The following is a 288,358-nucleotide window of genomic DNA, read 5'->3' as shown; positions in this document are numbered from 1 at the left end:
CTAGATTTTGGAGATGGTTGCTCTGCCCTATAACTATAATTTTAAACCCTGAAAATTCTATAGTTTAATTGATTGCCCTGGTAGATAAGATTTTAAGTGACATTCTTATTTTCTAAAAGCAGTAAGTACCTGTGAAGCTTCTTTCTTATGCCTAGAACAGTAACCCTCCTTCCTTCTTTCTTTATAAGACAAATATACCCTTTGTAATTCTTATTTCAGCAGAGTTTGGGAGCTTTGGCTTAGTTAAATTAACAGAGGAGACTTACAAGGAGTTTTGCAAAGTCAGGTAAGAGATGTGGCTTCGGTTAGGATGGGGGTGGTGCAGAAAAGAGAACTGGGAATTGGATGGAATGGGGAAAGATTTTGGAGATAGAATTGATAGGACTTGGGAAAAGACTGAATCACACATGGGTGCTGAGTGGGCAGTTTGAGGATGACTCCCAGGCCCTTGGCATGAACAACATGGAGGGTTGTCCCTGAAAAGAAGGGGGAGGGCGGAATGTCCCCTGGAAATCTGTTTATGCCACAATAGTGATGTCAGGAGGCCCTTTATGCAAAAGTTCCCTCCTTAGAGTGAAACTTAAAGACCACTGAGTGCTCCTGTGTCAGAACAGTATTGGAGGAAATGGGGTGGGTGTGGGTGGAGGTGATACAAGTTCTTAGTGACTCAGAAGGTGCGTTTTCCTCTACAGATGTCTCTGATGATGGATTGGGACATTAATGGGAGCAGAGCTCCATTCCAGAGTCCCCAAAGAGGAGGCACTCTTATTCGAGCTTCACTCAGCTGTGTCCTCTGGATGCTGGGATATGAGGGTGGCATGGGGTTGGGGACATATTTCACACACCATTGTATATGTGATATCAGATTTTTCCGTAGGAAATAAGGATGGGGCTGAACAGCTAAGGAAAAACTTATTGGAAACTCCCTTTGAGAGAATGAATATATGAATAGATAATGGCCAGGCTGTATGTTAAAATAGAGCTCTGTCCCACAGTCTGTAACCTCCAGTTCAGGAAGCTAAACCACAACCCTTATAAGAGTTGGCCACAAAACAACTGGAATGTAATCAATAACTGCCAGCTTCTCTAATTTGTATCCCTTTCCAACTTAGGACCAGCCGTGGAAAGCCAAATGTGCTCCCCTAACCAATCACATAGGATGCCCCACTTCAAGTTCGCCCACCTACAGCACCCTTCATGCCAGCAGCCTTCTATTGGGGTATATCTGGAGCCTTCCCTTTACCGACTAACAAGCTTTCCCACTCCCCTGCCTGCCTGGGAGTCTCTGCCAAATGCAACTGATGCTGCTGACTTCTTTGCTATAGCAAGCTCTGAATAAAGAGCCTTTATTTGTTCTCATTTGGGTGGACTTCATTTATTTTCACACATGGCCCCCATCTGGGCGTCATCAAAGCTACCTTGCTCGGGACTTGAAGGGAAGGCAGACTAGGGCGTTGAGCTCTCTATTTGTCAGCGTTCAGGTGGGAGGCTGATTCTTTATCTGAAGTAATGCTGGCAATGCCTAGCAATCAACCCAGCACCTTCCCAGGGTAGCAGAGAAGTATGATGAATGGTAGGAGGGCTGTCTGCTGGCAGACTCTCCAAGAAACAGCTGTCTAAAGGTGTGTGTGCATGCACACACACGTTTTCCCAAAATCATTTGTCTTCTTTAGAGAAAGAAAGCCCATAATGGCTACCGGTATACCTTTAGAGTTCAGAGCTATACAAGAGACCCACATGGTATGTTCTCCTTTGCAGAGAACTCACACAGAGTATGTGCACAGCTGTCTGGAGCTGAGTCTAAACCCAGTTTTCTCACTCTCCGGGTATGATCTTGGACAAGTTACTTGACTTCCCGAGGTCTCAAAGTCCTCCTGTTTTACTCCATGGACATTTCCATGCTGCAGTGCTGGTCTAGGTGTAGTTCACACACCACTTGCATCTGTATCCCTTGAAGTACCTGTTAAGCATTTAGTTTTCTGGGCCCCACCCAGAATTAATGAATCAGAATTTCTGGCACTGGACTGGGAATGTGCATGACTAAATAGCTCCCCAAGTTATTTTTCTGTTCATTAAATTTTGAGAACCTCAGGTTTACTGTATCTTAGGTATGTGACAGGTTACAATGATGACCAAGACCTGATACCCCTCCTCACCCGAAGGCTTATGTACATATACATCTAAGGCAAAGCAAATTGCAAGAAACACAGAAATGGAAAAACCGAGTGCCACAGGAAGAAGATATGAATTCCAGCCTGGGAACTCTGAGAAGACTGGATGAAGGAAGTGGCTTTCAGTCTAGGTCTTGGGGGAGATGAAATTTCATCCTGCAGACATGAGGACATGGCCAGAGATAACCAGCAAGCAAAAAGACACTGCTAACTTTTACTGCATAAAGAACTATCCCTGGCTGGGTGTGGTGGCTCACGCCTGTAATCCCAGCACTTTGGGAGGCAGAAGTGGGTGAATCACCTGAGGTCAGGAGTTCAAGACCAACCTGGCCAACATGGCGAAACCCTGTCTCTACTAAAAATACAAAAATTAGCCAGGCATGTGACTCACTACTGGCTCACTAATGCCAGCTACTTGAAAGGCTGAGGCAGAAGAATCTTTTGAATGCAGGCAGTGGAGGTTGCAGCAATCTGAGATCACACCACTGCACTCCAGCCTGGGTGACAGAGTGGGACTCCATCTCAAAAAAAAAAGTATCCCCAAAATTAGTAGGTTAAAATACCCAATATTTACTGTTGTTCTTGAGTCCATGGGTCAGCTGAGAGGTTCTATAAATCTGGACCTTGTATGTCTGATCTCTGCTCAAGTGTCTGCAGTCAGCAGGCGGGTCTGCTGGGAGTGGCTGACCTACAACAGCCTCATTCACTCTCCTAGTGTTGACTGGTTGTAGCCTGGGTGGTGGGGAAGATGGCTCTGTGATACTCCAGCAGGCTAGCCTGGGCTTCTGCACTTGGTGGTGGCAGAGTTCCAAAGGTAAGAGCAGACCATACAAGGCGTCTTGAGGCCCAGGCTTGACACTCGCACATCATCACTTCTGCTATATTTTATTCACCAAAGCAAGTCATGGGCCAGAGCTGATTGAAGGTGTAAAGAAACAGCCTCTACATCTTGCTGCGACCATCTGCAAATATGGCAGCCATTTGCGAACTCTACCACAGACTTCAGTGCAGAAAAATGCTGCATTCCCAGAACCCAAGACAGCAGGGTGTTTGTGGGAACAGCGAGAGACCTGAGAACTGTGGTGGTGAATGTCCAAAGTCTCTCTGTAATTGACTCTCTCCTTTAACTGTTGAATGCCCAGAATGGGCAGCAGCCAACAGAACCCTGACAGGGGGATGGGGAAAAGGAACAGTTTCTCCCATTCTCTTCCCACCCTGGAAGGGAGGAATTTTTTATAACTAACGAATTTTGGAATCATTGATGCGTGTGAGTTTTAAAAAGCAGACCAACTCTTAGTCTTATTTCCCTTTCTAATTCTCTACAGACAATGCACCCGTTATTGCCTACTCCCAAGGCAGACTCCCCTCCCACTGCCCACCCTTGGTATGCCACTGCCAGAATCAGATCCAATGGCCAGATGGAGCCCTGCCTGAGGAGCTGGTATTGGGGAAGACGAAGGTTTTGTTTTCCCTGCATAGTAAGAGACACACAGACTCAACACTTTGTACACAGATCACTGATTACAATTGCATAGGCCCATTCTAAAAAGCTCAGTTAGATGCTGCCTGCCTATACGATAGATAGTATTGTCTCTGTTTCATGGACAAGGAAACAGAGGGCCAGAGACGCCCCGGGACTTACCCAAGGGCATCCAGCTAGGACAAAAAGAAGCCAGGGCTGGGCACAGTGGCTTACGCCTATAATCCCATTACTTTGGGAGGCCGAGGCAGGTGGATCACGAGGTCAGGAGATCGAGACCATCCTGGCTAACACAGTGAAACCTGTCTCTACTAAAAATACAAAAAAAAAAAAAAAAAAAAAAAAAATTAGCCAGGCATGGTGGCAGGCGCCTGTAGTCCCAGCTACTTGGGAGGCTGAGGCATGAGAATGGCATGAACCTGGGAGGCGGAGCTTGCAGTTAGCTGAGATTGCACTACTGCACTCCAGCTTAGGTGACAGAGTGAGACTCCATCTCAAAAAAAAAAAAAAAAAAAAAAAGGAAAAGAAAAAAGGAAGCCTGAGATTTGACTATGGAATAAGTGAATCCATGTAAAAGATAGGGTATCTGTGCCATGAAGCATTTGAGGAGAAGAGCCCTGTTGATCTGGTTTTTTGGAGAAGGGGTGTGGTGCTGACTAGTTACTATGGGAAACGTAGCCTCAAGCAGGGGAGGGCTGGTGTCTATTTAATAACCAGCTCTGGAGCAAGTTGTAGCCCTGGATCATAATTTGCTGATTACTGTGGTGTAAATACTCCCACCATGGCTCATTTCAAGCTGTCACATGATGCTGCTGAATAGAGCCAGGAAGAAATGCTCATGATGGGCCCTCCTGAGCTGGCACAAGCTGGCTCCAGCACACTGTGGCCAAGGGCTGTGCATTAAGAAACATGAGCCAGACACACCAGCTAGAAGGAAGTGATTCCTCCGGTAGACAGAGGCCTCTCGCTGGTTCAGAATGCCTAGCAGGGGAGGCCGAGGCGGGCAGACCACGAGGTCAGGAGCTTGAGGCAGATTGATCAACGTGGTGAAACCCTGTCTCTACTAAAATATTAGCCAAGTGTGGTGGCGCTCACCTTAATCCCAGCTACTCAGGAGGCTAAGGCAGGAGAACCGCTTGAACCCAGGAGGCGGAGATTGCAGTAAGCCAAAATTGTGCTACTACACTCCAGCCTGGGTGACAGAGCGAGATACCATCTCAAAAACAAAACAAAACAAAACAAAACAAAACAAAACAAAACAAAACAAAACAATGCCCAGCAGTCTCTTTGCTGGGTGCACCATCCTACTGTGTCTGGAATTGGTGGGTTCTTGGTCTCACTGACTTTAAGAATGAAGTCGCGGACCCTCGTAGTGAGTATTACAGTTCTTAAAGATGGTGTGTCCGGAGTTTGTTCCTTCAGACATTCAGATGTGTCTGGAGCTTCTTCCTTCTGGCGGGTTCGTGGTCTTGCTGTCAGGAGTGAAGCTGCAGACGTTCGTGGTGAGTGTCACACCTCAACAGCACATCTGGAGTCGTTCATTCTTCCCAGTGGATTTATGGTCTCGTTGGCTTCAGGAGTGAAGCTGCAGACCTTCACGGTAAGTGTTACAGTTCATAAATGAAGCATGGACCCAAAGAGCAACCAACAGCAAAATTTATTGCAAAGAGCAAAAGACCACAGCATCCAAGGCAACCCGAGCAGGTTGCTGCTGGCTGGCTCCGGCAGCCTGCTTTTATTCCCTTATCTGACCCCACCCACATCCTGCTGATTGGTCTATTTTACACAGAGATGGTCTACTTTACAGAGAGCTGATTGGTCCGTTTTGACAGAGTGCTGATTGGTGCATTTACAATCCTTGAGCTAGACACAGAGTGCTAGAGGGAAAAGTTCTCCAAGTCCCCACCAGGTTAGCTAGACACAGAGTTAGCTAGATACAGGGTACCAATTGGTGTATTTACAAACCTTGAGCTAGACACAGAGTACTGATTGGTGTATTTACGATTCTCTAGCTAGACATAAAAGTTCTCCAAGTCCCCACCAGATTAGCTAGATACAGAGTGCTGATTGGTGCACAAACAATCCTCCTGCTAGATATAAAAGTTCTCCAAGTCCCCATCGGGCTCAGGAGCCCAGCGGCTTCACCTAGTGGATCCTGCACCAGGGCTGCAGGCGGAGGAGCTGCCCGCCAGTCCCAAGCAGCGCCTGCAACTCCTCAGCCCTTGGGCTGTGGATGGGACCGGGCGCCATGGAGCAGGGGGCCGCGCGGGAGACCACCGCAGGTGGGGAGCTCAGACATGGCAGGCTGCAGGTCCGGAGCCCTGCCCCGCGGGGAGGCAGCTAAGGCCTGGCGAGAATTTAAGTGCAGCGCCGGCGGGCCAGCACTGCTGGGGGACCCGGTGCAACCTCTGCAGCTGCTGGCCGGGGTGCTAAGCCCCTCACTGCCCTGGGCCGGTGGCGCCAGCCGGCTGCTCCATGTGCAGGGACCGCCGAGCCTGCGCCCGCGCCCGCCGGAACTTGCACTGGCCCACGAGCGCAGCGCGCAGCCCTGGTTCCCGTCCGCGCCTCCCCCTCCACACCTCCCCGACAAGCAGAGGGAGTCAGCTCCGGCCTCAGTCAGCCCAGAGAGGGGCTCCCATGGTGCCATTGCCGGCTGAAGGGCTCCTCAAGCGCCACCAGAGTGGATGCCGAGGCCAAGGAGGCACTGAGAGTGAGGGCTGCTAGCACACTGTCACCTCTCACTATGGCTTCTTTGCCATGCCCTTTCTGAAGAGCTTGAGCCATTTGGAGCTAAGGAACCCTGGCAGGGTGTAGGGGGAAGGAGTTGAGAACTTCTCTCTTACACTCTATGTCAGAAGGGAAAGCATCTACAGTCTTGACAAGATTGGAGTTTGAAAAACAATGAGTTTCAACATGGCCGTAAGAGCTCTGTGGGGCTGACAGGAGAGCCAGAGGAGAATGAGTTTCCTGACCATCAGGGCGCAGGTGTTGTTAGCGCTAGGAATGTATTAGAGTCACGAAGCACAAACATATGTTACTGGTGGCGAATCTCTACTGGTCTGCAGCAACCTCCATTCTTGCCTCCTCAAAAGAAAGAATTAGACTGAGGGGCACAAGGTAGAAGGAGAGACTGAGGCAAGTTTTAGAGCAAAATTTATTAAAAAGATTTAGAGCAGGAATGAAAAGAAGTAAAGTATAATTGGAAGAGGGTCAAGTGTGAAGCTTGAGAGATCAAGTGTGAAGCTTGAGAGATCAAGTGCTCTGTTTGACCTCTGACTTGGGGTTTTATCCTTTGGCATGCTTCCAAGGCCTTGCGTGCCTTCTGCCCCTGATTCTTCCTTGGGGTGGGCTGTCTGCATGCACAATAGCCTGCTAGCCCTTGGGAGGGGCCAGCCCCAAATACAGTGTGTTTACTGGAGCTGTACGCATGCTCACTCGAGACATTCTTCCCTTAACAATCTAGCACACCTAGAGAAGGTCATATACCAGTTAAATTCTGCCATTTTGCCTTTTAGTGTACATGCATGAGTGCACTCACCTAACTCCTGAAATCTTATCAGGAAGCGGCTGATCACCAGTTTCAGGTGTTTCTGTTTATTGGGAGACTGCCTTTGCCTGGTGCTGGCTGCAATCAATTATTATTTTAGAAAGACAGTTAAGGCCGGTGGTGGTGGTTCATGCCTGTAATTCCAGCAATCTGGGAGGCCGAGGCAGGCGGATCACCTGAGGTCAGGAGTTTGTGACCAGCCTGGCTAACATGGTGAAACCCCAACTCTACTACAAATACAAAAAAAATTTGCAGGGTATGGTGGTGGATGCCTGTAATCCCAGCTACTTGGGAGGCTGAGATAGGAGAATCACTTGAACACGGGAAGTGGAGGTTGCAGTGAGTCGAGCCGAGATTGCACCATTATACTCCAGCCTAGGCAACGAGAGCGAAACTCCATCTCAAAAAAAATAAAAATAAAAAATAAAAAAAAAGTTAACAAACTGCCTATCACCTGATGGTCACCTGACACTCCTGATTGATGGTGGTGGGGCTCTTCTGCCCTGCTCATGTCTGATTAGCTACCTACTGTGACAGTGGGACAGGTGTCTCAAAGGCAGAGAGAGGGGAATGGGACATCTGTTTTAACTGTGTTTTCTTAGACTCTGAATTTGTCTGTTTGACATCCTTTCATCACTGGGCCAATTACTCTCTTTTCTTATTTTCTGCGTTCTTGATGCTCCAGCATTTCTGATCTTGCTGAGAGAGACTGCTCCTCCCAGGGCTAACCAATTATTAGAGATAGCAAAGGGCTCCCTTGAGCATGCCTTTCATAGGTAAACCAACCATGCCTGAGCCCTGGATTTATTCCCCACGCCCTACATCAAGCCAGGGCCCAGTGAGTGTCAGACAACTAGGAATAGCCCCTATGGCCCCAAGCCATCCAGAATCATTTACTCCTAAACTGCTTACCCTATCCTGCCTGTCTTTCCCACCGAAACCCCAATAAAGGCTCTGGCCCAGGCTTTCCCCTTTATGATTTGCTTTTGACTCTAGGATTCTCTAACTCAAGAGTTAATTAGGCAGTTCTGGTCCTAATGAGGGCATGTACAAGTTTCATCCACAAGGAAGGGTGGTCTGTGGAGCTACCATGCCTAGGAGTTCTGCCACAGTTCCAGGGTAGGCTTAGGTCAGGGCAGCAGGGGGCTTCCTTCCCCCAGCCCCACGAAAAACAAGTATTAATGTGTTGGGGTTAGGGTAGGGGTCCAGATAAATCTTCTTCAATGTAGGTTTAGCCACACAGCTTTACCTGAAGGCCTACAGCCCTGGTCTGTCTGGGAGAGTGTGACTCCTGGACTGAAGTCACTCCCAGGCTCAGTGGGGAGCTGATCCTCAGGGCCCTGGGAGCATAGTAGATGTTCCTTTAGACATTTAGAGGCATGATTCCAGGAGGGATTTGTGGAGGAGGAATCACAGGAGCTGGGGCTTTGCTGACTCCACCATTTGGCCTAAATCATCCTCCCTCCCTCCATTTTCTTGCAAGTCCTCCCACATCACCCCCTGTTCACCATGTTCCTGACACTTAGTTCCTCACTGGGTCCCCTCCCCGGCATTGAAATGGAGACCGATTTAATATGGTATGAGCATCATAGGGAAGGGGGCAATAGAGTCAACACGCCAACAAGCCATGGCAGGAAGCTGTCCTTCCACTATGGCTGAACCATAAGATCTGGAAGGGCCCTGCTACCCTGCCAACCCCATCTATCCTCATGGGGGCTGCTCTGGAAAAGGGAAAGAGGCTGAGTTGAAAATACTTGTTCTGTTTATTTCATTCTGGTCCCAAATAACAGTCCTGGAGGCAAGGATGAGCTCTAGGCTACAGACAGGCTGCCTCGTGGAAGGAGCCCAGCTGGTTGCTGAAGGACCGTGGCTGCCTCTCAGATGGGCTTGTTTGTCTTACAAAGCCCAGTCCGATTGTCCCCAGTGCAGATGGCAGCTGGCATGATGAGACCCTAATTGGAAGAGGATCCTGTGACCTCCAAACCAATTAAATGATTTCTCAGGAGCTGGGAACAGCTGCATGAGGAAAGCGCTTGTGATTGCTTTGAGAAATGGTTGATTTTTTTTCTCCCATGGAAGTCGCTTTAGTGATCTTAAAAGGTATTGGCTGTGGGTGCTATTCAGGTCCAGAAAATTGGTCTCGGGAGAAGCAGGAAAAGTGACATTAGCAACCTGGCTTTTTCAACACAGTCTCTAACGAGGCCGAGCTGGGTTGTTGGATAAATCATTGCTTCCAACTATCAGGAAAGTTGCCTGGCCCAGAAATAGGAGAAGGAACTGCAGACACACTTCTTTCACTGGGCAGAGAATTTAGGGGATTCGGGTTTGGAGCCTAATGCATGTCATTGGAACTCCATTCAGGAGTGGCCCTCAGGTGATGAAACTCTTCTATGTCTTGATTGTGGGGCTGTTGCAGGATTATATGCATCCGTCAAAACTCACAAAACTGTAAACTTCAAAGGGTCAATCTTACTCCATGTAAACGATTCCTAATTTTAAACACACGCATACACAGTATCCTCTAGGCCTGCTCTCCTCACCTGGACCCAGGCAGGCCTCTGGGTGGTCTGATGTTAACCCCCTGTCCTGCTCACACCTTCTGGGTATCCTTGTGAAATTTTTAAAAAACGAGGAGGAGGAGAAAGACACACCAACATAGTATTATGAACACGGAGAGATCTTTAAGTCCCTGGGGAGTTCTGGTAATCCCGATGCCTAGGCCACCCCTGAGTGGAATCTCTGGGGCTGGGACCTGGCCTCATGATATTAAAGTTTCCCGCCCGCCAGGTTGCCTGTAATAACAGACTGAGACCGCCCTCTAAATGATGAGTGCTTCATCTTTTCAGTCCTTTACTGTTCTGTCTTTGGAGACTGTGTCAGAAGACCACATTTGAGGCTCTACGTTCTCCCACCCTGCCCACCCCACCCCAACCCCAACCCCCAGGGACTGGGTGCCCCCAGATTTCTGTCTTGTTGCTATGGGGATGTTCCATAGGCTCTTCTCTCTCCCACCCAAGAATCAATTTGGAACTCTGGCCGTGGGTTTGGACTGCCTCCTGCCACCTGCCATTTCTCCTTAACTTCCTGGTAACGTGCATATGTATCGTGTCCGCAGAGGAAGGAACTCTGCTTCCAAGAGTTCCTGTGAACGCCAAGACAGGACAAATCTCTCAGCCTCTTTGAGCCTCAGGTTTCTCATCAGCACGATGGGGCAGGTCGATGAGAGGATGTGCAAGGATTCACTTTGGAAACATAAGCATTCAAAGTCGAATTAATATTTCTTATAGATGGTGCCCTGGGGGTGGGACCTCATGTCCTTCATCTCTTGATTTCCAACAAGAGTCACTGCAGCATCCTCATGTGAACCCCCGATTGTAGTTTACCAAATTAATTATTATTAAACCCTGTTTCTCATAGAGAAAAGGACCAAGCCACTTTTGGGCTGAGAAATCTTCCGGATCCAAGTAACAAATGGGTGGGTTAGCTCAGAGCTCAGTGCCAGCCTCTAAAACAGCAGAGCTCCTGTTGGGGAACCTGAAGTGTCCCAGGTTTCTGAGGACTCCTGTCCTCACAGAAGCCCTGTGACTGTGCCCACCTGCCAGGAGGCAGGACAGTGAGCTCTGCCCACCCACGAATGCTGTCCCCAGCACAGCACTGGATTGTTCTGTTTCCTTTGAGGCACTAATGAGGTGCGAGACTGTCCCCTCTGGAAGGGAAAATTAAGAGGCACAGTGGGGAGCTCTGTTGTGTTTTGAAGCTTTTCCAGAATTGATTTTGTTGGGGGACTTTTTTTTTAAAGAGTCCTTTCTTGAATGTTGGCAGAGTGGACAGACTGCCAGCAAAGGCTGTGATCTGGACACCCCATCCTGTCCGCGTGGGGTTGCCCCCGCCCCTCCACAGCCCTAGGGAGGCTGCCCATCCCACCCAGGGCGCTGTGGGCTCCCGCGCAGGGGTAGCAAGCCCAGGTGTGTGCTGCACTCAGCAGATCTGCTCAGGCAGCATCCGCATTTGTTTCCCATGGTTACTATAACAAAGTGCCACCAGCTGGGGGCTTAAAACCACAGACATGTATTCTCTCACGGTTCTGGAGGCCAGAAGTCTGAATCAAGGTGTCTCATGTCTCATGGTCCCTCTGAAGCCTCTAGGGGAGAATCCTTCCATGCCTCTTCCTGGCTTCTAGTGGTTGCCCCAAATCGTTGGTGTTCCTTGGTTTGTAGCCAATCTCTGCCGCTGTCATGACGTCACAGAGCCTTCTTTCCTGTGTCTTTATGTGACCTTCTTGGGAGGACATTAGTCATCCTAATCCAGTATGACCTCATCCTAACTAATTACATCTACAAAGACCCTATCTCCAAATAAGATCCAAGTAGACCTGAATTTTGCGGGGACACTCTTCAAACGGGTACATTATTCTTGGCGCTCGCTCACTCCAGGGCCATAGCACCCTCTCCCAAGACCCTGCCCTGTGCTTTTACCCCAGTACCCACTGAGGAGCCGCCATGGTCATGAGTTGGCATCTAGTGCAGAGTCTGCTTGAACTCTGTCAGAGGGGTCTTTAGCAGCCTGAGCAGGGTGAGCTCAGCACCACTGGCATTGTGGTGTGAGGGAAGGGGCAGGAGCCTGGATCCGGGAGACTGAGGTCAAGTTCCAGCGCACCCAACTTCTCATGGAGGGACTTTGTGCCCTACTTCTCTCTGAGAAGGAAGCCACCTGCAGCCCCACGTTTAATGGGATTAAGTACTAAGACTGTCTACATTAAAATTATCCCTCCATTCTCTGCAAGAAATTCCTGCCAGTAAGATAAAGTTATAAATGACTTTATTATTTGTTTTATTAACTTTCTGAAAATCCATTTATCTGAACTTTTACTTATCACTCAACTAGACTTCATCTGGGTAAGAAGACCCTTTCTTAAACAATACATTGTTCAGTTGGGCTTATCAAGCAACTGTTTACTCTTAAGGTTCATTCAAACTTTCCCCACTCTGTGTCGCCCAATCCTCAAAGCTTGTATCAATAACTTCAGGCCAGGCGTGGTGACTCATGCCCGTAACCCCAACACTTTGGGAGGTTGAGGCGAATAGGTTGCTTGAGCCCAGGAATTTGAGACGAGCCTGGGCAAAATGATGAGACCCCATCTTTAAAAATATACAAAAATTAGCCAAGCGTGGTGGCGCACACCTAAAGTCCCAGGCTGAGGTGGGAGAATCTCTTGAGTCTAGAAGGTCGACGCTGCAGTGAGCTGTGATCACACCACTGCACTCTAGCCTGGGAGGATGGGGGTGAAGAACTTCATCTAATCCCAGTCAGTCAGCTGCACCCCAGTGAAGACTCATCTTAAACTATATCCCCCAAATCACATAAATATGGCACCCTTGAGCTGCCTGTTCTGAGGCAGTGGACTCTCTTGGAGAAAGCAATCAGCCAAGCTCTGCTGGCTCCACAGGTTATTTAGGTGGCATTTTGTGGGGAGTTGGCAGTTGAAGCCTCTCTGAGTGTCCATCTCATATATATATGAATATATATGAATATATGTGAATATATGAATATATGTAATATATATGAATATATGTGAATATATGTGAATCTATATGTATGTATGAATATATGAATATATGTGAATATATGAATATATCAATATGAATATATGAATATATGTGAATATATATGAACATATGTATATATGAATATATGTATGTGTGACTATATATGAATATATGTATATATGAATATGTATGTGATATATGTATATGAATATATGCAAATATATGTATATGAATATGTATGAATACATATGTGGATATATGAATATATGTATATATGAATATATATGAATGTGTATGGCTATGTATGAATGTGTATGAATATATATGAATAGATATGAATGTGTATGAATATATATGAATAGATATGAATGTATATGAATATATGACTAGATATGGATGTATATGAATATATATGAATAGATATACGAATAGATATGAATAGATATATATTTTTTGAGACAGAGTCTCGCTGTGTTGCCCAGGCTGGAGTGCAGTGGTATGATCTCTGCTCACTGCAAGCTCCGCCTCCCAGGTTCATGCCATTCTCCTGACAGCCTCCTGAGTAGCTGGGACTACAGGCGCCTGTCACAACGCCCGGCTAATTTTTTGTATTTTTAGTAGAGACAAGGTTTCACTGTGTTAACCAGGATGGTCTCGATCTCCTGACCTTGTGATCCACCCACCTTGGCCTCCCAGAGTAATGGGATTACAGGCGTGAGCCACCGTGCCTGGCCTCCATCTCCTATATTTTATGTTATATAGAGTATATGTAAAATACATCAATGCATATATATTTTATATATTACATATAAACATCATTTTGCTTTATATAGTCTGTAAAATGGGGATAACAGTTCCTACTTCACCTACCACACAGGTTCATGGGCTCCCCATTCTTTGGCACCCTACACCAGAGAGGACAGTGCAGACCAGGGAAAATTCTCTCCAGCCAGGAAGCAGTCTGAGCTTGAAAGGAACAGTTGCCCACTTAGATTTGGAGTCTCTTCAATGTGATGTGTCTGTGTAATAACTCTGTAAATTACAGGCCACTGTCTAAACCTTAGGGACAATTATTAGCAGTTAGATATTTTTGTCCCTCCACCCTCAAACAGAGGTTTTTGAACCAAATAGCAAAATTTTGTGAGCTAAAATTGGCCACTTGAATAGAAATTCTGGGCCCTCAACCAAGAGTTTCTTTTGTTAATTAGACATAGAAACCCCCAACCTCCCTGGGGCTCAGGATTGACTTGCATGATGCCGGGTACTGTGGGAAGATGGAGGTGCAGTGCCAGGCGGTCTCCTTTGTCTTCCTCCACCCAGCCTCTGTGCCTCATGTTGCGCCACCTCATGGGAGTCACAGGAATAATTACTTGTCCAATAAGCCAAGAAATATTTAACAACTGGGTACCTACTGAAAATTTAGTAGAGCTAGACTGATTTTAGAGTTTTCTGATAGGTATTTTATGTAAAACAGGGAAGGACATTTTGCTATTTTGAAGTTGTACATAATTCCTCCTAGGTTTAGCAACATACTGTGATGGCTTCTCCGGGTATATCTAATATAGACCGTGATTCTGGGGGTGAAACTTCTGCAGATCAGGTAGTTGTGAACTGAGCAGCACATCTGTAGTGTGGCCAAGAGAAACCCAAGACCAAGAAATCCACCTTCAACTTTCCTCATCTGTCCGTACAATGTCTCTGGGTTCTGAGTCAGGATCCTATGGAGGTTTGGGCATTACATTCAGTCCCCGTGCACCTTTAGTCTGAGTTGGTCTAAAACAGTTCCCCAACCTTTTTGTCCCTTATGATGTTGACTTTTGGAGAAGATGATCAGTTCTTGATTGAATATTCCACCTTCTGGATTTTGTCAGATTGTTTCTTCATGGTGTTATTTAACTTGTTTCTCTGTCTCTTATGCAAAGTGGAAGTTAGGGTTCAAGTCTTGATTAGATTCATTTTTGGGCAAAAACATAGATTTTTAAAATAATCTTTTTCTGCAATAATAATACCAAGTTCACTGTAGAAAAATTTAAAAAAATAATGAAGGTAGCCTGTAATCCTGCCATCCTTCCATGCTTGTATTAATTTATATATCCATCAGTCATGTATGAGCCTTCTCATTTTGCCAAGACTTCACCAAGCCAGAATTTTCTTTTAAAAAATTTTGAAAGGTAAAAAAAAATGATATCTAATTTGAGCTTTTGTACCTATTTAAGGAAACTAAGCATATGTCCATATGTTCATTAGATGTGTTTCTTCTTCATCTAATCTATATTTTTTTCTGTGGATGCAGAGAGTCCTTTATCTATATTAAGAAGAGTAATCTTGTGTCACATATGTTGGAAAATGAAAAGTAATCTTGGATCTACCAGTTGAGAGAACTCTGGGGCAAGGCACAGAGGAAGCCCTTGGCGTGGTGCCTGGCACACGGGAGATGCCCAGCACAGGCTGGGTGCACACTGCCCTTGCAGAGGTCTACCCCCAGGTGATCCCAGGAAAGCCCTGGGTCATGCCTTCTCCTGTGGCCACAGGGACCCTGTGATCAACCACCAGGACAAAGCTCAAAGCTCCTCCTGACCCTGCCTCCCCGCCTCCCACTTACTTCATTCCCCTCTCCCCAGCTGCTCTTCGTGGATCCAGCCCCACTTGGATTTGCCCCTCGATTTTTCCTCGGCTGAAATATAGTACAGAGGAAGGTGCCTACCTTCAAAGAAAGCCTGGCCCAGGCTGGCCCTGGGCATGAGAACATCCCCTATAGGCTAATTATTTGGTGCCCCATGAGGCTGATTTTTAAAAAGACATCTGTAATAGGAAGTAGAAAGAAAGCAATTTTCTATTTAAAAAAAAAAAAAAAAAAATCAGCATGCAGAAAGAGCTTTTGTCCTTTATGTTCCCAGAGTGGCTTCTCTAAATCCTCCTTCTGTGTTTTCCATGTTGCAGTCACCACTGGCTGGTCTACCTCCTTCAACCAGATGGTGAGTACCTGGAAGGGGGAGACTTCCTTCAGTGGTCTTGGAGTGCCCAGCACCCGGAGCAGTGTCTGGTACAGAGAAGGCGCTGGGATGAATTACTCACCCTCTTTCTCTAAAAGGCTGCAGTAGACACATGAGCGCCAAGAGAGGAGCAAGAAATGCAAACATTACTGATCTCAGGCCACTGTGGACACAGATGCTCAGTCCTTGATGGCTTGGGTCCCCATGCACAGGCTGCGGAGGGAAGCCGAGGGACTCCCCCTGCTCCCTTCTGTTCCAGGATTTTCATTTTTCCACATCCGGAGTCACATTCAGCTCATCTTGTCATAGATTAACTTTAAAATGTAGCAATTCAGCTCAGACAGGGAGAGAGAGAGGAAAGAGAAGAGAGCTGGAGGGAATCTGAATGCGGTCTGGGACTGGAAGGGCCACCATGTTGCCCTGGACACCAGGAACAGGAAATTAGATTTGAGGCAGAGAAGCTGTAGGTGGAAGGGGCTTCAGAGAAGGCTGTAGGCTAGCTTAAACAGTTTACAACAACCTGATGTAGCTCTTCCCCACCACCTGTAAGGTTTAAATCATTTCAGCATTTAAAAAAGAAAACAGCCCTGGTAGAAATCTGCTGTGGGTAAAGAGGAAAACATAGAAAATGATACCAATCATCCATTCTCCTTTTTTTCTTTCTCCGGACCCCACAGTGGCAAGATGCTCTCCTCTCTCTGGGCCCTCCCCAGGATAAATGCAACTTCCAGGAACAGGATTCAGCAACCCACCCACCAATGCAATCCAGACAAGAACAATCCGCTCATCCTAACCACTTCCTTGTGTCCCTGTGCAGTTGCTTCTGTCCCCCACCAGCCTCAGGCAGCCACTGATCTGCCTTTTGTCCTTATAGCTTTGCCTTTTTCAGAATTGCACATAAGTGCACTCACATAACACGTGATCTTTTGACTTCTTTAACATAATGCTTTTGGATTCTTCTGTGTTGTTCCATGCATTGCTATTTTGTTCCTTTTTATTGACAAATGGTATTCCACTGCATGCGCATTCTACAGCCTGTTTTTCCATTCACATTAATGGACATCTGGGTTGATCCCAGTTGGATCTCAATAAAACCACTATGAACATTCATGTACACATCCTTGCATGCACATATGTCTTCATTCTTATTAGGCAGATATCTAGAAGTGGAATGACTGGGTCATATAGTAAGTTTAGGTTTAACTTTAAAAGATCCTGCCACATTGTTTCCCAGAATGGCTGCACTGCTCTACACTTTGCCTGACAATGTCTGAGAGATCTGGCTTCTCCACATGCTTGTCAGCCCTTGGCATTCTCAGTTTATTTTGTTTATTTGTTTTAGCTATTCTCATCGCTGGGTTATGCTGTATCATTGTGGTTTTACTTGGCGTTTCCTCAGTGATGCTGAGCATCTTTTCAAGTGTTTACTGGCAATTTGTATATCTTCATTGGCAAAATGCTCAATTTTTTTGCTATTTTTTTGCGTTGGATTGTTTTAGTATTGAATTGCATAACGCTTAATATTTGTCAGCTAAATTTCTATGAAAATTTCACTCCCGTCTGAGGAGTAAATATCTGATTTCTGTCTTAACTGCTTTATCACACTTAAAAGAGACAGATTTGGTAAGAGAAAAACTCAAAATGTGTTTCTATCCAGGTTGTGCTGACTACCACAAAGCTATGTCTGATCTACTGTGCATGTTATAATGGAAAAAGTATTTGTGATCCGAATCCTAAGTATGGCTAATATGACTTTTGTTTCCCTTTTTCATGACGATAAACATGGAACAATACTTGTGTGGGGAAACACCCATGTGTAGGTTGACAACCACTTTTTATTTTCTATCTCAACTAAAGTTAGGTCATCCCAAACAGAACTTGAATAAATCTATTCTAGACACAAATCCCTTAGCTTCTTGGTTCTCTGATGGGCCACTGCTTGGAATGAGAAAATTCTTACCTCAGAAAATTTACACCTTGGCTGGCATTTTTGGAGTTTCTGATGTTTACAAAAGGTTCTAAATATTCTGGGGACTCTTCTATACAGTGCATCTCTGCTTCTGGTTCATCCAATTCTCTACCAAGGTGGGACACAGAAAAAACCTAATAAGTTTGGTAATTTAACAGAAGTTATCATCTGTAGACTGCTTACTGTAGGCCTGGCGCCTGGGGCTTTGAGTCCATTGTCTCATTTAACCCTCACTTAAACCCTGAGAAATGGCTGTGATTATTATTCACATTTACAGGTGGGGAAACTGAGGATTACAGAGCAGAAGTAACTAGTCCAAGGCCTCACAGCCAGCAGGGGAAGGGCTAACACTCAGACATCAGAGCCCATGCTGCTAACCACTCCCCTGAACCATCTCTCATTCTGTGTAGCACAATGACATCGTCTGTTCAGCCAGAACATGATAGTGCTTGTACAGTGGCCTACTGGGCTGGATACACAGGCAGGCTCTCCTCTTTCTGTTCAACCTCACTCTATTTGGAGAGTCCGAAAGCTAGCACTGTGTTTCCCAGACTGCTTGGCTGGATGTGAATGAGGCTCTGCCAATGAGATGCTTCAATGCTAGGTTAGAGTTATGGGTTAAATTGTGTTCCTCATAAAGATCTGTTGAAGTTCTAAGGTTGAATACCTCTGAATGTGAATTCCCCTTATTTGGGAATGGGGTCTTTATAGATGTAATCAATTTAAGAAGGGGTCATTAGAGCGGACCCCAATCCATTATGACTGGTATTCTTTTTTTTTTTTTTTTTTTTTTTTGAGATAGAGTCTTGCTCTGTCACCCAGGCTGGAGTGCAGTGGCGTGATCTCAGCTCATTGGAGCCTCCGCCTCCCAGGTTCAAGCAATTCTCCTGCCTCAGCCCCTCAAGTAGCTGGGACTACAGGCGCATGCCACCACACTTGGCTATTTTTGTATTTTTAGTAGAGATAGAGTTTCCCCATGTTGCCCAGGCTGGTCTTAAACTCCTGACCTCAAGTGATCCATCTGCCTTGGCCTCCCAAAGTGCTGGGATTACAGGTGTGAGCCACCACGTCCGGCTGACTGGTATTCTTATAAGAGGAAAATGCCATGTGGAGACAGACACACAGGGAGAATTCCATGTGTTGCAGAGGCAGAGTGTGGAGAGATGCAGTCAGAAGGAGTGCCAAGGATTGCTGGCCACCGCCAGAGGCTGGGAAGATGCAAGGAAGGATTCTACCCAGAGTCTCAGACAGAGCATGGCCCTGTGGAAACCTTGATTTCAGACTTCTGGTCCTCAGAACTGTGAGAGAATAAACTTCTGTTGTTTAAGCCATCCAGTGTGTGATTCTCTGTTTTGGCAGCCACAGAAAACTAACACAGGAAGGGAGACATGGTGCAGAGAGGGATGGCAGTTAAGCCCCTGTGGGCATGGGTACTGCCATCGCAGCTTCGTGGCGGTGACCTCCTGCCTGTAGACCTCGGCCATGAGGCTGGATCTTGAAGTCCACAGGCCAGTGGTGCCCCCAGACTTCACTTTCCCACCCCTTCCAACACTTTTGTAAGCACAGTGTCAAATCCTTTTCTGCTCTGTTTCATGTACTGAATCCTGACGGACGCACACTCACGCTGCTAAATACCAGGTAGACTTAAAAGAGGAGAAGACTCTCATAGGAAAAGAGGGCAAGCTAGAATAGAAAGGCAGCTGTGGGGAGGAGGACTTCAAACCTGCCTGGCCCTGCATCCTCCTCTCTCATCTCCAGGTTAAGCATCCTTCTGGCCGGCTGACATCCTGCATCTCTTGCAGAGCAGACATCCTAAATGTGCCTCACCCCAATTTAGTTTGCAAGCTGTGCTGGATTGTTGTTGTCAGTGTTTACTCTGGGAACAACTTTGTCCCAAATCCTGTTCCTTGTGTGGTGTGGGGTTTGATGTGGCCAACATTGAAGTTCTGCGAGATACGTGAGGCAGAAGCGAAGGCTGGTGCTGGCTGGAGACACTGAGAGAGGGGCTCGCTCATCAGCCCGCACCCTCCTTGCTCCAGTTCTTCCTCGTGACTGCCAGACCCGCTGGCCAGCAATGGCCCAAGACACTGCCATATGCCTCACTGTGAACTCCGCCTGTGGTTCACACCTTAGGATAGCTAATTCCTCATCTTATTGTCCCAGAACTAAGGACACTGACTGCCTGCAGTCCCTGCATTGTCTCCTTTTTGTAGGGCTTTGTACACTTCTTCCTGAAATTAGGATACAATAGGGTAGATTTCATTCCAAGCCTTCATCTTTCCTCTGTTTGCTTCCTGTGATTAATGTAGCTGTGGTGCTTGTCATAGTCTGAGGTTGGGTGCGCAGGTAGGGGAGCACAAGCAGGGATTTAAGAGCTATTGTTGGCAGCAGGATCCACCCGGTGGTGGTCACAGAACTCACTGACGCATGTTATGTGTCTCAAGATGCCAAAACCACAAAAACATTGGAGGGTTAAGAAAACCCCCAATGAGAAACATCCAGACTCCTCATTCTGCCTGTCCTGATACTTCTTTATAAGAAGGGGGTTGTTATGGTGATGGAAGAGGGCTGAATCGGAAAGGATTTGTTCTTTTGTTATTATTTATAGACAGGGGTATACCTTGTGTGAACCTTTCTGACAATTTTCTTCTTTGAGCTGAGCTTGAGACATATTCCCTTAGCACTGGTGGACACCAGGAGGGAGGAGGAGGTTGTTTTCTAGGATTCCCAGAGCCAGGTCAGCTTCTGTCTTCTTGGCATTGCCCAAAGACCCCTAGGGAGCCACAGCTACTAGCAAAGTAGAGAACAGAGAGGACAGATGGCCTGGTGGCAGGGCACTGGCATGTTTTATTTGTCATGTTTCCCATCCACCTCTTGGGCTCTAAAATTTGTGTAGTTTTTAGTGAACCTCTGAAGTAGTCATAGCCTGTTGATGGGTACAAACTACTTTAACTTGCAAAAGAGATGCAGAGCCTGGCTGGAGAACTCACCAGCCAGACTTGGGTAATCTGTCCTTAAGGAAATTCCTGGACTATTAAAATCCTTTCCTAATATTCCAGCCAACACCATATGTATGTACATATTGCAGAATCCTTGGGAAGTCCTCTCAATAGTTATGGCCACACTTCTGTCTACACCTGAAATCTATGGACCACCCAGCCCGTCTTGCCCTTTGCTTCTGTGACTCAGGAAAGCAGTCACATCTCTACAAGCTCTGGGAAGACTCTGCTTACTTCATGCACACTGCACTTGACTGCCGACATTATCTTTGGAGATGGAGGCTGTAATTATAACAATCACTCTGCCGGATAGACCTGGAGTATCCCCATGATTAATGGAAGAGATTCACTCAAAACACAAGATGTCTCATTTTCTAGTTGGGTGTACAAGCAAAATACTGCAGAAACATAGCCTCCACTACTCAAGCTAAGACATCTCAGCGGGTTTCCTTTTGTTCCCAGGCAATTGGAAACAGCAGGAATATCTCCTTAGAATCCAAAACGATATTCAGGATGGGAAGGCAGTAGAGGTCTCAGGTGGTTTTTTGAAAGAAGCTTTAAAAATATCTCATTTCAAAAGTCATTTTTATATAAGTTCACTGCAGAAAAGTTGGGAATTACAGAAAAAATATATAAAAGAAACTGAAAGTCATCCTTAATCCCACCAACCACAGATAACCCTTATTGGAATTTTTGAGCACCTATTTGCATTTTCAGTGCACATATATAGCAATGGCTTCCACAAAATATTCTGTTTTCTGACCTTTTTATTTTAGCATACCCAAATTATGATAAATACTGCCAGTGAACATATATGGAGCATTAGTGATGTACCAGGACCAATTTTCCATGGTCTGCTGGAATTAGTTCATTCAATCCTTCCAAGCACTAAAGGGAAAGATACATTTATGTATGTATGTATGTATGTATGTATGTATGTATTTATTTATTTTTGAGACAAAGTGTCACTTTGTTGCCCAGGCTGGAGTGCAGTGGTGCGATCTCTGCCCACTGCAACCTCCAAATCCCAGGTTCAAGTAATTCTCCTGACTCAGTGTCCCAAGTAGCTGGGAGTACAGGCACGTGCCACTACATCTGGCTAATTTTTGTATTTTTAGTAGAGACGAGGTTTCACCATGTTGGCCAGGCTGGTCTCAAACCCCTGACGTCAGGTGATCCACCCACCTCAGCCTCCCAAGGTGCTGGGATCACAGGCGTGAGCTACCACTCCCGGCCAGGAAAGATACTTTTATCTCTTCCATTTTTACAGGTAAGGAAAGTGAGGTACAGAGGTGTTAAACAACTTGCCCAAGGTCCTTAGCTAATTACATAATGGAGTTAGGATTCAATCCCTGGCAGTCTGGCCGCACACTCATGCTCTTGGCGCCCATCATGCTGTGATCAGGTTTCCAGGGCTAGCTCTCCTCCACCCCCCCACACACCCCCTCCCCCCGCTTCCTGTGAGCTATTGGCCTGAAAAGTCCTTGGTTCTTCCTGTCACAGCCTATGTAGGTCTGGCACCAAGGTATGCTGTGGGGTCCTTTTCTGAGCACCTACTATGCGAAAGGTACTGTGGCTGCAACTTTAACAGGGACTTATCATCAAGAATCCTATCAAGAATTCTCAAACGTGGTCAGGAGACAGACACCAACTTCCTGGCATAGCCAGTGAATTCACAGAAAGACCTCCAAGGGGCAGACACCCTGGAGGCAACTGAGAGTGGCGACCTGATGTTGGGGTGACCTGGAAGGCTGCCACAGCCCAGATGTCAATGCCTAAAAAAGGTGCTGGCTCAGAATCGCTGTGAATCCTGGTGGGGTCGACCTGGGTAGTGGTGTTGCTTGGGATCAGGCAATGGAAGTACCTGAGAAGTACTGAGAAGCGTATCTGTTGCCATGGTACCCAGACAGCAGGAGGCAACCTGCTCCAGAGAACAGCTTCTGTGCCTTCTGCCCCTCCACAGGAAGCACTTTACAGAGGGGAGGGCAACCCCCAGGTGGGAGTCGAGGCCTAACTGCAGCCTCAGGAGGACAAGGAGAGATGACATTCCCAGCCGTGGTCGACTCTCATGTAGGAAGGGCTCTGGGAAGGCTGAGCTCTGGCCACACTGCCAGCCGTGACCAGGGCCACTCGTCATCAGCACCACAGCTGAGTGTTGACTGGGATGGGCTGTGGTGCCACTCCTGTGCCTCCCTCCTTCCTCCATCCTACAAGGGACTACCATGAATCCTACTTACCACACTGGAGAGCTGTGCAAATGGAAGGAAGTGGGAGATGTGGAAATACTTTCAACAACTAAAGCAGCAGACCAAGAAAAGGAGTCAGTAGCTGTGCTTTTGCCCACAAAAAAGTGAGTCGTCTTCATTAACGTGTGTCTTGAACATGGAGCCCATTCCCTCCAGGTTGTTGACTTGGCTGTGCCCCCTGTTGTCAGAGAAGTGTCAGTGTCTGGGAGTATCTACTGGTGATGTTTCCCCGCTCAGAAGAGTCATGACCACAGACCCCAGGCATTTCCTCCTGGCAAGCACTGGGCCCAGAGTTTTAGGAACAGGCTCACTGAGTCCATACATCAGAAGGTAGGTCCTAGAGCCACTCTCGTATAGAAAAGGAAATGAATCTTAGAGAAGCAGGGGCCAACTTGAGACTGTATGGCTACTGAGGGGCAGAGCCAGATCCCAACTTGGAGCTGTCTGATCACAAACCCCTCACTCCAACATGGTGTGTGGCTGTGTCCATCTGTGACACGTGCAGCTCCCTTCAGCCTGGAAATGAACCGAAACTTCAAATCCTTTGGGCTTCACTTGGAGCCATTTTGTTCAGGCAAAGATTCTGGGGCCCTGGGAAGTGGTGATATCAGAGGTACTAGGCGGGTTCTGTCTTCATTGGTCCCAGAGTCCAGGTGCTGTGTGTTACAGTCCCCTCTCAAAGCCCACCAATCTCTCCAAGAAGAGCTCCAGGTGGGAGCTTTGCCTGGCTCAGGGCCATACCTGCGGATCTGAGATCAGCACCTGCCACACATCCCGTGCTCCATCGACATGCACTGGATGAAGGCTGCAGGCAGGATTCCGGACCCCACAGTGAAGCTTGTTCTTATTGGTCTCGGCCAGCGTTTTTGGCCCCATTCCAGCCCTCTGTTCTAATGAAGTCATTTACATGCCACTCCAGTTCCACCTCCTCACCTTTGATTATGACATCCTTCCTATCAGGTAAGCACCCCCATCCCCCATCTCCAAGTCCTAGCCCAAATTCTTCCCTGTTAAAACGACAGGCTTTCGTCTCTGCTCAGCTCTTGGCACACCTGTTTGAGGTGTAGGAGCCTCTCCAGAAGAGCCCCTCCCCTCCTGCACCCCTCTCCCTCTCCCACTTGCCATTTCATCCTCACCACTTCTTCTTCGTAAGGAACCATCGCATCGAAGCTATTGTATTGTCACGGGAGATAGAAAATTATAAAAGCATTACATTTTTAGAACAATGTTTGTAGAATAAAATTAGCACTAGACATTTCAGTCCTAGCTTCTTTTTTAAAATGAGATTGTGCATTTCCAAGCCTAATTTTTATATGCCCATTTAAAAATTGCATTTTCCCATGTACTCTCGTCACCACCAGCCCCCTTTCATTATGAGCTCAGGCGAAAGCTGTGGACTCTTACCTGCATTACACAGGTTTATTTCACATGACACACAGCTTCACTGAGATAGAGAAGGCCCTGCCTTCGGACAAAGAGACCTAAGTCAAAGCAAAGGGAATAAAATATAATCCCATATGTTCATTCAACACATATTTGCCGATCATCTACAACATGTCAGGCACTGCTGTGGGGATCCAGCAATGAACCACTATTCGGTGCAGGGAGCCAGAACCAAGTAGGCAGGTGAGCAGCAGTTAGCACGTGTTAGGTAGGGGAGAGTCAAGGAGAAGACTAACTCCAGTCACGAGAATGGGGAGTACCTGGAGTGGGGATGCTAAGAGGTGAGGGAAGGCCTTGCTGCAAAGGTAATGTTTGAGCAGAGATCTGAAGGAGCTGACGAAGCTGATCATGGGGCTCCAGGCACAGGTAGCAGCAGTAGCAAAGGCCCTAAAGTAGGCACATGCTTGGCAAACCAGGCACACTAGAAGGCAGACGGCCCAGGGCATGGCCCAGGGAGGGTCTGGAGCCCAAGGCTGGACTCTCTGGCAGCTTGTTGGGGCCTTGTAAATGACTTTAAATGACTTTGGCTTTTGCCCATGTCAGCTGGGAAGCCTTTGCAGGATCTTGACTCATGTTTTTAACTTATGTCTTAAAGAATGACTCTGGCTGTGGGTAGAGCACAGATTCAGGAGCAGGGACAAAGTGGCAACAGGAAAGCCAGTTTGGAGGCTGTTGTTGGTCTAATGCTTTAAATGTTTTAGTTACAGCATTTCCTGATGATTTGGATGTGGGGTGTCAGAAAGAGAAGACCATGTGATGCCAAAACAATGTTCAAAGTACCCCTGCACGTATTATTAGAGTCACTTAAACCCCTGGTGGGGCAAATGGGCAGGGTGTCTCTTTACAGATGGGGAAACTGTGGCCCAGAGAGTAAAGGGGTTCGTCACACATTGCAGATAAGAAGAGGCTGTGTAGGGGTCAGCGCGGGGTTTTCTCAGTGGTGTTTCTCAGGGCTGTGTCACTAGCCACTCTGAGGCATTTTATGTCACTGTGCTAAGTTTTAAGAGAACCCCAGGAGGGTTGTGCAGGGCAGGAGGGGAGGACCCGGGCTGTGATCTGAAAAGGGATCTGCACAGGGAGCCGCAAGAAAGGATTGAGCATACCAAAAGCAGGTCTTGGCAGCTGTGGTCAGAGTCTGTCTCTGCCTGGAGCCCCATGATTGGGGCTCCTCCCCACACTGCAGAGGTCCTTCTCCACGCACAGAATGACCATGACATCAGCACTATCCACCCTGTGTCCACGTCCCTCTGGCACAGGACTGTGGAGTAGTGTCTACCTATTAGCACCCACAGCTCCCAGCTCCCACTCCAGAACCTTCTTCATGGTGGGCACAGTATGATTTGACCACAACACAAGAGTTTCCACTGGCCTTGGGACCAATGGGGAAACCCAGACCCTCTGAGGTAATTCAGGAGGGAAATGGGACAAACTGACCCCTGACGGAGCTCCCCTGCTCCACAAAAAGGGAATTGGCTTTAGACAACTTGTCACCTAGCTTATGAGGCGGAGTTCTGGCTGGAAGCAGAAGCCAGCCCTATGGTTCAAGAGACTTCAGTGATGGGACTGTTTACAGAAGGTGAGCAGGTGAAGGAAATCCAAAGGCTAGCCACAGTGCGGGGCTGTTGTTACCTCTGGACCTGAAGACTGGAGGAGAAGAAAGCGTTATTCTCAGAGCCTTGGGAGAGCTGGGCCTGTGAGGAGGGGCCACTCCATGGGTGCTGCAGTCATGAGGCCACCACCATGGCTAGAGAAGGGGCCAAACAGAGAAGGCCTCTCTGGCCTCTCTCTCCTCCCACACACAGGTCTCTGCCAGCGCTTCCCAATGGCTAACTCAACCCGAATCTAGAAGGTACGGGGACCCCTGGCGATGTAGTCCTTGGGACCAGCCTCCTGGTGCACAAGGCAGGTCACAGAATGGATGAAGGGAGAGGCCAAGGGAAAATAGCACACCCACAACTGCCTCAACCCTGGGGGGAAAGTGGACTTAAAAACCACATTGGGGCCGGGCATGGTGGTTCACACCTGTAATCCCAGCACTTTGGGAGGCTGAGGCATGCAGATCATGAGGTCAGGAGATGGAGACCATCCTGGCTAACATGGTGAAACCCCGTCTCTACTAAAAATACAAAAAATTAGCCAGGCATGGTGGCGTGCACCTGTAGTCCCAGCTACTTGGGAAGCTGAGGCAGCAGAATAGCTTTCACCTGGGAGGCAGAGGTTGCAGTGAGCCGAGATCGCGACACTGCACTCCAGCCTGGGAGACAGAGCGAGACTCCTTCTCAGAAAAAAACAAAACAAAACAAAAAACAAACAAACAAAAAAACCACACACACACATTGGTTATTCATTACCACTTTCGACAGATCCGTGCTTAAGTTGCAGCTGGAGAAAATCAGTTTTCTGGAAAGAACATCCTGGTAGGAATAATGACTGGGTACTAAAAACCAGAGACTGTGAAAGTCAGATTCAGGAGGGCTCTCTAAAACAGAATTCAACAGTCATGGCTTCAGATATTGAGATCTTCCAGAAGGCAGAGGGATAGATTGCAAGGCCCATGAAGTCATTTCCAGCTCTAGTATTAACATACAGGAGTCAGTATTTTCCAAAATGGCCTATATCATTTTGATATAATAGAAATCTACATTATTTTCCAGGAAAATTATATATTAGAACAGCAACAGAGACTACTATGTAACCGTTTTCACAGGAAAAATGCACCTTGATAATTGGGATGGTATAGACAGGTCTTCAAGTCCTTGTAAATTCTAAATAATTAGGATGTTTTAAAACCAAAAGGAATTCATTGTAAACTTTAATTAAATACATTCCCTCTTAATTTAAATATTATTTCTTAAAAACTAATGCATTCTAATTCCTCTTTTTCCCCATCTAAAATCTAGGTTTCCACAGGAGACCAGCTGGCCTTCTGATTTGAGCAGAATTTGTGACCGATTATAAAGTCAAAGATCAATGTTTAACAAAAATCAAGTCAGCCTGGAAATCTTTTATTCTCCTGAGCTGTGTAGGCGGCTTTTCTGATAGCGAACGCTCACTCTGCATCGGCATTTTGGAGGTGTTCTGCATTTGAAAAGCACCCTGCAATCTGCTTTCCCCCCCAACACCCAGGCAAAGTTGACAGCACTTTCCCCTCAGTCCTTTCTATTAGTGCTGCAGGACAAAGGCTGGGTCACAAAGCTCCAAATTCACTACATCCATCCAGCTGTGCCAAACACGGATCACAATTTAACAATCTAACTTCTCGAGAGAGGTCTGCACTCCAGGCCCTGTGCTAAATGGGGAGGAACAGCAATAAATAACATATGGTCCTGGCATGGAGGACTTAGAATTGTGGAGGCAGAAACTGACACACAAACAAAAACATATGACTTAGTATTATGGGAGCCACCAGGAGCAGCTGTTGGAATCCAGTTGGGTACAAGGAAGGGAATGGTCCCTTCTCCTCAGTGTTATTCAGCTGGCTGTAAGCCTTGGGGCTTTCCAAAGGATGGAAAAGAGGGATCTGGGGCCAGCATCTCAACACACACACTTGGTACCAAAGCTCCCAGCCCACCCACCTTTTCCCAGCCACCTCTGCTTCTTGAGGTTTCCCTGGCACCTCTATTACTCTGTTATCCCCAGGTTTCAGGGTCTGCTCACCCAAACCCTAGAAAGAAGAGCCCAGTACTTTCTGTGAAAGACAGGTAGTGATGTAAAAAGTATATACTCTCTCAACAGCAGGTACCCAAAACCCTCCTAGAGAAACCAGCCGGGGGAAATACCATCACAAACTTCTTAAAGGCAGAGAGGGGAGGTTACAGGGTAAGAACCCAAAGGTAATGGTTAATGAGAGAGTAAAGGAAGTTGCTGTGCTCCTGAGAGGAAGAAGGAAAGAGAAAGGAGGCAAAGGCGTAGAGAAAGAAGTGGAGAGAGAGAAGCCGGAAAGTTACTGAGAGGGTAGGTCCCTGGGGTGAAGGTCACAGAAATGACCCACGCTGGGGTCCAAAAGGAATTTCTAAGAATGAAGACATCTGGCGGCCAATAAACCCTTCTTCACATGCCCTTACCATCACTCTCCCAATATGCATGCTCATGTGCACACATACACATGCACACACATACTTTAGAGAAGACACTATACTCAATAATACTTGGAGGTCTTTTGGTCAAAAACAAAGTGCTAAGCCTCGTGCCTGGGTGAATGCCCTTTGGCACAGAGATGGGGGCTAGATGCATGGGCAGGTCCAAATTTCGTGGAATCTGAAGCTCGGTCTGGTGAGATCCTCTGAAGGGAAAAGAATATTAAAATATTGCAAATTGGACAAAACAACACGACCACGTGAACACTTTGCTGGGGGCCTCCCACAAGTAAGTGCCTCTGGAGTTGAAGCTTCATTAGCTTCCCTAGAAATCTTCCTCTGGGAAGACATGACCATGGGAAAGCCAGAACCCACTTGGAAATCCTCAGAAAACATGGAAGGGGCCTTTGGGCTTCCACAGGCTGTGCAGTGGGGGAGTTGAGTCAAGCTGATCTAGATTGTAAGGGCTGGCTGGATGTGACTGACAACAGGGCTATAATCGCTTTCCTAATCTCAAGAACAAAATGTAATCTCAGAGGAGGAGAGACCAGGGCTGAAGGAGATGCTAAAGGCAGTGCAGTCAGATGCGGAAGATGGGCTTGAGAACTGGTGTTCCTGAAGGGATGGGGGCGGAGAGTGACCACAGGCCTGCGGGGTGATATGAGCCTACTTTTTAAAAGCTCTTAAAGTCTTATTAGAAAATTGCGATGCAGAGCTCCCCTGCCCTCTCCTCCCTCCTAGCACATGCAGTAAAATCTTTACTCCACTCTGATTACCCTCATTTTGGAGCTCAGAAAGAAGCTAATCAGAGGGCTAACAGTGGATAAGCTACTTCAAACGCAATTTAGAATTCAGCATGATGAAGGGAGTCATCGGGTGTGTGATTGTACAGAAGTATTTCAAAGTAATTAAGGCGTGAAGGTGCAGAGCTCAGTATCTGGGGCCGGAGAAGCGGATAGGGTCAGGAGAAACAGGGGCTGGTTTACCACCACTATCAGCTCCCAAAAGTGGAGAAAGAGGGATGCCAGCCAGCAAGCAAACAACAGTTGTGCATCACACCCATAGTCACCTCTTACTACATTTGCAAATATATCTTTCATTCCTGGTACCCTCCTCCAGACACTCTTGCACTCCCAACTTCCTTCTATTTTCAATGCAAAGTATCATTTTGGTGGCTATTGCCATTAAAAAAAAAAAAAGAAGCAAGAAAAAGGGAAGCTTTATGCTTCTTAGTGCTTGTGAGAGGGAAACATTTTACCTGCATTTTATAATGGTGCCAAGCAAATTTGGTCAAGATGGAACCCTTAATGTAACGGCCTCTTGCTGTGTCAGCATCAGTCTGAAGAAAAGGGAACCTGCACGTGCCTGCACCTAACAGGAGGCCAGTCTGGCTCAACCCCATACTTTATGGCTGAGACACAGGTCCGAGAGGTTCAGCACCCTGCTGAAGGTCACACAGGTCCATTTAGAGGCAGGAGCAATACTACTTCCTTCCATTAAATAATCCAGGCCTTAGGAGCTTCAAGTGCCTGTTACAGAGTGGGACCCTTTTCTTATCTGTCAGGCTCAGCATCACCTCATCATGGATGATAATGTGAATGGCACCTCCTGGAACGTACCCCATGGCGGCTGAATCCCAGACCTCTGAGGTGGACTCTGGGCCTTGGCCCCTCGCAGATTGGGAGCATGGGTTACCTGCACTTGAGGTCTGCATGGGAGAGCCGGTGCCACGCTGGGGAGTCTGCAGTCAGATGTGGCTCTCTTGATAGTCAGTGCCTGCCCCTTAGGGTTTAAAAAATGAAGAAAAAAAAAAAAAAAAGAAAAGAAAAGAGAAATCCCTCCAATCTCTGATCTTACAGAATAAGGCAAATTCCTCGTTTTGATGGAATCAAAACCTAAATCCATCTTTTCAAGAGACCAAAGGAAGAGACAACGTTCAATAGATGTTTTTGCTTAAACAGTTGGATCCCATTTGAAAGGGAAAGGGTTTCTCTCTGAAGCTGAGAGACAGAAGTAAAATGAGCATCCCTGTAGCATCAAGACTTCAGAAGTGTGGTTTGTCCCCATCCACCCAGAGGCCGAGGGAAGGTAGAATGTGTCAGGGTGTGGCTGACAGCACATTTGAGCAGGGGATGCAGAACTGGAGGAGATGGTAAGTTTCCTGAAACACTGGGAGTCTCCTGATGCCCAGTGACCTGCAAATTGCATCCTTTGGTTTCAAGGAAGGCAAAGCACAATGAGCAGCTCTAATCAAAGCTGGTTCTGTGATGAGCCTCCCAGCCCCATCTGAAATCACTGGGCTTAATTGTCTTGCTCTAAAGTATATGGATTCCAAACCCAGAGACCTCATTTTACCTTTATTACATTTCTAGGCTCTCCTTGCATGCACCTAGGAACAGGCCATTTGAGTCAAAAGCATAACAAAACTCATCAACACAAGACCAAAAACCAAACCAAAGAGCAAGCAAAACCCATAATATATTTCACCTGGAATAAAACAACCTGTTGTTTATTCTTAAGCCCAGACACACATTGCTTTCCTACCACGTGTACCCCATTTTATCCTTCCAATACATTTAGCCAGCAATTGATGCGGATTTTCCAGAGCAATGTTCAAATATCATCTTATCTGAGAGGCTGGACATCCTATCCCCAACAGAATAGGGCCTCGCACCTAGAACAGCCCCTGGCATATAATAGGTGTCTACTAAACATTTGTTGAATGAATGAATGAAAAATTGTTTTACTAGGAGATACCCAGAACGAGTCTTGCTGATACCCAAGGAGTGAGTAGGTCATTGTATGTTCCCTGACCACCCCTAAAGTGGACACAGTGTGGGCAGGGAAAGGAAATAGTGCCCCAGGTCACTGCCCTGGAGGACCTGACTGTGTAATTTTTGAGGGAAAAATGCACTTAGAAGTTATACAAGTTAGTAAACTTGTAACAGAAACAGAGCAGTGAGGAGGCAAATGGGGCAGTCCATCTGAAAGAGATGTCATTCATCCATCAGAACTGCTCTGCATGCTTCCTAAAGCTGGCGGCACACTGGTGGCTGGGGGATGATGAATCCTGAGCTCACCCGCTGTCCTCCCACAGTCTTGAGCCTGGTGAAGTGGAGAGACGGAGAGAGGAATGCCTGGAGACAGAGAAAGTGTAGGTTTTAGAATTTAAAAGAAATTGATTTAATAGTGTTTACCTTAACATTAAGGTAGAAATTTGATCAAGAATTAAGGAGCAAAAATTCTATTTTAAGTCCATGAAATTTAGTTTATGAAATCTACTTTTAGAGCCAAGGCAGAGTGTGTAGATCGTGTAGCCCACCCCACTACTCCTTTATTACTGGATGTGGAAACAGAAGCTCAGATCAGCCTAGGAGATGTTTTCCATTTAAGAAAAAGGGTTCATATGCCTCAGGCAAGGAGTTCGCAATCTTTAGCAGTCATATATAATGGGAAGAGCATACAATACAAGAACTATTTTCACTGTGGTCATGGAATTTTATTGACTTTTAAAATTTCATACATCCTTAAAGCTGAATGTGAGATTTGTGTGCTTTTTCAAAGTGAGAGTATACACCTGACCTAAGCTTCTTCAAAAGAATCATGGTCAGAAAAGATAGGGAAAGGCCTAGACAATGCCCAGATCAGAGGACACTGGGAGATATAGTGACTGAATGTACCCTCATCAGTGTACCATGAGGATGTAAGATGTTATTAATACTAGAGGAACTTAGATGAAGGGCCTACAGGAATTTTCTGTATCATCCTTGCAACTCTCTTCTATAATTCTCAAATTATCTGAAAATAAAAAGTAATTATCTGAAAATAAAATTATCTGAAGGAGAGTATGATGTGTTAGACTGTATTTTCTACAAATGGTTACAACAATATTTCTGGTCCCACATGCTCTCCTAAAGTTTACCACTCCCTCATCAAGAGGTGGAGCCCATGTTCTCTCTCTTGAATGGGGACAGATTACTTAACTTCTCTGTGTCTCAGTTGTCTCTGTAAAATGAGGGGAAAATACTAGTATTGTTTTTATTATTAAATAAGGGGATATATCAAAGCACTTAGGCAGTGCTTGGAAATGTTGGATGTCATTATTATTGCAGGACACATGTTAGGAACCCAGTTATCAGTACTAGGACACACTAGTCAGAGCTGAACAACAAAAGCAGCTTAATACTGAATCCATGAAGTTTCTTAAATTCCTTCTGCTTCAGGGGATAATTCTTCCTGGGTTGGGGACACCAAGCTTGCCAGGGGGATCTGGCGCAAATGGGATGGAGAAGACAAACACAGAGACCAGAAATGGACACAGCATGTAGTGTATTTGTTTAGGGAAGGAGTAAATCCCCAAAGTCTGGGGTGATCAGGAAGAGTGTCAAGGAGATGGTGATCTGTAGTTGGACCTCGAAGGCTGGCTCAGGTGCAGGTGTGCAGAAAGTCAGGCAAAGGTAGCAGAGGTGGAACACTAGGCGTGTTCTCAGGGTCTGCCTGACCATGGGTAGGCGTTCCTACAGATGAACTCCAGGAGATAGAGTCAGAAGGGTAAATTGGGGCCAGGCCTTGATTGGCTTTGAATGACCTACTCAGGAGTTTGGGTCATGGAACAACTTAAGCAGAAGACACATTTCAGGAAGTGAAGTCTGGCCAAGGGTGAACTGGATTGGAGAAAGAGAACAGGGAGAGAGACACCAGGTGGAGGTGGGAATTGACAGGAAGTTAAGAGGGACTGGGGAATGTGGTGACCAATTCCCTGCCTGGTCCTCCCAAGCAAAGGGCAGGCAGTGGTAGGGGTGAGGGGTCCACTTGGGTACAGTTTTCATGCTATTTGCCTCAAGTTATCCTTCTTCCTTGATTTTTACCAGTAGACAATGATAAAAAATAATCTTTACATTTTATCATTTAAAGGTTGATAGACTTTAGTCATGAACCCAAAGATTCCTGTCAGTTTCATACACACTCTGTAGCCAAACCCTCTTCCTCCAAGGTCACACAGTCCATCAAATGGCACAAAGTGGAGCTTATACCTGAGACTGGCCACTCAGGGCACTGAATCAACATACTGATAGTGATTGGTTCAGAGGTTGTCCTCGGACCCCAGTGCGGCCAATCGGTGTCCTTTCCTGGGATTGTAAGGACTTTGTGAGAAAGAGGGACCCCTTGTGGTAGTTTTAACAAATGGCCACAAGTTTTTGATACTTCTCCCTTAGAACTAGAGCCCATGTAGCCCAAGATGCTTCTCTTGAATCTGGGCAGGTTTGCAACTGCTTTGACCATAGAATATAACAGAAGTGATGCCATTTGACATTTGAGGCCATGGCCTAAAAGATCATCTGGACTCTGTCTTCTTTGCTGAAACACTTGCTCTTAGAGCCCTGAGCCACCATGTGGAAGAGCAAAGACAGAAAGAATGAGAATAAACCCCCAGTCATTTAAGCCATTCCACCCAAGGTGCCAGACACAATAAAAAGGCACTTAGATGATACCACCCCTCAGCCATTTGAGGCTTCCCATCTGTCAGCTGTTATGAACTGAATGTTTGTAACCATCCCCAAATTCATACGTTGAAGCCTCAACCCCCAATGTAATGGTATTTGGAGATGGCCCTTTTGGGAGGTGATTCAGGTTAGATGAGGTCCTGAGAGTGGGGTATTCATGATGGGATTAGTACCCTTATCAGAAGAGCTGCCAGATGGCATTCTCTGCCTCTCCACATGCATGTACTGAGGAAAGCCCATGTGAAGACACAATGAGAAGGTGGCTGTCTGCAAGCCAGGGAGAGAGCCCTCACCAGAACCCAGTCAGGCTGAATGCCTGTTGTCAGACTTCCAGCCTCCAGAACTGTGAGAAAATTAATTTCTTTTATTTAAGTCACCCAGTCTATAGTATTTTGTTATGAAAACTGGAGTAGACCAAGACACCAATTGAGGCCCCAGACATCATGGAGCAGAGACCAGCTATCCCACCATGACTTGTCCAAATTTTGACCCATAGAATCCACAAACATAATAAAGAGCTGATGTTTTATGCCACTAAGTTTGAGGATGATTTGTTGTCTTAGTTCAGGCTCCTATAACAAAACAGCACAGATGAGGCGACTTGCAAAAATTTACTCACAGTTCTGGAGTCTGGAAGTACAAGACAGAGATGCAGCTGATTCAGTTCTTGGTAAGGGTTCTCTTCCTAGCTTGCAGACAGCCATCTTCTTGCCGTGTGCTTGCGTGGCCTTTCTCTTGTGCTCTGTGGAGAGCACAAGCTCTCTGGTATTGCTTCTTATAAGGGCACTAATCCCACCATGCAGGCACCACCCTCATGACTTCATCTAATCCTAATTACCTCCCAAAAGGCCCATCTACAAATATTATCACACTGGGGAACAGGGCTTCAACATATGGATTTGGGGAAAATACACATTTAGTCCATAGCATTTTTTATGCAGCAGTAGATAACTGGAACGTCCTCCTTCCAGAGCCTGGGCACTAAGGACCATGTAAGCCTTGAGTTACCGAAGGCCATATCTGCTGAGAAGTGGAGAGAGAAATAAGCTGTCAGGGAGCTGGCAATGAAGAGGAAGACAGACAGATCCAGCCTTCCTTGAGGATACTGTTCAAATCTCTGGATCAAGCCAGACCAGATCTTCTCCTCAACTTTTTAGTTACATGTGTCGACAAATTCCTTTTTTAAAAAAAACATTCTCAAGCCAATTTGATTTGTCTTATGTCCCTGAAATGTTAACTAGGACAAAGGGATAAAAAGGATTAAAAGAAGGAAGAGAGAAATGGGGGATGGGGGAAATAGGACCAGACCTGTGTCCTATTTTCCACTTAAATGTTCAGTGGTATGTATAACAGATGCTCTTGGTTGCCTGTTTTTTAACATCCACACCCTACCTTCTCTCCTGTTAACAGAACCTCAATATTTTGCAAGTGCCACCTTTACCCATAGAGTTAAATCCAGATTGGTTCTAAGCTGATCAAAGTAGTCCCATGCCCCTTATCAGTGATTGGCTTGAGAGTGAGCATGTGACCAAGTTCCTCCAATGAGAGAGGTGGTCTCTGGGAGGAGCCTCTGGGAAAGACATCCTCCTCTCAATAAGAAGACTGAAATGGGCCCTCTCCATCTCTGAACAGTGTCTACTGGGATGTGACACCTGGAATGGCCACAGCCACCTTGTGACCACAATGTGCCACTGAGCAGAATAACCAGCAGAGAAAGAATCTGAGCCTTTGATGATATAAATCTGTTGATTGTCCTTGCCTGAGGCATACCCTCTTCTGCCCCTTGTTGTGTGAAATGACAAACCAGTGGGAATGGCATGGCAGTCTTCAACTGCTTGCAGCCCTGACGTTGCAGAACCTGAGTGAAGCTGAGTCACTCACTTTATTTTACTGAGGAAGGAACTAAGACCCAAAGGGAGAGCTGGGTGTTCAGGCCACACAGCTAACTCATGGCAGTGTGAGACAAGAGCCTTACTTCCCTTCTCTTAACACAGACCTCATCCTATCATACCACTGGTTCTAGAATCTTCCAGGTCATTGTACTGCCCCCCCATCTCCATCCCTACCCCAACAATTAGTCCAGAGCCTTAATTTTTTTTTTTTTTTTTTTTTTTTGATACAGAGTTTCACTCTCTTGCCCAGGCTGGAGTGCGGTGGCACCATTTCAGTTCACTGCAAGCTCCACCTCCCAGGTTCATGCCATTCTTCTGCCTCAGCCTCCTGAGTAGCTGGGACTACAGGTGCCCACCACCATGCCCAGCTAATTTTTTGTATTTTAGTAGAGATGGGGTTTCACCATATTGGCCAGGATGGTCTGGATCTCCTCGCCTCATGATCTGCCCACCTCGGCCTCCCAAAGTGCTGGGATTACAGGCATGAGCCACCACACCCAGCCAAGCCTAGAGCCTTCTATAGTCAGATGTATCTACAGAAACTCATCTGGTTTGAATCCAGCAGGCAATATTCCATCTAATTAAGCAATTAGGAGCAGGAAGGCGACATCTCTGGAGCCTACCTGAGTTCTGTAATGAACCTTTATAAACTACACTGGTTGTTGTGACAGATGCTGGGGTCTGCCAAGACCTCTGGAAGCAGAGTTTTGCTGAGTCCCAGTGGGGGCTTGGCTGTGGCTGTTTATAGAATCTGAGGTCTGCTTTTGGATAATTACTCCATGTGATTATCAGATTAATGTCGCCTGGGTTGGAAGGTGTTTTTGCTTAAGGGAAGAAAAACAAAACCCTTTGAGGGTGCCTAATGATTGTGAACTTGAAAAGAGCCTGACCCCTAAAAGGTTGTAAACCAGTGTGGTGAAGCCAGACCACAGCCCCACGTTCAAGGCCAGCAAGTGTGCCGCAGACACACAGGCCAGCAAACATACATGCCAAAAAAGTGTGTTTGTCGATGAGGTAGGGAAGCGCCTGAATGAAAATGTGTTGATTTTCCTACTTCCCTCACACACGCATACACTTACACACACCCACACACATGCACTGCAAATTCACTGAGAAGCAGGGAGCAGCAGGGCTTCTGATCAGCACCCTCTAACACAGGAGACTTCTGTCAGGAAAGATTCAGGCTGGAAAATTCAGGAAGAAGACAGCTTGGGAAAAGGCTGGTCCCAATAGAAGCTACTTCTATCTTGGACACTGGAGCCACTGCTGTTGTTGTTACCTAAGGGTCAGACATTCAGCTCAAATTCACAGCAGTAATATTTCAGCACCAAGGCAAATATCTTTCTCTCAAAGGAATTCCTCAAAGACGTTTATGCTGCTGGGAAAGATGCCACTGGTCATGTGCCTGCCACTCAGCCTGACAGCAATGCTGATCTGCGGGTAGGAGGCATCCCCAGTAGATGCTACAGAACTGTGTTTTCCCTCAAGGCCAATGGAAGGGGATGAAGTCCTTGGGTGGCACCTTGTGGGCAGGTCTGGGGGTTTGTATACTTTTTTCTTTTTTTTTTTTTTTTGAGACAGAGTTTTGCTCTTGTCGCCTAGGCTGGAGTGCAATGACACAATTTTGACTCACTACAACCTCCACCTCCCAGGTTCAGATGATTCTCCTGCCTCTGCCTCCTGGTTAGCTGGGATTACAGGCACCTGTCACCATGCCCAGCTATTTTTTGTATTTTTAGTAGAGACGGGGTTTCACCATGTTGGCCAGGCTGGTCTCGAACTCCTGATCTCAGGTGATCCACCTGCCTTGGCCTCCCAAAGTGCTGGGATTACAGGTGTGAGCCACCGCGCCGGCCAGGTTTGTATGCTTTTATGGCTCAAGAGTCTGTTTCCCTAAGTGGCTCTGTGTGGTGAGGAGGGTGGGTATACAGAGAAACTGGGGCAGAGTCAGTGGCCCTGTGTACAAGAGGGAGTGTGTGTGTGTGTGTGTGTCTTTACACACAGAAACCTGTAGGAATTTGTGTATCTCTGAATATGAGAAATACCTGGTGTTTTAGAAAGAGGGCCTTGAGCCAGGAGTTCAGAGCCACACCAATAGAAATAGGATATAAGCTAGGTATGTAACTGTCTAGTAACTACATTAGAAATAAATGAAGCCCATGAAATTATTTAAAAATATATTGTATTTAACCCAATATGCCCACAACATCATTTCAACATATAACCAATAGAAAAAATATGTAAATGAGATATTTTAAATCCTTTTTTCTGACTAAATCTTTGAAATCTGGTATATATTTTACTGACAGCAACATCTGAGTTTGGACTGACCACACGTCACGTGTTCAATATGAACTGGGTATCTCATGCCTACTGTACTGGACAGTGTAGGTCTAGAGACTTGAATTTGAGTTCCTGTTCTGTTTATTTCCAGCTTTATGACCCTGAGAAACTGATGTGTTTGGAGCCTCAATGTCTCCATCTGTATAATACTAGTAACAGCCCACCTCATGGCGGTTGTTTCAGTTAGTACCTAATACATGCTGGGTGCCGAAGGGGACAAATCAGTGCTGCTGAACTGGCTTGTACAGTGGTGTGTTGCAGCTGATTCATGCCATTTCAAAAGAGCCAATTGTTAACTATTTGGGAATTTTGCAAACTGGTGTTAAACCATGGGTCTCTTGAACTTGGCCATGGAGGGAGTACATTTACTCCATGGAAATCAGCAAACAAGTCACCCCCTGCCACTCCAGAGAGCTGATTGTTAAATATTGACCTGCACACCACGAACTTGCATATGTTTTTATGTGATTGCAGGAGTGAGTGTGCACCGGAGGCTGCTTCCTTGGCTGGCTTTCCCTCACTGGGGCCTTGTTGTTTCCCGTTAGGTGTCCCCGTCTCATGGTGGCGCCTTCCAGTTATTTTCTCCCACTTTGAGAGGCCTTCAGAAATGAAGGGAAGCTCGGACGGTTCTCAACATGCTACCCTAAGCCCTGTCATCTGGCTTTCTGGAGTGCCAGAAATTCTGTGGGTGCATTTCCCAAATCAGTGCATGAAAAGCAAAACCAACATATTTGGGTGACTCTGGAAACATTGCTAGAAAATGCAGGCATCAAAATGGTTTGGGGCTTGAAACTTCCAGATCTCTGCCTCCCTTCTTTGACTGGAGTTGACAGCCTTAAGTGTGTCCTTTGCTCTTAAAACCAGCCCCAGCTACCAGGGCCAGCCTGGAGGTAGAGTTCTGTAAGACACCAGCCCAGCCCACAGGGAACATCCCTGCTTTCCCTGCCCCACCCCTACTCCTACCTCTGTTGACTTGTTCTCCTCCAGGCTCCAGGGCATTTTCCCTACCCAAAAGATATTGCCTTGATGGTTCTTACCCATCGGCACCTCCACAGGTGATGATCTTCCACAGGCACTTCCATCTCCTGCCTCATTCCCCCGCCTCCCACTCCCCGACCCAGGACTCCAACCCTAACCTTGGCCACTGACTAGATGGGACAGGGAGACCTCAAAGGAGCTGGAGAGCTTTTCCTTAAATGTTCCTGGGATGTTAAAATACCTCGATATTAATAGAGACTTTTTAAGTGGAAGAAAATGCCAAAAATAGAGCTGGTCAAAATGCTGCTAAACGCTCCATGCCAAACTCAGAAACCGACAGAGTAGAGAGGATAGATTCTCCTTAGCAACGCTCTGGCCAATTAATTCAACTCCCTGTATTCTTCCCCAGCAATATGCCTTCCCGACTCTCTCCCTTGCCCCACTCCTTAAGGAAGATCATTAACATCCGAGCAGAGGTCTCTGAATGACATTCTGTCGGTGCTTCTGTCTAGTTCAGTACCATTTCTGACAATGACTTACGAAATGGAAATAATGTTTTAAATGTACATTTCTTAATTATAGAAGTTAAGTTTCATTTAAGAAAAAATTTTAAGTAGAGAAAAGAAAATGAATAACACTCATAATACCCCCACCCTACCACAACCACTGCCATCATATTTGTGCTTTTCCTGTCATCTCTGTCCCTATAAATACGTTTCATTCTGACGTCGTGATGTTTGTCTCGGCCTGGTTTCCCCAGAATGCGAGACAGAGACAAAGGTTCCCATGCAAGTATTTTATTGAGGAATGTGATTCCAGGGAGCGAAAGCAAAAGGTGAGGGAGCAAAGCAGACAAGGCTGAATGATGGAACTAGCCACAGCTGAGTGCAGCTCAGAACCATCTGAGGAGCCATATCAAACAGCGAGGAAAGAAAGAAGCATTTTTCCATGGCTTCCCAGCCCCCATTGGTCAAAGGCTTTCCCCATGGGGCGTTAACTCTGCCACACTTCTGGACTGCCCTTGCATCAGTGCTGAGTGGATTGCCTCTAAGTCCAGCCAATGATGTCAACGGAAAAGCCCCAAGGTGAGAGGCTAGAGAAATGGGGCATTGATCAGGATGCACCTGTGAGAAGCTGACTGGAGTTGACCCAGAACTGGTTACTCCAACAGTGCCTAGACTAAGAGACAGGTGGGGCCAAGAGGACCTGAAGGGGTGTCCAATACAGTCTTTGTGATGCACATGTAATTTTCTTACTGGCTTTTTCACTGAACATTATATATTTTCCATATTGATCAATATTTCTCATATTTTTTAATGGTTGCTTGTTAATTTTCTAAGTAGACGGAAAGAGGCACATTTTGAATATAACTAATTTCCTCACATTGTGTCATTTACAAACAGTGACAAGTCAGCCCACTGAGATGACTTATGAAGGGTCATTTTATACCTTTGTGGCATGTAAGGAATTGCCATTCCTCAACCCAAGTGGGGAGTGGGAGGACATTCATCTCAGTGCTAAACATTTCTGCTTCTATTTCAGCTATCTTTGGAACACAGATATCTTTGGAACACGTTGATAATTGGAAGTCAGGGAATGAAGAAAACCTTACTGATTTCAGGGTTCTAAAGAAAATCTATCCCTTTTTTTTCTCCCCAGTGGCAATATTTAGTAGGATTGTTAGAGAACTCTGGATAAAGACAGGTTTAGGACTGCCTTCTCCACTTCTCATCCGTTCAACAAGTATTTATTGAGTACCCGCTATATGTCAAGTATGGCATCAGGCACTGGGGACCCAGAAATAAAGGACCATCCCTATCCTCAGGCCATCTGGTGGATGCAGGCATGTAAACAGTCAAATATTGTCATGACGATGCTATAATAGGAAGCACAGAACACAGGAAGGTAAGAGGTGGTTTGACAGTTATTCATCAAATGGGTGTATCATTAATGTATTGCTGCACAACAAATTACCCTAAAACTTAGCTACCAAAAACAATAATAAATATTATCTCCCATAGTTTCGGTGGGTCCAGAATTGAAGAACACTTTAGCTAGGTGGTTCTGACTCAGGGTTCTTCACAATGTTGAATCAAGGTGCCAGCCAGAGCTGTAGCCATCTGAAGGCTTGACTGGGACTCAAGGATCTGCCCCAAAAAAGGCTCCCTCACGTGGCAGTTAGCAGGAGGCTGCAACTTCTCATCATGTAAAACCGAACTGCTTGAGTGTCCTGTGACATGGCAGCTAGCTGCCCCAGAGCAGGTGACCCTTGAAAAGGAGATTGACATAACCTCAGTAATCATATACTATCACTTCCACCATCTTATATTAGTCCAGCAGGATGCTATTCAGTATAGAAAAGGACTACTTAATGGAAGTGGAGATCATCTTGGAAGCTAGTTACCACAACAGTTGATGGATTCCTTCAATTGCCATTTATTAAGCTCCTGCCTGGAGCATGGCATTCATTCAGGACTGGGGATACCAGCATTATCAGGAGTACTTGAGTTCGGTAACCAAGTCTTTGTTCAATTTTATATCTCCAGTGTCTGGAACGCAGAAAGCCTCAATAAATGCTTATTTATTTGTCAAAAGGAAGAAAAATGTAACAGTTAGGAGCTGGGTCTCTGGAGCCAGTCTGCCTTAGTTCAACTCTAGGCTCCTCCTTTGCACGCTGATGCTTTTCCAATAAATCTTGTTTAACCAGAGTTGGTTTATGTTGCTTACAATCAAGAACTCTAATTGATACAGTCTTAGTTTTTCCACTAATGTACCTTTACTAGTTCAGGATCCAATCCAGGACTCCACATTGCATTTAGTTGCCCTGTGTCCTTAGCCTCCTTTAGCCTGGGATAGTTCCTCAGTCGTGCCTTGTCTCTTCTAACCTTGCCACTTCTGAAGAGTGCTGGTCAGGTATTTTGTAGAATGTTCCTCGTGAGGAGACATATGAAGACCTTCAATGACTGGGGAGAGAAAGAAAGAAGTATTTTTCCATTGATCACTTTCGGGATTGCGTGAGGTTTTGTCGTGATTAGACTGAGGTAATGCATTTTGGATAAGAACACAACAGAAGTGATATTGTGAATCATGTTAGAGACACATGGTAGCAACATGTCTTAGTACTGGTGATGCTGACCTTGACAATTTGGCTGAGGTTATGTCTGCTCCGTTTCTGTTTTTCCCTTTGTAATTAATAATTATCTTGTGGGAAGATACTTTGAGACTATGCAAATACCCTGTTTCTCATCACTCTTTTGCTCACTAATTTTAGTATTTATTGATGGTTTCTGACAACAGTTATTACTGTGCTATTTGCCTAATGCTGATTTCCTATCTCCATCATTCTGTCTACATTTTAAATTGGAATGCTGCTGTAAAGAAGAGCTATATCCGTTCTCGTTGTGTATTTATTCAAGTATTTATTTCTATCAATATGGACTCATGAATATTTATTTAATTTTATAGATTATAATCCATTCCTATCATCATTTACTGCTCAAATTAGCTCAGATTTGGCCATTGGGAGTTCTCTCAAATTGGCTGCTGTATGTCTGGTAGTATTTTTAAAGTATCTTCATTTTTGTTGGGCATGATGTCTCATGCCTGTAATCCCAGCATTTGGGGAGGTCAAGGTAGAAGGGTTACTTGACACCAAGAGTTCAAGACCAAAAATTATTATTTTTTAAATAGCTGGATGTGGTGGCACACGCCTGTAGTCAGCTGCTTGGGAGGCTGAGGCAGGAGGGTCATTTGAGCCTAGGAGTTCGAGGTTTCAATGAATTATGATCATACCACTGCACTCCAGTCTGGATGACAGAGCAAGACCCTGTCTCTAAAAGAAAAAAATAAAATAAAATATCTTTATTTTTATCATAAAAGCAATATATGCCTGGATAAATGGTACATAAAAGTTCTCTGTACTATTTTTGGAACTTCCTGTAAATCTGTAACTATTTCTAAAACAAAGTAAAAAAGTAATATATGCTTATTGTTTAAAAATTTCAGGAAATTTACATGGCAGGGTGCAGTGGCTCATGCCTGTAATCCCAGCCCTTTGGGAGGCTGAAGTGAGAGGATCCCTTGATCCTAGGAGTCTAGGACTAGCCTGGGCAGCATAGGGAGACCCCATCTCTAAAAAAACAAATAAACAACAACAAAAGACAACAACAAAAGCAAAAAATTTAATTAGTCAGGCATGGTGGCAGGTGCTTGTGGTACCAGCTACTTGGGAGACTGAGGTGGGAGGATTGCTTGAGCTGCAGTGAGCTACGATTGCACCACTGGACTCCAGCCTGGGCAACAGAGTGAGACCCTATTTCAAAAAAAAATTTTTTTTTCAGGAAATACAGAAAAATGCAAAATCATCATCTCATCTCTTAGACATAATGTGTTTCTGTATTCTGATATTTTTCTCTTCACACCATTTTCGTATCATTTTAATTGCCATCGTAACGTAATTGTGGCAACTCAGCACCAACATTCGAGTTTTGTAATGGAGAGAATGTGGGCCAGAGAAACAGAGATTAATAAAATCATTAATACCACCAGCTCTGATTTGCATGTGTCCACCCCATACACTCGGGCTCTCCCGGTGCTTGGCCTCATGTATTCCCTCCCCCAGCCACGTTAGGGAGGGTGGTGTGGACAGTGCTGATCAGTGGGGGTATTGGGAGGGTCTTGATCTGTTGTATCGGGGAGAAGAAAGTATCAACGTCATTAGAAACAAAAGGAATTGAGCTTCTAAATTCAGGAGAATATGCACAGATCAGGCTGACTTTGCAGAGGGAGACAGAGAGATTATTAGAGGGAGAGAAGAGAGGAGAAAATCAGAAAATGTTTAAATGTTACATTCTTGCTACCAAACAAGAGGGCATCCAAGAACCCTGTGGGTGTTTAACCAAACAGGGTTAAGGTTCGGTCAAGGATGGACTTCTTGCCTCCACTCTGGGTTGCCCTGACAACCTCCTCCTTCTGGAATTGACATTATAGTGAAAAAGAAGGAAAAACAGGCTAATGAAGAAAACAGTAATTAGAGGCAGAACCAGCTGTGGTCTGACTTGCTCCATCTTGGGGGAAGGTTAGGGAAGGAACTGGGAGGGGTGGAGGGCCCTTGGGATGGTGCTGCAGACAGAGGCATGAGACCTGGAGAGACATTTCTACACAATGGTGAATTTGAGTCTGTGCAAGAAATACCAGGGCCTCGCTCAGAAATTTTGATCCAGCCAGTCAGTGTGAATTAAATCTCAGTGGTGACATATCCTTATTGCTTCACCTGCTCTCTTTGAATTAGTCAAGGATGCTTAGAAGGAAACCCCAGACTCAGGAAATAGCAGCCACTCACTCCTTTGGTTGGGTTGAGTCATCCCATCAGCTTCGGGCTTCCCTCTCTCCTTCTCCATCACAAAAAAAAGGATTGGTACCTTCACAGGAGGGAGTGGGAATAGAAGAGGGAAGAGACAGTAGTTATTACTCTCTTCTCTTTCCAGATAGGGAAACTGAGGCTGGGACATTAAGTAACTTGTCCAAGTTCACCAAATTAAGAAGCGGCCAGGATTCAAATCCAGGTCTGATCAATTCAAAGTATTTCCTTGGTAATTACCTCACTCTGTGATACAGAGTAGTGGTTCTCAAACTTTCACTTGCATTGGAATCCCTTGGATGGCTTGTTGGGCCCCACACCCAGAATTTTTGATTTGGTAGCTTTGGGGTTTGGCTCAAGAACATGCATTTTCAACAAGTTTCCAGATAGTATTGATTCTACTGGTCCTGGGACCACACTTTGAGAACAGCGTATGTAAGGACCTCAAGTATAGTCTCTGTAAAATGAAGAGCAGGACTAGATCTGTTATCTTAAATTCTATCCTGAGGATCCCTCCATTTATCCGATATTTCTCAGCCGTGGGACAGAGATAAGAAGTCTGAAGAAGTTCAGGTCCCCTATCCTGACTTAAGGCAAAGCAGGTCCCCTTGACCTCCTTAGGTCCCCTTGACCTACATATTAGAGTTCCACATGAGATTTTATTGGAAAAGAGATTTCTGCTATTAAACAAAAAATCGGGAATTATAAACTACCGAACAAAAAGATGTTCAAATACTGTTTGTTCCTGATATGTATTGCTGTGGCTTAAAACACTATGTTAGTTTATGTCATGGTTTTGTGAATCAGGAATCTGGGCAGAGCCCAGCAGGATAGGTCTTCTCTTCACGGTGCCCACTGAGGTTATTCAGTTGTACTAAGAATATTTATATTCATGAATATGTATTATTCTTGGAGGACCAGGCCCAGAGTAAGGGATCCAAGAGACAGAAAGAGGAAGGAACTGATCTTTTAACTCAAGCCTGGAAACTGACACAGCGTCATCCTGCTGTCTTCTGTCACATAATCAACAGAACTCCTCCTCCCCAGATTCAGGGAGAGGAAACATAGACCTTTCTTCTCAGTGGACATGATATTTTGTGGCCTTCTTTGCTAACTTTTTAAAAATTTGTTGACTTTCATTTTAGGTTTAGGGGTACATGTGCAGGTTTGTTACATGGGTAAATTGTGTGTGGCTGGGGTTTGGTGTATGAATGATCCCAGCACCCAGGGAGTGAGCATAGTACCTGATAGTTTTTCAGGCTTCACTCTATTCCCCCTTTCCTACTCTAGTAGTCCTCAGTGTTTATTGTTCTCATCTTTGTGTCAGTGTTTAGCTCCCACTTGTAAGTGAGAACATGCAGTGTTTGGTTTTCTGTTCATGCATTAATTTGCTTAGGATAATGGCCTCCAGCTGCATCCATATTGCTGCAAAGGACATGATTTTGTTCTTTTCATGGCTGCATAGTATTCCATGGTGTGTATGTACTGCATTTTCTTTATCTAGCCCAGCATTGATGGGCATTTAGGTTGATTCCATGTCTTTGCTATCATGAATAGTGCTGTCATGAACATACCGAGTGCATGTATCTTTTTGGTAGGATAATTATTTTTCTCTGGGTATATACCCAGTAATGAGATTGCTGGGTCAAATGGTAGTTCCATTTCAAGTTCTCTGAGAAATCTTCAAACTACTCTCCACAGTGGCTTGAAATAATTTGCATTCCCACCAACAGTGTATAAGCATTCCATTTTATCTGCAATCTCATCAACATCTGTTATTTTTGAACCTTTTTTTGGGGGGGGGTTGTTTTTTGTTTTTTTTTTTTTTAGACAGAGTCTTGCACTGATGCCCACACTGAAGTGCAGTGGCAAGATCTCAGCTCACTGCAACCTCTACCTCCAGGTTCAAGCGATTCTTGTGCCTCAGCCTCCCAAGTAACTGGGATTATAGGCACATGCCACCACACCTGGCTAATTTTCGTATTTTCAGTTGAGACAGGGTTTCTCCATGTTGGCCATGCTGGTCTCAAATTCCTGGCCTCAAGTGATTTGCCTGCCTCAGTCTCCCAAAGTGCTAGGATTACAGGTGTGAGCCACCACGTCCAGCCTATTTTTTGACTTTTTAATTACAGCCATTCTGACTCTGGTGTGAGATGGTATCTCATTGTGATTTTGATTTGCATTTCTCTATTGATTAGTAATGTTGAGCATTTTTTCATATATTTGTTGGCTGCATGTATGCCTTCTTTTGAGAAATGTCTGTTCATGTCCTTTGCCCATTTTTAATGCGGTTAAGTTTCAATAGATTCTTAGACCTTTGTTGGATGTGTAGTTTGCTAATATTGTCTCCCATTCTGTAGGTTGTCTGTTTATTCTGTTGATGGTTTCTTTTGCTGTGCAGAAGCTCTTTAGTTTAGTTAGGTCCCACTTGTCAATTTTTTTTTTTTTTTTTTTTTTTTTTTTTTGAGACGGGGTCTCACTGTCACCAGGCTGGAGTGCAGTGTTTTGATTTGGGCTCACTGCAACCTCCACCTCCCGGGCTCAAGTGATCCTCCCTCCTCAGCCTCCCAAGTAGCTGGGACTACAGATGTGTGCCACCACACCTGGCTAATTTTTGTATTTTTTGTAAACATAGGGTTTCACTATGTTGCCCAGACTGGTCTCAAACTCCTGGGCTCAGCTAACTCAGCCTCTCAATGTGTTGGGATTACAGGCGTGAACCACCACGCCTGGCCAATTTTTGTTTTTGTTGCTGTTCTTGGGGACTTAGTCATAATTCTTTGCCAAGGCCAATTTCCTAGTTTTTCTTCCAGGAGTTTTACAGTTTTAGATCTTACATTTACATCTTTTTTTTTTTTTTTTTTTTTTTTCTTGAGACAGAATTTTACTCTGTTGCCCAGGCTGGAGTGCACTGGCATGATCTCAGTTCACCCCAACTTCCACCTCCCGGGTTCAAGCGATACCCCCTCCTCAACCTCCAAGTAGCTGGGAGTATGGGCATGCACCACCACGGCCAGCTAGTTTTTGTATTGTTAGTAGAGACGGGGTTTCACCATATTGGCCAGGCTGATCTCAAATTTCTGACCTCAGGTGGTCTGCCTGCCTCGGCCTCCCAAAATGCTAGGATTACAGGCTTAAGCCACTGTACCTGGCCTAATCCATCTTAAGTTAACTTTTGTATATGGTGAAAGGTGGGGATCCAGTTTCAATCTTCTGCATATGGTTAGCCAGTTGTCCCAACACCATTTATTGAATAGGGAGTCCTTTCCCCATTGCTTGTTTTGTCAACTTTGTTGAAGATCAGATGGCTGTAGGTGAATGGATTTATTACTAGGTTCTCTATCCTGCTCCATTGGTCTATTTATTTGTTTTTGTACCAGTACCATGCTGTTTTGGTTACTGTAGCCTTGTAGTATAGTTTGAAATGAGGTAGTGTGATGTTTCCAGCTTTGTTCTTTTTGCTTAAGATGCTTTGGGTATTCGGGGTCTTTTTTTGTTCCATACGAATTTTAGAATAGTTTTTTTCTAATTCTGTGAAAAATGATATTGGTGGTTTGATAGGAATAGTATTGAATCTGTAAATTGCTTTGGGCAGTATGGTCATTTTATCAATATTGATTCTTTCAATCCATGAGCACAGAATGTTTTTTCATTTCTGTCATCTCTGATTTCTTTCAACAGTGTTTTGTAATTCTCATTGCAGAGATCTCTCATCTCTTTGGTTAACTGTATTTTTAGGTATTTTATTCTTTTTTTCCATGCCTATTGTAAATGGAATTGCATTTTTGATTTGGCTCTCAGAATATTATCTTATAGAAATGCTATTGATTTTTGTTCATTGATTTGTACCCTGAAACTTTACTGAAGTCATTTATCAGTTCTAGGATCCTATTGGCAGAGTCTTTAGAGTATAGATATAGAATCATATTGTCTGCAAAGAGAGATAATTTGACTTCCTTTCTTCCTATTTAGATACCTTTTATTTCTTTCTCTTGCTTGATTGCTGTGGCTAGGATTTCCAGTACTATGTTGAATAAGAGTGGTGAGACTGGGGATCCTTATCTCATTCCAGTTCTCAAGGGGAATGCTTAACAGCCTTTGCCCATTCAATATAATGTGGCTGTGGGTTTGTCACAGATGCCTGTTATTATTTTGAGGTATGTTCCTTCAATGCCTAATTTCTTGATGGTTTTTAACATAAAGTGTTGTTGAATTTTATTGAAAGCCTTTTCTGCATCTATTGAGGTGATCATGTGGTTTTTGTTTTCAATTCTATTTATGTGGTGAAACATGTTTATTATTTATGTATGTTGAACCAACCTTGCATCCCAGGAATAAAGCCTACTTGATCATGATGAATTAAGTTTTTGATGTGCTGCTGGATTCAGCATGATAGTATATTGTTGGAGGGTTTTTGCATCTATGTCCCTCAGGAATATTGACTTGAAGTTTTCTTTTTTCATGTGTCTCTGCCAGGTTTTGGTATCAGAATGATACTGGCTTTGGAGAGTGAGGTAGGAAGGAGTCCTTTCTCCTCAATTTTATTATTTTTTTTCTTTTTGAGACAGATTTTTACTCTTGTCACCCACACTGGAGTGAAATGGCGTGATCTGGGCTCACTGCAACCTCTGCCTCCCAGGTTTAAGCAATTCTCCTGCCTCAGGCTCCCGAGTAGCCTGGATTACAGGCATGCACCACAATGCCCAGCTAACTTTTTTGTATTTTTAGTAGAGACTAGGTTTCACCATGTCAGTCAGGCTGGTCTCGAACTCCTGACCTCAGGTAATCCACCCACCTTGGCCTCCCAAAGTGCTGGGATTACAGGCGTAAGCCACTGTGCCCAGCCACGACTAGCTCTCTTTTGTACACCTGGTAGAATTCAGCTGTGAATCCTTTTGGTCCAGGGTTTTTCTTGGTCAGTAAGTTTTTAATTGATTCAATTTCAGAATTCGTTAATTGGTCTGTCCAGAATTTCAGTTTCTTCTTCCTTCAATTTTGGGAGGTTGTATGTTTCCAGGAATTTATCCATTTCTTCTAGGTTTTCTAGTTTGAGTGCATAGAGGTGTTTATAATAATCTGAGGATTTTTGCATTTCTGTGGAGTTGGTTGTAATGTCACCTTTCCCATTTCTGATTGTGCTTATTTGGATCTTCTCTCTTCTTTCCTTTGGTTTTTTTGTTTTGTTTTGGTTTGGTTTGGTTTGGTTTTTGTTGTTGTTTTCTTTCTTTTTAGCAGAGACAGGGTTTTGCCACGTTGGCCAGACTAGTCTTGAAATCTTGGCCTCAAGTGATCTGCCTGCCTCAGCTTCCCAAAGTGCTAGGATTACAGGCATGAGCCACCGTGGTTGGCCTTCTGTTTTAATCTTGCTAGCAGTCTATAAATATTGTTAATTCTTTCAAAGAGTCAATTTTGGTTTCATTGATCTTTTGTATGGATTTTTACATCTTAATTTCTTTCAGTTCTGCTCTGATTTTAGTCATTTCTTCTGCTAGTTTGGAATTGGTTTGCTCCGGTTTTTCTTGTTCCTCCTGGTGTGATGTTAGGTAGTTAATTTGAGACCTTTCTAACTTCTTGATGTAGGCATTTAAATGCTATAAAGTTTTCCCTTAACATTGCTTTAGCTGTGTCCCAAAGATGATGATGATGATGATGATGATGATTCCTATTATTGGGCAAGAGTCTCCCTGTCTTGCCCAGGCTGGAGTGCAATGGCATGATCTTTGCTCACTGCAACCTCCAGCTCCTAGGTTCAAGCGATTCTCATGCCTCAGCCTCCTGACTAGCTGGGATTACAGGCATATGCCACCATGCCTGGCTAATTTTTGGGGGTTTTTTTGTTTTTGTTTTTGTTTTTTTTTTGAGATGGAGTCTCGCTCTGTCACCCAGGCTGGAGTGCAGTGGCGCGATCTCGACTCACTGCAAGCTCTGCCTCCCGAGTTTACACCATTCTCCTGCCTCAGCCTCCCATGTAGCTGGGATTACAGGCATGAGCCACCACGCCCGGCCTAATTTTTTGTATTTTTAGTAGCGACAGGGTTTCACCATTTCGGCCAGGCTGGTCTCAAACTCCTGATTTCAAGTGATCCATCCACTTTGGCCTCCCAAAGTGCTGGGATTAGAGGCATGATCCACTGTCCCCGGTCCCAAAGATAATGTTTTGTTGTCTCTCTGATTTCATTAGTTTCAATTTTTAAAAAAAATTTCTGCCTTAATTTTGTTCTTTACCCAAAAGTCATTCAGGAGGCAAGTTGCCTAATTTCCATGCATTGTATGGTTTTGAGAGATCTTCTTGGTATTGATTTCTGTTTTTATTGCACTGTGGTCCAAGAGTATGGCTGGTATAATTTCAATTTTTAAAAATTTGTTGAGATTTGCTTTACGGTTGAGCATGTGGTTGACCTTAGAGTATGCACCATGTGCAGATGAGAAGACTGTATAGTTTGTTCATTTGAGGTGGAGTATTCTATAGATATCTATTAGGCCCAATTGGTCAAGTGTCAAGTTTAAGTCCAGAATATCTTTGTTAGTTTTCTGCCTTGATGATTTAACACTGTCAGTGGTATGTTGAGGTCTCTATTATTGTGTAGTTATTTAAGTCTCTTTGCAGGTGTCTAAGAACTTGTTTTATAAATTTGGGTGCTTCAATGTTGGGTGCATATATACTTATGACAGTTAAGTCTTCTTGTTGAATTGAACCCTTTATTATTATTTAATGCTCTTCTTTGTCCTTTTTGATCATTGTTGGTTTAAATTCTCTTTTATCTGATATAAGAATAGCAACCCCTACTCTTTTTCGTTTTCTCTTTGCATGATAGCTCTTTCTCCATCCCTTTACTTTGAACCAGTGGGTATTGCTCATGTGAGATACGTCTCTTGAAGATAGCAGACAATTGAGTCTTGCTTCTTTATCCAACTTGTGTGGCCTTTGAACTGCACATGGGAACTCCATACTTGAGCCTTGTTTAGACAACAAGACCCTGGTCCTCAAGCCTCATGTAGTAAAGGGAAGAGACTTTGGGGGTGAGTGTATTTTACATGTGAGAGAAACGTAGGTAATTAGGGGCCAGAGGGTGGGTTGCAATATGTCATAGAACACCTGCTTTTGGAGTCAAGTCACGGTGCTAGAGGAAGCCCAGGTGGCCCCATGGAGAAGCCCATAGAGAGAAACGATGGGCCCCTTTCCTCTACCCCAAAAGCTCCACTGAGTTCTCCACACATAGTCAGCACTAACTTGCCAACCAAGTGAATGAGCCAGTTAGGAAGGTTTGACTTCTCCTGTCCCAGATGAGCTTCTTAGCTAACACCACGTGGAGTGACAAGACAAAAAAGAGGGCACTGTGATGGTTAATTTTGTGTGTCAATTTGGAGGGGCCATGGTGCCCAGCTATTTAGTCAAACATTATTCTGGATGTTTCTGTGAAGGTGTTTTTTGGATGAGATTAACATTTAAATCAATAGACTTTGAGTAAAGCAGATTACCCTCCATAATGTGGGTATCCAATACATTGCAGGTTTTAATAAAGAAGGACTGAGCTCCCCATAAGAAGAGGGAATTCTGCCAGACCGCCTTTAGACTCAAGCTGCAACTGTTCCCTAGGTCTCCAGTTTTCAGGCCTAACCTGCAGATTTTGGACTTACCAAGCCTCCATAATCACATGAGCTAATCACATGAGTTAATTCCTTAAAATAAATATCTCTCTGTCTTTCTGTATAGATAGATAGATAGATAGATAGATAGATAGATAGATAGATAGATATTCATATGAATACATATATGTATATGTGTATGTGTGTGTGTGTGTGTGTGTGTGTGTAGGTGTATATGTATCCTGTGGGTTCTGTTTTTCTAGAGAACTGGGACTAATACTGGCAGAGCAAGGGCAGCATTTCCCAGAGCAAGCTCCATGGAATACTAGTTTTGGACAAATGCTATTAAGTCCTCTGCTATTTTTAAAAAATGGTTTCATGGTCAATCATGTTTGGGGAAACCCTTTGTCAAATAATGCTTAAAAGGTCTCTATGCTACAGAACTTCTCACCATTTGATCATGGATCTCGTTCTGTGTAGCACTTCTGGCGCCTTGGAGAAGGCTAGTCTGGGCTTATTGCAAGCTTCCTGACATCAAATCTCTATTTTCTTTTAAAAGTAGATCACCCTGACTAGTTCCCCCTTTTTTAGAGTGTCTCATTTATAGCAGAAAAGGGGGTCTCCCTCTAGGAAAAGTGGTGCATCACCTTGGGCTCTTCTCCCAGAGCAGTGCTGTGGGCCCACGAGGGCTGTGAGCTGAGAGTCGGAGCTCCACGGCAGCCTCCCCCAGCTCCTGAAGTTTGCCTGTCCTGGGAGAGAGTTCAAACCACTTGGTTAGATATTCTAGAAGAGGAGCCAATGAATTACTATTTATGTGCTATCAGCTGGTAAGGTATGTTAATTAGATGCAAATGTACACATTAGTGTAAGTTGAAAGCTTACACTGGAAACTTCTTTGCTCAGGGTCACTGCCTCTGCCCCCTATTGGTAGGGCAAAGGAGCAAGGAACTGAAGATGTCTCACAGCCCGCTGTGGAGGTCAGAGGACTCCAGAAACTTTGCTCTTTGATCTTCTGACCACAGTCTACTCATCTTCCTAGATCCCATTTTGGGGACTTGAGGAATGAACAGCCAGAAGGATATTTGGCCATTCCAGGGGCAGGACAGCACTCAAATCACCTCCTCCAGGAAGTATTTCCTGATCTATTCCTTCCCTGCCTGCCCTCCTCTTTATCTCCACGCTGAGAGATGTGTGGCTCCTCTGTATTCTGTAGCCACTGTGTGCTTGCCATCATCATAGAGGGAGAGGCTTCATTTTCTGTCTCCACTAGTAGACCCTGAGCTCCTGAGAATGTGCTTTGGTGTCTTTCTTCTCTTTATCCCCAACACCAAAGATGGTCTTAGTATAATACAGGATGTTCAGACACTGTCTGGTGGATTGAATTGAGTTTTTCATATGTGGTTAGTTCAATTCAGAAGAAAGTGTGGTTATTTTGATTGGGATTAGTCTTTGCCTTTGGATCTGCTAAGCAAATTTAATATGTAAATAGGACTCAGGTGAAGAGATGTTAAGTACTCTTTTAAAAAATCTTTTCCAAGAGATTTGGCAGCCTCTATTTGATGAATAGTTGGTTAATTTCAAATGAATTAAATGTATTTATTCAAGTAGATTCAATAGGACTAATCTCTGGTAGGCAAAATTCTGTTAATTCTTCTTTTCTTGTATAGCCTTAGAAGTAATTCATTTTGATTTCATTTCCCTTCTTTCCTTCTTTCCCTTCTACCTTCCTTTTTTCCTTCCTTTCTTTTTCTTTGTAAGTTTCATTATTCAAGCTTCCCACTCATCCAGATGGGCCTTTGCTCCCATAATTAAAAGACTGAGTAAGCATTGGGAAGTAACCAGTGGTCATGTGTCTTGGCTTTATTTCTGCATGGCTTTGATGTTGCGATCGGCTCTGTCACACTGGATCTATCAGTTAGCTCTCTGCTGCTCACAGGGTTGCCCATGCAACAGCAGCACCAGCATTGCCTGGGAACCTGTTAGAAATGTAGACTCTTAGGCCCAGAATCTCAGATCCAGGCTCAGGGATCACCCAGACTGTTTGATCCCTGGGTGAGTCATGAACATACATGTTTGAGAAGCAGAGTTTTAACTAACCTGAACAATGACTCTGCCCAGGCCCATACTTTGTAGAGGATGTGGTAACTGAACCAGGAATTGAATATGTACCTTTTTGCAGTTTATCAGTACTAATTCACCTACACCTTTGCTGGATCTACACACTGAATAGGTTTCCTTGCTTATCCAACCCACAACTCCTAGAAGGGGCAGCCCTACATATAATACCAGGGGCTGGCATTCTTGAGAGCTTACATTGTATCAGGCATGGAACCTTCTGCTTTATGTGTTCTTACTCCTTACAGAAGACCTGTGAGATAGGTACCACGTCTACCCCCTTGTCTGTAGACAAAAAGCTGAGGTTTAGAGAGGTGAAGTGGTTGATTTGCTGCAGAGTGCTGGCCTGTAATAAGGGCTCTATAATTGAGGGCTGTTAGCATCCTCATCCTATTTCTGGGGACAGAGTGATCCAGATTTAAATGGCTACAGAACAGTCCAGTTGACTGGCAGATTGCATTGTGGTGGTAATTTCCTGCTTTCAATCCTTTGTGAGCTCTAGAATGGCATTCCCCTACTCAGGGCTGAGGGCCAGGGGCACTATCTCATTGCCTGGCCAGTCCCAAGGCTGCTACCTCTTCCTCTTGCATGTTCTTCTCCTTTTCCTTCCTCTCTTTCTCATTTTTCTCCTTCTTCTACTCCTCCCATTTTTCCTCCTCTTCCATCTCCTTCTCTTACTCTTTCTTGTCTTCCCCCACCTTCTTCTATTCCTCCTCCTTCCCTTCCCTCCATTTTTTTATCTTCCTTCTTAGCTCAACTCCTCGTTCTTCCTTCCCTCTCCTTCCCACTTGTCTCCTAGGGCTCCAGGTAGAGAATGTAGATGATAATGACAGTAATGGTGATTTTGATGTTATAATTTAGCCAGCCTGGATTTCTAGTTTCTTATCATCTTCCCCTCTGGTGGGAAGGAGGCCATTCGGTGTAAGAATTTGAAGGTCTGCTGTGAAAGGCAATCATTATTAGACAGAAAAGACTGGTTTGTTTTAGGTATTTAGAAACTATGTTTGGGAGAAGGGAGAAACATAAAGGGTTAATAAAGACTGACGGAAATGAGGCAGGAGAGGAGAGAGAAAGACTAGAAAGAAGGGGCTTGAGGGAGCTCCTCAGATACTTATTGTGATTGATTCGAAAGGCAATTAGTTCAGATGTGTTTGGCACCATCCTCTCTACTTGGGGTGTGTTTGTCATCAGCCACCGGGAAGCCACTGTCAGGTGAAGCATGTACTGGCAAGCCCTTCCAGCCACTGAAGGATATGATGGGGCAGTTGCATTATTGTTGTTATTCATATCAGCTGACCAGTTTCCCGGCTCCCTCCTTGAGTCTTGTGCTTGTTAAATTTTTTACAGACACAATCTGTATACCCCATAAGTTGGGCAGCATAAGAAACTAAAGCCTACGTGTTCTCTATTCGTCTGCTGTATAATTGGGCCTGGAAAATACTTAACTAGGTCTTTGGGAGTAATTTATCATTTGCTGTCCTCTGTATATAAGCTGAACTGCTGATTGAGGATTAAAGAAGCATGATCATTGATTTAATTAATTTATAGACTACTTGGTGGGGGGCAATATACTTACACATGAAGTCAAGGGTTAATTAACCCTACAAGAATATAAGAGACACTAAAAGTTACTATGACTAAACGCCCAACTGATGGCAGAAATGTAAGAGATACACGATCCATTAAAAGTTATTTATTAGAATTGCAGATACCACCAAAAGATGGGCAAGATACATTTAATACATTTGCAAATAAACGTGTATTACCTATAACCCATTCTCAGACTAAGAATGACAAATTCTAAATATCTGCAGGTCAAATGTAACGCAATACTGTTTTATAAAATTCAATATTTCTTTAAATAGGATTATCTTTTTCTAGAAGCAATCACAAGGCCTAAGGAGATTTGCAGCAATGGAAAGGATTTTTTTTTTCTCCCCTGTAATGAACAGATTAAAAGCTTAATCCCAAGGTCTGTCTCTGTGTCCAAGTATAATTGTGGTATGAGTCATTCTGAATGGGTTTTTTCATATGCATTCCGAACTGTAAGGCATTTGGGGAAAGCATCAAAGTTTTGAAAGACAATAAAAGAGACGACTTTCAGCAAACCTTGTGACCCTGAGAGGGATGCCCAAGATGAATCATTTTCAGTATCAGCCTCCTAAGAAAACACTGATTTTACTTCAGGACACTTGAGGCCTGGATTGCCTTGTGACGAGTTTCAGAAGGGCATCCACTCCTATATTCCTAGTTACTGACCTGTCAGATGCTGACTTTGCAAAGATCCTCATGAGTCCTTTGGCTAACCAAAGCCAGGCCTATCCTGCAGGTCAGCATGAAGCAATGTGAAAAAATGGTCCATCCAATTCCTGAGTCTATTCCCAAGAAGCAAGGCTTACAGCTAATGGGAAATTGATTTATTATCAGTGCTTAAAAGAGAATAATTTAAAACTTTCTTGGGGTTCAGAAGAGTGAACACTTGAAATAAGACCTGTTTGGACATTGCATGGGTGAAGTGATGCTCTAAAGATGTTGAGGCTCGATTTGAGGAAAACCAGGACAGATGACCTTCAGAGCAAGAAACAAAGCACGCCCTTCATCTTTACCTTTGTGCATGGAGGGGAAAGGTTGACTATGTGGGATGATGGCTAGTTGACAGGCCTGTTGTTTTTTACTCAACAGACGTTTAACTCATATTTATCAAGCAAGGATGTGCAGCAAGGACTGAGGGAGGCAGCCCAGCTTTAGTGATTAAGAGCATGAGCTCTGGAGCCAGACTGCCTGGGCTCAAATCCCAGTCTAGCACTTGCTAGCTGTGTGGTGTTGAGTGGTTTTTCTTAATCTCCCTGGGTCTCAATTTCCTCATCTGCAAAACGATGATCATAGTACCTATTGAGAGGGTTTGTTATAAAGCTTAGATGGATTAATATTTATTAAGTGTGTAACACACTGCCTGATGACACGTATTAAGTGCTCAACAAATATTAGTTGCTAAGGTTGATAGGTGCTATGTCAGATGCAAAGATAAATCCAGAAGAGGAAGATAGCTAGGTACAGACATTATACACAAATGATACCCAGATAAGAATGTCGGGTTTTAATTGCTTTTTTCCCTATCTTGTGTCTATGTTTCATTCAGAAAGTAATAGAAGAGGAGTAGAGGACTCCCTCCTGAACTGGGGCCTAAGAGAAGGTATAGGGAACTCAGGGAGAGGCTCCTCCTCAGGGAATTCTTTTCTGCAGATTCATCCAGTTCAGCAAGCATGAATCCTGGGGCCCCACCAATTCAAGGAGGAGCTAGATTGGCAGATGTTTATTGAACCAGGACTATAATCAAGGAAGCTGGCTGGTTGCTGCAGGAATGGAGAAACAAACATTTACTGAAAGCCCCTTGTGCCAGGCATTATATGAGGCATTTTCCATGAATTATTGTACTTACAAGTGGTACCATCCCTAAAAGGTAGGCATTCTCATTTTTACCCTATTTACAGGTGAAAAAAATCGAAGGTAGGTGATTTGTCTAAGCTCACACACAAGTGACTGAGCCTCAATTCTACCCCAGAACAGTCTTCTTTCTGAGCTTATTCACTTGCTATGGTATTTCCCAGGTTGTGTACAAGACTCAGTTCATGTACTCAAAGAACTTACAGTCTGGCAAAAATATCACAGATGCAAACTCCATACCATTTCTTCCTCCACTGAATGGTCAGTAATATGTATAGAGAGATTTCTTCCTTTTCTATACAATCTTAGCATTTTTTTTTTTCTTTTTTTAGATGGGATCTCACTCTGTCACCTAGGCTGGAGTGCAGTGGCACGATCTTGCCTCACTGCAACCTCCGCCTCCCAGACTCAAGTGATTCTCCCACCTCAGCCTCCCAAGTAGTGGGACCATCGGTGCACACCACTACGCCTGGCTAATTTTTTTTTTTTTTTTTTTTTTGTATTTTTGGTAGAGATGAGGTTCACCTTGTTGCCCAGGCTGGTCTCAAACTCCTGAACTCAAGTGATGCACCCACAACAGCCTTCCAAAGCACTGGGATTACAAGTGTGAGCTACAGTGCCCGGCCTCTTAGCACTTTTGAACCACTTAACAGGATGTTTGGACTGACTCTTTAAATTCAATAAAAATAACAAAAACATTAACTGCCATTACTGAGTATCTGGAATGTGGCCAAGAACTTTATATGATGATCTCATTTAATCCTCGCAGCACAATGATCCTAAGTTTACCCACAGAGCAAGTGAGGCCCAGGAAGGTTTAGTAATTTGCCCAAGACTGTACGTCATAAAAGTGGTAGGCCCGAGCTTCAAAGCCAGGCTATATCCACCCAGAGTATGAGCTCTTAACGACTAAGCTATGATGTCAGAAGGGCCGTGCCACTCCTGTTTGCCTTGTACATGCAGTTGTTCCTCATTGTTCACAGTATGAATGCATGCCCTTGTCTTTTGTGTGTTTCTGTTTAAAGACATCTTAATGAATATTATGTATAATGTTCGTTAACATTGAGCCCTTGGCCAACAACACAAGCCTGACTTATGGTGTCGGTATGGTCTCTAACCAACATATGGTCCATAGAGATCAAATATGGTCTCTAACCATATTTTCTCTGTGAGGCACATCACAGCCTTCCTGCCCTTAGAAACACTAGACAGCCCTTTAGCACTGTGGCTGGGACCATTTCAAACAGAGAAATCACCAACAAAATGCACAAAAATGTAAAAAACATGACATTGAATATACTGCAAAAAGGACATTGCTTACAGGATTAGCTGAAACAAGAAGGGCATCACCTTGCTCAGTCTCAGCCAGGAATGTGCACCGAGGGGAGCTCAAATTTTCATCCTTCTCTGCACGTCTGTCGATGATCTTAAAAGTGCTGGATCGATTTTAGGGTTACACATCAATTTTAGCAAGTAAACAAATTCTCAAATATTAAAACTATAAAAAATGAGATTCTACTATACTCCTCACCTTTTAAAAGATTACATTTAGGAGAGGCAGAGCAAGATGGTAGAATAAAAGGCTCCATGGATCCTCTCCCCAACAAGGATACCAATTTAACAACTATATACACAGAAAAAAACACCTTCATAATAAGCAAAAATCAGGTGAGCCCTCACAGTACCTGGTTTTAACTTCATAATGCTGAAAAAGGCACCAAAGAGATGGAAAAAAAGGTCCTGAATCGCCGACGCCACCCCTTCCCCATCCCTGGCAGCTGACCTGGTGCAGAGAGCATCTCTGAGTGCTGGGGCAGGGAAAGTATAGCAATTTTGAGGCATTGAACCCAGGGCTGTCCTGTTAGAGTGGAAATGAAAACCAGACCAAACCCAGCTGATGCCTGCCAAGGGAGGGAGCATTTAAACCAGCCCTACCCAGCAGTCCAAACGTGAGTGCCCACAAACCTTGCCTCCAAGGGCCAAAGGACTCTCAGTCTCTAAATAACCTTGAAAAGCAGTCTAGGCCATAAGGACAGCAACTCTTAGAAGAGTCCTACTCCTGAACTGGCCCAGAGACAGTAGAGTAGGGGGACAGGTGACCTACCGAGGCACCTGCTGGGGTAGCCAAGGAAGTGCTGGCATCACCCTTTCCCTAACCCCAGGCTGCATATCTCATGGCTCCAAAAGAGACCCCTTCCTTTCACTTGAGGAGAGGAGAGGGAGGAGTGGGGAGGACTTTGTCTTGCATCCTGTTTACCATATCAGCCACAGCAGGATAGGGCACTGGTCAGAGTTGTGAAGCCCCATTTCCAGGCCCTGGCTACTGGATGACATTTCTAGACACATCCTGGGTCAGAAGGAAACCGGATGCCTTAAAGGAGAGGCCCCAGTTCCAGCAGCATTCTTCACCTGCTAACTGAAGAGCCCTCGGGCGTTGAGTAACCAGCAGTGCATCGAGTGCCTTGGGTGAACCTCTGAGACTTGCTGGCTTCAGGTGAGACTCAGCATATTACCAACTGTGGTGGCTACAGGGCAAAACTCCTTCTGCTTAAGAAAAGCAGAGGGAAAAGTAAAGGGGACTTTGTCTTACACCTTAGGTACCAGCATGGCCACAGAGGGATAGAGCACCGAGCAGACTCTTGGAGTCCCTGATTCCAGAACTTAACTCTTGGATAACATATCTGGATCTGCCCTGGGCCAAAGGGGAGCCCACTGCTCTAAAGGGTGAGTCCCAGCCCAGGCAGCGTGCACCACAGCTAACTTAAGAGCCCTTGGGCCTTAAGAGAACATTGGTGGTAATCTGGCAGTACTCTTTGTGGCTTGTAGTTATGGGGAGGCTCCTCTGATTCTGGAAAGGGGAGGGAAGAGCGGGAAGGACTACATCTCATGGTTTGAGTGCCAGTTCAGCTGCAGTACAATAGAACATCAGGTAAACTTATAAGATTTTGACTGTAGCCCCTGACCCCCAGACCAAACCCAGCTGATGCCTGCCAAGGGAGGGAGCATTTAAACCAGCCCTACCCAGTAGTCCAAACGTGAGTGCCTGCAAACCTTGCCTCCTACGGCCAAAGTGTTCGCAGTCTCTAAACTTGAAAAGCAGTCTAGGCCATAAGGACAGCAACTCTTAGAAGAGTCCTACTCCTGAACTGGCCCAGAGATCTCTGGACTCACTTGAGCCCTGAGGGAACTCTCCACCCTGAAGGGAAGGACACAGTCGTGGGTGGTTTTTGCCACCTGCTGATTGTAGAGCCCCAGGGCCTTGAGAGAAGATAGGCAGTAGCCAGGGAGTGGCTACAGCAGGCCTTGGGTGACACCCAGTGCTATGTTGGTTTCAGGTCTGACCCAGCACACCGATAGTGGTGGTGGCAATAGGTGTGCTTGTATTAGTCTACCCCCAGCTTTAGGTGGCTCAGAACAGTGGGAGAGAGACTCCATCTGTTTGGGAGAAAGTAAGGGAAGAGAACCAGAATCTCTGCCTGGTAGTCCAGAGAATTCTCCCAGATCTGGTCTAAGACCATCAAGGTAGTATCTCTATGATTCTGCAAGAACCACAGTGTTACTGGGCTTGGGGTGCTTCCTAAAGCTGATACAGCTTAGATCACAACATCCAAGTACTTTCAAATATCTGGAAAGTCTTCCCAGGAAGGATGGTTACTAGAAAGCCCAGACACTGATGACTACAATAAATACCTAACTCTTCAATGCCCAGACACCAAAGAACATCTACTAGCATCAACACCATCCAAGAAAGCATGACCTCACCAAATGAGCTAAATAAGACACCAAGGACCAATCCTAGAGAAACAAAAATATGTGACCTTTCAGACAGAAATCAAAATAGCTGTTTTGAAGAAACTCAGAGAATTTCAAGATAACACAGGGAAGGAATTCTGAATTCTGCCAGATAAATTTAACAAAGAGGCATGGTGGCTCATGCCTGTAATCCCAGAACTCTGTGAAGCCAAGGTAGGTAGGTCACTTAAGGCCAGAAGTTTGAGACCAGCCTGGCCAATATGGTAAAACCCTATTTCTACTAAAAATACAAAAAAAAAAAAAAAAAAAAAAAAAAAAAAAACCGGGCATGGTAGCACATGCCTATAATCCCAGCTACTAGGGAGGCTGAGACATGAGAATTACTTGAATCCAGGAGGCAGAGGTTGCAATGAACTGAGATTGCACCACTGCAGTCCAGCCTGGGTAACAGAGTAAGACTCTGTTTCAAAAATAATAATAATAATAGTAATTAACAAAGAGATTGAAATAATTAAAAAGCATCAAGCAGAAAATTCTGGAACTGGAAAATTCAATTGACATACTGAAGAATGCATTGGAGTCCTTTAATAGCAGAATTGATCAAGCAGAAGAAAGAATTAATGAGCTTGAAGATAGGCTGTTTGAAAATACACAGTCAGAGGAGACCAAAAAAAGAATAAAAAACAAGGAAGCACACTTACAGAATCAAGAAAATAGCCTCAAAATGGCACATTTAAGAGTTATTGGCCTTAAAGAGGAGGTAGAGAAAGATAGGGGTAGAAAGTTTATTCAAAGGGATATAACAAGTTTAAATACATACATGCCCAATACTGGAACACCCAGCAAGTATTATTAGAGCTAAAGAGACAGATAGGTCCCAATACAATAACAGCTGGAGACTTCAATACCCTACTTTCACTATTGGACAGATCTTCCAGATAGAAAATCAACAAAGAAATATTGGACTTAATCTGCTCTATAGACCAAATGAATTTAACAGATATTTACAGAACATTTCATCCAACAAATGCAGGATTCACATTCTTTTCCTCAGAACATGAATCATTCTCAAAGATAGACCATATGATAGGTCACAAAACAAGCCTTAAAACATTCAAAAAAATGGAAATAATATCAAGCATCTTATCTGACCACAATGGAAAAAAAGTAGAAATTAATAGAGAGGAATCTTGGAAACTATACAAATACATGGAAATTAAAAACAATATGTTCCTGAATGACCAGTGGGGGAATGAAGAAATTGAGAAGAAAATTGAAAACTTTCTTGAAACAAATTATAATGGAAACACAACATATCAAAACCTATGGGATACAGCAAAAGCAGTACTAAGAGGGAAATTTATAGCTATTATTGACTTTATCTAAAAAGCAGAAAAACTTCAAATCAACAATCTAACAATGCATTTTAAAGAACTAGAAAAGCAAGAGCAAGCCCAACCCAAAATTAGTAGAAGAAAATAAATAATAAAGATCAGAACAGAAATAAATGAAAGTGAAATGAAGAAAACGATACAAAAGATCAATGAAACAAAAGTTGTTTTTTTGGAAAGTTAAACAAAATTGACAAACCTTTAGCCAGACTAAGAAAAACAAAGAGAGGATACAAACAAATAAAATCAGAAATGAAAAGGAAGACATTACAACTGATACAACAGACATTCAAAGGATCATTAGTGGCTACTATGAACAACTATATGCCAATAAGTTAGAAAATCTAGAAGAAATGGACAAACTCCAAGACACGTACAACCTATTGAGACTGAACCAGGAAGAAATCCAAAACTCAAACAGACTAATAATGATTAATGAGATCAAACCCATAATAAAAATCCTCCTAGTGAAGAAAAACCTGGAACCATATGGCTTAACTGATGAACTCCACCAAACACAAACCAATACTACTCAAAGTATTCTAAAAACAATAGACCAGGAGGGAAAACTTCCAAACTCATTCTACAAGGCCAGCAAAGACACATAAAAAAACCTGATAACAAAACCAGATAAAGACACATCAGAAAAAAAGAAGACTGACCAGATGCGGTGGCTCAAGCCTATAATCCCAGCATTTTGGGAGGCCGAGCCAGGTGGATCACCTGAGGTCAGGAGTTTGAGACCAGCCTAGCCAAGATGATGAAACCCCGTCTCTACTAAAAATACAAAAATTTAGTTGGGTGTGGTGATGGTTGCCTGTAATCCCAGCTACTTGGGAGGCTGAAGCAGGGGAATCACTTGAACCCGGGAGGCAGAGGTTGCAGTGAGCCGAGATTGCACCATTGCATTCCAGCCTGGGCAACAAGAGTGAAACTCTGTCAAAAAAAAAAAAAAAAGGAAGGAAGGAAGGAAGGAAGGAAGGGAAGGAAAGGAAAAGAAGGAAACTACAGGCTAATATCTCTGATCAATATTGGTGCAAAAATTCTCCACCAAATATTAGCAAACCAAATTCAACAACACATCAGAAAGATCATTCATCATGACCAAGTGGGATTTATCCCTGGGATGCAAAGATGGTTCAACATATGCAAATCAATTAGTGTGATACATCATATCAACAGAATGAAGGATTAAAACCATATGATCATTTCAATTGGTGCTGAAAAAGCATTTGATAAAATTCAACATCCCAGCCAGGCATAGTGGCCCACTCCTGTGATATCAGCACTTTGGGAGGCCAAGGCAGGTGGATCACTTGAGGTCAGGAGTTCGAGACCAGCCTGGTCAACATGGTGAAACCTCATCTCTACTAAAAATACAAAAAAAGTTAGCCGGGCATGGTGACTCACACCTGTAATCCCAGCTATTTGGGAGGTTGAGGCATGAGAATCGCTTGAACCCAGGAAGTGGAGGTTACAGTGAGCCAAGATTATGCCACTGTACTCCAGCCTGGGTGATGGAGTGAGACTTTGTCTCAAAAAAAAAAAAAAAAAATTCAACATCTCTTCATTATAGAAACCCTCAAAAAACTGCGTATAGAAGGAATATACCTTGACATAATAAAAGCCATATATGATAGACCCACAGCTAGTATCATACTGAATGGGGAAAAACTGAAAGCCTTTCCTCTAAGATCTGAAACATAACAAGGATGCCCACTTCCAATACCGATATTCGACATAGTACTGGAAGTCCTAGCTAGAGCGATGAAACAAGAGAAAGAAATAAATGTCATCCAAATTGGAATGCAAGAATTCAAATTATCCTTCTTTGCAGATGATATGATCTTATATTTGGAAAAACCTAAAGACTCCACAAAAGTAACTATTAGAACTGATAAACAAATTCAGCAAAGTTGCAGGATACAAAAACCAACCTGCAAAATCCATAGTATTTCTATACGTCAGCAGTGAACCATCTGACAAAGAAATTTAAAAAGTAATCCCATTTATAAAAGCTACACATAAAATTAAATACCTAGAAATAACCAAAGAAGTAAAACGTCTCTATAATGAAAACTACAAAATACTGATGAGAGAAATTGAAGAGGACACCAAAAAATGGAAAAATAGTCCATGTTCATGTATTGGAAGAATCAATGTTGTTAACATGTCCATACCCAAAACAACCTACAGATTCAATGCAATTGCTATAAAAATACCACTGACATTCTTCACAGAAATAGAAAAAACAAACCTAAAATTTATATGGAACCACAAAAGACCCAGAATAGCAAAAGCTATTCTAAACAAAAAGAACAAAACTGGAGGAATCACATTACCTGATTTCAAATTATACTGCAGAGCTATAGTAACCAAAACAGCATGATACTGACATAAAAACAGACACATATACCACTGGAACAGGATAGAGAACCCAGAAAAAAATCTACACAACTACAGTGAACTAATTGTCAACAAAGGTGCCAAGAATATACACTGGCAAAAAGACATTCTCCTCAATAAATGATGCTGGAAAACTGGTTATTCATATGCAGAAGATTGAAACTAGACCGCCTATTTCTCACAATATACAAAAATCAAATCAAAATGGATAAAAGACTTAAATCTAAGACCTCAAAAGATGAAATTACTTGAAGCATTACTTGAAGCATTGGGCAAAATATCCAGGACATTGGTCTGGGCAAAAATTTCTTGAGCAATACCCCACAAGCACAGACGATCAAAGTAAACTGGACAAATGAGATCACATCAAGTTTAAAAAAAAAAAAAAAGCTTCTGCCCAGTAAAGGCTATAGTTAACAAAGTGAAGAGACAACCCACAGAATGGGTGAAAATATTTGCAAACTACCCGTCTCACAGAGATTGATCACCAGAATATATAAGGAGCTCGAATAACTCTGTAGGAAAAAAAAAAAACATAATCTGATTTTAAAATGGTCAAAAGATTTGAATAGACATTTCTCAAAACAAGACATACGAATGGCAAACAGGCAAATGAAAATGTGCTCAACATCTTTGATCATCAGAGAAATACAAATCAGAACTACACTGAGATATCATCAGGCAATAACAAATGCTGGCAAAGGTTGCAGAGAAATGGGAACCCTCACACTGTTGGTGGGAATGTAAATTAGTACAATCACTATGGAGAACAGTTTGAAGGTTCCTCAAAAACTAAAAATAGAGTTACCATATGATACAGCAATCCTACTGCAGGTTATCTACTCAAAAGAAAGGAAATCAGTATAAGAAAGAAGTATCTGCACTTCCATGTTTGTTGCAGCAGTGGTTCGGTTCTGGGACGGCTGCAGCAGCTCCTAAGGTTTTTATTACTCACAGCAGGAAAGAGAATCTGGGATCTAGTATTCCCAGCAGAAGTCCTGTGCTTCCCTCTGACTGTTCTGGCTTAGGTCGTCTGTCTGACTGAACTGTCTGTGTGTTCCTGGGATAGAATGAGCTGAGTGGTTTACACTGCACCTTAGACTTGGGGATGGAGGTCAAGTACACAGACTAAATGGCCAGAATTGGGTCAAGAGGTAGTTTCCTAAAGGAAATTCCAAAAGTGGTGATTAGGAAAGAGGGAGGAATAGATGCTAGAAAACAATAGATGATAAGCCCATCTATACCGTAAGTGATTTGGTTATCATAGCTGGGGCAATTTTATTGAAAAGTAATTCCTACAGTAGCATGAATCTTGAGGTTTGCCTTCATCTCCATACTGGGAGACTGAAAGTTGTTCCCAGAAGATCTAAATCAATGTCTAAAATGTGACAGCTGCCATGTGAGGTGGCTCATGCCTGTAATCCCAACACTTTGGGAGGCTGAGGCAGGTGGATCACCTGAGGTCGGGAGTTTGAGACCAGCCTGACCAACATGGAGAAATCCTGTCTCTACTAAAAATACAAAATTAGCCAGATGTGGTGGTGCATGCCTATAATCCCAGCTACTCGGGAGGCTGAGGCAGGAGAATCGCTCGAACCCAGGAGGTGCAGGTTTCAGTAAGCCAAGATGGCACCATTGTACTCCAGCCTGGGCAACAAGAGCAAAACTCCATCTCAAAACAAATAAATAAACAAAATAAAATAAATGTGACAGCTCAGGTAAGAATATACCTGGTTAAGGCACGGAAATAAATACCAAGTTGGAATTATGTATTACTCTTACGCTTCTAGGTCATTTCTAGTGAGTTTGTCTTACCTAGAGGGTAAGCAAGGAGGAGTAGTCTTGTTTTTACCTTAAGGGGACGAGATGGTCAAGGCAATAGAGATTCCCTTTCCTGGAGATGTTTGCCACAGGCTTTTACATTAGACAAATAGAGTGCAGAGCAAGAAGCAAGAAGTAGGGAAAATGAACAGAGGGCAGAGAAATAATGTCATACTGATTCAAGTGACACGATGTTAAGGGATTCCACAAATAACTCAAGCAAATTGATCGTTAAGAAATTTTAAATACTACTTAAATTAATCCGGAATGCCGAAACCCTGGCAGGTTCCAACAGAGTAGGTGAGGCAAGGTGAGGTAGGAAGCAGGTGAGGAGGTAGCATGGTGGGGACCACAAAGACCATCTGAGATGGTGATTGGGAAGCAACAGTAGAGAGGAGAGAAAGAGAGATGGAGTGAGAAAGAGGGAGAGAGAGAGAGACTTGGAGGGTCAGGTTCCATAATATGGAAGACACACAGATGGGAAGACAGGCAGAGGCACCCAGTTACAGAGTAGAATTAGAGACAAAGATTTGAGTTTGAGAGGCTCCTGGAGGGCAGAGAACCTGGCCTGTTCATTGCTGTAGGCCCATTTCCTGATGCGGGACATAGTTGTTGCGGTGTTTGCAGCGTTGACTGAATGAAAACCAAGGCAAAGGAGACAAGCAGAGAAGGATGACAGAGCTGGAGGGGGAGACACAAGGGTCGGAGATGTGCAGTGGTTCAGGTTGAAGATCAAATGCAATAAAAGAAAACAGGTAATTACATTGGGAGGAAAGTCAATTTTGTGGGTGTCCATGTGTAAAAAGTAAAGTAGAGGTTCCTTTTCAAAGACTTTCCTCCCCATCTAACTAGGAATAAATAGTAACTTCTCTTAGAAGCAAAATTCATTGAAAGACCTGTGCTAACATTCTTAAATATCTGCTGGCCATAAGAAGGAAATCAATGTACTTTATGTTCTTAGCTCCCACAATTTAGCTTAAATATTTGCCCTAACATGCTTGTACTGGTCTAAGTAAGCATTAGGTCATAGCCTGTTCCTCTTCCTTATTTGAAAGTGTTTTTACCTTTCTCAGCATTCCACAAGTTACTTCCTCCTTCCTTTGTTCCCTTCTACCTTTGCCTCTTTAAAAAAGTTCTAAGTTGCTAGCCAATCAGGACAAATACAGAATGTGAGGTCCCGTTCCAGCCAATGGAAACTGGACACAGCAGTAGCGTGAGCGCAGCAGGTTATAAATGACCCTGTTTCCCTTGTTCAGTATACTCTTGTGGCAAAACTGCTGGCAAGTGTACCCTTTCTGCAGGAAGTAAAAATGGCCTTACTAAATAAATTACATTTATGTTCAAGTGCTATTTCTTTACGGCACCGAGGAACAAACATTTCAAACACTTTCTACAGAAGCCTCTTAATTTGGAAAACCAAGGTAGTGTAATTTTTGAAAAAGGACTGAGCTTCAAGTTAAAAAGTAATAAATACTTATTTTTAAAGCATTTATTTATTTATTTTTATTCTCCCATAGGTTATCAGGGAATAGATGGTTTTTAGTTACATGAGTAAGTTCTTTAGTGGCGATTTGTGAGATTTTGGTGCACCTATCACCTGAGCAGTATACACTGCACCCTATTTGTAGTCTTTTATTCCCCACTCCCCTTTCATCCTTCCCCCCAAGTCCCCAAAGTCCATTGTATCATTCTTATGCCTTTGCGTCCTCATAACTTAGCTCCCACATATCAGTGAGAACATACAATTTTTGTTTTTCCATTCCTGAGTTACTTCACTTAGAATAATAGTCTCCAGTCTCATCCAGGTTGCTGCAAATCCCGTTAACTCGTTCCTTTTTATGGCTGAGCAGTATTCCATCACATGTATATATCACAGTTTCTTTATTCACTCATTGATTGAGGGGCATCTGGGTTGGTTCCACGATTTTGCAATTGTGAATTGTGCTGCTATAAACATGTGTGTGCAAGTATCTTTTTCGTATAATGACTTCTTTTCCTCTGGGTAGATACCCAGTAGAGGTATTGCAGGATCAAACGGTAGTTCTACTCTTAGTTCTTTAAGGAATCTCCACACTGTTTTCCATAGTGGCTGTGCTAGTTTACATTCCCATTAGCGGTGTGGAAGTATTCCCTGATCACTGTATCCACACCAACATCTACTGTTTTTTGACTTTTTGATTATGGCCATTCTTGCAGGAGTAAGATGGTATCACATTGTGGTTTTGGCTTGCATTTTCCTGATCATTAGTGATGTTGAGCATTTTTCATATGTTTGTGGCCATTTGCATAACTTCTTTTGAGTATTGTCTATTCATGTCCTTACCCACTTTTTGATGGGATTGTTTGTTTTTTTTCTTACTGATTTGTTTCAGTTCATTGTAGAATCTGGATATTAGTCCTTTGTCAAATGTATAGATTGTGAAGATTTTCTCCCACTCTGTGGGTTGTCTGTTTACTCTGCTGATTGTTCCTTTTGCCATGCAAAAAGGCTTTAGTTTAATTAAGTCCCAAATATTTATCTTTGTTTTCATTGCATTTGCTTTTGGGTTCGCTGTCATAAAATCCTTGCCTAAGCCAGTGTCTAGAAGGGTTTCTCCAATGTTATCTTCTAGAAAATTTATAGTTTCAGATCTTAGGTTTAAGACCTCAATTCATCCTGAGCTGATTTTTGTATAAGGTGAGAGATGAAGATCCAGTTTCATTCTCCTACATGTGGCTAGCCAATTATCCCAGTGCCATTTGTTGAAAAGGGTGTCCTTTCCCCACTTTATGTTTTTGTTTGCTTTGTCAAAGATCAATTGACTGTAAGTATTTGGGTTTATTTCTGGGTTCCATATTCTGTTCCATTGGTCTATGTACCTATTTTTATACCAGTACCATGCTGTTTTGGTGACCATGGCCTTATAGTATAGCTTGAAATCAGGTAGTGTGATGCCTCCAGATTTGTTCTTTTTGCTTAGTCTTGCTTTGGCTATGCAGGCTCTTTTTTGATTCTACATGAATTTTAGAATTGTTTTTTCTAATTCTGTGAAGAACGATGGTGGTATTTTGATGAGGATTTTGTTGAATTTGTAGACTGTTTTTGGTAGTATGGTCATTTTCACAATATTGATTCTACCCATCCATGAGCATGCGATGTATTTCCGTTTGTTTGTGTCATCTATGATTTCTTTCATCAGTGTTTCGTAGTTTTCTTTACAGAGATCTTTCGCCTCCTTGGTTAGGTATATTCCTTAAGTAATTTATTTTATTTTATTTTATTTTATTTTATTTATTTTTTGCAGTTATTGTAAAAGGGGTTGAGGTCTTGATTTGATTCTCCACTTGGTTGCTGTTGATGTATAGAAGAGTTTTGATTTGTGTACATTAACCTTGTATCTGGAAACTTTGCTAAGTTCTTTTATCAGTTCTAGGAGCTTTCTGGAGGAGTCCTGAGGGTTTTCTTTACTTTTTTTTTTTTTTTTTTTTTTTTTTTTTTTTTTGAGACAGAGTCTTGCTCTGTTGCCCAGGCTGGAGTGCAATGACACAATCTTGGCTCACTGCAACCTCCGCCTCCCTGGTTCAAGCAGTTCTCTCCTGCCTCAGTCTCCCGAGTAGCTGAGGCTACAGGTGCCCATCACCATGCCCGGCTAATTTTTGTATTTTTAGTAGAGACAGGATTTCACCATATTGGCCAGGCTGATCTCGAACTTCTGACCTTGTGATCCATCTGCCTCAGACTCCCAAAGTGCTGGGATTACAGGCGTGAACCACCGTGCCCAGCCGTCTTTCGGATTTTCGAGGTAAATGATCATGTGGTCAGCAAACGGTGATGATTTGACTTCCTCTTTACCAATTTGAATGCCCTTTATTTCTTTCTCTTGTCTGATTGCTCTGACTAGGACTTCCAGTATTATGTTGAAGAGGAGTGGTAAGAGTGAGCATTCTTGTCTTGTTCCAGTTCTCAGAGGGAATGCTTTCACCTTTTCCCCATTCAGTATTACATTGGCTGTGGGTTTGTCATAGATGGCTTTTAATACATTATATGTAATAGGCATGTCCCCATATACCGATTTTGCTGAGAATTTTAATCATAAAGGGATGCTGGATTTTGCTGAATACTTTTTCTCCATCTATTGAGATGATCATGTGATTTTTGTTTTTAACTCTGTTTATGTGGTGTATCACATTTATTGACTTGCATATGTGAAACCATTTCTGCATCCCTGGTATGAAATCCACTTAATCATGGTGGATTATCTTTTTCATATGTTGTTGGATTTGGTTTGCTAGTATTTTGGAAAGGATTTTTGTGTCTATGTTCATCAGCAATATCGAACTCTAGTTTTCTTTTTCGGTTATGTCCTTTCCTGGTTTTGGTATTAGGGTGATGCTGGCTTCATAGAATGAATTAGGGAGGGTTCCCTTTTTCTCTATCTTGTGGAATAGTGTCAAAAGGATTGGCACCAATTCTTCTTTAAATGTCTGGTCGAATTCTGCTGTGAATCCATCTGGTCCTGGACTTTTTTTTGGTAAAAATTGTAAATTACCATTTGAATCTCGCTGCTTGTTACTGGTCTGTTCAGGCTATCTAATTCTTCCTGATTTAAACTAGGAGGGCTGTATGTTTTCAGGAATTTATCCATCTCTTCTAGGTTTTCTAGTTTATGTGTGTAAAGGTGTTCATAGTAGCCTTAAATGATCTTTTGTATTTCAGTGGTGTCCGTTGTAATATCTCCTGTTTCATTTCTTAATGAGATTTTTTGGATATTCTCTCTTCTTTTCTTTGTTAATCTTAATCTTGCTTGTGGTCTATCAACTTTATTTACCTTTTCAAAGAACCAGATTTTAATTTCATTTATCTTTTGTGTTTTTTTGTTTGTTTGTTTCAATTTCACTTAGTTCTGCCCTGGTCTTGATTATTTCCTTTCTCCTGCTTGGTTTGAGTTTGGTTTGTTCTTGTTTCTCTAGTTCCTTGGGATGTGTCCTTAGAATGTCGGTTTGTGGTCTTTCAGTCTTTTTGATGTAGGCGTTTAGGGCTATTAACTTTCCTCTTGGCACGCCTTTGCTGTATCCCAGAGATTTTGATAGGTTGTGTCATTATTGTTGTTCAGTTTGAAGAATTTTTAAATTTCCATCTTGATTTCGTTTTTGACCCAATGCTCATTCAGGAGCAGGTTATTTCTTTTCCATGTATTTGCCTGATTTTAAAGGTTCCTTTTGGAGTTGATTTTCATTTATGTTCCACCGTGGTCTGAGAGTGCTCCATATAATTTCAATTTTTATAAGTTTATTGAAGCTTGTTTTATGGCCTATCATATGGTTTATCTTGGAGAAAGTTCCATGCGCTGTTGAATAGAATGTATATTCTGAAGTTGTTGGATGAAATGTTCTGTATATATATGTTAAGTCCATTTGTTCCAAGGTATACTTTAAATCCACTGTTTCTTTGTTGACTTTCTGTCTTGATGACCTGTTTAGTGCTGTTAGTGGAGTATTAAAGTCCCCCACTATTATTGTGTTGTTGTCTATCTCATTTCTTAGGTCTATTAGTAATTGTTTTATAAATTTGGGAGCTCCAGTGTTAGGTGCATATATGTTTAAGATTGTTATATTTTCCTGTTGGACATGGCCTTTTACCATTATATAATGTCCCTCTTTGTCTCTTTTAACTGCTGTTGCTTTAAAGTTTGTTTTGTCTGATATGAGAATAGCTACCCCTGCATACTTTTGGTGTCCATTTGCATAAAATGCCTTTTTCCATCCCTTTATTTTAAGTTTATGAGTCCTTATGTGTTAGATGAGTCTCCTGAAGGCAGTAGATAGTTTACTGGTGAGTTCTTATCCATTCTGCAGTTCCGTATCTTTTCTTTTTTCTTTCTTTCTTTTTTTTTTTTTTTTGAGACAGAGTCTCACTCTGTCACCCAGGTTGGAGTGTAGTGGCACAGTCTCGGGTCACTGCAGCCTCTGCCTTTCAGATTCAAGCAATTATCCTGCCTCAGTCTCCCAAGTAGCTGGGATTACAGGTGCATGCCAGCACGCCTGGCTAACTTTTGTATTTTTAGTAGGGATGCGGTTTCAACATGTTGGCCAGGCTGGTCTCAAACTCCTGGCTTCAAGTGACCCTCCCACCTTGGGCTCCCAAAGTGCTGGGATTACAGGCGTAAGCCACTGTACCTGGCCAGGTCTGTATCTTTTAAGTGGAGAATTTAGGCCATTTACATTCAATGTTAGTATTGAAATGTGAGTTACCATTCCAGTCATTGTGCTATCTGTGGCCTGTGTACCTTGGTTTTTTTGTCTTTTGTTTTTGCTTTTTAAATTCTATTTTTTTTTATAGGTCCCGTGTGATTTATGCTTTAAAGAGGTTCTGTTTTGATGTGTTTCCAGGATTTGTTTCAAGATTTAGAGCTCTTTTTAGCAGTTCCTGTAGTAGCAACTTGGTAGTGATGAATTCTCTCAGCATTTGTTTGTCTGAAAAAGGTTGTATCTTTCCTTTGTATATGATGCTCAGTTTCACTGGATACAAAATTCTTGGCTGATAATTGTTTTGTTTGAGCAGACTGAAAATAGGGCCCTATTCTTTCTAGCTTATAGAGTGTCTGCTAAGAAATCTTCTGTTTATCTGATAGGTTTTCCTTTATAGGTTACCTGGTGCTTTTATCTCACAGCTCTTAAGATTCTTTCCTTCGTCTTAACTTTAGATAGCCTGATGACAATGTGCCTAGGCGATGATTTTTTTTGTGATGAATTTCCCAAGTGTTCTTTGTGCTTCTTGTATTTGGATGTCTAGGTCTCTAGCAAAGCCAGGGAAGTTTTCCTTGATTATTTCCACAAATGTGTTTTCCAGGCTTTTAGATTTCTCTTCTTCCTCAGGAACACTGATTATTCTTAAGTTTGGTTGTTTAACACAATCCCAGTCTTCTTGGAGACTTTGTTCATATTTTCTTATTATTTTTTGTCTGTGTTGGATTGGGTTAATTTGAAGACCTTGTCTTAGAGCTCTGAATTTCTTTCTTCTACTTGTTAAATTCTATTGCTGAGACTTTCCAGAGCATTTTACATTTCTACAAGTGTGTCCAATGTTTCCTGAAGTTTTGATTGTTTTTTATTTCTGGTATCTATTTCCTCCTTGCATTGTTTTTTGGATTTCCTTCCATTGGGCTTTGTCTTTCTCTGGTTCCTCCCTGATTAGTTTAATAACTAACCTCCTGGATTCTTTTTCAGGTAAATTGGGGATTTCTCCTTGGTTTGGATCCATTGCTGGTGAGCTAGTGTGGTTTTTTTTGTGAGGGGAGGGGGTTGTTAAAGAGCCTTGTTTTGTCATATTACCAGATCCGGTTTTCTCACTCCTTCTCATTTGGGTAGGCTCTGTCAGAGGGAAGGTCTAGGGCTGAAGGCTGTCGTTTATGTTCTTTTGTCCCACAATTTGTTCCCTTGACGTAATACTCTCCCCCTACTCCTATGGATGTGGCTTCCTGCAGTGATTGTTATCTCTTTTCTAGGCCTAGCCACCCAGCAAGTCTACCTGGCTCCAGACTGACATTAGGGGTTGTCTGCACAGAGTCCTGTGATGTGAACCATCTATGGGTCTCTCAGCCATGGATACCAGCACCTGTTCTGGTGGAGGTGGCAGCGGGGTGAAATGACTCTGTGACGGTTCTTAGTTTTGGCCGTTTAATGTTCTATTTTTGTGCTGGTTGACCTCCTGCCAGGAGGTGGCACTTTCCAGAGAGCATCAGCCTTGGTAGTATGGAAAGGAGCCAGCTCTGGAACTCCCAAGATTATATGCCTTTTGTCTTCAGCTACCAGGGTGGATAGGGAAGGCCCATCGGCTAGGGGCAGGGCTAAGAGTGTCTGAGCTCAGAGTCTCCTTGGGCAGGTCTTGCTGCAGCTGCTGTGGGGGATGTGAGTGAGGTTCCCAGGTCAGTGGAGTTGTGTACCTAGGAGGATTATGGCTGCCTCTGTGGAGTCGTGCAGATTGTCAGGGAAGTGGGGGAAAGCCAGCAGTCACAGGCCTCACCCAGCTCCCATGCAATCTGAAGGGTCTGTGTCACTCTCACTGTGTCCCTGCTAACAGCCCTGAGTCTGTTTCCAGGCAGTGGGTGAGCAGGGCTTGAAAACTTGCCCCAGGCTATCCACCTCCAAAAACCAAAGTTGTGAAAGAAAAGGGCTTTGGGTTTTCCCCCACCTGTGGAGTCTGCACACCAAATTCACACCCTCCCCTGAGTTCTGGCCACGAGGCTTCTCGCCTGGTTCAAATCATTACAAAGTTATGCTGGAGATTTCCTTCTCCCTGCGGCATTTTCCCTGGTGCCTCTGTCCACTCTCCTGAAGGATCCCTGTGGTGCCAGGCAGGAATGGCCTCCTTGGGGACCCAGTGAGCTCCTAGGAACTTTCCTGCTTCTTCTACCTCTTTATTTTGCTTGGCTCTCTAAATTGACTCAGCTCCAGGTAAGGTCGAAAATTTTTCCCACAAACTAGACCTTTGATTTCTCCAGTGGGGGTGTGTGGTCGGGAGCAGAGGATCTCCGTTTCCCACTTCAGCAGTTTGGGCACTCACAGTATTTGGGGTGTCTCCCATGTCCCGAAGGAGCAGTCCACTTACTTCAGAGGGTCTGTGGATCCTCTCGGGATTCCAGGTTTGTTCTTGCAGTCGTTTTGAAGCTAAAATTCACTATGTAAGCCTCCACATGCTGCTCTGTCCATCCGAGTTGGAGCTGCAATCTAGTCCTGCCTCCCACCCACCATGATGAATATACTTATTGTTTTTAATCACAAAAGTAATACCTGTCTGTTGTAAAAACTTCAGTGCCTTAATACAAAGAATAAAATATTAAAGTCCACCTCAACGAGCTTAGCATTTTTTCAGAGATTCTTACCTTTTCAGAGACTTCTCTCCTCCAGTTACTTCTTCCCTTTCCTGTGTCATCAATTTCTCCTTTTATTTGATTATCTCCACCTTCTTACAAATGTATTCATGCATTTTCTTTTTCATTTTCCTTCTCTTTCTTTCTTTCTCTTTCTTTCTTTCTCTCTTTCTCTCTTTCTCTCTCTCTCTCTCTCTCTTTCTCTCTTTCTCTCTTTCTCTCTTTCTCTCTTTCTCTCTTTCTCTCTTTCTCTCTTTCTCTCTTTCTCTCTTTCTCTCTTTCTTTCTTTCTTTCTTTCTTTCTTTCTTTCTTTCTTTCTTTCTTTCTTTCTCTTTCTTTCTTTTATTTTTTTTTGAGCCTGGGCCTACTCTGTAGCCCAGGCTGGAGTGCAGCAGGGCAGTCATGGCTCACTGCAGTCTCAAACTCCTGGGCTTAAGCTATCCTCCCACCCCAGCCTCCCAAGTAGCTGGGACCACAGGCATGTAACACCCTGCCTGGCTAATTTTTTAAAAAGTTTTTTGTAGAGACAAGGTCTTGCTATGTTGACCAGGCTGGTCTCAAACTCCTGGGCTCAACCAATCCTTCCATCTTGGCCTCCCAAAGTGTTGGCATTACAGGCATCAGCCACTGAACCCAGATTAATGCATTTTCTATTCCTTTTAAAGGCACCCAAGAAGGGCACTGCCTTCACTTCCACAGTATTGCTGAAAAAACACAAAACCCGAATAAAGCAAGAGGAACATCCTACAAAATACCTGATTAGTACATCTCTTCAGAAGTGTCAAGGTCATGAAAGGCAAAAAAGAGAGAGAGGCTGTCCCAGCTTGCAGGAGACAAAGGAGACATAATAATTTAGTGCAAAATGTCCATAGGCTGGATCCTAGACTAGGTAATAGAAGGAAACTCCCTCAGTGTGATAAAGACTTTTTTTTAAATCTGTTTCTGAGAAACAAATTATCCTCTAAACATAGCAGCTTAAAACTACAAACATAATCTCACACAGCTTCTGGGAATGGCTTAGCTGGGTGGTTCTGCCTCAGGGTCTCCAAGATGTCTCACTCAAGCTGTTATCTGGGGCTGCTGTCTTTGAAGACTACATGGGATAGGAGGATCCATTATACACGGACCTGGCTGTTGGCAGATGGCTTATTTCCTCAGCATATAGCCCTTTCTATAGGCTAATGATGGGGCTTACCCCCAGGGTAAGTGATGCAAGACACACACCGTGAGAATGACCTAGATAGAAGATGCAATATCTCTTATAACCTAATCTAGAAAGTGACATACTATTACTTCTGCTGTATTTTATTGGTCATACTAACTGTGGTACAATGTGGGAAGAAATTACACAAGGGCAAGAATACCAGCAGGTGAAGCTCACTGGAGGCTATCTTAGAGGTGGGATACTACAAAGAGTATTTAAGAAGAACTTAAAGCAAGCGTCATATTTAAAAGTAGAACATTAGAGGCAACCCCATTTAAGTGAGGAACTCATGGAATAAGACAAGGATGCCCACTATCACAGCTATTACAACTTTTATCAAATGTGAAGAAGGCTCTCCTCTTTGGGGACTGTTTATGGTCTCTAGTATTGTTTGACTCTGACTTGCCCTTCCAGTTGAGTCCTGGCCATAGGGGACAAATAGTGTTATGGGTGTGACTCTGGAGAGCCAAGCTCCTTTAATGGGACAGTGGCAAGTAAAAATATTTCTGAAGATCCATAAGTTAGAGTGTTAATAACCAACAACACTCTGAAAGGCATAAAATTAAGCAAATGGCGATGGGTATCAGTTCCTTTATTTAACGAAGAAATTTTACACTCTTTTGGGATACAAAATTCCAAAACCAATACAAACTCATCCCAGAAAACTAATCCCCAACTAATACAGAATCTGTATTAGTTTCTTATGGCTGCTATAAGAAATTACCACAAACTTGGTGGCTTAAAAAAAAAAAACACATTTATTCTCTTACAAGTCTGGATGTAAGAGAATCCCAATCAGTTTCACTGGGCAGAAATCAAGGTGTTGGTAGGGACTCACTCCATGTGGAGGCTCTAGGAGATAATCTGTTTTCTTTCTTTTTTTTTTTTTGGAAATGGAGTTTTGCTCTTGTTGCCCACGCTGGAGTGCAATGATGCGATCCCAGCTCACTGCAACCTCTGCCTCTCTGGTTCAAGCAATTCTCCTGCCTCAGCCTCCCAAGTAGCTAAGATTACAGCTGTGCACCACTACGCCTGGAAACTTTTGTATTTTAGTAGAGATAGGGTTTCACCATGTTGGCCAGGCTGGTGTCAAACTCCTGACCTCAAGTGATCCACCCGCCTTGGCCTCCCAAAATGCTGGGATTACAGGAATGAGCCACCACACCCAGCCTATTTTCTTTGGTTTTTTAAAATTATGGTAAAAATATATATATAATGACATTTACCATTTTAACAATTTTTAAATGTACAGTTCAGTGGCATTAAGTATATTCACATTGTTGTGCCAACATCCCCACCTTCCATCCCAGAACTCTTTTTATCTTCCCAAACTGGAAATCTGTACCCCTTAAATAATAACTTTCCACTCCCTCCCCATTACCCTATCCTCTGGCAACTGCCATTCTGCTTTCCATCTTAGAATTTGACTGCTCTAAGTACCTTATATAAGAGGAATCATACAATATTTGTCCTTCAATAATTACCTTATTTCACTGAGCATTTGATTCATCTATGTACAGTGTGTGTCAGAATTTCCTTCCTTAAAGGCTGAATAACATTCCATTGAATGTATATAGCATTTTCTTTTATACATTTAGCTGTGGATGGACACTTTTGCTACTTATACCTTTTTGCTGTAGTGAACAATGCTGCTATAAAACATGGGTGTACAAATATCTCTTTGAGGCCCTACTTTCAAACCTTTTGGATATCTACCCAGAACTAGAGTTGCTGGATCACATGAGAAAAATTTGTATTCCTGCCTTTTTCAGCTTCAACTGCATGGGCTGCACTCTTTACATTCTTTGGCTCATGGTCCTTTCCTTCATCTTCTAAAACAGCATTGTAGTATCTTGTTTTAGTGGTCATCTTGCCTCTTCTCTCTCAAATTTCTCTCTGCCTCCCTCTTATAAGGACCCTTGTGATTGCATTTAGGGCCACCTGGCTAATCCAGGATAATCTCCCTATCTCAAGATCCTTAATGTACTCACATGTGCAAAGTCTCTTTTGCTATATAAGGTGACATTCGCAGGTTCCAGGGAGTAGAACCTGGATATCTTTGGGGGGCATTATTCAACCCCATACAGCTAATAGAAAAAGTAAAAAGAATACAGAAACATTGTTAATAGAAAGGTCCATAAAATCCTACTGTCCCTAGAGATCATCACAGGAAATAGTTTGGGATATAGTTTTTTATATTTCTTCCTATGCATATACTAACAAATGCCTTTCTTTTACTTCCTTTCCCTTTTTAAAAAACAAAAAAACGAAGCCGGGCGTGGTGGCTCACGCCTGTAATCCCAGCACATTGGGAGGCCGAGGCGGGCGGATCACAAGGTCAGGAGATCGAGACCATGGTGAAACCCCGTCTCTACTAAAAATACAAAAAATTAGTCAGGCGCGGTGGCGGGCGCCTGTAGTCCCAGCTACTCAGGAGGCTGAGGCAGGAGAATGGCGTGAACCCGGGAGGCAGAGCTTGCAGTGAGCCAAGATCGCCCCACTGCACTCCAGCCTGGGGGACAGAGCAAGACTCCGTCTCAAAAAAATAAAAAATTAAAAAAAAGAGGTAACATTCTACACAGCCCAGCAACTTGTCTGTTTCATTTAATAATGTATTCAAGCAAGCTCTTTAAGCGTGAAAAGGATTTATTTTCATGCTACTGTCTTCTTTGAACTAAAAATAGTAACTTTCCAGTAAAGTAAGTGACTTTTAGAAAAATTCTAGTTGAAATAATCTTCTAGAAATGTCAATGTTAACTGTAATTCAAAATAGGAAAGACAGATTTTTCAACCAAAATAAGGTTAGAAGCTGTATTTTGGGTAAATTAGAGAAAGGGACACTCTAGTTATATATGCATGCACGTGACATACCTGAAGGCTAAACTGCATCAAGTGTGGCAGGTTAATATGCCAGCCAATGTTTCCATGGTATCAGTTTAAATTAAGCGTCTGGTGTTCAGAGTGGGACCTGGGTTGGAACCCTGGCTCTGTCATCAACTACATATGTGACCTTAGGCGAGCTATGTCCAACCTCTGGACCTCAGTGTCCTTGTCTTTGAAGTAAGAGGATTGGACTAGAAGTTCTAACCTCTTTATGATCTTCCGTTCTGCAACTTGAGAAGTGCACTATTCTGCCAGGATGGAGATCCAGTTTTGAATAACAAATCTTATGACCCGAGCAAGACAGCTCTTTTGGGCCTCAGTTGATTTATCTGTAAAATGAGGAGATTGGACTAGAAAGGAGCTAGATCTTTTCTAGCTCTCACATTCTAGGACAGTGAGTCTTCAAACTGAATGTGTCTAGGATCAGTTAGGGGTCTTGTTAAAATTCAGAGTCTGATTCAGAAGGTCTGGGGCAGAGACTGAGTTCTCATTTCCAGCAAATTCCCAGGTGAGGCAATAACAAGGTATTTGGATGTTAAACTATTAGGAAACCTTGTTAGAGACATGGAAATGGGCAAAAGAGAATATTGTATGTCCCTTGAGTGGAGTATTGGGGGATTATCTGATGCTATAGGAGCGCACACCTTTGCTTGCCTTTCTGTTAACTAGCTATTGTTCATCTCTGTAAGAATAGAAGCTAAATTATGGAATATGAGACCGGGCACAGTGGCTCATGCCTGTAATCCCAGCACTTTGGGAGGCCATGGTGGATCACTTGAAGTCAGGAGTTGAAGAGCAGCCTGGCCAACATGGCGAAACTCCTTCTCTACTAAAAATGCAAAAATTAGCCAGGCATGGTGGTGTGCGCTTGTAGTCCCAGCTATTTAGGAGGCTGAGGCAGGAGAATTGCTTGAACCCGGGAGGTGGAGGTTGCAGTGACCTGAGATCATGCCACTGCACTCCAGCCTGGGCAACAGAGTGAGACCCTGTCCCAAATAAATAAATAAAAATGTAGAATATGGATACAGTAGTCCCCCTTATGTTCAGTTTCACTTTCTGAGGTTTCAGTTACCTGAGGTCAACCAAGGGCCGAAATTATTAAATGAAAATTTTCAGCAATAAATAATTCATAAGTTTTAAGTTGCATACCATTCTGAGTAGTGTGATGAAATCTTGCTACATCCTGCCTGGGATGTGAACCATTGTGAATGATTCCTTTGTCTAGCATATACATGCTATATAGCTACCCAACTTAGTAGCCATCTCGGTTATCAGACTGACAGATCACAGTAAGGGTGAGGACAGTACAATAAGCTATTTTGAGAGAGACCACAGTCATATAACTTTTATTACCGCATATTGTTACAATTGTTCTGTTTTATTATTGGATATTTTTGTTAATATTTTACTGTTGTCTAATTTACAATTTAAACCTTATCATAGGTGTGTACGCATAGGGAAGAAAAACAGTATACATAGAGTTCAGTACTGCCCCAGTTTCAGGCGTCCCCTGAAGGTCTTGAAACATGTCTCATGAGAATAGGAGGGACTACTGTAATCATGTGATGAATTTTGTTTGGTAGAGATACGATTTCAAGCCTGTAAGAAAGAAATGGCTCCCAAACATTACTTTTTCCCGTCCTATAGGATATTAACCAATTTTGCACAATTAGAAAATTCATTTCAGTATTCTTGACTCCCCACATATATGAGTTCTTCAAGTTCTCCTTTAAACCGGTTTTACCTTTTTGAAAATTATGCTCTAACACCACTGGTTCTTTGCAATTCACTGATTTGTTGATTTATTACAAGCGTGAAACACTTGCCGGGTGTGTTACAGTGCGGGCATGGGATATACAAACTCCTCCAGGAAAGGGAAGGCATCATGCTTTCCTGACTCCCAGCACACTTGCCAGGTGAGAAAAGTACCTTACCCCAAACCTATTCTTGACCAGGTAATTCCACCCCCCGCCCCAGGGCTAGAGGATTACGCAATATGGTGGAAGTAGGTGCCTCACTAATCAAGCGGTCAATTAGGAATCAAGAGGTCAAGACCTGCCCAAGCCCAGGAGGCAGTAGTTGCTACGCTGGGATTCGAACCCTGAGGTCTAGGCTACATCCTAGGGCTCTTTTCACCAGCTGCCGCCTAATTTACTCTGAGGCCACTAAATCAACGGCTTTCATCCGTCTGCTATAATTATAATAATTTGAGCCCCACACGTCTTGAGCTTTGCCGACGCCAGAGCGGCCGAAGGGCGTGCCAGAGGCCGGCGGGGCGGAGCCCAGGGCCGACGCGCAGACGCCCCGCCCGACCCGGCGGGCTGCTGGGAGTCGAGGACTGGGTTGCTCTCTCTCCTTCCCCGGTCCCGCCCCCTTTTGTCTGTGTCGACGGCGGACGCTATCTATAAAGTTGTTGTTTTGACAACATGGCGGCGCCCATGATGCGTGGCAGGGCAGTGCTCGCCTAAAGGTGGAAAACGAGGAGTAGAGGAGCCGCAGGCCAGAGCCTGTGAGCAGGTAAACCCCTGGATCGGGCGCAGCGAGATGAGAGACGAGACCCGGTCTCTTCTTCCTCCGGCTCGGGAGAGTCTGACTTGCTGAGGGCAGGAAGGGAAGGTGCGGGCTGAGTTAGGTGGTCCTGGAACGTTGCAGTTTCCACACTGAGAATATCTGAGATGCAGGTCTTTAGGATCTTTGAGCCACCGACCCCATTGATAGCTCTGGACTCTTTCCCAGAAAAATGCACATATACACGTAGTTTTGTACTCAAGCTCCTCTCTCCACTGCTCCCCTATCTCAGTTCATCCTTGGATCTTTGCTCCCCGGACTAGGGGTTTAGACCCAGTTGAAGGTCATCCCTTGCCTCTCTGGGGCCCACAGGTCGTTTTCACATGTTAGGGCTCCGAGGTCCTCAGAAAGATGAGGTTCCAGACAAGAAATCTGCCTGAGGTCACAGATAATTAGTAGCTGCAAAATCCAAGATACTTACTTGTTTTCACAAAACTTGGTTTCTTTAAGATGAATTTTCCCAGGTGCATTCTTGCACTTTCTTTTGAGTGTTGTGCACAGATGCCCTTGTGTGCTTCTCCCCTGTGTTCTGTTTCTTTTTCTGCCTCCTACTCTTCTAGGCTTCTCTGTCCATATATGATCTCATTTTTGGTCCAATTCTCAGGCGCTTCCTATTCTCAAAAACCTTAACCTTAAGCTCCAACTGAGATTGAGGTCAGGGTTGATTCTAAAGAGGGGTGGAGTAGTGGGAATTGATTATTTGGAAGGATGTGGAAGAAGAGACAAGATTCTAAGCATCTAGGGACGGAACTGGAGGAGCCAGAGCTAAGGAAGAAAAGGGCCAAGTTGATCATAATAAGACATGAGCCACACCTTTCACATCGTCATATCCTCACAGTCGTTTAATAAAATGGCTGCTCCTCACTGCCAATAAGAGGCAGTCCATCAGGGCTTTGGTGGAGGGGTACTTGGAGTGGCCAAGAACAAGGCCTGGGAAGTAAGGGAAAGGAATAGGGCTGAACCCTAGGAAGTTCAGTGATGAATCACAGCCGTGAATAGTGACTATATGTTGATTCTTGTGAGTCCTCTTATGGGATTAGAATTTGAGTGGGGTCTTGGGGACTCCTAACCACAAAAGATGTGAACTATTCTTAAAAAGTCTTAACACAGGTTATCAGATTACTCCCCCAAAAAGGTGGAATCAATTTATGTTCCTACCAGCAGTTATTTTAAAAATGCATATTTCTTTTTCATTTGCCAATCTGGTACCTGAACTTTCATTGTTTTAATTTGCATTTATTTGATTAGTTGTAAAATTTATCTTTTTCAGATTAACCATTTATATGTCCTCTTTATTAACCATTTATATGTCATCTTTGTTATTTTCCTTTGCCCATTTTTAAAATTTGATTTTTAATGTTTCTTTTCTCACACATGAACTAAGGAGTAGAATAACCTTTTGTTTTTGCAGTTTTGGTGAACATTTTCTCATAGCTAATTGTTTGCTTTCCAATTCTGTTCTTAATGGTTTTGATATACAGATATTTTACATTTTTAGCATCAGATTTATTAATATTTTCCTTTTTGGATTTATTCATTGTATCATTGTTTTTATACATTGTTTTATACATTTTGTTGTTTTTATACTCAGGACAGAACATCCTGCATCCTCTTAAGATTTATTAAATACTCATCTGTGGTCCAGGCGCAGTGGCTCACGCCTGTAATCCCAGCACTTTGGGAGGCTGAGGCAGAGTGATCACGAGGTCAGGAGTTCGAGACCAGCCTGGCCAACATAGTGAAACACCGTCTCTACTAAAAATACAAAAACTTAGCCGGGCATGGTGGCATGTACCTGTAATCCCAGCTACTTGAGAGGCTGAGGCAGGAGAATCGCTTAAACCCGGGAGGCGGAGGTTGCCGTGAGCCAAGATCACACCATTGCACGATCTCATTGCGACAGTGCGAGACTTTGACTAAAAACAAACAAACAAACTCATCTGTATTTTTATTTTGTTTTATGGTACTTAAAAAAAATTCTTATTTATTTTATTTTATTTTTTCTTATTTCTGCTTTTCAGATCGAGACCTACAGATAAAAAACATTTAATCTGTCTGGGATTTACTCCAGCTTATGATTTGAGGTGGAGCTCTAATTTTAAGTTTTTCTCCTCTTTGTCGAATAATCTATTACTATCTAATCTGCTCCTGCTTTTTAAAAAAAATGAACTTTAAATGCTTTTAAATACCCAGATCTGTTTCAGGATTCTCTAGTTCACTGGTTTATTTAAGCAAAGCAGAGGTCATTAGTGAGCCAGGTATTATGTAAACATTTTTAGAAAGCTTATTCTTGTTGTGTAGACAGAGCAGTTTAAGTCACTGTATTTTATAATTTTGTTGTGCCCCTTGGTTTCTGTTTGAGAGGATAGCCCAGAACACTCCTTATGTGTTCTTAGGGGATGCTGTCTAGGAGAGAAATGGCAAGCACCCATCTATGTGTCTTCTGCTGAACGGCGTTCTTTGGCTTGCAAAGGTATGAAAGTATTGACTTGGCAAGAGAACCATAAAATCTGTGACTTCTATATAATTAGAGAGTTCTAATTATAGAAACCTAAGCCCTAAAAATATATGCAGTGGCCTTAAGTGTAAAAATGTATGTATATTAGGTCGGTCATATGGAATTGCTAACATTTAACCAATTTCATATAGATCAAATACCTGTAATCAGATCTGTATACTTTAAAATAGCCAAGCCCAACTAATAGAGAGTTTTCTTTTCTTTTTTCCTTTTTTCTTTTTTTTTTTTGAGATGGAGTCTCACTTTGTCATCCAGGCTCTAGAGTGCAGTGGTGCGATCTCGGCTCACTGCAACCTTTGCCTCCCAGGTTCAAGTTATTCCTCTGCCTCAGCCACCTAAGTAGCTAGGATTACAGGTGCACATCACCATGCCCAGCTAATTTTTGTATTTTTAGTAGAGAAGGGATTTTGTCATGTTGGCCAGGTTGGTCTCAAACTCCTGGCCTCAGGTGATCCACCTGCCTCAGCCTCCCAGAATGCTGGGATTACAGATGTGAACCACTGCCCCCGGCCTAAGGGAGATTTTGTTTTAAAGTCTATACTTTATTCTACCCCTAAAGAAACAAGAGATATTTAATGCAGTGAGAATATCAGTGACTTTGGCAGACCAACTTGTAAGATGCCCACATTATGTTGCTATCTTATGTGAGCATGACACTCACTGTTATAAGCCCATATTGACCTTCCTGGCAACATTTGTGTTCCAGTACCTTTGTGAAACAGGCCAAATCCTAATAGAAGTTGAAATAATTTTGAGAGAATCAAAGAACATCAGCTTAGAGTGCCAGGTTTCTTTTATTTCTGTCTTCTTTTGAAAAGATCTGTTTTCATCTGTTTTTTCACTGTAGCACTTCTTGAATGCTATTATGCAAGAAGGAGAAAGTTTAGGCTATTTAATCTAATATTTATATCTTAAATATTTGTGAAATATTTGATGAAATCTCACCTCAACCCTTTAAATAGCAATAAAACATGCAACTTCTTCAATGAGGTCGTTTCTAGAATTTACTTGTGGAGGAAGCCAATGAAACATTAAAATTGAATTTTCAGTCACAACTGGATATCCTGGTAGGCCCCAACCTATGAGTTGAATTCCAAAAAATAGCACTCACCATGACTACACGTTATATATTTTTGTTTCTTATCTGCCTCCCTTACTATTTGTTTCTTATCTGCTTCCCTACTAGTATGTAAGTGCCATGAAAGAAGGGACTCTGGGTCGGGTGCGGGTGGCTCCTGTCTGTAATCCCAGCACTTTGGGAGGCCAAGGTGGGCAGATCATGAGGTCAGGAGTTTGAGACCAACCTGGCTAACATGGTGAAACCCCATCTCCCTAAAAATACAAAAATTAGCTGGGCATGGTTGTGCGTGCCTATAATCTCAGCTACTCAGGAGGCTGAGGCAGGAAAATTACTTGAACCCAGGAGGCGGAGGTTGCAGTGAGCCAAGATCATGCCATTGCACTCCAGCCTGGACAATAGAGCGAGACTCTGTCTCAAAAAAGAAAACAAAAAAAAAAGAAAGAAGGGACTCTTGTTTTTGTTTACTGCTGTATCCCCAGTGCTTAGACCAATGTGTGGGCCTAGTGGTACTCAATAAATATTTGGTGGTGGCTCATGCCTTTAATCCCAGCACTTTGGTAGGCTAAGGCAGGTAGATCACTTGAGCCCAGGAGTTAGAGGTTACACTGAGATTGTGTAACTGCACTCCAGCCTGAGTGAAAGAGCAGGACCCTGTCTCTAAAAAGTAAGTCAATAAATAAATAAATATTTGGTAAATGAAGGAGAAACTAAATGAATTATCAGTCTTCTAAGTAGTGGTTGTTTTCAGGTTCAGCCTACAGGGTATATTTAACTCATAATATGTATAAAAATTGCTAATAGTAGTTCAGAGTTTCTGGCCCTCCTGGGAGGCCTCTATTTAGACCCCTTCTGCTATTTGAGCCTAAGGCCAACCCAACATGTGCTTGAGCTCTTCTCAGGCTCGAAGACATAGGAAGTGAAGCCTGCTGGAGACTCCCTGGGCTGGCCCACGGGAAGGGGAGGGAGGGCACTCCATGCCTTCCATGCAACTGGTAAGGTTGTGCAGGAGCTGGCCAGCTGATGGTCTCCATTTTTTCCTACAGGATTTTTGCATTTTTGATGTTAGGGGTCACTGACCCTTTATATTTTCTATTAAAAAGTTTGTGTTTAGCTCAATTGAATTGCTAAAGTATTCTTTTCAGGGAAAGAAATCATTAAAAGAGTAAGGGGAAAGCACAGGGCCATAACACTGGACTGTGACAAATGGAAAGATAAACTCTGGGGAGGGTTTGAGGCAGCTTATAGTGTGCTTTCTGCCCTCTTTTTCAGGGCCTTCTCACCTTCTGAAGAATGGCTTCTGCTTGGCAGAGATTGGGTTTTTATGCCTCTCTTCTGAAAATACAGCTAACTGGTGGGCCAGATGTCATCAAGTGGGAAAGAAGAGTAATTCCCAGATGTACCAGAAGTATCTACAGTGCCACGGGAAAGTGGACAAAAGAGTATACATTGCAGACAAGAAAGGATGTTGAGAAATGGTGGCATCAGCGAATAAAAGAACAGGCCTCCAAAATTTCAGAAGCTGATGTGAGTATTCTGAGAGATTCTAAGAGGGTAGAGAAGAGGGGCTGAAGGTTTGGACCCTGGGGTTAGACTACCTGGTTCAAATAAGATACTAAATATGTGACCTTGAACCAAATTGTTGAATTTCTCTGTGCTTCAATTCTCTTATCTGAAATGGAGAGTGGTCATAATAGTGCCCACCTGCACTATTGGGAGGGGTAAATGGATTGGGAGGCATAAATGAGGTGATACAAGGATAGTGCTTACAAGAGTTTCCAGTGTGGTGGATACACACATAGTAATATTGTGCACAAGGTGTATGGCAGACAGCAGCAAACCAGATGTTCTAGAGCAACATTTACTGGGCGAAGCTAATCAAAATAGGAGCTCTACCAGATGATGGGTCCTTTGTGCTCCATTGCATGGTGGGGCAGCACACAGATTTCTGGCAAGGTCATATCTGAGACTCCAGGAGAGGCACCCGGGCTCCTTGCTGGCTGCATGTTCTGAGAAGTAACTGCCCCTTCCCTGGCATGACCTTAGCCTCCAACTCTGTTCTGCGGCCCCAGCATCATAGTTTGGGGGATATCAGCCCTTCCACTGTTGTGATCTGGGGTAGGGTCTAACCTTGAGGTAGCAACTACACGTGTTAGTGGACCCTTGGCTTCTGCACCAGGTGCACCAGCTCGGCACTCTACCTGAATTAATGGTGGAAGTATAATACTTGGCTGCAGCCAGTTTCCATGGAGTGCTCTCTGTTCCTTTTCTGGGAGGCCAGCCTGCTGGGAATCAGTCTTACCTCTTGATATTGGTCAAAATGACAGGTGGGAGATGTGATTTGTTACATGAAATGTTTGAATCTGATTGGAGTTTTACTCTTAAATTCTGATCATCTCTTTGTAGTAGTTATAATCAAATAACTTAAACTTCTATTTTTAATAAAGAGATTAGGCCCAAGGCAAGCAGCTGAATAAATACAGCTGCACAAGACCACACCTCTCTAAACTTGCCTTTTCCCCATCTCCTGATTGTGTCATCACATTCATTCTTTCTATAAGATTGGTGGTTATGAAAAATGAGTGAGGGGAGGGGAGCTATTTGTGTTAAACTGAAAGATGGTTAGAAAGAAAAATTGCTATTGAGAAAGATGTAGTGTATAACAAGTAAAATGAAATGAAAAAAAAAGGAAAGTTTGAATGTAATGCATAATTTTACAATGAAAATTTGACTTTTACCTCATTAAGAAGTGAAAAGCCCTTGTGTCAACATCATCAGACTAATGTAACTTAATAGATTCTGAAAACAAACTCTTAAGGAGCAGTTTAATTCTGAGTGAGGACAGTAAAATTAGCTTTTTTTCCCCCTTTTGGTTTAGATGATCATTTATTGACTTCCAAACGTTTCGACGTTGTAGCTTATTGATTTTGTGACACCTCATCCTTAAGCATACAGTTTTTAAAAATGTTAAATGACTCAAAAGAAATTGTTTTAGTAATTGGGGAGATAGCATAAGGGGCATTGTGTGTGATCCCCTGGCAGCCCCCTTTCAGGGTTTGAATCAAGGAATGGCAAAGCAGAGCGAGCACTCAGTGAGTGAGCCAGAGCCTGGGCTGCAATGCTGGCTCTGCCCCAGGAAACCTGCGTGATCCAGGCCACAGCATTTAACATTTTGGATTCTGGGGCTCCTTACATTGTTTATCTCACAGAATTGTTTTGAAAATCAAATGAGAAAATGTGTGACTGAACGCATTTTACAAACGGAAGTGGTACATAAATAAAAGATACATGAAGATCAGAACGCGGTGTGTCTATCAGGAACTGAGACTGTGATGGAATGCTCGTGGATTTTGAAGCATTTATAATCGATCTCACTCTGGTATTAGATTCACTTGAAATCCACTCAAATAAGTTTTTCAAAATGGAATGTCTTGTCATCAACATAATTATTATTTAAAAAATAATTTCCATTTAATAAGCATTTAACCATGTGCCAGGCACTGTCTTTCAGTTGATTATCTCATTTAATCCTGAAACAACCCAGCGGGTAGATATTATTATCCTCATTTTTGGAGTAAGAAAACTGAGGCTCAGAAAGAGGTTTAGGCAATTTGCCGAGACATGGCAGAGCCAGGATTCAAAATCAAATGTGTGTTTGATTCCTGAGCTCATGCTTTTTTACCCAGAAACCTTCTTTTGTCTCACCTTTGATTTATAGATAGCAAACTAATCCCAAAAGGCAAAGGAATTTGCCCAAGACATCACGGCTAGTGACAAAGCTAGGACCAGAGCTAGGGCTCCGGACTTCTATTGAGGTGCTCCTTTTACTCTGTCCTTCTCTAGGCTCAGCCACAGCTTCAGAGCGTGATCTATAAAGAAGCAGAAGTCATTTTTCTTCTAAAGTCAGAACCTGACAAAAATAATAGGACCCACTTATAAAAGCCATCCTTTCCCCATCACTTACAATCTTAATCTCTTTTAAAGGCTTAAATTCTTACACTTTTATATAATTATGAAAATTTCCCTTTCAATCAGATTCTTGCTCAATTATAACAGAAACTCCCATCATTCCTTTTCTCTTTTCCACCCCCAGATGATAGAACTCATTTCATTGTCACAGAGGAAAATGACTTAATTCATGCAGAAAAGCAAAAGGCAGAGACAGGCAATAAGCTGAATACCTTTTCTGCAATAAACAAAAATCTTCATGCATATTAAAGACTTTAGAAAACAATACTTTTCTATGTGTCTTTTATGAACTCAGATTTGGATTTTGGCTTAGGTAGTATATAATTATTCATTTGATTTTGCTATTAATTTAATCTTTATTGAACAAATGTAAAAAAATATGAAGAAATTACAGGTGGAAAATATTTGGGGCAGGATTGTTAAATTAAATAAATAACAAACAGTATAATAAAAATAATTTTATGTAAAAAATTTCAAATGAAAAACTAGAAACAGCTTAGATCAAGGATTTTACTATTTTTCTAAGCTCCCAAAGAACTCTTAACAGCTATTTTCCCATATTCCTAAAAATTTCTGAAGAATAAGCCATAGGCCTAATTCATTGTAAGGAGTAAGGCATGAATTGAGTGGATAGTTTTCTTCTGATTCTGCACTAAGTAAAAGAATGGGGTCTTGTACCTCCTTGGAGGGACTTGCTCATAAGCTGAGAGGGTTATTTGCCCCTCACTTTCTTAAGGACAGTTATTAAGTTCCTGAGTTCCCACCAACCCCTGAATCTCAGGTCCTCTCTCACATTTCTGTGATTTTCCTAAGAGTTATAAATCTGCAGTTTCTAATTAAAGTGTGTGACCAATGTGTTGCTTTCCATCCTGTTTGTATAAATCCATTGTAGTTGTCATTTCAGCAGTTCCAGATGATTTTCTAATTTGTATATGATCCAGATTTCTTAATTGTTCTTTTTTTCCCATCTCTTCCTTCAGGCAGCTTAACACTCCTTGGTAATTTCTAGAGGATGGGCAGCACAAAGAAAGGTTCTATTCTAGTTTTTGTGGGGTTTTTTTTTTGCCACTTGCTAATGGTTCCGTTAAAGGTTTGTTTAACTTCTTTGCTGAAGGAAGTTTAAGAACTCCTTGGCAAGAATCTGATTTCTGGTTTCTTCTGCTCTACTGATTATATTTGGTTTATGTGCATTATTAGTCATGTGAACACTCAGCAAACAATATTTAAAAACCCCCTCCCACATATGTACACAAAAGAAGGGTTATGAATATTCTGTTTTGTGTTTGTTTGTATTACTTTGGGGGAAGCAAATTGTTAAGGAACTTGGGTAAAGTTCTAGGAAGGGAATAAGGCCAAGAAGAAAAAAACAGAAGGCAGGAATAAATAAAACAAAAGCAGAAGTTCTGACCCTCAGTGACAAAACAGAATCAGTCACCCAGTTACCTGTTGCTCTTCCTTTCTCCTCAGCCCCTCCACCCCTGACCCCGTCATGAGATGATTTAAACTTGGGTGTGGGGAACCCTCCTATTACTTGGGTAGGATTTGTGAAGTTTGCTGGATAAAAAGTGCTCCATAGGGGCCAGTTATTAGGCTTTTGGAGCACGAAGGCCAACGAACATTTATCCAACATTTTATGAAACTCTTGCTGGCACTGGGGGCAGGTGTGGAGAAGGAGGTGACTAAAGCACAGTCCTTACCCTTGAACAGTAGGTCCCCCCAGTAGGAGTCCATTCAAGGACTACCATCTTTGTTTGCCTTAGCCATTCATGTGCACACTCATGACAACATCATTTTACCAGGGGAAGAATTAAGACGCCAGAAGTCAGTGATCTAATAAGGACTCACTGGCCTGTGTTCCTTCTGTTCAGATACATGTACAGTTTTCTATGTTTCTCATGGTGAAGCTGCTACTTTGGAAGCTGGAGAGTTACATAACCCTGGTCTGAGGCTGCTTATTTATCATCCCTGGAGAACAACAACTTTCTCCTTTGTTAAAAAGATCTTCTCATTACCTTCCCATTTCAACATTTTTGTTGAAAGATAGGCTGTCAATACAATGGGGAAACTCAGGACCCAAATTGGTACCTTACGATCCTGTTGTTACTGCTAAACCTACGTCAGAATGCAGCTATAGAGAATTTAGGAAGAGACTCCATTTTTAGAGATGTTACATCTATGTGATTCAACTATTGCTTCTTTGAATTATATGGATATATGTATGTGTTAGAGCTTCCTTCGGAAAAACAGACAGTTCTTTAAGGACCTAGATGGAAGCTGTCTTAAAAGAGAAGTGTTGTTTTGTTTTGTTTTTAATGGAGTAGTCATTCTTTTATTCCTTTACTTTCCCAATAATCTTGCCTTCACTTTCCTCTACAGACTTGCGCTGAATTCTTTCTTGTGCGAGATCCAAGAACCCTCTCTTGGGGTTTGCATTGGGACCGCTTTTCTTTCTTTTTTTTTCCCCCCCATAGGTTATTGGGGCACAGGTGGTGTTTGGTTACATGAGTAAGTTCTTTAGTGGTGATTTGTGAGATTTTGGTGCACCCATCACCCGAGCAGTATAGGCTGTACCCTATTTGTAGTCTTTTATCCCTCGCCCCCTTCCACCCTTCCCCCCAAGTCCACAGAGTCCATTGTGTCATTCTTATGCCTTTGTGTCCTCATAGCTTAGCTCACACATATCAGTGAGAACATACGATGTTTGGTTTTCCATTCCTGAGTTACTTCACTTAGAATAATAGTCTCCAGTCTCACCCAGGTCACTGCAAATACTGCTAATTCATTCCTTTTAGAAAAATAAGTTCTTAAAAGAGAAAAAAAAATAAGATGTATGGGTAATTAACACTTAGAGGTTGTTTGGCATTATTTTGGACATTTGTTAACTTGAACCAGGGCTTTGAATTTTGCTTTTTGACATTTTAATTGATTTACATTCTGGGAAGAGTCTTTTTAAAAGGAAACCTTTAAAATGTTAAATTATTACTTTGCATAAAATGCCAAAATATTATGTATACATGTGGAGTTCCCAGAAAATGCTTAATAAATACTCATTGTCGTTCTTTCCTAGAAATCAAAGCCAAAATATTACGTGCTTTCCATGTTCCCTTATCCTTCTGGTAAGCTGCACATGGGCCATGTGCGTGTCTACACCATCAGCGACACCATAGCATGGTTCCAGAAGATGAGAGGAATGCAGGTAAGAACAGGTGCCTGCTGGAGCAGCCCTTGTCTGCCCCACACAGGGTCAGCATATAGTAACATGTGTTCAAGACAAATGAAGAAAACCAACTTTAGTTAAGATTAGGACAGCTTTGAAGATGGACATGAAAAGCTCAGTGTTTCCTTTTATGAATTAGAAGATACTATAATAAAGCATCTAGGTTAATTGGGGGGCAGCTATGAGTTGAGTGTTGTGCTGGGGTGGAGATCGGGTGGGAATGGGGCGAAAGGTAGATACAAATGTGGGTAACACTGACAATCTTCCCAGGAAATGCTCACCCATGAGTAGAGAATCATTATATAAGGAACTGAGGTCAATAGTACAAATACATATCAGTGCTATGAGTGGCAGGTGAGACTGCAAGATATTTCTTTCCATTCTATTTGTTATTTTCCATATTCTTTGAGCATGTATTTCTTTTCGGGTTTTTTTTTTTTTTTTTTTTTTTGAGATGGAGTCTCTCTCTGTCACCCAGGCTGGAGTGCAGTGGTACAGTCTCAGCTCACTGCAACCTCTGCCTTCTGGGTTCACGCCATTCTCCTTCCTCAGCCTCCCAAGTAGCTGGGACTACAGGTGCCCGCTACCACGCCCGGCTAATTTTTTGTAGTTTTAGTAGAGACAGGGTTTCACCATGTTAGCCAGGATGGTCTCGATCTCCTGACCTTGTGATCCGCCCACCTCGGGCTCCCAAAGTGCTATGATTACAGGCATGAGCCACTGTGCCCAGCAGACCATGGATTTTTTTTCTAATGGAAAAAAATAATTTTTTTAAGAAAAGGTATTTGGGGAGTAACAACTCTGGGGAGTTGGGGAAAGTGCTACTAAAGAAGGAACATCTGGGCCAGGCACCTGGCTCATGCCTATAATTCCAGTGCTTTGGGAGGCCCAGGCAGGAGGATTACTTGAGCCCAGGAGTTCGAGACCAACCTGGGCAATGTAACGAAACCCCATCTCCACAAAGAATACAAAAAATTAGCCCAGTGTGGTGGCACACACCTGCAGTCCCAGCTACTGAGGAGGCTGAGGTGGGAGAATCACTTGAACCTGGGAGGTCAAGGCTGCAGTGAGTTGTAATTGTGCCACTATACTCCAGCCTGGGCAACAGAGTGAGACCCTATTAAAAAAAACAAAAACAAAAACAAAAACTGATATGGGCCTTAAAAGATGAGGTGAGATTTATTGTGAGAGAGGACAAACACCCTTCCTTGGCTGATGTGGGCCATTCCTCTTTACCCCATTGCCTGCTTTTTAAAAAAAATTTTTTGAGACAGCGTCTCATTTTGTCACCCCGGCTGGAGTGCTGTGGTTGCAATCACAGTTCACTGCAGCCTCGACCTCCCAGGCTCAACTTCTGACTCTGTCTCCAAAGTAGCTGGGACTATAGGTGCGCGCCACCATGCTGAGCTAATTTTTTGTATTTTTTGTAGAGACAGGGTTTCACCATGTTGTCCAGGCATGTATTGAACTTCTGGGCTCAAGCCGTCCACCCACCTCAGCCTCCTAAGGTGCTAGGATTATAGATGTGAGCTACTGCACCTAGCCCAGAGCCTAATCTTTACTAGCAATCTTTAGCAACACGTCATCTTTAAGATGGGTGTTGGATAATCCTAATATCTTCTTTAACCACCTACGAAATTAGCAGTATTGAAGAAGGGCTGAGAGCATGGCCCATTGAACCAGACTGCTAGGATTCAAATGCCAGCTCTTAACACTTACAAGCTGTGTGGCCTTTGAGTAGTTAATTAATTAACCTCTTCAACACCTTGTTTCCACTGATCTATAAAATAGGGATAAAATAGTACCTGCCCCATTGGCCTGTTACAAGGATTCAAAGAGGGTGACTATGAAACACTTAGATAGCCAGCACACAGTATGTAACCAATAAGTATTAGCAATTGCCAGCAGTGGGCAGGAACCTGCTCACACCAGCTCCTGAGAGTCAACTATGCATATCTCTGCCCAATGTTGTGTTTATTAGTCACTTTGGTAGCTTGAAATCTTCCATTGAGGGAGTATTTACACCATGGCAATCAGCAAACCTACAAATCATGGCCTTTTCCTCCAGAGAGCCAATTGTTAATTAAACATTTACTGGAACCCCAGTGGCCATTGCTACTGTGAACTTGTCAGGGCCTATACAAATGATATCTGCTGCCTCTCAGTTCTTTATATTTTCTTTTAGCAAGGTAAGTGCATCCATTGTCATAACTGGTTTGAAATTTTATGCCAAACTGACATTGGCTGCAAGAAGTATTCCTAAAAGAGGGTCACGTTATAATGTCTTTGTCAGTTGAAGAGTTCAGTAACTTTATACTACCAAATTCAGAGATTTGTGTTCCACTTTAAGATGGCTGAGGGTGTTTGTCTCTCTGGTTTTTATCAGATGTTATTTTTCCCAGATACTGCTTTTCATTATTTCTGCTCCGTTTATTAGAAAGAGGTGGGACAGGCAGGGCGTGGTGGCTCATGCCTGTAATCCCAGTAATTTGGGATGCCAAGGTGGGCAGATCACCTGAGGTCAGGAGTTCGAGACCAGCCTGACCAACATGGGGAAACCCCATCTCTACTAAAAATACAAAATTAGCCTGGTGTGGTGGCCCGTGCTTGTAATCTGAGCTACTCGGGAGGCTGAGGCAGGAGAATCGCTTGAACCTGGGAGGCAGAGGTTGCGGTAAGCCAAGATTGCGCCATTGCACTCCAGCCTGGGCAAAAAGAGTGTAACTCTGTCTCCAAAAAAAAAAAAAAGAAAAGAAAAAGAAAGAGGTGGGACAGAATAAATTGACTCTTTGCCTAAAGTACAGTTTTTTTTTTTAATTTTATGTATTTTTTTTGAGACGGAGTCTCGCTCTGTCGCCCAGGCTGGAGTGCAGTGGTGCGATCTCAGCTCACTGCAAGTTCTGCCTCCCAGGTTCACGTCATTCTCCTGCCTCAGCCTCCTGAGTAGCTGGGACTACAGGTGCCCGCCATCATGCCCGGCTAATTTTTTGTATTTTTAGTAGAGACGGGGTTTCACCATGTTAGCCAGGATGGTCTCAGTCTCCTGACCTCGTGACCCACCCGCCTCAGCCTCCCAAAGTGCTAGGATTACAGACGTGAGCCACCATGCCCGGCTAAAGTACAATTCTTTATCTCACTGGGATAAATAATCTAGTTGTGATTCTTTAACTAGATTTGTCTGAATTTTTTTTTAGCTTATGCCAACTTATTTCGAACAATTAGTGAGTGCAGGCAAATTGCCGACAGTTAAGTTTTTTTTTTTTTGAGGTGGAGCTTCGCTCTTGTTGCCCAGGCTGGAGTGCAATGGTGTGATCTCGTCTCACTGCAACCTCTGTCTCCTGGGTTCAAGCAATTCTCCTGCCTCAGCCTCCCAAGTAGCTGAAATTACAGGCACCCGTCACCACACTCAGCTAATTTTTGTCTTTTAGTAGAGACGGGGTTTCATCACGTTGGTCAGGCTGGTCTCAAACTCCTGACCTCAGGTGATCCGCCCACCTTGGGACAGTTAAGCTTTTACAGCAAAACTGTACATTTATGATAGGGTGCAGGGAAGCCTGTTAGCAAAACAGGTGGTTGAGGGCGTTGTAGGTGGGATTCTAATTTCCTTGGATGGGATGAGATGTTACAGAGGAGGCTCAAGGCAGAGCCCCAGGCCCAGAGGAACTGGTACCCTTGCAGGCAGCTCAGACCCAAAAGACAAGGAGTCCTCCTACCGTATCTGAAGCCTAAGGTCAGGCTAGACCCAGAAATTGAACAACCTGGATTTGAACCTACCAGTTTCTAGCCAGGTGACTCTGCAGAGTCATTTAATGTCTCTGTATCCCACTTTCTTAATCTTTAACATAGGGATAACAATACTTTATTCCTCACAGGGTTATGAGGATTAGATGAGCTAGTGCTTGTATCTGGCACATAATAATCCCACAAGTGATAGCTGTAATTATTATTTATACTGATCTGATTCCTCAGAGCTGCTTAGGAAGGTGATTTGTCACCATTTAATAAATGAATCCTGCAATTCATAATATCCATCCTGTGGCTTGATTTGCTTCTTATGGTTGAAACCACTATTTGTTATTTGGTTGATGGTTTCTTAGTCTGTGTGATCAGCAGATACCTAAGGTTGTCTTTTTGTTTCACTGAACACAACACAAGTTTCAGTTGCTGTGTTTAAGATGACAAGCCCTCTTTTCAGGGTGTTCTCTAGGTTCTCCTGAAATTAATTTCTTATTAATTTTCATAATTCATATTTAAGTCACAGCATCTCAGATACAACCACCAAATCTGGTGAAAACTTGTCTGGCCATTTTTAAGTGATGTGGCAAAAGAGAAACAGAAATCTTTGTTTCATTGTCAGTAATGTGAAAGAAAGTCTGTTGAGCTTCCTTGTCATTTTAAAATCTTTCCTGCCTAATGTCAGGCTTGGTCCCTGAGGTTGAATAGACTTGGACTCAAGTTAAGTTTAACGATCCTCACTCTAAGCAGAGAAGGAATATCTAATCTGGGACTGCCAAACTGGGTCTGCCACATGTATTGATTAATTCAGTCAGTAAATAATCATTGAGCACTAGCTTTATTCTTGAATAGAGATATATGAAATAGTTCTAAGGCACACTAAGAACAGCATTATCTCTGCCTCCCAGGTTCAAGTGATTCTTCTGCCTCAGCCTCTCGAGTAGCTGGGATTACAGGTACACGCCACCACACTTGGCTAATTTTTGTATTTTTAGTAGAGACAGGGTTTCACCATGTTGGCCAGGCTGGTCTAGAACTCCTGATCTCAGGTGATCTGCCTGCCTCAGCCTCTCAAAGTGCTAAGATTACAGGTGTGAGCCACTGTGCCCAGCCAGTCCTTGCTATTTTTCAAAGTCCATTTAAATTCTTACTTCTACCATAAAACCATCCCTCAATTCTCCAGTTCACATTTGTTACGAAATAATTTAGCACTTATAGTCAGAACCACAAACTAGGGAAGTCTATATGTCATCCACATGTTGTTTTATCTGCCCAATAATATAAGCTTCTCAGCAGCAGGGAAGGTCTTTCTAACTTCTTTTGTGTTAGCAGGTCAAGTTTTTTTTTTTTTTTCCTTCTTTTTTTTTCTTTATACAAGATGGGGTCTCGCTATGTGGACCAGGCTGGTCTCGAACTCCTGGCCTCAAGCAATCTTCCCATCTTGACCTCCCAAAGCACTAGGATTACAAGCATGAGCCACCACACCCAATCATCATGTCAAGTTTTTAATGGTCAAATGTAACTAATATGTTTTTAGGTCTACAACCTATAAGGTCCTTTGTTCCCAAGGAGTTTATAATCTGATAAGCCTTAGCTATTTGTGAGTTGATTGATTCAATGGATGTTTTTAAAAGCATACAACTCCTTTATTTAAGTCTGGACTAAGTGTTCATTGTGCATCTATAGCGCAGAATAATATTTCTCAAACTTTAGAACTCACATATCCCAGTGACAAAATCCTTGGGCTCAAGATTGGTAAATATTGAATTAAAAGTTAAACTGTCATTCTAGATGATTACTTGACATTTAGATGATTATAAATACAAAGGCAACCCCAGACACCCAATTCATGTGCTAGTTCTTGGTGATCAGGTTTATCTATCAGGAAAAATTAGACCATGCTGCTGTAATAAAAAATCCCCAAATCTCAGTGGCTTAAAACAACAACATTTCATTTCTTGCTTTTGCTACATGCCTAGCAGGAGGGCTCAGTTCAAGGTAGTCAGGACCTGGATGATGGCTGTTCTTACCTCAGTGAGTGCCTCCCCATCTCTGTGGCTGGGAGAAGGGGGTATAGTGAATCCCCACTGGCTCTTAAATCTTCCACTTGGACTCAACTCACTTCCACTGACATGGCCACATCCAACCTCAAAGAGGGTAAAGAATATTCCCACCATGTGCCAGGATGGTGAGGAGGACCAAAATGTTTGTGAACAGCTCCAGTGACCCCCACCTAAGGTAATCTAGATGACCCAGAATATTCTTATCTTGGGTAATCTTTTTAAAAATTATTGATGTAAAAGTATACATTTAGAAACCATCAGGGAGACTAGCAGACCTCTCAATTGGAGCCTGTGGAATTTGAGAAACATTGCCCAGAGCATGAAGTTGTTGCCATCAAGTTTAGCATCCAACCATTTATGCTCTGTAAACATTTCTCTGTGTGTCCGTGATTCTTAAACCTTAGGGTGCGTAATGATCCCCTGAGGAGTATGCTAAAAAGGCAGGTTGCGATATAGTCCAGGGTGAGGCTCAGGAATTGGTATTTAAATAAGCATTTCAGGTAGTTCTGATGTAAGTGCTCTCTCAGATTTGGCACTTAGATGAATGGGATTGGATGCTAAAGGTCACAAGCAGCTGAGCAGACACACACAGATTAGATGTGGACTGTGTATGTGGAGGGGCAGGTGGTTTGGGGGTGACGAATCAATTAGGAAGCAGGGGGTTCATCAAAGCAGTGATGGTGTCTGCCCTACCCACATCATGGATTTGTTGTGAGGTTTGTGTATGAGATGATCACTGAGAAAACCCTCTAAAAACAATATGCAATTTTCAAGTGTAACCCAATTAATAGTAGCAATAAAAAGAGAGTCCTGAGGTTTGGATGTTTGAGCAGGGGCCATTTGAAGCCAGAGATAAATTATTCTCTTTCAGTAATCAGAAAAGGCTGTACTGCCAATCGGTTTCTTCTTAAACTCATAGAATGCCTGATGACATATTTAAAACTTAGCTCCATATGGTGATTTTGTTGTGTTTTCATATGTTGTATGCACAGATGGCTGGAAAATAAAATTCCCCACCTCCCACCTCGGCTGGTCTCCCCAGCACCTTCTGGTCCAGAAGCCGGGTGATAAAAGCATCAAGGTGCCAAGTCCCCCTCACAGAGTTGGGCTTGGACTAATTTGTCTCAGGCAAAAAGCCACCAGGCATTGCCCAAGTAGAGGAGTTTTCTGCTTGGGCCTTTTTGCTATTCACTGCGGAGGAGGAAGAAAATTGAGGCTATGTGTCTGGCAGCTGCATAATCATAATGTAATTATCCACAAATATCAGGAAGCAAGGGAAGTTCTTAGCTAGTAAATGGTAATGTACATTCCATCAGTTTTCAGTTTGCCAGTCAGTCAACAAGTGTTTATGAAGTGCCCGGAGAGTGCATAGCATGGCATTTAGTTTTCAAATTTGCAAATCTCTGAAGCATCTGAAAGTAGATAGTGAATTTCCAGGGCCTATTGTCTCAGATGTCCTTCGAAGGAGAGAACGAACTGCTGGTCCAGTGCCTTGATTGGAAACTGGCTGATTTATCTGCCTGGCACATCCCTCCATGTTCCCAGAGGAGGTCTGCTGCTTTGGGCCTAGGTACTGTCATTTGCTTTTTATAATCTGCAGTATTCACTTGATTTTTATCCCCAATCTGTAATAATGGTGAGTTATTACACTTGCTAAACAAAATTAAATATTGTGTTTCTCATTTCTTGGAAATAAGAAGTGTTGAACATACTCCAAAGACACCATGACACCCTAAAAATAGCAGTTTTTGGAGAAGCAGTAACCATGGTTGCTCTCAATTAGAAGCTGAATTGGTTTCAAATATAAAATTTTGTTTTGATGAAAGGGAGAGAAATCTGGTAATCCCTAGGGAACTGGTTGGCCCTTTCATAGTAACAGTTACACTGCTTCCCTCTCTACTGGGAAGGCAGATGACCGGCTGCCTGGGCTTCCTTCTCTTCCATCTCCAAACTCTACTCAGTCTTACTTCTTGTGTCGGATGACAACTGTCTCTTGCCTCTTTAAAATAATTCCTTCTGTTAAAAAATATATTTTAAAATTGTACATAAATTTCCATATTCCCCCTATAAGAAAATGAAATACAACATAGATAAGGCTATAGTCCCCTTTGGGCACCCATTTCTGCATCAGGCCCTCACACCAGGCAATAACCTCTGGCATTTTCCAGATTGTATGCCTTTAGAGCCTTCTCTGTATGTTATATGGAACTGTGTTTTCTCCTGCATCCCTTTCTTCTACTTCTTCTAGTTTGCTTGCTGTCCATCCTGCCTGCCAACTCCGAGACACAAGGCTCACCCTGGAGCAGGGCAGGGGAGGGCAGAAGGCCCCGCCAGGGTGTGCCATGGCCATGTGATTGCCGGGCCTCGCCCCCTGGCCAGGGCTCTGATACCTGTGTTTTTGTCATCAGTAACTCCTGGTCTTCCATGGTAATAGCTGGCCCCCACTTCTCTCTGATCTCAAAGTGAGGCAGGTGATGCAGTCCTGTTAGTGTTCTTGTGCTGGTCCTTGACCAGTTTGCTGTTAGATCCATCCCTTGCTTTTTGTATGGCAGAAGGGCTGACTCCTGCAGGTCAGGTTCCCAAGCTGGCCCCCTCCTGGTTTTCGACAATAGGAAATCCTGGTAACATTGGAGGACAGGAGAAAGGGAGAGGCCAGAAAATTTCTCTCTCTCTTTCTCTCTCTCTCTCTCTCTCTCTCTGTCTCTCTCTCTGCCCTGGTTTGGTCTTCACTAATCTAGTTCCATCTGGGCAGTCCAGCCTGTTTGAGCTTCTGCAGCTGAGATCAGCCTTTGGGCTTTGTTAACTCTGCTTTCTTACTTTGTCTCTGCAGTCCAGAGATTGTGGTAATGTCCTGCCCTTCCAAACTGCTAGGTAGATTCACCCATTTCCTTGGCTTCCCACTCAACTTTAAATACGTAGAGTATTTGTTATATGAACCAGGTGGAAATGATGCTTTTTCAGACTTTGGAAGTTTATTTTATGGATTTCCAAGTTATAGCTACTGGCACTTTTTCTTGATTCCATCTGAGTAGTATTACATTTATTATTTCAAAATTATCATTAGTCTTCTGCCACCCTCTGTGATGTCATATTCCTATCTTTCCAAATTGACATGATATATATTTCAAAGTATATTTTCAGTAGATGTTTTTAAAAATAAAATATGTGGAAAAAATGTTCTGAAGCTGCAGAATGCACTCATGTCCAAGAAGTTAACTTCTAGAAAGTTGAGAGGGTTCAGGTGGGCTCAAGCATATAAACAGAGATGCCAATAATTTATTTTTATTTTTATTTTTATTTTTTTAGGGAAATTGTCTAGTTAGCACATGTGAGCTGTAAGTTCAGTTCAGTTCAGTTACTTTTTCAACTGCGGATGGATTAAAATAAGTTACGGTGATAGAAAGAAAGGAATTGAAATTTTAAAACCTAAAAGGAGAGTTTGGAGTTCTTCCCAGTGAATGGACAGTCTTGGCCATAGAGAAATCAAGGGCATGAAAGTGCACAATATATCTAGAGGTATTTGATCCGAACAGTGCACGAGACATGTACAAGGCTTGCAAAGGAAGCACCTGACCCATTGTCTTTCACGTAAATAGGCCATAACAAATTGACCAAAAAATAGAAGCTGCTCTCTGTGGGGGAAGAGACAAGCTTCAGTAGTTTGTAATCCTGTTGTAGGTCTTCACTTTGTTTCCCCCTTGACAGTGGTGAATCATCTTATAGAACAAAAATGAGTTTTGCACTTGGTCACTGGGCTCTGGGAAAACCAGGGTATAGAAACAAAGAGACTCTTTCCAATTTTGTGGAAATTTGGCTCACAGAAACATTAATTCCAATGCTTTGGCTCATGGTGGGAAGAACAATTCTGACTTCAAGATGCAAAAAGGCCTTCCCACGATCTGATTCTGTTAATCTCTCTCGGGCAAACATTTGTTTTTTTGTTAATTTTTGGTAAGAATCTGAAATATTAAGAAACTTTAAGATTTTTCTAACTTTATTTTCATAGACAGCTTAGATAACATGTAAGCTAAGAATATCTTTCCATGTTAATTCTATCTGAAAACAAAAATAGAAATGAATAAGTATATTATGTAAATCTAGGCTGGTTTTTGTGACAGTCTCTGTATTGCCTTTATTTAAAAATATGGACGGCACCTAACAGAATGTTAATAGGCAGAAACATTGAATTGGTGCCATTTTGGCAGTTCTGACAAAGAAACCAAGTGGTAATTAAGTTTCTCCCCTTTCTTGTGGAACAGTTACACAACAGTTACATTATTCTGCCAGTGACACAGCCCTAGGAGAATTTAAAGCACAGCTGGAAGCTGCTCAGGTGTTGTCCTTGGAAGTATTGCAGAACTTTCTAGTAATACTGCCCATATTCCCAGCAATGGATTCTTTCTTTCTTTTTTTTTTTTTTTTTTGCTATTGAAATTTAAATAGAAAAAGAGAAAGAATTGCAGAACTTGGTAGCAAATATGGAAGAATGTTTGTCATCTATGGATCAAGCAATATTGAAGTGAAAATTGTAGCCTAAACAGTGTTTGTTTTGTTTATGATTCTTGTCTACCATGGACTGAAAACCCAGCTTAGACCAGCTTAAGCAAAAAGGGAGCCTTTTTTTTTTTTTTTTTTTTTACAGATCCTGAAACTCACAGAATCAAAGGAAATGTAGGAGCTGGGCCCACCGGGTATTGGGACTAGGTCCTTGAAGTACACCAATTTCCCCAGTCTCTCCATTTCCTATTTCTGCTTCTCTCCACGTGCCAGCTTTATTTTCTCAGACATTTCTACAAGCTGGGGGGCAGAGCCACCTGAAGCCCTTATGGCTTCTGACCAAGGAGAAAAGAGAGTCCTCTTCTCCTCCAGCATTCTGCTTTACTCCGTGCAAGCCTAGAGCTGTCTTGGGAAGGATTCAGGCACTTGCCTCTCTCTGTAGCGAGGGGGATGGAGTTTTAAGATTGGCAGTTTGCACTAACACTGTATTACGCTGGACGCAGAACAGTTTCCTAGAAGGGGAAGATGCTGTTTGAGAGGGTGAAACACTTTGGGCCTGCCACATTTAGTAAGAGGAAAAGAGACCTCAAGTCTCGACTGAATTGGGATATGTCCAGTCAGTTTCATAAAACTGCATAGAATAGATATACTCAGGGAATGTTAGAATTTTTAGAAAAGACATATATGCACTGTGGGGGTTTAACCCCCAGACCCTGACCTAGCAACAAATGAATAACCTACACTGACACAGATATTATGCCTGTCAGTCTGGCTGAGCATCTGGGCCACTTACAGACTCCAAGGAGAGTGCTGTAAAGACTTGCAGCCGAGGTCCCGACTCACTGGCCCTACTAGCATTTATTCAGCATACATTTAATGACAAAGGCTTTGAGTAAACACCACTATAGGATAATTGACCTGGTTGCCAATACCCGGAGTAGAGAGCAATTATGCACCCGGAGTAGAGAGCAATTATGCACCCGAGGTTGATCAAAGGTTGGTCTTAGGACCACATGAGTAAACAAGCTATTTAGATAAACTATTCTACATTCCTTTATACCTACTTTTAAGCCATTTACTCAAGGATTAGGCTGCTTTCGGCCATAACCCTATCCTGAGACTTTTGCAAAACCTTCCAGCCTTCCAAGAAGATTTGTGTCTATATCCTATAACTTCATCTTAAAGTTTTTCCCACCAGCCTGACTGAACTCCCACAATGCATACATACATATTTTGTACAGATTTCCCTGATATAGTGTTAAATGAAAAAAGCCCATAAAATAATGTGTATAATCATTTCTATTTCCTTTCTCTTTTTAAAATAATCTTTTTAACTTTTAAAAAAAATTTTTATTTTAGGTTTGGGAGTACATGTGCCGGTTATATAGGTATAGTCATGCCAGAGTTTATACCTAGATTATTTTGTGACCCAGGTACTAAGCCTAGTACCCAATAGTTATTTTTTCTGCTCCTCTCCCTCCTCCCACCCACTACCCTCAGGTAGGCCCCAGTGTCTGTTGTTCCCCTTTGTGTCCGTATGTTCTTATCATTTAGCTCCCACTTGTAAGTGAGAACATGTGGTATTTGTTTTTTGGCCTGCATTAGATTGCTGAGGATAATGGCCTCTAGCTCCATCCATGTTGCTGCAGAGGACATGATCTTGTTCTTTTTTTATGGCTGCATAGTATTCTATGCTATAAATGTACCACATTTTCTTTATCCAGTCTACCATTGATGGGCATTTAGGTTGAGTCCAAGTCTTTGCTATTGTGAATAGCGCTGCAGTGAACATACGTGTGGATGTGTCTGTATGACAGAACAATTTATAATCCTTTGGGTGTATACCCAGTAATGGGATTGCTGGGTCAAATGGTAATTCTGTTTTCAGCTTTTTGAAGAATCCCTACACTAATTTCCACAATGGTTGAACCAATTTACGCTCCCACCAAGAGTGTGTAAGCATTCCCCTTTCTCTGCAAAGGTTCTGTTTTCATGAAAACAAATAAGCAGGCTCCTATGTATGTGTTCATATGTTTGTATATATGTATTTGAGTGGGGAGATAGATGTGGAAGGAAACAAAGGCTGGCGTTATTGGTTACATCATTGACGAGTAGTGACCAGGAGTTAAAAATCAACTTTGCCTTTATTTATCACTGTATTGTGCCATTTCATTTGTTAAATTAAGCTTCTATTATGTTTGTAATTTGAAAAAAAAATCAACTTATATAAAAAGAAAAGCAGCCTATTCTGACTGACCTCAGGATGGGTGTGGATGCAGGAATTGAAGATAGTAGCTTGGGATCATCCCAGCCTGGAAATCCAAGGTGTCCCAGATTCCTAAGACTGGGAAATGCAGCATAGGATGTGGCAAGCCAGCCTCCCCTGGGGCAACAGCAAGCTTGAGAGGTCCACAGGACTGCTTGTTCACTAAGCACATATCCCTTCCAGAAAGCAGTTGTGAGTGGGTCACATCCACCACCACGTATGGCAACGTCTACTGTAGGGCAGAGTCTTTGCCTGGGGCAATTGGAAGCAGGCCCCATCCTTCCAGTGCACAGATGGCTGCCTTCTGCTGATGGACTGCTTCTGGTCCAATCAGCTGTGGCAAGAACAGCCGGGCGGCTTTTAATCGAAGCACCTGATGTCAATCATTAATTATTCAGGAAAGAAGAACTGCTGGGCCTCTTTTACTGAAAAGGGGGCCAAGTACTTGACTGGCCCTTTGAGCCTGCGTGGTCTGTTTGGTTTGGGTAAGAACTTCCAGTGCCTAGCACCAACTTTCTGCAGAGGCTTGTCAGAAGTAACCCACCCTTAGGAATGTACATGTATGTATGAGGATCTGTGTGAGATTCAGGTATTAATATCTTCCATCCTCTTGTCAGAAAGCAACTATATTAAATGTGGCCAAAGAGATGGAGGCTGAAATTGTGGCAAGGTAATCAGTGATGTGCAATGCTGTGAGATGCTCAAGGTCAAGAAAGCAGACAGCCGCAGCGGCCACAGCAGCAAGTGCTGCCGTTTATTGGGTGCCTGTGCTGTGCTGGGCACCATGCTAGATGCGCCACGGACATCATGAACATATCATGCTCAATAATTCAAGGTGGCTGCTTTCAGTCACCACTTACAGTTGAGACTCGGAATAATTAATGTGCCTCTGGCTCCACTGATAGTAAATGGGCAGAGTTGGATTTAGGACCTTTGCCCTCAACAGGCTCGTGGAGAACAAGCCTTTGTTAGCATTTCCTGTGCACTAGCCAAAGGAGTAAGAGCAGCTCCATTTTAGAGAGATGGTCTCAGTTCTTCAGATGGAATTGTTTCATCAGACTACTAAAAAACAACTTAAAAATATGAATGTGCATAATGGAAGTATGCCTTTAAGGTAAGTGACTCCAACCACTGGAAGGGGTATGCCTGTTCTCTTTTTGCTGCCTTCTAAGACAGGGGCTTAGGAGAGAACAGATCTGGTGACTGGGATTGCAAGATGCACCTAGGTTGGGACACTCTGAAGTGTAAGTGCTTATGGGACCTGAGGCAGAGGTGGCCAGTGGGTAGTACTAGTGTGCACCTTGGAGAGGCCTTGAGCTGGACATAAAGATGGAGGAAAACTCCAGGTGCTCATATGCAGGTGGAAGTGTGGTTTGCTGCAGTCTTTCTGGGAATGTCATTTGGCTGTATATGTCAAACGTCTTAAAATTCTTCATACCCTTTTACCCTGTAGTTGCACTTCTAGAAATTTTTCTAAAGGAAATGTTGTGTATATACAAAGATTTATGCCCAAGAATGTTCATCCTGGCCTTTTTTATAATGGTGAAAAATGGAAATAACTTTTAGGAAAACAAATATAGCTGGCCAAAGCGGTCACTAACAGAATGCATTGGTAGCATGTACAGTGAAAAAACAGGAGATAAAAATACATATATAAATCATATATTCTCAATTTTTAAACATTGGATACAAATTTACCACATGTAACTGGTATGTATGGCTGTATGGTAGAATAACAGGTGAGTCTTATTTTCTTCTGTTTTTCTCTACTTACCAAATTATGGTGAATATATAATTATAGAAGAAAACAAGACCTATTTCTTTAGTTGAAAATGTCCCATTCTAATATGCATGTGTGGTTAGGTGGTGCCAGTAAGTGCCTCTGAGTATTCGTCATTATTTTAAGGAAATGTGTGTGAACATAAGCCCAGCTTCTCTGCATGATCAAAAAGCAAAGTAAGGGACCGGGGGCAGTGGCTTATGCCTGTAATCCTGGCACTTTGGGACGCTGAAGGATAGCTTGCAGCCAGGAGTTACAGGTTCCAGTGAGCTGATCGTGGCGCCACTGCATTCCAGCCTGGGCAACCAAACAAGACCCTGTCTCTTAAAAAAAAAAAAAAAAAAAAAGGCAGCAAAATAAAAACCCCAGGTTGACAGCCCCTGAACTTGATAGGACATAAGAGGGTCAACTGGAATGGGCTGTTTTCTATAATAGAAATATCAGAGTCGTCTTGGTCAGTCCTTCCCCACAGGCAGGCTTCAGAAAGAAGTGGCGTCTGTGATTTTGTGGCTGGATTTAGTTTCAGAGAATGGCAGGGGACGGAATTTTGTAAACAGGGTGTCTTTCCTGATAGGGTCAGGGAGCCTGGCTTCCTGAGACTGTCCCCTGATGCCACAGCAGATGTGTCAAACCATTTTTCCTGCTCCTGACACGTAGTTAGTTTGAGAGAACTTGATAGTGAAGCTGCCGGCTCAGCTGCAACTGGCCACTCATTTGCAGACAAGAATGCCTTACTGGTCTGTGCTTGCTTAAGGTAATTGCTTCTAGGCTACTCACTCCTGCTGGGCCACAGTTGCTTGAACAGTCAAATAAGGGGTTGGGGGTAGAGGATATACCTCAAAAGCTTCTTTGTCTTGAAGATTTGTGATTCCTTGTTCTTTGGAGAATGAAAATATCTTCTAGAAGGTGATTGGAGAGCAGTACCCTTTAGAAATAATACTACTAGTGGCCTTATATACAGCACTGTACTGCGTGGCAGGCACCATTCTCAGCACTTTTCTTTTCTTTTTTTTTTTTTTTTTTGAGACGGAATCTTGCTTTGTCGCCCAGGCTGGAGTGTGGAGCGCAGTGGCGCGATCTTGGCTCACTGCAAGCTCCGCCTCCCAGGTTCATGCCATTCTCCTGCCTCAGCCTCCTGAGTAGCTGGGACTACAGGCATGTGCCACCACGTCCGGCTAATTTTTTTGTATTTTTAGTAGAGACGGGGTTTCACCATGTTAGCCAGGATGGTCTTGATCTCCTGACCTCATGATCCGCCTGCCTTGGCCTCCCAAAGTGCTGGGATTACAGGTGTGAGCCACCGTGCGCAGCCTGCTTTTCTTAAATTAACTCATTTAATCTTCACAGTAATCCAGTGAGGTAGTTATGCTATCATCCCCATTTTACAGATGACGAAACTGAGGAGAAAAGAGGAACCTACACATGGAACATTTCTTATACCAAAAGCATAGCTAGTGGTTTGCAATTAATTTTAAAATATTGGCTATTTTAGGCCAGGCTCAGTGACCACTCCTGTAATCCCAGCACTTTGGGAGACCAAGGCAGGCGGATCACTTGAGGCCAGGACTTCGAGACCAGCCTGGCCAACATGGTGGAACCCCATCTCTACTAAAAATACAAAAATTAGCCAGGCGTGGTGGTGTGTGCCTGTAATCCCAGCTACTAGGGAGGCTCAGGCAGGAGGATCACTTGAACCTGGGAGGCAGAGGTTACAGTGAACTGAGATTGTGCCATTACACTCCAGCCTGGGCAACAGAGCAAGACTCCATCTAAAATATATATATATATTTATATATATAAATTTAGTGTAAATGCTGTATAGGGCTTGGTCCAAAACCTTACTTTTATCTGGTCTCAAAAGTAATTCTCTGGAATACCTTTTCTGCTGTGTTCTGTGTATTTTTCTTAGTTTTCATCTATCTGGCTGTTTGGGTAGGGTGGGGGTTTCCCTTTCTTGCTGGTAGGGAAGAAAGGGATGAACTTCAGTAGCTGGGCATGGTGGCACACACCTGTAATCCCAGCTACTTGGGAGGCTGAGGTGGGAGAATTGCTTGAACCCAGGAGACACTCCAACCTGGGTGACAGAGTGAGACGTTGTCTTGAGGGGGGAAAAAAAAAGAAAGCGATGAACTTCAGGAAGAAATGGGTAGTGGGCCATTCAAAAGAGTGTTGCCTCAATCAGGAGAGAGAGAGATAGAAGAAAGAAGTGTGAAACTCTCGTGTCTGGAGCAAAATGGAGCAGGGTGCTGAATGATGTACATTAAAGAGGGACTGTGTGCTGGATTCAGGCAAGCCGTGAGAAAGGGACAGGCCCGGGCCACTGAGGAGGGTTGGGATGGACTTTCTTAGGTCTGGGTAGAGCTGGGACTGCCTAGAGCCACCAGTGTGGTCATTATACATGTCCTCTGCAGCGCTGTCCAGTAGCGCTTTCTACCATGATTTGAATATCCAATATCTGCACTATCTGGTTCAGAGTCCAACAGTCACATGTGTCTGCTGCATACTTGAAAGGTGGCTGGTGAGACTGAAGAACTGCATTTTTAATTTTATTTAATTTTAATTAAGTTGAAATGTAATAGCTATGTGTGGCTAGTGGCTACCATATTGGACAGCACAGTTCCATAAATGAAAAATACTGACATGATGTGAGCATTTTGAAAGCCTATACTATATATATATATTTGAAACTGAAAGAAACTCTTTATAATTTCAGAAAAACAATTTGGGTTCAATATAGAGACTATAGAAAAGAAGAAGCAAATAAAAAGTCCTCATGAAAACACTTCCTCAGAGATAACTTATTGGTAGTTTGGCATATAACCTTCTAAATTGTCATCTGTGGTTAGGTCATAGGTAGCCAGCTGGCTGTCAGATGCATAACCTGAAATTATCCAGCAAAGGATAAGGCATGTTAGCAGGAGAGAGTGCTGAATTTGCCCTAGAAGAGAATACCAACGGAGTTCTTAGTGATTTGCCATGGTTGATGTTTCTCTTCTGGGTCCTAGGTCATCAACCCCATGGGATGGGATGCTTTTGGATTGCCTGCTGAAAATGCCGCAATCGAGAGGAATCTACATCCAGAAAGTTGGACACAAAGGTAAATGTTAACAGGCATGCATATTCAAATACTTGCATACAAAAACCTTAAAAAATTTTTTTTAACCTGTTCATAAAAAATAGAAAGCAAAGCAAAGCAAACACTACAGCTTACCAAGAGATAAGTAGGATTGTATATACTGGTGTTTGTCTTTTTTTTTTTTTTTTTTTATGAGACAGGGTCTTGCTCTGTCACCCAGGCTGGAGTGCAGTGGCGCCATCTCGGCTCACTGCAAGCTCCACCTCCTGGGTTCACACTATTCTCCTGCCTCAGCCTCCCGAGTAGCTGGGACTACAGGCGTCCGCCACCACGCTGAGCTAATTTTTTTTGTATTTTTAGTAGAGATGGGGTTTCACCATGTTATCCAGGGTGTTCTTGATCTCCTGACCTCATGATCCACCTGCCTTGTCCTCTCAAAGTGCTGGGATTACAACCCTGAGCCACTGCGCCCAGTTAACACATTGTATCCTTATCTAAGAAATATTCAAAGAGGGTTTTGGATATTTATTCATGTGTTCATTTTGATGCTTTGTTATTTACAGTTATTTTTCCTTTGAGTATTTACATTTGGTAGGAAAAAGAGGGTTGCATTTGTTAAATTTCTATAATGCTTCTGGTCTTCTTGACCATAGTTTTACTATATCCAAATGCTACATTATACTTTTCTCTGAAAATTCGGTTTATTTTTTGCCTTCACCATTCAGAAGCAAGAGGAACTTAGGCATTCCATGTAGAAATATATGGCCACTTTATTCTGGGTGTGGTTTTCTCGAAGGCGGAACACACTGCGAATCCCTCCCAAGCCTCAGGCTTCCACTACACATGGGCCAGCTGTGCTCTTTCCTCTCCCTCCTGCTAAACTCCTGAGGTCCTCACCCTAGAACTTGGCAGAGTCCTCTGGGACCACTGCATCAGCTCATTTCACAAAGGCCTGGGACCCTTCCCCATGCCACCCCTTAGAGAGACAGAAGGGCAGTTCTAGGGCCTGTACCTAGTGTCTCTTACCTCTCTTTGTTCTAGTTTACCCAAGGATACATTGTAAAAACGTCTACTATACTTCTGTCCATGCTATGTCATCCAGGTCTCTTTTTTCTTCCTAACCCCTAGCTTCTGCTTTTCTAGTAATGTTTAATTCTAGATTAATTAATTTTATCACTAGATTTTATCTAGTGAGTAAAAAAAGAGGAGGAAATGATGATTCAAATAAAGTGGATCAAACATGGCTTATGTTTGATATAAGCTAGACCAGGAGTTGGCAAACTATGGCCTGTGGGCTAAATTTGGCCTTACATGTTTCTGTAAATCTGTGTTTTATTGGAATGCAGTCAAATCCATTTGTTTACATATTGTCCATGTCTGCTTTCGTGAGACAGTTGCAGGGCTGAGTAGTTGTGATAGAGATTGATTGGCTCACAAAGCTGAAAGCATTCATCATCTGGCTCTTTTAAAGTTTGCCAGCCTCTCTACTAGGGAATAGTTGTTAAGATGATGGCCCCTGAGCCAGGCTACCTAGGTGCAAATCCTGCCTTCCCTTCTTGCCAGCAGATCACCTTGAGCAAATTACTTAACTTCTCTTTACTTATCTGTGCTTCAGTTTACTTATCTGTAAAAGAGGGATAGTCATAGTTCCTATCTCCTGTGATTGGATGAAGATTAAGCACATCTCTGCAAAGTGCTTAGCATAGGGCCTTGGATTAAATAAGCTGTCATTAGCTAATCAGAGATTACACAAAGGACTTTTTCATGGTTTTTCATATTTTTAGTCTGCTAGAAACTAAAAGAGGATGCAGTAGAAATGAATTAGTCCTTTTTGTTTAAAAAAAGAAAGAGAAAAAGATTTATTTTTTTATTCCGTGTTATATTATAAGTTGGTTTACCCGTTTATCTCCCTATTTCTCAATGGTGGATAGTTTTAGGTTGTAGGATTTACGTTTTGATTAACAAAGCAGTGTGGTTTCTTTTGGATTCCCACAATTTATACATTAAGCCTTTTGTTTTCAGCCACTTTTAAACTTATAAATGCTTGGCTTAAATAATATGGCTTAATTGCTTGCAGAATATTGACATCTGGATGGCCCAGCAGTGCACATCTCAAAGGGGTTGCCTATTTGAATGGCCAGGGGAGGGGGCAGTCCTCAAGGCTAGAGACCATTGTGGTTTCTAATGGATTGTGTGTGTGTCCAGATAATGGGTGTCTTCTAATCTGTTGGTATTTTTTGCTGATTCTTAGTGGTTGATTTTTCTGCTGGGGAAAGCAACACTTAAAGCCCATTTGTGTAATTTAGACTTTTCAGTTTTCCTTTACGTTCTCAAAGTGTAGTTTGTGTATGGCTTTAATCCCCCCTCTAAAAACCAAACCTTTTTCCCATTGTTTCACAGTAATATTAAACACATGAGGAAACAGCTTGATCGACTGGGCCTGTGTTTCAGCTGGGATAGGGTAAGTCAACTCTTTTTCCTGAAAGGTCATCATTTTAAGGACGGTCCTGATGGCATGGAGCACTCCTCTTCCTCTTTGAGTTGGGAGAAGGCAAGGGTGGGAGGCAGGAAGCAGGAGGGAAGGATTAGCACTCCTCAAAAAAGTGTCCTGAGTGGATAATTTGCTTGAAAACAAGTAATTTTCTGTGGGATTAAACTGAGAGTTAACTTCCTATTTAACTTTAGAGTTGGCCATGATTTCTGTGTGGCAGAAGCTTTGCACAAGGATTTCTCTAGTTCTAAGCAATAGTTCTAAAAGACTGTTGGAATCTATGTTTAAGTGATTAAATATCAATCCTTCTGGTCCTTGTGGTAAATAGACATTGATTGACCATTTATTTATCTTTTGTTCCAAGTTCAGAAGTGAGGCTCATAACAGCCCATAATTATTCTGTCACATGTAATCTTTTGGTGTTAGACACTTTCAAACTGTACATTAAATCAGTGGAGAATTCCAGACCCACCAGGAGTTCATGGAAAACCACCCGGCTGTTTGGAACACTCATGTATTGCAAACATATTGTGAACTGGGCCCTTCAAAGCTCTGGCCCAAGGCCTGCCCTTTAGACATTGAAGAATAGTCTGTTGGGTAGGACGGACTGTTGCTTGTCTCCTCCACGAAGGGCCCCTTCCAATGCCACAGTTCCTCTTAACATCCTATTTACTCCACAAAGCAATTGGGATTTTCATTGCTGGGCCTGTCAAGTTTGTATCATTTTCTTTATGAGAAGCAGGGGAACAAATCCAAATGAGGGCTCCTCATCCCTCCCCCAACAATTTCTTAAATGATTGAAATTTGATGAGTACAGTGAAAAAGAACAAAAGTCAAACACATTTGAATAAGCCCTAAATTATTATTTCCTCACGCCAGAGTCAAGTTGTCCTGAGGTGCCAATAGGGAATCGCTCATAGAAGATGAAATACAGTCACAGGCAGAGAGAACTGAGTATTGGCCAGAGCTCTTCCAGGATGAAGAGTGTTGATTCCTTGAGGGCAAAAGTAGACTCAGTAACCCTCTAGAATGATAACTAGCCTAGTCCTGCACAGGCATATCAACCACAAGTGACTTAAAAGTTGTTAGATTGTTTTCCTAATCCTCATAGAGGATTAGAAAATACAGAAAAGTATAAAGAACATATTGTGGCTAATTTAACAATTTGCAGTCTTTTATTTTGGAATTATAAACGTTTATATAATTTACAAAGTTCAAATCAATATGCATATATTTTTTGTCTTGAACATTTTTATATCTCATTAACTATTTGAAAAAGTGACTTTTTATGAATATATCATAATGTATTTAAGCTATCTCTTACTATACATTTAGATAGGTTCTAATGTTTCTCTATTATAAATGCAGATTCTCAATCCTTCTTGTGCAAATCCAAAGTCCAGAAAGTTCTGAAAACTGAAAGTTTTTTCATAATTTATTTGACTGTAAAACCTGAACTGAACTGGTATTTCTCACTAAAAATGAATATTCATATATTTTACTGTAAGAATGGTAAAATTACCAAGTAATATCCCAGACCTAGTTAGATAAATGCACTATTTTCTTTTAATTTCCAAAAAGATCTTAATTCTGAAGCACATTTGGCTGATACCATTTCAGATGAGGGATTTTGAACCCCTATTGCAATGATGTAGATATAGATCACCACTTCTACTACCATTGTCTGTTACTGAACACTTACCATGGGCCAGGTACAGAGTAAGTATGACCTTATTATCTCTTTGGATCCCTAGAAAGCTCTAAAAGTCAGATACTTTTATTGACATTATTTTATTGCTGGTCACCCAAGTGGCAAGGCTGGGCTGATCCATTGGCCAAGTTATGACTGACGTGCTCCTCCCCCACACTTAAGGGAGAAATCTTAGCGCAGATGATCCTGGACTTACAATGGGGTTATCCTAAATTGAATAAGCCCATCCTACACTGAAAATATTGTAGGCATGTAATACATCTAACCATCATAGCTTCACCTAGCCTACCTTAAATGTACTCAGGACACTTACATTAACCTCCAGTTGGGCAAAATCATCTGACAACAGCCTCTTGCAGAGTATCGGTTGTTTACCCTCTTGACTGTGTGGCTAACTGTGAGCCGTGGCTCAGGGCTGCTGCCCAGCATCTCAAGAGTATCATACTGCTTTCTACTGAATGCATATCTCTTTCACACCATTGCACCACTGTAAAGTCGAAAAATTGTTAAGGCAAGCCATCATAAGTTGGGAACCATCTATATACATATTTTATTATTTCCTTAAAATGAATTCTCAAGTCAAGAACAATTTGGTATTTATTGCCAAATTATCCTCCATAAAGGCTATACAAATTTCCTTTCTGAAGTTATACAGTTGTTCTCATGTGTATTTCCTTTATTGTTAGTGATTATGAGGTTTTTTCATGTGTTTAATGAATGTTTGAATTTGAACGGGGTTTGTATGTGAATGGTCTAATCATGTATTTTCCCACATAGGTAGGAGGTGTTTGTCCTTTTTTTAATGATTTCTGTTACAAATATTTTTCCTCGGTCTGTCATTTGCCTTGCATTTTGTTTATAGTGGAATATTATTAGCATACAGATATGTGCTTAGAAAGACCCTCTTTGAGATAGAATAAATAACATATTTTCTTCTGATCCTTTGTGATTTAAGTTTTACACGTAACTGGAATTATCTTAGTATATGAGATAAGACAAGGAATTACTACTTTTTCTAAATCACCAGTTGATTTTAAAAATTTTTTCAAACAATCCTTTCTCCTTGTTGATTTAAAAGGCAAACTTTATAGTAGACCAAGTTATTTCATCCTATTATTATACACCAAGTTCTGTTTGTGTTCATTTGATCCATTTATTATTTCATGACTAAACTAGTTTTAATTACAATTGCTTTTAATACTCGGCAACAGAAGTTTTCTCTCATTGTCTGATATTAGCAGTGTCATCTCCACTTTCTGTTGTTTGTTTTTCTGATATGTTTGTCCATTTTAAAAAAAACTTTTAGCCTTTATTTGTTGACTTCTATTGGTACACCATTTATAGATATAATTAATTTTAAAAATTAAAAGATGGGCAAATATATGGGGGAAACTTTCTTTGGGGTAATTTGGAGTCTTTGTGTTTAATAGGAAAGTGAAAAGCTATTTGTATTTATTTTCGTAACTGGTACTTATTTTCTAATTAAACTTTTTAAAACGTAGTTTAAGAGTTCTTTTTTTGAATGATGTCTTGCCTTTGGATTTTGTTTTCTTTTATTTACAGAGACTTGAAAAATATCAATTCTATTATTCAATCTGCTAAAAGATAGCTTTAAGAGTGCTTTTTAAAAATAATTTGTATCAACATAAAAAATAAAACAGTGTATTTCTCTTGACCCCCTGTATGATAAGAAAAGTAGCAGGTAATTGACATTTCCCATTTTCTAAATCTATTTTCCAGGGATTTTTGTTGTTGGTTTTTATGGGGGTATATCCTGAGATGTTAGTCCTGATTTACTGTTTCATTGTTTTTGTTTTTGTTTTTTAAACAGAGTCTCAGTCTGTCACCCAGGCTGGAGTGCAGTGATGCAATCTCAGCTCATTGTAACCTCCGCCTCCTGGGTTCAAGCGATTCTTGTGCCTCAGCCTCCCCAGTAGCAGGGATTACAGGCACGCACCACTACACCCGGCTAATTTTTGTACTGTTGAAGAGACGGGGTTTTGCCCATGTTGTCCAGGCTGGTCTCAAATTCCTAGCCTCAAGTGATCCACTGTGCTTGGCCGATTTACTGTTACATTGCAATTTTTCTAATCATGTATCATTTCTTTTTTTTTTTTTTTTTTTGAGTCAGAATCTTGCTCTGTCGCCCAGGCCGGAGTGCAGTGGTGCCATCTTGGCTCACTGCAAACTCCGCCTTCCAGGTTCATGCCATTCTCCTGCCCCAGCCTCCCGAGTAGCTGGGACTATAGGCGCCCACCACCACACCCAGCTAATGTTTTTAAAATATATTTTGAGTAGAGATGGCATTTCACCATGTTAGCCAGGATGGTCTCGATCTCCTGACCTTGTGATCCGCCTGCCTTGGCCTCCCAAAGTGCTGGGATTGCAGGCGTGAGCCACCGTGCCCGGCCATGTATCATTTCTTAACCATTACATTTGATATTCGCTTCCAGTTTTACAATCATATTCATAGCAATTATTTAAATTTTAATGCTCTTTAATTTCAGAGTTTATGAGGAGATCTTTTAAAGGACAACTGTTCATTTAAAATTTTTTCATTTATGAACATTTTTAAAACTTTGTTTTAACTCTTGGTTTGGTGTGATCTTTGCCCAGGTGTCACAGGCTACTTTCATAACTAAGAATGACTGCTGCTTTTATCTACAAACAGCAACTTACTGGGATATAGAATCCTTCATTCATGATCTTTTTTCTTTCATATCTCTATAGTAGACTTTGATCTATTGTCCTTTTAAAAAATACTTACAGGCTCACAGGAAGTTGCCAGGATAGTACAGAGAGATCCTGTGTGCTCTTTACCCAGCTTTGCCCAATGATAACATTTTACATAACTGTAATAGAATATCAAACGAGGAAGCTGCCTTCGGTACAATACTGTTATTAATAAGTAGAGTGCAAGTCTTATTCAGATTTCACCAGTTTTTAGATGTAATCATTTGTGTCTATTTGTGTGTGTATAGTAGTATAGGTTCTCCTTAACTTACAGTGAGGTTACATCACAATAAACACATTGTAAGTTGAAAATATCATAGAGTTGAAAATACATTTAATACCCATAACCTAATGAACATAATGCTTGAGCCTACCTTAAATAGGCTCAGAACACCTATATTAGCCTACAGTTGGACAAAATCATCTAGCACAAAGCCTATTTTGTAATAATAGTGAATATTGAATGTTGAATATCTTATGTAATTTATTGGTGTTCTATTCAATGTGTATCACTTCCACAGTATTGTAAAGTCAAAATACAGGTCTAACCATTGTACGTCAAGGACTATCAGTAGTAGTAGTAGTAGCAGCAGCAGCAGCAGCAGCAGTAGTAGTAGTTCTACATGATTTAATTACATGTGTAGATTTATGTAACCACCACCACTTGATCCATTGTATTTTGATGGAGAAGTCTGAGGCCAGCCAGAATTGTCTCTGTTCATATAGTAATCTTTCTATCTGTATTTTGATGCTTGTTTTTTTATTCATTTTTTCTTTGCCCTTGCCATTTTCCATTTTTCATCAGCGTGTATCTCAGTATCAATTCATTTGCTTTAATTTTGCCTGGTGCTCAGTGACCACTTTCGATGCACAGTTGTAGGTCTTTCATTGTGACGGTTTCAGAGGAGCCCTTTCTCAAGAACACTGTCCATATACTCATTTCATTGTCTTCCATTGTTATCACTCTCTCTCATGATTTTGGTCTCCTTTTTCTTCTCTCCCTTCTGGAAGAACTTTTCATGTTTGCTTTTTATACCATTGATTCTATTTCTGTAGAATCAATGTGGTTTTCTATGGTTTCTAGTACAAATACTAATTTTGTATTTTTAGATTTATTATTATTTTTCCTTGTCTCATTCAGTTCCCATTTTTTTTCTGAATCCTCTTGGCCAGATGCTCTATTTTCCGTCTTGTTTTCCTATCTTATTTATCTTCATAGACCTTATATGTTCAGAAATTTTCCTAAATACTAGGAGATGCCCTTGAAGATTTATTTTTGTTTCCTGTAATAAATGTTTTTTACAACTTTGGTATGCTGTGTTCTTGTCTGTTTTGGAATCTTTTTGTAGGTACCTGTAGATTTTCCCTCATTTCCTGATTGAGGGGGACTAGTGTATCCATTTGGAGCTTTATCAGCCGGAGGGAGTGTAGTAGAAGCTGCCCCCTAAGGCCATTTTTCACTGAAACAAACTCAAAACGGACCTCACACTCTTCCCTGCAAGCCATGTGGGCTAAGAGAGATTTAGAGTGTGGTTATCCGCAGAGCTGCAGAAGAGTTTGTGAATGGAAGTGGTCAGCAGCACAGCCACATCAGAGCCATGCTCTGTTAGAATTTTTACTGGGACAGGCTTTTGGTGACTTCAGGCCCTTCCAAGTTTTGTCCATTAGTGCCTCATAGCCTGTATAAAGTAGGGTGGACATTGAGGGGTTCGTGATGTTCCCCACCATATATCTTTGCTTCTATTTCTTTCTCTCCATCATGTAATTTTCATCTGTTAAGAATCTGGTATTGCTGAATAGACAATATATAGCAGTATGTAGCTTTTAAGATGAAGGCTCTTGTCTGTCTTGCTTGCTTGTTTTCGTGTAATCACAATTCCATCATCAGACCTAAAACACTTAATGATAATGCCTTAGCATCACAGAATCTCAGTTCGCAAATTTCTCTGGTTTTCTTGTGTCTTTTTTTTTCTTTCTTTCTTTTTTTTTTTTTTTTTTTTATATTGTGGGTTTGATTGGCTGCACTTCTCTTAGCCTTCTCTTCCCATCGTCATGTTGTTACGGTAGTTTAGGAGCAGTGCTCTCTTTCCATCCAAAACATATAGACTCTGAATCATGTCTGCCTCAGTTTATTTTAAAAGACAGCATGATTTGTATGATTACAAAGTGAAAATTATTATTACTTCAAAGCCGTTACTACCTTGACACCTTATTTGCATAGAGGACTGGACCTCTGATAGGAGGCTTGAACTAATAACGAAGCCTCCAGAATAATAGAAAGACATTATTGTTTTTATCTTAAAAGAATTTAAAGAATAGCTTAAAACAAAAAGAACTTAAGGGCAAGTGAATGCATGAAAACTCAGTGGGGAAGATTCCCTTTGCAAGAGCTTGGAGCCCTGGTTGCCTTGACAACGTGTCACAGACACCCGAAGTGTTTGACCCACCCAGTCCTCTTTCAAGTGCTCACGGAGGTGAGACACTTTGTCTGGCAGACCTCCGGCTCTGGATGACTTGTTCTCCCTCAGAGTCAGAAATTAACCTTTTCCTAAAGGTTTGTCCTTTAGTTCGGAGGGGAAAGGCAGTACCTTTGTTTTAGCTGAAATGATGTGGCAGCTTACCTATTTTTAAGATGGTTGGTGTTGACACCTAAGGGGTAGTGTAGTCCGTCACCTTGAGGCCAGGGACCACATCTCATTAATAGATGGTACACTTGCAGTTGACCTCATGAGGAGCTGTGCCCGCTTTGTGCCAGTCAAAAAACATGTGAGATGTGTTTTTTATCGCTTCAGCCAGTTCTCGCAGTCTTCAGCCTTAACTAAAGAGGGATGTCTCCTGGGGCTGCCTAGCAAATGTAGCTATTCAAGGAAGTTACTTGTTTTGTCCGCAGTCCCAGCTGGTGGTCATGAGCCCAGTCAGGTCATCCCTATCAAGGATGCACACTCTGGCTAATGGAATAGAATTTCCTGATGTAATGCTTGTTGAGTGCTTTCAGGAGACAGGATCTTCGCTCATCTTGGAGACCTCAGTTTTGATGATGGATCTGGCTATTAACATTTGGTGGGCATGGTCTGTTGCCCCTCTCAGCTTCAGCTTCTTGCAAGGGAATGCTTCTTGTCATAAGATTAGGTTACTTTTTAAATGCCTTAGAAAATAAGGGTACAAAATCTCTCTCTTCCTGACTGAATCAGGCCTCCAGATCAGTCTTGTACATCAGCCAGGTACAACATTTGATAGAATGAGAGACCACAGTTATACAGATACGATGGGGTTTAAGTGCATCAGGAGCAGTATTTAAAAGGTCTTGAAGATGAGGTTGTTACTCCATGAAAACAACAAGGATTATTTTTACACATACTTATAGCAGTGGTTCTCAAACTTTGGCAAGCATCAGAATCACCAAGAGGGCTTGTTAAAGTGCAGATCTCTGGCCCCATCTTCAGAGTTTCTGAATGCGTAGGTCTGTGATTTTGTTTTTCTATTCAGAAAAAGGAACCTTAGGAATGATCATGCTTCCGAACGTTATTAGGTAGGAATCAAAGTACAGGCCCATTGTCAATTCTTTCTGACATAAGATAGAACATACATGAATAATGAAAACAAATTTCGGGAAAACTAGGTAATGTTTTGCAAGTACAAGACTTTTAATAACTTCCTTTTACTGTGAAATACTAGACACAAATAGACACAGCATAAAACATGCATGTATAACTTAATACATTGTAGTAATGTATAGCTACTACCTAGATTGAGAAATAAAACATCTGCACCCAGAGGCTCAACATGTGTCCTCCTGCAGTCACAACTCTGTCTCTTCTTTCTATAGGTAGCCACTATTCTGACATTTATGATCATTACTGCCTTTTTTTCTTTTCTTTCTTTTTTTTTTTTTTCCAAGGTGGAGTTTTGCTCTTCTTGCTCAGGCTAGAGTGCAATGGCATGATCTTGGCTCATTGCAACCTCTGTCTCCCGTGTTCAAGCGATTCTCCTGCCTCAGCCTCCCAAGTAGCTGGGATTACAGGTGTGCACTGCCACACCAAGTTAATTTTGTATTTTTAGTACAGATGGAGTTTCACCATGTTGGCCAGGCTGATCTCAAACTCCTGACCTCAAGTGATCCACCGGCCTCGGCCTCCCAAAGTGCTGGAATTACAGGCATGAGCCACCACGCCTGGCTATTGCCTTGTTTTTGATGTAGTTTTACCACTACATATGCATTTGGGTTTTTTAGTTCTTTTTCTAGGTGATTTTTAAATTATGGTAATGTTCACATGACAAAAATGTACTATCTTAACCTTTTTTTTTTTTTTTTTTTGAGATGGAATCTCTTGCTCTGTCACCCAGGCTGGAGTGCAGTGGCGCGATCTCCGCTCACTGCAAGCTCTGTCGCCTCCCGGGTTCACGCCATTCTCCTGCCTCAGCCTCCCGAATAGCTGGGACTACAGGTGCCTGCCACCACACCCAGATAATTTTTTTTGCATTTTTAGTAGAGACAGGGTTTCACTGTGTTAGCTAGGATGGTCTCAATCTCCTGACCTCGTGATCCACCCGTCTTGGCCTCCCAAAGTGCTAGGATTACAGGCGTGAGCCATCATGCCCAGCCTATCTTAACAATTTTTAAGTGCCAGTTCATTGCTATTAAGTACATTCACACTGTGGTGCAACCATTATCACTGTTCATCTCCAGATGAACTCCTTACCTACACATAGTTTTTAAAGTTATATCAATGGAATAACATAGTATGTGTTCTTTGGTGTCTAGCTTTAACTCAACACTTTTTCCCCTCTATTTTTTATTATAACAATATAAATTTTCAAACACTTAGAAAGATTGAAAGAATGGTACAATAAACATTCATATACCTTTCACCTAGATTCAATAATTGTTGCTGTATTCACTTTATCTCTTTTTATTTATAAGTATTTTTTATATATATATATTTTTTCCCCCTGAATTATTTGAGTATGTATTGCAGACATCATGGCTCTTGACCCCAAAGTACTTCAGCATTCCTATCTGAGTAAGTAAGAACTTTTCTTACACAACCACAATACCATTTTGAAAACTAAGAAAATTAACGGTAATTCCATAACGTTATTTATAATCCAATTTATATGGGAATTTCCCACTTGCCCCAAGAATGTCTCTTATAGTTGTTTTTACTATAAATAAGTCCCCTGCATTAGTTTTCTGCTGCTACCATGACAAATTATCACAAACTTAGCGTCTTAAAACAACATCAGCGTATTATCTGACAGTTTCTGTAGGTCAGAAGTTTGAGTGAGCTTGATAGGGTCCTCTACTAGGGTCTTACCAGGCCAAAATCAAGGTGTTGCTAGAGCTGTGGTCCTTACTGGATCCTCTGGGGAAAAATCCACTTCTGAGATCATTTAGGTTGTTGGTCGAATTCACCTCCTTGGCGACTGTAGGACAGGTCCGTTTCCATACTGGTCATCAGCCAGGGATTGGTCTTTGCTTCTAGAGGCTGCTTGCATTTCTTCTCAAGCCTTCCACATGGCCCCCTCAGCAGTGCATTCCCTCTCATGCTTCAGATCTCTCCCATTCCAGCCAGAGGAAGATTTCTGCTTTTGCAAACCCGTTTGATTACATTGGGCCACCTGGATAATTTAGGATACCCATCTTATTTTAATTACATCTACAAAATTCCTTTTGCCATTTAACTAACATATTCAGATGTTCAAGGGATTAGGGCATGAACATCTTTGAGATGGTGATTCAGCCTACCACATCCTTCTACTTTTTTTTTTTTTTTTTTTTTGAGATAGGGTTTTGATTGGTCGCCCAGGCTGGAGTGCAGTTTCACGATCTCGGCTAACTACAACTGCTGCTTCCTGGGCTTAAGTGATCGTCCTAAATAGCTGGGATTACAGGCACCTGCCACCATACCCAGCTATTTTCAGTATTTTTTGTGGAGATGGGATTTTGCCATGTTTTCCAGGCTGGTCTTGAACTAGTGAGGTCAAGTGATCCACCTGCCTCGGGCTCCCAAAGTGCTGGACTTACAGGCATGAGCCACCATGCCCAGCCTCTGTTTTTTTTTTTGAGACAGAGTCTCGCTCTGTCACCCAGGCTGGAGTGCAGTGGCGCCATCTCGGCTCCCTGCAAGCTCCGCCTCCTGGGTTCATGCCATTCTCCTGCCTCAGCCTCTCAAGTAGGTGGGACTACAGGTGCCGGCCACCATGCCCTAATTTGCTAAATTTTTTTTGTATTTCTAGTAGAGATGGGGTTTCACCGTGTTAGCCAGGATGGTCTCAATCTCCTGACCTTGTGATCCGCCCGCCTCAGCCTCCCAAAGTGCTAGGATTACAGGCTTGAGCCACTGCACCCGGCCCAATTTTTGTTTTTTAATGGTTGTCATGGACTGAATGTATCCTTCGAAAATTCATATGTTGAATCTCTAATCCCCAATGTGGTGATACTAGGAAGTAGAGCCTTTGGGAGATAATTAGGTTTAGATGAGGACCTAAGGATGGCATCCTTATGATGAAATTAGTACCCTTATATGAAGAGACCACATAGCCCTCCCCACAAGTCCCCATCTCTCCCTGCCATGTAAGGACACAGCAGTACAATAGACTTCCACAAGTCAAGAAGAGGGTCCTCACCAAGAACCCAATCGGCTAGCCCGTTGGTCTTGGTTTCCCAACCTTCAGAACTGTGCAAAATAAATATTTGTTGTTTAAGCCATCCAGTCTGTACTATTTTATTATAGCAACCCAAGCTGACTAAGATAAATCGTTTGTGCCTCCACTTTTTGTTTTCTATACAATTTAAGAGACTAATACATTTTAAAAAATTATTAACCTGAAAGCTGTTGTTGCAACTTTGGTTTGAAACTCCACATTTTGTTTTCTGCATAATTTAAGAGAAGAATACATTATAAAAAACAACTATTACTTTATGTTTTTGCACACACAGTGTATAAAGATGTAATTTTGTGACATCGATAACTGAAAAGGTTAGGGATGGAGCTGTATAGAGGCAGTTCATGTACGTTACTGAAGTTGAGCTGGTATAAATTCAAATGGGAATGTTATAACTTTTGGGTGTTAAATATAATCCCCATGGTAACCACAAAGAAAATAGTTGTAGAATATACACAGAAGGAAATGAAAAGGGAATCACAACATTTTACTACCAAAAAATCAGTTAAATACAAAAGACAATAATGCAGGAAATGAGGAACAAAAAAGCTACAAGGCATATGAAAAACAAATAGCAAAATGACAGAAGTCTCTCCCTATCAGTAATTACTTTAAAAATAAATGGCTCAAACTCTTCAGTCAAAAGACAGATATTGAAAAAATGTATTAAAGAACATGATCCATCTATATGCTGTCTCCAACAGAGTCATTTTAGATCTAAAGACACAAATAAGCTGAACGTGAAAGGCTGAAAAAAAGATATTTCATGCAAATAGTAATCAAAAGAGAACAAGGGTGACTGTAGTGATCAGACAAAATAGACTTTAAATGAGAAAAGGTTACAAAAGACAAAGAAGAGCATTATAAATAAAAGGCTCAATACAATAAGGTCTATTATAAGTGTTTATGTGCCTAATAATAGGCCATCAAAATAACTGAATCAAAAATGGACAGAATTGAAGAGAGAAATAGACAGTTCCACAGTAATAGTTGGAGACTTTCCTACCCCACTCTCAATGGATAGAACAACCAGACAGAAAATACGTAAGGAAACAGGGGACTTGAAAAACGCAATAAACAAACTAGGTCTAACAGACACCAGAACACTCTACACGACAAGAGAGTACACATTTTTCTCAAGTGCACATGGGACATTCTCCAGGATAAACCATATATTAGGCCACAAATTAAGTCTAAATAGGTTTTAAAAGATATATAAAGCATCTTCTCAGACCACAATGGTATGAAGTTAGAAATCAGTAACTGAGGGAAGACTGGAAAATTTGCAGATTTGTGTGAACAACACACTCTTAAACAATAAATGGATTAAAAAATCACAAGGGAAATTAGAAAATACTTAGAGATGAATGAAAATGAAAACAACATGCAGTCTTATGGAATGCAGCAAAAAAGTACTAAGTGGGAAATTTATAACTATAAATGTTTACATTAAAAAACAAAGATGTCAAACAACTTTACTACTTATGGAACTACAAAGAGAAGAACAAAGTAAACGCAAAGCCAGCAGAAGAAGGAAGTTGGTTCTTTGAAAAAATCAACAAAATCGACGGATTTAGGATTGCTGTGTCTTCTTGGTGATTTACCCATATATAATTGTATAATGTCTGTCACTAGTAATTTTCTTTGGTCTGAAGTCTATTTTATGGTATTGTACTATGAAGCATATATGAAATATTTTGTACTTTGAAGTGAACATGAAGTGTACTTTATGGGTTTTTTTTTTTTTTTGAGACGGAGTCTCGCTCTGTCACCCAGGCTGGAGTACAGTGGCCGGATCTAAGCTCACTGCAAGCTCCGCCTCCCGGGTTTACACCATTCTCCTGCCTCAGCCTCCCGAGTAGCTGGGACTACAGGCGCCCGCCACCTTGCCCAGCTAGTTTTTTTTTTTCTATTTTTAGTAGAAACGGGGTTTCACCGTGTTAGCCAGGATGGTCTCGATCTCCTGACCTCGTGATCCGCCCGTCTCAGCTTCCCAAAGTGCTGGGATTACAGGCTTGAGCCACCGCGCCTGGCCCTTTTATGATATGTTAATACAGCCACTTCTCTTAACTTACCTTATCTTACATTAAGATAACCACTCTTTTCTTTTGATTAATTTTTGCATACTATGTCTTGTCATCTTTTTACTTTCAACCCACTTACTATATTTGAAGTGGGTTTTGTGGAAATTGAAAATAGTTGGGTCATTTTTAAAATACATTCTTCCAGTCTCTTTTAATTGGCATATGTAGACCATTTACATGTAATATAATTATTGATATATCAAGACTTAAGTCTAGCATTCATGTGTTTTCTGGTATCTCCTTTTTTTGTTTCTATTTTCTTTTTCTGCATTTCTGTGAGTAACTTGAACTTTTTTTAGAATTCCATTTTGATTTATCTATAGTGTGTTTTAGTATCCCATTGTGTAGCTTTTTTATTAGTTGCTTAGGTGTTACATTATAATGTACTACAATCTACTGGTATGATCATTTTACCAGTTTAAATAAAGTGTAGAGACCTTACTTCCCTTTGCATGCCTTTACTTACTCTTTCCCATTTGTAACATAATTGTTTTACATGTTTCCTCTATGTACATTGGTAACCACATAGACAGTGCTATAATTCTTGCTTCAACCATCAAATATAATTTGGAAAACTCAAGAGAATGAAGGTCTATTGTATATACCCCAATTTTTGCATCTCTCATTGCTTTTTTTTTATTCTTAATATTCTAAGGTTCCTTCTTTTATTATTTTTCTTCTGCATAGATAACTTTCTTTAGCCATTCCTTTAGAGTAGACCTGCTTATGACAGATTCCCTTTGTTTTTCTTTATCTTAGAATGCTTGATTTCCCCTTCATTTCTGAAGGATATTTTCATGGGATGTAGAATTTTGGGTTAACAGTTCTTTTCTTTTAGTACTTGAAAAATGTGCCACTTGTTTCTGACCTCTGGTTTCTGATAAATCTGCTGTCTTTGAATTTTCTTCCTGTACGTATTGCATTATTTCTCTCTGGCTGCTTTCAATATTTTTTTTCTTTGTCTTTAATTTTCAGAAGTTTGATTATGATGTGTTTTGGAGTAGATTTCTTTGAGTTAATCTTGTTTGGTGTTTGCTTAGCTTCTTGCATCTGTATGTTTATGTTGTTGTCAAATTTGAGAGAATTCCAGCAATTATTTTTTTGAATAGTTTTTCAACTCTACTCTTTTTATCCTTGCCTTAGGAGACTCTGATGACATGTATGTCAGATCTTTTGTTATAGTTCCACGTGTCCCTAAGCTCTATTCATTTTTTTTTTCCAGTCCCTAAGCTCTATTCATTTTTTTTTTTGCTGGACCCAGTACTTTGTCAGCCCCTGGTAAGCATTAGCCGTTACTGTTACTGTTGTCATTCCTAAAAGAATATTCACCATGCGGTTCCTTTATCTAAGAGTACTCCAGTTCACTCATGTTGCTTGGTTACTGGCACCTCCTTAGAGCATACGTGTTTAAGCCAGTCCAGTCTGTTTTAAGCCAGTCCAGTCTGTTTTCTCTCTGCTGTTCATTCAGATTAGGCACATTCAGTTGTTTGGTCTTCAAGTTCACTGATTCCTCTGTCTCCCTCATTCAGCTGGTAAGCCCATCTACTGAGCTTTTATTTGTGTTACTTTATTTATTAGTTCTGAAATGTTCATTTGGTGGTTCTTTATAACTTTCTTTGCTGGGACTTTCTATTTTCTAATTTGATTCAAGTGTGTTCATAATTGCTTGTTGAAGCATTTTTATGCTGTCTGCATAAAATCCTTGTCAGATAGTTTTGACATTTGGGTCATGATGGTGTTGGTGTACGTCAATAATCTTTTCTCATTCAGTTTGAAATCTTCCTGGTTTTAGGTATGGCTAATGATTTTCTATTGAAACCAAGATATTTGGGGATTCTTTTAAGACTGAATTTTATTTAAACCTTATATCTTAGCAGGCCTCCTCTGATACTGCTATGGCAGGTGAAAGGGGCCACTCTTTCTTTACTTCCAGGTGGATATGGAAGTCCAGGATCTCCACATGTTCATCACTTATACTTGGGGGAAGAGAGGGTCTCCTTGTTACTGCTGGGCAAGGATAGAAGTACAAGCTCCCCACTAGCCTTCCACCAGCATCACCCTGACTGTGAGTGGAAAAGCCACTTGTTACTGTGCCTGTGGGTACAGCTGCCCAAGCTATAATTGTTCTATTTTTCTGAAAGAAAAATAACATTAATTTTATCTGCAGCATCCTTGAAAATGTTAGGATCAACAGGACAGAATCATCTGAAAGATGCTTTTGTGATGCCAGTTCTGTAGGTTTCCTGAATAATGTAAAGGCTATTAGATACAGACATGGATCCCCACAGGGACTCCACTGACATGATGGAGAGCACTGAGCTGTGTGGAATTCCTGCCTCTCCATTCCACCTCCTCTGACACTGTCTTGTCAGGGAGAGGGAGGTGTACCGCATTCCTGCTAGTTAGGGGTAGAAGTCCACACTTCTGTGGGCTCCACTGATACCACCAAGAGGGGGATGGGTTGTTCACTAATGCCCAATAGAGCTAGAAGTCCTAGCTTTTCCCTCAGCTTCTTGTGACACCACCCTGGGAACGCGGTTGCAGTGCCTTATTATTGCCCCTTAAGGGTATAAGTCTAGGCTCTTTGCTAAGCCTTTGCTGGTGGAACTGCAGTTTTTTCTGTGGTATTGACTGAAGTAGAATGGTTATTGGCTAAAAGTTTTCTGTCTTGGCTAGGTTAACCTTTCCTGGTACTTTATCTAGATAGAGCAGTTTAGTCTTTCTTTTCTTATTTTTTCCCCTCCCTCCCTCCCTCCCTTCCTTTTCTGTTTTCCTTTCTTTCTCTCCTCTCTCTTCTTTCTTTTTCTTTCCTCTGTACTCATTGGCATTTCTGGGTTACTGGCTTTGTTAGCTCCAATTCTGGGACTTACTGGGCATTTAAAAAGTCAACAGGACTTACCGTTGTCATTCCTTAGGTACTCACGTCCCTAACCTGCCTTCTCTTCTTCACCGTTTACAGTCTTATGTTTCATACATATATATATATTCCAGAGTTTTTAGTTGCATTTAGAGAGGATCAGGAAAAGTACATTTACTCCATCTTCCCAGAAGTAGAAGATCACCATGTGTAGTTTCAAAAATCCCTCACCTCTGGTGAGATTCTGATCAGTGCTTCCCCAACCCTTCTCTTAAAAATCACTGGACTATCAAAATGATTTTCTATGAGTTTTCTAAGTTTAGAGTTTTATTTCTTGTCTGTGTCACATATGAAATATTTCAGGTCATGGCATATTTCTACTCCTCATTGTTTGTGGAATTTGCAGGCAGCAAAATGGCTCATTTTGGGCACTGCTGTCACTGTTTGCATCCGTGGAATTGATGATTGATATTTCCTCTTCCTCTGGATCCATGCCTGTGTCTAACAAATAGCCCTTATATTATTCAGGGAACCTAGAGAACTGGCATCACAAAAACATCTTCCAGATGATTCTGTCCTGTTGATTCTGAAATTTTCAAGGATGTTGTAGATAAGATTAATGTTCTTTCTTTCCAAAAAAAAAAGGGAACATTTGTAGTTTGGGCAGCTTTATGGCATGTGCCCAACTAGGCTAATAACAAATTGCAACTCAAACCAATTAATCTCATCTGTAGTTTAATGGAGGGTTTTCTCTTCCCAACTGTCTAGTTAGAAAAGCTGTTTGTATTGTTAGTATGCCTTGATAAAATTCTTGTAAGCTGGCAAAGAGCAATTATCAAGAAATTAAGAGAATTGTTGCCTCTTGTCTGATTATGGATTATTTGTAGAATCTTGTGTAGTTTGTAACAGGGAACAGCTTTCAGGTTACCATAAAAATGATAGTGCTGAAAAAATATTGGCCAAGAAAATAGAAAACAAAGGGGAGCTTACTGATCAAGCTGTTTTCGGTTAAAAAAGAGTGTGAGATGTCTTTAAAACTGCAAAGACCATGATTTCCTTGCCATCAACACTCATTCTCTAAGTTGGCTTCAAGAGCACTTAATTAGAACATGAACATGAACCTGTCAGATGACTTAAGAATTTAACTTTTAGCCCTAGATTTGAAAAACAAGACCCTTAAGAATAAAATGCATGCCCTATAAAAAGTGTCTAGCATTTGTCATTTCCAATTTTCATTAAATGCTCATTTTCAGCTTCAAGTTAGTCTTAAGATAAAGGAACATATTGCATAAAAATGAGTTCTTAGACAAACATTAGGCTCAAGATTAATTAATTACCCTGATATTAACACCTGTTCCCTCAATTCTGCAAAAAAGAGAACAGGAAAGATAAAGGAGGTTAGAGACAGAACCTTGGCAAAGATGGAATTTGACAGATGGTTGAAGGAAAAGGAATTTAGGAGAAGAGGCTGAGAGGAAGCAGTCAGTGAGGCTGAGGAAGCCTGGGCAGTAGGAGTCATGAGGAATCACAGTTCAGGAAGGAGGAAGACGTGGCTATGTGGTCTAGCAGAGAGCTGCTGACTGGGCCTATAGATGACAAGAAATCATTTGTAGTGGTACAAGTACTAGGTCACTTATGCTTGGATTCTAATTTTGCCTCTGAGTGTCTGTGCGACCTTAAACAAGTTACTTTGCATCTCAATTCTCTGATCAGTAAAATGGCGACTTACTCATTCAACAACATTTATTAAGCATCCTTTGTATCAGGCACTCTCCTAAGTGCTTGGAATACATCAGTGGGGAGAAAAAGACAAAACCCTTTCTTTCACAGGGAGACCTTAGCATTTACAGTTTCAGGAGGGGATGAAGACAGACAATAAACAGAATAAATAAGAAAATAATATAGTGTATCAGCAGGCTATAAGTGGTATGGAAAGAAAAAAAGGTAGAGTAGGGTAAGGGGAGAGAGCAGGAGGGCTAGGGATAAATTGCAATTTGAAATTCAGAGGTCAAGCCCACTTTTGGTAATAACTACCTCCTGGGATTGTAATGAGAAGGACGTGAGAGGCCCCTCAACTGCCAACGCTGGACCCAGTACTTTGTCAGCCCCTGGTAAGCATTAGCCGTTACTGTTACTGTTGTCATTCCTAAAAGAATATTCACCATGCGGTTCCTTTATCTAGGAGTACTCCAGTTCACTCATGTTGCTTGGTTACTGGCACCTCCTTAGAGCATACATGTTTAAGCCAGTCCAGTCATAGCTGGGTTGCACTTACCATGGTGCCATGTCACTGCTTGATGCCTCTCTGAATCCAGAGACCTGGGTACTAGTTTTGCTTCTGCCACCCCAGAGCTGGGCAGCTTTGGGTGAGTTTTCTTGTGTATAAAGCAGCGCTCACCATCCCTGCCTCTCAGACCACTGCGGGAATGGTCTGAGAGGCAGGCATGGTGAGCGCTGCTTTATACATGAGAATGTATAAAGATGAGAGGGTGGGCTGGGCACAGTGGCGCATGCCTGTGATCCCAGCACTTTGGGAGGCTGAGGCAGGCAGATCACTTGAGGTCAGGAGTTTGAGACCAGCCTGGCCAACATGGAGAAACCCCGTCTCTACTAAATACCAAAAAAAAAAAAAAAAAAATTTAGCCGGGCATGGTGGTGGGCTCTTGTAATCCCAGCTACTCAGGAGACTAAGACACGAGAATCACTTGAACGTGGGAGGGGGAGGTTGCAGTAAGCTGAGATCGTGCCACTGCACTCCAGCCTGGGTGACAGAGTGAGGCACTGTCTCAAAAAACAAAAACAGAAACAAAAAAAATAAAACAATGAGAAGATGGAGGAAAGAGCAATTTGGGAAGCCTAGAGCTGGATCCCAACGTGTCCTATCATTTGTAAATTGCTGAGGGATTTGTTAGATACAGGAAGGGCTAATTCAGACTCAAAGTCAGGGCTGTACTGAGTGTCTGAGCTTCACTCTCTGTCCCTCTCCTGCATGAGGACCATTTAGGAGCATCTAAGTGAGGAACTAGCCCTGTTCCCCACTTCCTCCTCCGTTAAAGCCCTGTTGGGAGTTGTGGGAGGGGAAGGCCATTCTCATTAGGTTTTCCACAGCTTCCTCTTCAAGAATCATTTCTCTTCTAGCAAGAGAAATGAGCTGTCAGAAACTCTGGCTTTTTTTTTTTTTTTTTTTTTTTTTTTGTGACAGAGTCTCACTCTGTCACCCAGGCTGGGGTGCAGTGGTGTAATCTTGGCTCACTGCAACCTCTGCCTCCTGGGTTCAAGCAACTCCCTGCCTCAGCCTCCCAGTAGCTGGGATTACAGGCGCCTGCCACTATGCCCAGCTAATTTTTGTTTTAGTAGAGACAAGGTTTCACCGTGTTGGCCAGGCTGGTCTTGAACTCCTGACCTCGTGATCCACCCGCCTTGGCCTCCCAAAGTGCTGGGATTACAGGTGTGAGCCACCACCCCCAGCCAACTGGCATTTTTATTTATTTATTTATTTATTTATTTAAATTATACTTCATGTTTTAGGGTACGTGTGCACAACGTGCAGGTTTGTTTCATACATATACATGTGCCATGTTGGTGTGCTGCACCCATTAACTTGTCATTTACATTAGGTATATCTCTTAATGCTATCCCTCCCAGCTCCCCGCTCCCCAAAATAGGCCCCGGTGTGTGATGTTCCCCTTCCTGTGTCCAAGTGATCTCATTGTTCAATTCCCACCCGTGAGTGAGAACATGCGGTGTTTGGTTTTCTGTTCTTGCGATAGTTTGCTGAGAATAATGGTTTCCAGCTGCATCCATGTCCCTACAAAGGACACGAACTCATCCTTTTTTATGGCTGCATAGTATTCCATGGTGTGTATGTGCCACATTTTCTTAATCCAGTCTGTCATTGATGGACATTTGGGTTGGTTCCAAGTCTTTGCTATTGTGAATAGTGCCACAATAAACATACATGTGCATATGTCTTTATAGCAGCATGATTTATAATCCTTTGGGTATATACCCAATAATGGGATGGCTGGGTCAAATGGTATTTCTAGTTCTATATCCTTGAGGAATCAGCACACTGTTTTCCATAGTGGTTGAACTAGTTTACAGTCTCACCAACAGTGTAAAAGTGTTCTTATTTCTCCACATCCTCTCCAGCACCTGTTGTTTCCTGACTTTTTAATGCTTGCCATTCTAACTGGTGTGAGATGGTATCTCATTGTGGTTTTGATTTGCATTTCTCTGATGGCTAGTGATGATGAGCATTTTTTCATGTGTCTGTTGGCTGCATAAATGTCTTCTTTTGAGAACTGTCTGTTCATATCCTTTGCCCACTTTTTGATGGGGTTGTTTTTTTTCTTGTAAATTTGTTTGAGTTCTTTGTAGGTTCTGGATATTAGCCCTTTGTTAGATGAGTAGATTGCAAAAATTTTCTCCCATTCTGTAGGTTCCAACTGGCATTTTTAAACAGCTGGTCATTGAGCACAGCTGCCTAATGAAGTTTATGTATCTGTTGCCATGAAGGTGGATTGAAAGTTGTTATTTTTTACTGTTTTGTTTGTTTGTTTGTTTTGTTTTTTTTAAGTTTGTTTTGTGAAAACACAGGATTGAATGTAAGGACTAAAGAGAATCTGTGTTGGGGTGGGGCTGAGGCATGCAGGGAGGATTTGAATCAAGAGTAGGCTTATGAGAGATCCCCCTTAGCACAGTCGTCGGAGTACCCTGATAGAAATTTCATACTAACCAAATCATGCTCTTAGCTCCTATTGAAGTCTGTTTCATTAGGTTCTGTGAAGATATAAAGGCAGGACAGGACCCTGCCTTTCACACAGTATCTGGGAAAGAGATGTATCTGGGAGGAACTTCTTTGCAGTGGTTTTCAACCCTGGCCCCATGTTAAATTTATAGAGGTGGGGCCTAGGCATTCGTAACTTTTAAAGTTCAATTCCAAGGTGTAACCAAGTTTGAGAACCAGTGCTTAGTATAGAGGACTTAGCAGAGAGTGGCCATCAGTATCCTGATTCTGGCAGATTTTTCTCATGAGCCTCTCTCTTCCCTCTTCCAACACAGCAGATGTACAGAGCTGTGAACTGGAACCTTGAACCATCATCAGTGAGAATCATCTGATGTAGCCTGGATTGTTATTTTCTCTTTTAAGCTGCACAATAGGAATGCCAAGGCTAGTTTCTCTGCCTCTGAGCTGTATTATGCTTTTAGAACCCCTCCCGTTTAGAATTAAAGGACCTGGGAATGCATAAAAGACAAAGCCATCACTAAACATATGTTTCCTTTTGATCTGTTGCAAATGACAAAAGTGCACAATAGAAAAGATCGTTTGTTTAAAAAGCGTGTGAACAGCTCTCCTGTTTCCAGGACTCATTGTTTTGAAGGCAGGAGGCTCACAGTGGGACTTGGGGAGGTGAAGTGATGCCTTGTTGCTGGAAACTGTGATGTGCAGTGGCCGCTCACCTTTCTGATGTGCTTACAGGGCCGCCGGATGATTGACTTGATAAACATGTTGCCTCCGGTTTTTTGTTTTGTTTTGTTTTGTTTTGTTAAATTCCTGGTAGCTAACCTAAATGTCATGAGGTTGTGATGCCAACGAAATACATGACGGCTTTGAATGAGCTGTTCTGAAATCTAGGGCCAATCACTGTCAAAGATGCAAGTGGACCGAGAAACCAAGACTAAATCCTGCCCAAGCAGCAGTGTGGGGGTGGAGGCAACCTAGCAGGCCCTCCCGGCCAGAGCTCACTGGGAGCAGCCTAGTGTGGATTTCTCCATCTGGTCGTGTGTTTTGGTCTTTCTCTAATAAACACCATCTCTTTTTAGTCGAAAAGCCAATATTTGTTAAGGAGTAGAGCACTGTTTTTTACCCCAGTTCTTTCTTCTCCCTTGTGCCTTACCCCAGTAGGCTGATGGGTCTATCAGCCCACCTCTGAGTGGTATAGTAATGAAGCCAGCCTCACTCACCCCTGCCATCACACGCTCTTTTTGTTTTTAGACAGAGTCTTGCTGCGTTGCCCAGGCTGGAGGGCAGTGGCACAGTCTTGGCTCACTGCAACCTCTACCTCCAGGTTCAAGCGATTCTTCTGCCTCAACCGTCTAAGCAGCTGGGATTACCGGCACATGCCGCCATGCCTGGCTACTTTTTGTATTTTTAGTAGAGACAGGGTTTCACCATGTTGATAGGCTGGTCTCTAACTTCTGACCTCAGGCCATCCGCCCCCCTCGGCCTCCCAAAGTGCTGGGATTACAGGCGTGAGCCATCCCACCCGGTCCATCACATACTCTGAGTAAAGCCAAGGGATACTTGTTGATTTTTCTTGCAAGCCCAGCCTTATGCTTTACACACATTATTGCCTTTTAACCTCACAGCAACCCTCTAAGATGTGTTTCATTGCTTCTCTTTTCTAACAGGGAAATGTGGCGTGGCCACAAACTAATGATGCAAGGACTTGAACCCAAGTCAGATGGCTCCAGGGTCTTTCCTGAGATCACGCTTTCCCAGGCTCTTTTCCTGGGGCAAGGAGTGTGAGCCTGAGGAGGCTTCAGTGGGGTACATGGAAGGTGGCCAAGTGCTGTGATTCTTGCTTTACAGACCAAGTGTTATTTTATAGCAGGAACAGTATAGGCTTCCGTGGCTCAACCTTCTTGGACTTTATCATTGATGAATCGCTGTGTCTCAGGAGCTGCTGGCCTGACTGGCTTAGTTGTTAATTTGTGCAGTCATTGAGGTATGGGCAGCAGGTCTCAAAAGATGGTATTTTGAGCCTCACTTGTGTTCTGAGAGAACTCAGGTTGTGTGTTGGGCTCTGTGGTTGCTTGTGAAGGTGCAAAATATTTTTAATGCCAAAAACCAGGTATTATAGAATGTAGAAATGCAGCTTAGAGGAACAATTCTAGTTGGAATCCCAGATTCCTAAATTTGGTCTCTTGGCAGCTAGATTGCACTTTCTAGAGCTCAGGAAGATATAAAAGTTGACACTTTTATGTAGATTTATGTGGAGTGTGGCTGAATTGCCAGTGCTTTTGTAGCTATAACTTTGAATTGCCTGACTTTTGTATTAAAAACAATGGTGCATTAATGTAGGTGTTGGCTTATTGGAAAAACAGGCCGAAGGAAACGCCTTTAACTTGTTATTTGACTTCTGTGGTGGTCTCCCTAAGGACTCTTGCCAGTTGGTGCTGTCCCACAGCTTGTGGGCAGATGTGAGCAACAGGAAGCCCTACCCCACAGACTCTGGGTTCCCACTTGGAGTTGCAGGCAGGGTTCCGTCTGGAATTTGGGTGCTGTGGGGCAGATTCTCATGGATGATCTTTAAACATTTATTTGTTCAACAACTATTTTATGGGAAGGGATAAACTCATGTATCAAGAAAAACTGTATGCATCTCTAACTTCAAAATAGGAAATTTATTACACAAATTTATTATGTAGATTTTCCAAGTCAGACAACTACTTGGAGGCATATTAAAGGATTTAAAATTTAAATAGTAAAATCAACCACTTATTACCAGTGAATAGCATTATGCACGCATAAAAGAGTTTCAGAATTTTATTTGCCTGCAACCCCAGACTTGACATGTCTCTTCCTCTGGTTGGTCTCCGAGTTGGTAGAAGGCTTGGTGGTCGCATCATGCAGCATTCCTGTGTGCACTGCAAGTCATGCTCAGCAGAGATGGGGCTACCCCCGATGGAGAAGGGAAACTCACTAAACCACCTCCATATTTCCACTTTTGCCCATTGATGTTTAACAAGTTATCAGTATGTATAGAATGGCCACCAGAGAGTTGTTTGATTGATGCTTCTTCAATCAGTCTGTGATTATAACTCAAACTGAAGAAATCTGAATTCATGGATCGGGGTTTCTCCACCTTGGCGCTGTTGATTGACATTTGGGACTGGGTGATTATTTTGTTCTGGGGACTGTCTTGTTCACTACAGGTTTTTAAAGCAGCATCCCTGGCCTCTATCCACTAGATGCCAGTAGCACACACACAACATACACACCTCAGTTGTGACAAACAAAAATGTCTCCAGTCAGTGCCAGATGGTCTCTGGGTAATAAAATTTTCCCAGTTGAGCTCTCTTGCTTTACAGAAGGGAAGAAAGGACTATTAACATCACCTCTGTGGGTATTGAGACCCCAAGAAGACCCTTGTCTACAGAACTGGATTTTGAATAGGCACTTCCCAGTGAAAATATGAAAATAGACTCTTGATTTCTAGCCAGTTGACTAAAATAAAAGCTTTTCAGCAGTTTAATTTCAGAAAGATGGCTTTGATTATTTTGATTGAGATAAAGCATTAGAAGACTCAAAATAGCTGTTTTTGTTTTGCTTTGTTTTAATGAGCAAATCAGGGAAGGTTCCAGAGGGCTCTGTGACTTTCAGGAGATGTATTTCTAAGTGATGTCTGTTCCCAACCGTATTTATGATCCGTGTGAGACTGAGCTCCTGGTGAGCCTTGCGAGTGTCTGTTCTGGCATTTCTTCATGGAGTGGACATTACTGAGGGTCAGTCGGTGGCTGGGCCCTGTGTGCAGCAGATGGGAGTAAAAGGGACAGGAGCACAGTGTCTTCCTCAGGGCACTCCCAGCCTCCTCTGGGCAGGTGAGTCACGCACTTCAGTACGATGGAACTTTTGAGTGCTGTGAATATGCCTGGAAATGAAACCGCCAGTGATTGGAATAATGGTCCTGGAGCAGTGGTTTTCAAGCTGTACTCTTTTAGCAGTTGAGGTTGCTTTTTCTTCAAATGACATGTGTAGAAATGTAACATAAATAAATAGATCAGACCCACATTGGAAGCCAGGGTGAAAGCAGGGGCCTGTAATTCCCCACCCCTCCCTTTACCTCGGAGCTGACCCTTCCAAAGAGAATGCCCTTTCGTTACAGGTTTGACTGAAAGTAGGCTAACGCTTGGTTGGATGAAGATCATTGTTTTTCCTGACTAGATCTATCCTCTTTTTTCTACTTTAGGTAAAAGCGATTTTCAGAACCATCAACCTAAATGAAGATAACAATGCTGTTTCATGGCTGTGTAATTTTTGCTCTCACTCTGTGGAAGCAGATTCACGGGCTTAGAGAAAAAAACACATACTTGTATATTTTATATATGTGTGTATATATAAAATATGTTGTATATATATTACATATATAATATATAACGTGTTACATATTTACTAAAATAATTTTGATATGAACAACTCAAATAATGGAAAAATAGAGAAAATAAAATATTGAACCTCTATCCCTTAGATTTAACAATTCTCATTATTTTCACAAAATTATTTCACACACTTCTCTAAACCTCTAGTGGGTAAAGATTTTTTAAAAATAAAAAGATATATCCACAATGACCAAGTCTTGGGAATATTTTTTCTATGCTACCTCCACCCCTTACCCACATCCCTTATCCCAGTTCATCTTGGGGACCACAATGTAATAATTTGAATTTTGTTGTGAAACCTACATGAAGGAATCAAACTTGATTCAATGTGCAATAGTTCATATCTCTACTTTATTCTTCCTTCAGCAACAATTTTGGGTGCCTCAATGTGCCGGGACCTGAGCATACAACAATGAGCCAATGAAATAGACCAAATGTAGCTCCTGCCCTGGGTTTTGTTAACAATGGAAGTTTTTAAGTTGCTTGTCTAGAAAACTGAGGAGAACAAGTTCTGTGCCATGCTAGCTGGAGGGGTAGCTGGGGAGGAAAAGATGATGGATAAGGATGAATTTGGAGGTTTGGGGAAGCAAGCCCATTGGCAGAGTGCTGGTTAGGTTCTTGAGTTGATGAAGATCTTTGCGCATGACGCCCCTGTAGACATCTGTGAAGCTGGAAGCCAGAGCAGGCTGCATTGTATGTGTGCCTCAGAAATTATGGCTCTTGTGTTGTGGAAGCTGGCCTAGGCGGACAGCTACAATGTGGGCAAAGCCTCTGACTGGCTGGTGGTTCACTAGTTGCCTTGAAGTGGGAAGGTAGAGCCAATAGTCAGAGTTGAGTTATTTTCCCTTTAAAAGAATTGTTTTCTAATAGTTATTACTCTGCTACTTTTATAAAACAGCACAAAGAAGGACTCAGGAATCTTACATAAGAAAAACAGCCCACTGGGAGCACAGATGTTTACCTGACACCTTGCTTAGTTCCTACCACATGCCCAAAGTCTGGGTTTGAAGCTGTCTCATTTATTCACCTTAAGGAAGACTGAGTTGTTTGCACTTTTGGTAAAAGTATGCCTTCTATCAAAAGTTTATTACAAGGCATGGTGGCACACACCTGTAGTCTCTGCTACTGGGGAGACTGAGGAGGGAGGGTCGTTTGAGCCCAGGAGTTCGAGATTACAGTGAGGCATGATCACACCACTGCACTTCAGCCTTGGCGACAGAGCAAGACTTCTGTCTCTTAAAAATAAAGTCTGTTACAAACGGAATCATTTGAAACATTTAGAGAGCACTAGAAAAGAAACGTGACAGTGTAGAGGTTTTATGTTTATTTGACTTTATCAACCATAAATTGTGTTTTTCGGAATTCTATAACAAATGTGTTTTTAGGACAGAAAGTAAATTTTGGGAACCTTTGATTTAGACTTGGAAATATAAACCAAGTGGTTTCTTACTAAGTTTAATGTTTTTAGTTGTTCTTCCTAAGTAGACAACGGCCCGATTCACATAATGGAATAAGTGGAATATACGGAGTCTAAAGGAGCCACAAAGCCCCAGTTATGTGTGGAAACACAAGATGTATTTTCAAATGAGGATCATACTGAGGCAGGCAAATATTCCTCTTGAATTTTGTGATTGCTTTCAAAATGAACTACGTTTGTGAATAAGCATCAGGGCCCCCGTGTATGTTTGTGTGACAAAAATGTTAATACCCAATTTTGTACAATGTAATTCACTTGTTAGTGCCATAGATGAGTGGGCAGGAGGTGTGCAAAAGACTTGACGTTGAGTTTCTCATTGAACATGCCCTCAGAAAGGTGTAGGTGGCATTTCAATAACATATCTTTCCAGAATAAATTGCAGCTCTCCTTACTTTACAATTGTGAAAATATTTTGAGCTGATAAATATTTTTGTGATTTCATTACTTTTCAAAATTCAGTTGCAAGACTGATGCATGCATGGCAGCGGGGATGTTTATAATGGCCTGTACATTATTTTTCTTCTTTGTTGGCAGGAAATAACTACGTGCTTGCCAGATTACTACAAGTGGACTCAGTATCTCTTTGTTAAACTGTATGAGGCTGGGCTGGCCTATCAAAAGGAGGTAAGTTAAAATTAGCTGCATTTTTAAAATTTAGTGAATATCTTTAGGATACATCATTGTTAAATAAGAAGCAAGTAAACCCTGTTTGCACAGTAGTAGTTAAATGAATGCTACCTCAAGTTCATAAATTCAGTCACAGCAGGCCCAGAAAGTGACTACTTCCTAGTTCAGTTTAGTGTCATCAAGACAGGGTCTGGGCTTCTTTCACCCTTGAATTCTTACCACATAACCTGCTCTCTGGTTCCTGTAATGAGATCAAGGAGGGGGTGTAAGAAGAAAGAATACAGCTTCTCAAATCCTAGCTCAGCTCCCTCTCCCAGCTGTGTGACCAGCTGGGTAACTTAACCTCTAGGAAACATGGTTTTGTATCTGCTGAATGGGAACGGGCACATTTTCCTTGTGGGGTACTATGGTTTGGATGTCCCCTCCAAAACTCATGTTGAAATTTAATTGCCATTGTGATGGGTTTAAGAAGAGGAACCTTTAAGAAGTCAGTGGGTCATGAGAGCCCTGTCCGAATAAATGGATTAATGTTATTATTGTGGGAATGAGCTCCCAATAAAAGGACGAGTTCAGCCAAATTCTCTGTGCGTGTGTGTCATGCACTCACTTGCTGTTCTACTTACTGCCATGGGATAATGCAGCGCAGAGGCCCTTGCAGATGTTGGCACCATGCTCTTGGACTTCCTGACCTCCAGAATCAGCCAAATAAACTTCTATTGATAAATTATCCAGTCTGTGTTATTCTGTTACAGTAGCAGAAAATGAATGAAGACACAGGGTTCTTGGAAAGATTAAAGGTAATAGTTAAAGAACAGCGATCACAGTGGTCTCCTGAGAAATGGAAGTGTTTGTTATGGTGGGACCTCAATAATGGTAGATAAGACTTGGAATGGTAGGAGATGAGCCAAGAGCATCGTAGTGTGACATAGAACTGTCCAGGATGATAGCCACTAGCCACATGTGAATTTAAGTTTAAAATCATTAAAATTAAATAGTGTTTAAAAAGTCAGAGCTGGGCACAGTGGCTCACATCTGTAATCCCAGAACTTTGGGAGATTCACACAGGAGGATTGCTGGAGGCCAGGAGTTCAAGACCAGCCTGGGCAACACAGTGAGACCCTGTCTCTACAAAAAGTAGGAAAAAATTAATCCCAGTTACTCAAGTATCAAGACGGTGAGACAAGAGGATCCTTTGAGCCCATCAGCCTACTGGGGTAAGGCAAAAGGGAGAGGAAAGAACTGAGGTAAAAAATAGTGTTCCATTCTTTAACAAATATTGGCTTTTTGACTAAAAAGAGATGGTGTTTATGAGGGAAAGACCAAAACACATGACCAGATGGAGAAATCCACACTAGGCTGCTCCCAGTCAGCTCTGGCTGGGAGGGCCTGCTAGGTTGCCTCCACCCCCACACTGCTGCTTGGGCAGGATTTAGTCTTGGTTTTTTTCCAGGTAGCTCTCTGTCTTAGTTGGTTTGTGCTGCTACAATAGAATACTTGAGACTGGGTAATTTATAAACAACAGAAATGTATTTCCTCATAGTTCTGGAGGCTGGGAAGTCCAGTATCAAGGTGCCGGCCTCTGGCAAGGGCCTTCTTGCTGCATCATCCTACAGTGGAAGGTGAGAGGGCAAGAGAGAGTGAGAGTGAGGGAGGGAGCAAGGGGGAGCCGAACTCACTGTTTTTTTTTTGTTTTTTTGTTTTTCGTTTTTTGTTTTTTGTTTTTTTTGAGACAGAGTCTTGCTATTGTTGCCCAGGCTGGAGTGCAATGGTATGATCTCGGCTTACTGTAACCTCCGCCTCCCAGGTTCAAGCAGTTCTCCTGCCGCAGCCTCCTGAGTAGCTGGGATTACAGGCATGCGCCACCACGCCCAGCTAATTTTTGTATTTTTAGTAGAGACAGGGTTTCTCCATGTTGGTCAGACTAGTCTCGAACTCCCAACCTCAGGTGATCTGCCCGCCTCGGCCTCCCAAAGTGCTGAGATTACAGGCGTGAGCCACCATGCCCAGCTGAACTCACTTTTATAACAAGCCCACTGTTGATAACTAACCTACACTCGTGATAGCAACATCAGTTTATTCATGAGAGCAGAGGCCTCATGACCTAATCACCTCTGAAATGTCCCACCTCTTAACACTGTTGCATTAGGGATTAAGTTTCCAACACATGAACTTTGGGGGACACATTCAGACCACAGCAATCTCCTTTTATTGGGTAGCTATTTTCAAATTGGCCTTGAAACAGAAAACATTGCTATTAGCATTCTATTTCTGTGGTTTATTTCAAAATACAAATTTTTGGAATAAACTTTATAAAGTTAACCGACTTTAGAAATATACTTTGTAAAGCATATTTAACCAAAATAACTCAGGTAAATGAGCATTTAGGAATAGTATTTGAGCAGAGCATTACTAAACATAGCTGGAGTGTTTAAGTCTTTTGTTCTTAACAAGCACTGTCCACCAAATGTTCAGTTCTGTTGCAAAAAGAATCTGCTGTTGCTTTCACAAAACAAAGTATTTTCAGCTGCAAATATGAACATAAAGACCTCTACTTGGCAGAACATTAATTTCACCTTTTGAAAAACATTTTCTTAAAACTCTTTTTTAAAAAGTTCTATTCCGTCGATGTAGTTTTAGAGGGTTTTGTTGTGGGTTTTTTTTTTTTTGATTAATACATCATAGTTGTACATATTTTACATGTGATATTTGATACATGTATACAGTGTGTCATGATCAAATCAGAGTAATTGGGATATCCATCACCTCAAACATTTATCTTTTCTTTGTGTTGGAAATAATTAGATTTCTTCTAAATATTTTGAAACATACAATAAATTGTTTTTAACTATAATTTCCCTACTATATTATCAAATGCTAGAACTTATTCCTTTTATCTAACCGTGTTTTTGTACCCTTTAACCACTGTCTTTTTATCCCCCCTCTCTCCCCTTCCTTTCCCAGCCCCTGGCCGCCACTATTCTACACTGTGCCTCCATGAGATCCACTTTTTTAAGCTCTCACATATAAGTGAGAACATTTGATATTTGTCTTTCTGTGCCTGGCTTATGTCACATGGTAACCTCCAGTTCCATTCATGTTAATGTAAATGAGAGGATTTTATTCTTTTTTATGGATGAATAATATTCCATAATGTGTATATACCACATTTTTAAAATCCATTTATCCACTGATGGACACTTGGGTTGATTGGATATCTTGTCTATTGTGAATAGTGCCACAATAAGCACAGGAGTGCAGGTATCTCTTCGATAATACTGATTTCAGTTCCTTTGGATATATACCCAGCAGTGGGATTGCTGAATCATATGTTAGTTTTATTTTTAATTTTACGAGGAACCTCCTTACTGTTTTTCATACAGTGTATGAGGGTTCCCCTTTCTCCATATTCTCACCAGCATCCATTACTCTGTCTTTTAATAGAAACCATTTTAACTGAGTGAAATTATGTTTCATTGTGGTTTTGATTTGCACTTCCCTGATGATTAATGATGTTAAACTTTTTTTTTTTTTTCCATATACTTTTTAGCCATTTGTATGTCTTCTTTTGAGAAATGTCTATACAGGTCTTTTGCCTACTTGCTAATTGGAGTGTTTGGATTTTTGTTTTTTGCTATTGAGTTGTTTGGATTCCTTATATATTCTGGTTATTAATCCCTCGTCAGATGAATAATTTGCAAATGTTTTTCCCCTTCTGTAGGCTATCTCTTCATTTTGTTTATTGTTTCCTTTGCTGTGCAGAAGCTTTTTTGCTTGATGTAATCCCATTTGTCTATTTTTGCTTTTATTGCTTGTGCTTTTGTGGTCTTACCCCCAAAAAATATTTGCCCAATCCAATGTCCTGTAGCATTTCCCTAATGTTTTGTTCTAGTAGTTTCATAGTTTTTGGTCTTACGTTTAAGTCTTTAATCTATTTTGAGTTTATTTTTTTATGTGATAAAAAATGGGGATTTAGTTTCATTCCTCTGTATATGGATATCCAGTTTTCCCAGCAACATTTATTAAAGAGACTGTCTTTTCCCCAATGTATGTTCTTAGAACCTTTGTCAAAAATGAGTTGACTGTATAAGTGCATGGATTTATATTGGGGTTCTCTGTTTCATTTCATTGGTCTGTGTGTCTCCTTTTATGCCAGTACCATGCTGTTTGGGTTACTATAGTTTTTTAGTATAATTTGAAATCAGGTAGTGTGATGCTTTCAGCTTTGTTCTGTTTTTGCTCAGGATTGCTTTGGCTATTCAGGGTCTTTTGTGGTTCCATACAGATTTTAGGGTTGTTTTTCTATTTCTGTAAAGAATGTCATTGATATTTTGATAGGGATTGCATTGAATCTGTGCATCACTTTGTGTAGTATGTGCATTTTAACAATGTTAATTCTTCCAGTTCATGAACATAGTATATTTTTCCACTTTTTGTGTGTCCTTTTCAATTTCTATCATCAATGTTTTATAGTTTTCCTTAGAGATATTTCACCTAGCTTAAATTTATTCCTAGGTATTTTATTTGTAATTCTTATAAATAGGATTACTTGCTTGATTTCTTTTTCAGATTGATCATTGTTCACATATAGAAATGCTGCTGATTTCTGTGTGTTGATTTTGTATCCTGCAACTTTACTAAATTCATTTATCGAGTCTAAGTTTTTTTGGTTAGAATCTTTAGGTTTTTCTAAAGATAAAATCATGTTGTCTACAAACAAGAGTAATTTGACTTCTTCCTTTCGAGTTTAGTTGCCCTTTTTTTCTTTCTCTTGCCTCCTTGCCCTGGCTAGGACTTCCGGTACTATGTTGAATAAAAGTGTTGAAAGTGGTAATCCTTGTCTTGTTCCAGATCTTAGTGGAAAGGCTTTCAATTTTTTCCCATTCAGTGTGATATTAGCTATAGGCTTGTCATATATGGCCTTTATTGTGTTGAGGTATGTTCCTACTATACCTAATTTTGTTGAGGTGTTTTATTTTTATTTTTATCACGAAGTATGTTGAATTTTATTGAATGCTTTTTTAGCATCTATGGAAATTATGTGTTTTGGTCCTTGGTTTTGTCATATGACATGACATTTGTTGATTTGTGTATGTTGAACCATCCTTGCATCCCTGAGATGAATCCCTGTTGATCATGGTGAATGATCTTTTTAATGTGTTGTTTAATTCTGTTTACTACTATCTTGTTGAGGATTTTTGCATCTCTATTTATTAGGGATATTGGCCTATAGCTTTCTTTTTTGTTATGTCTTTGTCTGGTTTAGATATCAGGGTAATGCTGGCTTTATAGAATGAGTCTAGAAGAATTACCTCTTTCTAGAAGAGTTTGAGAAGAATGGGTATTAGTTAGAATTCAGCAGTGAATCTATCAGGTCCTGGTCTTTTCTTTGATGGAAGACTATATTACTGCTGTGAACTCATTACTTGTTCTATTCAGGTTTTTGATTACTTCATGGTTCGATCTTGGTAGGTTATGTGTGTATAAGGAATTCATCCATTTCTTCTAGGTTTTCCCATTTGTTGATGTATAGTTGTTCATGATAGTCTCTAATGATCCTTTGTATTTCTGTGGTAAAAGTTGTAATGTCTTTTTCTGTCTGATTTTATTTATTTGGCTCTTTTTTTCCTAGTCTAGGTAAAAATTTGTTGATTTTGTGACTTTTCAAAAACCAAATTTTTTATTTTGTTGGTCTTTTTTTTTTTTTTTCAGTCTCAATTTCATTTACTTCTACTCTGATCTTTATTATTTCTTTCCTTCTACTAATTTTGGGTTTGGTTTGTTCTTGCTTTTTTAGTTCCTTGTGCATTTTTTGTCTGGAGTTGCTTATCTGGAGTCCTGTTGATCTCTCTTCAAAGTTCTTTTTCCTGTATGGTACTCGTTGATTATCAGTCTTGTGCTGGTATTTAGCCTTGGATGGTGGATATAGTTATTAGAAAGAATAATGGTTTATTATGCTTGGACATTCTAGGGAATGAAAGAGAGTCCCCTAATTTATGAGTCTGTCTTTAGCTATCTACATGAATTTAATAGCAGCTAGTGATGGTGCTAATTTACCCACTAGGTAAAGCTAAGTTTGCAGTGTGGCCTTGGCTTCAGGAAGCATACTGAAAGAATTGCTACATACTGGCACCTCTTCCACTGTGCCTCCTTGTGGCTTTGGAATGTGGTGACAGTAACAAATGGTAGCTTTGTGGGCTTCCCCTGGACTTAGTCCAAATTCAGGCCCATTCTGGATGGAATGGAACAAGATTGATTTTGAGTGCTACTTTATAAGACCTATGTGATGTTCCTTAGTTAAGCATGCTTTGTCAAGAAGGAAGCTAATAGACCTTGAAAAAAATCAGTACCCTAAAATATATATTTTACTAGCCTTCTGGAACCTGAAGCTGACAGTATATTCAGAAAAGGTCTTTGACAGTATTAAAAAAAAAAAAAAAAGAAGAAAGAAAGAATAGAAAAGAAAGAAAAGAAAAGCAGAGCTTGAGGAGAGAGGCGGGGAAAACAATGGAGAGTAGACAAGGGCCTGAGGAGTGATATGCTGGCCAAGAGACAAAAGCATGCTGGTGGTGGGTGTGATCTAGAAGGGACAGGCACCTTGTGTGAAGGGCGAGGCAGGGAGGCAAGGCAAGGAGGATCTGAGGGAAGAGGAGAAATGGTAAAAATGAGATAAGAGGCGTGAGGGTTTGAAACAGTAGGGCTGGCTGGGGCAGCAAGCCCCACAGCTGCTGTGTCACAGATAGGAAAGCTGATAAACACAAAATTAGGAGAATACTGCCCACATAATCCCCAAGGGAGCCCAAAGTCACCTACAACTCCAAGAGCCTAATGGCAAAGAAGAGTGGAGAGAAGAGACAAAAATCCCTGCTCCGACTAATCACTGTGCAGATTTGACCCTTTATGAACATGGCTCCTTTGTGTTTGTAATTGTGTTATGAGGTGCATTTCTAAAATGCTTCCTAAAAGTTTCCCACAAATCACTCAAGCAAAAAATATTAGTCCTAATGTTTAACCCTTTAATAAGCAGGGAAATTACCTTCTTTGGAATGTCCAATTCTGTGATATTCCCAGATAACTATTGCGAGGGAAGCAGTGGGTAAAATCTACCCAGAGCTCAGTGTGTTTGCAAGTGTTTTAATGATTTCAGTGTTAATTTAAGGTTCATTTCAATACAGGCTTGACTTTATTTTACAAATAAGGCTAGTTAACTACAAAGGAACATGGAATTGGCTTCAGTAGGTGATAGATAACATAAATGCCAACCAGGGAAATGAATAGAGTCAGTGAAGTTGCCCAGAAATTATATCCTATTCATAAGGCTGTGCTTGCTTAAAAATCAGCATGTTCATCCAAGTAAATGTTCAAAATGTGGAAATCCAGGATTGCTGGATGAGGGAAGCTATTGACAGAGACAGTTGTCCAAGAGAGGAGACCTGAGCAAAGGGATTTAGGAAGCAACTCCAGGGCTTCAAGGAGTTACAGGTGCTGTGCTCCCTGAGCCCCAGGGCCCTGGATTTTGATGACTCCTAATTTAACCACTCTTGGAAAGTCTGAGCCTGAATCTGCAACTCTGTGGCTGAGGTGGATTAGAGTTCTAGAAAGAAATCCTGTGGATTCTCACAGCTGATGCATCTTTTGAGACACTGTTTCTTTTGGTGTTTTTCCCCTTTCCTCCAAGTCTTTCACTAGGGGGAGAAATTGCCTTTGTGTTTTGCTTTTTTTATTTTTGTTTTGTTTTGTCTTTCATTCGATGCTTGGGTTTTATTATGATGTGCAAACCTCTTAGGAACACACCTTCCTCATTGTATTTTGTGACCTAGAACCTGAGAGATGCCAGGCCATGTGGGAAATGTCGATAAGAAAATACGGTCCTATTTGTTCTTGCAATCTGCAGTACCAAGTGTTCACTTCTTCCAAATCCTCTGAGGTTTGCCAGGGACAAGAGACAGAGGTGGAGGGATATGGGGTGCTCTTTTTCTACTTTTTTTTTTTTTTATTATTTCATACAGTTTTAGTTGTGCGTGGGTTGTCTGGAGTGGGGAGATGCCTCTTGAATGAACTGTCTACATTCCTAAGCAGTACTTGGTCCTTTCTACCTGTTATTTTAAGTGGAACCCTTCCAGAACCTGTGTACACTGTGGGTAGAAATGTAAATTGCTATAGCCATTATGGAAAACAGTATGGAGGTTCCTCAGAAAATGAAAAATAGAACTACGATATGATCCAGCAATCCCACCTCTGGGAGTATATCCAAAGGAATTGAAATCAGTGTGTCGGAGGGATATCTGTACACCCATGTTAACTACAGTACTATTCACAGTAGCCAAGATGTGGAATCAACCTAAGTGTCCATCAGCGGACGAATGAATTAGGAAAATGTGGAGTATATACACAATGGAATAGTATTCAGCTTCAAAAAACAATAAAATTCTGTCATTTGGGAATGACAGGGATGAATCTAGAAGACATTATGCTAAGTGAAATAATCCAGGCACAGAAAAGCAAATACCGTGTGATCTCACTTATATGTGGAATCCTAAAAAACAGTGAATTCATAGAAGTAGAGAGTAGAATGATAGTTACCAGAGGCTGGAGGGGTAGGGGTGGAGCAAGGGAATGGGAAGTCCTGTCAGGAGTACAAAGTTTCCGCTAGACACAGGAATACATTTTGAGATCTGCACAGGAGGGTGACTCTAGTCAGTCATAATGTTTTGTGTATTTCAAGATAACTGAAAGAGTAAATTTATCACCACAAAAAATGTTTTTTTAGCTTAATTATTCTACATTGTGTACATATATCAAAATATCACACTGTATTCCATAAATACAATTATGATTTTTCAATTAATAATTTTTTAAAAAGAAATAATTAAGACTGGGTATGGTGACTCATGCCTGTAATCCCAGCACTTTGGGAGACCAAGGCAGGCAGATCACCTGAGTTCAGGAGTTCGAGACCAGCCTGGCCAACACGGTGAAACCTTGTCTTTACTAAAAATACAAAAATTAGCCGGGGGTGGTGGTGGGCACCTAGAGTCCCCGCTACTTGGAAGGCTGAGGCAGGAGAATCGCTTGAACCCGGGAGGTGGAGGTTACAGTGAGCCAAGATCGCAACCATTGCACTTCAACCTGGGCAATAAGAGCAAAACTCTGTCTCAAAGAAAAAAAAATTACAAAAAAGTGTATACGAAGTCAGGATATTTTAAGTCCCCAACACATCTCTCTGTACTCATTCCCTTCTTTGTACCAAGTGGTACCTGAATGTCATAAAGGTGTGAATGTAGATGACAGAGGTATTTATTTTAAATGAAGATAAACACTAACTAGAACTCTATGGAGAGAATGAGTCTTCATAATAGTTAAGACTACATGTTTTATGTGTTCTGTCAGCTGAATGAATCCATGGAGACAGAGCTCAGAAGAGCTGCCATTGTGGGGGCAGGCGTTGATTGGTAGAAGGCACAGCAGAGTTTTCTAGGGTGCTGGAAATGTGCTGTATCTTGAAATGAGTGATGGTTACATGAGTATATAACTGTAAACATTTATCGAGTTGTACACTGAAGATTTATTTCCCTAAAATAATCCTATTCTGTTTAAATTTTATTTATTTATTTTTTATTTTTATTTTTTTTTTTGAGACGGAGTCTCGCTCTGTCGCCCAGGCTGGAGTGCAGTGGCCGGATCTCAGCTCACTGCAAGCTCCGCCTCCCGGGTTCACGCCATTCTCCTGCCTCAGCCTCCCGAGTAGCTGGGACTACAGGCGCCCGCCACCTCGCCCGGCTAGATTTTTGTATTTTTTAGTAGAGATGGGGTTTCACCGGGTTAGCCAGGATGGTCTCGATCTCCTGACCTCGTGATCCGCCCACCTCGGCCTCCCAAAGTGCTGGGATTACAGGCTTGAGCCACCGCACCCGGCCTTAAATTTTAAATAGGTACCATTTTTTCTTCTTTTATTCTGCTTGCTAAGATTTTCCATCCTGAAAGTTCATCCTTTCATATTAAGATACCAAAGTTGAGTTAGACACATCCTTAAAGTCTTCTTTCCCAAGCCTGTTCTAATAAGATGGAAGCACAGAGGAAATCAGTGTGTTCTTTGTACAACTTGCAGGTGGTTTCTTTACCAAGCAGTACTCCACGGAGCAGAGCCATTGCATTTGCAGGCCTTCTCCCATGTAAGAAACCTCAGGATGGTCTCATTAAATGAGTACTCACCTATGCAGTGGCTCACGCCTGTAATCTCAGCACTTTGGGACACCAAGACCGGTGGATCAGGCGTTTGAGACCAGCCCGGCCAACATAGTGAAACCCCATCTCTACTAAAAATACAAAAATTAGCCAGGTGTGATGGTAGGCACCTGTAATCCCAGCTACTCGGGAGGCTGAGGCAGGAGAATCACTTGAACCTAGGAGGCAGAGGTTGCAATGAGCTGAGATCATCACTGCACTCTAGCCCAGGCGACAGTGTGACGCTCTGTATCCAAAAAAAAAAAAGTACTCACCAGATTGTGCCATTTTGTTTCATGAATTATACAGGCCCTGGTTAACTGGGACCCAGTGGATCAAACAGTGCTCGCCAATGAGCAGGTGGACGAACATGGCTATTCATGGCGTTCTGGAGCAAAGGTGGAGCAGAAGTACCTCAGACAGTGGTTTATTAAGACAACTGCTTATGCAAAGGTGAGTGTCAGCCTGGAGGCTCCCCACTAATGCCTTACATGCTGGCAGGCAACACCAAAGGCTTCTGGGTAGGAGTGAGCCTCACTGTGGGGGGTGAGCTCTAGGAGGGGCTCAGAGCCATGGGTGTACAGACAGGAAGCAGCTGAGCCTCATCACTCACTCTGCTGGTGATGGCCTGGTATCTTCAACTGTAAGTCAAGTATAGCACCTAGAGGTCATTGTAGGCCATTGTTTGCTGACCTTTCAACTCACTGCTACAGAGGTCAAAAATCATCCATAATTGTATCAGTGATAAAGCTTCAAAAAAGAGAGAGGTGGCCTTTTAAAAAAGAGAGAGAGAAAAGTGTCTTCAACTGTGTAGTTCTGATGAGACCTCCAGAAAGATAGAATGGAATCTCAGATAAGTAAATGGACCTTTGGTTTATTAACTTTGGTGCATGTCTTTCCCACCCAACTCTAGACTTCACATTCTTAAATTTTTCAATGGAGGTCCAGAAGAGATTATCTAGAAGAAGTGAAGAGATGGCTGGCCTCCATCAGGGAAGGCCAAGTGAAAATGAACTAAGGCAGGTGCTAAAGCTTGATAAACTGGTTCCTGGGCCTTAGTTTTCTCATCAATACAATGAGCAGGTTGGACCAAGCAGTCTTTAAGGTGCCTTCTAGCTCTTTCCATGTTCAGAGATTCAAGTCAAAACCAAGCATTGAAAGTAGGGACTTGCTTATTAAATCACCAAGAGCCTGGGCAAAAAATCGGTTCTGTACGTGTTGGGACCACTCTGTGCAATGTGCTCTTTGAGCTTACCATGTTTCAAGGTGCTGGAGTTGAGGGGTCGCTCCCTGAAACTCCAGAGAGAAATGATTAAAGGAAATTAGGGACATTCACATGGCAATTTGGTGACCTTTGTATTCTTATGCATGCATGAGACTGGATGTAAGTAGGGTCTGAAAAGGTAAGGGCATCATGAAGGACTACTTATGGTATGTCATGTTGTTCTTCCCCTGTGGTAGTCACCATAAGAAGGATAGTTGTCCCCTTTCATGGTGGCCTGTGAGTTGCTTTGTGGGTATTGACTGAAATGGCCTCTGGGTTAGATCCAATACTGTCGTTCTTATATACAAAGAAAGCACAAGGTTCTCAATAACCCGTGATCACTACAAAACTCTGTGAATTAGAATTGTAGGACACCAACTCAAAATACCAGTGCCATACAGAAATATGACCTCTAGTTTCCTCATGCAAAAGACATGTCTTAAATGAGGCTGTTTTTCCATTTTCATTTATTCTGAATGCAGCAGTGAATAGCATATGGATTTGGAGAAGTGCTATTAGAACTTGCTAACATGGTGCCTTGTTCCTTTTAAGCACAGCAATATTGGAGACTGAATGTGAAGAACAAAGCTGAGGATGTTGCATTCTCTATCACCCCAAGCAGTGGGAACCCCCATCTGCTGACAGTTGGGGTCCACTACATTCCTGGGAGGGATGCTTGGTTACCTCTTGGACCTGTCAGATGATTCTGTTATAGGCATTGTTGGAGAGGCCACCTAATTAGCTCTTTTGTTTTGACCTCTGCCTCTAGTTGGAAATGTAATAACCTAACTGAGGAGCATTATTCTTTAAATTGTCAGCTGTGAATTTTCAGCTGTTCAGTGGAAATGGTTAGTTACCATGGTGACTCGCCTGTTTCTTGCTGAACTCCTGTGCAGATGTATTGAAAAAACTGTCTTCGAGGTCAGCACTTGGTTTGCTCTGAAAATCTGGAGAAGAGGGAGAGCAAGACTCCATGAAGCCTAACAGAGATCAATGCTATGGGACTGAGAACAGAACAGAGACACAGACATGAGGAGGCTGTGCAGTACTGGAAAACATTGGCATTATGAGTATATAGTATATATACTATATACAGCTAAGGGTATATAGTAGAGACCCCCAAAAAAGGCCATACATTAAAGTAGGGATGACACCCTAAGACTTATGACAAAATCAAAATAGACTCATTTTAATAAAAAAATAAAATAAGCCTGAGTGTTTCAAAAGGAACTTCCAGAACAAAACTCCACATCTTTAAAGGGAGACAGTGTAATCCAGACTCCCAAGGTTGTATCTGCAATGTACAACATATGATTAAAATTACTAGACTTGTAAAGAAGCGGGAAATTATGGCCTAAAATCAAGAGGGGGAAAAGGCATTCCAATAGAAGTAGACCCTGAGATGACCCAGATGTTGGAATTAGTAAATAAAACCAAAGACATTTATCATATAAATTGTCTGGGACTTAAAGGAAAACATGGTCATAATGAATGAACAGATGGGGAATCTCAGGCGACAGTAGAAACTTAAAAAAAAAAAATGAACCAGCTGGAAATCTAGAATACAAAAGTTTAATATCTGAAATGAAAAATCCACTCTTTGGGCTACAGAGGGATAAGTAAGGGTTATGTAGACATAAAACTTCAGGGAAGCTCCCCCCTCACACATCTATGTAGTGAACAGCATGTGTAATGGCCTTAAAACAGAGAGGTTTATGATGGGTTTGAAAAACTGAAAGGACACTGTAGCTTAAACTAAAAGAGCCAAGCAGAAAGGCTCAAGATAGGGCTGGAGAGATGTTTAGGGGCTAGATCAGGCAAGGTCTTTAGGTCTTGAGGAATTTGCACTTTAACCATGGGGACCATAGGAAACCACTAAAGGATTCTAAGGAAGGGAATGGCATGGTCAGATTTATGTTTTTATAAGATCACTGTGGAAGGAAGGGCAAGTGTGGATGCAGAGAGACCAGTTAGAAGGCTATTGCAATGGTCCAGGCATGCAAAATTTAGACATGGGTGAGAATAGTAGAGATAAGTAAGTAGGTAGAAAAATACTCAGGTGGCAAAATCCATAGAGCTTGGTAATATGTTGGAAAACAGTATGTAGGAGATGGTAACATCGAGGAAACCCTGGCTTGAATAGCACATGAATGGTTAAGCTGCTTACTGGGATAGGGAGTCCTGGAAGAGACATAGTCCTGACCCTTTTAAGTTTGAAATGGCCAGGAGATATTTGAGTAGATATAGGAAATAATAGGGAAATTATTATTTGGATTATTTGGAAAATTATTTGGGAAATTAGGTCCAAAACTTCAAAGATTGAGTGAGGGAGGACATCTGTTTTAAAACCTGGTATGATAAAAATCATCTTGAGTTAGTGAAGAAGTCCTCCTGTATAGATAGGGATGAGATGTTGAATCAGTTAGTAATGCTTTCAGCTGCAAGCAACTGGACACCTGAGATACGGTGGCTTAAACAAATGGGAAATTACTGTACCCACGTAACAGTCTGCCAAGACTGAACTGGGATAGGGTTCTGAGTTGTCATCTCAGTAGTTCTCTTGGCCCTGTCTTCCTGTCACCTTATGGAGAGATGGTTGCTGCAGCTCCAGACATTGCGTCTCCATTTAAGACAGAAAGAAAAGGGTCGGGCACAGTGGCTCATGCCTGTAATCTCAGCACTTTGGGAGGCTGAAGTGGGAGGATCACTTGAGCCTAGGAGTTCAAGATCAGCTTAGGCAATATCGAGACCCCCATTTCTACAAAAAAAAAAAAAGAAAGAAAGAAAAGAGGCAGAAAGGGCAGTGCCAAAAACTGTTCCTTTTATCTGGAAAACAAAAACTTTCTCAAAAATCCCCAGTAGAATTCCACTGATGTCCTGTTAGCCCCAGGTGTGTTTTGGCCACCCCCAGCTTCAAGGGAGACTAGGAAAGCAGGCTTGGGCTTTTTAGCTTCTGTAGTTGAGCTGGAGGGGGGAAGAGGATGGGCAGTGGGTGCTGGGATAGGCAGTGAGCTGTGCCCGCACAGTTATCTTTAGAGCTTTGTATTTGCATCTCGTTTTGCAGCTCTGCGGGCTGCCTCTGTGATGTATGACTGTGGTCTTCTTGGGAGCATGGCTGTGAAGGAGCCCTCCTTTCATTCACTTAACTTCCTAATTTTAAAGACAATGCCTGATGTGAAAATTACAGAGAACCCAGTAATATAAAGATGCTTTATTCAGGCTGTTCTGTGTTATATTTGATTTTTCTCCTCTTACCCCCCACCCAGTCTTCCTAGGATTGTTTGCTTTGTGAAACATTAAAAGTGATTTCAGCCACTCATTCTGTGAAAAAGAAAACTTGCAGTAGGAGTATCTGAAGAACATGAATTAGTCTTGGCAGAGCTGTGTGGGTGGTGTCTTGTGGGCAGCACTGCTGAGGTGAGAGCAAGGGGAGGAGGATGGATTGGAGCCTTATATACAGCAAGCAAAAGGGATTCAGAGTCTGATGGAATGCCTCAGTTCCTGACCGCAGAGTGACAATTGGAAGGAGAGGCAAATAGAGAGAAGGTCTCACATTTGAAGTTCTCTATTAGAGTTGTGATTTTGATATCTCCTGCTGACTCCGCTGGCCCCTCTTGGCTGCAGTGCAGGCTCTCAGCCCCTGGGCATCATGCACGTGCCCCTCGTTGCTGTTAAATGGACATAACCATGCCCTCATGGTGCTTAGTCAACCCCCACACCAAATTGGTGGTTATGTTTTCCCGGTTTTCAGGAGTTATATGGCAACTGCTGTAACACAAACAAAGTCTGCATTTGCCTCTCATTTCCTACCTGATTATCTCAGATCAGGGCTCAGGCCTTTCTTTGTACCATCTTACTGAACCCTCACTTTAATCTTTCCAGGGTAGGTACTCCTCTTATCTTCATTTTACTGATGAGCAGACTGAGGCTTATACTAGTAAGAAGTAACAGCATGGGGATTCAAATCTGAGCGGCTGAGCTGTTAAACCAGCAGTCTCTCCTCCTTCTCCGTGGTCTGAATTCATTCATTTTTTTTCCTGAGATGTTATTGAGTGCCTGGCCAGACCCTAGGTGGGATGCTAAGAATACAGACAGAGCAGCTGAGGTCTCTGCTCTTAAGGAGCTTAGACTCTAGTGCCACAGACAGTGGTGAACATGAGCCATCACATCCCCTGCTGGAGAGTGCAGGAGAAGGAGGAGCCCCAGATTTACCCAGCAGTCCAAGGAGGCATCACTGAGGAAGTGGTGAAAGATGGGAAGCACAGAATGTCTGCAAGGGAGCATCTTATTGCCCTGTAGATGTGCAGGAAACCTTCTTCTTCATCGAGTATTTCTAACTGGGATGAATTTCTGCTGGTGAGAAGCAGATGGGCAACAGTGAGCCATTATGAAATCAGTGGGCACTGGAGGCAATAAGCGCCCATTTCCCTGCCCTCTTTGTTCCTGTCCTCCTGATTTTACCTGTGAGCTTGTGAGTAAAGCAGAAGTACCTTTACCAGAACACACTGGTCTTGTTTTACCCTGCAGAACATGCAAACACGGGGCTGGAGGAGAGAGGAGGTAAGGGGAGAGAAGGGAAGTTTGTGCCAGGAGTTCTTTGGGGAGGTGGTGGAGGACGTTAGAGTGAAGAGACAGCCTCACAGAAGCAGTGAGGCAGGGTCCAGCCTCCAAGAGTCACCTGAACTGTGGAATGAAGACTGTTAGGGGACCTTTGTTCCAACTCTAAGGCACTGGGATGCTTATGGAAGCATTTGGCTGCCCCCTGGAAATTGGGCCTCTTGCCTGGCTTTCTGCTCCTAACTTCAGATCCTGTCTCAGCCCCAGAACAGAGGCTGGGTCACAGGTAGCACCAGGAAGTGCCTCTCCAGTCACATCGCCCCCTTAATCCCCTTCACCCCTGTCACCCCTTTGTTGCTCTGGAAGCTTTGCAAAGGAATTGTTAGAGAAGTTTGGTAACTTGACCCTACTCTGCCCTCTGACCTCAAGAAAGCGTCTCCTCCTGTTTGTGCTTCAAAGTACTTCCTCCTCCTGTGTGTGCATACTGTGCCTTCTAAGGGGGTGGGATGGGGGTGGGGGGCACAAATTAGATGTTGGTAGAAGAGGCAAAATGACAGAACTGAGAGGAGCAAGTGAGAAATGTTTAGCAAACTGTCAGCTTCTCTGCAGGGCTCTGAGGACTAGGCCAGGGCTGGGATTTGGTGATGATGATGATGCTTGGGTTTATCCATGACAAGGGCTTTCTCTTAAAAGCTCTATGGCTTCGAAGCTCTTACTACATTTATCCCCACCATGCCCCTCTGTGGTCAGACAGGGCTGAGGGTGGCCTCATCCCTCCTCACTTTAAAAAAGTTTAGATACTGTGGGGTAGGAGGCCAGAGCCCATGCCGGCTCTTAACCCCTGTTCTCAGACCAGTGCTCAGCCACACCCTCAGAGCCCCCAGCCTCCCTGTCAGGGTTCTCCCCCACGCCATGGCTGTCTCTTCTCTTGGCTACAGTAGATTCTGCTCCCAGTCCCAGGGATCTGGTTTTGACTCCCTGTCTCACAAAGCTAATTAATTGTTAAATTCTGCTCCTTCTTACGTAATATCTCCTGCTTCTGTTTTCTGTTTTCCCTGCCTCTCCAGCATCTTTTCTCTCCTAAGCTATTCTAAGTTGAACTCTCTTCTGTCCTCCATCCTTTGCTCTCAGCCCTTCTCAGCATGATTGCTGGCCAGAGTGGCCAGTGCCACAGGGACCAGGTGGAAGTTGTTACTGGAGAGCCAGCCCCTCAGAAGTCCTTCTAGGGATGGGACTGGGCAGGGGTGGGAATGGTACAAAGGCCACAGGAAAGTAGACAACTTGAGGTTGGCTTTTCCCTGGCACTTCCCAGGCAAGTGAAAAGCTGCCTGAATAGAGGGAGTAAAATCTTTAATAACAGCCTGGGGCCTAGGTGAGATGCTGGGAGGAGGCAAGTGGCTGGTTCTCAGCAGGCCGGAGAGGGAACTTCCTCCAGGAAAGGTCCGCTAGCGGTTGGTACAGGACTGAGCCCTCGCTCTGGGATTCCAAAACCAATGGTGTTTCTAAACGGTACAGAGACAGTACAGGCCATCAGGTTTCCCTCCTTGAACGCAGGGCCTTCCTGCTGACCTCCCAAGTGTCCCCACCGAGTGCCTAGTCACATCTGTTTTAGTCTCTTATTAGGTCAATTCTCTACCATCATCTCATTTCCCTTAGCCCTGACTTCTTGCCCACACTCCACTGTCCCTCCCTGTCAGTGAAATAAAGACATGCTTGGCACACATACTCCAGAGTGTATGAGAATAAAAGAAAACTTCTGCAGGAAGCGCGGTGTCTGGGTCAGCAACCTGCTCTGCAAAGAAAAAGGTTTTCATGTTTTGTTTCTAAGATGGAATGACTGCAAAGGAAAAATGGAAGAAATAATTTAATAGTATACTTCTTATGGTATATGGACAATGAAATAAATTGTAAATTTGCTCAGGAAACAATAAAGATAGAAAAGCATTGTGTGTTCCTTTTGAACCCTGAGTGGCCTTTTTGAGCTCCTGTTTTTTGGGTGTACAGGTCTTCTTGAGGTGTCAGCTTGGACTCCATGGGAAGAGATGTATTTAGCCTCGTGTTGAGGGTTCTCAGGGATCGCTGCAGAGGCCTGGTGAGTGTCACCAATGAACGTCTTTAGCTTAGAGAGTTATTTGAACTTCAAAGCTAGAAGAAACTTGAGAGAGCATTTCGTTCAGGGTCACTTTTAAATCCCTGCCCTGATCTGAAAAACGTAAAAGCAAATAAACAAAAAACCCCTCATGCCTGCTTTTACTGCTGCTTGAAATTGCAAAATCAATATGATGTCTGAAAACAAATTAAAATAAATGAATAAGGTATTGCTTTATTTTGAGCGGCCCACATCATGTCCTCCTCACTCCTTCCCAGGGGGCTGATTGCCATCCTGAGACGTGTGTCCCATTCTTGAAAATTGCTGACCCAGCCCACATCTTATTTTATAATCGAGATACCAAGACCAGGGAAGGGCCAGAACCCAACTTGGGTCTCCTCAGTCCCAGTCCTGCATTCTTTTTTATTATTATTATTCAAAACCGAATCTCACTCTGTCCCCCAGGCTGGAGTGCAGTGGTACGGTCTCGGCTTACTGCAACCTCCCCCTCCCAGATTCAAGTGATTCTCCTTCTTCAGCCTCCTGAGTAGCTGGGATTACAGGCAGCTGCCACCATGCCCGGCTAATTTTTGTATTTTTAGTAGAGACAGGGTTTCCCCTGCATTCTTTACCCCTGCTCTTGGGGACAATTCCCAAGCAACCGAGTATTTCTGAGAATCATGTGCAGACAATCGCCAGTTAACGTGTGTTGCAGGAAGGCAGGGCATTTGCAGTAGGAAATGCAATAAGTACAGAGAGGGCACAAATGGCCAGGCAATGGAAAGTGTGGTGATTAGAGGTTTTCTGGTTTGTTTTTGATGGAATTGACTCATTGTCCTCTCCGTCTTGCTTTTGTCATTATTTACTCCAATGCTCTGTCCTTACCCTGGGTTCTTCTGAGCCCAGCTGCACAGAGACCAGTAAAGACTGATCCAGCTGCTGCTATGAAGGAAGCAAATAGTCATTAACACATACTTACAGGTCAATACTGTGTTTTTCAAAATAACCATTCTCTTATGCAGAGAGACGCTTTTCCACAGCACCTTTCCACTTCTCTGTATATTTGCTTACTGTTCCCGGATGGCTAGCTCTAAGTGTCAGATTTGCTCAAAATAGAGACTTAGTAGAACTGTGATAAGTTGAAAACTCAGGTAAAATGCATCTGTAGTTTTAAAAGAGTATATTAACAAGATGTTTTTAACTATGTAAAAGCATATATACAAACGTACTAGATTTTATCAATCCTGACATGATTAGTTTTAAATTGAATGCTCCATTAAGAAAGAAAAATGCTATCAATATATTGTAAGATACCATTGATTGTAAGACATGTCCCAATGTCAGAGTTTTTGGGAAAATGTATATCTTAGAATGAATAGAAGGTACGATATAAGTAGGATGGAAGGATATAGAACAAAATATTAATAGTCATCTCCCTGGGTATTTTGACCAATTGTGGGTAATTGTTAATTTTCTTCTTCTCTTCCAAAATTTCCATAAAAACGTTATTGCTAGACAAGGTGGCTCATGCCTATAATCCCAACAGTCCTTTGGGAGGCCAAGGCAGGTAGATCGCTTGAGACCAGGAGTTCAAGACCAGCCTAGGCAACTGGCGAAACCTTATCTCTACAAAATATACAAAAATTAACTGCGTGTGCTGGTGTTCACCTATAGTATGCGCCTATAGTCCCAGCTACTCAGGAGGCTGAGGTGAGAGGATCACTTGAACCCCAGGAGGTGGAGGCTGCAGTGAGCCGAGATCACCCACTTCAGCCTGGGTGACAGAGTGAGACCCTGTCTCAAAAAAAAAAGAAAAAAAAAAAAAGATTATCATTTTGATAATTATAAAAGAAAACAGCATGATATCAGGGCTATATCATAATTTATTTACACATCTTCTTTAGACCTGAGTGTCTTAGAAAGGGATGGTCTTGTGGTCTTGCAAATATTCAGTCTATATTTGCAAGGCTTCCAACTTGAAGGCAAGAGGCTTCCAACTTGAAGGCAAGTGAGTAGAATGTCCCCTGGGATGGCTGTTACCATTTTGTTTTTCATGATTAGACCAATAAAAGCTTTCAGACTTGCCGTCAAGACTCCTCTTTCCTGGAATGAGACCACCTTTTCAGGCAAGGATAGTCTAATGCCACAAATTAGACTGAGAACAATTTTCAAGTTGTAGCTATTTGACTACTCCCTCCCTCTCCTGTGGGAGCCTCTCTCTTATCTTGTAGACACAGGGGCAGGGAGGTGACATACATGGCTCTGCAAATCAGAAGCAATCTCATCTGACAGGTGGCTCTGTCATTAGGAGAGTTTGGCCTTCATCATCTGCATTCTTAGGACTGTGGTGGTGACATTTCAGAACCTGTAGTTCCCTTCTCTCCAAAGTTAGTGGAATTAGAATTGTTCTGCTGCTGAAAAGGTGGGTCAGAGCGGGGAAGAAAAGATGGATAAGTGTAACCTGAGTAGATATATGGATAAGAAGAGATTAGTCAAATTGGCTGCCGCCATACTTCCTGGTTCCCGTTACTGCATCCTTTTCCACAGAGCTTGTACATGAGGCTGTGTAATGCAGTCCCCAGGGCATTCCCTGATGGGCATACCTAGAAAGCACATCCTTCTTTTCTAGCACCAGTGACACCATTTACATGTATACAAGTCCTTTTATTGGAAGCTATTCTATAGCACTTGGTTTGTCCCTCACTTTCCCATAGCTCTGGGCTGTGCACTTCTATATATGGCTGCGTGGTGCCTCTTTTCCTCTTGCCCTGAAATCCCACAAAACTACACCTTGTTGGCAAGTCATATATCATTAGCAGGATGCCTTGCTCGGAATGGATTATTTCCCTGCTGGGTTAACAGCTCTTTCATTGGAATTGAGACTCTCGGATAGTACAATGGTATTTGCAAATAAATGTTTTGCATTGTGATGCTACAACAAATGGATTTTGTTTGGAATACATATCACATTCCAATGAGAGGTTGATGCAGGGCTATCATAGGGAGGCTTTATTATATTTACGTATTTGTCATGTCTTCTCTAAAGTCAAACAAGGTAGTCATCATGCCAAGTGGGTTTTTTTGGTTTTTGTTTTTTGTTTTTTTGAGACAGAGTCTTACTGTCGCCCAGGCTGGAGTACAGTGGCGCTATCTCGGCTCACTGCAACCTCTGCTGTCTGGGTTCAAGCGATGCTTCTGTCTCAGCCTCCTGAGCAGCTGGGATTACAGGCGCCCACGACCATGCCCAGCTAATTTTTGTATTTTTATTAGAGACGGCATTTTACCATGTTGGTCAGGCTGGTCTCGAACTCCTGACCTCGTGATCCGCCTACCTTGGCCTCCCAAAGTGCTGGGATTACAGGCATGAGCCCCCGCGCCCGGCCGGGTTTTTTTAATATATAAATCGTCATGCCAGAGTCTAGTCAGGGGACTAGAGTGTGAGAGAAAGCTCATTCCTCCAGAATATTCTAGAGGAAATATCTATATTTTTAAACATTTTGCTGCCTTCAGAATTGATTTTCCTTTTTTAGAACTTAAATATATATTGTGCCTTTAAAGTGATTGCATTGAAATGATTCCCCCCTTCCCCACCCCAAAAAAAGAATAAAGAAATTTTGGCAACAAGAATAAGTTTTAGAAAAATATTTATAAATCATAATTCAAAAATAATTGCAAATCAAATCACACTGATTTATAAGTATGCTAAGTGTCAAGCTTTTAAAAAGTGTACATTTTAATTAGATGTTGTCGTTCAATCTTGTGTCTTCTGTTCTGTCAAATCTGTGTCCAGCTCTTAAGGTTTTTGATTATCCACCCTCCCCTTAGTAGCTAATACATCCACTTGTTTTAAAGGGTCTGTACTTCTCAGTTTGCTTGCACTTTTTTTTTTTACCTGGGTCTTCTAAAATGTGTCATGTTTTCAACCCACTTTTTCTAGAATTCTCATTTGTGGTCGTGTCGTATCTTGTTCTTAATGCTTCAGTTTAACTTTCTCTCTTGGAAAGTATGGATTTATTCCTAGCATTATTTCTGCTTCTTTGAAGAGAAAGTCATATTAGCCATGTTATGTTTAATCCTCTTTTTATCCCCAGCTTTTTAGTTTTAATCTTTCTCTCTCTTATTCCTGATTATATTTTATATTACTAAAACCTTTTTGATTGGATGTTACTTCAGCCCATCTTTTATTGGTGCATGTTCTTAAACACTGGCTCATCCTGACTCATGAATGCCTAGTTCTATTTCAATTTCTTCAAACATCTTCGTTCAGATGGTGTACCCTAGAGTGACAGCGGCAGTCTTTTCAGACACATCCTAGCACAAACGGATTTAAGGCCCCTTTGCAAACCACATTACTTCTATATAGGCCAAATAGCAACCACAGGGAAACTTTATAATCAGAAGATCTGGATAATTCATTATCTTGGATCTGCTGCTGACCGATTGAGTTCGGGGAAATCACATGACCTCTCAACCCCATTTTTAAAATGTATTAAATGAGAGGTGTTAAATAAGTTAATGATTTCCAAAGTGTTTCAAAGCCTTGGGAGTCGATAGCGAGGAATTGAGGAATTAGAGGAGAGAAAGGGCATTTCTTTCAACTCTCACATATTGGGTTCCCTCAGATTTGATTTGAAAAGGGTTTCATAGCACTTTTAAAGAGAATCTAAAAACCTGCTATTTTCCCAGGTTTTGGGATTCTGTGAGCCAGTGGGATTTCTATAAATTAAGATTGGCCAGTATAGGGAAGAGGTACACATACCAGTCCTGTCTGCCAGATGTAAAGACATGAAATGAGGTGAATACCATCTACTATCACTGTGATTACAACACTAAAAAAAAAAAAAAGGAGGGGCGGGGAAGGATATAAACTCAACAAAAACCACAGACAAACAAAAATAGCTCTTTAAACAGCTGTAGCACTGTAACTACTCACATCATTCTTATTCTGGGGGAGCCCTGGTCTGGGCCAGCCCAGGGTTGAAGGAGACGTTATCAGCAGTATTGGACGAGGTACTTTCTGAAGCCCTGTTAATCAGAAGACAGTCCGGAATCGTGTGTTCATTACACAGTGGGGACTTAAAAGAGCTTGCAGAGTTGTTCGAGATGTTGATTTCATTTAGTTAATTTTAAAAATTTCTTTTGGTTTTTAAAAATATTCATAGATTTGGTTAGGTTTTAAGCAGGCATTGTTCCAGAATTAGCATATGAAAGCATTCACATTTCATCCTATTTGAATCTGTCATCCTCATCAAGATCTGAATATTTTAAGCTAGGTACCTGCCAGCCTTGACGATTAAATCTAGAAGAAAAAGCACAATGAGAGGGCTAATACACTAGTGGCTCAGTAATGCTGGTAAAGGAATGGATGTAAAGTGCTATCAGAATTGGACCCAGTCAGGGAGATAGAGCCAGTTTTCAGACCATGTAATGTGGATTTGATATGATGGAAAGACATCAGATCCCATTAGACCACATATGGGTTTGCTTAGAAGTTAAATGGAGCCTCATCAGTCTTTGGAGAGGAAAGCTATTGGTCATTTTCAAAGTTTATAATATACTTGCATGCTTGTTGACATTTAAGACCCCCTAAATTGTCTAAAAATTGAAAAGCATTCTAGAGTACTTAATTTTATCAGAAGATTGTTTATTAACATGTTGTATTAGTATATAATTAACATATTCAAGATCTACTTTTGCTATAGTGACTTTGAGGCATTACTATATTAGCTAATATAGATATATATGTGTCAGGATATTGAAATTTTTATAATCCATTGATGTTAGTTAGGAAACTTGGTTGCAAACAACATAAAGTTACTCTGGTTAACTTAAGCCAAAGAGGAATTGATTAGAAGAGAATCAGTTTACTCACAGTTGAATGAGAAAGCCGGAGATCCAAGCTCGGGCAGAAATTAGGGGAGAACAAGGGCACAGCCACAATCTTTTCCCAAAATGGTCTGGTTAAGCGATTGCTGCCATTGGTACCAGCATCTCCAGCCTCTGAATCTGGTGTGGCATTTAAGCCAGTTGATCCTGTGCCTCTGGGTCACCCCACAGTGTTCTGAAACTGTGCTGAGCCTGTGACTGGTTATACTCCTAAGTGTCAGTGGGGAAGGGAGTGGGATGTGGTAGCAAGTTTGTCCCCTTTCAAGCTGAGTAATAGACCAAGAGACCTGAGTACAGTGGTCTCAGGCCTGGCTCCAATTAGCTAAGTGATATGGGGCAGATTGCTCTCTGGGCCTGTGTGTCCTCATCTATAAAGAGAGGGGATTTTGATGACGTCAGCCCTATGGCTCTATGACCAGAGTCTTCCTTCTAGGAAGAAAATAAATATATAAATAAGATAATAGAAGCAGATGGATCTCTAATACATGCCTTTTAGTTAGAGTATGATAAGCTGAAACTGTCTGAAATACAGATATGGGAAAGCTGAATGTAAGCACTGTTGTTATAAAGTAGTAATTGCATAGCAGAGTATCAGACTGAATATGGACTTGGGAGTCAGCTACATCTTGCTTCAAGTGTTGCTTCCACAGCTCCATCCCATACTTACGGAGTGACTTAGGGGAAAGTTCTGAGACGTATCCTCATCTGGGATGTGGACTTGACTTGTGCTGTTGATGTGAAGATTAAATGAGGCAACATACATAAAAGTGCCTGGTACTTATGAATTATTCTGCAAAGGTTACTACTTCCCTTCTCAGATGCCTGGGGATCTGCTTCTGTAGTACTGCTCTCTAATTCTCTCCCTTGAGTACAGGGAATTAAATGGTAATTTAATGAGCATTTGCCCAAGATAAGGCACAGTTCTAGGCTTTGGGCCCGGGCCTGTGTGGAATATAAAGAAAAATCAGAGTTTGCAGTTGAGCCATAGAGATCACAGGCCAACATTTCCCTATGCCATACTCTCTGAATTCCGATCAGGAGCACTGTGGGATTAAGAATTGCAGCCTACACAATACCAAACTTAGCAGTTATGTTTTTGTTGTTGTTGTTGCTTTACATTTTTATTGTAAAATGAAATATGGGTGATCATATAAAACAAGTATATAGCCTATTGAATTATTTTAAAGCAATAGATTGCGTAGCTAGATGACAAATATGGAAAATGCTTTGGGGGTGTGTGTGTGTGTGTGTTGTTTTTTTTTTTTAAGACAGAGTCTCGCTCTGTCACCCAGGCTGGAGTACAGTGGTGTAATCTTGGCTCACTGCAACCTCTGCCTCCTGGGTTCAAGCAATTCTCTTGCCTCAGCCTCCCAAGTACTTGGGACTACAGGCAAGCACCACCACACTTGGCTAATTTTTGTATTTTTAGTAGAGACGGGGTTTCACCATGTTGGCCAGGTTGGTCTCGAAGACCTGACCTCAGGTGATCTGCCCGCCTCAGCCTCCCAAAGTGCTGATATTACAGGCATGAGCCACCTCACCTGGCCTGTTGTTTTGTTTTGTTTTTTTTATCATACATTGACATAAGAATCTTTGTGCTGTAGCAGAAAGAACACTGTTAGTAAATCTAGGTTCTAGTCCTGGCTCATCAATTCCTGTGAGCTTGCATGGGCCACATAACCTGTTATAACATAAGTTTATTCATCTGAAAATGAGCTACCATACCAGAGTGTGGGAAGAGATATATGAAAAGCACTTTATGAATTATAAAACACCAAACAAAGCATCATTATATTGCCTCTATTAACCGTCATGTAAAGGAATTTAAAATTGGGATCTTCACATTACAAATATGATTGGCTTTTAAATCCATCTGTTGAAGGAACATATCTCATTATCAAATAAGGGCTGGTATGTGCTTGAGGCCATAGAGAATAATTTATATAAAGACTTCCATTTTAAAGGAATTTAGGATTAGAAGTAGACAAGATGAAAATCAGTTTTCTAATGGCAAATGTTTATACAAATTAATCTCATGTTTCCCTTATATATTTATAAAATTAGTATTTTTTAAATACACAGATAAACTTCATAATGTCCTATGTATGATATTGTTTAGTTGTGGAACACTCATGAATGACTTAGAGTTTCAAAATTCATAAACTCGAACTTAATTTTTTTAGTTCCTAGACTATGGGAGAGAATGTACTAAACACGTTTGCCAAAGATGTGAATTATGACCTTTGTGAATTTTCTTTCTATGAAACAATTCTTTCTATTATGGCACAGCAAAATCGGTCAAACCCATCTCACTGAACTGAGTCATAATGAATGCATCTGTTTCTAACCTTTCCTGGCTTCCCCTGACTTAGTGAACAAGGAGAGAGCTAAATCCTGAATCTCCTTTAGTGTCCCTGCTTTTCCTGCCTTAACAAGCTGCAAATCATTTGCTTCTTCTTAAATAAGCCTTGTGCCTCTACTTCTTTGTTCTCTTTTCTTTTGCACAGGCCATGCAGGACGCGTTGGCAGACCTTCCAGAATGGTATGGAATAAAAGGCATGCAAGCCCACTGGATCGGCGACTGTGTGGGCTGCCACCTGGACTTCACATTAAAGGTGATCAAGTGACAGCAGCTCCAGCAATTCATGCTTACAAATCTCCTCTACATTTGGGACTCATTGAGTAAATCAGCAACTTGGGACTCCCCAGCAGCACAGTCCAAACATGCACAATTTTAAATTTTCTAGTAGCCACATTTTTTAAAAGTGCAAAGAACAGGTGAAATGAATTTTAATAACCTATTTTATTTAACCCATTATAACCAAAATGATTCCATTTCATGATGGGCTCAATAAAAAATAATTTATTAAAGAAAGAGTTTACATTTTAGTACAGTCTTTGAAATCCGTATTCTACATTTATAATACATACTAGCCATATTTCAAGTGCTGTGATTCATAGCCACATATTGCTACTGGCTACTATATTGGACAGCACAGACACAGAGGGTCTTCAGGGGTCCATGAACTCCCTGAAATTTTATGTACAAAGTGTCTGTGTGGGCATTTTCCTGAGCAATGGGTCCATTACTCTCATTGTAGTCTCAAAGGGGATCATGTCACAAAGCAGATTAAAAGCCAAGGAAGCAGAAGCTAACTGTAGCACCATTTCAAAACTAGATGGACTTAGAGCTTAGGGATTGTGTTTGAAACTGCTGTGGAAACACTGCTGAAAGGTCACAATACAGGGCCCACCTGTTCTGGAAGGGGACCCTAAAACTTTTTGTCTCTAATGACAAGAGTTGTTCTATTGCTATTTTTTACCTGGGTGTTCTTTTTTTTATCCTTCTGATTTCTCCTTCTGTCATCAAGATTTTCTGCTCTGTTCATTTAGCGCCAAACCTGCCCTCACCTTTGTCCCAGTCAAAAACCTTTAGGAGGAGGAAGCAGCAGTTGAGACAAAGTTGGCCTTCCTTTCTAGGCTCTTGCATGCTGACAGCCATACCTGGTGTCTGCAAGCACCTGCCGCTTGCCACTGAGCTCATAATTCCCTGTGCAGCCTCCTCACAAAAGTGATCCAACGTACTCCGACTGCAAACATGGAAAGCCTCCCATAACGGAGTGTGTACTTTGGAAACATTTCAATAACAAATCCTGGACTGAGCTTTTCCTCTTACTGCTTTCCCAAGAAGGTGGCAAGAGTTCTGAAATTCAGTCCTGCCGTGACTTTTGTTTAAATGTGCAAGGCCGTCTCTTTCAGGGCCTTTGCATTAGTCTGAGTCTGGTCCTCACGTCGAAGGCCTTTGCTTCTTAACTAGCGTTTGGTGTGGGTCTCTGGGCCTGCCGGCTACTACGTGTGGAGTATCTTCTACACTTTCTTCTTTGCCCAACATTTTACTATGAACATGTTGTTATCTCCATCCCTGGACCCACCTGAAAATGGGATGGGGCAACATAGTGTCTCAGGAAGGAAGCGTCTCAGTCCTACAGGGTAGGCCACATCTATGCCTCTGTGCCCCAGTTCTGACTCCATAGGTGACACCTAATTGGCACTTAGGCCATGTGGTAGACTGTCTTTTAGCTCATCATTGGCACTCTGTCAATGTGTTTGAATAAATGAATGAAGGAAGTAGCACCTGTCCATTCTGTGTCCTCCATGTCTGTCATATTAATTGGCACTCAGTAGATGGCTAATGTGTGCCTCTTAGAAGGCATTTTAACCAGCTCTTGGGACTCATAGTCATGAACTCAGCTCAGGCCATCCTTTCTCTCTTCAAAACAGTAATAACCTTGGCACCTGTTTTTCTTGTTAGAAAAGTAGATGCCCTTTTTTTTTTTTTTTTTTTTTTCCACTCTACCCTTATATCCTTGAAGAAAATACAGCTTCTTTCTCAGAACACAAACAATATAACACTAATAGTTATTTTTGATTTGTGAACAAAGGAGCCAGAAAAGCCAGGAACGTGTCTTTCTGAGCATTCTTGAACCACCTTCAACTTGGGAATGCCTGCATGCCCGGTGTGGGGCAAGTGGTAGGAGGTGTTTCTGAAAAAGGAACTATGATCCTCTTCTCAGCTTCTGCCAGGCACCATCTTAATCCCCACACCCCTGGCCCAGTGGTCAGAGCTGTGGGAATAAGGAGGGCAGGGGAAGGGGATACAGTTAGGGAGCAACACAGCCCAAAGGGAGGACTGAGAAATGACATCACTCTTCTTTCCTACCACCAGGTTCATGGTCAAGCCACAGGAGAAAAGCTGACTGCCTATACGGCCACCCCTGAAGCCATTTATGGCACCTCCCATGTGGCCATCTCGCCCAGTCACAGACTCCTGCACGGGCACAGCTCTCTGAAGGAAGCCTTGAGGATGGCCTTTGTCCCTGGCAAAGGTGAGTTGGCAAGTTACGGCTCAGGTGGTAGGATTGCTACCTTACATTTGGATGGCTCCTCCCAGAGTTCAAGGTCCTTTCCTGTATATCATCTTGCGTGGGTGGTTCTTTGCCTTAGCCTTACTTTTTGTTTTTATTTTGAAACATGAGGATAAAAAAGAGCTCTGAAAATCGTTTTATTACCCCTAGTTTCTCCATGAGTTACTAGTTTGTCTGTGTCTTGAGCTTCTGATTGAAAGCACAGCTCTCTCCCTTTCAATATAATCTAAAGTTCTTTTCTCCTAGTTATAAATTAGGAAAAGATATAGGAATCTATTCTATTAGGAATAGAATCTTCTCCTAATTTATAATTTCACCATCAAATAAAGCTACACTGTCAGAGACCAGAGGGAAGCCAGTAAGAATTAGAGCAAACTTTTCCAACTTAATTTTATTGTTTTAAAGAATTCATGTGGTCATCTGAGCAGCGTCTTGCTCCATACAGATTTTTAACATACCTGCTTTATCAAGCTGACTTAGAACCGGCATATCAAGTTGTACTTGGTCCCTGAAGATTTGAAGATTCTGTGGTTGCAAGCAACAGAATCCATCTCTGACTAACCCAGAGGAAAAGGGGAACACATTGGAAGGCTGTGGGGAAGACTGTTGCTAGAGGAACAGCTGAAGAGCCAGTCCGAAAGAAGTCTGGGAGAGTGCAGCCCTGAGAGTTTGGGGAGCAGGAACTCACAGACAGGCCCCTGAATGCCACTGTCAGTAATTCTGCTCTAACCCCACCTTCAGTGCCTGAAGCACTTGGTTCAAGACTCCTCTCGCAGGGAAAGGTGTTCGACTGGTGTAACGGGGGCCCCCAGCCTCTTTCTTGGCAAAGGGAGGCCAGGCACCTTCCTTGGTAGACCACAAAGATTGTCCCCAGGGAGGGAGGGGGAGCTCTCCAAAACAAACTTGAGGGCTCTTACCAGAGAAAGGAATATGAAGCCTGGGTAGGTGAAAAGAAGTCCATTCTAAGGTAGAAATAAGTCTCTGAAGTACTTTAAATATTTCCACAAATATCTCATCCCTATTCTCTTTCATGAACTATAAACTTCAACCCAAAGTATACAATCTGAATTATTGGGGTCTGAAATAGCGTTTGACTAAAAAAATGTTTTGGATGATGATATTAAGTTGCCATCTTTGAAATGACCAGAATGAAACACTGCCTAATACTAGGTTGGAGAGATAGACAATGTCATCCCAATTTCTCTCTGCTTAAGATTTTAATTGTTTACTTAGAGCATTAAAGCCGGATTCAAATCAGTGAGCACTTTCTAGAGAGCCTGCTGCGGGCACTCTTGGTGGGGCATAGATGAGACATTCCAGTCTTAACTGGATGCCCCTGGGAGGCAGAACAGAGGACAGCCAGATGCTTATGCCACTCACCCCACACAAGGCAGATGTCACCCCTCAGTTTCACCTCTTTGTGATATGCATTGAAATAGAGAAAAGAGTCTTTTGAGTTAAAATTTCTGTGTGTGCTTATAAAGCCCAATATAGCTATCTCTCTCAGGTTTATTTTCTCTACTTGCTCAAAAGAAAAACTGGATACTTTTCAACTGTTTAGTTTAAAGGGAAATCTCATAGTTTTTACTCTCGTGAGCAATTTGATATTCCTTGAGGGCTATGGTGGCTGAATAATATCTAAAATTGAAGAACTAAAACGTGGAAACATCTCTAGCCCTTACATTTTCTCTTATGGCTAATTTGGGGACACAAATGAAAATAAGATAATATTAATAGGGGAGCTATAATTTGTTAAGGAGCTAACAAATTATGGAGGATGGAGTTCCTGAGATGAAAGGCACTGTATACCTTCAAAACATTTTCATATGTAGGAAATTGAGAAATTTTTTTAGTACATGCAGACAGCACTGTTTTCATGACCACATGGATATCGACACACCTGACCTGGCCTAGTCATTTCATTTTGGGAAATTTAGTGCCAAGTGTAATGTTCCATTTGAAGGGCTCATTATTTTCTCCCCTCTTTTTAATAATCTCTAAAATTATTCCAAATGGAACATTATACTTGCCAATAAAATTTTCCAATTCTAATCTTCAGAGTAGAAATATTCTTTTTGCAGATATCAATGTATTCAAAATCTCTGGATTAATTTGCACATCAAGTCCCTGGATTTTGACATCATAGTCACAGAAGGCCAGTACAGTGCATTGAGTGTAATTCACCAAAAGGTGAATTCAGATTACCCTAGGAATGTATGATTTATGCCTCTTCTGGCTTTTGAGGTTACATTTTAAACCAGGATGTTGTATCACTGCTGTCATTTACCATTGCTGACCACCTCATTTTTTCCATCGAATGTCAGGTTTTAAGGATGATTTGTGTTAAAGCAGTGACCACTGAGTGTCATGGAAGTGCACAGTTGTGACTAAATTTATCATTTGCAGGAGTTTCAATTCTCAAACATGAGCTCCTGTTGTTGCTAAGTTTATTTCTACATATCAGCTCCTGATTTGGCCCAAGATGACCAAGATTCTGGTCCTAGATCCATCCATGTGACTTAAGGAAGGTCACATAAGCTTTGTAAGTTTAGCCTTCTTGGCAGAGCATGTAATGGGGCTGCCAGCCAAGGTGGTCTTGGAGGACCTTGTGGGTAGAGAAGGAGCCCTGAGGGGCCCTGTGGAGGAGAGTGACCCATGTGGCCAGGGCGATGCTCAAGTGGCAGGCCGGCTGACCCCATTAATTGTGGAAAGAGATGGTGAGGCCTCCAGAACAGCAGGGGTCAGGATGGAGGGAGGGAACCGATCTGAGAGGTCTGTGGAAAGCTGCGAGGGTGGAGGATCACCAGATGATTCCTTGATTTCTGGCCAACTGGGTTGCCGATGTTATTGGCTAAATGAACTGTTTTTACTTAGCATCCTTAATTTGGCACAGATTCCTTTAAGAGAGGAAAAAAAGCAAGGTGCTCCCCTAGAGCTCTTGAAATTTAGTTTATTTCCATAATCATTGACGTCGCCTCCTTTTCTCAGCTGACCAAATCTGACTTAAGTCATGTTATGTAAGCTCTGACTTGATAGGAACTAGAAACCATAAAAGGCATCAATGGGGGAAATATCATCAGAGTTCTAGAAACTGTTCTGTCTTTTCCTGAAATCTTTTCTTACTTTCCTAATATTAAAATATTCAAACCCTGGGGCTTTGGAACCACACATTTCAGCTCTGAGTCACCAACTATCTACACAATATATTTTTTGCTGAAAGGGCAGATGAGGTCTCTCTAAAGGACAACTTGGAACTCTGTTGCTATTGACACATTATAGGCGCATTAGAGAGCAAGAGCCTCCCTGGAAGCCCCAGGACATTAAATAATAATTAATTGCTCACTGTTGTTTTGCTCTTGTCTCCATAGCATCGGTATGAGGTGAGGACAAAGGGTGAGAGCAGATCTGTAATTCTGGGGTAATGGTTTGGTTTTCCATCAAACTGTTTCAAGTAGAATTCTTTGATGTTATGTGAAGGGAAAAGCTTGTGTGCTCAAAAAATCTGGAATAAACAAAAATAAACAGGTATCTTTGCTTTGGACTTCTCAGAATCTTTGCTGTGCTAATGTGCACTGCACCTGTCTGAGAGAGGAAGTCATAGGCAACACTTGTCACACCCAGTTGACCACGGAGCCCTGTTTCCATGAAGTATGCCTAGGAACTAGTTGTATGGACTGCTGCCTTGGTGAACACCAAATAAAAGTCATTTGTCTGTTTTTCCAGAGGGTGGGGGAGACTGCCTTCGTTGCAGTGGGTGCCCTGAGAGCGAAGGACAGATGCCTTTTTGTCTAATGTTTTCTTTGTAATGACTAAAGTGTTTTGCTGTTATCTAACTACTTTGTGAAATGCTGCAGTTTCTTCAGATTTCAGGATTCCTGCATCACATCACTAGCACAGGAGGGATTGCTGAATACGTTAGTAATTACAAAGGAAACACGAGAAATATGGAGAACACTAGAGACCTATTCAGGAACTTTGATTTTAATTATGTTGTTTCTAGGAAATAGATTTTGACCAGGTATAGCATGTGAGCTGCTACCATGCATTCATTGCAAATCTGCTAATATTTAAGTTCAAAGACCAATTTTTGTCCTACCTGAAAAACTGGTATAATATAACTTTTCTGTGTAATAAAAAGCAGTTCAACTCTTTCAAGCCGTACGCTACATTTTTTCGTGTTACTTTCTTTTGTAACAACTGAGCATACCATATAATAACCTACTTAATATATAGAATTCCATGGTTTTTAATATAGTCACAAATTTATACAACCATCCCCACAGTCAATTTTAGAACATATTCATCATCCTAGAAATCTCAGACCCTCTGGCAGTCATCCCTTCCCAATTCTTGCCTAATCTCCAGCCCTAGGCAATCACTAGTCTGTCTCCATAGATCTGCCTATTCTGGACATTTCATGTAAATAGAATCAAATATAGTATTTGTCATCTTATTGTCTGGCTCCTTTCACTTAGCATAATGTTTTCTTTCCTTTTTATTTCCAAGTAATACTTCATTGTATGGCTCGGCCACATTTTATTTATCCATTTTATTAATTGACAGGCATTTGGGTTATTTCTACTTTTTTGCTATTAATATTATGAATTCTATGAACATTAATAAAGATTTGTGTGTGGATGTATGTTTTTATTTCTTTGGCAGTATACCTAGGGGTAGAATTGCTGGGCCATGAAGTTTAAGGAACTGCCAGACTATTTTCCAAAGCAGCTTCACCATTTTACATTCCCACCAACAGTGTATGAGAGTTCCACTTTCTCCGCATCATTACCAGCTCTTCTTATTGTTTGTGATCATTTTGATTATGGTCATCCTTGTGGATATGATGTGGTATCTCAGTGTAGTTCTAATTTGCATTTCCCTGGTGGCTAACATTGTCAAGCATCTTTTCATGTGTTTATTGACCATTTATATGTCTTCTTTGGGGAAATGTCTATTCAGTTCTCTTGCCCCTTTTAAAAAATTCATTTTCATTTTTAATTTTAGTTTGTCTTTTTATTATTTTAGCCATTTTTATATATTCTAGATACTAGTCCCTTATCAGATATGTAATTTACTAAGTTGTTCTCCACTTCTGAGAGTTTGTCTTCATGGTGCCCTTTGAAGCACAAGTTTTTCATTTTGATGAAATTCAGTTTATCTATTTTTTCTTTTGTTGCTTTTGGTCTTATATCTAAAATGCCATTGCCTAATAAAAGTCCACAAAGATTTATACGTATTTTACTTTCTAAGAGTTTTATAGTTTTAGATCTTACAATTGGATCTTTAATCCATTTGGAGTTAATTTTTATATATGGCATGAAGTAAGGGTCCAACTTCATTCTTTTGCACGTGGTCATGTTACTTTTTAAGTCACGTTCCCACATTATCTTAAAAATCAGGCTGCTTCTGCCTCTTTGTTTTCTGGTCTTCACTTAATATGCTATCAGGAAACATTTCTATGTTTTTATGCAGGCTTCACAATTTTTTTTTTTTTTTTTTTTTTTTGAGACGGAGTCTCGCTCTGTCCCCCAGGCTGGAGTGCAGTGGCGCAATCTCAGCTCACTGCAAGCTCCGCCTCCCGGGTTCACGCCATTCTCCTGCCTCAGCCTCCCGAGGAGCTGGGACTACAGGCGCCCGCCACTGCGCCCGGCTAATTTTTTCTATTTTTAGTAGAGACGGGGTTTCACCATGGTCTCGATCTCCTAACCTTGTGATCCGCCCGCCTCGGCCTCCCAAAGTGCTGGGATTACAGGCGTGAGCCACCGCGCCCGGCCCACAATTGTTTTTTAATCCATACATAATGTCCTATCAACTCAATGTACCTTACTATCCTAAGTCTTTCCCATCATGTTGAACACTGGGCTTTTTTCATGTTTGGGGCTATTATGGAGATAACTGCTGTGACCATTTATGTCCACATGGCTCTTTGCTTCGTAGAATTTTCCTTAGGAGATATTTCCAAGTGTGAGGTTTTTTTGGCCAAAGGTTACAAACATTTTTCTGTTTTTCTAATTTCTATTTCTATTTCTATTTCTACATGGTTTCTGAAAGGGCTATATCAATTTACAGTGCCATATCCAATGATGTATGCATTTCACAGCAACTTCACAAACATTAGTGTCACCTTGCTAAAACTTTTTGGTAACTTATCAGATATAAAATGATAATACTTCAAGATCACTCTTTTTAAAAACCAATTGGTTTTTTAAAGTCCAAGTGATACACGTATATTGTATGAAAAGTTAAAGAGTACTAACAATAACAAGAACAATAAAAGTAGCCTCCTTACCCAAACACTTTTATTTTAGGTATATGTTACTTAGAATATAAGTTCGGTGGCTATGACAGAGGGCTTAGATAAACAGCAGTTTATTCTACCCACATGAAACTCTTGAGCATGTGTGATAAGTCTACTTTGTGAGGTGGTTAGGGCAGTGATCCTCTGTCTTGTCTTCCTGCTCTGCCCTTCTAGAGTTTTGTCCTTCTCTGTGTTTCTAAGTTGCTGTACACTTGATCTGCATTCCAGTGAAGTAAGAAGTGGGGAAGGGTGGGGAGAAGGGCATGCTCCTTCCCTTTGAGGCCGTGATCTAACAGTTGCTTCTGCATATCCTCCATGGCCACACCTAGCTGCAAGGGAGGCTGAACAGTGCTTCTATTAGCTAAACACAATAGCCATGTGTCCAACTCAACATTGTATTGCTGAGTCAGAAGAGAAGGCAGGTACAGGGGTCAACTGGTAGTCTGTGCCACCCACTGTTATTCTAGCATTGACATCCCTGTCTGTATGCCTGTCCATATGCCGTATATGCTTATACTGCTGTCTTTTGATTCACCAGTTCTAGATGTTACCTAATGACTTTTATTCTACCATCCCTCACCTCCCAGCCTCCTGATAACATCATATAATTGCAAAATTTGAAAATACACATTTCTTCTTTGAGAAAAGATAGTGTGGAGGCCGGGTGCGATGGCTCATGTCTGTAATCCCAGCACTTTGGGAGGCAGAGACAGGCAGATCATCTGAGGTCAGGAGTTCGAGACCAGCCTGGCCAACATGGTGAAACCCCATCTCTACTACAAATACAAAAATTAGTCAGGTGTGGTAGCATGCGCTTGTAATCCCAGCTACTTGGGTGGCCGAGGCACCAGAATTGCTTGAACCTGGGAGGCAGAGGTTGCAGTGAGCTGAGATCACACCACTATACTCTAACGTGGGTGACAGAGTGGGACCCTGTCTCAAAAAAAAAAAAAAAAAAAAAAAAAAAGAAAAGATAGTGTAGAATCAGAAATACGGGTCTCTACTTTGAGAAGTGAGTCTGCACTCAGCCAGCTCCAGCAACAGGTGTCTCCCAGCTAAGACATCTGTACCATGGGTGCTGGCTGGAGACCCGTGGGGGTTGCATTTCACTGTTACCCTACCATATCTCATTCTGTGCTTCCTGACACCAAGGTGATGAAAGATAAGGGCTGACTTAGATGCCTATAGTCTGTCATTACTCATTGAAATATAGACCCTGGCTAGGCACAGTGGTCCTCACCTGTAACTCCAGCACTTTGGGAGGCCAAAATGGTAAGATTGTGTGAGCCCAGTTGTTTGAGACCAGCCTAGGCACATAGGGAGATCCTGGCTCTACAAAAAAAAAAAAAAAAAAAAAAATAGCTGGGTTTGGTGGTGTACACCTGCGGTTCCAGCTACTCAGGAAGGTGAGGTGGGAAGATCAGGGTGAGACCCTATTTCTAAATAAATAAATATCTTAAAAATAATTAAATATAGATCTAATTCTTAGGCTTATTTTAATTTCAGGATTTGCAAAGTAGATAATTACATGAAGTCTTAAAACATGGCAAGTATTATAAATAGTAAGAATTCATAAGTTATAACTGTTAATTGCTTATATTGTAAATTAAGTCAAGTGAACTCACTAATTGTCTACCGTCTCTCATCTCTTCTTCCGTTGGGACTTTACTTAGGTCATTATGCTTCCAACTCTCCATAAACTCACATATATGCACATATGGCTTATCTCCTTGTGATAGTAGGTGTAATACACTTCATTTAAGATAATACAGTGTTAGCTGGGTATAGTGGCTCCTGCCTGTAATCCCAGCGCTTTGGGAGTCTGAGGTGGGAGGATCACTTGAGACCAGGAATTTTAGACCAGCCTGGGCAACATAGCAAGACCCCGTCTCTACAAAAAAAAAAAATACATATATATATATATATATATAAATGTAAAATAAGATGTTATTTTAAATAACATAATACAATGTTAGAATAATACACTGTAATACAATTATTGTGTTGTAACATAATACAATAATACAATGTTAGAGTAAATCCAAATTAAGTGTTTTATTAGGGCCACATAAATATTGTTCACAACTGAGCCAAATACATTTTCCTTTTTATGTAACTTTTTATTTTTCCTAAAGTTCATAATGTCTTCATTTTTTTTTCATTTACTTTGTATTCTTTGAATTTCTAGCTAAGTCTTCCTGTACACCCCCCATATTTCTTTGAAACTCCTCTAGTGCAGTTTTCTGTACATTCCAACCTGCCAGGTAATCTATCAATTTCCTTATTTTCCCAAAGATGCTTCCCAGGTCACTGTGTACTGCTCAGATATGACCTGGTCATTCTCCAGGCCTCTGCTGCAACCTGGTCTCTTAGAACTTCCCTCTGTCTTTGTTCTTTGAGTGTCCTCATACTTTTTTCTTTGCTGGATCCCTTGTTTCCTGGATCCTATGTCTGTCCCTTCCTTGATTTGCCCCTTCATTTTGCTGGAACACATTCTCCAGTATCTCCTAAGAAAAAGGTAAGTGGGTAGGAACTCTTTTGTCTTAGGATGTCTGGAAATCTCTTCCCTCCTTTCTGTTCATTTTCTACTCTCTCTCCACTTCCCTCTTCAAGTGTTATGATGGTTTGGAATTTCTGATGTCCCTAGTTTCACTATAGATAGACTTTGTGTTTCTCATCTTCTGTATATTTGAGGTATTTTTCAAAAGGAAAAGGCAGTGATGGAAATGTCATTACTCTACCGTCTGGAAAGCAAAAATGCTTTTTCACTTTTCATGAGCATGGAAGAACATTTTCTCATTGCGTATTTAATCTTTCGATTATTCACTGGTATGAATTATCTACAAAGGACAACTTTTTAACAATTAGCACGAAGCACAGAAGTTCCTAGTGCTTATTTTTCTCACTTGTTTCCTCCGAGATTCAGATGATGTTGGTGTCTCAGTTGAGTGGCATCCACAGTTATTTGCTCTCATTTTCAGATTGCCTCACGCCCGTGATGGCTGTGAACATGCTCACCCAGCAGGAGGTCCCTGTCGTTATTCTGGCCAAAGCTGACTTGGAAGGCTCTCTGGATTCCAAAATAGGTAAGCAGCTATTAAAATGTAACCACAACAGTATATTTTGCAGATTTAGGATCAAAATACTCCCCTGTTGCTGTCATCTGGAAGAGCTGACTATTGATTCCATGGTCTGATTTGTTTCCTCATAAAAATGAATAGCCCTTCATTTAATCATCCCTTGTTTCAGAACTACATTTTGAAAATAAACTAGGTATATTGCACTTTACTAGTTGCTACTGAGAATAACTAGAAATATCTGACCTACAAATCTTGCCAGTAGAGTTTGTTGTTAAGACTTGTACATATGATACGAGGAACAATGCAGCTCAGATGAAAATTCAGTTTCAAGACTCATAGAACCATCCCAGGTATACTACCAACTTTAAAAAAAAAAGAAAGAAGAAAACTCATAGAACCAACAGCAACTGCTGGGACGGGGGTTCAAATGAAGCACAAATGATCGATGTGGGCTGGGTTTTGGTGAAGGCTTTGTGGAGGAGGCGAACTCGAGCTATTCAAGAAAAGGATTGTGAAACAGCAGTAAAATTGAAGGCATATTTAGAACTGTAAATTGGATGTCCTTGGCAGCCTTACTCATTCGTGAGCGTTCTAAACTATCGTCATGTAACAGGAAGTCTGAGAATGAACAAAGAGAAGGGAACCTAAAGACAGCTTTGTCCAAAATCTGCCTCCTTTAGGACAGACCTGTGCATTTTTCATTACCAACATTCCTACTGTAGGTTCCAGCCAGTCCCCAGAGTCCCGAAACCTTGCAGAGAAAGTTATTTCCACACTATTTCCTAGCACACAGAAATAGCATTTCTTCTTAAATTCACATTTTTTCCCCTCATAACACTCAGATCAGTTTTTGATGAAGTTGTTTGAAGAAATGTCAAAGCAGAAAATTCGTGTTACTCTCTTCTAACCATTTAAACCTAGAAAGTGTGTTGTTTAAAGAAATAATTCCTTCTGTTACTTTTATGCATTTTACAATCAGTAAAATGTATTAATATAACCAGCTGGGATAAACATAAAGGCAGTTTTTATTGATGTGGCTTTTGGGGGAGTTTTTTGTTTGTTTGTTTGTTTGATATTTTGAATCAGATTACTGACACAATATTGAGAGTTTTGAAGGAAAAAAATCGGATTTTTTTAGGTGCATATGGAAAACTGTCTCTCCTGTTGTCTTGATGTCCCATAGTTTCATAATTAGCTTTTTCCAAATGTTTGCTTGTTGCCCTCCAAGAAGAACAAGAGCAGAAATAAACAGGAGATAAAGTGATGTTTTTGCCTCCCACCTGCACTGTTAGAAATAGTTCACATTCAACTGAGCGCAACATGACTACCGCCATGGCCTGAGGCATTCTTTATACGGCCAAATACATTTTGTGGTTACAGTGTCTCCTTTTAAACATTACTCCTAGTTCTTCCAAATTCCATTTTAGAATGTAGTAAATGACTATTTTCCCTTCTGGAATATGAACAGCTTTTGGTAATATTTATTGCTTGCCATTTGTCCTCATCCTTCAAGTCCACTCAACATTTATTCACTGCATTAGATGCATTTTGTCTATAATCTCAGCTAGAACACTACAAAACTTTTCATCATGTCACAGAGCTTTTCATCATATTTGGGAGCTTTAGAACATGTCTCCCAAACATTCAACCACTGTTTTAGGCCGTTGTTCCGATCTGATTTAAGCACCTTGTGCAATACCCTTAGCTTTATCTCTCTCAGTTTTCACACAATGTGTTGTATCCATGAGTATGTCACCTGCTTTGCCGGTTGACCCTATAGCAGAGGTTCTCAACCAGGGGAGATTTTGCCACCAGGAGACATTTGGCAATTTTGGAGACATTTTTGTTTGTCACAACTCAGGGAGTGCTGGTGGTACAGTTCAACATCCTGTAATGCACAAGACAGCCCCCGCAACAAAGTCCACAATGTCAGTAGTACCAAGGTTGAGAAATCCTGCCCTTATAGAACCAAAAGCTGGGAAGAAAAAAAAAAAAAAACCCGTTTTTATGAATACCTGAAGCCAAAACAGCAGGCCTTGGCCCCTCTGGGTGGACGATTTATTAATGCTCAACTTCTCAAGGACATATGTGGGTTGAAGAATAAATGTCTACTTAGAATGTACTATTGCCTTTGGGAACAAAACATAGTTACCAGCTTTTGACTTCCTGACTGAGTGGATTTTCCTAGGATTGCTGGGAAATGCTGGAGGAGTCAACCCTGCTTCTCGAGAGAAACCCACTGCCCTCTGCCACTGACGGAATTCAAGGAAGAGGCTTCCACAAATGCTTATGATTTTAAGTGGCAAAAAAAAAGCACTCAAAAATGTGTATATTAGGATTGTAACTATTTAAAAAAATAGGCTGGACACAGTGGCTCACACCTGTAATCCCAGCACTTTGGGAGGGCAAGGTGGGCGATCACTTGAGGTCAGGAGTTTGAGACCAGCCTGGTCAACGTGGCAAAACCCCTTTTCTACTAAAAATACAAAAATTAGCCAGGCATGGTAGCACACGCCTATAATTTCAGCTACTTGGGAGGCTGAGACATGAGAATCTCTTGAACCCGGGAGGCGGAAGTTGCAGTGAGCCGAGATCGTGCCACTGCACTCTAACCTAGGCAACAGAGCAAGACTCTGTCTCAAAACAAAAACAAAAACTAAGCAGAGGAAAAAGACTTAAAGGAGGTAATACCAATATGGTAAACTAGTTGTGTTTTGGCAGTGGGTTTCTCCAAGACCATGTTCCATTTTCCCAACTAATGTGATGTGGTTTTAAAACTTCTGTAACTAAAAGAGATAATCTCCTTTAGGAAGCTAAAGCCAGGTGTCAGTACAGTCAGTTGTTTTGTGATTTGGGCACTTGTGAAGGCAATGTTTTGTTTTCTTCTCCTCTGAATAGGAATTCCCAGTACTAGCTCAGAGGACACCATCTTAGCCCAAACCCTGGGCCTGGCCTACTCTGAAGTCATTGAAACTTTGCCGGATGGCACAGAGAGACTGAGCAGCTCTGCCGAGGTTGGTGCCTAAGAACTTACTTCCAGAATGATCACCTTGATGCGATTTTGATAGACATTTTCCTTCAGGTGCAAATTACAACCTGTTCCTTCACTCGTCCCCATACCTAACAGCCTTGTAGCCTCACATCTCTATGAAAACAAAATAATATTCTTCAAGATCTGGAAGTTTGTCAATTGTAAATCAAATTCAGTCCTCGAATAGAATGGTATCAAAGTAACTAATTTTATGTTGGGGATCTCTGCTTGAGAAAAATTATCTTTTCTAAGGAATCTCTGGTTCCTTGGGAGAGGTGACTGAAATTGTTTCTTCTTCCTAGAGGAGATATCTGTTCTCTCCAGATTACTGACATTATTTCTGCCTAAAGTGTAACTCACTTATAGAAATGAACAGGGAAGTTCAGAGTCATGTTTATTTGGTCAGGGTTATCTCTTGCTAGCATGAAACAGCAGTACTTAAAGATGGTATATCTGGCAGGATTTGAGCCCAGCCTCTGTGTTGAACTAACCTGGAAAGTAGGATGGAAGAGGTAGGGTGAGGGATGGGAGGAGGTAGTGGGAGCAGTGACTCTCAAGTTTGAGCACATGTCAGAATCCCCTGGTGGCCTTGTTAAACCACAGCCTGGCCCCCACCCCCACCCCAGGGATTCTGATTTAGTAGTCCCAGGTGAGACCCCAAAATTTGCACTTCTAACAAGTTTCCAGATACTGCTGCTAATGCTGCTGGTCCAGGGAACACATTTTGAGAATCAAGGGCTTAGAACCTTGCCACTCAATGTCTGGTCTCTGGACCAGCACCACTGGCATCACTTGTTAGAAATGTGGGATCTTAGATCCCACGCTAGTCTAATAAGATCCCTATATGATTTGTATGCACATTAAAAGTTTGAGAATACTGGCTTAGAGCACTCTTAAATTTAACTGCACACTGGAAATACCTGAAAGTTTTAAAATAATACTGATGCCTGGGTCTCACTCCAGATACTCTGATTTGATGGTTAGTGGTGGTAAGGAGGGCGTGGATCAGACATCAACAGTGTTCAAAGCTCCCTAGTTGATTCTGATGTGTGGCAGAGCCTGGGAACTACTGACTTAACATAGCGATGCCACCCCTGGCTATGGCTCTGAATCATCTGGGAGGACCTACAGGTCCCACCTTGGCTGATCTTGATTCAGTGAGACCTGAAGATCCAAGTTTTTCTGGTGTGCGACTATCTGGCTATATTTATATCTATAAAATAAGGGAATATGGTCAGGTTTTCTCCTTTGTAGGGAGTGCATGGTTTCTAACCCCATGTTTGTGGCTTTACTTCATAAATTGCATCCCCAGACATGAGTCATGCTCTAAGATATGGACCCTTAAGCCTTTTTTTAGACCTTGTTTGAGCAGGTTCCCTGGAGGGTGGAGCAGAGCGAAGTCACAGTGTCTGTAAGGAACCCCAATTAACCCTTTCAAGAAAGGGGACACTGGTGGCCAAAATTAGGCTTCTGAAGTTCCCAGTGAAACATCCACTCTTTAGTACAGTTCTCTGAGCATCAGTTATGCTTCCTGGCTTCTTTCACACAGTTTCAGATGGTCTGTAGAAGCCTCTCCTGACTCTAGGCTGAATATCTAGAGTAAAAGAATTATTTCAATAAGTAGAAGGAGAATGGCTAGGGAAAGGCCACTTTCGTCTGTGAGCTTCTGGAATGGAAAGACAGTGATGTTAGGAGAAGACTGACTTTCAGGAGAGCTTTTTATGATTTGCATCGTGACTGTGATAGTGGGAGTGCAGAAAGACACTTCAGACCGTTCATGAAAAGGGCTACTTTTGATCAACATAGCTGTATTTTCTTATTCTTTATGCCTCTTGACTATAAGCTCCTTGAGGACATGGGAAGATCATATTTATCTTTGTGCCCCCAGTGGCTAGCACAAGCCCAGCACATACAGATGCCCAGTGGGTCTTCATTGAACAAATTTGAGGGTGCCCACAATCCAGGTTGTTACCAAGCCACACTGGCTCAATTCATGTAATTAGTTTGGCTCTCTGAAAAGCACCAAGTGAAAAGATAATTTCTCCTTTGTACTATTAGTGGTCTGTCCTGCTGTCTATAAAATGAGAGCATTTAAATATAAAAAGAGTGGTCTGGTTCTTCAAGTCGGAGCCTCAGAATGTTCCTCTGCTTGCCTGAATTCCTTCTGCTTTAGGATAATATTGAATTTTTATTTTCTGAATATTTTCCCCCCAACAGGGGAGTAGTCATTAAAAATCCTTATCATGCAGTTCTTTACTGGCAGCTAAAAGCTGATATTTGATGATCTCTGTAGGTGTCACAGGGCTCTGGTGATAAGGAAAGCCACAGAACCAGGGCCAACTGAGACACATTAGACACAGTAGACGCAGTGCCTCGGGCTCACAATACTTTTAGAGGCCTCTGCAAAAGTTTTAATTTCTTTTAAAATCAGAAGGAAAAAAATGAACTTTTAGGGTCAAAAGTTACATTTCTCTTTATATTGATGCAGTTGTAAAATATAGTTCTTAATATTATCTGAAGGAGCAAGGAGCCTACAAAGGCAGAAGCACCTGGGGCTCATGAAAGTCATGAATACAGCTCTGCACAGAACTGGTCCCTTGGGAGAGCCACACATAAACATGGCAGGACTGGTGGCAGCATCGGGGTGGTGACTCCTGCTATGCAGAGAGGAGTGAGCTCTCTTTTCTCTCCCTGTCAGTTCACAGGTATGACCCGGCAGGATGCTTTTCTAGCCCTGACTCAGAAAGCCCGGGGGAAGAGAGTGGGTGGAGACGTGACAAGTGATAAACTGAAAGACTGGCTGATTTCGCGGCAGCGGTACTGGGGCACACCAATCCCCATTGTCCACTGCCCAGCCTGTGGCCCCACACCTGTGCCCCTGGAGGACTTGCCCGTGACCTTGCCCAACATCGCGTCTTTCACTGGCAAGGGAGGCTCCCCACTGGCCATGGCTTCAGAGTGGGTGAACTGCTCCTGCCCAAGGTAAGAAGCCACATCCCTGCAGCGGTGACTGTGCCTATGGCCCTATACCTGCTAGGGCTTCAGACACCCTCCTCCCTCCTGGTGCTAACTCTGCTCCCTTTTTCCCTGACTTCCACGGGGCTGGAAAGAACACTGTGGATCTTTGAGGCCCTTTAAGAGAAGGGTCTGGAATCTGTGACCCTGCCTCTGCAATGGGCATCCTCCATTCTCTGAGCTATTGGAAGCAGCAGTGTCAGTTCAGATCTATGCCAGAAACATCTGATCCAACTGATGGAAAAACTCTAAATTTTCCTTACAGCTTTGTAAAAAAAACACTTTCCTCCATTTTGATATTCCAAAGAGCCACGTGGAGAGGAGAGAAAAATGTTCTCTTCTTCACCTTGCAGTTTTCCAATATAGTGACTGTAACAACAGTGGAGATTTTATCACGAGTAGCAGAGTAGTAGCTAAGAGAGCAAGTGTGCTCAGGGGCTCCATTCTTTAATATACTGAAGCGCCATGGTTCCTTTCTCCTCATTTTGGAAGCGGGATTATGGTTTTCTGTCTATTCACTGGCATGTCTCAAGTGTGGTTTTTAATGATGCTGTCCATATCAGCTAATTAAACAAACAGCAAATACCAAGTTCCAGTATTTTCCTTCTTCTGCAGAGAAGCCATTTTTCTCTGCCTTATAGATCATGATGAGGATATTTTAAAATAATTTTGTATTCTGCCAGTATAGAGCTGAGTTATTAGGTTGACAATTAGGTAACCACATAATGTAATTGGAAGTCTTGAGCTGGGAGTCAGATCAGTGATGGATTCAAGTCCTGGCTCTGCTTCCTTACTGTCTAGCCTTGGGAAAGTCATTTACCTTCTCTGAGCTTGAAATCTCTCATCAGGAACAAAAATAACCCCATCAAAGGGCTTTTCAGAAGACTAGAATTAACACATGTCATCCTGCACAGTGATACCTTTTAGGCCTTCAATAAATGGAAACTTTACAGCCATCCAGCCAGGTACTTGCCAGCCATCCTCCCAGGTCCTCACTGAGGCAGTTTTGAAATTCAAGATGGAACTTGGAGGGAGGTACATAGGAAGGCCCAGACCATTTTAGGGTAGAAATGCTGGCTCCAGGAGGAAAATAGCATACCCTCTTTGTTGATAAGCACTGACAAAGGGCTTCCCTACCAGAGATGTTGGTGGCCTACATACAGCACAGCAGTTGTGGCCTTATTGATGAGGATAAGGTTTCCTGCCTTGGCTGCAGAATTACTGGAGGGCAGAACCTAGGCCTTGGTGTTGGGCAAGGCTCCCTGGATAATCTTCATGAGCATCCAAGGCTGAGAGCCACTGAGCCAGTGTGGCAGAGCGAGGCAGCCCAGTGGTACAGACTACAAGCACCAGAGCCCACCAGATGTGGATTTCTTACCCTTGAACTACAAGGCCTTGGAAAAGTTTCTTAACCTCTCTGAATCCTAGTTACTCATCTGAAAAATGGGGATATGAGACCAAAATAGTATTGGTCTCATAATCCTCAGGGCTACTGGGGATAAAATAAGATAATCCCCAGTAGCCCTGAGGATTATGAGATTAAATGAGATAATTTCAAGTACTTTTGAATTACTTGGCTCAGTTCCTACTACCCAGTATTATTATCATTACTATTGGAGCTAATCCTCATAACGTTACCACCATTATCTACCACTTCTATCCCTCCTACTTGCCACGTAGCTTCTTCCTACTTTTTAATATCAGCAATAAAACATGTTAGTTGCCTTCAAGTCCAACAAGACTATTAAAAAGGAAATCAGCATGGCACATGTTAGCCAGATGTTATTCCTTTTGTAAATTGAGCCCTGCATTTTCTCCCTCACTTGGACCTCACTTGCACAAGGTGAGGAAGAAAAAGTAATCTTTATTTTCTAATTGTTTCCCAAAATAGTGTCTGTGTTCTGGTTGATTGCTCTCCAAATAAAAAGACCTGGCTTTAATTTAGAGATGCACTGTTGAGATCAGCTTCTTAGAGCAGCCCTGGGTGGTAGGAAGCTGGATTCCCTGAGGACTCTCTCCAAAAAGCTTCTACTCTTAGACACCACCACTGTTCTCATTGGGAGGTCCCCTGATTAAAATGCAGAGGGTCCCAAAGCCCTGCCAGATCTAGGGCGCCCATGCTCTCTGCTCAGCCACTGCATTTAAGCAGCTGATGAGGGAGCTGGGGGAATATGTGGGGGACTGGCCGTTTCCTTGGGTAATATTTGTAAAGCTGGTATGAACCACTTCACAAATGGAAGATAGAAATGCAACCCTTCTTTTATTCTTAAATTAAAAATATGGGCTCAAGCCCATACATGCTAAATTTGCAGAAGATGTATCAGTTCCTCTTGGGACTCCTCATCCCTTCTCCCCAAATTCTGCAATAACCCCCAAAGACTTACACTGCCCAAAACGTGATATTTGGAGGGGTGATGAGCCTCATATCCATGCCTTAGAAGGGAGAGCCTGCTATGGCTTCCTGCTGCCACAGAAGGCCCTGTTGATAGCTGGTCCTACCCATTAGACAGAAGCTGCTGATTCTCTGCTGATCCAGGCCTTGAGGAGTCTCCAAGGCAGCTAATCCCTGTCCTGTGCTAGGCTTGACTAAGGGCACCTTCTTTTGAGTTCCTAGGTAGTGTGGCTTTTGGCACCTGGTTCTTTCAGTCCCACAGGCCCACAACTCTAGGAATGTTCTTAAGAATGAGTGTAGCAGCTGGGCACGGTGGCTCATGCCTGTAATCCCAGCACTTTGGGAGGCCAAGGCAGGAGGATCACTTAAGGTCAGGAGTTTGAGACCAGCCTGGCCAACATGGTGAAACCCCGTATCTACTAAAAATACAAACATTAGCCAGGCATGGTGGCATGCACCTGTAATCCCAGTTACTCAGGAGGCTGAGGCAGGAGAATTGCTTGAGCCCAGGAGGCAGAGGTTGCAGTGAGCTGATGAGAATGAGCCACTGCACTCCAGCCCAGGTGACAGAGCCAGACTCCCATCTCAAAAAAAAAAAAAAAAAAAAAAGAATGAGTGTAACACTTGGGACCTTGTGAAACCTTGGTCCTTCTGGACATGTCTGTCCCTAGGACAAGGATTCCTTTTTCTTTTCAACCCTTCACATATCAAGGATCTCACTTTATTCTCTGTTTTGAGCACCAGGGCTTTCTTCACTCTTCCATAAGGAACCTATCTTTAGGCAGTGGTCTGGCGGTAGATAATGTAATTAGCCTTGGAGGGGGGTCCTGATTTCTAGCATTTGCCAATTTTTGTGATGTACATACTCCCATCAGGGTCAGTTTCAAGCTACCAACTTGCCATCTTTTGTCACAGTGGTATAAAGAGATGCTGACAATTGATTCTCACAGGCTGGCATGAGCTGGCTCCAGCAACCATTGCCTTTGGGGCTTCCAAGGTGTTTTGTGTTCCTCGGGTCATCCTGGTAGATTTCTGCACCTGTCACCCCAGAACAGAAGTAGAAGAAAAATCCGAGTTGATTTTCCACACATCTCCCTATGTTTGGTTCTCATTTCTCTTCATGCATTGATTGGCTTCACAAGCATCATAAAGTAGACATTGGCGAAGGCAATCTTGACATGCCTGGAACAGAAGTTAATGCACAAAAGAGATACCTAATCCTGTCTTGTCCTTTTGGGTGGCGAGGCTTTCTACCAGGTTAAATTCAGAGAAGTGGAAAATAAGGCTTTTAATTGTTGAAAATTGAAACTTTTATTTATAAATTTATTTAAAACATCACATACTATACAATATAAAAAGAGCTTTCCCTGAATTGTCTTTTCATATGTGGCTTTATTCTTTTTTTTTTTTTTTTGAGATGAAATCTTGCTCTGTCGCCGGGCTGGAGTGCAGTGGCACAATCTTGGCTCACTGCAACTTCCGCCTCCCGAGTTCAAGAGATTATCCTACCTTAGCCTCCTGACTAGCTGGAACTACAGGCACATGCCACCACACCCAGCTAATTTTTCATATTTTTAGTAGAGATGGGATTTCACCATGTTGGCCAGTATGGTCTTGATCTCTTGACCTTGTGATCCGCCCCCCTCAGACTCCCAAAGTGCTGGGATTAAAAGCTTGAGCCACTGCGCCCAGCCTGTGGCTTTATTCTTATGACATTTTAAATTCATACTTATAGCTCTCTCAAAAGCTGGTGGAAAACTGCATTAAAATGTAAAAAGAAACCAAATGATGAATTTCATTTCTTTCTTAGGTGCAAGGGAGCAGCCAAGAGAGAGACAGACACAATGGATACCTTTGTTGATTCTGCTTGGTACTACTTCAGATACACTGACCCTCACAATTCGCACAGGTAAAACGTCCTTGCTGACGTCCTTGAGCATGTGTCAGTATAGCTCCTCCCAGAAGCAGAGACCAAGATAGAATTAGACATGCAAGAGATTTCTTGGGGGAAATGCCTGTGCGGATTAAAGGGGAGAAGAGGAGGAGTGGGCAGAGAGTGCTCTTAGACCACGATGGCCTATGACAGGTGTGAAAGGAGAAGGGAAAGGAAGGAGGATCAGATGGAGGAGCCTCAGTTCACAGCGCAACTCTGAGAAAACCTCGACCTGGCCAGTGGGAAGCCCCAAGCAAAGCTAGTCCATTAGAGTCTTCAGTCAGGCTAAAATGTCTGGGTTCCAGCCCCTCCCTCTACTCTCCTGAGAGCAGCCTGGGAGAGCAATGTGGGCTGGCAGGAACACACCAGAGTGGGTCCACAGATGCAGCAACTGGAAGCTGTCAGTCAACTGTGCACCTCGGAACAGGCTCTCTTAAAGGGAGAGTGCTACATTATTAAGTTAGATTATTCATAGCCAAGTAAATCCGAAGTACAACACAAATACAAAACAGAAAAAGGAAGGAAATGCTACTGTAATACTCTCCTTGCAGTGAACTGCATTTGTATGATTGTAAAGATGTGATGTTATTTATTTAACTGAAAAGAATGATGTAACTCTACAGAGAAAGTAGCAGGTGGGGAGGGTGAGAGAGCTAAGACGCCTCACCTCCTACCACAGAGTCAATAGATCATTTCCTAAATTGATAAATCAATAAAGAGTATAAACATGTTTTTTTTTTTTTCAATAATTGCCAGGAGAAACAACCAAAAGAATTAAAAGTGGCTAAGAGACAGGCCTGAGGCAAGGAAAGAATTGGGGCTGGAGACCACTGTTTTTCATTATAAATCTTTCAGTACCATTTGATTTTTCAGCTGTATTCATGTGTTTCTTTGAACCCTGCCCCCGCCCCTGCCCACCCAAAAAAAGAAAAAAGAAATTAAGGGAAAGAGAACAGTAGGTAGCCTTGTAAAGAGAGAGAATGAGAGCTGAAAGAAACTCTTCCAGAGCCCAGGAAAAAAACAGCATTGTGCTTAAAAGGGCCTTGCCTGATTGCTCTTGTCCATGGCAGAAACATTCTGGAACCCTGTTCCCTACATATAAAATATGCCCCCCATTCTTCGTAGTTCTAAAATAATATATTTCTAGTGAGACAGATACTCCTGCCCTCACCTTGCCAGAATTTCAACCTGCAGTGTTGTGATTCTGTAATTTGAGTTCATATCAGATATGAAGGGGATCCTTGTTGGCATGGTGGCTCACGCCTGTAATCCCAGCACTTTGGGAGGCTGAGGAGGTGGATCGCCTGAGGTCAGGAGTTGGAGACCAGTCTGACTAACATGGCAAAACCCTGTCTCTACCAAAAATACAAAAATTAGCTGGGCATGGTGGCGAGCCTGTAATCCCAGCTACTTAGAAGGCTGAGACAGAAGAATCACTTGAACTGGGGAGGCAGAGGTTGCAGTGAGCCAAGATCGCGCCACTGCACTCCAGCCTGGGCAACAGAGTGAGACTTCCTCTCAAAAAAAATAAAAAAGAAAAGAAAAAAGAAATGAGGGGGATACTGAGTGAAAGATACCCTGCAAAGGCAGGAAGGGTGCAAGGTGACGATTGTGGCTGGGAACCACCAGCATGGCCTTCTCTGGCCCATAGAGGGGCTCACCCTCAGGGCCTTTCCTCTATAAGGGGCCATTGGTGCATTTCATGTAGTAATAACTGGCTTAGAATGCAAGCGGGGTCAGGCTCTTTATTTTCTCTGAGTGCTTCAAAGGAAAGCCTTCACACAGATGAGAGAGACTCCAAGTAACTGGCGGGAGAGACATCCTGAGACCGTCACAGCCTGTGAACAGCAGTGAGCACTTCATTTCCCTCATGGCACACTGTGGTTAGCTTCAGCCTGGGCGCGAGTTCTTCCTGGGGTGGTTTCCTGAGTGGATCATAAATCCAAGCTGTAGCTACTTTCAACATTTCACTCCTTAATATATCCCAAACTTGTTTTCTGGCCAAATACCATCCTTCACTTCCCTTTCTTTTCTGTCGCCTGGATTGGCAGTTGAATTTCTTTAGGGAACTATTTTTCACAAAGCAAAAAAGTGATTTTTAAAAATTTTATCAGAATTCTGGTACAGTGACTGGAGAACACCAAACTGTATTAAAATGCAAATATGTGGTGGTGGCCAGACTTTTCTAGCCTCAGAGCTGAAGCCAGCCAAGTCCATCCTGGGGAAAAAGGTGGCTTGAGGTGTCAGGGAACCAATTCACAAATATTCGAAGCCCTCCAAAGGCAAAGGTTTGCTTGATTGGCTGACCTCAAGGGACAGCATTACCTTGGCAACACAGAGGTCTGTCGCCAGCCAGTGCTGCCCCTCCCTCTGAGGGTCCCAGCCAGAAAATGGAAATGGCATTTCCTTTCCTCTACAGTGTCCATTGGGACCCGAGAGTATGAGAAAGCCTTTCTATTAGTATCTGTTGGCCAAAAAGTATCTGTTGAGTACTATTAAGTGAGAGAGAGTTATTGGGCTATTTTATGATAATTCACCCTAAATATGCTGCATTGCGTTCATTAAACAATATACAGGCTCTTGCTGACTATATTTTCAGGCTGTTTTAAAAAACAAAATCAATTTTGTTTTAAAATAAATATTTACAGCTGGGGCACAGTGGCTTACACCTGTAATCCCGTAATTTTGGGAGGCCAAGGCAGGCAGATCAGTTGAGGCCAGGAGTTCGAGACCAGCCTGGACTGAACATAGCAAGACCTTGTCTCCACAAAAAATGTTTTTAAAAAATTAACAGACGGCCAGGTGCAGTGGCTCACGCCTGTAGTCCCAGCACTTTGGGAGGCCAAGGTGGGCAGATCACCTGAGGTCAGGAGTTCGAGACCAGCCTGGCCAACATGGCAGAACCCCATCTCTACTAAAAATGTAAAAATTAGCCAGGTGTGGTGGCAGGCACCTGTAATCCCAGCTACTCAGGAGACTGAGGCACAAGAATAGCTTGAACCCTGGAGGCGGAGGTTGCAGTGAGCCGAGATCACACCCCTGCACCCCAGCCTGGGTAACAGCAAGACTCCATCTTAAAAAGAAAAAAAAAAAAAAAAGAAAAGAAAAAATTAGCTGGGCATAGTGGTATGTGTCTGTAGTCCTAGATTCTTGGGAGGTTGAAGCTGGAGGATCGCTTGAGGCCAGGAGTTGGAGGATGCAGTGAACTATAATTGTGCCACTGCATCCAGCCTAGGTGACCAAGCAAGACCCTATCTTTACTAAAGGAAAAAAAATGTTTAAATGTGAAAATAAATTAATAAATAAAATAAGCATTTAGTATCTACATGTTAATCTTCATTGTAAATACCACATTGCCCTCTGTTGGTAGGAACTCCGAAGTCTCAATTTTGTAATCATAATAACAAAAATTAAAGTGAATCGAGATATTCAAGGTACATTGTAGCAAGGTGCCTTGTTTTGCTGGTATGTTTTCCTCTTGTCCTCATTTTATATGCAAATTGCTTTTGTTGAAATATATCAGTAATATCTTCTGTAACCATTTTTAAAATTTCATAAATTAACACATCTGACTTTTTTCTTTTTTAATATATAAGCTTTTCTCATATATATATATATTTTGTTTGTTTGTTTGTTTCGTTTTTGAGACAGAGTCTTGCTCTGCTGCCCAGGCTGGAGTGCAATGGCACAATCTTGGTTCACTGCAACCTCCGCCTCCCAGGTTCAAGCGATTCTCTTGCCTCAGCCTCCTAAGTAGTTGGGATTACAGGTGGCCACCACCACACCTAGCTAATTTTTGTATTTTTAGTAGAGACGGGGTTTTGCCATGTTGGGCAGGCTGGTCTCAAACTCCTGACCTCAGCTGATCCACCTGCCTTGGCCTCCCAAAGTGCCGGGATGACAGGCATGAGCCACCACGCCTGGCCTTCTCTTATATTTTAAAAAGAAAATCATTGTTATTCCCTGATACAGTTCATTTCAGGGCATATGCGTGTTACAGTAGGTCTGTTTAATTTACACAATTGTGGCAAAGCAGGTTTTTAAAAAATGTCCCTATCTCTTTTTTACAGCCCCTTTAACACAGCAGTGGCCGATTACTGGATGCCTGTGGATTTGTACATTGGAGGGAAAGAACATGCTGTCATGCACTTGTTCTATGCAAGATTCTTTTGTCATTTTTGCCATGATCAGAAAATGGTTAAACATAGGTAAGCATTCATACTGCTTTGCAAAAGAATTCAGTTGCATGAATAGCAACTTTAAGCAGGTGTCAGTTCTTCTGAAGCAAGGTAAATGCATGTAGTAGAGTAATACTAGTTATCTAGTATGCTTTAGAGATTGTTGTCAACCTTAACCATTTGAGGTCCATTTATATTGCTTAATCAGTTGTGGCAAGTGGTGTTGCTGGCTTGCACAGAACCTAGCCTTCTGTGCTTCTCTGTTTAACTGAGTTAAGTAATTAAGAATTGTACCTGTGAGGCAGAGAGGAGTGGCCCATAATGTTTTATAGCATCCCGTGTGAGATCATGCTTATCACCCAGTCCTTCTGTGTCAGCTCTGTTCCTAAGCTTGGCTGAATCCCACCATGATGCATCCCTCTGAAAAATGTATAGAGTGGATTTGAAATAGAGAATCACATTGTAAAAACGTCAGTAAATTCTTTTCCTGTTGGCCTGTTGTAACCCTTTCCTAATAATGGCCAGAAAAATGTGTGTGTGCTTTTTCCCATGAAATGTATCATATATAAAAATTACATATTTAATGCATTTAAAGAATTGTACAATACATTAAATATGTAATTTTTATATATGAACATACATGCCCCACTCCTCAGGTTAAGAAACAGAGTGTTGTTATAGGTACCTTAGAATCCCCAAGGTGCCCCCTCCTATTATGTATCTCTCTTCTATGCCCACTACCTTGCCCCTAGCTAATACCGATCCCGGATTTTTAATTCCTCACTTTCTTCCTTTTCTTTATAAATGTGTCATTTCTGCATGTATTTTTAAATTATGTATTTTCTGGTTTTCCTGTGTTTGAACTTTACATAGGTAGAATTATATTTCAGGTATTCTGTCTTGCTTTCCTCACTCAGCAGTTTTTTGAGATTCAGCAGTGCTGACGGATGAAGTTATATTTCTTCCTGTTTCATTGCTGCAAGATATTCCATTATATGGAATGAAACTTCCAATATAGAACTCAGTTTATGTATCCTATCACCATTGATGGTGGTCAGACTGTTTTGTGCAATTGTGAACAAAACTGCTATGAACCTTCTTGCACATGGTTCCTGACATACGCGTCACCATTTCTTTAAAATGCGTACCTAAGAGTAGAATTCCTCGATTGTAGGATATGCACATGTTCAGCTGTCTTGAGAAACACCAAACTATCTTCCGTAGTGATTACCTAAGCCTATACTCCCACTAGTGGAAATGAGGGTTCCAATCTCTCTACATCGTCATCAACATTTTGTACTATCCAACTTTTAAATTTCACCAAACCAGTGGGTATATAATGGATCATGTTGTGAGTTAAATTTGAATTTCAAGACATCGATTTTCTTTAAATTTTTTTATTTTTGATTTTTGCAGGTACATAGTAGGTGTATACTTATGGGGTACATGAGATATTTTGGTGCAGGCATGTCATTTATAGTAATCACATCATGGAAAATTGGGTATCCATCCCTCGAAGCATTTATCCTTTGTGTTACAAAATCCAGTTATACTCTTTTAGTTATTTTTATATGTTTAATTAAGTTATTGTTGACTAGTTGATTTCTTAATAAAGTTTATCATATTTCATAGGTTTATGAATCTCTGTGATCAAATCCCTGTTTGTATCCCATGCTTTTATTTTTTCTAGATCGTTTCTCTTTTATTGATTTGTAAAGGGTTCTTTAAATATTCTTGATACTAATCCTTTTTCAGCTATATGTATTACAGATAGTTTTTTCTAGTTCTTGGCTTGTCTTGTTTTTATGGCATCTTTTGATGTACAGAAACTCTTAATTTAATGTAGTAAAAATTAATAATCTTTCCTTTATGGCTATTGCTTTCGGTGTGTCAGTACTCTTAATGGAATAGTTCATCCTTTTCCCCATTGATCTGTAGTGCCCTCTCCATCATAAACCAAGTTGTCATATATTCCAGGGCCTGTTGATAGGATCTTTATTCTGGGACTACAGGCACCCACAAGCACGCCCGGCTCATTTTTGTATTTTTAGTAGAGATGGGGTTTCACAGTGTTGATCAGGCTGGTCTCGAACTCCTAACCTCAAGTAATCCACCTGCCTCGGCCTCCCAAAGTGCTGGGATTACAGGCATGAGCCACTGTGCCCGGCCAGTTTCTTTATAGCTATCTTCCAGTTTCTAATTGTCTCTCTGTCTCCATCTGCTGATTAACCCATTCTTTGAGTTTTTTATTTTAATTATTCTTCATTTCTAGAAGTTCTAGGTTTTTAAATTTTCCTTTATTTTTATAGTATTTTCTTGCTATCTTTTAAGTCTTTATTTTCTAAAATAGATTAAACATACTATTATATTGTCTGATAATTCTTTAATGTCATTATGGGTCTGTTTAGTCATTTGTTGTTTCTGCTCTTTTCACTCATGATGCCTAGTTCTTTGGGGGATGGAGTGCAAGGGGTGTTTTAACTGACCTTACATTTCTTGAACCTTTTTTTTTTTTTTTAATAGGAACTCTTTGGAACCTCTCTGCTAGAGGTGATTTTGTGTTAGCGTCTTCCTGTTGCCTGGAGATGCTACCAATCCAAGACCACTTTAAATTGAATTTTCTGCTTGAGGTTTTTAGGACCATATAGGTAATGTGAATACAGTCCCAAACCCACATGAGGGTCAACTTCTGTCTACAGATTCTCCGGAGAAATACTTTTCTTTCCTCCTACACATTACCGTGGTCAAGATAGGCGAGTTTCCTTGTTTGTCTCTTCTAACCACAGGTTTATTTCTAGTTCATTGATGATTTCTAGTTCATTGATGATTCCTGTCTTGAGATCTTCCAGACTCCCAAAGTTGCTTAGGCTTTAGGTTTTGTGTCCCATCTTTTGTGTACCACGCCATGCACAAACATTTATGATCACAGGGGTTCTATAGATATGCCCAGGGTAGACACTGGCTTCAGGAACTGTGTTTTCCTAAGTTGGGTTTGGTTTTGTTTTGCCAGCTCAATGTACTTTACATTCCAACTAACTTTTTCACTTGTTTTGCATCAGGACAATAATTCAGGCTCTCTTGTCTGCTGTATTACTGGAAGCATAATTGCTGGATTTTTTTTTTTTCAGTTGTTGTTATGTTGTTTTTCTGTTTGTTTACTACAACATCCTTTAGAATATTTTTTAATTACAGAGAAGAAAGGGGAAATAGCTGATTATTTCCTTATCCAGATAACCTATGTTGACAATTTAAAAAAAAAAAGTAATACATGTCTAAACCATTTTGTAACTACACAGAAAGTGAACATTGTTGTCTCCCTCCCTGCACGCCACTCTTTAGCCCTTTCCTCAACTTTTACGTTTCTTTTTATTTCTTCCAGGAAAATATTTTGCCTATCCCCACATGTGTTTTTATTGATATGCTCATTTTAAATGTTGCTTATATTGCATACATATCCTTTGCTTCTTTGACTTAATAATACAGCTTGGTGGTCTTTCCATATCAGCACAAACAAATATCACATTCTTTTTAATGTAGGCTTAGTATTCCCTCATTTGGACATACCATAATTTATGTAAGCGGTCACCTATTCTTCCAATTACTTTTTTTTTTTTTAAAGTCCAGTGACCCTCTTTATTGATATGCTTAGCAAATAGTTGGGAGCATCTCTGTAGGCTCAAGTCCTAACACTGGGGAATTCTGAGTCAAAAAATATGTGTCTTTAAAATTTTGATAGATAGAAAAATATTACTTTTAAAACTTCTGTAATGCAGACAGAAACCCATTTTCATTAAAATGAAGCACATTGAAAGCTCCTTCCCTTCACCTAACCCTCGGACCAGATGGCTGACTCTGCACATGCATGCATGGATTAAAAGAAGTCTACTGTACAGAAAACTAATTTAGGGTCTAAATTAAAAGCTTAAAATAAATTTATTCTCATCAGTTCCAGAGACCTTCAGTATAAAAATAAACTGGTCTGCATCAGAAGGACACTAAAAACATTAACAGCATTACTCCTCATGTAAATACATTTGTTAAAATGTTTGTACTTTAGGTTCTAGAATTTACCAATTCTGCCTTGCATTTCTTATGTCTGGAAACTAATTTACCTAACTAGATAAAGATTGTCATTGACAATGGGAATTGTGTCCTGTTACTGTCATGGTCTCATGGTTATTACACATTTTTAGTGAAATCTTTCTTTCTTTCTTTCTTTCTTTCTTTCTTTCTTTCTTTCTTTCTTTCTTTCTTTCTTTCTTTCTTTCTTTCTTTCTTTTTTCGTTCTTTCTCTTTCTCTCTTTCTTTCTCTCTTTCTTTCTTTTTTCTTTCTTTCTTTCTTTCTTTCTTCTTTCCTTCTGGAACTTGAGTTTAGGTTGAATGTGGTAACTTACGCCTGTAATCCCAGCCCTTTGGGAGGCCAAGGTGGGTGGATCGCTTGAGGTCAGGAGTTAGAGACCAGCCTGGCCAATGTGGTAAAACCCCATTTCTACTAAAAACACAAAAATTATCTGAGCATGGTGGCATGTGCGTGTAGCCCCAGCTACTAGGGAGGCTGAGGCACAAGAATTGCTTGAACCTGGGAGGCAGAGGCTGCAGTGAGCCAAGATCGTGCCATTGCACTCCAGCTTGGGCAACAGAGCAAGACTGTCTAAAAATTTTAAAAAAAGAAAAGAAATTGAGTTTAATCGCTTGAAACAGATAAAAGTTTATGTTCTTCAAAGGAAATGTTCTCCAGTATGTGCAGTTGTGCACACCTATGTTCTTAGCTACTCCAGAAGCTGAGATTGAGGCTGAGGTGGGAGGATCACTTGAGCCCAGAAGCTTAATTCCAGCCCGGGCAACATAGCAATACCCTGTTTCTAAAACAAAACAAAACAAAACAAAACACAAAGGAAATGTCCTCCATGGGCTAGGGAGCATTGATTAGAACTTAAGTTTAAAGACCAAATACAACTCAAGAAACATCTCAGGCCAGGCGTGGTGGTTCACGCTTGTAATCCCAGCACTTTGGAAGACCAAGGCGGAAGGATCACCTTCGGCCAGGAGTTTGAGACCAGCATAGGCAACATAGTAAGACTCCATCTGTAAAAAATAAAATAAAATAAATAAATAAATTTAATGAGCCAGGTGTGGTGGTGCACACTTTTAGTCCCAGCTACTTGGGAGTCTGAGGCAGCAGAATTACCTGAGTCCAGGAGTTCGAGGCTGCAGTGAGCCATGATTGCCACTGCATTCCAGCCCAAACAACAAATAAGACACTGTCTCCAAAAAAAAAAGTTGGGGGGAATAACTCCTTCTTATGTAGGTCTGGAAACAAAGACCATATGTAAGTGATTTCTAGCCCCTTAACAGTAGAGCATATTTCTGCCAGTTTCTGGATGATTTTTTATAGAAGTATTCAATCAGTAAATTATTCAGTGGCCAAGTATCCTAAGGGGTAGGACAGGGTCTGGCTATTTTTGTGATTTCTTTACAGTGGTTTAAGACTATATTCAAGCAGGAAAAAAGGTTTGCAGCATTGTGATGTAATTTTAAAGTGCAGTTTCAAGTATGACTTTGTTTTTACTCAAATGCATTGCCAATTTGCAGAGCCTCCAGGTAACACCTCGATTTTGCTTTACCTTCAACAATAAGGAACTAACTATATGGTGTAAATTGAAATAGACCTATGGAGTTTTGTTTTTTTGAATCTGTTTTTAAATTCTGTTCAAGATTCCGTTCCATGCTTTCCTCCTCCAAAAGAGACTTATTTTAAGTACTGAGAAGGCTGACCTTTGCGGAAGGTACAGAAAGTCATCTTAACTGTTTCTCAGTGCTGCTGTCAGCATTACTCTTGCTGGAGCACATCAGGGCAGCAACAGCCTCTGAAAACTCTCCCGGTGCATTACCTCTTTCTTAAAGGTGTTTTGGTAAACCAGTCAACCACACATGAAATGAAAGTCACCCACTTTCTGCGATGAGTAATTTGGAATTCTACAATCAGAATTTTTGAGAGCCTCCAAACAACTTTATCAAGCTGGGCTGGGAGGAAAAATTAAGACCTGTCAACCACATATGTGTTTCTGAAATCTGCATAAATTGGAATTTCCTAGTCTATTTCTGTATTCCTTTTGAATAACATTGTCATTTCAGGAGGCTATTTGAGATGATAGTACAGCTATTGCATTTTAGATTAACATTTCTGAGACCCTCAGCCCTTGTCTCAAGTAGCAGCTCTGGAACAGGAATCCAAAGACCTCTGTCTGTGTTCAGTGATGCCCCTGATTAGCTGTGTGGACAAGAAGCTGAACTCCTTTGGGTCTCAGTGGTCTCATATGTTAGGAACTCAGTTATCTCTGAGCACCCTTTTCACTCTGATTCTAATTTCTTCAAATACAGACAGCAAAGGTTTATGTATATCTAATTATCTTTCCTGTTTTCTAAGAGTCGTGGACTTTTTTTTTCATCACCTGCATGTTAAGGCTTGCAGTTCGAACTTAAAGTCTCCTTATCATACATAAGAGGCTGGCCTCCAAGTTGAGTGTGCCACGACACAGGACAGCAGGTGCCTTAGTTGTGTGGTCTGAAATACCAAGTTAATGATTAACCAGGAATTCATGTAAGCAAGGAAGCCCAAAAAAGAAGATATCCAAATGATTAATAAACATTTTATCACACTATAAAATAACCAATAAACATCTTACACTGTAAAATGTTTCTGGCCCAGCACGATGGCTCACACGTGTAATCCCAACACTTTGGGATGTCAAGACAGGAAGATCCTTTGAGTGCAGGAGTTCAAGACCAGCCTGGGCAACAAACACAGCAAGACCCCATTTCTATGATTTAAAAAAAAAAAAATTCCCTCACTGGCAAATATAAATTATTCAGCAGTGAGATGCCATCTTCCATGTAGTGAGGAAGCTAGCATAAGAGCAGCACTCTCATATATTGCAGGAAGTAGCTTGGAACAATCTTTCTGAAAAGCAGTTTGGCAATACATAGTGAGAGCCTTAAAAATACTCATTTTTGGATGCACTAATTGCACTGCTAAAAATCTATCCTAAGGAAATAATCAGAAATGCAAACTTACGCACCAAGATGTTCATGTAAGTGTTATTTCAAGTAGCTAAAAATTTGGATACAATCTAAATGCCCCAAAATGCTGAGACAGGGTAAATAAAGTATAATCCATCTACATGGAGCACACTTATACAACACTTTCAATTAAATTACAAAGAATGTTTAATAACATGGAGAAATTCATCTGAAGTAATGAGAAATAGAAAAAGCAAGATACAGCTTGGTTATCTTTGTCTTTATATATACATGCACATATATACACATACTCAAAGCAAGAGAAAAGACTAGAAAAACTCATGCCAACATGTTAACACTAGCTATCTCTGGGTGGTGAGCCCAATGTACTTCTGATTTTTTCCAGATTTTTTATAATGATTATGTAACTTTATCATTTACAATATGGTATACATTCTGAAGAAGAAAAATGCACTGAGCCTCCTGCTGTGCTTGGGATTGTGGGGTAGGATCAGCTTTCAGCTTCCCTCCTTCTGGTGGTTAGCATCAGGTTGAAAGAGAGGGGGCACATTAGAGCGTGGGAACGTGTCGTGGCCCATCTTCACTGAATGAGATCAGGAAGCCTTTTCTCTCCCTTTGTGGGAGACTGCTGTAAACATGGAATCTTGTCACTTTTGGTTGTAGCTCTGTAATGCAACTTAGACACTAAATTCCCCAAACTGAATTTCTCCCTTCAGTTTGGAATCAACAGAAAGCAAGCAGCTGCTCAGGTAGCTCCCATGCGGAGGGCAGGCTGCCTGCTGACCGTGGAGAGCACAGCAAGCCCCCATCCACAGAGCTTTCTTCTCTGTTTCTCTGATCATGCCAGAAACGGGGCTACTGGGAAAAGGAACAGGAAGGGAAAAGAAGCTTTACGTGGGTCCTGCTGTATTAGTAGCACCTCCTTCTGTGCTAGGATACGGGAATGGTGATATTTTAAGAATGAGCCATGGCTAATACTTGGAAACTAAGCTAATTATGTGACATGATAGCCCTGGGCACAGAACAAGGAAGAAGAGGAAGGTAAACGTAGTCTGATTTAATGAAAAGTCCAATTTGGAGACCATTTTCAGAGATCCATGGCCTTCAAAGATCTGCAGCCTGGCAGGCCACTCTCCCACCAGGTCAAGGGAGCGGGCAGCAGGCTATCTGGGGCTTCATGAGTAGGGAAATGTCATCTGCAACAAGTAGGTGGGGCTCTGATATGCCCTGATATTCTTTGCTCATATTGTAATTAGCACATTCTTTGTATGTAGTGATTTTTTTAAGAGCACTTAAAATGGCCAATCAATGTTCTGAATTTCCTTGTTTATCCTAATAATTAGCAACTCCTTACCTCCCTCCCTTCCTCTCCTCCCTCCCTACCTTCCCTCTCTCCCTTCTCTTCCCTCCCTCCCTCCCTCCCATCTTTCCTTCTTCCAAGTGGGACAAATGTGGCCTTCAATGCCCAGCAGCTATCAGTTGTTGCAATTTCGGAATTAGGGCAGTCTAAACCAATGAATAAATTGTGAAGATCTCCCCCCAGTTTTCATCATTGTGCTTACATATAGCTGTGCTTCAGTGCAAGCAAGCATGATCTACCTCCAGGGATGTACCGAAGGAGTAGGAAGAAAGCTGACTCAGATAAATCCAGGGCCGTCTTCAAGGCAGAGGCCCTGCGTAATACTCCCGCATTTGATGGTCCTGAGTCAGAAGGGTTTGTTAGTGGTTTAGAGTTGCAGATTTTCCACTCACGTATAAAGGCCCCTGCTCTGCACAGTCAGTATGATGAATGAATAACTCAGCTGCATACACAAGTCTGTTCCCAAGTACCATCTGCTGAGTGAATGAATGAGTGAACAAAAGGGAAACACATTACCCCAATTGTGAATCTGAATAATGAACTTGGCAATGTGATGTGATCTGTGCTTCAGCAGGCTTGGGTTCCAAGTCCAACAGGGCCCTTAACATCCTTTGTCCTTCATTCCTGTGCACCTTGCACCTCCATATCACATTTGGCATGTCTTTCTTGTAGTGTTGATGGTTATTTACGAGCATGTCTTGGGCTGCCTGTTCTTATTGTAAGCTCTCCAATTAATTGCCCAGTGTGCTGTGTACCCAATTGTCATGTAAATACATGTTGAATGAATAAACAAGTGTGACTCATTCAGAGCTAAACTACGCATGAGGGTAGACATGGCCAGCTTCAGCCAAGAGAGTGAAGACCAGATTCCCAAAGCCCTATGGCCCATTCCCTAGCTCCCTGGAAGAGTGGAGGGAAAACACTTGGGAATGAGCAGGCTTCTGGGAGCTGGGAAGCGCCCCTTTCCCCACTGGGACTTTCCATGTGAGCACTCATCAGGGCATTCCCCTGCTCTCATTCTCTTGCTTCGGCTGCTTGGGATCTTTCAATGCACCCCTCCCTGCAAAAAGGTGGTGGCACTAGCTGGAAAGTATAGCATCCAGTGCCCCCCTTCACTCATTTCTTTCTTCCCTCCTCTCTTGCCTCCACTTTGTCCCACCCACATTATCCCCCACCCCTCCTGCTGGTAGTTTAGTCATTCACTGAAACAAGCCTGATTGAGTCCAAGGCAATTAACATTACTGAGCGTCTATTAGGAACTGGAGACTGAGAGTGGCCTTCAAGGATTTTCAAGGCCAGGAGCAGTGGCTCATGCCTGTAATCCCAGCATTTTGGGAGGCCAAGGTAAGAGGATTGCATGAGCTCAGGAGTTCAAGACCAGCCTGGGCAACATAGTGAGACCTCATGTCTACCAAAAATACAAAACATTAGCTGGGTATGGTAGTGCGCACCTGTGGTCCCAGCCGCTTGCGGGGGCTGAGGTGGGAATATCACTTGAGCCCAGGAGACTGAGGCTGCAGTGCACCCCAGCCTAGGTGACAGAACAAGACCATGTCTCAAAAAAAAAAAAAAAAACTCCTCCTCCTCACAGGAGAAAGGTAAGCAGCTTATCTAAATACACAATAAAATGTAATAGCTGCTAGATGCAATACAGGCCCTATGCAGGATGCATCAGGAAGGAAAAAGCAACTAATTCTAATGCTGACCAGGAGATACCTTCTTAGTGGAGATGGCATTTGAGTTGAGCCAGGAAGGAGGACTAGAGTTTTGATAACAGTTTGGGAAATGGCGTGAGTAAAGACATGGAAGCACGTGTGGGCAACATTTGAAAGAGCAGAGGGAGTGGCAGGGGATGGGGAGAAGTCCTGGATGGCTGCATGGAGGAATTTGGACTTGATTGGGAGGAGGAGCTCTTCAAATATGACTACACGCTTTTCCTCCCTCACAGCTGAGAGTTGTCAGGCATTGGTTTGGTTCAGTGATCGTCAACAGGCTGGCTCCCCACGGGCAGGGATTGCTTTGCCCAGATTATATCCCCAGTGCCTAGCTCAGTGCCAGGCACATAGCAGGCACTCAAGAAATACTCACTGAAGAAATAAGCAATACATTTCACATAATAACTCTGTGCTTTCTGATTATATGGTACAAAGAAGAATTCTGAGCACCAGCAGTGCTGCTGTCGATGAATGGCGTCTGGGTGGTTGTAGGCGAGGGCACTGGGGTTGGTTGGCTAGGTTTTGCCATCCCTGCTCTAGATGATCTATCTGAGATGGCCCCTGCTGCACTGCAACCCTCGGAGAAGACAGACAGTCCAGAAGAGCTTCAACTAGCAAGTTGCATTGTTGGGAGCTTTCAGATGTTAGGATGTATTCATGTAACCAGCAGGCCTTGGTGTGGGTGTACTGCTGAGGGCCTGCCTGCCAGTTCTGGGGAAAGCCTCCCCTGTGGACATCCCCTGAGAGCACTCACTCAGAAATGGTTACAGGTGGGTTAGAAACAGGCAAATGAAACGATAGTGTTCGCAGTCGGGCTATAGGGGCCCATAGTGAGGAGACAGTGCCTGGAAGCGGGCGGCGGAAGGTTGATTTCACGTTCTGCTAATTGTGCTGAATGCCACTTACACAAGTGTGTTTTATGTTGTGAAAATTCATCATTATGCCCCTAGGACTCACACTTTTCAGTATGTATGCTATACTTTAACAGTTTACCTTAAAAAAAAAAAAAGTTGTAATAGACGAGGCAGGAGAAGCTGCAGCTGGTTTTAGTCAGATTTTCGCAGGTTGCAATTCTGTCTGTTCTCAAAAGGTGGCAGTGTTGTGCCACTTGATAAAATGCAAGACCAGAGAACAGGATTCCTTGGATTCCCAGTGGATTCCCAGCCCCTTCTTGAGGCTTAATGCTGATTTTTTTGTTTGTTTTGTTTTGTTTTGAGACGGAGTCTCGCTCTGTCGCTCAGGCTGGAGTGCAGTGGCGTGACCTTGGCTCACTGCAACCTCCGCCTCCCAGACTCAAGCATCTCTCCTGCCTCAGCCTCCAGAGCAGCTGGGACTACCGGTGGGAGCCACCACACCCGGCCAGCTCTTTGTATTTCAGTAGAGACAGGGTTTCACCGTGTTGCCCAGGCCAGACTCGAAATCCTGAGCTCAGGCAATCCGCCCGCCTCAGCTTCCCAAAGTGCTAGGATTATAAGCATGAGCCACTGCACCTGGCCAATGCTGCTGATTTTGATCATCCTACCTGTCTTTATCTTTGAATCCAGATCATTCCCTCCTAATTTTTGTCCTAAAAACACCTTTAAAAATTTATCTTGAGCAACCAAAGCCATATACTGGTGATGTTTGAGGAGAATATCACTGGATCTCCAGGAAATGACTGCTCCTACCTGGTGCCCTGAACGTGAAATAATGTGTGTTATCAGCAGATGTCTCCATGAATCATTCTTTGAGTTTGGAATAGGTCTTGCTGAAATGCCTCAAAATTGAATCAGGCAGATTCTTAAGAATAAACAACTGCAAATTTGCAATAATTTCAGTATGAAGGTCAACCTGTTTTTGTCCTCTTATGAGAAAAAGTTTATATGTCACTATTTACCCAGTAAGGATATAACTAAAACTACTTTTTAAAAACAGGCACTATAAATAAGTTATAATCAATTCATATTTCAGAACACTAGGTAACTTTTTTAAAAGTGAGATAGATCTATCTGAACTGCTATGGAGAAATCCACTCATATCATTAAGTGAAATACCGTAAAGTATACAGAAGGTATAATCCCACTTATATAAATCCCAAAAAATCTATAAAACCGTATGTGGGTAGGTATACATTTATGTATACAAAGGCATTGAAAAATGTCTCCAGACTTTACCAGGGATATTTACCAAACTATTAATAACAACTGCCTCCTGAAAGGACATAGGCCTAGAAAGGAGTGGTAGTGTTTGGATTTGAACAGAAGGTTTATATTCATGTATGACTTGTATGGTTTAAAACTTTTTTTAGGCCAGGCGGGGTGGCTCACACCTGTAATCCCGGTACTTTGGGAGGCCAAGGCAGGCGGATCACCTGAGGTCAGGAGTTTGAGACCATCCTGGCCAACTTGGTGAAACCCTGTCTCTAAAAAATACAAAAATTAGCTGGACGTAGTGGTGGGCATCTGTAATCCCAGCTACTCAGGAAGCTAAGACAGGAGAATCGCTTGCACCTGGGAGGCAGAGGTTGCAGGGAGCCGAGATTGCGCCATTGCACTCCAGCCTGGGCAACAGAGTAAGACTCCGTTTCAAAAAAAAAGAAAGAAAAATTTACAAGTACTTTTATGAAGTCATTTTATTTAATCTTCCCGACTACACTTTGAGGCAGGTTTTTTTGTTTTGTTTTGTTTTGATTTTTTGAGACAGAGTCTTGCACTGTGGCCCAGGCTGGAGTGCAATGGCACAATCTCGGCTCACTGCAACCTCTTCCTCCCAGGTTCATGCTATTCTCCTACCTCAGCCTCCTGAGTAATAGAGAGGGCTTTCACTATGTTGGCCAGGCTGGTCTCAAATACCTGATCTCGTGATCTGCCCACCTTGGCCTCCCAAAGGGCTGAGACTACAGGCATGAGCCACCGCACCTAGCCGAGGCAGGTTTTTTTTAACCCCCATTATATAGGTAAGCAAACTGATACTCAGCACAAGTAAGTGACTTGCCTTGGCTCACAGAATTCGCTGAGAAGCAGAACTGAGATTTTGAATCCAGGGCTTCCAAATCTGAGGCCCAGGGCTCTTTCCACTTCACCGTAATATAAAATAGACCTGTGGGTAATACCTACAGATTTGACTTTCTTTTCTTTTTTTTTTTTGAGACAGAGTTTCATTCTTGTTGTCCAGACTGGAGTGCAGTGGCATGTCTCAGCTCACTACAACCTCTACCTCCCTGGTTCAAGCGATTCTCATGCCTCAGCCTCCCAAGTAGCTGGGATTACAGGCACCCACCAACATGCCCAGCTAATTTTGTTTGTTTGTTTTTAGTAGATTCGGAGTTTCACCATGTTAGCCAGGCCGTCTCAAACTCCTAACCTCAGGTGATCCGCCTGCCTCAGCCTCCCAAAGTGCTGGAATTACAGGTGTGAGCCACCACACCCAGTCTGAATTTATTTTCTTACCACTTATTTCTAAGGAGCAATTTGTTTAAGCTGAGTTTATAAGTGGCCTCGGTCAGCCCACCCGCTTTTATGAGGCGCAGCTACTTCTGCCCATCTGAGGTAAGGTCTATGTTGCTGTTTTCTCAATGCTTCATGTCCCACTCCTCCTGTTTTCTTTTCCTGTCATCTTTCCTCAGGGAGCCTTTTCATAAGCTGCTGGCTCAAGGCCTTATCAAGGGGCAGACATTCCGCCTACCATCTGGACAGTATCTACAGGGAGAGGAAGTGGATCTCACAGGTAAGAATGGCCCGTCCGGTCCCATCCAGGTACTCCCAGAGAGCCAAGGCCAGGCCTGAGAGCTACTGAGCAAGCAGGCATCTGCCTCTAGAGTGGGGCAGGATGTGGGAGAGAGACCCACTGGCCGTCTGGTCTCTAAGCCTCAGCTCCCTCTTGGCCTGCGCCCCCTGAAGCCTGGTCCTGGACTGGCCATCTGCTCCTCTGCCCCAGCCCCCTTCAGCCCAAGTGCCCCCTCAGCTTCTGGCAGGGTTTTCATTTGTATGTAAAGAGTCAATTGGGGCATCACCTCCTATCCCAGACCATCTTTGAAAGCCCACCTCAGGGACAGAACCCCCAGGCCCAAGACACATTCTTCCAGAACTGGGGTACTCCCAGTGTTTCTCCCCACATGGTCTAGTGGCATATTTCAGAACCTTAGGGGGCATTACTCTGTTTACTCGTAGCCTCCCAGAGCAGCCCCTTCTTAGCATTTCCCAGTAAAACACCTCCCCCTGACTCCCCGAACTTCCCTCCTGTCCCAGCTGTCCTAAGCCTTTTCCCTCCACTCTGCATTTTCACCCTCCACCCTTTACATTTCACCCTTCATTTTCACCCTGAGGATCACCAGCTCTTCAGGTTCCATGGTGAGAATGCATCACGTGCACCCAGCACACACATGGAATATATGACATGTTAGAAAACGGGTAGGGGCAAGGCACGGTGGCTCACACCTGTAATCCCAGCACTTTGGGAGGCCAACGCAGGCGGATCACCTAAGGTCAGGAGTTCAAGACCATCCTGGCCAACTTGGTGAAACCCCATCTCTACTAAAACCAAAAATTAGCCAGGTGTGGTGGCATGTACCTGTAATCGCAGCTACTCAGGAGACTGAGGCAGGAGAATCGCTTGAACCCAGGAGGTCGAGGTTGCAGTGAGCCACGATCATGCCATTGCACTCCAGCCTGGGCAACAGAGCAAGACTCTGTCTCAGAAAAGAAAAATAAAGAGAGAGAGAGAGAGAAAAAAAAAAGAAAGAGAGTGGAGATATGCAGTATGTATAGGGACAACTGTGAGAAACCCCCAGCACTGTGACCATTACATTTAGAAAAACTAGTGCAGGATGGATGAAATTAGGTCACACAACAACCCTGTAAATGGGAGGCAGCCTCTCCAGGCAAACATTAGAGACAGGGTTTAGGGAAGCAGTCGATGCAGTTACCTCATCAAAGCAAAATATATCAAGGTTTATAACAGTCCATGGGAGAAAAAGAAGCTGAGGAAGCAGAACTGGCAGTGTTTCTCCAGCATGGATGACAGAGGGAAAGAGCTAAATTCAGGTACACATAGAATTCAGCTTCACAATTAGTGAAGTGTTCTGTGTAAGGGGCAAGGCTGCCCATGTATAGCTGTGCATTTTGTGCACTACACAAAAGAACTAAGCCAAGGCTCTGATTTCAGTAGGGCCTGAAATGCAACCATTTGTCAAGTCATACATTTCAGGGCCACATCTGCCAAAAGAGGGTGACTTTTTCTAACTTGTCAACTTCTCTGCCCAGAAAGACACATTTTTCCTAATTTGCACAACAGTGTTTTAAGGTCTAGACACAGCCTGGGGCAGAGTAGAGGGGGCCAGTGGTTCCCTGAGTCTCACCACCGCCTGGATAACCTCTAGGACTTCAGTCTCCCCTTCTCTGCTGTCATGGGTTCAGGCAGTATTGTGAACATCTTTTCTCTTCCCACGTAGTCTTGCCTACTGGGTGAGAATACTTTGATCAGCAAGGACAGGTTTCTGTCTCCTTCATGGATGTAACTCTCATGAAGTATGGAGTTGGCTTTTAGGTATGTACATCAGTCCCCTGTTAGTTTGGGTGCTGTCGGAGTCAGAGATTATTTGGCTGCGAGGAAAAGAAATCCACCCAAACCCAGTTGCAGGAAATAGAGCTAGGCCCTACTGCCCATAGGAAGTCACCAGCCACTCCTTTTTCCTTTTCTCTTTCTCAGCTCTCTAGTTCCTAGTTCTTCCTGCTACTCTCCATTCTTCTGCCCTGTTCTCCTTCATCTGCCAGACTTGGATTCTGCTCTCCACAGTTTCAATTTAACAAGTGACCTTGGGTAGATGCAGTGGCAAATCTTGCCCCATCTCCTTAGGACCTGATAGTTCCAGTGCTCAGCAACATGGAAATAGAGTTTCTGTGTCTCTTAGCTCCAATTTGTGAGATAGAGGCTTAGCCTTGCCAGGTGCCCTTACTAGTCCTCTCCAGTAGGGCTTGGCAACAAGGTCACCTCATCCAAATGTGGCCATTTAAGACCTCTTCCATCAGCACCATCTAGACCAGTGGTATGTGAGTAGGGGAGGAGACAGTTCCAAAGAACAGGATATGGGTGGCTGGCACCACGAAGGGACCACTACATTTACCACGAGCCCGGTAAGTAAATTCCATATGCCCTGAGAGTACAAGATCATGTTTTGGTGACTGCAGCATGGATGGGACAGGTCAGGCTGCCAACTTGCATGAGAGACCCTTGATCCATCAAGAAAACGGCAACATGTATGAATTTTTCAAAATTACTTTTTACTCTCCTTTTTTGTGTATAAATAATTTACTTGTAAAGGGGGAAATCATTTTACAGAAAAAGCTGGCACAGGCCATTATAACTGTACTGTTTATTCATGAAGCTTTGTGAGAGGAAGGTGGGCCTCATTCATTTAAAAATAAAAATATTTTTATAACAATACAGAGGGAGAGAAAGCGGCTTGTTAAGTGAATTAGTGTGATTCTTCAAATGGACACTTTCCATCACTCACCCAGTTTTTTCTTATTGACGCTATTTCTATAGAAGCAGTTCAGAATCACACATACCATACCTATGGATTGTTTTGGCATCTAGGTTCCGTTCCTGTTCATGCAAAAACGAAAGAGAAGTTAGAGGTGACGTGGGAGAAGATGAGTAAGTCCAAACACAACGGAGTGGACCCAGAAGAAGTTGTGGAGCAGTATGGGATCGACACGATTCGGCTCTACATCCTTTTTGCCGCCCCTCCTGAGAAGGATATCTTGTGGGATGTGAAAAGTAAGTCACCTTCCTCTTCCTGACCTGCTTCCTTTGTGATCTGCCCTGAACTTTGAAGGAATTTGAGGAAGGAAATATCTTTGCTGAAGACAGTAGTAGAGAATTCTAGGAATCAGTTCCATAGAGCGAGTAGCAGCTTGACCAGCATCCTGCACCACTCTTAGACGGGTGTTGACAAAAGTAAGTGAGCCTCAGAATCAAGTGGAAAACATGTTGCAGATGCAGACTCCACTGCTCCGCCCATGCCTGCTGACACAGCTTCCAGAATGGGGCTCAGCAGGTAGCCTTTGAACAAGCTCAGTGGTGATTCTGGTGCACCCTCTACAAGGACCACCCTTTGAGAGTGGTTTCCTTGGAGACAGACTGGCTTCTGAGCTACTCCTAGGCCTGCTATAGTCCCAAGAGGCCAGTTCCCTCTTACTTGATGTACCCTGGAAGGTTTTTTCTAGAACATTGTCATTCTCCCTCACCAATCCAGAAAGCCCCTGGAGGGGCCTGGGGCTAGTGTTACCTATGGCCTCTCAGTCACCCACAGCACCCTCCATCTCCCTGCTTGGGGGAGATTTGCCTCTCCAGAGTTGTTTAGCGCTAAAATGACATGAAGTAAAATAATCTTGAGTATCTGGCTATTCTAGAATAAACCGTTCCAACAGTCATTCATTTTTACTTCATGTGATCTGCCCTAAGTGTTGTTGTGGGAAGAGGAAGTCAGATGCCTGAAATCCTGAGCCTTGTGTGAAGTATGTATGTCATTTGAGAAATCACTTTATTTTGATGTACTGTGGCTAGTGGGAAGTGTGGTCTGGAACAGTGGTCACAGATGCCAGTCCTGGAACTGGCTGCCTCAGAATCACTGGGGGGCTTGCAAAGCACAAACAGGTGGAGATTCTGGCTCCCACCCCTAACCCAGGGGACAGACTCCAGGAATCTTTCTAAGAGGCCTCCCAGAAGGTTCTGCTGTACATTCAGGCTTGAGGATGCCTAGCCTAGTGGCCAGAGAGTACAGGGACCTGGACTGACCCTAATTTGGCTACTGGTGTAACCCAGGGCCACCAGGTAAAGCCAATTCAGCTTTACCAGAAGATCAGATCAGCAGCTGGATTGGATGAGCTTGTGTAAAATATGGAAAACACACATACCTGCAAGGACAGGGATTGTGTCAACGCATTTCACACTCTACAGCAGCGTGGCTGCAAGCACAGTCATGCTATCCACAGAATAAGAGCTCGCACCAGCAGGAGTCAGCGCTATCTCCCAAGCACCATGTTAGCTCCGTGGCATTTTTGTCCCAGCAAGCTTGCTTAATCAAGGCGGCAGGGCACCAGGGCTCATCTTGACCAAGCTTCTGAGCTCATGACCGTTGGTGGGTGGCACTTTGAGTGGTCCTGTCATCTAGTGCCCTGAATCTGGGTGCTAAAATGAGATAGAATTGGTCCTGGTCTGAATTCTCAGACACTGAAAGCCAGGAAGGATCCTTCAGCCTGCCCTCAGAGGAATCCATTAGGGTGCAGTGAAGTGTCGCATCAATTCACAGGTGCTTTTCTCCGCTTAGTTATACCAAGTCCATCACCCTTATGTTGTGCACTCTCTCTTTCTCATTTACTGATGCTGAATTCAGCTGATGCTCTCCCTGGGGTGCTGAGATGGCAACAACGACTGTGGGCCTTGACAACTAGGTTTATTGAGGCCAGGACTTCTGGGAAGGCTCCCCAGCCTCAGCTGCTGAGTGACAAGGAGAAAGCCGAGGCCAGGAAGCTCTGGGAGTACAAGAACTCCGTCATCTCTCAGGTCAGAAACGCCCCAGTTCCAGTGGTTAACTCTGTAACCAAGCACTCTTTGGGAACCTTTGCCTGTGGTCTTTGCGGCCCTCCCTGCCGTGGGGTGGGCCACTGTGGGTCTTCCTTTCTGGCGATGGTGGTCCTTGCTTTGAGTGATTGGCCCTGCTGTTTTGGGTAGTTTACCAAGGTGGATCACCAGTGCATACATTCTAATGCAAAGAGAGGCCCTCAGGAAATGGCTGTCTGATGATGTCTCACATTTGTCCATGCTGGGTCTCAGGAAGCTGCCACTTTCCATGTTTCCACATTTAACACATCCAAGCAGAGAACCAAATCCAGGATCACCCTGTCCATCCAGGATGACACCGCATGTGTTACATTAACAGAAACACTGTTTTAGAGTTGACGGCATTCAGAAACTGTCCTCTGTAGCCTCCTCGTTGTACAGATGGGGACAGAGATGAGGTCCAGATATCTCGCCTAACGTCACACAGCTAGTGAGGAACTGAGCAGAGATTAGAATCCCAGTCCTCCACAAAGCCAGGACTTTCCCACTCAGTTGCTTTGTTACACAATATCCATGTGAACTATTGTGGGTTAACTTCTGCAAATCTGAGTCATTATAATGGGTATCTAATATCCCAAATTCTTCTTAAGCTGATTTAAAAAAAAAAAAAAAAAGTATGCTGATTCAGACATAAAGTTAATCAGCATCACTCATCTGCACTCTGATAATGAAGACAATGATGCATGGCAGGCTTTTGCCTCTCTGGTTTGTATAACCTGAAATGGCCCTGGGTCCAGCATGGTCTCATTTGTTGACATTTCTTCCGCTTTATTTCTGTCCTCTGTACCCTCTCCGTGTGGAGGAACAGAGCTCCCTGAATGAATGTAGGGGTCTGAGTGATGCCTGAGCGATTGAGTTCATACCGCATATTTTCTCCCTGGATTTGGCAAATTCTTCTATTCTGTCAGATAATAGAATTGGATTATTTCAACAAGTTGGAAACTCTTGACATCCTTAAAGATGTGTAACTTTTCTGTATTCTTGCCTGTAGTCAAAATGGAAAAGCACAGAAATATGAAAAAGCTGACAAGTTGTGTTAATAATGTTCTTATGTTTACTGTACATTTCAAAATGTAAAATTGACTGGGCCCAGTGGCTCACGCCGATAATCCCAGCACTTTGGGAGGCCAGGGAGGGCGGATCACAAGATCAGGAGATCGAGACCATCCTGGCTAACACGGTGAAACCCCATTTCTACTAAAAATACAAAAAATTCGCCTAGCATGGTGGCACGCACCTGTAGTCCCAACTACTCGGGAGGAGGCTGAGGCAGGAGAATCGCTTGAACCTGAGAGGCAGAGGTTACAGTGAGCCAAGGTCGCGCCATTGCACTCCAACTTGGGCGACAAAGGAAGTCTCTGTCTCAAAAAAAAAAAAGTAAAATTAACCTTATCCCATAGACTAAAAACCATCACTGTGAAGCTAAGCCACATAACCAAGCAGAAGTGACATCCTTTACTCCTATTTTCTGTTATGTTGAGTTTGTCCATCAGTGGGTCCTGCCTCCTATTCATGTTACTAGCATTGTTTTTCATTGTTGTTGTTGTTGTTGTTTTTGAGACGAAGTCTTACTCTGTTGCCCAGGCTAGAGTGCAATGGCGCAATCTCGGCTCACTGCAATCTCACCTCCCAGGTTCAAGCAATTCTCCTGCCTCAGCCTCCTGAGTAGCTGGGATTACAGGCATGCGCCACCACACCCAGCTAATTTTTTGTATTTTTGTAGAAATGGAGTTTTGCCATGTTGGCCAGGCTGGTCTCGAACTCTTGACCTCAAGTAATCCACCCACCTCGGCCTTCCAAAGTGCTAGGATTACAGGTGTGAGCCACCACTCCCAGCCGCTAGCACTGTTTTTCTAAACACCTACTATGAGAACCAACAGTATCCCAGATATGTGGAAGAATAGTCTTAAACAGTGGAAACAGTGTTGACTTTGAATTTTAAAAATATTTGTGCAGATGAAACATAGCGATTATTTGAGATAGTAGATATATATATAAATATCTTTGCATCCAATTCATTTTCCTTTTTTTTTGTTTTGATAATTTAGTCTTTTTGTGGAAAACTTAAAAGAATTTTGAAATAAGTGAATAATTGAATCTTTACCAATAGGTGACCACCCATTTCACAGAGGACTTCTCACTGAACTCTGCAATTTCTCAGCTGATGGGACTCAGCAGTGCCCTCTCGGTAAGTGGCCTGTCCTCATTTGCTGGTAGCAGAGGAGGAGGGAGAGGGGTCCCACAGGGTCCCAAGAGGGACAGAGAGCACCCCCACTGTGTCACCACCTAGGTGTGGCTTGATTATCTTAAGGAAACATTTTTCCATAGTCACAACCTAGTTTTATTACTGGAAGTTTCTTAAAGATTTTCTGGTCTAAACCCCCTTATCCCCCAATATTTTACAGATAAGGACATTGAGGCCCAGGGAAGTTAGATGACATATCTGGTTGATTAGTGACAAATCTAAGACCAGACTCAGGCCTCCCTGTCTTCTGGCTCTTCACACCCTCGCTGTCTGATTTCCTGAATGAATTGTGATACCTCCTCAGCATCATTACATTTGATATTCATTTAACCTGGATGGATCAGGATCATTCTCACCAATGCCAAAAGTCAGCCTTTTCAGTATGGACTTTCTCCTTGCTAAGTGTGACTGCCATTTTTCTTACCAGGGAAAGGACTTGTCAACAAATGTTCTTAGCTATTGGACAACAAAAGCATTCATTAAAGCTATTAACAAATGCTTTTTTAAAATGAAGGCCTCTCCAAGCTTTTAAGACCAGTGGGGGCCAGGCACGGTGGCTCACGCTGTAATCTTAACGCTTTGGAAGAACCAAGCTGAGAGGATCACTTGAGGCCAGGAGTTCAAGACCTGCTTGGGCCACATAGAAAATAAAATAATTAGGCCGGGCTCAGTGGCTCACGCCTGTAATCCTAGCACTTTGGGAGGCCGAGGCAGGCAGATCACGAGGTCAGGAGATCGAGACCATCCTGGCTGGCATGGTGAAACCCCGTCTCTATTAAAAATACAAAAAAATTAGCCGGGCGTGGTGGCGGGCGCCTGTAGTCCCAGCTACTCTGGAGGCTGAGGCAGGAGAATGGCGTGAACCCGGGAGGTGGAGCTTGCGGTGAGCCAAGATCACACCACTGCACTCCAGCCTGAGTGACAGAGCGAGACTCCGCCTCAACAAAAACAAAACAAAAAAATAAAATAAAATAATTAGCCAGATGTGGTGGCGTATACCTGTAGCCCCAGCTACTCGGGAAGCTGAGGCAAGAGGATCGCTTGAACCCATCCTGGGCAACAGAGTGGGAGACCCTGTCTCTAAAAATAAAATTAAAAAGGTAATTTTAAAAAAGCAAAATAAAGATAAAAAAGAACAATGGAAGAAATTTCAAATTTGACTACATAAAATTTGACATTTTCAGTATGTTAAAAAAAATTATAACATATGTCAGACAGGTTAATGTTCTTAATAGGTAAAGCACTCTTGCATATTAATATGAAAATACCTAACCAAAAATGATCAAAGCATATGAAAAGATAATAACTCACAGAAGATGATATAGAAATAGCCAATAAATTTGTGGAGAAAAAAAAATCTGCCTCTCTATCATGAAAGGCAAATTTAAAACAAGGTGCTTTTTTTTTTTTTTTTAAATACCTGTCAAATTTGCTGAGAATGCTTAACGTAACTATTCAAGGCCAGGCACAGTGGCTCATGCCTCTAATCCCAGCACTTTGGGAGGCCGAGGCAGCAGGATCGATTGAGCTCAGGAGTTTGAGACCAGTCTGGGCAACATAACAAGACCTCATCTATAAAAAATTTAAAAATTAGCCAAGTGTGGTGGCATGCACCTATAGTCCCAGCTACTCAGGAGGCTGAGGTGGGAGGATCCCTTGAGCCCAGGAATTTGAGGTTGCAGTGAGCTGTTTGTTGCCACTGTCCTCTAGCCTGGGTGACAGAGTGAGACCCTCTCTCAAAAAAATGAAAATAAATGCATCATTATTCCCCATGTTATTGCAAAGATGGCAAAATAGACTTTTACACACCGGTGATAGCTGTGGTTGATGTAACCTTGCCAGGAAGCACTCTGGCTGTCAGGTTGATTGTGTTGTATCCTCTGATCCAGGAGTATTCATTGCAGATAATTTATAATCAGAGACTCGGAACCACAAATGTCCTCTGATGGGGGAATTGGGGAATGACTGATGTTGTATCAATAAGAAAGGAATGTGCCACCACCATTAACATCATGTCTTGAAGAATACTTAATATCAGAAACTGTTTATCATATAATATTAAGTAAAAACACATGACACAAGGCCAGGCACAGTGGTTCACACCTGTAATCCCAGCACTTCGAGAGGTCAAGACAGACAGATCGTTTGAGGTCAGGAGTTCAACACCAGCCTGGTCAACATGGTGAAACCCTGTCTCTAGTAAAAATACAAAAAATTAGCCGGGTGTGGTGGTGCACACCTGTAAACCGGTAGTCCCAGGTACTCAGGAGGCTGAGGCAGGAGGATTGCTTGGACCAGGAGGCAGAGGTTGCAGTGAGCTGAGATCATGCCACTGCACTCCAGCTTGGGCAACAGAGAGAGACTGTGTCTCAAAAAAAAAAAAAAAAAATCCAAAGATGTTCATATGAGCTGGGTGCAGTGGTTCACACCTATAATCCTAGCGTTTTGGGAGGCCAGGGCACTAGATGGCTTGAGCCCAGGAGTTCGAGACCAGCCTGGGCAATATAGTGAGACATCCCATCTCTATAAAAAAATAATAATAATTTTTAAAATTTAAAAAAAAAGTGTTCATATGGTAAGAATATCAATCCTGAAAATGTTACATGTATAATAAGCATTTATATACACATTTTTGCATTTTTAGAGACAAGGATATAATATACCTTTTTTTCTAGGTTGTATAATTATGAGTAGTTTTTCATTTCCTATATTTTCTGTGCTGAGTGTTAGTTTTTTAATCAGAAAAAATAAAGCAAGAAACTGAAATGAAACTGTAATGAATTTCTCTTTTTCCATTCTGGAATTTGAGAAGTCCTTAATAATAACACACAGAGCTAAACACAGCCATGTTTGCTGGAATTGACCAAAGGTGTTTAAAAGAATAGGGATCCCTGAGTAGGGTAGAGAGTCTCCCCTGCCCTGGGTGTTTCACAGTTTAACACCTTTGAGCAGGTCTCCATGCACTTCTCTGGGGACCTACAGCGCAGAGGAAACCTAGCAGAGTGGTTAAGAGTTTGGCTACAGTATGCCTGGGGGCAGATTGCCCTCCCTCGCTGATCTTTAGCTGCTTCATCTGTCCAATGGGGTAAGAATACCACCCTCAAAGAGTGGTGAGGACTAAATAAGTTAACATCATGTATTCGTTGTTGTTGCTGCTGCTGTAGTTTTTTTTGTTTTTTGTTTTTGTTTGTTTGTTTGTTTTTTTAAGACAGGGTCTCACTGGCCCAAGCTTCAGTGCAGTGATACAATCATAGCTCACTATAGCCTTGATCTCCTGGTCTTAAGTGATCCTCCCACTTCAGCCTCCCAAGTAACTGGGACTATAGGTATGCAACTGTGCCTGGCTAATTTTTTTTATCTTTTAATTTTTCATAGAGATGAGGTCTTGCTATAGTGCCCAGACTGGTCTCAAATTCTTGGGCTCAAGTGATCCTCCTGCCTTGGCCTCCCAAAGTACTGGGAGTATAGGCATGAGCTACCACACCTGGCTTGCTGTAGTTTATCTTGGTGCTATCATTAAGTAGGGGAAGTTCTTTGTCCCAAGCAGAAATGTATGGCAAAGGGAGTTTCTTCCTACCAGCTTGTGTCTCTGGACTTCAGATACATGAATGGTCTTTCTTACCCATGCTTATTTTTACACCTCAGTCTTCTTACTTTTTTTTCTCTTCCTTAGCAAGCCTCTCAGAGAGTCATTCTCCATAGCCCCGAGTTTGAGGATGCTCTGTGTGCCCTGATGGTGATGGCTGCTCCAATGGCCCCTCACATAACCTCAGAGATCTGGGCAGGTACGTGGCAGAGTCCTTGTTTGACCAGTTACTACTAACTAGAATTTGCCCAAGCCTCTTTTTGAACATCATTCGGGACTCAGATGTCCTCAGATACAGGGTCCAACATTTGGCATCTATACTCATCAGCTTCTCTGTGCTGTACTCTGAATGGTAGTATTTCATCCACATGGTCACCCCTACCAAAAGGAAAGACACTTCCTTGCTTTGAATAATGTGCCCAGACTAATGCAGGTGTTGATGTTACCACCTTAATCCCTTCTTGTGACTCAGCCCCTCAGTATCCACATACTATGACCTGCATGGTCCTTTTAAGATAGAAACTCATGTTTAGTACCACTCTACAGATGGAAATTAAGTTATAGGTCTAAACTTACACTGTAATTCAGCACTTTTCACCAATTATTCCTAATCTAGGCATCAAAGCAGGCCTGACTGCCTGCTTGAATTTCAGCCCCTAGCACTCTTTCCACATCATTGGAACGTTAGCCTGGACAAAACCAAGACTTCACATAATCATCAAACTGGAATTAGGCCAAGCGTATAGGGAGGGGCAAAGTGACATGTAATTGAGCTCCTGAAGGATCATGCATGGGAAAGTCTTCAGATGTTTCTAGAAACAGGTCATCTGAAATGCATGTGATCTCTCCTAATTAAATTTACTGATGTGGTGTCACAGAGAAGAAATGCATGTTGTTCAGTTGAGCAAACCACGAGTCTCAGTGTAAGCTTGAGTGATAAGAAGAATTTGAGGATTATGTGAAATTCCCACCATCCAAGCAGCTTTATGCCTACAGGAGATGGGTGGAAATTACAGTAGGATTTATAGTTGACAGAGTAGTGCCAGTGTCTCTCACAAAGCCTTGTTTATTGCTTTCTACTTTAAAACATAGTGCTCCTTGTTGATTTAGGGGAATCGCTGGGAATTGGGCCCTACCATCTCCCTCAGAGTTGCTTCTTAATTCCGCAGGAGGAGCAGTGGTTCCTTTTTCTTTTTAGCTAAGATGAGACTGTTATTTTTCCAGGGTCCCCTTTTTTACAGTATAAGTGTCTCTGTCAAAAGGAAGTGTTTCTCATCCCTTGAGGAAGAGCAAATCTGTTTTAATTTGCTTTCATTGTAAACCCGTGAGCTTGGTTTGGATTTTTATCCTTTTTGATATCTAAAGCCACTTTAAAATTAAACTTGTTCAGCCAAATATTGAAGTTTACGCAGTGGGATGATTTGCCAGCCAGTTTTGTGTTTATGTACCATATCTACAATTTCTGACTTTAAGCATCAACCAAAAAAGTGGAAAGGACTTTGGAAATCAGGAACTAATTCTAAAAACTGGGTAAGGATTTCGATGGGTATGACTCTGAAATTTCCTTTGGATTCATTCTTTGCTGCTTGCAAGACTGAATCAAGGTCCAATTTACTTTAGCAGAAAAGAGATGTGGTGTAGCTCCCAACAGATTTTGCCCACTTTATATGCTTTAAGACATCCCGATTGAGTACAAGTGTATTTCATTGTGTCTTAAGTCATCTTCTGGGTCTTTCCAGTTACTCTTTTAGTTACCCTTTTTAAAAAGCTTTTGCAACTCCTGGCCCCCTCCAACAGGTGGCTTAGTTAGAAGAAGTCAGAGAGTCCTGAGTTGAGTGTATCCAAGATAAGTCTGAATTCTGTAATGAATTCCTGTCTTTCCATTCTGGAATTCGGGAAGTCCTTAATAATAGCATGCAGAGCGAAACATAACCACATAGCTTAAATACTCCTACCAGTCAGTGTCAGATGCCTCTTTCATAGGGGTTGCAATTTTAAGTGACAATGAGGTAGTGCAACTGATTTAAAGTACGAGGGGAATGAGAGAGAAGGAGGAGAAGGCAATTATAAGGATTTCACGAGTTGAGCAAGGTTTTAAACGTAAAGACAAAGGACGTGAGGAAAGATGGGAAGAACTGAAATTGTTTTCAGTGGATCTACAGAGGAAACCGTTTTAAATTTCTCACATTTTGAATCTTTAAGGGAGAATTTTTGAGTCCAATTTGTGTTTAGAAACCTCATACCAATTAATGAAATCATACCATTGGATAGTCAGAATTGTTTTATCCTTTTTGTTCTAAGGAACCTCTCAAATGAACAATTTTGTTCATATCAGAAGTTCCCCAAAGGGATCACTGTCATTCCAAATTGTCTTTGGAAACTTGTGGCACTTAAAAAGATATGCACAGGAGTTAGGGCTGTAATTAGAAAACATAAAGAAAGGATGTGCTTGTGGTGGAGAAGGCAGTTTTAGGTTGAAAAGACCAAGAAGACCCTGTGAGAGCCTCAACACATCCACAAGTTGGTGCTTGTGGAATTTTGCATCTTGGTGCTTGATCAAAGTCATCATTGATCAGGAGCCAGACAAAGCCTCCCGATTATTGGCAGACAAAACTAACATAAAAGCAGTTCTCAGGAACACAAGAACAAGACTGAGGAAGAAGTCATTATGAGATTTTGCAATGGTGACTCGGGGCACAGTGTGTCTCCAAGAAGTAACCGACTGACCACTTCACCCTTAGGGCCAGCTCAGGGACAAATTTATGGGACCTATTCCCATCCTCTCCCAATAGACAAACAACATTCAAGATAGTACACAAGCAGATAGATAGGTCATTAGGCCAGCAGGTGTTAGTTGCTAGAAAACAGTTTCACCAAAGAACAATAGAATTCTGATCAAAAAACCAAATGTCCAAAGTGGGACCTATTCTTAAGAAAATCAGATAAATGCAACACTAAAAGCTTCAGTGAAATCCTGGAGTTCAGTTCACCATGAACTTAATTCCCAGCCAAGGGTGAGTGGCACCTCATCCAGGTAGAGACACAAGGGGGGTCTCAGATGCGTGCACTGTTTCTGAGTCAAGGGTGCCAGCCAAAGGCAGTGAGGATCTCAGGTGAAATTCTGTGAACCCGCAATTCTATCAGCATTCTCCAGCCCACACACCTTCAGATAACAAGTTGGGTTTATTACCAGGGGGAGACATTGGGCATCTCAGTAAGAGGGTATTAGGAAGGACCTGTTATATAATGAATTTGGGCTTTGGTAGAATAATTTGGGGAAAAGTCTCAGGAAGTGAAGATTTGCTCTAGATTGAGTGCTGTCAATAAGTGGGGACAGTTTTGTGGTCGGTATCTTAAGAAATCTTATCTCTAGGGAGGTACACCTGAGCAAGGATAAAGTTGTAATTAGTAAAGAAATAGTTGTCACTCGTATTTGCCTAGAGAAGGGGATGTTTGATATTTTGTGTGTTTCACAGTGACCTTGTCTTTGTGCTTTGACAAAATTATGACGTGGTCTTGTTTTGGTCTCCTTTTATGTTGTCGGTGTGACTGTCTGATGTTGGTGTTCAGTGAGATCATTTGTGTTGAAGAGGAGAATAATATGGCCTAGCTATGCACAACTGGTGAATTTCTTATAACACTGAGGCCCAGCTATAATTGTCAGACCAGTTCCCAGATGACAAGGACTGAGAACAGAAATCTGCTTACCATCACCCTCTAGAAATAAACAGCCACTGTCAGCGTCTTAGTGCAGATCAGGTGGTGGGTGTGGTGGCTGGGTGCGGTGGCTCACACCTGTAATCCCAGCACTTTGGGAGGCCCAGGCAGGAGGATCACTTGAGCCCAGGAGTTCAAGACTAGCCTGGGCAACATAGGGAGACCCCATCTCTACAAAAAATTTAAAATTATCTGGGTGAGGTGGCATGTGTCTGTAGGCTCAGCTACTCGGAAGGCTGAGGTGGGAAGATCACTTGAGCCCAGGAATTCCTGGCTGCAGGGAGCCATGATCGTACCACTGTACCCTCCTGTACCACTGTACCACTCAACTTCCCCTCCCAGGTTCAGGAGATTCTCCTGCCTCAACAGCTAATTTTTGTATTTTTAGTAGAGACAGAGTTTCACCATGTTGGTCAGGCTGGCCTGGCTGACAGAGCAAGAGCCTGTCTCATAAAACATAGAAAAGAAAAAGTAAAATGATCGTGCTCACTTACCTATGTGTGTTGTATTTTGTGTCCACTTATGTGTGTTGTGTTTTAATTGTCATGTCTCTTTATAAAATTTAAATACCCTAAAATTTACCCATTTTAAGTATATACTCAATGATTTCAGTAAATTGATATACTTGCTCAGCCATCACCATGATCAGTTTTAGAACTGGGTTTCCATGACCGAAAAAAGGTTCCTCACACCATTAGTCAATCGCACACCCACTCCAACTCCCAGCATGACTAATCTTTCTGTCTCTGTAGTTTTGCCTTTTCCAGAAATGTTATATAAATGAAATCATACAATGTGTAGTCATTTCTGTTTTCTTTCATTTAGCATAATACTTTTGAGATTAATCCATGTTCTGTTTATAGTAGTTCATTCCCTTTTATTGATGACTTGTTTTATTGTTAAGCTAGAGGTTATCTTATAACCTGATTTATTCACTTACATAAATATTCCATGAACGTATTTATTTATGGGTCATTAAATACTTTTCTACAACGTCATTTTTTTTTTTTTCTTTTTTTGGAGATGGAGTCTCACTCTGTCACCTAGGCTGGAATGCAGTAGTACGATCTCTGCTCACTGCAACTTCCCCTCCCAGGTTCAGGAGATTCTCCTGCCTCAACAGCTAATTTTTGTATTTTTAGTAGAGACAGAGTTTCACCATGTTGGCCAGGCTGGTCTCAAACTTCTGACCTCACGGGATCTGCCTGCCTCGGCCTCCCAAAGTGCTGGGATTGCAGGCATGAGCCACTGCGCCTGGCCTACAACATCATTTTTAATGGTCATACAGTTTTCCATTGTTTGAATTTACACACTCCCTATCATTGAACATTCAAACTGTTTATAGTTATACATTTTTTTAAAAAAAAGCTAAAGAGCTGCTGGGTGCGGTAGCTCACACCTATAATCTCAGCACTTTGGGAGGCCGAGGTGGGCAGATCACCTGAGGTCGGGAGTTCGAGACCAGCTGTCAGGCTCTACTAAAAATACAAAATTAGCTGGGCGTGGTACGCATGCCTGTAATCCCAGCTACTCAGGAGGCTGAGGCAGGAGAATCGCTTGAACCTGGGAGGCAGAGGTTGCAGTGAGCCGAGATCGCACCTTGCACTCCAGCCTGGGCAATAAGAGTGAAACTCCATCTCCCAAAAAAAAAAAAAAAAAAAAAAAAAAAAAAAAAAATGCTAAATAGCCAATGCTTATGTGCAAAATTATTTCCTAAGAATACATAACTAAGTGTAATTGCTTGGTCAGAAGAGATACAAAAGATTAAGGCTTTTGATGCACAACCTCAAATCAAATTCCAGAAATTCTCTGGGTCTTCTGTGAATATGCCTGAACAGAAACAGGAGCAGATATCATGATTCCAGATGTTATATATGGACTTTTCAATCCCTTTGTGATAAACTCATTCTGCAACTGGAGTAGCCCAACCTGGGCCCATCCCATGTCTTTGAAATCCTGAGTGAAATCCCACCTTTGCAGCTGTGAGGATGGATAACGGGCCCATACACCTGGGCCCAGAGCAAGGCGATATGTCTTACAGGAGCTCAAGCACCAGGCTGTGGTGGTGGTCTCAGCATCAGAGGCCTAGTGCATCCTGTCTAGACAGACTTCAGAGAGTCACTCAGAACACAGAGCAACAGTTTGACCATCTTTGCTTTACACTGGGCTTAGGTCAGTTTCTCAGGTTAGCAAAAAATTAAATTCTCAGTATTTCCAGTTTAACAATATGATATTTAAGAATATGGTATTTGGGGTTTTTTGTTTGTTTGTCTTTTGGGTTTTTTTACATATAAACTTTTAAAATAACCGCATTAGGCTGGGCGCTGTGGCTCACGCCTGTAATCCCAGCACTATGGGAGACCAAGGCGGGTGGATCACGGGGTCAAGAGATCGAGACCATCTTGGCCAACATGGTGAAACCCCAGCTCTACTAAAAATACAAAAATTAGCTGGGCATGGTGGCGCGTGCCTGTGAAGTCCCACCTACTCAGGAGGCTGAGGCAGGAGAGTTGCTTGAACGCGGGTGCTGGAGGTTGCAGTGAGCCAAGATCGCGCCATTGCACTCCCACCTGGTGACAGAGTGAGACTCTATCTCAAAAAAAAAAAACAAACTGCATAATTGTCCATGTGTGCCATGACTTAGTGTGTCTAACATTTCACTCCCATAAACAATCCGCCATGGACAATTCTGTGCATGAATCTTGTTCTCACTTCAAATTATTTCCTTGAAGTGGAAAAGATATGAATCTATTTAAGACTCTTGATATATATTGACAAATTATTTTCCTGAGAAGTTATTCCATCTTCCACTCTAGGATCTGTTTTTGAATTGTGCATTGTGCTTCGATGATTTAACTATTGAATTTTTACAGACAGTTTTAACACCTGGCAGGCTAACCTTTCTTCATTTCTTTTCTTATAATTCTTTACCTCTTCTCACCTGTTTATTTTTCTCAGCAAAACTCTGCATAGTTTGTGAAGTTTTCCCGAAATCACCATGACAGTTAAACTGAAATGTGGTTAAACTTAGAATTAATTTAGGAAGGTTTCACATCTTTACCTCATCCAAACTTTCATCCCAGCTCATGGTCTGTCTCAAATATTTTCTTTTCTTTTGTGTTCTTGTAGACTAGAATCTCTTTCTGCTATATTTTCTGACTGATAACGGCTGGTGTATTTTTCTTCTGTAAAACCACATTGACACCAACATTTGTTTTATTTTAGTTAAGATTTATTGTGAGTTGATAGTCTTCTTAATGGTGTCAAATAAAGGTTAATACCATGGAAATTTAATCAGTTAAGAAAAATATATGTAGACTGATAAACTATAAGAAAGAATTAATCTATTAATCTAATAGATTAATCCAAGTAACTTGAATCCTCTGGAATATATGAGGGAAATAACTCATTATTTTCTTAGTATAATTGATTTTTTAAATCTTTTTAAATTTTTTAAAATTTATTTTTATATTTTGAGACAGAGTCTCACTCTGTTGTCCAGGCTGGAGTACAGTAGCACAATCTGGGCTTATTGCAGCCTTGACCTCCTGAGCTTAAGCGAACCTCGTGCCTCAGCCTCCTAAGTAGCTGGGACTGTAAGCACATGCCACCATGCCCAGCTAATTTTTGTAATTTTTTTTTTTTTTATAGAGACAGTGTCTTACTGTGTTGCCCAAGCTGGTCCTGAGCTCCTGGGCTCAAGCAATCCTCCCTCGTTGGCCTCCCAAAGTGCTGGGATTATAGGCACGAGCCACTGCACCTGGCCTACTGTCTTTTTAAAAAGATGTAATTGAGAAATAAAAATTGCATATATTTATGGTGTACAATGTGATGTTTTGATATATGTACACATTGTGGAATGATTAAACCAAGGTAATTAGCATATCCATCACCTCACAGATATCATTTGTTGCAATGGGAATGTTAAATATCTACTCTCTTAGCAATTTTCTTTTTTTTTTTTTTTTTTTTTTTTTTTTTTTTTTGAGACGGAGTCTGGCTCTGTCGCCCAGGCTGGAGTGCAGTGGCCGGATCTCAGCTCACTGCAAGCTCCGCCTCCCGGGTTTACGCCATTCTCCTGCCTCAGCCTCCGGAGTAGCTGGGACTACAGGCGCCCGCCACCTCGCCCGGCTAGTTTTTTGTATTTTTAGTAGAGACGGGGTTTCACCGTGTTCGCCAGGATGGTCTCGATCTCCTGACCTCGTGATCCGCCCGTCTCGGCCTCCCAAAGTGCTGGGATTACAGGCTTGAGCCACCGCGCCCGGCCTAGCAATTTTCAACTAAATAATGCATTGCTATTAACTGTAGTCACCAGGATGCACAGTCGATCTCCAGAACCTATTCCAACGGCATATAATTTTTTAAATTTTGATTTGCATATTTGTTTTCTATCCTGATTCCCTACTGATCTCTCTTACTTTATTTTTTATTTTTTATTTTTTTGTTTGAGACGGAGTCTTGCTGTGTCGCCCAGGCTGGAGTGCAGTGGCTGGATCTCAGCTCACTGCAAGCTCCGCCTCCCGGCTTCACGCCATTCTCCTGCCTCAGCCTCCCGAGTAGCTGGGACTACAGGCGCCCGCCACCTCGCCCGGCTAGTTTTTTTTTATTTTTTAGTAGAGACAGGGTTTCACCGTGTTAGCCAGGATGGTCTCGATCTCCTAACGTCGTGATCCGCCCGTCTCGGCCTCCCAAAGTGCTGGGATTACAGGCTTGAGCCACCACGCCCGGCCTGATCTCTCTTACTTTAACAGGTAAAATCCTTTTGGATTTTCTAGGATTCTATGACCAGCAAATAAGGATGCTTTCTTCTTCTAATAGTTATACCATGGTGTCTGATTATTTTCTTTATTATACGTCTTAGAAAACCCTCTGCAGTGTTAAGGAATGCTGGCTACAGGCAATCAGGTCTCATTTCCAGATATAAATGGAACAAACGCCTCCCTGGTTAGATGTGATGTTGGCTGTTGGTTTGGGGTGGATAGTGTCTGTCATGTTAAGGAAGCAGCCTTCTGTTTTTGTTTACCAGCACTCATATTAGGAATGGGAGTTATATTTTACTTAATGCCTGTTGTCCAGTTGTTGAGGTGATGTATTATTTGCTTTGAATTTTCTCTTTTGCCCTTTAGATATGATGTATATTCAGTTCATTGATTGCCTATGTGTTCAGTTCATTGATTGCCTAATATTGAGATATCCTCAGATAAATTCATATTGACCATGGCATGGTAGACTTAATATACCATTAAATTCTATTTGGAAAAAAAAAACCTATTTGCAAAAAAATCTATTCGCTGGGGTTATATAGAATTTTCAGTTATTTTACTAACACTAGCTTTTTCTCAATATGAATTGTTAGGTTAGTGAAAGAGGGTTTCACTGACTTCACAGAGGGAATGAGTTGCCTCTGTCTTTTTTTTTTTTGGAAACAGAGTCACACTCTGTCGCCCAGACTGCAGTGCAGTAGCGCCATCTCAGCTCACTGCAACCTCCGTCTCCCGGGTTCAAGCAATTCTCGTGCCTTAGCCTCCTGAGTAGCTGGGATTACAGGCACACACCACCACACCCGGCTAATTTTTGTATTTTTAGTAGAGATGGGGTTTCGCCATGTTGACCAGGCTGGTCTCAAACTCCTGACTTCAGGTGATCCGCCCACCTCGGCCTCCCAAAGTGCTGGAATTACAGGCATGAACCACGGTGCCCGGCCACCTCTTCTTACTGTGTTACAAGAGACTTCAGGAGGGTGGTGTTAGGCCCTGACAAGCTGCAGCCATATTATATTCTATTTTGCAGCCTTTTATTATCTTCTCTTTTTTTTTTTTTTTTTTTTTTTTTGAGATGGAGTCTCACTCTGTCACCCAGGCTGGAGTGCAGTGGCGCTATCTCGGCTCACTGCAAGCTCTGCCTCCCAGGGTTCACGCCATTCGCCTGCCTCAGCCTCCTCAGTGGCTGGGACTACAGGCGCCCGCCACCACACCTGGCTAATTTTTTGTATTTTTAGTAGAGACGGGGTTTCACCATGTTGGTCAGGATGGTCTCGATCTTCTGACCTCGTGATCAGCCCGCCTCAGCCTCCCAAATTGCTGGGATTACAGGCGTGAGCCACTGCGCCCGGCTCCACATTAAGTCTTTTAAGTGGGCTGCTGTTAATTCTGTCATAGTCTTTGCTATAAAACAATACTGATCCAATTTGTGATAAACTCACCCACTCTTATCGTAGAATATACATTTCTCCCTTTCATCTTCCTTCTTTGGCCCACATTATCTGTCTACCTCTTTCATTTTGTTTCTCCCAGGAAGGACTGATGCAAATTGGATTTTCAGAAACTCCCTCCCGCGTGCCCCTCTGGTCTCCGCATCTAGAATACCGGAGTCAGAGGATCTACTCTCTCTAGGGTCGTTCCTCTCCCAGGCAGGTCTTATGGTACAGTGTACACTGTGGTGTTGCCTCTGTCAGTCTGTCCTTCATTTCTGTGACCAGATCTCCAACAGGACATGTTCTAAAGAAGTGTGGTAGAAACTGGCCCATTTCAAACTTCGTGCCATGATTTTTCTACACGTCACCCCACTGGGGCTTTTGCGATCAGTTTTATAATGAAGAGTGGATCTGGATGGAATCTTAGTTTTGCTACAGTGTTTCCATCAGTCATTCTATAAACATTGATTGAGCATGTACTATGTGTCAGGCAGTGTTCTAGGCATTTGTAGGAAAGCGGGAGAGAGCAGTTGGAGCCGTGGACATTGTGTTCATTTCAGTTGCAGTCCTCCCTAACGTTTTACAGATCTATAGCAACTAATTTTTTTTTTTTCAATTCAAAGAAGCAGTGGGAAACCTGTCTCCTGCTCTCCCCCATGAGATGTGTATCGTTTTTTCTGAATGAGCAGCTGGGGACATAGCCCAGGCAAGTGAGAAGGCTTAAGCACCAGGAATGTCCCCCTGGGTCATTACTCATGGGCATTAGGTGCCCCCAGGAGAGAATGGGGAAACGATGCCTCCTGCCTCTCCCAGCATGTGAGGAGGGTTAATGTAACAGAATGTTGAAAGTCCTTTGCAAACAGAAGCACTATATTGTGATAGGGCCTCAATATTGTCTTCTCAGACTGTTAAGTCATTCCTGTCCCAAGGATCTGGGACAGTTTTTATGCATATTTCATTTTTTCTAAAACACTTACCTTTCATATACCTTCAGTTTTATTCCTGCATCTTAGAAAGATAACTCCAGAATGACTGAAGAGAACATGGTCCACCAAGGTGGTATGTTCAGAAATGACCATTCCCAGAGTTCCCCTGGGAGGCTGATTTTCAAAGGAGAAGTTCTCCCCAAAGAGCAACAGAATTGAGATCTGTCTCTTAAGGGAGATTTGAAGTCCTCTTGGCATAATGGCCATTATTGCCCTGGATAAAAAGGAAACATTTTAGAGATGCCTAAAGTACTTAACAGTCCTCTGTCAATTGCTTAAAGAGTAAACGGAGACCTGTTATAAGAAACAGACCCAGCGTCTTGGCAGTTTGCAAACAGGATAAGGAAATCTTTTTTTCTTTCCTTCCTGAAGCTTCTGATCTGAGAAGCTGAAGACACCACATCTGAATTCACACAGTTTCTTTTGTTTACCATAATACTGTCCTATCTAGATGAGGGTGGTAGCTGCTTGCCTAGGGAAATTTTGAGTATTTGGAGCCACTGATACTCTTTCTAGACGAAAGACTCAAGGGTTCCTTTGTTGGTGAACAGTAAAAGAGCAGAATATCATCAAACAGGCACACTGGCTCACCTCTGTATTCCCAGCACTTTGGGAGGCCAAAGCGGACAGATCACCTGAAGTCAGGAGACCAGCCTGGCCAACATGGTAAAACTCTGTCTCTACTAAAAAATACAAAAAATTAGCCGGGCGTGGTGGCACATGCCTATAATCCCAGCTACTCAGGATGGGCTGGGGCAGGAGAATGGCTTGAACCTGGAAGGTAGAGGTTGCAGTGAGCTGAGATTGTGCCACAGCACTCCTGCCTGGGCGACAGAGTGAGACTCTGTCTCAAAAAAAAAAAAAAGAAAGAAAAGAAAAGGAAGGGAGGGAGGGAAGGAAGGGAAGGAAGGAAGACAGATCACCAAACAGCAAGCTCCTTGGTGGTGCTCATGTTGGAGACATAATTTCACCATCCTCAAAAATGACCGAACAGGCAACAGCTTGGATGGATCTTACGAGAATATGCTGATTGAAAGAAGCTAATCACTAAAGCAATCTACCATAGTATTCCATTTATATGACAGTCCTGAGATAACACAATTGTAGAGATGGAGAGCATATTCATGGTTGCCATGGGTTAGGAGTTGGGGATGGTGGCTCTTGACTGTGTTAACTGGTGGTGGTTACATGAAGCTACACATGGTTCTGCTAAGCTACACACACACACACACACACACACACACACACACACACACATTAGTTATTAAACTGATGGAATCCAAATAAGCTCTATGGATTGCATTCATGTCAACTTGCTGGTTTTGATATTGTGATATAATCATGCCAGCTGTGACCATTGGAGGAGGCTGGGTGAAGGGTACACAGGACCTCCTGAACATTTCTTTGTAACTTCCTGTGAATCTATAATTATTGCAGAATAAAGGATTTTTTTAATTGCCTTTCTAAACTCATAAGTCTTGAGTGTTGAGATTCTAATTCTGGAAAATAGTATAGACCATGAGAGAGGAGGGAAGGGAGGAAGGAATTCATTTCTAATGGAAAGTTTTATTTTTTGTTTTTATTTATTTATTTTTTGAGACAGGGTCTCACTCTGTTGCCCAGGCTGAGTGCAGTGGCATGATCACGGCTCACTGCAACCTCAACCTCTCAGGCTCAGGTGATCCTCCCGCCTCAGCCTCCTGAGGAGCTGGGACATAGGCGTGTGCCACCACATCTGGCTAATTTTTGATTTTTTTGTAGAGACAAGGGCCGAGGCTAGTCTCAAACTCCTGGGCTTAAGCGATCCCTCCACCTCAGCCTCTCAAAGTGCTGGGATTATAGGTGTGAGCCACCACAGCTGGCCTGGAGGTTTTAACACCCACACGTACACACACACCTAACCAGATCCAACCATTCATCTTACTACTGTCTGAGGCAGGCATTCCTTCTGCTGCGTGTGGCAGAGTGCGTGGAGTGTGCCTGCAGGAGCACTCGGAGCCCTGGCTGGCCTGCCCTCAGGGCACTGCTCCCAGGGAGTGAACTCACTCTGTATGTGCCCAGCTTCTGAAGAAAAGTGCCTACAACCATCTGCAGAAAATCTGTCCAGTTTCCAGTGTGCCTGTCTGGGCTTCTTAAAGCAAAGCAAAACCTAATTTTTAAATTGAAAAGCATGTCTATACGTGTTTTGTAAAATATTCAACATTACTAGAAAGTGTGTCCTAAGCTGTCACTCAGTTGCTTCCCAGAGAACTTTTGTCACCAATGCTATGTTTAATCTGACAGAAGAATGTGATGGATGGATGTGACATGTCTACCTTTATACAGGTGTTAACATCCTGTACAAACATTTTTTGCTCTTACTGTGCTTTAGAGTAGTTCTGTGTCAACAATATTCCATTCTTTTTTAACAGAGAGAGGGTGTCCTAACCAATGAATGTAGTGATGGGCATTTGGGTAATAGTCCTTCTTTTGCTGTGTGCGTGTGTGTGTGTCTTTGTGTGCCTCTTTGAGATTAGTCCCTTGTCCAGAATACAAGTTATTTAAAATAAGTAAGATCTCCTTAACCTTTCTGTTTCTCTGGCCATTTTTATAGTTCTACAGTGACTTTTCCTTCTTGATATTTGCCTCTGGTGTCTGACTGATGATCTCCAAGTAATCCATCAACACCTTAATTTTGAGAGCACAGTGGGGAGAGCCTTTATCTCCTTTAGGGATTCTGAAGGAATTCTCCCTCTTGAGGTCTCAGTCCACAACTCTATTTTTCTTCATAAAATAATTTGGGATGACTTTCTGCATAGCTTTTTATAAAAAGTGGCTGTGAAATGTAGCTATTGTGTTTTGCTCTCTATACACTGTACTCATTAACTTCAACAAAATTATAAACGTAAAAATCATATAGAAGTATGTGTGATAATTACAGGGGAGAACAAGATACCCACTGATGCTCTGATAGTTTTTTATACATGAAATGTGTGTGCTGTGCAGATGTTGCTATTTCAAAATAATGTCAATGAAATTATTTCTCTGGATAAAGGATAAAGCAAAGTGGCTTCACTTCCTATTCACTTCCCTGGAATTGCCAAGGCTAGACGAGGCACAGCAGGGATTAGACGCCGCAGAGTCCCCGAGTCTTCCCCCCTGGTGTGTCTATGAGTGCAGGGGTGGGGAGATGAGGTGGAGGGAGGCCTGAAGATGGCCACCAGGAGAGGACTGCCATCCACAGAAGCCATGATCCCTCTGGGGTGCCCTGGTGACATGGGAGCATCACCACCTCTCAGTGGGGAGAGGAGGCTTGTTTCAGTTATTCTGCGGGAAAGTCTGCAACAGCAGCTCTCCCAGAGGAGGGGAAGAAAGGGGGTGGGCTGTGGGCCATAGCCAACCTTGTCAGGTAGGCTTGCGTGCCAGGGCCTTGCCACTTCCCAGCCTGTGTTTGGACTTTCCCCATGTGTGTCCTGAAGGCCAGCTCTCCACCTGACCTCTCCCCTTGGCATTACAACGTAAAGGAATCATTGTATTTTCCACGCAACTGTTAGGTATTTTTACTTCCCTAAAACGAGCAAGGAGGCAAAAACACTACGTAAAACCCAGGGTCCTGAGTTTCTGTTCCTCACTGCTGAACAGGATGGCCCTACTCCCATCTATATGGAAATGTTGGCGGGGGCCCAGGCTACTATAAATAAGCATCCTGACTGCTCCAGGAAGGCTGGGCTTCCTCATTTTTTTTTTTTTTTTTTAATGGAATTTGTAACAGCTTCTGCCCAGAACATTTGTGTCCAAGGTCCTTTCATCTCCCAGGCATCCTGTACAACTGCCATACGGAGGTTTTGGAAATCTTCCCACTGCAGCTGGGTCACAGGACAAGCCACACAGGGCCAGCTCACTAAAAGAAGTGATGAGCTCTCTTCTGTGACCTCCGTCTCATATTCAGATGTGAGTTTTAATAGGATTCCATCTGAACAAGCAGGAATCTCCTTTCTCCTTCTGCCAAAAGGCACATCTGTTAGACCCAGAATAGGTTCATTAGTAAGCGCAAAAGCCCCGGGCCACAGGAGCCATCTGGGCAGCAGGAATCTGTCTTTCATACCACATGATCCTCAGCTCCTAAGGAGTCTTCACTTCCCTCAGGCTGACTGGCAACACAGGGTTACAGCAGGAGTGCCAGGTCGTAAAACATGGAAAGCTACAACAAGTAAAGCTGTGGCACTGGCACAAGAACCAAAACAGGTCAACAGAACAGAGTGGACTGGTGGAGAGTGCAAGTCAGAGCAGTCGGTGGAACTCTCAGCTCCAGTCCACAACAAGATAAGGAGCTTGTGCTAGCTCATAAGTCAGCTGTGTCACCGAAGACACTATTGAGTTCGGCTACCGTTTTTTTCCCTCTCAATGAAGGAGGTGATGTGTTGATTTACATTCTGGCCCAAGTTCTTTACCTCATGGCAAACAGGCACTTTGAGTAGCTCAGAAGTGAACAGTTTTTGAAACAGTCCCTGGTATAATACATCTCGAAAGAAAAATCACAAACCAATAGGGAAGGGAAGATGTGTTCAACAAATTGGGTTTGGAAAGTTGACCATGTTGTTTTCTTTTTAATAATGTTTTTTCACAGTAAACACAAAATAAATTACTAATAGATTTGAAAGTTAAATGGAGAAGAAAATGAAATCATGAAAAGAAACTAAAAGAAAGAAACTGATCTCACAGGACGAAAAAATGTTATTTTTAAATATTTTTTCAAATTAAAAAGTAATAAAACATCCTTTGTAGAAAATCTATAACATAGTATTTTAAAAAGAAAGACAAGGCTGGGTACGGTGGCTTATGCCTGTAATCCCAGTACTTTGGGAGGCTGAGGCAGGCAGATCACCTGAGGCCAGGAGTTTGAGACCAGCCTGGCCAACATGGTGAAACCCTGTCTCTACTAAAAAAAAAAAATTAGCCAGGCGTGGTGACACACACCTGTAGTCTCAGCTACTCAGGAGGCTGAGGCACAAGAATCGCTTTAACCTGGGAGGCAGAGGTTGCAGTGAGTCAAGGTCTTACCACTGCACTCCAGCCTGGATGACAGAGTAAGACTCTGTCTCAAAAAAAGAAACAAAGAGAAATCACCCGTACTTCTACTCCCCAGAGGTACTACTTTGATTTATTTACTACCAATGTTATTACTATTTTATTCCAATCGATGTTATTACTATTTCCTTCCAATGTGTTCATATAAAATTTGTATTAAACTAGGGTCCTATTTTATATATTATATATATATATAATATATATTTATAATATATAAAATATATATTATATATAAATTATATATATATAAAATTGTGATATATATATATAAAAAATTGTGTGTCATTTTTGCTGTGAAATATCATTTTAAAACATGGGAAAAAGAACATACAAAATCATATTTACAACATGATCTTGTGGTGGTGGTGTTTTGTAGAGTTGGTTTATATATACAAATAGTTATTACATACATTAAATTACTATCTTTTAAAATAAGTTTAAAATGCTATCTGGGGCTGGGTGCAGTGGCTCACGCCTTTAATCCCAGCACTTCAGGAGGCCGAGGCAGGTGGATCACCTGAGGTCAGGAGTTCGAGACCAGCCTGGCCAACATGATGAAACCCCATCTCTACTAAAAATACAAAAAATTAGCCAGGCTTGTCGGTGGGCACCTGTAACCCCAGCTACTCGGGAGGCTGAGGCAGGAGAATCACTTGAACCTGGGAGGCAGAGGTTGCAGTGAGCCGAGATTGTGCCACTGTACTCCAGCCTGGGCAATGAGCAAAACTCCATCTCTTAAAAAAAAGTTAAAAATGCTATCTGGGTGAACACGATGTTCATTTTTATATTTTGGACCTTTCCAAATTTTCTGCAAGGAGCGTGTACACTACATTTGTCATCAAGGAAGATAAAACAAAAAGTTGTCATTCACAACCGAGTGTTATTGGAGCTGGTTTTGGTGGAATTGACTCCCTCTGTCACAGACTCAGCTTCAGCCCATACCCTGAGCCATGGACCTATCCCTCTAATGCATTGTTCTAGTCTCAGGGCTAATAACAAGGGAGAGGTGTCGAAGGGCCAGTTCCACCACCAGTGGAAAAGCTATTCCCAGGTGAGGACTACAGCTACCAGGGCACTGCTCCAGAATGGGCATGCTGGCCATATTCACTTGCCTGCTTCTGCCCAGGGATCTATTTTTCTGTGGTGTGTATTCCCTGTACCTTTGGGGGCATCTCTTATACTCATGAAATCAGCAGAGGTTTGCATCTATCTGTCTACCTACCTACCTACCTACCTATCTGTCTATCTATGAGACAGGGTCTTGCTCTGTCACCGATTGGACTACAGTGGGGGAATCATAGCTCACTACAGCCTCAAACTCCTGGGCTCAAGCAGTCTTCTTGCCTCAGCCTCCCAAGTACCTGGGATTAGAGGCATGAGCCACCATGCTGGTGAATTTTTAACAGATGGGGTCTCGCTGTGTTCCCCAGCCTTATCTTAAACTCCTGGCCTCAAGCGGTCCTCCCATCTTGGCCTCCCAAAGTGCTGAGATTACAGCAGAGGCTTTGAAGTCAAAGCTTTCCCTGCTAGCATGAGCCCTAGTTAAAGTCCTGGAGCACTGGCCACTGCGGCTGCACTTGGACAGCTGGCCCTCTGCTACCCTCAGTGCCACCTCTACTTGGGGGCTGCGGCACGAAGCACTCTGGGAAATGGGGCTTGAGACGGTTTCATTCCTCAGTGTTCCTCATGTTTGGCCCACCCTGAGCCAAGGAAAGCTCCTTCCATTCCAGTAAGCAGAGGGCTCCACTCCCGAGAGGAAGTTTGCGGGAAGGTTAGGATCCCACTGCACATGGTGAGGAGTGTCCTGCCGTTCACTGCATCCTGGCTCCAGTAATTGTGAGTAAAAGAACAGGTTGGGAGGCCTTCTCAGACTATAGAATGCATAGGCGAGATAGGTAGCGAATGCCGCTCCATACTTTGGAATCAGCTCTCAGGGTAGCACAAAGGCATTCCTTCACCAGCAGAACTTCAGGGGGATGCCATTCACACCAGCAGCCTGTGTCTCCACATGCACACTTCAGAATGGCATAGCCACCCATCTTCACAGCCCTGCGCGCCGTCTGTGAACAACAAGAGCTCCCCAGCAACCTGGGATTCTAAACCAGGCCAAAGTGCTGAGCGCCCGGCAGGCTGTGCTGTGTGGGGGCGGAAGCTTTGGTCCTGCTCTCATAAGCCTCCCTGTTCTTAGAGTGACCCCACCCTTCTGTGCCTTGGCATTACAGGCCTGGCGCTGGTGCCAAGGAAGCTCTGTGCCCACTACTCCTGGGACACCAGTGTGCTGCTCCAGGCATGGCCTGCCGTGGACCCGGAGTTCCTGCAGCCGCCGGAGATCATCCAGATGGCAGTTCTGGTAAGTATCTCCCCTCAACCCCAGAGCCTGGCAGTCCCTGCCCTGCTGGTGGCCCCTAAACACGGTGGCTGTTTTGAGAGGTCTATTAGCAGGCCTTTCTGGCTCACTCAGCTCAGCCCTCAGCCACACCTTGTGACCGGAAGGCACGAGGCCTGTCTCTCCTTTGCCAGTACCCTCAGTTCTGGGGTGTGGTGACCTACAAAACTGAGCATGTGAGCATAAAACTCTCATGGCCCTCAAGGGCTTGGAAAGGGGAGTCATAAACCTGGTCCGCCTTATAGGCTCTCATTGTTTTTCCAACTGAGACCGTGTTTCAGTCACTCTCAATTTCACTCGGGTGCTCTTGGGGGCTTTTGGGGGCTGGGGAAGGGTGACAGTGAGGTGGGTGGCTATGCAGTAATACCTGTAAAACATAAATCAGAAAGCCTCCATACCTTTTTTTTTTTTTTTTTTTTGGTAAATTAGGTAATTTTAAGTACATAAGAGGAGTTTATTGTTTAAACCTTTTCTAAGAGCAGGTAACCCCCTTATAGTTTATCCTATATGTGATTTTTCTACGTTTATTTAATGTGTTAAATGAGACACATTTATGATGAGTATCTCTTAAATATATTGATGTGTCTGAAGAAAAAAAGAGGACAGGGAGTGGACGTTGAACCACATGTCTCCCCGGAACCACACATGGGGCCAGGTAATTCACATTCAAAATCATCAGTTCACTCTCATCACCCTGTAAAGTGGGCGTTGCCATTCTCATTTTTTCAATTGAGGACTGAGGCTCAGTGAAGTTAGTCCACCTTGCCCAGGTTTATTCGTTTATTCACAGATGCTTATCAAGTCTGACTCTACATCAGGCATAGTGCTCTGGGGATACAAAATCAAGATAGGACAGACAGATTCCCTGCCCTCATGGAGCTTAAAGCTTAGTAGGAGAGAGAGGGAAGAATAAAAAGGAAAGAGGAAAATAAATAAAATGACTGCAAATTGTGAAAAGTGCCCTGAACAAACCCACCTAGGGGCTGAGGGAGGGCATAGCCCCACAGAGGTTGGCCAGCCAGGCCCTGGCCCCTCTGCACCCGTGCAGGCCCAGCAGGAAGGTGGAGGTTTGGAAAAACAATACTTTGCCGAGGAGACCGGGCTCTTTCACAGCCCCCTTGTCTCCGCACCAACTCTCCTGGCACTGTGTTCTCTGCCACCCCACCCCAAAGGGAGAGGAGGTGAGAGTGCCCTGGCAGGCTTCTTCCAAAAATCTTCAAACTCAAAACCATCCTTGTGGCATAGAGGAAATTTATTATTATCATTATTATTATTATTATTATTATTATTATTTAATAGAGACATGGTCTCACTCTGTTGCCCGGGCTGGTCTCAAGCTCCTGGGCTCAAGCAGTCTTCTTGCCTCAGTCTCCCAAATTGCTGGGATTACAGACATTAGCCACCACACCCAACCCAGAATTTTTTTTTTTTTTTTTTTTTTTTTTGAGACAGTCTCACTCTGTCGCCCAGGCTGGAGTGCAGTGGCACAATCTTGGCTCACTACAACCTCCACCTCAAGCAATTCTCCTGCCTCAGCCTCCCAGTTAGCTGAGATTACAGGCATGTGCTACCATGTGTAGCTAATTTTTGTATTTTTAGTAGAGATGGGGTTTCATCATGTTGGCCAGGCTGGTTTCAAACTCCTGACCTCAAGTGATCTGCCCACCTCAGCCTCCCAAAGTGCTAGGATTACAGGCAGGAGCCACCATACCCGGCCCCAGCCCAGAAATTGCTTTAATTTGAGTAATGTTTATGATAAATAAATATCTCATGCATCCCTAAGAACTTGTCCTCAGCCCAGTTGAGAAATGCTAACTTGAGAAAAAGGGAGGGCTTCAGTCTATGAAAATATCTGTCTATCTTAAATTACCACTGCAGAAAAGAAATTGAGTTTCGATCATTGGTAAAATAATTTTAGATAATCATTGAAATGCAAACCTAAAATTAAAAGCATGTGTAAGACTTTCTGCAAGTGTACCCAGCTTGAGAACCCGGGCTGGGTCGGCCCCGTGCCAGCAGCAAAGACTTCTGTGAAGGCCTGGGTTCTCACTCCGCGTGATCTCACTTCATGCCCTGGCCAGAAGCATGCTGCAAGCACACTTCAGTGTCATTCAGTTCCATTGTGCCCGTGTTCTTTGTGCCTGTGACATGCTGGGCTCTGCCCACACCAGGGATACAGAGACAAGAGCTACCGCCTTATCACTTTGGAACAAAGGTCTGGGGGCACATGAGCTGTCACACACAGTTTATGTAAGGGCTTGGAAGTCGGGCCATCCTGGGTATAAGTCTCAGTTTTACAACATAGTTAACACCTCTAAGCCTCAGTTTCCTGAGTTATAAAATGGAGGCACGCACAGCGCCTGCCTTATCCGGCTATTGAGAGAATTAGGTGGGATAATGCCAGGAAGTGCTTAGCTTGCTTCTGGATGCACTCATAACAAAATCCTCTGAACACAGAGTGAGCACCGACCCAGGGCCACGCTCCGCCCTGGAACTTCCCAGGTGTGAGCTTATTTACTAAGCACAGTGGCTCTGTGAGGCAGGCTTGTTGTTGTCCCCATTTCACAGACAGGCAGATGTGTGACTAACCCTATCTTACAGGCAAGGAAATGGTGGCAGGATGGGGCTGAATAACTCACTGAAGGTCACACAGCTAGTCCAGAATCTACTCTGTGAATGGTGACTGCTGTTGCCACTTCTGGCAGTTGGAGAATCAGAAAATGCATCATAAGGAAAAGGAGAGGCGGCTTTGGCTTTGAAAGAGAGACAGCCTCTCCCCAGTGGAGAGAAGGGTGCCGAAATACCAGGAGCAAACACAGGAGGCAGGCCCACAGAGACCCGGGCTGAGCCAGGGAGAGGCTGGAGCAGAGGGCACAGGGCAGTGCTGGAAACAAAGCTAAAGGTGGGGAGTGTCCCCTCCTCGGAGGCCAGACTCCACCCCTCAGAGGACAGGGGGCTGTCAGGGTGTGTGAGCAGGAGAGAGAGGGGCTGTGTCAGGTCATCCCCTCTCTACCGCTGCCTGGGGTGGAGCCTAGGTGGACAAGTGACTTCACTTCATGTGCCTCAGCTTCCCCATCTGTAAAATGGGATGGGATATTTATGCATCGACTCAGGTTCATGCAAGTGAATTGCATAGTTCAGTGCTTGGCAGAGTGCGAGCTCAGCAAATGGAAGCTTGTATTGTTATTAGCCATTCCAAGGCTACCCTCATGATGGCGACAGGTGATGGATTCGAGTGGGAGGAACACCTGTGGCCTGGGCCCTGTCCGACAGGTGTCAGAAAAGTCCAGGAGAGTCATGCTTAGGCCCTCTCCAAAGATGGAGGTGCAAGAGCCCCACAGCATAGCAGCCTCTGTTTGAAGTGATATCAATGTGCTTATTCCTCTTTGGGCCCTTGAAGCACAGGCTCAGTGTTGAGTCCCAGCCTGACTTCTCTGCCGATCTCATTGGCACTTTATGCCAGAGACAGGGGGAGCATGATTGGCACCTACTCACCCTGAAGGGACTGCCTTGGTAAGGCAACTCAGGGGAGGCCTGGGGAGCCAGAACCGTGTGAGGGTGCCCGAGGCAGCATGGGAAAGATTCAGAGCACCATGGCCACATCCAGAGATGACATGCCCTGCCCCCAAAGCCCCAGCTATGGACAAGAATGACTTAGGTCCCTTGGACAGGCTGTCACCAGTGATGACTTAGGACCAGCCTGCCTGGCTCCAGCAAAGCACAGGAAGCTCGAAGGGTTTAGAAATGGGTCATTGTTGTGCTGAGGCCATGCATCAAAGAGGACATCCCACAGCCAGCTCCTTCTATCCTGGCCACCACTCTTGACAAAGGCAGAGGGAGTACGGCTTAGTGAGCTGGTCCCTTTACACAGGTTATTTTACCTCCTTCACTCCAGAATCTGGAGAATTCTGTCCTTAAGAAAAAAAGAAAAACTAAGCTCAAGATCCCACAGCTTGTAAGACCAGGCCTAAGAGTCAAACCTGAGTCTGCCCACATGAGAGCACCATGCTCCCCCTCGCCCAGCACCCCCTCTGTGCGTGGTGACCCAAAGGAGATGTTGACCTGGGCTGCTCTTCCATAGGAGGAAAGACATGATTCACTGACAACTGCATGTCCTGAGAATTCCCTGCTGGGGACCCCAGGACTTCACTAGGGGCATGGCTCTTGTGTGACAGGTGGAAGCTCTCTTCCAGGGTCTCAGTCCAGCCCAGCATGTGACCTTGAAAGAAGGCAGCTTCTAATGACTCAGAAACACCAGGACAGAGGGGCCACAGTACTTCACACCACACACGTAGTTCCCCAGCTTCAGAATGCTTTAAAACCCTGCAGCATGGAGCCTCACGCTTTCAAAACAGTATTCCATAATATGCCAGGACTGCGTGTTTTATTTATATCCTCTCCCTGTTTCCTAGGCTAATGGAGACAATAAAAATGCCACCAAGTTCTGCAGAAATCTGAAAAAAAGGAAGTGGGTGATTAGGGGACATCTGATAATGTGCTTTGGTTGAAACTTGAGAAATTATTCCTAGTAACTTTTCCTAAGACCGTGACTATATTTTCCAAGTGAAAAACAAGAGTTAGTGAAAGAAATGTGTGTGTAGATTTCGGAGCAATGGAATTGAGGATTTGGAAGCATGACTGTTCAGAAGCTGAACCATGTGGTCATCTTCCCTCATTGAATCAATATTCGGTGAATATCCACCTGTGTCTGGAACTGTACTGACCCATGTTAAGGGAGAAAGAGTGATTAATGTGACAAGATGTGGGTCCGATTTCTAAGTCGTCACACTTGAGCGCCCCCTTCTGGAGCCAGTCAGCAGAGAGAGAAGTTTGACTGTGTCCCCCGTGAAACCGTCAACTGTTTGGTCCACTTGAGACCTAGGTAAAATCTGAGGGGACGGCTCGCTCTAGCCTGGATCTGACCTTAGACTTGAGCCCCGATGACAGAATAATCCCTTTCCGCCTGGAAATGGCCCAAGCCATCTCATGCTGAGGATTTTTGACATAATCTCTACCACAGCTGTGTATGAGAGCAGTGCTCAGAAAATGCAAGGCAGTCCTCACTCCACCTACAGGCACTCACATGCAGTCTCAGTGTCTGTCTCTTTCTGCAGGTCTAGTTATTAATCCTATTCAGCTGGTTGCATTTTACCCTTGTGGGAAGCAGGGTGCTGACTTCCTCCTTTCTCCACCTCTATTCCCTTCCCCTAAACAAATGCAGCCACGCCCTTTGCAGGCAGGAGGTTTGGTATTGGGCTGCCTGCCACTCTGAGGATATTCCTCATTGTTTGTCTTGGCTTTTCTCTTTCTCAGATCAACAATAAAGCTTGTGGCAAAATTCCTGTGCCCCAACAAGTTGCCCAGGACCAGGACAAAGTCCACGAATTTGTTCTCCAAAGTGAGCTGGGTGTCAAGCTTTTGCAAGGGCGAAGCATCAAGAAGTCCTTCCTCTCCCCAAGAACTGCCCTCATCAACTTCCTGGTGCAAGATTGACAGCCAGGAGGCTGCAGCTACCACGCAGGGCCTCTGAGGAACCTCCTTCCAGGCCTGGGATGAGGGGGCGACGTCTGTTTCTCAGGGGAAGGGAAAAGACAAATGTCTTGACTGTTGACCTCAGTCCCGTGGCAGACTACAGTCCACAGTGTGCCTCTGTAGTGGGGCCTGGTGCTGGGGCGAAGGTGAGCTGAGCAACGGAGACATATGAGCTACTGAGGAGGGTGTTGGACAGCCTGCCCCTCACCCCCCACCCACACTGCAGGTGGAGGAGGCCATCTGATCCCATGGGAAGCCCTCAGAGACACTGCTGGGTGGGAGCAGGAAGGAGCACAGTGCCCCTCGGGCAGCCAGGAAGCCTGCGGATCTGGGAAATGGCGCTGCCTCAGGCGCTCCTCGGGAGTTTGAGGTCAGCCTGAGGAACTGCAGACTCAGGTGCAGTGTGCCAGCCACTTGGAACTGCTAACTGAGCCTCCAGATGGGGGTGAAGGGGCTCTTTGCCTTCAGGCTGGATAAGGAAGCCATTTAGGAAATGTTCAAATAACCAATATGTGGAGATGGACACAGGGATTTTCTGAAGGTGCTTTGAATCAAAAGGCAGGCAGTGCTGGTTCCTCCACCTCTGTCCCCACCACTCCCCAGCTCTGTCATGCAGGCCTGTCCTCCCCAACCCCAGCTGGATGTGCCTCCCAGGCCTGCTATGGTTCTGACACACAGGATCCCAGACAAAGCACCACTTCCTCACATGAATGAGGAGCAGCAAGTCATGACCGCTCCCTTGGGTATACAATTTGCTGTGTAGTGAAGTGGAACCAGGCTCCAGGCTGCTCATCCCCAACCTCAGAGCCCCACCACAGCCCCGTAGGGATGCAGCAGGCCCCGGAGGACTCATGTGGGCCCCAGATGGCAATGCCACCATTATTGATTTGACCCCAGAGCCAGTTATTAGGAAGAGCAAGCTCACTACAGAGGAGAGGAACTGAGGCCCCCCAGGTGTTGCCTTCAGTGTCCAAGCCACAGCAGTCTGGCTATTGGGAAGACAGCCAGGAATGGGCTCATGTCATTGGCACATTAGGCTAATCCTGGTTTTATGTGAAGTCAGCAATTAAGTGTTCCCACTAGAACTGGTCTAAGCCACTGATTAATATTTAAGGAAGGTAGGTGGGGGAGAATCCAGCCATTTTGTAATGCCAGAAATCTATATTTGTTATCTGATGCCATTTTTCTGAAGTAGCCTCAGATGTGGTCCCCGTGCAGTTCAGCAGTTAACAGATGACTTTTTTAGTGTAATAAAATGTTTATCATATGTGACTTCAGGACATATGTGTGATCTTGGAATATCTACCATATTCCAATTTCAGAGTTAATGACAAACAGATTGAGGTATTCCATCATCATCAGAAGCATTGGCTGTGTGTCTGACTCCACATGGAATGCTATAAAGTGGGATACATATGGTTCTTCTTGTTCCAGAACTTACAGTCCATGGTAGACAACACTGATACAGGCACACTAGCAACAGCAATTAAGTCACTGGTTCTCAGGCCTAATACTCTGCCTGGTCCTCATGCCCAGATATTCCAATTTAATTGGTCCACGGTGTGGCTTAAGCATCAGGAATCTTTAAAACTCTACAAGTGATTCTAATGGGCAGCGAAGTTTGAGAACCACTGGATACATTGATGCACTTGAACCATAATTTCTATCTAGTTCTTCCTCTTCCTAATCTTCAGCTTAGCGGGGTAAGTGTGGTCCAGGACCAAGAGTAGGACCAAAAGGGAAGACGGGGACCAGAAGTCTGGAGTGCTAGAGCTGACTTGAATGTACTCAGTCTCATTGCACATGGCAGTGAATATGGATTAAATATAAGCCCATGAAAATACTTGGTACAAGGAAGGAGGAGTGAGTGTTTTTGCTTGATTATCTTGTTCTTTCTTAGGGTAAGCTAAGTGGTCTTGAACAAGATGAGGGAAGGGAGCCCTTTATTTGCACATGATCTGACCAGAGCAGTGGGCCAGTAAAGCCTCCAGGCTGCTAGACTGACCAGCTGGCTGACACCAGCATGACTCTGGAGAAATTGCTCCTAGAGGATAAAGCTTTTGCAAACAAGAGCTCATCAGTACATACTAACAACTGGACAGAAAACTCTGACCCCTGGGAGTGGGGTGGTGGGGAATAATCTCAGTCATTTATTGACTGTCTTATTGAGGTCAGAAACTGGACTCAGCAGGTTCACTTATATTATTATCTTATTTAATTCCCACAAAAACTCTGGAGGGAAGGAATTATTCTCTCATAGAAGAAGGAACCCAGGCTCTGAGGTTTAATAATTAGCTCGGTTTTCACGGCTAATAAGTAGGAGAGCCGGGATCCAAGCCCACATCTTCTGGCCTCCACATTTGCCTCCCCGCCATATCTACCAGTCCCCTCACCTACTTGTCCATGTTGCTTGATGTGCATGGACAGGTGAGATGGCTCCCAAAACCACTGGCATTTTGAGCAGAGTATGGCTGGGGCTTCCCTCCTGGAAAGCCAGTAAACCTGGGAAATCACAGAGGTGGTGTCCTCTCTACAGGGGCAGTGGTGGGTGAGAGGCCAAGAGCACGTGGTTAGTTCCAGAGAACTGGGGGGAAAGGTTGTCCAGCAAGTGGAAGATGTAGATTCGTGGGCGGGCAGCAGGGTTATTTCTATGGGGCAATAAGAGAACACAGTTTGTGCCCAGGGAGAGAGGTGCTCCATGGCAAATGCTACCACCATAGGAGCCAGCTCTCTGCCTAAGAAAATTGATCTGTAAGACCCTAAAACAATTAGTGAGCTGGGAAACAGCACAGGCATATTTCATCCCAGCCTAAATGCACACCTTCAGGGGATTGGCTTTGAAAAGCAGGGCACATCCAGTCAATGGAAGGCGAGGCAACCAGCAACAGATGGTGTTTTAAAAACATGTAGCCTGGAAATTTTCTCATGAATCAAGGAAGAGACATGCACAATGCAATCCTGACCTTTTTTTTTTTTTTTTCAATGCTTACAAAGAAAATGGAAAGCAGGAAATTTGCTTGCATATCATAGGCTGAGACTCCTACAAGTTATTTTTTCCTTCTGTCTACTTTTTTGCATTTTCTCATTTTTATTGGCCATGAAGTTATTTCAGTAATACTTCATGAGGCAAAACATCCAAATGTACAGTTTTGTGAAGCTGTAAATGAGCTAAGAACTTGTTTCCCTTGATTTTTCTTTTCTTCTCCCAGGCAGGGTATCTAGCTGCCTCTGAGGATGTATTCTAGTTAGGAAAACATGCTCCTTTCCTTGTATGAAGTGGAATCCAAAGAACAAAAAGCAGCCCCCATGAAGTTCCTGCTCACGCAGTTGCTTAGTCTGGGTAGGTGTGGGGAGCTCCCTTTCTTGTATCTCAACCTTAGGCTCTTGCAACCTTAGGACAGAAGAACAGAAGGCAACGTTCCCCTAATGGAACTCTCTTGCTTACTTGCTGAAAGATTCAAGGTTGTGGATAGGAAGCATTATCACCTCCTTTTGCAGATAATGAAACTTGAGACCATAACAGTAAGTGATGATGTATCTTGACCCCCAATCTGTGCTCATTCAACTTAGAGCACCCCCTCCCCGTACTACCACCAGGCAAAGTGTAGTGCAGGAGGTAAACTCTCTTTCTTTTTTGTTGTTTGTTTTTTTTTTTTTTTTTTGAGACAGAGTCTCACTTCATCACCCAGGCTGGAGTGCCATGGTGCGATCTCAGCTCACTACAACCTCTGCCTCGGGGGTTCAAGTGATTCTCGTGCCTTAGCCACCTGAGTAGTTGGGATTACAGGCACGGACCACCACACCCAGCTAATTTAGGAGGTAAACTTTCTTAACTGGCGGGCCCAGCTGGACTGCATAAGTCAAGGAAAGACAGAGGGGTAGACCAAAAGAGTTTTCCCTCCTCTTTCTTCCTGTGAGAAGAGCAAGCAGAAAACAGCGGTCTCGTGGGCTGGGTCTCTGCCTGACACTCAGAGGTGGGTGGCTAAAGGCTCTCATCCAAGCTGATGAGCTTGGAGAAAGGAATCTGGGGTGACCAACAACCAGCAAGTAGGGAAATCCCCCGAGGGTGGGTGGGTAGTTGGTGACAGTGCTGGTAGGGAGGGGAGAGCCTGGAGCAGCCACGGAAAGGCCAGTCCTGTATGCAGAGGCCTCAGATCCAAGGGTGGGCCCAGTGACCTCACTCCAGGCCTCCATTGCCCTCCCTCGGCCTGTCCACGTGAGGGGCTGGAGGCAGCTGTGCAGCGATAATGAGGCCCTGGAGGGGAGGTGGTGATCAGGACTGCTGGAATCCAACACCCAATGACTCATCTCCCTGTGCCTTAAGTCCTAAACTTGAATTTCAGTTCTTATTCAGCCTCTGAAAGAGCACATCTAAGACAGACACCCTGTATACAGGAGCCATGGGCTGCAATCCCCCGACATTACAATAGTATCTATCATTTCTGAGGACTCATTATGGGCCAGGTCCTGTTCTAAGTGCTTTACCACATAAGGAGCCTTGCCCAAGACCACACACAAGAAGGTGGCAGAACCGTGATCCCACTCTGCTCCACCTTGCTGGTTCCCAAAGACCTTTGTGCAAAACCAGCCCTCGAACCTCCTGAATTTTCCCAGATGGTCCTTATTTATAGCTTTCTCTCCAGTTGTTCCCCAAGTGCCCTAGAGCCTGCTGAAACCACACTTCCTCATGTGTGTCTGGGAAGGTTGGCTCACTGTGGGCACACACCTGGTTGAATGCATACCTGAAGTTCTGAGGCACCCAATTCAGCATGTGGGGTCGGCTCTCTCTCAGCCTGGGACTGACCGCCCCCAGGGAGCCATCACCCCTGGCAGACAGAGCCTCCTTTGGACACCATGCCTGGGACCTAGAAGCCGGGAAGCCATCTTTGCTCAACTCCACCTACTGTGAGGAAAATCCCATGGCAGATGGGAGAGGGGAGACCTGTTCTAGACCTCCCCGGTGATAAGCACTCCTTGGCACCACAGCAGCCCCATCTGTGTCTTCCACAGATCATCCTTTCCACAAACCATAGAAAAGCCGCATCTGGGATTAATGAAGGAGGGCTCAGCCCTGGTCCCGTCCAAGGGAGGCCTCACCCACCACATCTGCGCTGCGTACTCATGGCTGCCCTCAGAACTCAGAGAACTAGATCTTAGGGGAGGGGTTCCCCTTCCTCAGGCACTGCCTCGGGGGTGTAGAAAGGAATGATGTGTCCTTTACACAGTGAGATCCACAGAAGGAGCAGGCACCCAAAGATTATGCCATTCACTGGGTCCAGCTTGTCAGTCATCAGGGCCAGAGTGGGCCAGAGGGACTTTGTCAGGCGAACTCAGAGAGACTCGTTGTCTGTGCACAAGGGGGCAGCTGCTGCACAGAGACAGGCTGAGAGCTGTGACAGGGAACCTAAAGCAAGTGTCGTCGGATATCCCCATTATTAGTTATCAGCTAACTCTTAGTTGTCAGTTAACATCATAGTTTCCAGGAAATATTTTAGTTTTCTATTAACATTTTAACTACTAGCATCAGAGTCATCAGCAAATATCTAAGTCATCAGTAAACATCTCAGATGTCAGTTTCCCTCTGAGTGAATGTAGTAGACCTCTTAGTCATCATTGACTTCATTATTACTGGTGATACCTTAATTATGCACTAATAATTAGTGGCTGCTAATATCTCGCCTACCAGTCATCTTCAGCAATCAACATGTCTTAATTATCAGCTGATAATTATCAGCCATAATATCAGCCATGCAACCATAACAAGTAAACCCCCAAATGTCAGTGGTCTGACCCAGCAAACTTTATTTCTCATTCCCATGAGTCTAATCCTCTGGAGAAGGGAACAGGGGAGGGGGTTCTGTTCCTTTCAGTTCCAGCTTGATGGAGGGTTCGTGCAGACTCCACCGTCTTCAGCTCTTGGCTTTCATGGTTGCCGTAGACATCAAATCTAGCCCACAGATAAGCGGGGGGGAGGTGGAGTGTCGCAGGAGCTTTGGCCAGGTCTGGAAGCAGTGTACGTCACTTCTGCCCACTTCCTCTTGGCTAGAATTCAGCCATGTGCCTTAGCCAATTGCTAGAGGCTGGGTAGCCACTTCCCAGCAGCAACTCTGTAGGAGGGAAGGGAAGCCTGATCTTGGAGGGCAGCTGGCCGCCTCTGCCACATGGACAAATTTTGTTTTCAAATTGTTGCTGGTCAGTGTATACCTAAGTTACCTTCTAAGTATCTCAGGTGTCTGCTGACACCTTGTTTTGCAGCTACTCCTGAGTCACAGCTGTTTGCCTTCTAAATCTGTGACAGTTGCTGTGGGTCAACAATAGTGGAGCAATCAGACTCTTGTTGCCTGCCAAACTGGGATGTTGCCTGCCAAACTGGGATGGCGCCTGCCTCTTGCTCTAGACTTTGCATGGAGATGTGTGAAGTCACGGACGTGCTTTGTGCCATTTTATAAAGTACCAAGTTTACTCCAAGGGTTTGTTTATTGGTCTCCATTTCTCCCCACCCTCCTTCTTCTGTGAGGCTCACACATTGGTTTGTGAGACAGTTTGGAGTATTTTGGTTTAGGGGGTGTCGGGACGTTTTGAAAGGTAGAGAAAGTCAGGCTTCCCAGATGCCCTTCAGGAAACCTGGGAAATTCTCCAGATTCCTGCTCCTAAAAGGTCATGGCTGCTCATTCAGGGTGGAAATGTGACACTTCCCCAGATGCCTCACTGTGCTCTGGTCCAGGAGACTCACACCTCACCCCAACACACACACACCCCACCCCACCCCCCACACACACTACATACACCACACACCACCTACACCACACCAGACACATGCACATGTATACACCACATACCACACATTCATCCACACCACAAAACTCAGGGCCTGCTTTGGGGGAGGGTAATTTATTTTTGCCTGACAGAAGAACGTGCCTCACATCATGTGGCTGTGGAGGTGGGGAGGGCAATTTAGTCTTGAGAGTTCATCAGAGTCACAGCTGTTAGGGAAGTGCCCGGGCCTGGGGCCAAGGTGGACGGTGAAACAGGAAGGCTGCCCCCATTTCCACATGTGCTCACATGGGGCTCCCCCACCTGAGGCCTCCAACTACAGGTGCGCCGCTGCCCTGACTGCACCCACCTTTGGTGGGAGTCTTCTGTATGATTAATAAAAAGCATAGTAATAATAATCATATGCAATGGCCATGGTGTATTGTTACTTTTTCTTTTTTCTTTTTTTAAAGACAGGGTCTCACTCTGTCACCCAGGCTGGAGTGCAGTGTCATGACACTGCAGCCTCAACCTTCCAGGCTCAAGCAATCCTCCTGCCTCAGCCTCCGGAAGAGCTGGGACCATAGGCATGCACAAGCACACCCAGATAATTTTTTGAATGTTTTGTACAGACAGGGATGTACTCCCTTTGTGCCACAGATTGAACTTGACAGATGGCCCACAGGGTTAGAGCGGGCTTTCAGGAACCTGTCTGGGCTCTATTGTTTATGAACCACAGGATCTTGGCAGGTTCCTTAACCTCTCTGTCCTCTGTTTCCTCATCTGTGAAATGGAGAGAATGGCTCCAACCTCTGCCTTGTTGTGAGGGTGCACTGAAGTAATGTGTATGTAACAGATTCAGGACAGCGCAGGGCACACAGTGAGGGCGCTACTCTCCCGTCAGCCAGCGCTCTTAGGAGGTCGTGCTTCGTCCCATCGAACCCTCACCAGCCACGTGTGAGGAGCGCTCCACTTCACAGATGAGGAAACAGGCTTGGCAACGTCAGGTAACCTGCCTGAGGCCACCTGGCCTCGCCTCTGCGCAGGCAGAAGCCCCACCCTGGCCTGGGAAAACTTGGGAACCAGTGCCGCATCCTGATGGGGATGGGGACAGGGAAGAGGCAGCCTCCTGTCCTTCAGTGCCCTGAGGAACAGCCTCCAGAGGAAGAGGAGTTGCCGGTCTCCCTGGCCTGCCAGGAAAAGGTGAGTCCTGAGGCAGTCCTGTGGGGAGCATTGGCTACCCAGGGAGGGAGAGAGGAGGAGGTCAGAGGCCTGGTCCTGATTCTCATGGGCTTCCCTTCCTGCAGCTCTTCCTTTTCCTATGGCCACTCAAGACTGCAGGTTCCAGCCTGGGCATCCATCTGACTCTCTCTATTTTGTAGGGATAGTCAGACCCCATCTCTACAAAAATTTAAAAATTAGCCAGGTGTGGTGGTGCACACCCGTGTCCCCACGTACTCGGGAAGCTGAGGTGAGAGGATCACTTGATCCCAGGATGTGGAGGCTGCAGTGAGCCAAGATCCTGCCACTGCACTCCAGCCTGGGTGACAGAGCGAGACCCTATCTCAATGAAAATTGTAAAGACTACTGGGTGACCGCAGGTGGGGTGGGTGTTCCCTGGGGGCTGCAGCGGAGATGAGGCCCAATCAAGGTCCATGCTGGGAGATGCAAGAGGTAGTGACAAACAAGGGCCTCCCAGAGGGTAGTTGAGGCTCAAGACTGGCTTTGGGGGTCAGGGAGAGACCATGGTAGTGGGATGGAGGGGTCTTGCATCTCGTTTTTTTCTAGGTGCTGATCTCTCTCTGAAACCCAAGGGTCAGTTCGAGAGACAGGAATTGTGACTGACTGTTGCTCCCCCAGGATGTGTGTGTGTGCCTGTGCCCACCCTCCCAGGCCTGAGCAGTGGCTCGAGGGCAGAGTCCAGGGGAGAACAAAGAACACCAGGTCACCTAGAGGGTTGTGTTCACCTGCACCTGCTGCCACAACCCCACAAGCTACCACAAGCCTCACTGCTCTGTGGTATGCTAAGCAAGTTATATCTGGAGTTAAGAAAGACACAGTCCCCATGAGCTCTGTCCATTCCCCCACCTCAGTGGCCTCCTCACTGCTTCTTGGATAGGCAGGGCACACTCTTGCCTCAAGACCTCACACCTGCTGTCCCTCTACCCAGAGAGCTCCTCCCCACATGGCTCGCTCTCTCATCCTTCTGTTGTCTGCTTCCAGTGAGGTCTTCCCTGACCATCCTACATAAAATACCACCCCACCCCAGCACTCTCTACCTCCTAGCAAATAACAGTATATTTTGCTTAATTTACTGTGTCTTGTTTTATCATTTGTCGTCCCTTCCAGAATATCAGCATCATGAGGGCAGGGACTTTTGCAGCTTTATTTACAGCAGTTTTATCATCTGTTATATCTCCAGACCTAGACTGCCATTCGGACACACCATAGGTGCTCAGTAAGTATTTGAATGAATGAATGAACCCCTGTGCACCTGGATAGTATATTATGGGAGTCAGACAACTCACTGCAGCCCCTAGATACTCACAGTGGGATCCCAGGACCGGCACCATGGGCATCACCTTGGGTGCTTGTTAGAAATGCTTATTCTTGGACCCCACCCCAGACTTGTTGAATCAGAAGCTGTGTTTTACCGAGATCCTTGGATGATTCCCAAATGCACATTACAGTCTGAGAAGAGCTACACTCATGCTGGAAAGTGGTCCCTGTAGGGCCTTCCCTAGAATGCCCAGCTCCAGTACAGCTCACAAAACCCTCATGAACAATGTGGCCCCTGTCCATCTCATGAACCTGTTCTCCGGGTCCTGGACTACCACACATTCTCCACTCCAGACACAGGAGGCACAAGCAGGTGTCAGGAACTAGCACTCCATCTCCCCTCCGGGCCTTCCCAGGGGCTGGTCTCTCCCAGAACACCCTTCCCCGCTCTCCCTGGCTAGCTCCTTGCGTGCCTTGAACAATCACTGAAAGGGTTTAGGTTACAGAGAGGCAAGGTCAGAACCTTTTAAAAAGAAAAACAGAGTCTCGCTCTTGTCACCCAGGCTGGAGTGCAATGGCACGATCTCGGCTCACTGCAACCTCCTCCTCCCAGGTTCAAGCGATTCTCCTGCCTCAGCCTCCCAAGTAGCTGGGATTACAGGCGCCTGCTACCACCCCTGGCTAAGTTTTTGTATTTTCAGTAGAGATGGGGTTTCACCATATTGACCAGGCTCCAGGCTGGTTTCAAACTCCTGACCTCAGGTAGTCCACCCACCTCAGCCTTCCAAAATGTTGGGATTACAGGCGTGAGCCACTGCACCCGGCCAGTCAGAACCATTTTTAGAAAAAACTTTCTGGTTGTAGTGAACACAGTGAATCAGGGGCAAGAGACTGAACAGGAGGCTTCAGCCACTGCCCGGAGCAAGGTGGTGAGGAGCTCACATGGGGCCAGCCCCCGAGCATACAGGGAATGTCTCAGGCTCTGGGTGAGGGCAGAGCTATGGAATAAGAGAGATGGGGCAGGTGGGGCAGTGTTGCCAGTGGACAGGCCCTGGAAGCATGTTGGAAAGGGAAAGACCAGGACTGGAACATGAGCGCATTTCTAGGGTAGAGGGTGCTGCCTTGTGGGGAGAGCCAGGAGGGCAGGCTCATTCAGGGGTCCAGAGCCTACAGCTGAGGGGGCCTGGCTGTGAAGGGGTCACTGTGTGCCCTTGAGCCACCATGCCTGAACCTGCTTTGTATCCTCCGGAGGAAATTGAGTTAAACTCCTAAGATACTTAATACCTTGAGTTAATCTCCTAAGATAGGATATCAGGATAGGGTGAACTGAGAACATGTCCATTCCAAGGAGGCATGTCCCCGGGGCCAGCCTTTGGGGTCTGATGGCTAAAGTGAGTCAGCAGAGTGTGTTTCACCCTGCATGGCCCATGGAGAGGCCTCTGGGGGGCAAGTGCCCATTTGCTTCCCTGATGGCTACCTCTCTGCCCATGTACAGAAGGTAGCAAGAAGGCAGGAGAAGAAAGGCCCCAGCTCTATATCTCTTTGTTGTAACCATCACAAGGACATGGGACTCAGGCCGCAGAGGCCTTCAGAGGTCTTCTAGCCCAGGGATGCTCAGCTGCCTTCCCAGTCCCTCCTTCAGGGAACCTGCTCATCTCATGAGAAACAAACCACCATTTTTGGAGGAGTTTGAATACAGTTTCTCAGCATCTTGTTGCAATCTCTATGCACAGGGAGGTTTAAGACTCTACAGCTGGCTTCTCAGTTGTGGGGAGCATCTTGTCGCCATGGAGCCTGCAGAACCAACCTGCCCTCCCCACGGCTGGATAACCTGTCTCACCAGTGCACAGTTCTCCAGTTTGGCATCTCTGAAGTCAAGATGTGTTCTTAAAGGGAAAAATTGTGATGTCATTGCTGCAAATCCTGCACAATGGCCACTGGTAACTTGGAAGAAAATCCCAGAGACAAGAGTGGAGCAGCTTGTTAGGAAATGCCACATCCTCAGTGCTCGTGACGATGGGAAGGATCACAGCATAGAAGACGTGGATGTCACAATTCTTGTACAACAGTGATTCAGAAGAGTTCTGAATGGGAACAAATTTCAGCCGTGCCGTAACCAACTTATTTTACTTGTATTTTCCTTTTTATATATGTATCATAGTGACATATGGTAAAATTTATCTAAATAATGGCCGGGCACAGTGACCCATGCCTGTAATCCCAGCACTTTGGGAGGCAGAGATGGGCAAATCACTTGAGGTCAGGAGTTTGAGACCAGCCTGGCCAACATGGCGAAACCCTGTCTCTACTGAAAATACAAACATTGGCCGGGCATGGTGGTACATGCCTGTAATCCCAGCTACTTGGGAGGAGGCTGAAGCATAAGAATCACTGGAACCTGGGAGGCAGAGGTTGCAATGAGTGGAGATTGTGCCACTGCACTCCAGCCTGGGTGACAGGGTGACATTTTGTCTAAAAATAATAATAATCTAAATTTAAAAATAATAATCTAAATAAGTCTGAAAGATATAGTTCAATAAGTATAGAATTAAAAATCTAAGTAATAAGAGAACACTGTGCCATAGTTTAACGTCAGCATTTTTTGTTTGTGTGTGCATGTGTGTGTGGTGCATGCACATTAAAATCAATGAGTTCTTTGATTTAATGAAATATGGATAATTGTCCATTGAAGTCTACTTAATACCTTGAGTTGAACTCCTAAGATAGCATTGTACTGAAATCATCTTGGTGTCTGTTTTCCCTACTAGGCTCCTTCCTTGAGGGCTGAGCAGCACCTTGATGGTGGAGAGTCTCCCAAATCTAACACAATGTACAGTAAGTAGGTGAGCATAGTAATGTGCTCTCTGTCACCTAGTGGGTTTGGGTAGTGGTGTGTTCCTATATACCAGCCATAAAGGTGCCTGTAATTTTTCTGGGAGGGTGGGCAGAGTTTAGAATCCCTAAACCACTTCATCAGCAAGGCCCCTGGTGTGGTTGTAGAGATTGTACGCTGCACAAAGGCACCCAGACAAGGGGCCCAGTGGGGCTGAAATTGGTGCCCAAGCCACGTGCCCGTGGACTACCCAGTACAGGCAGCTTTTCTCATTTTTACAAATATGCAATGGAGGTGATCAGTGGATTTGTTCCTCAGCCGCTAAGTGGAATTCTCCCTGCAGTACCTCTGACCTTAAAAGTCCTAAGCAGCTGGTCAGGATGGGCTAAAAGTCTGACCTTCGGATTGGCCCAAATGAATGTTGTTGGGGCGGAGGAAGTGGTTACAGACTTTTGGGTGAAGCTGGCGGTGCAGGAAAAACTTTAATTCTGATTCTGACCTTACGCCGGCTCTGTGACCTCAAGTTACTGAAACACAAATGGGATTTTGATTTCTTTAATTCCAAAGTTGACTCGGGGGTGCCAGCTGGTGGGTAGGGTGGGAGTTCTGAGAGGAAACAGTGCTGAAAATAGTTTGGGGACATTCTGTAAGTTGAAAACTGCTGAGCAGCCCTAAATGATGCCTGGAGATTTCTCCTCATGGGGAACAAAAGGGTAACAATTGGAGGGTTTCCTGCTTGGCCCTTCAGTTAAGACTTTGGCTGTGGTATCTCCGGCTGCCACAGAATCACTGATTGTTGAGGATCAGCCGTGGGGCATCGTCTGAACACAGTAGCCCATTGCAAATATAGTTCGCGTGTGTTTTCAAGTCTTGGTGGCCAAGCGCTGGGCTGACCCCAGGAGCGAAGAAGCTGGACCAGGAGGCAAAGACAGCTGCGAGGAGGGAGTGAGGGAGCTGCTGGAGGAAGCACTGTGGGTCTATTTTAAGACTGGAAAATTGGAAAGCTCAGGAAGTACAATGTGTTTCAGTAACGGGGCCCAGCAATCCCTGGCCTTTGCTGGGATATTTCCCCTGAGGTGAGAGTACAAAAGGACTGAACATTTCTATTTACCAAAATGCTGAGGCCAGAGCCCATGGGAGCCGGGAAGGGGAGAGGGGTGGGGAGGACAACCAAGTGCTTAAACCAGATAGAACCCACTGGTGTGTTGGTGGTTCTGGACCTTGGCTGTGGATCAGAATGGCCTTCTCTGGGCCAGAACTGAAAACCACTGGGCAGTGGAATAATGGAGAGATTGGCAGACGATGGCCTGTGGGCCAAAGCTGGCCTAGCATCTGTTTTTGTAAATGAAGTTGTATTGGAACACTTCCATGCTCAATTGTTTATATATCATCTGTGTCTGCTTTTGAACAGAGTTGAGTAGTTGCGACAGAGACTTTATGTCCTACAAAGTCTAAAATATTTATTATCTACCCCTGTACAGAGAAAATCTGTCAGTGACACAAGGGTCACTGGGCTTGGGGGTCTAAAAACTTGGGTTCAGTTCTAGTGTACCTATATCCCTATCTGGTGACCTAGGGCAAAGCTTTAGCTTCTCCAGTTTCTTTCTCTGTAAATCAAGTAGCAATGCCCATCTTACTGAGGTGTGCATATTGAATAGATAATATATTTATTGTAGTCCTCTAAGGTATTTTTAGTTATTATTTTAGATATTACAACATACAACCTTATAATAATCTTCCTTGAGTTAATATTATACCACTTTACAAACAAGGTTAAAAATTGAACCATTCTTGCAACAGTTTCCCTTCCTTGTCCTTTGAGGTATGGTCATATACTTTTTCTACATATTTTATAAATCCCATATAAATGCATATTATTTTTGCTTCAGACAGTTAAGTCTTCAAAGAAATTTTAAAAAGAAAAAATACTTTTATATTTACCCCAATAGTTACCATTTCTGGAGTTTTTTCTCCTTCTTGTAGTTCTGGGCTTCAATCTGAGATAAATTCCCGTTAGCTTAAAGCATTTTCTTTAGTGTTTCTTATAGTGGTTCTGCTGGCAGTAAGTTCTCATAGCTTTGGTTTGAGAAACCTTTCTTTCCCTATTCCATACTGGATATAGCCTTCTTGCATGGTACTTTTTTTTCCCCAACATTTTAGATGTCATTCCATTGACTCCTGGATTTCATTGTTTCAGATGAAAATTAACCATCATTCTTTTTGTTGTTTGTATTAAAGATAATGTTTTCTTTCTTTTGGCTGCTTAGAAGATTTTCTCTTTTAACTCTAAAGATTTTATCTATAGTTTGACTAGGATATGCCTAGTTGTAGTTTTTTTCTTCGTATTTATCCTGCTTGGGGTTTTTAAGATTTAGGAATTTGTGGCTTGGTATCTTTCATCAATTTTGGAAAATTGTCAGCCATTAAATCTTCAACTATTTCTCCCCCAATTTCACCTCTCTTCTCTTTCTGGTATATCACTTAAATTTACATTTGATCATTTGATATTGTCTCACAGTCCTCTGACAGTCTACTCTGTGCTTTTTTTTAATTTTAAAAAGAAATACAGTTGTGAGAAATTATTAATAGAGATCCTTTGAACCCTTTACCTAGTTTCCCCCAGTGATAACATCTTGCAGAACTACAGTATATCACAACCAGGATACTGTCCTTGATAAAATCCATCAATCTTATTCAGATGTTCTTAGTTCTACTTGTATTGATTGTGTGTGTGTGCACGTGCACACATGCATTTAGTCTTTGCAATTCAATCACAGATGTATGTTCATATATGCACCATCACAGTCCAGATTCAGAACAATTTCATCACTACAACGTTTCCTCAAGTTACCTTTTTATAGCCACCCCCATCTTCCTACTACACCCCTACCTCATCACTAACGTCTCTGGCAACCACTAATCTGTTCTTCATCTCTATAATTTGGATATTCAAGGATGTTACATAATTGGCATTATATAGTATGTGGCCTTTTAGATTGCCTTTTTATGCTCAGCAGAATTCCCTTGAGATTCATCCACGTTGTTGCATTATTAATAGTTCATTTTTTTATCATTGAGTTGAATTCTATGGTATGAATATATCATTGTTTAACCATTCACCCATCAAAGGACATCTTGGTTATTTCCAGTTTTGGCTATTGTCAGTAAAGCTGCTATGAACATTCATGTACAGGTGTTTGTGTAAATATAACTTCTCATTTCTCTGGGTAAATGTCTGCTGTGGTTTGAATGTCTCTTCTAAAACTCTTATTGAAACTTAATCCCCAATGGCAGTATTGAGAAGTAGGACCTTTAAGAGGTGATTGGCAGGCCGGGCGGGGGCTCACGCCTGTAATCCCAGCACTTTGGGAGGCCGAGGCTGGTGGATCACCTGAAGCCAGGAATTCAAGACCAGCCTGGCCAAAATGGCGAAACCCCATCTCTACTAAAAATACAAAAATACAAAAATTAGCTGGGCCTGTTGGCACGTGCCTGTAATCTCAGCTACTCAGGAGGCTGAGGCAGGAGAATCACATGAACCCAGGAAGCAGAGGTTGCAGTGAGCTTAGATCGCACCACTGCACTCAAGCGTGGGCAACAGAGCAAGACTCCATCTCCAAAAAAAAAAAAAAAAAGTGATTGAATTACACTATTAATTGATTAATGGACTAACAAATTAGTGGATTGATGAGTTATCATGGGAGGGGAATTGGTGACCTTATAAAAAGAAGAAAAGAGACAAGATGGCAAGTTAGCTATGCTAAGCCCCTCACCACGTGATGCCCTGCACCCACCTCAGGACACCAGAGTTCCCACCAGCAAGAAGGCTCTCACCAGATGCAGCCTCTTGACCTTGGACTTCTCAGGCTACATAACTGTAAAAAATAAATTCCCTTTCTTAATACATTACCCAGTGTCAGGTATTCTACTACAAGCAATAGAAAATGGATTAAGGCCGGGCGCGGTGGCTCAAGCCTGTAATCCCAGCACTTTGGGAGGCCGAGACGGGCAGATCACGAGGTCAGGAGATCAAGACCATCCTGGCTAACCCGGTGAAACCCCGTCTCTACTAAAAAATACAAAAATCTAGCCCGGCGAGGTGGCGGGCGCCTGTAGTCCCAGCTACTCGGGAGGCTGAGGCAGGAGAATGGCGTGAACCCGGGAGGCGGAGCTTGCAGTGAGCTGAGATCCGGCCACTGCACTCCAGCCTGGGCGACAGAGTGAAACTCCGCCTCAAAAAAAAAAAAAAAAAGAAAAAAGAAAATGGATTAAAACACTGCCCAAGAATGCAATTCCTAGATCACAGGATAATTGTATATTTACTGGCATGTGTTTTGGGTTCTCTAATTCTTTCTTCTTCTGTGTGGACTCTATTATTAAATTAAGGTTTTATTTCTCTGTCAAATACTTCATATTGTCCTATATTTGCCTATCTTTTTACATAAATTATTTAACATATTTAAATAGTTATCTTAAATCCTTGTTTGCTAATCCTAGCATCTGGCTTATCTGTGGGTCTGCTTCTGTTGATCATTTCTTTTTGTCTGATGAAGGATCACATTGTCTTTCACATGTCTTATCATTTTTTCAGTGTATGCCAGAGATAGATATAAAAGCACAGGAGAGAGTGAGGTGTATAATATTCCCCCGAGAAAGAACTATTATCTTTCAGGAAGCTAGAGAGACAGGCCCACCTGCTCAAGAGCTGCATTTTGTAAACACTGAGATGCAGTCTTGGTAATTTCGGTTCACTTAGTTTCAACTCTTGAGTGTGGTATCAGGCCACCCCCTCCAGCAGAGGTGGTCTCTGAACAGGTGCTAAGCAGCTTTGGCAACACTGAATGGCATCCCCAAGAAGTCTGCTGGGTTTCTGCAGGACACTCTTCTTTACCAAGCCAACCACCATTATCTTACGAGGCTTCCTGGAGGGAACCTCCAGATTATGTGAGGGGTCTCCTTCTTCATGCTTTTGCCACATTGCTTTGGGATGGTTTGGATTATCTCCTGCTCCCTCCATCCCCCCACACCATGTATGCTTCTTGATAACAGGGACTGTGCCTCATCCATCTATGTTTCCCATTGATGCATAGTGGTTATGAATTGGGTCAAAAGCGAACACAATAAATGTTTGTTGAATGAACAAATCTCTGGAGAAGGAATATGTTAACAGAGTGGTGGCGGGTCACCATAGCACTTAGAACAGGGTTTTGCACTGGGCCTGTAGTTGATCCCAGAGTAGAGAAGGCCCTACTAGTATGTCCAGCCCATCTGATGGTTGTGGCTCTATTAAGCAGTTATGAAAAGGAGACAGCAAAGTGATTGAAGGCATGGGAACCAACATTAACCTTTCTCTTCAAGTTTTGAGGATGGTTGTTATGGGGGGAGAAGCATATTTGGAGCAATTTATGCATATCTGGATGGAACTATGGAGCTCCCTTGGGGATGAAAAGAAACTGTAGACATTGGCTTCCCATCATAGAGGCCTGGATAAAGGTGGAGGTGACCCAGAGACAGCCTTCCTCACTGGCCAGTGGCACACTGACACCTACCCAGTGTCACTTTGTAAATTTGTTTCCAACATAAAATCTGTATGCATGCCAGAGTCATAAGCTATATGTGATGAAAATGAGGGTGGATGGGCAACCCATTCTGCAGGAAAAAAAGATAGTCCTCATGTCTGAATAATGGATCCTGGGGAGTGGTTTTGACTTCTCCTGGCATGGGAGACAGAAGCAGACACAGCAAGATGATGCCCATGTGAAATGGTGAGATACTGGCTTCTATGTGGGGGCAAATGATGAGGACTAAGGGGACAGATGGAAATCTCTGGCTTCTGAGGATGATGAGAGTCAGTCAACTGAAAATTAGGAGGTAGGGCGGTCCCAGCAGAGGGGGTGGCATATATGCAAATGCTAAGTGGCAGGAAAGTTCTAAGTGTCTTTGAGGAAGTGAAAGGCAAATGTGACCTGGGCACAGCAAATGAAGGCAGGGGACCATGAAGAGAAGGATTGGAGCCAGCTTTGCCACATTAAGGATTCTGGATTTATTCAAAGGTGATGCTCCATTTGCAGGTTCAAAATATTGACTGCAATGAACATGGGTTGAATAAACAGTGAGAGAGTGAATGAATGACTGTTATCAAGTAAAGAGATGAGAAGCACACAAGCATAAAAATGGAGACCCAAGTAATTCCATTTACTGAAGAAGGAACAGTGAGGCCTTATTCAAGGGCAGAGGTGCTGATAATTTCTCTCCTGGACTGCACCATGGAAATTCAGATGTTTCTAGCTGTAGGGGAAGCCTTCACTTTCCCAGGTGTGGGTCTGTTCCTTAATACAATGTAAAGGTAGAGGAAAAACTTCCTCTCCTCACCGAAGGTAATGAACTGACAAAAGGCAGATTAACAGAAGAGAAAGGTGTGCAAAATCTGTTAATGCTCATACGAACATGGGAGCTATGCACAAAGTATAAGACTTGAAGAGAGGCCAGGTGGTTGAGGGTTTAATACTCTCTTCATAGGGAGAGACGTATGGACACGGGAGGCAGACATTATTTTGTAAATGATTCTTTAGATGACCATTACACCACCTTCTTCTGCTCTACACCCCTCCTTCCTCTCTCCTTCTCTATTCTGTAATCTCAAAACACCCAGATTCCCTGGTGAGGGCCAACAAGTGTCACATCCCCTGACAAACAGGAGGAGGAACTGTTGACCACACCCCAGTGCCCTTTACATTTTTCAGTGTGAAGTCACATGTAGTCTGCACTTGACCGTGGGAATCATTGGCTCATGGAGACACCAGTAATGGGGACACTCAGTTACTTGAGTGGACACAGATTAAGTAAGACAGCCCCAAACATAAGCTGGGCCTCTGTGTCAGTATCTTCCAGCAGGCCACACAAAGGTATGGGGCACAATGCACACTTCTCAGGAGAGGACAAGGTGTCCCAAATCATGGACAACCATCGGGATGAAACTATGCATAACGCCGCCCTTGCCCTCCAGGCAGCAGACACGGGGGCTTTTTGCTGCTGTCTCCCATAAATGACTGGAAGCTCCAGGTATGTTCGTTCAAGTTCTCTGAGAAGCAGATACCAAGATGGGATAAGACATGCAAGAGATGTATTGGAGAAAATGCCTGTGCAGGAGAACAGAGAGCAAGATGGGGGCATTGGGAGAACCATCAGATTTTCATGCAGTCTGACCCCTGTGAAGGAGAGAAGTAAAGGAGGTCTTAGACAGCTGTTTAGGGGAATCCTTGGGTCAGAGTCACCTGTCAGTGGAGCCCCACATCTCTCAGGAATAGGCCTGCCCGAGTATCCCTGCCTTGCTCAGCCATAGGCTGGTAGCAGCCTGTGGGAGGCAGAGCCTTGGCACAGATGGGGTGGCAGGTCCTAAGCACAGTGTCTGGGGTCTCTGGCAATCACACTCCCACAGTGGAAGGTTGGAGGGCCTGCCAGTCCTCTCCACAGCCTGCCACCAGCTCAGCCCCTATCCAGTCCCAGCAAAGTCAGTTCCAAAGGCGGTGGGACTGTGGGAGGGAAACAGCCATCCCCACACAAACCTCCCTGCACACCTCGAGGGAAGGTCACCCAGGACCGCCAGCCCACAGCACAGGGAGGATCCGTGAGGCACTTTCACGTCAATAGAGGAAATCAAACCATGAAATCATTTCCAACACAAAAGCCCATTTATTTTAACAAGAGAAAATATTAGTGGCTCCAAACAGCCCTCAGACATGATGGGTACCCTGTGGACGTCTGTGATGCCTTGTGAACTTCCATTCACAGTTCCTGGAAGGCACAGAGCGTGTCTTTTCCATGGTTTGGGTTTTTTGTTTTTTTTTTTAATGGACTTAGAGGGTTGTGAGCATTTTGCAAAAGAATCAAACACTATGCCAGTTGCCAGTCTGTGCCAGCACCTTTGACTCCCAGTCTGGCCCTGCTCAGTGGCAGGATTTAGATTTAAAATCCATTTTCCTAAGAAGACAGGATGGTGAACATGTAAGTCTGATATTCCGTCTCCAGGCCTGGTGACTTGCTCTTCTGAGACCGCAAAGCCCAGGAGAGGCGCTGCACTCGGTTCTCTCCATGTTCCGTCTGAACATCACCTGCTTCAGTTCCCCAGTAGACTGGCTGTGCCGACTGACCTGCTATATCACAAAGCTGTGGCCTCGGGGCTATGTTTTTATCTCCTAAGCGGTTAAGGTTTAAAGACGGGGAGCAGAGTGGGCGGGAAAGGGCGGGAGGACGTCAGCAGATGTGAAATCAGGCAGACAAAAATAAACAGGGTACTCTTCCTTCCTGTCTGTAGGGCTCACCATCTCCGAGAGGTGGGTCACTTCTCCTCCCCGGGAGCAGCTGGGGAACTGCTTCACAGCCACATCCTCAGTTCACAGTTTCTCTAGCAGCTTCTAGGGTTTTCCCGAGCCTGCCCTCAAGCTGCGAGGAGCCTCTTTTGTAGCTCACATCCCAACCGTGTGGATTAATGAAAATGTCACAGGGGCTTTTTCTTTTTGATGCTGCCTTATACATGTAGCTCAAATGTTCCCAAGTCGTCTGGCCTTCTGGAGTCACCCATTTTTTTTAACTTTTATTTTAGATTTAGGGGTACATGTGAAGGTTACATAGGTAAACGTGTGTCACACGGGTCTGTTGTACAGATTGTTTCATCATCCAGCTATTAAGCCCAGGACCCAATATTTTTTCTGCTCCTCTCCCTCCTTTCACCCTCCACCCTCAAGTAGGCCCCAGTGTCTGTTGTTCTCCTCTTTGTGTCCGTAAGTTATTTTTTTATTTTTATTTTTTTGAGACAGAGTCTCACTCTGTCACCCAGTCTGGAGTGCAGTGGTGAGGTCTTGGCTCACTGCAAGCTCCACCTCCCGGATTCACGCCATTCTCCTGCCTCAGCCTCCCGAGTAGCTGGGACTACAGGCGCCTGCCATATACCTGGCTAATTTTTTTGTATTTTTAGTAGGGACGGGGTTTCACCATGTTCGCCAGGATGGTCTCGATCTCCTGATCTCATGATCTGCCCGCCTCGGCCTCCCAAAGTGCTGGGATTACAGGCGTGAGCCACTGTGCCCGGCCTTCATCACCCAGCTATTAAGCCCAATACCCAATAGTTAATTTTGCTGCTCCTCTCCCTCCTCCCACCCTTCATCCTCAAGTAGACCCCAGTGTCTGTCATTCCTTTATTTGCGTTCATAAGAGCTTATCATTTAGCTCCCATGTATAAGTGAGAACATGCCGTATTTGGTTTTGTGTTCCTACATTAGTTTGCTGAGGATAATAGCCGCCAGCTCCAATCTACTTATTTTATTACTCAAATAAAATAGATCCAACCACTAATCTCATGAAACTAGGAGAAGTTGTGCCCTCTCACCACTGAAACTAGCCCATTCAAGGTCACCAATGACCTTCATGTTGCAAAGCCAATGATACTTTCAACCCTCATCTTAATTCTACAGACACACTCTTCTTTCTCTTCTCCTGCCTCCTGGTCGCGCTATCTCAGCCTCATTTTCTGGCTCTTTCCTCTCTTTGAACTCCTGGGGGCTTGGTCCTGGACCCTCTATTCTTCTCATTCTTCTCTATACCCTCTGCCCAGATGAGCTTACTCAGGCCCATGGCATCAAACACCAGTGGCACCAAATTTCACATCCACTGATGAAAATGCCTTTGTGAAAATGACATTGAGAAAAATCTGGCATAGAAAAATTATGAAAGTGAAAGAAATCTGACCTGACTCTATCTTGCTTCAAACCTTCACACTACCCTTGTTCATGCCTGGGCATAGGCCAAACTAACTTTGGGAGGAATTTAGTTTATAGTTTAACTCTGTTATTATTTTTTAGAGAAAAGGTCTTGCTCTGTTACCCAGGCTGGGGTGCAGTGGCACAATCATATAGTTCACTGCAGCCCTGAACTTCAGGGCTCAAGTGATCCTCCCACCTCAGCCTGCCAAGTAGCTGGAACTACAGGCATACACCACCACTTCTGGCTAATTTTTTCTTTCTTTCTTTCTTTTGAGACAGAGTCTCGCTCTGTCTCCCAGGCTGGAGTATAGTGGTGCAATCTTGCCTCATTGCAACCTCCGCCTCCTGGGTTCAAGCAATTCTCCTGCCTCAGCCTCCCAAGTAGCTGGGATTACAGGCATGCACAACCACGCCTGGCTAATTTTTGTATTTTTAGTAGAGATGGGGTTTTGCCATGTTGGCCAGGCTGATCTCAAACTCCTGACCTCAGGTAATCCACTTGCCTCGGCCTCCCAAAGTCCTGGGGTTATAGGTGTGAGCCACTGTGCCTGGCCTTTTTTTTTTTTTTTTTTTTTGAGACAGAGTCTCGCTCTGTCACCCAGGCTGGAGTGCAGTGGTGCAATCTCAGCTCACTGCAACCTCTGTGTCCCGGGTTCAAGCGATTCTCATGCCTCAGCCTCCCAAGTAGCTAGGATTACAGGTGCATGCCACCACGCCTGGCTAATTTTGTATTTTTAGTAGAGACGGGGTTTCACCATGTTGGCTAGAGTAGTCTTGAACTCCTGACCTCAAGTGATCCGCCCACCTCAGCCTGCCAAAGTGCTGGGATTACAGGTGTGAGCCACCATGCCTGGCTCACTCCTGGGTAATTTTTTTTTTTTTTTTTTTTTTTTTTTAATTTTGTAGAGACAAGATCTCATGATGCTGCTCAGGCTGGTCTCAAACCCCTGGCTTCAAGTGATCCTTCTGCCTCAACCTCCCAAAGTGTCAAGATATACAGGTGTGAGCCACCGTAGCCGGTGTATAGTTTAACTTTGAAACAAAAATGTTAACAGCCCTCCCCGAAGCAAACTCCCTCCTTGTTTGGGGACCAGACTACCTTTGTAAAAGTAACAAATTGGAGGCCAGGTGAGGTGGCTCACGCCTCTAATCCCAGCACTTTGGGAGGCCGAGGTGGGTGGATCACGAGGTCAGGAGATCAAGACCATCCTGGCTGACACAGTGAAACCCAGTCTCTACTAAAAATATAAAAAATTAGCTGGGCGTGGTGGCGGGTGCCTGTAATCCCGCTACTCAGGAGGCTGAGGCAGGAGAATTGCTTGAACCCAGAGGCAGAGGTTGCAGTGAGCTGAGATCATGCCATTGCACTCCAGCCTGGGTGATAGAGTGAGACTCCATCTCAAAAACAAACAAACAAACAAACAAAACAAATTGGCCACATTAAGGGAGGAGACCACCCCTCATATTGTCTTATGCCCAATTTCTGCCTCCAAAGAAAGAAGTAAAAACTAAAAGGCAGAAATGAAATCCACAAGCAGACAGCCTTGCACCACATCCTAGGCCTGGTAGTTAAAGACTGACCCCTGACCTAATTGGTTATGTTATCTACAGATTACAGACATTGTATGGAAAAGCACTGTGAAAATCCCTGTCCTGTTCTGTTCCATCCTAATTACTGGTTTATGCAGTCCCCAGTCGTGTACCCCCTGCCTGCTCAATCAATCACCGCCCTCTCACACAGACCCCCTTAGAGTTGTAAGCCCTTAAGAGAGACAGGAATTGCTCATTCGGGGAGCTCGGTTGTTGTAGATGTGAGTCTTGCCAAAGCTCCCGGCCGATTAAAGCCCTTCCTTCTTTAACTCCGTGTCTGAGGGGTTTTGTCTGTGGCTTGTCTTGCTACAACATGATTAGAAAGTATGGCCCAGGAGTCATGCAGCCAGAGGCCACAAGATCACTAACCTCCCCAATTGCTCCTGTAGATAATATTACTCTTATAAAACCTAAGATTGATATTTGAGGTATTTTTCAGATCCTCTCTTCTGATGGACCAGCTGACACCACCCAGACAGGTAATCTGGCTCAACTAGTTCTGCAATCCAACTCAGGAATAGAAGACAGCAAGAAGAGCCCATTTCAACCCACTATGATTTCATCCTGACCCAACCAATCAGCATTCCTCATTCCACAGCCCCCTGCCCACCAAACTATCTTTAAAAAGTCCTAGCCTCTGAATTTTCAGGGAGGCTGATTTGAGTAATAATACAACTCTGGCTTCCCATTTAGCCGGCTCTATGTGTATTAAACTCTTTATCTATTGCAGTCTCTGTCTTGATTAATCAGTCCTACCTGGGCAGCAGGCAAGAAGAACATTTGGGGAGGTTACACTGACCTTCAGACCACTCAGTGGGCTTCTTCACTTCTCCACTTTTTATTTTCCTTCCAACATGTTTCTCCCCAAATCTGTCCCATTTCAGTAAATGGCCATCTCTCACTCAACTCTGCCAGATGCTCAAACCAGAAACTTAGGAATTCTCCCCTTTTCTATATCATTTCCTATATCTCTACCCACAATCTTAGTCTGTTCCACCACCCGGAGCTCTCTTGAGTTCGTGAGTCCCTCCACTGCTTTCTGGTTCCAGTGTCACCTCCCTGACATCAGCTCCTATCACCTCACCTGTGCTACAACTGCCTTTCTGAACACCTCAGGTGTGGTATAACAGCAAATATGTATTTCACCTTTCCCCCAGATTTCTGGCACACAGCTCCCAGAGCTCTAAAACCCTCTGGAATTTCCTGTGATCGTGTTAGAGTAGATAGTTAGCCAGATATGAGCAGGACAGGAGAGGGCTCCCTGGCAACAGGAATGTCAGGCAATCATCAGGTGATGGTCAGGACGTCGTTAAACTCTCTCTCTGAAATAATAATTGGTCACAGCCAGCACCAGGGAAAGGCCGTCTCCCGGTAGATAGAAAACATCTGAAGCTGGTGATCAGCAGCTTCCCAATAAGATCTCAGGAATTGGGCAAGTAGGCTCAAGCATGTGCACTAAGAGGCAAAATGGCAGAGTTTAACTGGTATATGACCTTCCTCAACGCACACTCGACTGGTAAGGGAAAAATGAGCATGTACACAACTTCAGTAAACACATTGCGCATGTGGCCCCTCCCAAGTGCCGGTAGCCGCTGCACACTGGGGTAGCCCACCCCAAGGGAAGAGTTGGGGGAGAAGTAATGCAACCCTGGAAGCACGCCAACCTATAAGACCCCAAGTCAAAGGTCAAACCACATATTTGACTCTCTCAAGTTGTCTGCTTGGCCCTCTTCCAAGTGTACTGTACTTCCTTTCACTCCTACTCTAAAACTTTTTAATAAACTTTCACTCTTACTCTAAAACTTGCCTCAGTCTCTCACTCTGCCTTATGCCCCTCCATCAAATTCTTTCTTCTGAGGAGGCAAGAATTGAGGTTGCTGCTGATCTCTATGGATTCCCAGCTGCTAATAATAGGACTGTGTTTTGTTATTTATAACAAGCCCCTTTTAACCGTACTTGAGTTTATGCTAATGAGATGACTCCTGCAAGGAAGCGGGTGCCTAGATAGCTTCAGATTGGGGGCTGGTGCCAGAAAGACAGGAGTGATTAAAGTGTTGGAACTGTCACCCCAGCGACAGCGGAAGTGGGGCAATCTTGTGGGACTGAGCCCTTAGCCCAGCATCTGTGCTAACTCCAGATAGTGTCAGAAGTGAATTGAATTGTTTGGAGAGTGAGAACTAAAAAGAAAACCCTAAACCCCCCACCTAACTGAATGGACCTTCTCTTGGCCAAGGGGACTCCAGGGAAACCTTAAAAACTGAGTTCTCAGCCACGACAGGACAGGAGGTCAAACTCACCTTAGTATACTCCCTCCCTTTCACACTTTAGACACAACTGACCAGCATTAATGTGAAAACAGAGGTCCTAAGACTAACAGAACAGACTCTTTGTGGCAATAAGATACCAAATTATAAACAAGACCTAAGGGTGCTCCAGGCAAGGGTGAGATCACACACCCTACATTTAAAGAATAAACTATGTTCCAACTGCCACAAGGTTTTCCTTTTTTTCTAGCCCCTAAACAAGCACTGGCCTTGAGATAAGCAATACTGAAACAATTGCAGTTCATCCCACAGACTCTGGCTGGCTGATTCCCCATCTACAAGCCATACTACAGCCTTGATAGGACAGGAGACTGATTTCTATACATTTTTCCTGATAAGAGACCACTGACCATGGACTAGTTCTGACCGGGTTTGACAGAGGCTGCACACTGGGGTGACTTCATGTCTCTTCCTCACCTTCTGACATACAGGGCTTAATTGTAATGCATTTAAATGTGAAGTCTCCACCCCAAAGTGAACCTAGGTTATATGTTACAGGCATGTTTGTTCAACACGCATGCATCAGGACCCCCTGCATGCATATTCATAGCCCCTCCTATAACCTGTTGAATGTGTGTACTTGGCCAACCATTTGGCATAAACCCCTGTTCCAGCCCATTCTCCGTCAAAGTGCCCGCCTTTTGGGATCTACCGGCGGCTTTGCTTCCCAGCCCGGGAATGGCCAGCCTGCAGGCTGTAACCCTCTGTCAGAAATAAAGTCTCCTCTCCAAATGTATAGATTTCATGATTTTTCAGTTGACAACACAGATGGTGTCAGAGAATTTGAGAATTGCTTGGTGTGGAGAAACCACAAATTTGGTGTCAGAAAAAAGACATCATGGCCAGGCGCAGTGGCTCACGCCTGTAATCCCAACACTTTGGGAGGCTGAGGCTGGCAGACTGCTTGAGGCCAGGAGTTCGAGACCAGCTTGGCCAACATAGAAAAATAACATCTCTACTAAAAATATAAAAAATTAGCTAGGTGTGGCAGCACATGCCTGTGATCTCAGCTACTTGGGAGGCTGAGGCATGAGAATCACTTGAGCCTGGGAGGTGGAGGTTGCAGTGAGCCGAGATCGCAGCACTGCACTCTAACCTGGGTGACAGAGTGAGACTCTGTCTCCAAAAAACAAGCAAAAAGGTATAACACCCATCTTCTCCCATTGGCAGCCAACCCTGTCCCTAAGTCCATTCTTAACATGGCAGCTGCAGTCGTCTTTTCAGAGCTTAGCACAGGATATGTCACACTTTCTTACCAATGCCCACGAGCAAACCCAGTAATAGGCTGTGAGACCCCAACTCCCCCAGCCCCTACCCAGCTCAGCATCCCCCAAACCAGTGCCCTTCCCACTCCAGCCACTCAGACCCTGCTTGCCGACATTCCTCTGCAGGAGTGCCCCTCCGCACCTGAGACGATGGTATTTCTCAACCTTCAGATCTCCTTCAAATGACACCCCCTTAACAGGCTCCCTGAAAATTCTCGTGACTATTTTTGCAGACCTGTTAGCTCCCCCTTTTCTCAGTCTCCTCCTTCTAGACCACAAGAGTGTGTCTGTGGTGGGGGAAGGCTGCTTATAACCAAGAATGTGATTGTTCTCCTAGGCTGAAGTGCATCTGCTCATGGGCCGCCCTATTAGCAACATAAAGAATTGGCTGAGCAGTTAAAGGACACTTGTTCTGTGGCATTGACACAATTCTCTGACCAAATTCTAGAACATGTGCTTCTCTCCCTCAAAAACATGTGCTTCTCTCCCTCAAAACGATTTCTGTGAGCTGAGAGGGGCAATGGAAGATCCTGTTCTCCCTCTTCTAGAGAAAATGTTGGGAGTCATGGCATTCCCCCTCCCTGGCTGTGGTGACTATTTAAGTGTTTGGAATACCTGCTTTAATACAGGGCAACACCCTGACACTGGTGCTGAGCTGGGAGTAATCGCCTGGCTCAAGCTGGGCCAGAGTTTCTCCCCAGAAATATGGATTTGGGACAGAAAAAGGAGAGTCAATCATCCTTTGAGAGCCCAGACTCTAACAGGGGATAGGAGTTCAAGACAGTCTCCACGGCCAGGGAAGCCAGCAGCACATCTGTGATGAGCAGAGGAGAAAGTGGCGGGGATTGGGGGACACTCCAACTGAGCACCTTCCTTCACACACCTCTGCCAGCTGCTCTTCTGGCCTGTGCACCGTGATATGTGCCCATAACTTGTCAACAGCTTCCCTTTTCCTTAAGCTAGGTTGACAGGGGCTCCTGTCATTTGCAAGCAAAAGAATAATAAATAATATAGAAGGGAAGTGTTTAAAGACTCAGCCTATTGATAGTTAAATAGTGGGAGCTAACGCTTTTTTTTTTCTCCTTTTTTTTTTTTTGAGACAGAGTCTCGCTCTGTTCCCCAGGCTGGAGTGCAGTGACACGATCTCGGCTCACTGCAACTTCTGCCTCCCGGGTTCAAGCGAGTCTTGTGGCTCAGCCTCCCAAGCAGCTGGGACTATGGGTGCGTGCCACTAGGCTTGGCTCAATTTTTTAGTATTTCTAGTAGAGAGGGTTTTTACCATATTGGCCAGGCTGGTCTCGAACTGCTGGCCTCAAGTCATCCACCTGCCTCAGCCTCCCAAAGTGCTGGGATTACAGGTGTGAGCCACTGCTCCTGGCCAGAAGCTACCTCTTTATGGAAAAAAAAAAAAAAAAAATCCCCTCTAGTCTGACCTGTTTGGAAGCAGACAGATTTGAGTATGAATTCAAGCTCAGATCCAGCGTGACCCTGGGCATGCTGCTCACTCCCGGGTGTAGGCCAAGCTGATTATAGGAGGAATTTTGTTTATAGTTTAACTCTGAAGCAAGGATGATAATTGTCCCTCCCTAAAACTGACACCCCTCCTTGTTTGGGGGCTGTAATCACCTTTGTAAGATGAATGAAAGGCCACAAAATTAGGATTCTGGGAAGGGCCTGAATGCTGCCAAAATGTAGGCATGGTTTCTATAATCCTTTACTGCTCAGAAGCCATGTGGCCAGAGGTTACATGATTTTTATTTATTTTACTTATTTATTTATTGTATTTATCTTTTGAGGCAGAGTGTCACTCTGTCACCCATGCTGGGGTGCAGTGCTATAATCACAGCTCACTGCAGCCTTGCCCTCCCAAGCTCAAGCAATTCTCCCACCTTAGTCTCCTGAGTAGCTGGGATCATAGCTGCGCATCACCACATCCACCTAATTTAAAAAGAATTTTTGTTGGCCGGGCACAGTGGCTCATGCCTGTAATCCCAGCACTTTGGGAGCCTGAGGCAGATGGATTATCTGAGCTCAGGAGTTCAAGACCAGCCTGGCCAACATGGTGAAACCCCATCTCTACTAAAAATATAAAAATTAGCCGGGTATGGTGGCAGGCACCTGTAATCCTAGATACTTGGGAGGCCGAGGCAGGAGAATTGCTTGAACCCAGGAGGCGGAGGTTGCAGTGAGCCAAGATTACACTATTGCACTCCAGCCTGGGTGACAACAGTGAAATTCTGTCTCAAAAAAAAAAAAAAAAAAAAAAAAAAAAAAGAGAGAGAGATGGGGTCTTCCTATGTTGCCCTCCCACTTGGGATTATAATCACGAGCCACCACTCCTAGCAAGATTTGTGACTTCTCCAATTGCTCCAATAGATAACACCACTATTGTAGAACCTAAGGTTGGTCTTTTGAGATGTTTTTCAGACCTTTGCATTGTGGCAACCAACTGACCCTACACAGACTCATGACTTAGCTAGTCCTGTGGCCCGCCCCCTCCCAGAGGTGGACTCAGCCCAGATGGCCATTTTCCACACCCCTATGATTGCATCCCCAACCAATCAGCAGCACCCATTTCCCAGACCTCTGCCCATCAAACTATCCTTCAAAAATCCTAACCTCCAAGCCTTCAGGGACACTGATTTGAGTGATAACTCCAGTCCTCTTGTGTGAATGACCTCACATTAATTAAACTCTTTCTTTATTGCAATACCATGGTCTCGGTGAGCTAGTTTCCTTTGTGCAACAGGCAGGAAGAACCCACTGGGTGATTACACCACTTAATCGTTCTGAGACTTACTGAGTTCATATGTGAAATGGGGCTAGTAATGCTCACAGTGTTCTGAAGATGAAAGAGATAAAAACATTATAGGGGTTAGGTGTTTCAATGACCAGGATTTTCTTGTCCTCTGACCAAAGCTCACTATTCCCGGGATTCAGGTGTTTTTGTCAATAGTATCAAAAGTCTTAAAGTTGAGGCACATATCTGCAGACTCAACATTGTTCCTGCAGGATTTTCCCAAGGGATAAAGTAACAGCATATTGTACTAAGACTTACAAACATCACTGTTGATTGTAACCAAAAATTGGAAACCAACCAACAGTAGGGACTAATTTCACAAATCATAGTGTACCACTCGCATAAACCGTGTATAAGGGTCAAGGGAAAAGTTCCCCTTCTCCTCTGAAGGGTCACTGAAAAATCAACTGACAAAAGGCAGATTAATAGGAGAATATACAAAATGTATTTTAACATGTATAACTAGGGGGCACCACAGGAGGATGATTACCCAGTAACCCAATGGGATACAGAAGCTTATATACCCTTATTCATACGAGATGGGGTAGATGGGGAATGCAGTCAATTTCCCACATGGGGAAATGCAAATGATGATTAGGGAGAATGAGTAGACAGAAATTAGCTTATAAACGATTCTCTTCAGAATCTGAATGAGCCGACAGGCAGGCATTATCTTGTGAAAAAGGTCATACATGTGTGGTTGCATTCCTCAGTCTTATTTTCTGAGATAGATAATGAGATTTCAGGGAGGGGAGGAAGGGAATTTGTGATACCAATAACAATGCATAGTCAATCAATAGCTTATGTTATCTTAATACAAATTCTTGATAAACATCTTAGGAATGGCCTCTTCTTTTTTCCTTAAAAACCTAACTGTAACTGCTGGTAATCAGAGTATATATTCAGGGCAACTTGAATCTATGCTCCTAGCTGGCCATCCTCAAACCATGAGTCAAATAAACTATATAACTAGTATGTATAACTATATATGTATAACTATAACTATAATTATTATAATTCCACCATCAGCAAGCTTTATTTCAGGATTCTGCTATCACTGATAGTACTACTATGAAAATTCTGTACCTGTCTCTGAAGGCATGAGTTCCCCTGGGGATAGCTGCAGGAGTGGAAGAGCTGGGTGAGGTCCATGTGCATGCTCTACAAGATGACTATTTCCAAAGTGTTCTGCGAGGGAGGACAGCCTTCCTTTTTCCACATCCTCCGCAACACTTGGTATCACCTGGCTTTGTAGTCAGTGCTTCTTTGGTAGGGTTTACAGTGGCAATCTCCTGTCTCCACATGCCAGTCCCAAAGGTGGGATCAGGTGTTTAGCTCCCTATGAGTCAGCTCCGGAGGCCGCCTTCTGGGAGTTGTTAGAGGGCCAAGGGGAACAACAGGGTCTTTGGTGCTGGAAGGAGTTGGGTCTGCCTTCCAGCTCCCCCACCAATAGGCTGTGCTACCTTAGGTAAGTGCCATGACCTCACTGAGCTTCTGTTTCTGCAAAATGAGGATGGCCCCTAATGTGCAGGGCTGTCAATGATGACTGCCCAACTGAAGATCTTGTAAAGCACCAAGCACAGTGCAGTGGCTGTGGTTGTTCTGTTCTATCCTTTGCCTCTCATTCATAATTTTATCTCCAGGTTCTGGAACTGCCATACTTATGCCCTCTTGATACTGATTCCAGTTGTTCATTGCTAGGGTTTGAATATGTCCTGCAAAGTTCAGGCAGGATCTTTAAGATGAGGACTCTGTCCTCATGAATGGATTAATGCTGTCATTGTGAGAGTGGGTTAGTAATTATGGGATTGGGTTTCTGGTAAAAAGATGAGTTAGGGCCGGGCGCGGTGGCTCAAGCCTGTAATCCCAGCACTTTGGGAGGCCGAGACGGGCGGATCACGAGGTCAGGAGTTCGAGACCATCCTGGCTAACATGGTGAAACCCCATCTCTACTAAAAAATACAAAAAAGCTAGCCGGGCGAGGTGGCTGGTGCCTGTAGTCCCAGCTACTCGGGAGGCTGAGGCAGGAGAATGGCGTAAACCCGGGAGGCGGAGCTTGCAGTGAGCTGAGATCCGGCCACTGCACTCCAGCTCGGGCGACAGAGCAAGACTCCGTCTCAAAAAAAAAAAAAAAAAAAAGATGACTTAGGCCCCCTTCCCTGCTCTCTTTCTTGCACATGCTCTCCTGGCTCTCACCTTCCACCAGAGGATGATGCAGCAAGAAAGTTCTGCCAGATGCTGGCTCCTTGACTTTGGGCTTCCTAACCTCCAGAACTGTAAGAGATACATTTCTTTAAAAAATTACCCAGCCTGTGGTATTCTGTTATTGCAACACAAACAGACTAAGACATCCATCTTGGCACATCTAAATGACAATTGCTTCGAAGGTCTTTGTTTTGTTTCTGATGGATCAAGACAACTGCTCAAAGAACAGATCACTTGGGGAAGAATCTTGTATAGCAAACTCCTCTGTGGTTTTGCTGTCAGAGAAGAAAACTTTGTAGCTCCATCTGATTCAGTGATGTGGTTGATCTGGGGCATATTTAAGTCTAAGTGACAAAGCTGGATTAGCAAATGCTCTGCTAGGCTTGGTCTGTGTGTACATGGCCTTGATAGATATACTGGTTTGATGAAATGCAAATATCTGACAAAGACTATGGGGACACAAGTCTTCTTTGTCATGTTTTATTGCTATCTGGGGGGTCCTGACTCATTTATAAGAGGGAGAGAGGGGAAGGAGAATGAAGGGGACTGAGTATTGGCCCTGAGCCAGTCCAGTCTGAGCTCAGGACTTTACTCACTGGATCTCAAGAAAGAGGTAGGTCTCATTACATCATCCTGAAAACGGAATGGGAGGTTTATTTCAGTGACTTATCAGAAAGAAAAAAAAAATCAGTAGTTCTGCAATGGCTTTGTTTTCTGACCTTCTTATATAAAGGGATTTGGAGTGCTCAATTTTACTTATCATCAGAGAAATCAGATTAAACCACAATGAGATACCTCCTCACACCAACTAGAATGGTAAAATGAAAAGAATGGTAAAATCAAGTGTTGATGAGGATGTGGGAGAGCAAGAACTCTCCTTTGCTGATAGCAACTGTACAACCACTGTAGAGCCCTGGTTAGCAGGATCTATTACTAGGATCTACCAGTACGCTATGACCCAGCAATTCCATTCTCATTGATATACCTGATAGAAATGCCTACATTAGTTCACCAACAGCCCTGCCCTATAGAATATTCACAGCAGGACTATTCAAAATGGCCCCCAAATGAGAACTATCCAAATGCCTGTTACAACAGAATAGCTAAAGCATGGTACATCACACAATGGAATATTATACAGCCATAAAAATGCACACACTGCAATGACACACAACAATGTGAATGATTCTCACAAACATAATGTTGAACAAAATAAACTGGACTCAAAATAATATATGTATACAGTAATAATAATATATACTGTGTGAGTCTATTTATATGAAAAACAGAGATAGTCAAAACTTATATATGCTTTTGGAAGTCAGGATAGTAGTTACTGTTGGGAAGGTGGTGGTTAGGTTAGGACACAGGGGACTTCTACAGTGCTGGTCAGGTGCTATTTCTTGATCTGGGTTCAGGATGCACACAGGTATTCAGTTAATGAAAATCCATCATGCTATACTCTTTCCATATATCATACTTCTATCAAAAGTTAAAAAAAAAAATGGCAGGTGGCTATTACCTTTAGCCTGCACCCAATGGAGGTCAATTCATAGGTGGGAAATTCATGGATTTGAAAACTTAGGTGCAGATAGGACCTCACACATCACTCAGTACAGAGAGCAGACATTCAGGGATTAAATCCTTACTCCTCTATTTACCAGCTATGTGCCATTAGGCAATCTACTTAAACTCTCTGAACCTCCATTTCTCTATTTGTAAAATGGGATAATGGAATTTATTTAGGAGAGCTGTTATGAGGATTAAGGGCAAGAATGCAAACTCTTAGTGCTTAGCAAATGTCAACTATTATTAGCATTATTATTATCCAGTATAATATGCATTCATTCATTCATTCATTCATTCATTCACAATAATTAATTAAGTACTGTACAGATACCAGGGTGAGCAAGACACACCTGATCCTTACCCTCACAGAGCTTACAGTCTAGTCTGGGCTCCTCCTGGACCAGTAGTGTTGGTAACAGAAGACATGGCCCCCCCATTCAGGCTTGGCAGGCAAACATTCACTGATAGACACACTCTGGAAGCAGTTCCGGGAGCCTCAATAGCCAAGCATTCACTCTGATTGTTTTGTTACGAGAGGTGGTATGGTTTAGAGCCAGGCTGCCTGGGTTCAAATCCCAGATCCTCCGCTTACTAGCTGTGGAATTTTTTTTTTCTAGCTGTGGAATTTTAGGCAAGTTCTTTATCTCCCTTATGCCTATTTCCTCATCTGTGTAAAGGAGTAGATAACAGAACCTATCTCATGGGTTGTTGGGAAGATTTAACAGTGTAGTACATGTAGAGGATATAAAATGATGCTGGGTACAGAGTAGATGCTATGATGTGTTAGTGGTCCTTGTTGATCTTGTTATAAATAATCAAGGGTTCTCACACTGACCACAGCTAGATGACAACCAGCAGAGAGCCAGGCAGACCTCCTTGGTGTCTATGAAGAAATTCAAGTCATTCCAGCAGCACTGTGGAGTTCTCAAGAATATGCCTAACTCATGGATGTCTACTCTACAGCTATGCTTGCACAGGTGTGAAATGGTTTATAAGCCATCCCTTGATATGATAAATATAGTAGCAAAAGCATAGAGGCAGCCTAGATGTCTGTGAATAGGAGATTGGTTAAAAAATCCATGACTCACTCCAAGAAAGAAATATTAGCCCTAAGAAAGAACAAGGTGGCTGCATGTGAAATGATGTGAAAAGATTTCCAAGAATATTGCTAAGTGCAAAAAGCAAGAGGCAGTGTATTTACTTCCTGTGTTTTAGAAAAACAAAACCAAAAAAGAAATGTACATGCCCAGGTACTTTGGTAATGTGACTTTTGGTAATGTAGTTGGCTTTGGAGGAGACATTGCGGCATAGGAGTGTGAGGATACCTTCTTTTCACTGTATGTTCAGTTGTACCTTTTGAATTTTAACCCATATGCATGTTTTATTTTTTAAAAGAGTAATCCAGAGACTAGGGCCAATTCAGAAATCAGCACTACAGTTCATTGTACTGTTAAACATCTTTTGCTGCTCTCTGAGCAGATGGCCCTGGGAGGGGTTGGGCCAGGGCCAGCAGGAAACCTCCCTCCCCTCAGGGTGTATGGGGAGCCTGTGGCTAGGCACATGCCTCCAGCTGGGTCTGCTTGCACAGCCAAAGGGCTGGGGTGCAGAACTGAGGCTGGCAAAGACAGTGGGCTCCAGCAGCCTGGCAGAGGCCACACACACAGGACAAGGTCACGGTCCTAATATCTGGGTCTGGCCTCGGCACCTTTCCAGGGTAAAAATCATGGGACAAAGGCTCATTGCAAGCACCAGGAAAGGGCCTCCATTGCAGCTGCTTCTCTTCATTCATGGGGCAATTCCACAGTGGACCTTGGGGCCAGAGAAGACCAATCTGTTCAGGAAACAGATTTAGAGGGGCCAGTGTTTTCCTGGCCTGCTCTGGGCCATCAGTGCAATGGAAAGAGCCCAAAGGAACCTTAATTCTTAATTCTTCGTCCATGTGCTCAGCTGAAATATAAAGATTCTTTTCAGAGCCCTCCCTGAAGTAGCCCTCCAGCTTTGAGACACACACAGCATTGTGTGCAGAGACATTTCCTATAGCCAAGCAAAAGTGACAGAGAGGCCCTTTCAGTTTACTGCAAAATAAGCAGGGCTCTGTCCCAAGACAGGCAGCCTTTGCCTCATGGGCCCCTTGGTAATTCATAGGCTGCCTGAGCTCCATTTACTGCCTACAGTCTATTAGACTAGGGCTTTTCAAATGCCCTTTAGCCAACAATTCTTTATATAGATCTATATGAAAAACATATACATACGCATGCAAACAAATTTTTTTTTTTTTTAAGACAGAGTCTCGCTTTATGACCCAGGCTGGAGTGCAGTGGCATGCTGCAGCCTTGATCTCCCAGGCTCGAGTAATCTTCCCACCTCAGCTTGCCAAGTAGCTGGGACCACAGGTATGCAACACCATGCCTGGTTAATTTTTTTTTTTTTTTTTTTGTAGGGATAGAGTCTCACTATGTTTCCCAGGCTGGTCTCAAACTCCTGGGCTCAAGCAATCCTTCCACCTGGACCTCCCAAAGTGTTAGGATTACAGGTATGAGCCACTGTGCTCGGCTGTAAACAGATATTCTAAAGTCAAGTATCTTTTATACACTCAAACACACACAGACACACAGACACACACACATGTATATATGTAGTCATACTCTTTTTTTTTTTTTTTTTTTTTTTTTTGAGACGGAGTCTTGCTCTGTCGCCCAGGCTGGAGTGCAGTGGCCGGATCTCAGCTCACTGCAAGCTCCGCCTCCCGGGTTCATGCCATTCTCCTGCCTCAGCCTCCCGAGTAGCTGGGACTACAGGCGCCCGCCACCTCGCCCGGCTAGTTTTTTTGTAGTTTTAGTAGAGACGGGGTTTCACCGGGTTAGCCAGGATGGTCTCGATCTTCTGACCTCGTGATCCGCCCGTCTCGGCCTCCCAAAGTGCTGGGATTACAGGCTTGAGCCACCGCGCCCGGCCTTTTTTTTTTTTTTTTTTTGAGATGTTATCTCATTCTGTCACCCAGCGTAGAGTGCAGTGGCGTGATCTCAGCTCACTGCAACCTCTGCCTCCCGGGTTCAAGCGATTCTCCTGCCTCAGCCTCCCAAGTAGCTGGGATTACAGGCACCCACCACCACACCCACCTAATTTTTGTATTTTTAGTAGAGACAGGATTTCCCCATGTTGGCCAGGCTGGTCTTAAATCCCTGATCTCAAGTGATCCACCCACCTTGGCCTCTCAAAATGCTGAGATACAGGTGTGAGCCAACACACCTGGCCTATATGTAGTCATATTCTTAATTCTAAATCACTAATATTCATCAAATATGATATAGATAAAAGATTAAGTATTTGGTATAAAGTTTTCAAACAAGATCTACAGAAGGTTTGCAGAGACATACAAAGTTACAAGAGTAACAATACAGCCTGTCTTCTTTGTTTTTGTCTTTGTTTCTGTTTTTGTTTTATGAGGTGGAGTTTTACTCTTGTTGCCCAGGCTGGAGTGCAATGGCGCAATCTCGGCTCACTGCAACCTCCACCTCCTGGGTTCAAGCAATTCTCCTGACTTAGCCTCCCAAGTAGCTGGGATTACAGGTGCATGCCACCACGCCCGGCTAATTTTTGTATTTTTAGTAGAGATGGGGTTTCATCATATTGGTCAGGCTGGTCTCAAACTCCTGAGCTCAGATGATCCACCTGCCTCGGCCTCCCAAAGTGCTGGGATTACAGGCGTGAGCCACCGCGCCTGGCCCTCTCTTCTTTGTTTTTCCAAATCTGGGTCACCATTTAGCCCAATTAATTTCTTCTACTTATAGATGGCAACACCACACCAGTGCTCCCTTTTCTGATGCGATCCATTTACCATACTTTTGGGGGGCCCCTACCATGTGCCAGGCACTGTTCTAGGTTCCTAGGATACAGCATTGAACCAAATGGTCAAAGATCCATGGCCTTGTGGGGTCTGCATCCTAGTGAGGTGACAGACAGCAAACAAGTAATGAAACAGATGTTCACTGTGTGTCATGTAGGGAAAGGGACAGAGAGAGGGGTGTTAGGAAGGACTTCCTGAGGAGGTGACTGCTGAGTGGAGACCTGGGGGTTGTGAGGGAGGGAGTCGCATGGATATCTGGGACAGTGGGTTCGAGGCAGAGGAATGGCTACCCCCTTGCCCACTCTGGATATACTGCACTCACTCGACAAAAGCCAGCCCTAGTCAGACCCAATTCTCCACCTACTCCATACCCACATCTGTGCAGCTAAACCCTGGCTAGAGAAAAACATGCCACTGTGTTGGCTGACCTCACTGAGACCCATGCTCAGAATCTTGGGGTGGGGTGCCTTTATGCTTCCCTGGATCATTCATCCTCCCACTCCCCAGACAACCAATTCCCATGGCAACTTTGCCAGCCTCCCTCTCAACTGTCTTCCTGACTTGCTTGTGTCCAATTGACCAAGACAATTAAAGCAATCAGAAGAGTTATCATTCTAAGATTCCAACACCTCATGTACTTACCTACCTGATTCTTGCCCAAAACCTTCCTTCCTGTTACTATGGATGAAACGTGCATTGAAGTCCAATCCCCTCTGCTACTCAAGGAAAACTCTCTCCTCTCCCTTCTACATTAGCAATGCTTCTCTCCCATGACCCTATCTCACTGGGTCATTCCCACCAGTGTTGAAATATACCCTACCACCTCCTACTATTTATTTATTTATTTGAGACAGGGTCTTGCTCTGTTTCCCAGGCTGGAGTGCAGTGTCATGATCACAGCTCACTACAGCCTCCACTCCCAGGCTCAAGCAATCTTCCCACCTTAGCTTCCCAGGTAGCTGGGACTAGAGGCGCACGCCACCATTCCTGGTTAATATTTGTATTTTCTCTAGAGACAGGGTTTCATCATGTTGCCTCGACTGGGCTCAAACTCCTGGGCTCAAGTGATCCTCCTACCTTGGCCTCCGAAAGTGCTGGGATTACAGGTGTGGGCCACCACTCCCAGCCAATCTCCCACATTTTTAATTAATTAATTAATGTTTAATTTTTTTTTTTTTTTTTTGAGATGGGGTCTTGCTGTTGCCCAGACTGGAGTGCCGTGGTGTGATCTCAGCTCACTGCAACCTCTGCCTCCCAGGTTAAAGCAATTTTCCTGTCTCAGCCTCCTGAGTAGCTGGGACTACAGGTGTGTACCACCGTGCCTGGCTAATTTTTGTATTTTTAGTAGAGATGGGGTTTCACCATATTGGTCTCAAACTCCTGACCTCAGGTGATCCACCTGCCTCAGCCCCGCCAAAGTGCTGGGATTACAGGCATGAGCCACCATGCCCGGCCAATTTTTTTTGTTTGTTTGTTTTTTTGTTTGTTTTTGAGACGGAGTCTGGCTCTGTCGCCCAGGCTGGAGTGCAGTGGCCGGATCTCAGCTCACTGCAAGCTCCGCCTCCCGGGTTTACGCCATTCTCCTGCCTCAGCCTCCCGAGTAGCTGGGACTACAGGCGCCGTCACCTCACCCGGCTAGTTTTTTGTATTTTTTAGTAGAGACGGGGTTTCACCGTGTTAGCCAGGATGGTATTGATCTCCTGACCTTGTGATCCGCCCGTCTTGGCCTCCCAAAGTGCTGGGATTACAGGCTTCAATTTTTTTTTTTTTTTTTTGAAGATAGAGTCTTGTTCTGTCACCCAGGCTAGAGTGCAGTGGCACGATCTTGGTTCACTGCAACTTCCACCTCCCAGGCTCAAGGGATTCTCCTGCCTCAGCCTCACAAGTGGCTGGGATTACAGGTACGCACCACTATGCCCAGCTAATTTTTGTATTTTTAGTAGAGATGGAGTTTTACCATGTTGGTCTCAAACTCCTGGCCTCAAGTGATCTACCTGGCTTGGCCTCCCAAAATGCTGGGATTACAGGCGTGAGCCACCACGCCTGGCCCACATTTTAAACAAATTGAAAAACCCTCTATTCATGGCAGTTTTCCCTCTAATTCACTTTATCCAACAAAACTCCTAGAAAGAGTTGTGTAGATGGCTGTCTCCAATGTGTCTCCTTGCACTTATTCTTCTTCTGGTCTCTGCTCAGGTGTCACTTGCTCAGTGGGACTGTCCCTGACCCTTGTGTTTAAAATTGCATCCCTCCCTATGTCCTCTTCCCTGCTTCATTTTTTGCCATAGCTCTCATCCCTTTCTAATATGTACTGTAAGGCATGCATCTATTCTGTTCATTGTCCATCTTCCCCACTCAAATGTACTAGAATGGAAGTCCAAATAGGACAGGGATGTTCATCTGTTTTGTCCACTGCTGTATCCCCAGCACCTGGGAAATGGCCCAGGGCATTACAGGTGCTCAGTACCATTTGTTCTGTGAGTGAACGAATGCATGATAAGGGCAAGGGCAAGGAACAGCAAAGAAGTCCATGTGTCTGAATGGAGCAATAGGAAAGGATAGTGGAAAATTCGGAGGCAGAGGAGGCAAGGGACCAGATCACACAGGGCCAAGGAAAGGATCTAAGTGTGGTTCAGGATGCCATTGGACGGTTTGCACTAGGGAAAGTCATGATCTGACGGATGTTACTGAGATTCTGGGCAGGTCAAGTAAAAAAAACTCACATTCCATGAGTGTGTCCCTGTGACAGGAGGCAGTTTTTGTATCTGTGTATCATGAACAATTGTCCTGCCTCAGCCTAAAGCTTTCCTAAAGGAAAGCTGGGTGTTGAAAATGGTACCTGTTGCACAGGCAGGGCTATGGGAAGGAATGATCACTGCTTTGCAGGGGCTCCATGCTTTATAGCTTGCTACAGACTGAATGTTTATGCCCACTGCCCCAACATTCATATGTTGAAATCCTACCCAACGTAATGGTATTAGAAGGTGGGACTTTGGGGCCGGGTGCAGTGGCTCACACCTGTAATCCCAGCACTTTGGGAGGTCGAGGCGGGTAGATCACGAGGTCAGGAGATCGAGACCATCCTGGCCAATACAGTGAAACCCCATCTCTACTAAAAATACAAAAAAATTAGCCAGGCATGGTGGCATGCCCCTATAGTCCCAGCTACTCGGGAGGCTGAGGCAGGGGAATTGTTTGAACCCGGGACGGGGAGGTTGCAGTGAGCCGAGATCACGCCACTGCACTCCAGCCTGGGACAGAGCGAGACTCTGTCTAAAAAAAAAAAAAAAAAAAAAAAAAGGTGGGACTTAGAGAGGTAGAGCCCTTATGAATGGAATTAGTGCTATTAAAAAAGAGGCCTGAGGGAGCTTGGTCACCCTTCTACCATGTGAGGACACAGGCACAAGGTACCATCTATGAACCAGAGAGCAGGTCCTCACCAAACGCCCATTGACAAAAAGAGTCAAACTCTGTAACATATTTGGAGATTTATTCTGAGCCAAATACGAGCGACCATGGCCTGTGACACAGCCCTCAAGAGATCCTGAGAACATGTGCACAAGGTGGTTGGGGCGCAGTTTGGTTTTGTACGTTTTAGGGAGATGTGTGACATCAATCACATACATTTAAGATATATATTGGTTGCATCCAGAAAGGTGGGACAACTCAAAGAGGGGGGTCGTGGGGGTGGGGGCTTCCAGGTTATAGGTTGATTAAAAATTTTTCTAACCAACAATTGGTTGAAAGAGTTATTAAGATAAAAAAAGTCTAGGTTGTGATAAGAGATTGTGGAGACCAAAGTTTCATCATGCAGATAAAGCCTCCAGGTAGCAGGCTTCAGAGAGAATAGATTGTTGGGCTGGGTGCAGTGGCTTATGCCTATAATCCCAGCACTTTGGGAGGCGGAGGTGGGCGGATCACCTGAGGTCAGGAGTTCCAAACCAGCCTGGCCAACATGGTGAAACCCTGTCTCTATTAAAAATACAAAAAGTTAGCCGGGCTTGGTGGCGTGTGCCTGTAATCCCAGCTACTCGGGAGACTGAGGCAGGAGAATTACTTGAACCCAGGAGGTGGAGGTTGCAGTGAGCTGAGATCGTGCCATTGCACTCCAGCCTGAGCAACAAGAGGAAAACTCCATCTCAAAACAAAACAAAACAAAACAACAATAACAACAACAAAACCAAACAGAATAGATTGTAAATGTTTCTCATCAGACTTCAGGTCTGTGTTGATGTTAATGCCAGAGAGATGTAATGAGGCATGTCTGACCCTCACTTTCAGGTTAAATTTTAGAGTGCCCTGGCTGAGGAGGAAGTCCATTTAGATGGTTGGGGGGGCCTTAGGATTTTAGTTTTGGTTAATACCCTGAATTTGCTGGTGCCTTGATCTTGGACTTCCCAGCCTCTCAAACCATGATAAATACATTTCTGTTGTTTATAAGTCACCTAGTCTGTGGTATTCTGCTATAACAGCCCCAATGGACCAAGACACTAGTAAAATAGAATATTGAACATGTTTTCATTCAAGAAAACAAAATAAAACATTATTGGTAAACACTTAAAAAAATTTACACTCTGCCTACCCACTGATAAAATTTTTTAGCACTTCAGTATTTTGCTTCTTAAACAACTGTTATGCAAATATAAACACCTTCTTTTGAGATATTAAAGTTGTTTCCAAGCACACATGAAACAGACTAAAACAGCCTATATTAAATAACCACCGCTGGGATTCTAAATGCCATGCACAAAATTTGAAAGACCTCTGCCTCTTAAGTATTAAACAGCAGCAGTAAAACATCAGTAGTTTCCTGGCCATTTTTTTTTTTTTGAGACAGAGTCTCACTCTCTTGCCCAGGATGGAGTGCAGTGACGTGATCTCGGCTCACTGCAAGCTCTGCCTCCCAGGTTCATGACATTTTCCTGCCTCAGCCTCCCGAGTAGCTGGGACTACAGGCGTCCACCATCACGCCCAGCTAATTTTTCGTAGTTTTAGTAAAGATGGGGTTTCACCATGTTAGCCAGGATGGTCTTGATCTCCTGATCTCGTGATCCGCCTGCCTCGACCTCCCGAAGTGCTGGGATTACAGGCATGAGCCATTGCACCCGGCCTTGTCTCCTGGCCATTTCTAAGTACTCTTTCACAGTGGTATATTATTCAGTTTGATGCCCATGGGATACCATCTTTTTTTTTTTTTTTGAGACAGGGTCTTGTTCTTTCATCCAGACTGGAGGACAGTGGTGCGATACTACAGGCATGTGCTACCATGCCTGGCTAATTTTTTAAAAATTATTTTTTGGTAGAGATGGGATCTCACTATGCTTGTTGCCCAGGCTGGTCTCAAACTCCTGGCCTCAACCATTCCTCCCTCCTTGGCCTCACAAAGTGCTGGGATTACAAGAGGGAGCCACTGTGCTCGGCTGGGATGCCATCTTTATAAGCTATTTTGTAACAGTGTAAGGTGCTCCATTGACTGAGAGAGGACAAGCCAGTTTAAATACATGGATTGTGGATTTAGGTTTGTGTTTAGTTGATGGAGATGGTGCAACTGTTCTAGAATGGCAGTTGGGGTGGAGAGTAATGTCTACAAGCTTCTGGAATGCTAAGCACTTCAGCTAAGCCAAGATACAGGGAGGCAGGAGGACATCAAGTATTGTGGGCTCACATAGGTGCCAATGTCACAGGATACTTGGGTTGTTGTTTTTCCAGTCAGAAACCTCTGTGGCCAATGGGGCCAATGGTGCCTTTGCCCGAGTTTTGCTCAGGCCCGCTGGGTTTGTTTCACCCACTTAGCCTGACAGGCTGTGCTCAGTTCGTGCTACTGGCCTGGATCCAATGCCTGCCAAGGGTAAGCCAGCCATGGAGCAGTGAGAGGTGTGTGAGCAAGCAAGCATGGAGTCTGGCCACTGCACACAGCCAGGCATGCCAGCTGTGGCAGGGCAGGCAGCTCCAGGTGCCAGCACAGGCACAGCTCCCTGCGAGGCTGTGGCTGGACCAGGCGTACCACAAGCAACTTCCACCGCTGGCATTGGGGAATGCGGTGGCACCTGGAAGCTTGGAGACACCGGGAACCACAGAGCCCCAAAGAGGGTATCATAGCCCTGGACTGGGGCGCTCCTAGGTCTGGGCTCCCCAAAGGGCTGCAGCTCTTCTCTCCTTCTCTCTTCTCTCCTTTCTTCTCTGTTCTCTCCGTCTCTCTTCTCTCCTTCTCGGTGCCCACAATGTGGCAAACAAGGGGCATGTTTCAGTCCTGTTTGTGTTACAGATCTTTTAGTGCCACCATTTGCCCAGCGGGCTCCAAGTTCTTGTCCCGTGTCCACGAAGAATGAGGTATGCAGACAACTGGAGGGTTAGGAAGGCAGAAAGGAGCTTCATTGAGTGGCAGAACAGTTCTCAGTGGGTAAGTCCTTTCCGCAGGCAGGTTGTCCTGATGAGTGTCCAGCTCTCAGTGGAGAGGAGACCCACAGTGAGTAGCTGCCTTCCACAGGCAGGTCACCCTGACGTCTCTGCAGCCCTCAGCAGAGAGACCCAGAGGGGGCAGCTCCTATCTGCAGGCAGGTCATCCCATTGTCTGCCTGAGTCTGGTGGAGTCTGTTTTTTTTACAGACTTCAGAAGGGAGGAAGTGTGTGCTCATTGGTCCACGGGCAGCCATAGGCAAGCCCGGAAAAAGAATCATTAGTTCTCACTCCAGTCCATAGGACTGATAGCCCAGCCTCTGGGCTTCAGGCCATCCCTGGCTTGAAGGTGGGGCTTCACCGGGGACCCATCCCATTTGACCCAGGAGCCTGATTGCCTCCTGCTGCCATCAACCTGCTGTCCATGGCACCCATGGCACCCAGGTTGTTCATGCTGAGGGGTGCCTGCAGGTACGTGTCGAGCTGCCCTCAGCCCCACCCTTGCCTCCCTCCCATGCTCGTCGGCACCCAAAGTCTGAAGGGGGCCGAGGCAGCAGGGGACTGGCATGTCATTGCTGCCCTGAGTGCATGCATCCCCAACTGGGTCGTGACAGTGCCTGGGCTCAGCTTCAACTTTGCTCCAAAATCAGAGTGGACACCAGGAGAGGCCAGGCAGGAGGAGCAGGCACTTCTGAGCCTGTGGGGGTAGGATGGCTTTCTAGGTCCCTGGGAACACAGGGATGCCCACATCCGCAGCCACAGCTGGGTGGCTGCAGCTGTGCCTGGGAAGGCAGGGTTCCCGCCACACCAACTCAGAAGGGAGTGGGGCTCCTGCCTGTTCCTAGCTCCTACCAGCTCCGTGGAGCATGCAATCCTGGTCACACCTCGCCATTGCAGCCAGCATCATGGCAATGGCTGCTCCAGATGGACGACTGCTGCCATCGCCAAGATAGGATGAAAAGAGAAAACAAATATAAGAGCCCTGGTTGGTGTCTGTGGCTCCTGCACCAGGGTCCCAACTATCCACACTGAAAACCCAGAAAGCTGGCTCTGAGCTTACTGGACTTTGCACAGGGATGGCCACATATTCCTAGCACTTTGTCAGCTACAGCCGCCATATTTGGAGGTCAGGCAAAGTGAGCCAGTCTTCCACTCCAAAAGAAAACGCACCCCTATGTGTATCAAGGGCCACTGCCACACAGTGCCTAGGGAAGCATGGAATCAGGACTGTAGACTTGTGTTTCTCAAAGTGTGGTCCCTGAACCAGCAGCATCAGTGGCGTTACCTGGGAACTTGTTAGAGACACTCATTCTTAGTCCCCATCTGAGACCTGCAGAATCAGAAACTCTGGGGGTAGGGTCCAGCAATTGGTGTTTTAAGAAGCTCCCCCAAGGAACTCTGGTGCATGTTCAAATTTGGGAGCACCAGTCTAGACCAGTTCCAGGAGATGCTAATGTTGGCTTCAGGACCACACTTTGAGAACTACTGTTCTAGAAATTTCATAAGCAAATCACTTGGTTTATGAGTAAATCCAGTTGTTTTATCGTCTCACTCCGTCATCCAGGCTGGAGAGCGGTGGCGCAATCACAGCTCACTGCAGCCTTGAATTCCTGGACTCAAGGGATCCTCCCACCTCAATCTCCCTAGCAGCTAGGACTACAGGTGTGCACCACAACACCTGGCTAATTTTTAAAAATTTTTGTAGAGATGAGACTTGCTTTGTTAGACAGGCTGGTCTCCAGCCTAAATCCAGTTTGTAATTAATAAGTATTACCCAATACCTAAGGGGTGTTTAATTATGATCACCTCTGAGAAAGGGGATGGTGGGCAACTTTTAAAACTTTATATATGTCTGTATTGCTCAAAATTGTTATAGAAACATGTATTACTTGTAAATAAAAAACCAAAAAAATTTTGTTAATAAAAATACTTAATTTTAGTATAGTGCTTTATAGTAGTGCTTCTCAAACTTTATTGTACAAACAAACCGCCCAGAAATATTAAAATGCAGATTCTGATTCAGTAGGTTGGCAGTGGGGCCTAAGATTCTGCATTTTCAACAAGCTCCCTGGTGATATGGAGTCTATTAACCACACTTTGGGCTTACTGCAGCAGTCCTCAATCTTTTTGGCACCAGTTTCATGGAAGGCAATTTTTTCACAGACAGGGGATGAAACTGTTCCATCTCAGATCATCAGGCATTAGAGTCTCATAAGGAACGTGCAAACTTAGATTCCTCATGAGGGTAGTTCATAATAAGGTTTGTGCACCCCTCTGAGAATCTAATGCCACTACTGATCTGACAGGATGTGAAGCTCAGGCGGTAATACCAGTGATGGGGAGTGGCTGTAAATACAGATACAGTTTCGCTGGCTTGCCTCCTCCCACCTCCTGCTGTGCGACTCAGTTCCTAACAGGCCACAGACCAGTACTGGTTAGTAACCCAGGGGTTGGGGACCCCTGGTTTACAGAATATAAAGCATATTCATATATATTATTTGTTCTCTGTCACAACTCTGGCAGATAGGGGTTCACTAATTCACTTATTCGACCATTAGGTACTACTATTAATATATACCAGGCACTTGGCATACAGATATGGTCTAATGGAGTGGGAAACCTACCCCCCAACCAAACAAAAAAA

The 288,358-nt window shown here is 43.3% G+C and overlaps 1 protein-coding gene across 3 annotated transcripts; it reads left to right on the top strand.

The window, feature by feature from the left end:
• The first annotated feature begins 82,413 nt into the window (after positions 1–82,413).
• Positions 82,414–243,152, top strand: LARS2 (leucyl-tRNA synthetase 2, mitochondrial). Of its 3 annotated transcripts, XM_007983924.3 has the most exons (22): positions 82,438–82,516; positions 84,964–85,040; positions 87,436–87,690; positions 93,200–93,328; positions 110,696–110,787; positions 113,167–113,227; positions 140,485–140,574; positions 151,108–151,251; positions 167,102–167,209; positions 169,321–169,480; positions 178,799–178,903; positions 181,796–181,911; positions 184,627–184,910; positions 189,146–189,244; positions 193,339–193,476; positions 207,167–207,267; positions 210,136–210,318; positions 211,937–212,106; positions 214,274–214,351; positions 218,082–218,193; positions 236,180–236,307; positions 241,657–243,152. In XM_007983924.3, exons 3-22 carry the CDS (start codon positions 87,457–87,459, stop codon positions 241,834–241,836), a joined length of 2,712 nt encoding a protein of 903 aa, XP_007982115.3. In that variant the 5' UTR covers positions 82,438–82,516; positions 84,964–85,040; positions 87,436–87,456; the 3' UTR covers positions 241,837–243,152. The 3 variants fall into 3 exon arrangements, with proteins under 3 accessions (XP_007982114.3, XP_007982116.3, XP_007982115.3); XM_007983923.3 differs by lacking the exon at positions 84,964–85,040 and having other exon boundaries at positions 82,414–82,516; XM_007983925.3 differs by lacking the exons at positions 84,964–85,040; positions 218,082–218,193 and having other exon boundaries at positions 82,415–82,516.
• Positions 243,153–288,358: the final 45,206 nt, after the last annotated feature.

Source organism: Chlorocebus sabaeus, chromosome 22, assembly GCF_047675955.1.
Source record: "Chlorocebus sabaeus isolate Y175 chromosome 22, mChlSab1.0.hap1, whole genome shotgun sequence".
Classification (NCBI taxonomy): domain Eukaryota; kingdom Metazoa; phylum Chordata; class Mammalia; order Primates; family Cercopithecidae; genus Chlorocebus; species Chlorocebus sabaeus.
Note: the sequence above shows the minus strand (reverse complement) of the source record. Positions and strands in the feature narration are given on the sequence as shown.

Coding starts and splice junctions, on each gene's coding strand:
- LARS2 (XM_007983923.3), top strand. CDS start 87,457: ATGGCTTCTGCTTGGCAGAGATTGGGTTTTTATGCCTCTCTTCTGAAA. Junction 113,228..140,484: donor TGTGTTTCAGCTGGGATAGG/GTAAGTCAACTC, acceptor CTTTGTTGGCAG/GAAATAACTACGTGCTTGCC. Junction 169,481..178,798: donor GGCCTTTGTCCCTGGCAAAG/GTGAGTTGGCAA, acceptor TCTCATTTTCAG/ATTGCCTCACGCCCGTGATG.